This window comes from Rhipicephalus microplus, chromosome 3, assembly GCF_043290135.1.
Source record: "Rhipicephalus microplus isolate Deutch F79 chromosome 3, USDA_Rmic, whole genome shotgun sequence".
Classification (NCBI taxonomy): Eukaryota; Metazoa; Arthropoda; class Arachnida; order Ixodida; family Ixodidae; genus Rhipicephalus; species Rhipicephalus microplus.
The window spans coordinates 17017604-17305961 of record NC_134702.1 but is presented as its reverse complement, the minus strand read 5'-3'; the positions used below and the strand labels follow the sequence as shown (position 1 = coordinate 17305961).

The following is a 288358-nucleotide window of genomic DNA, read 5'->3' as shown; positions in this document are numbered from 1 at the left end:
CGGCGTCATGGCGGGAGAGAAAGTCCCACCCCAGGATGACGTCATGAGAGCATGCCTGAATGACGATGAACTGGGCGACATACAGAACGTCCTGGATGACAACGCGAGCTGTGCACCCTGCTGTAGGATAAATGCGGTGCAAACTTGCAGTACGGAGGGATAACCCAGAAAGTGGCGTCATCACTTTTCGAAGTAAGCGGCAGAGTTTTTCGTCCATAACTGATACGGCAGCTCCCGTGTCAATAAGCGCCGATGCACAAACACCGTCCACAAACACGTCAATGACATTCGAGGGGCTGCTCTGAGGGCTTTCACATTGCGATAGCGTCGCAGTCCTTGCCTCGGGGACTGCGACGACTAGTTTTCCCGCTCATGAGCTGCCGCACTTGGCCGCATGGGGGACAGGGAACGACGTCGTGGAGACGGCGATCGTCGAGATGGACCTGGGCGAGATCGAGGTGGCATAGACGGCGGTTCTTCGCGATAAGGACGGCTGAGTTGGCCAGCAACAGGTGAAGAAATTGGAGCCGGCTGTACGCGATGGCAATAACGGGCCACGTGACCGGCGTAACCGCACGCAAAGCAGATGGGCCGGTTGTCGGGTGTGCGCCATCTGTTCACCGGGGTAGGTCTCACCCACGTCGCAAGGGCTGATGGACGGAACGGTGGCTGCATGGTGGACTGAAGCTGAGGCTGAGGGGTTACGTCAACATACGTAGCGGGAACACCCGCTGCAAAGGACGGAGGTCGAGCGGCAGCTTCGGCGTAAGTCAGAGGGGCGGTTGCTGGAACGACTTGGGGCGGCCTGGCGACCACTTGCGCGTAACTCAGGGGCGCAGGAGCCGGAGGCTGTGGGGGGTGGTACGCAGGCATTACCTCCGCTATTTCCTGTTCAATCGCTCGACGGATGGGAGGGAGAAGGGTAGTAGGCGATTGTTGAACAGTCGGTTGGTGGGCGAAGGGCAGGAGCGAGAACTGACGTGCGATTTCCTCACGGATGAAGGACTTTAGTTCTGCCATCAACGCCACTTGGTCACAACTGGCCTCCAAGCCAGCAAGCGTTGCAGCTCGTGGTGGGGAGCGTCGGGTCATCGAACGCTGCCGGCGGAGCTCCTCGTAGCTCTGGCACAGTGTGATGACCTCAGCCACTGTGCCGGGGTTTTTGGCGAGCAGCATCGTGAAGGCATCATCGTCAATGCCTTTCATGATGTTCCGGATCTTTTCAGACTCGGACATGGTGGGATTAGATTTGTTGGATAGGTCCAGGACGTCTTCAATATAGCTCGTGAATGACTCACCAGCCTCCTGAGCACGTTCACGCAAGCGCTGCTCGGCTTGCAGCTTGCGAACACCAGGGCGGCCGAAGACGTTGATGATTGCGGTCTTGAAATCGGACCAGGTGGCAAAATCGGACGCGTGGTTGTTATACCACAAACTGGCAACGCCCGTAAGGTAGAATACCAAGTTGGTCAGCTTGCCGTCCTCGTCCCATTTGTTGGGGACGCTCACGCGCTCGTAAATAGCGAGCCAGTCCTCCACGTCAGTGCCATCAGCGCCAGTGAAGATGGGTGGATCGCGGATTCTGGGGACACCGGGACAAGGGGGTGGCATTGGAGGAGGCGTTTGCTGAGAAGCGTCGTGGTACATAGTAGATGGCAGGGTACGTGATCGTAGCTCCAAAGGCATAGACAGGGATCGCAGCACTCTCCACCAAATTGTTAAGGCGTTTACTAGCCGGCAACGAGCGAGAATATGTAATGGCGACAGTCACAGCCAAGCACGGGCTCCCAGCGCGAGCGGCGTCCTTGTTGGGTAGCCCCACTAGAAGGTACTCAAGAGTTCGACCCATTTCAGCGTTCGGAGGCTTCGCTACAGTATTAACGTCCCAAAACCACCATATGATTATGAGAGACGCCGTAGTGGAGGACTCCGGAAATTTTGACCACCTGGGGTTCTTTAACGTGCACCCAAATCTGAGCACACGGGCCTACAACATTTCCGCCTCCATCGAAAATGCAGCCGCCGCAGCCGGGATTCGAACCCGCGACCTGCGCGTCAGCAGCCGAGTACCATAGCCACTAGACCACCACGGCGGGGCTCGTGTCATAGGCCGTTCCAAACTGCCATAAAATGCCTACTGCAAGTACAGTTGGATATTCCCCACTAATACGACACACAAAAAATGAACGTATTACGGCGTTATACTTTCGATCGACTAGAATGTCGATTGTCTTGAAATAACAGTAATGGAAGTGCTGCTCCAAAGTGCAATATTTGCTAGTAACTGCTCCAAACCTGGTCCAAATTGTGTTGGCAAACTAAAAAAGAGGGACCATCCCGTAAGCCTAGGTGAAACCAAAAAGCAAGCTGTATACACTATCGTCCTAGTATGCTACTCAAAAATCTTGATTGGAGCCGACAGATGGAAACAGTGTAGTGGGTAATCATAAGATGAACAGATAAGTCCTCCTATCGAAACGTCGGCCAGCCGGTCTGAGGCACTTCACCTGTTCATCTTATGATTATCCCCCTAGTATGCTACTCAGTGGCGTAAATTTAGAAAACTATCAAGGGGTGACACATGTCACGCCATGGTGTCTCATTCGTATTTTTAATATGGGATGTATTTTTATTTATGTAAGAATTAAATCGTGCTTTCCGATAAAATTAAAAAAAAACGAGCATAGGGTCTGAGCTCGAGCAATCGCAGTGTCCTATTCAGTCTCTTTTTTTTTCACCTTTTTTTAAAACTTATAGTTCACACGAGCTGAGAGCCATTTAACACAGGTACTGGTAAAAGATAAAAAGCCTTTTAAAAAAGTCGATTGCACTATAATTTACTGTTAACTCAATTAACTCAATTATATCACGTGCTTGCTTGTAAGGGCTGTCCTTTCCAGGCTGAACACAAAAAAAAGTCCGCACTCCCTTCACCCTCTCCCCCTTTCCATGATTTTTACGCCAATTATGCTACTATACGGCTTGTATACTAGCTGTGTACTAGCATACGGCATGTTTATTAAATATTTATAATATGCTTAAGTGATGTTTTAGACATCAGGATTCGTTAGGAACGTGAATCTGCTCCGAAAACCCCAATAGGAACACTAAGCTACAGCATTTTTTTTCTGCTCCAAAGACACTTGAGCCTACTTCAAAGCACCGTTTTTTCTACTCTAGAACCTGTTCCAAAAAGCAGAATGTCGCTTCCATCACTGAAATAACGTTGTATCAACTTTTTCCATTTACTACCACTAATTATAACTGGGGTTTAACGTCCCAAACCACCATACGATTATGAGGAACTGTTTCGGGGAGGGATGCGAAATTTAGGTCGCCTGGCACTTTTTAACGTGTACCTACAACTGAGCACATGGACCTCAGGTATTTCCTCCTTCATCGAAAATTCGGCCGGAATTCGATCCCGCGAATTGTGGGTCAGCAGTATACAACATCACTATCTCTACATCACCGTGGCTGGCTGTTGCATTTACAGACTGTTGTTCATAAGTGGCGTGTGAACGGGTTCAAACCACAGTGTGGTAGGCTATTTCTGACTTGCTAACTATATCGAAGGAGAGAAGGGACAGGATGCTAATTATATCGAAGGAAAGAAGAAACAGAAGGCAAAGGAAAGACAGGAATGTCAACCAGTCTAGAACGAATGGTATGCTGTAATACCATTACACTGGGGACAGGGATGAGGTAGTTTGAAAGATGGAGAGAGAGAGAGAGAGAGAGAGAGAGAGGAGAGAGCACACAAAGTCATGCTTCACAGTCATCATAACACTATAGTCTATAACCTCCGGTTAGAGTCTGTTGCCTTCAAGAAGCCGAGGATGGCTTTCCTCGATTTCGCTCGCGATGACCTCTGTGGACGATATTCCAGAATGGTTTCCGCCGTTATCAGTCTGCGATCTATGCGAGCTAGTGTCACTGCAGGTGATTTTCTCTGCGCATTGTAGCGAGGACAGTTGCAGAAGATATGCTTTAGTATCTCTTCGCTACCACAGTTGTCACAGAATTTCGACACGAAATAAAAATGGCTTCGTGGAAGCCACTCACACACATAAACGACAGAGCAGAGTTGCATCATTTCGGAGTAGTCCAATCGTCTATAGACGTAAGGTGTTCGGGCTGTAGTGAAGTTAATTGCGCAATCTATTTTATTCCCAGTAGACAGATTGATTTCCCGTGCGGCCATTCGAAGTTGGCTAGCAGCGTCAGTGTTTGATAACGGTACTCTCTCAAGCCTGTTGCCTTGAAGCGCTGATCGAGCAGCACTGTCAGCGTATTCATTGCCTATCGCGCTGCAGTGACTTGTCAGCCACTGAAATGTGAGGTAGTGGTCTTTCTCAAACGTAGTATGGAGGAGATACTGAAGCACAAAGACAAGCTGTTCTCATGTTCCGTGCGCAGGGCTGATTCTAAAGATAGCAGAGTTGCCTTTGAATCACTGAAGAATCACCAGTTCGTGGTTGACTACAAGAAGTGGAGCGTGAAGAGCAGTGAGCCCCGCAGCCGTCCATGACGTTGGGTGATCTGTCTTGAAACTGAAAGTAATATCTTTCGCTGGGACGGCCACTGCAATAGGAACACTGCAGAGTGGTTAAGAAGATATAATAACTTGCGAAATAAATAAAAGCGGTGTCTGTGTGGCTGCGTGAACCTATTATCTGTCATATACCGCGAACTGTCACGCACATATAAACTGCAGTTGTGGTTTCTACGTCCTCTGCTATGTAATAACTAATACGATGACGTCATTCTGTGCTCACGCGTGTACACGTTTTTGTGTAAGCAGACGTGTTGGTGTGCATTATGTGTAGACGTCATACAATTACTTCACATGACATCTGCTTTGGAATGTCACGGGCTGGTTTCACATCTGCGCTCTCGTGATACCGAAAACATTTATAGTAGGATCGCGCATGCTTTCTTATATTATTTCGTTAATACAAAAATGTCGAGTTTAACGTTCCAAAACCACAATATTGTTTGGACGAACGCCGTTAGGTAAAGCTCCCGAAAATTCCGAACATCTGGGGTTCTTTGACGTACCCCTAAATCTAGGTACAGTAGGCGGGCAAATGAGATTAGAAAGTTTACGGGTATAAAGTGGCAGCTGCAAGCACAGGACTGAGGTGACTGGCGGGACATGGCAGAGGCCTTTGTCCTGCAGTGGGCGTATAGTCAGGACGACGACGACGACGACGACGATGATGATGATGATGAAATATACGCGCCTCTAGCATTTCGACGTCATCGACAAGCCGCCGTCGCGGCCGGTATTCTGTCCCACGACCTTCGGGTTGGCACTCGAGCAGTGGCAGCACTAGACTGTGCACCGTGCCGGTTTCCGAGAAGAATGAAAGAGAAAGGTTTCGGTACGTTGTTTAAAGAAAGGTGTATAAAATTTATTTTTATGCTCTGCAATTTTTAGTAGAAGAAGAATGTGATAATTGAGATCCTGACGTCCCTTGTTGAAATGCGTGGATGGTGATATCTAAATTTTCTAGCATAGTTGACATCAAGGAAGATGCGGTGTCGTGTCTAGAGTGTTTATCCATAGCGGAATATATAGCCGGATTCCTGCACTTTCAATGGGAAACCACGCGTGTTATTTGGAACACGCGATAACCTGCTGCAACATCATCGCCACGACCACTCAAGTTATCTCGAAAAACACTCATTCCTTATCGGGGCATAACCGCGGTAGTCGGGATCGAACCGTAGTTGAGGCAATACCATGCTATAGAAAAGAAGCGAGAGGTGTGCTAAGCACTCGTGCCGCACGCCACACGATAACACGAAGAAGCGTACGTTCCCGGCTATCTTCAAAGCGGAGACGTTTTCTCACCTCCCTTGCTACGATCAACGATTGGTCGATCCTGCAAACAGACAACTTGAGTGGGGTGCATTAAAAAGAAAAAATGAGGGAAAACAGAAACTCACAGATTCTCTTACGAAATCTCTTAAGGCGTTTAAAAGGCAAGAACAATATTATTTTCCTTCCCATTCTAAATATTGATTCCCATCTCCCTCCCGACTCCATAAACTTTTTATATGTGGGGTTTAACGTCCCAAAACCACCACATGATTATAAGGGACGCCGTAGTGGAGGGCTCCGGAAATTTCAACCACCTGGGGTTCTTTAACGTCCACCCAAATCTGAGCACACGGGCCTACAACATTTCCGCCTCCATCGAAAATGCAGCCGCCGCAGCCGGGATTCGAACCCACGACCTGCGGGTCAGCAGCTGAGTACCTTAGCCACAGGCTGGGAGGAGGGGGGAAGGGTCTGGCCTTTCTCCTTCCAAAATTTGAATGGAGGGGGTGTTTTACCGAGGAAAAGTTACAGAAATAGGTGTTTTTCAAAGTCTTCAACAGTGCCTTTCTCTTCCTCCGAAAAAAAAATGTCAGCTGCGGGCCTGATGTCTATTTATTTTTGGTTAACACCTAGAATATTTCAATTGGAAGTGCCACTCGTCAGGTGTCATCTTGTGTTTTACTTCGCGGCTAAAATATGCAGTTAATTTTTCTCACTTCATTCATAAAGTTTTTTTTTCGGGAATAAATTCACCACGTAATTCTTTACGCTCTAATTTACAAAAAACAGCAATAAAACAATAAACGCCCGAAGGGTCTCGCGACAAATATGATTACTTCCGTATGCATCGAACATGCAACAGCGGAACTTCCTGCGTGCCACCGCACAACACACATGCCGCCCTCATGCATGCACTGCGATGCTTGAATCTTCGAGTCTTCCTTCTTCCCTTGCTCGGCTTCCTGAAAAGCCGCTTGAAACCAGCCACACGGCCTTTATCGGCCGCGTGGAGTCTCGGCTATACACGACACCGTCTGAGTAGCGCGACTCCTGCAGGAGCGGATGTGTCCGTGATAAGGGGCGCCGACAAAAGAGAGACTTGCGAGCCGCGTGCACGGGTCTCCTCTTTTCACGTGTTTTCTGTTCTTCTTCTGCATCGGCGTGGCACACATTCGTCGTCGGGACTTCTTCTACCAGAGTGCGTAGCAGGCGCTCAAAGGCGGCCTTGCATACAAGGGTCTTGGACCGTAATCGAAGAAGGTTCGGAGTGTCATTCAGGACGAAAAACGCGGTCTTGTGTTGTACGCAGCTTCTAGAGGTATTTTTTTTTTTAGCACAGGCGTGCGCCGGGGTCCCCATCAAGGGCAGGGGCTGGGGAGAGTTCATTCCCCCCTATTATGTCAATGTTCGGATACATTTCTCGCCACCCCCTTAGGTGTTTACGCGGGAAAGGGGAAAGGGGGGGGGGCACGTAGGCATGCCTACGACTTTAAGTTTACAGGTTCCACCAGGGTTGACACTGAGTTTTCAGTAAAATTCGCCAAACGACCAGTGAAAAGTCGCCAAAATCTTCAAAAGTCACCCCCACCCAAAAAAAAAAAAAGAAAAACGCCACTCAACATATGTGTGGTGGGTCTACTAATAAAAATTGCCAATTATGTATAGCCGACTGAAGTACAGTAACATTCATAATACCTAAATTATATTGGCGTTGTTTTTATGCCAGCCGCATCATCCACTTCGCCACGGGGAGGCTCACTGGGCTTGGAATCATATCGCCCGCTTCATCATGGGAGCACTGAGAAAGGGCATCCATGCACCAGCAGCGTCCCCTAAAGGTAGCGCCCCATAACAAAAGTTCCTGATGGTTTTAGTTGTATTGAATACAGGGCGAAACAGCCGGTATACAACAAGAAAGGGAAGGCGTGCATATCCTTCCTGCAGATTTAGAGTGTTGTTGCAGTGGAATAACGTGTCAGATAAGCGAAAACATTAATTAAAAACCAACAGAATTACGTTTGTCTGCCCTACACATTCACGTAATAGGAAGAGGTGTGCGGCGACGAATAAACTATCCCCTTCCCCCAAAGGTTGTAAGGGGGGGGGGGGGGGTTCGCACACCTATGTGCACGCACATAACTCTGCGCACACTTATATGTGTGCGTGTGAACGCTTTATTGAAAAGGCACTTGTTCATTTTGACGTTCTTTTTGTTTGTTTCGGTATGATAATCATATTTTTTCCTTGTAAATTTTTGTTTTCGAAATAACCACGTTTTTTTTTTTTCACCACAGATCCCATCAAAATGAAATAGCCGTGGGAATATAAACCTGAACCTCTCCACAGAAGGTCGACTAGAGCATAACAGAATAGAAATTAGACATACATGGCAAAACTTATTGAGCAGACATTATACTTAAATTCGTGGTTTATGCAGCGTGGGGTACATGTTTATGGAATCAAATGCTAACTTAATTTTGAGCACATGCTAGCTCTTAAAATTTCGGCTAAACAGAAATTCGCCCTCTTCGACTGGGAATTAAACCCGTATCTTCGGTCTCAAAGGCGCTACAACTACAGCAAAGCCGTTTACAGCTACTACAACGAGTAATAATGTATTCAAGTACAATAGAGGGCATCAAGTATGGGAGGACAGCAGACAATGAAAAATCTATTCTACTCGCAGAGAGGCAGGAAGTTTACTGGTTTGTCAACGAAATAATTTGATCCTTCTCATTAAATGGGTAATTACAGGCGAGGACGCGTATGCCTACCGAATCTATATGCCGCGCCGGAAACGAAGCCAGGGTGAATCGCACCCACCGCTCTTACACAATGTCTCGTCCGTCGCGAGCCGCTCAATTAAAGAACAATGAGGGAAGGATCAAGGGCGCGCCCATTTGACAGCGACGGCCAATGTCGTCAGGTGGCTGATCACGCGAAGTAGACGACGCCGACTCCAGCGAGCCGCTAGTTCCGTTCAGTGAACACCCTGCCACGGACAGCGTGCGACACCCCTGGAAGGCAGACTCGTACGTGATGATTTACATCCAATAGATTGCTTATAATCAACTGCGTTTTGCAGTGTACGATTTTTTGGCCATTGGTCGAGTACCTTTATGCGGAAACGGCCGTTGTAATTCAGTTGCATCTTTGTGGTGGTAGCAGAGTCTTAAGTACACGGTGTCTAGCATCTTGCCTGTATCGGAATGTGCTCACCACGTCCGGAACTATAAATTCCACGAAGTTAGACGGTAACTTCAGGCATCACAGATGACCCGTGACGAAATGTGCTTGTATTTGGACCTATAAAGCTATAGCCGCCCTGTAGCTTTTCTCGTCTTAAACCTGAGCTGTGTAACGCATGGCACTTGACACCTCGCTGTAGCTTCGCTTTCCTGTTTCCAGGGGCCAGTGAAAGATTCAAGGAAGTTTGAAACGCGAGCAGAATAAGAAAGTAATGCACAAGTCCTGGCTATTTGTGGCCGTATAGTTTCTTCTGCTCGTGTTTGAAACTTGCTGGAGCCCTTCACCACACGCCATGCACGAACAGAGAACCGCGCATCTAAGTCATTGGTCAGCTTTGTTCTATAGGAAGCCGTCTTAACAAATCCGCGCGAGGATGTTGCTGCCGTCCGCTATTGAAATCACTAGCGAAAGTTCGTCGCGTCATTGAAGGACGTGGCGCAAAAACTAAAAGCACGTGCGACCCAAGCCGCATGCGCGATTGCGCCGGAAGCGTTTGACGAAGAACCGTTTTTGAAACACTGCACAGCTAGTACTGTTCTTTGGTTACTGACCCGCGCATCTAATGTAAGGTTATTCACACCTTTAAACGTACGGCTCGGTGGTGAAGTGGTTGTGTGACTCGGCTGCAGACTTGAAAGTCGCGGGTTCGACACCGCGCCGGGGCGGTCGCATATCCAAGACCAAACGGTAGAAGCCTTTAGTCTGTGCAAGCTAATACCACCAGCGGACCGTAATTTCCGAATCATGCAACGAAATTGTGTCTCAATATCACATCAAGTTTTTGGCACGTGAAGCCTTTAGGACGAGTGCGATAGCGTAACAGCTACGACGCTCCACTCTTGGACATGAAGGTATGATACGTGGCACTGCCGCAAGGCAGGGCTCATCAAAGCGTTAGCATACATATTCGAGGCAAAATTATTTGATAAACGCCCTTGATTCGCTCGTATGATGTAAATAACTGCCCAGATTTTAAAAAGTGGCACTGACACGGGCCAATCGCCTATTCGACGGCCTTCGTCAAGGCCTAATGAGTAAGTAGTAAACGACGCTCCTTTTTTGTGTGTTTTTTCACATCACCCATCGATGTGAATCAACTTGGCTAACTACAATTCAGGAACTCATCAGTTTTCACGATTATTCCATCTCAAATTTTGTATTCATTCGGGCATCTTATGAAAAAAAAATACACGTAAAAAGATGCCAAGTGAGAGCATATGCTTGCTAATGCCTGGTATATGCGAATCAGATTGCGGCAGCTTGATAGTAAAATATCAAGCTGTGATTATTCCTCCCTCTGTACTCACCAGTGCAGCAACACGACTACTAGTATGCAAGCTTTTGAATGATTAAGTTTAGAAGAGTTGCCTTTCGGGTGAGTTGTGTTTCAAAACGTGTGCATTAGGGTGGCATATATAGGTTAACAATTGTTAACGTTTTACGTCAAGAAACTACAATATCAATATTAAAAAATGCCACAGTAGAAGGCTCAGGAAATTCCACGTTCACCTAGATCGGAGCACAGGGAACTGTAGCATGACGAGGAAAGACACACACGAATGCACAGATAGACGCCAAGCTCCAAAGCGTTTATTTCGATGCTTTCAAACTAATTCTTGGTGTGCGTACTCGTGTTACACGGGCTCGTATTCTATAAGCTACATTGGGCCCTTTCCCGACAAAGCAACGTGGCTCTCATCTTGTATGCATGCAGAGAGTGTTGCACGCAACTACAAGTCCGCGCCACGCGCACAGGCGATGCCCCTGCGGTAGCAGCAGCCACGTCTTAGCAGTAGAGGCAGCGACGTGAGTGCGGCTAGGCCGCATTGTTTCGAGGCCAGGCAGCGGCGGCGACGATCGCCGAGGAAAGCTGCATGCACCCGACGCAATGCCCGTGCATCATCGGCTCGTGACGGTGCGCAGGCGCTGGGAGGTGTCGGTACGTACGAACCCCCACTCTTATTTCACTTTAAACGTGAATTCTGCTTTAAGGAACACGTGGAACTATCGCACGCTCTTGTATATGATGTCTTCTATGGGGGGGTTAAGAGACAAAAAGAGAGACAAGAGACAAGAAGAGAGCAGAGTTGATTAGGGAACAAACGGGGGTTAAGGATATCATAGCTGAAATCAAGAAGAAGAAATTGACATGGGCCGGGCATGTAGCGCGTAGACAGGATAACCGCTGGTCGTTAAGGGTAACTAACTGGATTTCCCGAAGAGAGAGAGAGAGAGATAAAGATGCAAGGAAAGGCAGGGAGGTTAACCAGACGCACACCCGGTTTGCTAACCTGCACTGGGGAAGGGAAAAAGGAGAGAAAAGAGGTTGCAGAAAGATGAGAAGGTACACACAATCACGAGCACACTCGGGGAGCACACACAGTCTACAGGCGGTCGCTCAGGTTTGTTGACTTTAGGTAAAGTAGCAGTGCTTTTGTTGCTTTCTGCGCAACTGAGGCAGATGCCCAAGGTCCTAGTATCTTCTGCACACAAAATGGTCCGGGGTCAAGTCGATTCAAAACCATCCGGAGCTGGCATCGCTGTGTGTCGTAGCAAGCGCAGCTGCACAGGACGTGTTCGATGGTCTCTTCAGCTCCGCAGTAGTCGCATGTAGGAGTGTCTGCCCCAGAGAAGGCAAGCGGGATAGGGGGAGTCAGAAGGTTAGGTGGGCAGATGAGATTAGGAAGTTCGTGGGTATAAATTGGCAGCAGCAAGCACAGGACCGGGTTAACTGGCGGAACATGGGAGAGGCCTTTGTCCTGCAGTGGACGTAGTCAGGCTGATGATGATGATAATGATGGGGGGTTAAGTATAAAGCTGAACCTCTTTGGCAAACTTAGAAACGACTTACGTTCTAGCGTTCTACTGCTTCGACTGATCGTGAGACAACCTTAATTGGTGTATTTGTGCGCTGCATTAATCATGCTCTTATAAAAATATATTTGAAAATGAAAGCTATAAAAGCGTGTGCGAGGATGAGTGCACGTGCTTTCGTGGCATATGCGATGAAGAAATGTGAAATAGCTCCGCCGACTTAAGGTAGAGAAGACTGGGTAAACAACAGCTGCTTTTTTATTGCTTCACTTTTCTCAATATCATTTTTATCACCGTCTGTATGGTTCAACCAGCCTTCACAACGTTAAATCAGTGGAGCCGCTTCAATCTTCATATTCATAATAACGTTTGGTGGACCAGAGATGAACAGTGGAACTTGCCCAGTTTTTGTGGCACACATCGTTAGGAGCTGCGTTACTCTCTGTAGGAATCAACGTAGACCTAAAACAGCACCGCTCCTTACAAATCTGCACTCGTGTTTCGTATCTTGCTTCGGGACATTGTCGTAATTCATGGTTTCGTTTCATAATTACGAATTGGTACCACTTCACCCAATCGTCAGTTATACCTAAAGACGTGTCAATGGTACCGTCACCTTTCAAGCTTTGTTATTCCTTTTTACCGACTTATATGGTAAACGAAAGTGATAAGCCGACTTGCCTTATTACATGCTATTTTTGCATGTCTGAACCAGTATCGTTATCTTGTGAAGACAGTGACCATCTGTTAGATGTTATATGATGCTGAACACGCTTATTATGCGTCAGACAAGCAAATACGAATGTAACATCTTTGTTCGTTTGAATCTTGGCTTATCATACCATTGCTCAGCATTCCAAACGAATGTCGTAATTACTTAACCTAGCTATAGTATCTAGCTATTTCCCTTGCTTACTGGGTCTTTCAAAGTTTACGTCACACGCTAAAGAACATGCGACTGAACCTTTAGCCCAGACACGTAATCACGCGTTTGTGTACTCTTTGCATTCCGCAGGGGTAGCTGAGGCTGAGCCCTGCCCTCTTTCAAAACCTCTTTTCTCTCTTTGACATTCAAGAAACCATGTCGCTGTGACGCTCGGTTTCTCACACTTTAGGGTTCAGTCAACTGATCGTGATGTAGATGGCTCAGCAGAGTGCTAAAATGCAAAGGGTTCAGTAGAGTGCTAAATGCAATCAGGCCCGAAGAATCGGTGAAGCCTGGCTCAACGGCAGCGGGAGATGGCGAAGGCTCGCGGCTACCTCGAATCGGGAAGCTGCCCACCTCGGGTGCGCAATGCGCTTGCTCCAAACAATAGTTTATTCGCTATATATCTCCACGGTTTTGCTGCGTCGTCCCCGATTTAACTTTAGCCCTCGTCGTAAGCCTCCAGGTTTCTGCCCTGTGTGTTTGTAAGAAGCAGCTGGACCGGCTTGATCGGAGAAACATAGCGGAAACCTTGGCCCTGCAGTTGGCTTAGTTACGCGGATGATGGTGATGATGATGATGATGATGATGATGATGATGATGATGATGATGACGACAACGACGACGATGGTGACGACACAAATTTTGTACAGTTTGTCAATGGCAATCAGCTGAAAAAGCTTTCTTACACAAGTCACCAGGACTGAGAAAGAGCTGAGCTGTCAGTGAAAGCTGTCAATTTATTTGAGTTGGCGAACGCTCACGTGATAATTTCGATCCCTCAACTGTAGATCAGTGATGCGTGTTTTGATAAAGAGTGCTACTCGTTTACTTAAAGTAAACTTTATTTTTACTTTTCGCTAACAGATTTGTACTCCCCACGTTTGTATGCTTCTTCTCAATACTTGTGTTCTTGCGGCAAAGCCACCTTTACTGAATGATGTTAAACGTTGTTTGGTCATTTTATCGTAAGCGTGGCTTACAAACACTACGCATAGCAGTTCTTTTTAAAAATCTGGGTCATATTGTTCCCGCGAGTTGTGATGAAAAAGTTGTATTTGCAGGTGGTAGACAATGATGGTTGCGTGCTACTGCCTTGCAAATACATGCGCTCTCCTCATCTCTCTCTCCCTTTCGCATGTCCGTTGCAGTATTATGGCGAATAAATTTCCCTGTCTCCCTCGAAAGCACGTATGTATATACAAAATATGTAGAAATTTTTTAAGGTGGGAGGGCAGAAGGGATACATGATTTGTACCTCCAAAACATATCCCCTCCCCTGATTAACAGCCTCCAATCCTCCTCCCACCCCGCCGTCCCCGGTTTATACTACTCTGCGTTATGTTACAGCGTGACAAAAACGAGAAAAATAGGGAGATCCTTAAATTGAAAGATCCTCAACGCGATAACGATATCCTGTCTCTAGTGCGTGATGTTGTAAATGGCTTGTCAGTGAAGCTTTCGCATACGGCTGAATTCTGGGTAATTGGTAGCATGATGTAAATCACGGGCAAGTGTGCATGTAAAATATTTTCGAACTTGCTATGCACCCACTACGTGGCCTGAAGAGAAAAGGCCCAGTAACGTGCGAACTTTTTGTAGTGGGTCATCATCATAATCCGCCTGACTACGTTCACTTCAGGGCAAAGGCCTCTCCCATGATCCGACAATCAAACTGGTCTTGTGGTCGCTTTAAACCATGAAGCCATGATAATCACATGTTCTTATGCCCGATCGCGATGTACGCTTGTACCACGCATTATTACCTCGATATTACGTGTTGCATTGTGAATCGCGTATGTAAGTTACTTTCACAGCATTTCCAAGCGAAAGTTATTTCCACTGCATTTACAAGCAGACGCTTGGCTCTGTGGTAGAACACTTGCTTTGCACTCAAACGACCCGGGTTCATTTCTCACTCAGACCCAGAAATTTTAATTTTTATTTTATTTGCATCTTTCTTGATTTTTACGTCAGGCACAATATCAGTTTTCGCTCACAACGAACGGCGCCGACGCCGCAACTTCTGCGAAACGAACTCTTTAACGCTACCGCGTTAAAAAGCTACGGTACATATATTACAGAACACAGCGTTGTGTGTTTTAGCTTTTTTATTCTTGGTTTAGGTCGCGCTGTAACATAATAACCCTTAACGCTAACCAACTCTACTGCACTGCTGTACAGTATATGTAGTTAGGTGTAGCCATGCGTAATATGGTTACTTTTAGTAGCACAGAAAAAGGTTTCTGAAAGTTTAATGATCTGAATCTTCTAGCAGTTCTTCGCTGGTTCACGTGCTCCCGTGTTTGATTTGTGCTCATATTTTGCCGCCATGCAGAACGCGTGGTGGTTTTACGAATGACTGGTAGATGGAGCCAGCGTACTATTCGAGCTTGCACGAGTAAGTGACGGGAAATTTTTGAAAAGAAAAATCGAGGTGGTACACAGAAAAGAATATACAAAGAAGAAAATGTTATGACGAAACAAGGCAGGAAAGTAAACAAACACGGAAAGGAACAAGGAAACGAAACAAACACGATGTTCTCAAGGGCGAGGCTTTGCCGCACAACGACAACAACAACAAGGACAGTGGAAGAATCTGCTGATCGGTTCAGCCCGTCGCAATAGAATATGTAAATGTTCACATCTCAGAAGCGCCGTTGTTCATAGCTGGTGGAAATATAAGAGGTCACCTTTGTAGAGCTGTGAAAGATGGTTAGAGTATTGATTGAAAAGAAAACAGCAAAAGGCGGTGACATCGTCCGAAACGAATGTATAGTCAGGGTAAAGGTTATATAGAAACTGTAAAGGTCCGTTATATGACATCCATCCGTCCATCCATACATACACACACACACACACACACACACACACACACACACACACACACACACACACACACACACACACACACACACACACACACACACACACACACACACACACACACACCGCGATGAAGTCGCTCTATGAAATAATAGAGCTCCGAAATCAGAGACGTCAATATAACGTCACTATGACGATACCAGCAACGAAGTCAAATGAAGACGTCATTACATGTCGCCGCAGCTTGCAATGCCTCCGTTCCTCAGAGGGTGATCCTGAGAGGGTGAGAGAGTTATCCGGAGAGGGTGATTCTGGAGGCCAATGATGATAGGGTGATTCTGAGAAAGCGATCTTGAAAGGGTGATTCTGAGGGAGCGATCCTCGAGGCTGATTCTGGGAGGGCAATTTCGAGAGAGTGATCCTGCAGAGGCCGATCCTGAGAGGACGATTCTCCTATCCTGAGAAGGGATTTGATCGAAGTTTCTCCTCACTTCGGTGTTTGAAAGAGCGCCTTTCGCATATCTCACATGTTTGTCATATTGGCAGAGGATCCGACGCAGCTTTCGAGAGAGGTGTAGATGCGCATCTGTAGAACGACTAAAATTCTGAATTGAGATTTTTGTTCTACGGTGATGGGATGCTAAAGCAAATGAATGCTTTAGACCAGTCCTGTTTCTGTAGCTCCTCCGAACAAGCTTTATTAATTACAATAGGCGAGAAAATGGCGTGAATACTATTTAGCAAAGTCACAAAAGTTTATTTCTTGGGATGCCGCTGGCGCCGTATTTGAGACCCTTCCCTAGCGAATGCATAAAAAACCCTGAGAGGTTCTTTCCCAGTTGTTTTTTTTTTACGTCTGTCGCACATCGGAATTCATCCTCTACGGTCGGTAATCGAACCGGCAACCTTTCTTCTCTCTAGCGCAACGCCGTATAGGGCTCAGAGCAAAGTGCGCACCGCGTTGCATCGCTCGTTACGCGACAGTAGCGGCGGAGCTTTCGAGACGCCCGCCCCAGACGTCCTTGCCTGCGGCGAGGTGGGTCATGTGACCGGCCTGCTGCAAAAAATCAAAGGCATAATGCGTCCGTTATTTACTATGGGAAGGCAAGTGAAGGAGGGCAAGTGGGCGCCTTTTGCAGGTTCGTTGACTCAAGCGCGCCGGCCGAGGGCGAAACCACGTGGTTTTCTCGCGGTGGCGCGCCTCTGAAGCGCTCGCGCTTCTTCTTCTTTTGTTTTGTTCCTCCTCCCGTTTCGTTTTATTGCCTTTTTTTGTTTGTTTGACTGGTAACTTCCTCTTGCGTACACATTTTCGTTCACCGTTTCATGCCGCTTGACCCGCGCGCCTATGGCCTTCTTGCGTTCGTCCAAAAAAGAGCGATGGTTGAATGAACCCGCGCGGTTCCTGGTGAGGGCGCGCAGTTCGCCAAACGTTCGAGTCGAGGATGACCTTGCCAGCGGCCCTTTAGTAATCCTCACTATGGCGCGTTTGGCTTACCACCGTATTCTCGAGCGTTCCTTCACTCAACGCTTCACCTTCACTTGAGAAAGTCGATGGAAGCGCCCTCTCTAGTCACGGCAAATCACTGCATATCAGCGATAATGTGGTGCGATTCTGGAGCAGCGCAGCGTCATTGTCATCCGAGCAGCGGCGCTGTGCTCAGCTATGTCAAGTGAAGGGTGAAAGTTGAGTCGAGGAGCGTTTGTGAATACGGGGGTTAGAGTTTGACTTCGACTTAGGATTTGGCTTGGTCGGTGGCGGGCTCGGTACGCCTCTGAGAAGAGTGGATTTGTGATTTTTTACGTTGATGCGCAGCAAACTATGAACCGCACCGTGGTGGTCTATAGTTGCAGCGGTTCTCGACTCATTACTTGTAGGTCGTGGGAACGAATGCCGGCTAGGGCGGCCGCATTTCCGGTGGCGACGAAACAATTGAGACCCGTGTGCTTATAGTTTAGGTGCACGTTCAGGAATTCCAACCGGGTAAAAGTCCAAAGCCTTCTACTGTGGCTTCCTTTATTAGCATATCTTGTTTTTGCGACTTAATGCCCCAACACTTATTATTAGTAATCTATAGGAGTTGAACTGACATACCAGAAGCAGATATTGACTTGACATATATTCTTTGGTTTTGTACCCTATCGCAAGAAAGCTGTTTATTTAAGCAAAACGGAATATTAACAAAAGCGAACAGATAATAATATTGCGTCTAATAAAAAAAAACGACCCTCTACATTGCCGTCGTTTGTAAACGACGACCACCTAATGGAAACGTGGGACGCCAAGCTCGTCCTCGAGGACCTGGAAGACCAGCGGCTACTCGTCGCCAGGGCCAAGAGGGCAGTAGAAGCCAGAGGGTTCCTGGACTAGGGAACCCTCCCACCTTAGGGTGACACCGGCCCTCGCTGGGAACACTATTTTCTAAATAAACGTTTATTTTTCTCTATCTCTCCTCTACATTGCCGCCGCTTTTCTTTAAGCAAGAGGAAGACGTTCTACATTACAGAGTACATTACTGCGGGGAAGCAGTAAGCCGTCCCTGCATTTACACTGAATGCAACTGTGCTTAGAAAATAGTGGTAACGAAATAATGGGAAGTATTTTGCACTGCAGTATAAGACAGCGGTGTGCAACGATTCCAAAATAGGGGAAGTTATTAGAACCAATGAAATGTAAATAAGAAGAAAGAGAAGTGGGTGAAAAAGTAACCAGCCGTGAGCAGGAATCGAACTTACGGCCTTCGAATAACGCGTTCGATGCTCTAGCATCGAACGCGTTATTCGAAGGTCGTAGGTTCGATTCCTGCTCACGGCTGGTTATTTTTTCACCCACTTTTCTTTCTTCCTATTTACATTCCATTGGTTATAATAACTTCCCCTGTACATTCCTTGGCATTACTGTCTGTTAGATCTCATTATTATATCATGCTTCAGATAAGGAACAGCTCAACCGCAGTTTCACCGGACGTTTCCGTCACCGCCACCATGCTAACTACAAAACACCAGCTAGGTTTTATGATTGTTTCTTCAACCTATCGAGCGCAGCGGCGGCATGCTTGCTGCGCTGCTGCTACCACGTTAATAAACGATCGTTATGTTTCATGTTTTCCTAACACAATTTCTCCGGCATTCGAGCGGAGTGTGCCGCCGAGCTAATCAGTGACAAGACAGACGCTGCGCAGGTTTGTGTGCGCAGTGGTCACCACATCACCCCCCCCCCCCCGCCTCACACACACACACACACTCACACACACACTCACACGTGGAGTGCATGGCGGAGAAATTGTGTTAAAGAAGCGGGCCATTTTATATACGAAGTGTCTCTTGACGGGAAGGGTACCAGAATTTCGAAAGAACGCCAACATCATGTTAGTCCATAAGAAAGGAGAGGTCAAGAAAAGGCCGATCAGCTTACTGTGTTCTCTAGAAACTATTTATAAAAATAGAATTGAGGCGACATTAGAGTGCAATCAACCAAAGGAACAAGCAGGATTTCGTACAGGCTACTCCACGATAGACCGTACTCATACTGTCAATTAGGTAACCGAGAAAGGCGCGGAATACAACCAACCCCTATACATAGCTTTCATAACTTACGAGAAGGCATTTGACTCTGTCGAGACATCTGCAGTAATGCAGGCACTACTGAATCAGGGCATCGGAGAACTTTACATAAACATACTGGAAGAAATCTACAGTAGATCCACAGACACCATAGTTTTCCATAAAGAAAGCGAAGGGTATTAGGCATGGAGAGACCATCTCACCAATGCTATTCAACGCGTGTTTACAGGAGGCTTTCAGGGCCCTAGATTGGGAAGAGTTAGGGATAAGCGTTAATTGAAAGTATCTTAGTAGACACTAAAGGCAAGTATTACGTCGACGTTGATTCTTCCGCAGGTCGCGGGATCGACTCCCGGCTGCGGCGGCTGCATTTCCGATGGAGGCGGAAATGTTGTAGTCCCGTGTGCTGAGATTTGGCTGCACGGTTAAGAACTCAAGGTGGTCGAAATTTTCGAAGCCCTTCAGTATGGTGTCTCTCATAATCATATGGATTTGGGACGTTGAAACCCCACATATCGATCAAGACTTTGATTGTTGAAATAGCGGTCCAGAAACCTCGTAGGGTCAGTCTTGTGCCAAGGGAGGGCTTATTTAGACATAAAATTGCATTTTAGTGGTCCGCATCAGATTAGCGCACTTCAAAATACCCGCTTCAATGGAACGTCTGACGTCACTGTTGCCGTGCACAACGTTGCCCGGTTTTAAAGTGGGATATCCGACACAAATAAGAATAAGAATGGGGTGGAGCACATTTGACCTTTGTCCTGCGGTGGACGTAGTCAGGATGACGATGATGATGATGATGATGATGATGATGATGATGATGATGATCCGACACTATAGTAGAGAGAGAGAGATAAAGATGCAAAGAAAGGCAGGGAGGTTAACCAGACGCACATCCGGTTTGCTACCCTGCACTGGGGAAGGGATGAAAGGGAGAAAAGATGTTGCAGAGAGATTAGAAGGTACACACAATCACGAGCACACTCGGGGAGCACACACAGTCTACAGGTGGTTGCTCAGGTTTGTTGACTTTAAGTAAAGTAGCAGTGCTTTAGTCGCTTTCTGCGCAACTGAGGCAGCTGCCCAAGGTCCTAGTATCTTCTGCTCACAAAATGGTCCGAGGTCAAGTTGATTCGAAACCATCCGGAGCTGGCATCGCTGTGTGTCGTAGCAAGCGCAGCTGCACAGGACGTGTTCGATGGTCTCTTCAGCTCCGCAGTAGTCGCATGTAGGAGTGTCTGCCATACCAATGCGAAAGGAGTACACCTTTGTAAATGCTACACCTAACCAAAAGCGGCATAACAGTGTCGCATCGGAGCGGGAAAGTTGTGATGGTAGCTTTAGCTTGAGCGAAGACACTATAGTAGCAGCAGGGAGAAAGTAGCGGGATCCACTGCAGAAACAAGGGTCACTAAACAATTTTAGCCACGGTCTTCGAAATTGCAGCCGTGATTGGTCCAACTGGTACCCGCTACATGGCACGACCTGTGTAGCTTAACCACGCGAAAACTAAAATTTTGAACCACTCGCGCCATTCCCCATGGTAACGTCCATGTGGTTCTCTTTTCCATGAATCAAACAGAAACGAATAAGCAGAATTTTATTGCTCTTGACGCACGTAAGGTTCTTTATATAGTGCAGCTAGATTGATTACTAGTGATTAATTGTAGGCGGTTCGTCTGACGCCATCGGGATCATCTTGAGGATGGCCTACTGCGGCGCATGTATTCTTGTGCATTTACCCTAATTTCTCAGGGCTCTGTATTGGGACCTTTGCTGTTCCTGGTGTACGTCAACAATATTGCTCAGAATGTGTCATGCAAAGTACGTCTGTATGCAGATGATTGTGTGATTTACCACTGTATTAGACCTACCTCTGACCATCACTACGTGCAACGCGATTTAGACAGTATAACACGCTGGTGTGATAAGTGGCGTATGCGTCTGCACCCTAAGAAGTGGCAGTGCGTCTCCTTCACTCATAAACGCGACCCATACCTGTTTAAATATACATTAGACATATTCGGCTAACGCGCGTAACTGAGTATAAATACCTATGTGTTTACTTTTCGTCAAATCTTACCTGGACTAAACACGTTGAATATGTCACAGCGAGATCCTGCAGAATGCTAAACTTTGTTAAACGGAGCTTCCGGTTAGCTCCTTCGAAAATAGGAGGACTACTCTACTTTTCGAATGTCTGACCTATCTTAGAGTACGCTTCTGTGGCGTGGGACCCACAAACGAAAACTATGTCTAATATGCTTGAGATCGTTCAAAACTGCGCAGCTCGTTTTGTGACTAGCAACCACAACTTCAGTGTCAATGTCACTGCGCTTAAAGGTAGGTTAGGGTGGGATTTGTTGGTATTACATAGGAAACGTTTGAGATTAGAAATGCTATTCAAAATATTTCATGGGTTGATCAAAATAGATAAACAATTTTACCTTTCACCTCCCCATTTTTTTCTCTAAAAGAACTGACCCCCCCCCTCCCTATAATTAGGAGACATTTTTTCAGAACAAATCATCCAAATCTTAATAGGCCACAGGCCCTTTCGCTCAGACTACTGCAGACCGACACGTATCCTAACCCGAGATTCCTTCACGCTATTTATCCTGACGTGTTTCCCAAGGACGCTTGCCCCGCATGTGGGGATGTATCCACGCTGGCGCACACGCTCTGGGAGTGCAAGGCAATGTACACTAACACCAACACTACATCGGTCAGGTGGGAGGCGGCCCTACGCAGCTCCCTCCTGGCCGACCAACTTTGGGCCGTCCAGCAGGCCTGCGGAGCGGTCGATAGGCTTGGCCTAACGGTCCCGACGTGGGAGTCGCCCGCTGCGTGCTGACGCGCGCCTTGCAGGACCTCAATAAAGTTTCGCAACCAACCAAACATTTGTCAAAACTGTTTTCCCACTCACAATCTTCCAGTGGAATCGGCTCCCACAGGACTTTGCAGACTGCCGCACTGAAACATCTTTCAGGGATATATTGCTACTGTCATAGCTGCATTCTTATGATCTGTTTTTGTGAACATCTTGTTTTTGAATAGTTCTTTATGTGTAAACATATTTTACGTTGTGTATTTACCCCTGCAATAATGCCCTTGGGTGCTGCAGGTATTTTTAAATAAATAAATAAATAAATAAATTAGGACACTGCTCTTAATAATATTGTCGTTTTAGTCGTACATTGAAATTTCACTTTGACGTAAACTGTTATTTGACTTTGGTGTCCCTTTAGTAACCTGCGATTCGCTTATGAAATCGCCTTGATGAGTTTACTGAGGGGACGAATTGCAGCTCATGGTTACTGAACTGTACACGGAAAGCAGGAGAGTAGGTCTGAAAATTACAAAACTATAGTATAATGTGCAGCAGCCTCGGCAGAAAACAACACTTCGCAGTATGTGCACAGACGCTGGAAGTTGTAAAAGAATATATCGACTTGGAACAGGCAGTAACCGTGGAACCGAACCATGAAAGTGAAATAACCAGAAGAATAAGGACGGGGTGGATCACATACGGCAAGCATTCTCAAATCGTGAATGGTAATCCGCCAGACTGACAAGATCATGATGGATCTCCTCACTGAGTCTGCATGCGTTAGCAATACACACAAAAATACGATTAGCTGCCATGGCAGAGTCGTAGTGCCCACTGCAATGGGGCACACAACACTTCTTTGGTCGCACCTCAGATGGTGGTCGCACGGTTGAAGCCGCGCACATGAAAAAATTATGAACCATCTCCCCGAAGTGAACCCTGACGGGATGTGAATCAGCAGCGGTGCGCAGGGCGTTGACGCGATGGAAAGCGGCGTCGACGTGGATGCTGGAAGAACGATTTGAAGTGAAACTCTGTGTAGCGTTCACTCGATTAAATGTTTGTTTAAAACGCAATGACACGGCAGGTGGGTTCAGTTTCGTGTAAGTTTAATCACAGATGACCGAGCCGAAAGAGTGTTTCCACTCGACCTGCGGTTGAGCGTGGCGGGTGGTGAAGAAGGTGAAGCGAGATAGAAGTTGGTTGCGAGCGGGTGGAGGAGCCGGCAGCTGCGGGCGCTACGGAGAGCGTGCTGCGGTTGAGAGAGAGTGACGCCAGCGTGCACGTGTGAGCGAAGCGTGCGACGGTTGCGTGATGTCAACGCGCAGCTGCGGCGTGACCTACTTGACACCGCTCCAACACCTGCGGCGAGGGGAACGCGTTGCAGCGCATTCGTATGGACGCACGTACGTACGGCGTTACACGCGTGATTCAAAGAGCTGTTCGCATCTAAAAGCAGCGTACATCACAAAGGGGATGTGACTGATAGAACCGATGCAATATTAGCCTTTCTCGTGCAGGTTACAACCGCACAATGATCATGATATCCCTGATGACAGCTCATGAAGAATTCGATACGCGTCTAACGTCGATGACCAGTAATGCTGAAGTGACCAAAAGGCCGACGCAAACGCGCCGCTGCACGCAGGCGTCGGCGAGTTACCGCCATCGAGTACAGCGCGCAACGCAACTGCAGCGTCGCCGCCCAGCATTGACCGCTGTGGGTACCAGCGTTCGCAGAGTAAAAGCGGCCCACTGAAAAAAAATCTAGCCCACTACTATAGTGAACTAAATTATCACTATATCCACTTCCAATAACGTTTTGTGACGTACGCAGTAGTGCCCCACTACGGGATAGCACAAAGCCACCCATATCATTTGAACCCGGTGTGTCTAAAAAGAGTGGTTTGACGCTTCAGAGTACTTGGTACTGTAATATGAAAAAGCATCGAACGTAAGCGCAGGTTAGAAGTGAAGAACGATTTAGAGTACTTGGTACTCTACTATGGGAGAACTTAGAGCTGTCCCGTTGGTTTCACTGTGTTTAGAAAAAAGGGGGTGACGATTTAGAGTACGATGTACTCTACTATGGGAGAGCAGAAAGCCGTTTCGTGGGCCTGAGCTCAGGACAACGTGTGTTTAAAAAAAATTTATTCTCACAAACGTCAATAACATTCAACAGTACATTTTCTTCTTAGACATACAATAACTATGATGTCAAAACAGACGTCATTTACATGAACATGAGCTAACGTTGAAAGACAAGTACGATCGATGGTTCACACTAACACAGCCTCAAAAAAATATATTTCAAGGTAACAACGTGTCAGTTGCGTATTTAGAAAAAATGTTTAACGATTTTGAGTACTTGGTACTCAACTATGGGAGGGCACTGAGCCGTCCCTTGCTGACTAGACTATGAAGGAGAAGCCTGCGCACGCACAACTTCCATAGGATCGATACTGCTAACGGTCACTACTAACTAGGACACTGCTACGAAGATGACACTGTGTACGACCGCCGCAGATATTCCAGTAAACGACGCAATCTATTTCACATTCTTATCTAGGTCGTGATATTTTGCGAGAATTTCTAATTTTGTGAATGTTTAGTTCTCGCCGGTGCACAAGTCTGTTAGCATAATGGCTGGATTGATCATATCAGAGGGAGAAATATACATGGTCTATCCCTCCGTCGTAGGAGTCGGTATAACAGGAAACTGAAATGCATGTTACGCGATCAGTGTTGGGTGTTGAAACACGCTAACAGAATCCGTTTAGTGGAGCCATAGAGTTTCATACAATAATACCTAGAGGGAAATCTGGCGCTAGTGTCTGCGCTGGCTCCTTCAGCGGCGCTTGTACCCCCGTGCATAGATTAGGAAACTTTATGCCACCGTGGGAATTATGGGAAGTGCAGGCTTCGGATGGATTACGTTCTTGAGATTCGCGACGATGCTTTTCAGAGTCCAAAACAAAGTGATGTGAACTTAAATTTATTTGAAACTTGCTTCAATAGTTTGTACGCAAACTTCATTGCAAAACGTTTTTGTGACCAGGTGACAAAAGTGAAACCTGGGCAAATTTCACCATCGGTGTATGCATTGCTCTGCCATTGCGTTCCAGAATTGGCATCAAGATTTAATGAATTATTGGTTACAACACTTGAAAACACACGTGCTTTTTTTTCTCTCTGAAAAGTACGCATTATCTATATATGTAAATAACAGTATAGTATTAGGTGAAAAACACTTATCGTTTCGTCTTCTGTGACGCTAGGTGCGTCTGTTCCACTTGTCTGCCCCCAACGCACCTCTGGTTTCCTTGTGAAGTCGAGTCAGCGGTGCGTGGCGGTGTGTCCACATAGCTTCGTCATCGCTTTGCAGTCGATTTAAAACGAGTTTAGACAAGACGTGCTCGTGAAAAAACATGAACGCGAGGCAATATCCTGCACTGGCATGAATCGCTGCATCTATAGACGCAGCGGTGAGTTGACGACGCTTCGTTTAAACTGTCAAATGCGACTCGCAAAGCTCCAACGTCGCCGCAAATCAGGAGATCTAGTGGTCGTCAGCCTCTACGAGCAACAACGGCACTGCTCCAGCCTGTTTTACCGCACACCACTATATACCCGCGCTCCGCGAAGAACGAAACTCTGTACACCGTTCACCATAGCTAACCCTATCGCATGTGAAGCCTGTACTTCCCATAATTCCCATGGCGGTACACGTTCGCAGCGCCAGATTCCCCTGAAAGTATTATTGTATGAAACTCTGAGTGGAGCAAAGTTTGTGCGAAAACACGTCACCTTTCTGATGCGTGTACAAGGGGGCGACATCGTTGCTCAATGGCTGACGCGATAAAAAAATCGCAGCATATCCACGGAGTGCATGATGATAAGTGTAGCAAAGCATCCGTTGGTCAGTCTGCGCTGCCGCCCGTCCGTACTTGCGTCCATTTGTGCGTCCGTCCGTCCGTCCGTCCGTTCGTGTGCCCATCCATCCATCCGTTCGTGCATCCGTTCGTGCATCCGTTTATCCAAGTGTCTGTTCATCCATTCGTGCGTCTGTGCATCTGTCTGTCTCTCCGTCCGTGCGTCTGTCCGTCCGTCCGTTCGTGTGCCCATCCATCCATCCGTTCGTGCATCCGTTCGTGCATCCGTTTATCCAAGTGTCTGTTCATCCATTCGTGCGTCTGTGCATCTGTCTGTCTCTCCGTCCGTGCGTCTGTCCAACTGTCCGTCCATATAATGAACACTCCAAGTAACGCCATCTTGCATCTTTCCATCACATATTCATATACAAGTACCGCCATCCAGCAGACATTCCAAGGACTAAATGAGAGGTGGCACGGCCGGACTAGAGGAGCGGCACGCGTGCGCTTTCTTACAGCCTGCGTTTCGTGTGTAGTTCCCACATTTCGCCGCCTCTAGTCCATGGAGCTGGGACCACTCGCTAAACCTTGCTAAAACCCAGCGAGGTCAACGTGGCAACCACATAGTGCTCAAAGTGCGCCCTTCTAATACTAGTTTTTTTTTAATAAGCGTCAAATTCGAGCAGAATCTCCCCCGAGGCATGGCGGATTCTTAGTAGAGGCAAAATTCACGTGGCAGACAAATACGTATACACATCTTGTGGTTCCCTGCCCACACACCACTAGGTAACGCGGAGGCCAGTCCGAATGAAGTGGCGCACAACGTGGCTCGAGGTCTTACGTTCCGAGTCACGTCAAAGGAAGCGGCCACCCAAACGGACCTTTCTGTGCCGGTGTGGGAATGGCACGATCGGCTCACTAAATTCAATGACATAATTCAACACCATCGATTGCAAAGGCGGGAGTATCCTCCGCCTCACCCCAAGCTAAATCGGGCCCAGTCCGTGCAGTGGCGGCAGCTACAAACACGCGCATACACGAACCCCGTCATCATGCACCACATTTATCCCGACGTCTATAGTTCTAATCTATGCCAGTACTGTACCACCAGAGCCACTCTCGACCATATCCTATGGGAATGTCCAGCATTAGTCAGAAATTCTGGGGTCGCGGCCTCCAATGAAGACCTTCGGGCGCATTGGCGGACTGCGCTGCTCAGTTCGGGCCTGGACAAACAACTTTGGGCGATCCAGCAGGCCAAGGAAGCTGCCGGGAGACACGGTCTCTCCGTTGGCCCCTAGGTGGGAGCCCATCCCAGCAATCTGCTGTAAATTAATAAAGTCTATATATATATATATATATATATATATATATATATATATATATATATATATATATATATATATATATATATATATATCAAATTCGAGGCAAGTTTTATGGCAGATTAAGTCACCGATATTCGTTTCTTTAGGTAATTGAATCAGAAACAACTGTCTTTTTATTTACGATTAACGTGCGTGGGTTTCCTCCTCAATTCAAATGAGTGCGCACGTGCCGCTCCTCTAGTCTGGCTGTGGAGGTAGCTACGTACTACTACTACTACTACTACTACTACTACTACTACTACTACTACTACTACTACATACATGGCGGATGCACAAGAGACGGCTTAAAGAGCTTCGCCCCTAACACTCGAGTGACGCGTCCCAGAGTGGTGGGAGTATCGCCTGGATGTTGCGTAATTGGGCGTTGTTTAACAATTCTTGTCAACTTGTGAACGGGGTCAGGGCCTCGTCAAGCTCTTGAGCTTTTAGTCCTGTACTCCAACTTATCTAAAGGAAACAAAATGATTGATTGATTGATTGAATTCTTGATTGTTATTTCCTCTTTATTATTCTTAAGTATTTAATGAAGAAGAAGCGTTGCCTTCGACGAGTGATGAAACGCTGATGTGCGATCCAGTGCCTATACGTGCGGGATGGGCAGTGAACGGTTGTGCAGCTCGAGTCGCCGTTGGTTTTTACTACCAGACGCTGCCTGCGTCGGCCTTGCGAAACGAGAGAGAAGGGTGGGTCGGAAGGCGAACAGTTGGCACGAGACGCAAGCATACGGCACGATACGCGAGGTGCGAGCATGCGCAGTGGGGGTGTGCACAACGCAGACGCACGACGCGTGACATCGTGCGACTAAGTAGTAGTAGTAATAGAAAACATCATTATGTACATAATCCAGACAGGCTAGAACGCCAGCGCCTCGGGAATTCTCCGCATTAAAAAAAAATGACAGCATATCCACGGAGGAGAGTGGGGCGAAGCATCCGTCCGTTCATTCGTTCTTGCTTCCGTCCGTCCATGCTTCCGTCTGTGTGACCGTCCATGCGTCCATCCGCCCGTCCGTGCGTGCGTCTGTTCGTGCGTCCGTCCCTGCGTTCGTCCATGCATCCGCCCCTGCGTCCGTTCATGCGTCCATCCATGCATCTGTCTGTGTGTCCGTTCGTACATCTATTCAACACTCCAAGTACCACCATCTCGCATCTTTTCATCATATATTCCCCATGTAGAAGCACCGCCATCCAGCGGACATTCCAAGGACTAAACTAGAGGTGGCACACGCACACTTTCTTACGGCTTGCGCTTCGTGTCTATATACTTCCCACCTTTAACCACTTCGAGTCCATGGTATGTACTAGTTCACTGTATTCATGGCACTGCGGCCCAACGCTCGTTAAACCTTTCTAAAACCAAGTGGGTTACGCCTAGCGAGTATAACGTAGCAACCCTTTCTTGTCAGATAGTGCTCAATGTACATGTCAATGGCTGCTAAGGGGGAATGAGATACAGGAGAATTCGGCTTTTAGTTAACGCGCACGCTGCGAATTTTTTTATTGTTTATTGTTCAACAACGCACAGAAGAAATCTCTCACCGGCACCACCCTGGAGGTGAACATGTAAGACGGGTTACACACTGCGACTACTACTACGACTACGAGGGATGAACGGGTGCTGCTATAAGAAGCTTCGCCCCTAAAATCGTAGTTCCACAGTTGAAAGACATGCGCCTTCAAGTCTCGCGCGATAAAACGGGGAACAAAGGTTACTTTTGGAGTACGGCAGCCTCATCAAATGTGAGGCATACGGGGCGGCTTTATGCTCTCCCATAGTAGAGTGCCAAGTACTCAAAATTGTTACCACTGGTTCTGAACACAAATGTTTACGTGCTGCTGAGGACAAAAAGAGCCATACTGACTCTTGTGCACGGTGTAAGATACAAAAAACCTACACCATGCTCTTGTGATAGCTTGTTTCTCAGTTTTTCCAGACGTTATTGTCCACCGACTTTCGTTGTCATTGCACTATTTCGGCGAATTCCAGCGTTATCAACGCTCATATTGCCTCAGTAACCATAAACGGTCACCCGGAAGGTATCACAACAAGCAGCGAGGGGCACTTCCTTCATTTCGCCGCTTCGGTTGTGTTTCCGAAGTGTTATACGGTGTTGACGCTGAGCTTTATCTTGTGTCAGCGTATAGAGTGGAAGCATGCTGTATCTATCGTGGTATTCAAGGAACAGCAGCGCAATTTGACAAACGCCTATCGCATGTAAAGGATAGATATCCACGAATAAATGTAATAGTGCGGCTAATGTATGAGGCCTGAAAACAAGCGCCCGATCTGGAAGTGCACCGAATGTGCCAGTAAACAGAAATTCAATTTCGAAATCGACAGTATGTTAGCAACTTCATGAAACGCTCCGTGCTGGTAACACTGGTGTTATAAAACAAAGGTGGCTACGCATAACAGGCTCGACACAGCACTTTCGCTTGGCGCTGGGCTGATGTTCCTTGATTGTGGTGTCGGAGCACGTTGCTTTGTCGAATGCGAAAAGGTGCTGGCCGCAGACCACCTCCATCTCGTCGACATAGAAGATTTCACTGGCGAAACAGCGGAAATAGCTGCACTGTGGCCGCAAACGTTGACACTCTTCGGCGAAATGCATCAGATATACTTCGAGTTGAAGAACTTGTCTTGCGAGCCCGAGGTTGAAGGCAACTTCTCATGTGTAGCGGGCTCTCTAAAGATGCTATCACTTTTGCGCCGCGTTGCTATGCTGCTACGGGCAAGGCGTTAAAGGCAACTACGCTGCGACTCGTACTGCCGAATGTATGTATACCAATTAGTTCCGTTGTCTAGTCAGAAGTTGAGTACGCATGCCGTTCACTTGATTACAAAATGGAGCTATGACTGGGCCAGAATAGCTTGAGATAAGGACAATCTAGTGCTCATTGTAATAGGAGTAACCTTTTTTTTTCGTTTGCTGGTCCATGTTATTATGTTTCTAATGAATAAGGTCGTGTGCTTATGAACACTGGGCTGTTTGGGTTGGTATTAGTTGATATTTAAAGCGGATACATTCACACGCACTACGCACGCTATGAATTCACGGAAATGATACACAGTATATACGCACGAACTATATATACACGTACTCACGTGCGACCTTCGTGCGCGCATTTGCGTGCATAGATACACGCACATGCGAAATTAAAAAAAACAAAAAACGTTCGGGTGGAAGGATTACAGCAGCTTAGTTTGAGACTGGATCATGCTACTGCTTGCGCAGAAAACAAGAATATGCTAAAAATACAGTGACACACGCAATGCAACGAATTTCCTAAAGCGCTTGCTTTTAAACAAAACTATATACTCCGCCTGTTGTAGCCACTGGTGGAGCATATTTATACCGCGCGCTTTGTTCTACGTAGCGCTTTTTCCTGTGTGGTATAGCAACCAAGCACGAACTTACACCAAAGAATACACCAGGGCACACGGACACCGACGAGCGAGCATCACTGTTAGACTTATGTCGGATAAGGTTTAGGGTTGTTTTCAGATTTTTCTTTCATTCGTTAGTCGTTATGTGCAGAGTCGACTCTTGAATATAGTCAAATGGAAGTACAAACTTAATACTTCAGGAAAACGTGCACTAGGTTGCGAATATTGTAAACTGGATATTACTGGTTCACTATGGTTCCCTCTCACACGTACGAGCAAATGCCCATAGTGAGCCGAAGTGCAAAAGCTATCTTGATCGCAAAGTCTGCGGTATGTGAGGCATCGTTTTCCTTCTAAAAAAAGGTGGTTGGCGTAGTGCACCAGTCATTAGTGCAAATTATGTTCTGATAAAGGCGCCCTTGCAGGATCGCGCTATGAACCAGATGGTATACCTTTAGTCGCGGGCTTTTAATCATGTATAGCCACAGTAATTTAATCACTGAATTACCTCCGGCAATGTGAAGTCCGGACGGGACAATTTATTAGCAATCCAGCGCCGTTTACTTTGTGTCGGATTGATCTGGGACTCGTTAATTTGCTCCAATGTGGCGGACGCAAGCTACAGCCTTTGCAATGAGTCTGCCCATGCCCGCGCACGCGCACTGTCCCACCGTGACGGGCATTCGGCCTCAAATTTGGGGAAAGACATCCAGCAGCTTGATTCCCTGCTCACCTTTAACGAAGTATGCAAGCACTATCAATTGTCCAGGCGTAGGTTCCCGCACCCGCTACTCTCGAGGGCCGAGTCAATCACTTTACGAATGCTGCAAACTGGTACTTACCCGTCGCCCGTTTACAGCAAGTTTATTGACAGCATAAAGCCTCACTTCCCTCATTGCGATGAGAGACGATTTATGTTATCCCACATGCTCTGGCAATGCATGGCGCTGCGCGATGGCGAGCCTCTCAGCGCAGAGGACGCCTGGAAGACTGCAATCACCAGCTCGGATCGGGACGTCCAAATCCGGGCTGTCCAGAGGGTCCGCAGTTATGGCCCGTGGGTGCAGCCTGCAGGCGATCCGCCCTTTTGAGGGGCACCAGCTCCTCAGGACAATTTGGGAATAAAGTTCGTTGACTGGCTGACTGCAGCCTTTACGTTATGTAATTGAAGTTGCTGTGACAGTGTCGCGCCACCATCTTATGTCGTGGCCTAAGGATACGCTGATGGGCAAGAGATCACAGAGGTTATAACAATAACTCCGGTGAGGCTAAGAGGAAAGGGAAAACTCAATATGAGGGGAACAAAGCTCAGTTGAATGGCAAAAAAAAAGCACGTTCACAAGAAAAAAAAGTAGGTGCTGCATTCAAAGACATAGTGGGTATTCGCTTGCAGGTATTCGCTTGAAGGTATTCGCTTGAAGGTATTCGCTTGAAGGTATTCGCTTGAAGGTATTCAGTGGGTATTGGCTTGAAGGTATTGTGGTTATTAGGTTGAAGGGACCGTCACTGATGGAACCAAAATTTCCGTTCATGTCATTGGCGTAGCCGGGTTGTGTGTGTGATGGGTGGCAGGAGTGTGGCTACAACAGCCCCGCCCCCTTAAAATATTTTCAATTTACACATTCGTGTACCCTGACACGTAAAAAGGCATGCACGAACATGCATGAAGAATTTTTTACTCCCTTCGCTCCCCGCCCTTTCGAAAAAAAAAATCGCTTGCTATATCTTCGTTCGAAGTCAAGGAATCGACCCGGTCAAGGGTTTGATTCCTCTCGGGTTAATCACATTACAATGGAGGCAAAATCCTGGACGCCCAGTTAGATTTAGATGAGCGTTAACCCAACTGGTCGGATTTTTCGGAGCGCTCCACTTCAACATACCTTATAGTCATGCTTCTTTTAGGAGGGAGGGGAAGGAGGGGCAGTGCTATAGTAAACAGTACCGGCGCTGACTTACAAGTGAACTCTTTGCCTGTACCATCACAGGTACATGTGCCTACCAGAAAAGTTACACCGTGAACCACATCGCCCCAAGGGAAATGTCGTAGGCCCGTTTGCTCAGATTTGGGTGCATGTTAAAGAACCCCAGGTGGTCGAAATTTCCGGAGCTCTCCACTACGGCGTCTCTCATAGTCATATGGTTGTTTTGGGACGTTAAACCCCACAAATCAATCAATCAATCACATCGCCCGAAGCGAGGTTCTGCTAGATTATAATCGTATACAGTGCGCTCTTGTTGCGTAAAACCGCGGGAAATGCCATTACAAGGAACAGGCGGAAACAAGATAATGACGACAGGGGGGGGGGGGGGATAAACAACAAAAGGGAAGGCAGGGAGGTTAACCAGGCACATGCCCGGTTTGCTACCCCACGCTGGGGGAATAGGAAGGGGGCATAAAGATGAGAGAGAGAGGAAAGAGGAGAGAAAGAGAGAAAAAAAAGGAGGATTGTCAGTCAATCGGCTGGCGCGTATGCAGCGGTGGCACTACACAAAAGTTAAAGGTGGTCACATAGGCCTGTAGTCCTCGAAAAGCACAAGACAGCTTTGACTGCTTTTTGAGCCGACGAAAGGCGATGACGGTGTTGTAGTAGCATCTGCACAGAGTACTTGAACTGGTATAGCGCATTACGGGGAAGAAGAAACGGCCGAGCAGACCGCACAAGAGGACAAAGCGCTAACTTCCAACTGAGCTTTATTGTGAAACTGCATCTGCACAGAGAGTGGCCGATCGTCCAATTGTCGCAATGCGTCCGAAAGCTTCTGTCCTCCAGAGGCAAATCGAGGGCAATGGCATATCAGATGGTCGATGTCTTCTTTGGTGCAGCAGACGTCGCATTCCGCATTGTCGGTCAATCCGATGAGGGTTCTATATGCTTTTGTAAAGGCAACCCCCAACCAGAGGCGACAAAGAAGTGAAGCTAGTGTACGCCACGAGGTGCCGCGATGGTCACTGAGGGCCTCCAAAGGGGACATGGGCTCAAAAGTGACCGTGTTCGTGCAACTAGATCGCTCGCACGTGGCCCGAGGTGTTGGCTCACGCTCGCCCTCTTGGCGCATTCCTCCGTAATGGTCGACTCGACAAACGAGAGGACACGGCGAACGCGCGCGATTGCGTGTTTTTACGTCTTACACGCGTCGGTTGCGGAATCGCTTCGTGCACGTGTGTGTAGCAGCGTCGACGCAACGATACCTGTGTCGTAACTTCTTCTTCTTCTTATTACTTGCCAGTTGTGTACCTATTATTTGTATAACATTTTAATTATGCCCAGCTATTCAGTGTATAACTATGTATGGTCTGATTGTATTCTTGTATTTCAATCCTGCATGGGCCCGAGGAGGGCCTGCAGTATCTGTAAATAAAATAAAATAAAATAAAAACTAGAGAAAAAAACCAAGGGAAATATTGTCACAGAAAATCCCTGAAATATTCAGGTGAGTTGCTTTATCGTGGCAGGCTTAATGAGAGCCTGTTGATAATGAAGGCAAGGGTAAAAAGATGACGTTATTTGTACTGTTTCGAGAGTATACGTTTAGGTAGTAATTATGACGCAGATGTGATGAAATTCTACGAAAAGACAACTTGCCGCCGGCTGGTATACTTCACCTGAGACCTTCGGCAAGTTGCGTAAGCAGCGCAAACGACAAGGACAACGGCAGATGGTCAGGACAGCGACAAACTTTTCATGTGTTTCTTCCGTCTTCGTCACATAGGCGTGTGCACGAGGGGACCAGCACCAGGATCCTAATCACATAGGTAGGAGGAGGGGGGGGGGGGAGATGAAAACGTCTGCCCCATACGTTAAATTAGTCGGACCTCGCCAGTCATTTTTATAGAGCAGGAATATCGTGACGCAGGTTTCTGACAATAATGGCGGCCGAAGTTTCCGGCTGGTGCATTCCAAGAACTGTTTACTGACCATCTTTCCTTCAGGAAAGCCACAAGGCACCAAAGACAGGGCAATGTGAGATGCATGTCACTGCTTCCTTTAATTATTTATTTTGGTCCATTATGAAGCTTATTGTCCTTTGGATCAACCAACAAGGAAGTGGTAAAGGGATAAATGGGGAGGTGTGTTGTGATAAAACTCTGCACCCCGATATGGGTACAACAGAGTGGCTGATTGGGCTAGTTGGTTTAGCATACTCGTCCCGTCCTTTTCCTGTCCGTCGTGCATTTTTTCGCGCTGTTACACCTGAAGCAACTAATAAAGGGAACCCTGGTGCGCTCATGGTCTTCATTGTATACACGGTTTACGTTACTTGCAGAGAGACTCCGTACTTGTAACTGTCGCACAGTGCCTGTATAGACGTTCATTGTAATTAGTATTAATACATAGGGTTTTTGTCTCAGTACCCAGATATGTTATTAAAGACGCTGTATTGGAAGGATCCGGTAATTTCAACCCTCTGGTGTTGAAATCGCACAGGACATGGGCCTCGGACCTTTTCTCCTCCGCCGAAATGCGATCGTCGTGATCGGAAGCGAAGCCGGGACCTTGGGGTCGGCTGCCGAGCACGCTAACCACGGAACCACCGTGGCGGACTTTCTTGTCGTTGCATCACGGGAGCAACACTTAATCATAACACTAGCTAACAATAGCCAGCACTAGCTGACATTAACCATCCGTCTAACACTTGTCAAGGTTAGACGTTAGAGGATGACATCAGCCACCCCTTGACCAACTGTAGCTAACAGAAACGAGGCGCAATTTAACCAATACGAACTTGCATAACACGGTTGCTTGTTGCACCGAGTCCACGGTATGCCTTCATGCAGAGTCACTGTGCCGTCCTGTGTTTTTCCATGTAGCACCTAAACGGTGAAGTCAACCTTAGAGAACAAGTGTATGCACCCCTATGCCTGTTGTTATTAACTTTCACTCGTTCTTCAGGTGAAGTACAGGTCCGCTTTTATGCGAAAAGATACGGAGGTTAGTATATGGCGTAAGTTATACTTCTATGTCACGTGCCAAAAGTGAGAAGATAAGCGAACGACATTCTTGTTGCTACAAAAAGAAAGAAAACAAAGAAAAACAACTCGCAAAACAAATAGTGCAGCTGAGGCAGTTGAGAAAACAAGCTGCACATTGCTCCCATTCTAGCAGAACGAGTGAAACGTGCTGTAAAGCAGTATGACGAGGCTGGAGGTGATATGCTGAGAGACGCTGTTTCGGAACTTCCTTTATAACACTACCAGGGAATGGAGCGAAAGATAAGAGATATGCAGAGGAAGAACTTCTTCTTGGACGAGTTGGTGCCTGAATTTGCTAAACGCCTTAAAACTTGCGTTTTTCCTCCGTTTGTTTTTTCTATTAGGAATAACGCGTCAGATGCTCTGCTTATTGACGCATATATACACAGTTGCACGGATATATGCGATGCACATATATATGCGATGAAATGCATATGCATATATATGCACATATATATGCGATAAAATGGAGGAGGGAACTATCGTCACCGTAGCTCAATTGGCACAGCATCCTACTCATTATTCGAAGACTGCACGTTCAGTCTCTGCCAGTGACGACTTGTCATTGCGGCCATTTTAATTTCTTTACACTGATATCATGATAACTACAAAAAAATCATCTATAGTTACATGGGCTGGTTGTCGGTTCTCATTAATGCCTGCAGCTACGTTGCACTCACTGTACGTTTTAATTGTGGATCGTCTGCAATCAAGCTTTCGCTCTCTCCCCACTCTTTCAATTCATATTCCCCTCTCCATGTTTGGAGCAACAACCTGGTAAAAGGCTAATTACCCCCCTCACCTTTTCGTCATTTCCTCCGCCTCTTCCGGCCCACGAGGTAGCTGAAGCGCATTCGGGATTTTGACGATCACGGGCCTCCGGGAAGGCATTGCAGTGGACAGTGCAGTGGACACGTGGGCGGCGAATATATCGCTAACTTCTTTTTAACCCTCTCTCCCTCTCATCTCTTCATTTCCGTTTTTCTGGTTATAACCTCTCTGTTTTCTTCCTTCCTTCCTTCCAGTCTTTATTTTTTCACAGCATCCTGCCTAACGCAGTCTACTTCGCTTATTTAAACAGGTGAAGGGTCTGCCGGGCCTAGTTTAACAGGTGCACGTACACTCGAGTTTTAGGTGCCCTAGTCTTACTCGGGCGTGCGTTCTCACAATACTGCCACAATGCAAAGTTTCAGCGTAATGTAACTTTTAATGGCAAAGCTACTCTTGTTCGTTGTTTTGATCAAGTTGAACGGTTTTGCAAGCCTGCTCTTGCTCCTGAAATGCCGAGCAGAGAGGGCGGTATTGACAAGGAATGCGGCATTACCATACGAGAAAGGAAGGAAAATAGGAGGAAAAGAACGGCAGGGAGGTTAACCAGCCTATAAGCAGCCGGTTTGCTACTTCCATACGAAAAAGTTATCTAACAAGGCAAGTAGGCTGCACTTGAATTTGGGGATGTACTAAGGTGTATGTGCTTGTTGGAGGAAATAAATTAACAGCGTGTGGTCTAGGTGCTAGTGCACACTTGACCACCGTTAAGCGCAAAACGTGCGAACGTATGTACGAAAAGACACGGACAGGGGCTAACTTACAACCGAAAATTTACTTCAGGGTGATACGTATTTGCCATAAAACTAACAGAAACCACACGAATTATGGCACACAAGAGTGCTGTGCACGGGTACACACCCACCAGAGAAAAGCAAAGGCAGGGAGCGCTAACCTCTTATCAGTCATAATATTCAAATGTAATCAGTGCTTGGGATGAGCCACCAGAAAATAGCAGCAGACAGGACGAACGCAGTCCTGCGTGCGTTCGTTCTGTCTCCTACTCCCCCATCCCGCCAAAACGTAGTTCAAATTTGAATAATGTATATCATGCCAACTAGCCCCACAGCCCACGCCTGTCGAGTCCACTAATCAGTCGCATATATCAGGTGCCCCTGCAAGAGAGCCAACTGATTCCCGGCAAAGGCTTGCGCCAGCTGGAGTCTTTTTGTCCTCTAATCGAAGAGATTCGCGTTTAGCGGTAGACATGTTCGGAGGAAATAAATGTTAGGACAATAAAACGTGTGGGTACCAAATGAATTTGACCGAAAACTGCAGCTTTTAATGCAAGGATGCTTCTATAGCAATCCTCTGTTTGACGACAGTGTGACAGAAAGTGCACTCAATTATTTGTTACTTTTGATTCAAGTTTTCGTATGCAGTATAATTGCCCACCCCTCGGGTCGAACCTGTCTCCTAGAGAGTAGTTATAAAGAGAAACTCCCCAAACAATTATTAAAAATGCTTGCTTTTTTTTTAAATTTGAAAGACTGCCTTTTGGCATAACAAGTACACGTGAACTTGGCACGGAACTTGGCACGGAACACGAAACTTTGGCAGACGTGAACTCATTAAAGTGGGTCAGTAATGCGATGCTATACTTCGAAAAAAAAAAAGTAATAGCAATAGTTAGGTAACGAACAAATCCTGCAGAGGTTGCTTTCATACTAAACTATTGTCGCTATAAAATGAGTTGGTGAGGGTCACAGCATACATGTGAAAAGAAAACTCTGCTGGCAAAACGCAAAATTAGGAGAGAATTGGCGGGATGACCCGGCCGTTCTGCCTCCGCTTCCGCGCTTTCAATGGACTGCGTACCGCGTCAATGAAACTCCGGTTTACGGCTACACAACGTCCGCCTTATCGGAAACGCTGTACAGTTTAACTGTGTATGGCCGGTCACGCCACTTCCTGGAACAAAAAAAAAATCTGGAACATAACAAAAATGACAAAATAAAGAATAGGCGAGACACTGTCAACGTTCCGATGTCACAGCCGGCAGAATAGAGGCAGCCGGCCGGGCTGGCAAAGGCGAGGGAGGCTCCGGCCAGGTGAACTACCCACGTCCTCTCCCCTCGATGACCTCTTCGTCCTCCTCTTCCTATTCCTCTCTGCTTCCCACATCGATGGCGGCGACTGTTTTTCCATTCGGCCCTCGTAGATAGCGAGCACCACTATAGCGATCTCGACTAAGTGAGCCCCGCAGATGCTGTGCATAGGCAACCCACGGGCCACAACAGCAGGCATAGCTTTCGCCTACGCTCCATATGTGCGATACTCCGACCCCCTTTCACGCCTACTTGCGTGCAGTATTGCGGAGCGCTGCACTGCAGAGCTGGCTCATATAGAGCGTACAAGAATGTAGTTCGGGTATGGTGTCTATATATGACACGCCTCACTGCACGTCGAAATATCTCGTGCGTGCCTAAATTCACGCTTTACATAACCAGCGCTCGTCCACTAGAAACGCGAAACTGGGAAAACGACGCCTTTGTGGACAGGTTCGGGTGAACAAGAACATTGTGCGCTGGTTTCGTTTTGAAAGCGCCCCAGCTTGCCCATCTTAGTGTGATCCAAATATTTGAAGTCAAACTTCAATATATGCACCGGCATGTCGCAAACCGGGAGTATGGAAGGCAGTCCCGTATTGGTCAGCCGGTGCTAGTAACGCACACACAAGTTCGTTGCGTCTACGTGACGATGCACTCGTACTTTTGTCCCCCTTGAAAAGCGATGATCTTGTAACGTGATCTTACCGACTGATAACGACTGTCACGCTCACTTCTAGTTGTTTCTCATCATCAGTACCCCGTGTTGGGGCTTAAGCTGCGTAAACACTTCATACGAATGACTATTTACAAAAAAAAAATACTATCTTATTACGTGAGTCACTTTGTGAATGTCTTATGATGAGAGACAGGGGATGACAACCGGAGACTGGTCTTCACTTGCATGGGTACAATCGTTTCTGTGACTCGTTTCTTACACTTGTGCAACGATGAACGTGTTTGAACTTTAGTTTTTAGGAAAGAGTCACACTGTGAAGTATCTTACACCAAAGCCATCGGTAAGCACCGCCTGCCAAGAATCGGACTGTCCTGGCAGAGTACGGCATTAGAAAGCAATGACGCAGGTTGTTGGCTTTGTTCTTTGGTTATTCCACGATAAACGCGATACACGCAACTCGACTTTCCGCTGGCGCTTCACTTTTTGTTCGTTTGCCTCAAGTCTAGAGCGAGACGAAATGCAGCGAAAACGTGCGTGTTTGAGCGAAGCCTCCTCTTCGCTTGTTTGTCGTCGTCAGCTCTTACCTGCCGTGGTGGGTGGCGGAGCAAAAAGAGAAAATATCAACCTCGCCATTGTTCTTCTTTCTCCCCGTTCGCCGTCCTCTCTCCCTCCATTCGGCTCACGTTTTTAGCGCCCTCGCATCTAGTGCAGCAGCCGGCTTCTATCCTCCTCTCCGGTTTCCCTTCTCTCCCTCATCGCGATTTCGTGGTGGCCCGGCAGTTTCGCTTTCGGCCCCAAAGACAAACTTCGCAACGCCGGCTGACCGCGTGGACTGTGTGTGTGTCGTCTGCTGCTACTCGCCGTGTCGTCTGCTACAAGACCAGACGTATACCTACTAGCGTCGACACCGCCGCTACTGCCGCAACTTTCGCCTTCCTATGCAATGTCGTAGTGTCACCTTGTTTGTTTTTTGTTTCCCGTGCCTCGCAGAATTAAGTGGTCACTCTCCACGGCGCCGGTTTTGCAACGACCCTACCGTCTTTCTTCGCTGACCTCTCCCTTGTCTCGCCAGCCGGCACGCGTTCTGTGTCTACGTCACAATTGCTGCCGGCGCTGTTTTTCAGAGGTGTGCCACAAGGAGCCAACCTTCTTCTGTGAGTGTTTTGTTTAGCTCTCACAATTATTATTCCACCGGGACATGCTGTTTTGGTGCAATGAGCTGCTGCATCACTGGCTTGCCTCGGCTTGCTGACTAGACTTTCCGACGAGGGAAGCTGCGATTTTCGGTGGGGACACTGTTCGTCTTTTTGTGCGAGCCGTTCTTGTCCACCTGTCGTCTCTCCACGCTTGAGTGAAACGTTCTCTTCTTGGTGTCTTCGACGAGCCGGGGTCGAGGTTTTGGATATGACGCTCGCCGATCCCTGTTTCTGGTAAGCTTTGAGGAAAAATATTTTCCAACTCTGCAATCTTTGTTCTCAAAATTGTGAGTTTGTTGTTGCCGCCTAAAGTTCGTGACTGTTTCGAATCACGTATGAGAAAGCAGACTCAATGCGTTGCAAATTTCTATCATATTGATAGAGAGAGAGAGAGAGAACACAAGGAGAAAGGCAGGGAGGTTAACCAGGGATGAGCCCCGGTAGGCTACCCTTTACTGGAAAAGGGGAGAGGGGGAAGGAAAGTTATAAATTTGATAGACGTTTCTATCATATTTTATGTAAGGATATCATATTGAAGTTTCAAAAAAAAAAGGGGAGGGGACTCGCTATCCGCATGAAAATTGTAACTGAATGCTGCAGTGTAATCCGTAAGCAATTGTGCAAGCACCACTTCCCTAAGCGGTTATGTCTTTACTGAAATACACGCGACAACAACAAACATTTACTAAATGTTCGCCTGTGTTTGGAGCGATGTCATGTTTGTTAGAACACGTCTTCTCATTAGAAAGAAGTTGAATGAAAATGATGAAAAGTAATGGTGTTTTAGATGCCAAGCACAATATCATTATGATAGACGCCGCCCGCATAAAAGGGCTGGGGAAATTTCGACCATTTGGTGTTCTTTTACATGCACTGATATCGCACATGACACTGGCCTCTTCCATTTCGCTTCCACGAAAATACGACCTCCTCGGCCGGGATCGAAACCGTGACTTTTGCGTCAGCAGCCGAGACCCGTAACCACTTATCATTTTATCATTATCATTATATTATCATTATCATTATCATTTTAGTTTTTTTTCACCACGGTGGTATCACCGTGGTGAAAAAAAAACTAAAATGATAATCCCAAGCTTTGATATGGCTTGCATGACATAAATGTCAACACTTCGCCACAAATTGTCTATGGTTCATTTTTTCTCGTAATGAATAGCAGTTCTTTTTATTCTATCTCTGGCGATGAGTTCTTGCGTATGACGTGCTGATCTTGGCCGTGCTTTCAATTGAAAGGAGACGTTTTCGATTATAGTCTCCGCAAGGCGATCCTTCCAGTGACAGCCAGACGCAATAAAATGAGAGAAGAGAGCGCTTAAAACGTCGGAATCTCAAACGCAGATTGTGGATATCCGTTTGCAGATGTGACCAGAGTTGCTTAGACCCTATGTTTCCCAGTTAAACGATGGCTACTGAAAATGTGTCATTGACCTGTAACCTGGTAGCACGACATTCTATTGTAGTCAAGAGTGAAATGAACAACAACAAAAATTAAAGAATGAAAACGACACGTTAGCAAAGGGGTGGAAATGTTTGTCGTCAGAGCGCCGCTTATCTGTCTTTACGCAACGAGAGGAGCCACGCCTACGAAGACATTAATGCGTGCCGTGCTCAGCGAAGCGCGTCTATACAAACAGTCTTATCGGCACAATCCTGCAGTTGATGGAACCGTCACGACTCGCTAGCGTCGCGTTCGTGCGATCAGCGGTGTTTTGACGAAGGAACAGTATACATAGACGCAAGATCAGAAACAGAATGGCGGTGCAGGGAAGAGTCTCATATATATGAGATCATCTTGCGAAGCAGCAAGGTTAAATTTAATGCGTCGTTTATCTCTCGTGGTCGTTACTGTGAAAGTAAAAATGGTGAATTTGTATTAGTCCAGCGCACTTTACGGTGCCCATATATACACACCAGTGATAAGCGAAACCAAAACATAAAAGTCAGTGTTTGGCAAGAACGTGCGCTGGAGGGGGCAAAACAACACCGAAGCCAACAAGTTTCGAGGATGAAAATGAAAGATGCACAAGAAAGGTATATTTGCATTTTTTAAAATTATTCACAAACAAGCCAAGCAGCAGTGCCCAGCGTATTATTGAGTGATGTGAGAATCTTTATCTGAATAGGGAGAATGAATGTGTGAAAAATAAGTCAGGAGGTCATCTGAGGTGATCTCGGCTGGCTATTGTGCAACAAAAAGAAGAACAACAGCAAAGAAATGATTAGCACAAACATTTATCAACGTTATAGAATTCAAAACACAGTGGAGTGTATCGGGAAACCTGAAAAGGCGATGAAAGAATGCTAAGCTGCTCGAATACCGAACTGACACGCGAATCGTGGAAAGAAAATGAAATGATTCGAAAAATATTGCAATTTATTTGCTGTGCATGGCAACTAAATGACAATTAGTAAAATGTTATATGGCACGACTCTGCAAATAATGCACACATGCCTCCGATACTATAACGAGCATGCTTTCTTTAGTTCTTTAGTGTTACCTTTTGGGAAACTCAGTGTATGCAAGCACCCTTTGGCTCAGGATTTATCGTGCCGTGATAGCCAAACGCAACGATATATCATTCTGACGTCCACATTTGGAGATGGAGCATGCGTCAACATGTGGCGCTTCTTGTCTTGTTAACAGAGCACCTTGCGGACTCGAGTACCGTGCAATGACAATCGATTTATGTTTACACACGGCGTGACAGTATGCTACATCGTGAGGATGTTCGCATCAGAAACGTCAAATAACTGTATAGCGAGAGCCTGAGCTCATTCTCGACGTAGCTTATGGCGCGAAAAAAGAAAACACGAGAGAAGGTCAAGCGCGTGTTTTTTTTTTTTTTTTCGCGCCATAAGCTACGTTAAGAATGAAGCAACTCGCCCAACACGTCGCTCTCCTGAGCTCAGTCGACCACGCCACGTGATGCTTCACAGCGAAGCCAGTGCCGTTTACAAGTATGGTAACGTATCTGATTTTATATAGTTACTGTTAAATGTAGTATGTAGTTTAAATTCTTCAGACGGATAGTAATTAGTAAATGTGCAGGTAAATTAATATAAAATGCGCGTACTTGACGTTTCCAATTCAATTTAAAACCAAAAGTTGAAATTCGCGCTAAATTCTTCTATAAAAATAACGGCGTCAACAATATTAGCTGTAGCGTCTGGAAGACCATTCAACATTTTATAGTTTTCAGCAAGGCGGATAAGTTAAACGCGTTAGTTTTGCCAAAGTGCCTTTGTGAAGACGCCTTGATAAACGGTATAGGCGAATTAAAGTTGAAGTCGGCCTCGGTGGCACAGCTGTTATGGCGCTCTGTTACTGTCTCGAAGGTCGCGGTTTCAATCGTGCCTGCAGCGGTCGTATTTCAATGGAGGTGAATGCTATTGAGTTCCGCCTACAGGTTCACGTTAAGGAACACCGAATGCTTAAAATTTCCGGAGCGCCCTACTACGGCGTCCCTCATAATCATATCATCGTTCCGGGGTGAAGCGAAACATCGTCGTCATCATCATCATTATTATTATTATTATTATTATTATTATTATTATTATTATTATTATTATTATTATTATTATTATTATTATTATTATTATTATTATTATTATTAAGAAAATAAACACTTTCTGCAAACTATTTTGGCAACTAATTAGGTAACTAAGTGGTTCGACGGTTTTCTGATAACGAGATGTTCAGCAGAATCTTGATCTTTGGCGCTAAAATCTATGCTATAATCTCTTACGAAAAATCCTGCGGCTCGGTCCTGAATAGCTTCAAGGTCGTAAATTAGATACGTTCGATGAGCAAGTCCGCACCCACCACACGAAAGCTCCTACCTTGATATGTCCAGGTTCCGTTAGGCGGTCAGTTGGTGTACGGGTATTCCGCAGAAGTGGTTTCTACGTACGACTTCGAGTAAAGTGTTGCCATAATTATTTTGTTGACCGTTATGTCATCCGTTATCGCCGCGTTTAATCATTCTTCTTCTTCCTTTGCCTCATCTCCTGCTCGGAGTGATATACTAGTGCACTCAAGCCAACATCGAACTCTTTGCTTTTCGGCGACAGCAGCGCGATAATGCATCGCGTAGTGAAAGAAAGTAGCAAAACTGGGCGGACGCGGTCACATTAGCCGTGGCTTTGTAATTTTATAAAAAAGCGAGAGTGTCCGTTATCTAAAAAAATTTCCAAGGGAGCATGCGCTTCATTTGGTGAACAATGACTCGTCAAGGGTGGTTTTCAGACTTTCTTGATCTATAGTGTTACTTTTCATTGTAATCCGATGCCAGCCGATGTCGGCAGAACTGGCCTGTTAAGTGAGCTACGTAGCGCCCTCTGGCAAGTTCACGTTGCCCGTAAAGAATGTTCTTCAAAGAAACCATGCTAAGGGGCTTACGAATAGAAATCAGATTTTACTTTTACGTCGATCTTCCAAGTAAGCGAGCAATATTTAAAGTGGTCGTGAAACGATCGCTGTAAAGCGACAATGCGAAGCCACCGGCGTTCACACGCACTAACTAGGTGACGTCATCATAAGTACTGCTTTGCCTATCGAGGAACGCGGAACTCTTCGGTACTTGCGAGTGCGTGCAACTGGCAAACTCATCAGCGTCGTTGTCATACGCAATCGGCGCTAACTTGAGCTCTGACGTCATATTTAGCAGCGTCCTTGTGGGACGCGGATCGCTTATGGCAGACGCCGATGACCGCCTGTTGCGCGTGCTCGATATGCCATAGAGTTTCGCGTTCCTCGATAGGCAAAGCGTCTATGCAGGTCCACTCGGGCTGATGATACGGCATGGGGCTGCCGATGATGCCGCATTGTCGTTGTAAAGAGGCCGTTTCATGACCCTTTTAATTAAAGAAGTCTGGCGTTTATTTATCTTTGTTACTTACCCATGCTTGATTTCTATGTCTTTACTGTAAGAGCGATATAATAAAGTTAAAAGGCTCGCCCTTCACTGTACAGGGCGTGCTTCATAATTATCGTGCGCCTGGCGCGTATAAAGCCTCGGAATTTAATTATCCCCTCTCGTAGTTTGACCCGCTTTCGAGACATGTCAACAGACCCAGTAGTAGTCCGTTTTGCCACGGCGTTACGCGTGGCGCACTTGTGTAACGGGTGACGCAGTCGTAGAAGAGAATGCGTCCGGCTACCGTGCGTGCTGGCATGCGTGCTTGCGTGTGCGCCGCCTGGGCACGACGCGCGCACAATATAGCGGACGCGTTGAGCGGCGGGAATGCGACACATGTCTTCCTACAAACAAACAAACGAAAGTAAAGAAAGAAAAACAAACTCGCCCGCGAGCAAACTTTCTAGCCTTCGCGTGTTTACGGCTTCGCGTTCACGTTTGCACACCGACCCGCACCGACACACTCTGTTCTCGCTTTCGCACGTTTCTGGCTCCTGCAGCGGACCACCTTCGCCTCGTACGTGAAGTAAGTCTCTTATTGATTGATTGATATGTGGGGTTTAACGTCCCAAAACCACCATATGATTATGAGAGACGCCGTAGTGGAGGGCTCCGGAAATTTAGACCACCTGGGGTTCTTTAACGTGCACCCAAATCTGAGCACACGGGCTTACACCATTTCCGCCTCCATCGGAAATGCAGCCGCCACAGCCGGGATTCGAACCCGCGACCTGCGGGTCAGCAGCCGAGTACCTTAGCCACTAGACCACCGCGGCGGGGCGTAAGTCTCTTATAGTTTTACCCGCCGTGGGGGTTTCACCCTTTATCGTGATCGAATGCTGGCCCGAAGGGCGAGGGATCGAATCCCGGCTGCGGGAGCCGCATTTCTGTGGAGGTTGTACGCTAGAGGCCCGTGCACTTCGGTGCTCATTAAAGAACACCAGGGGGTCGAATTTCTCCGAGCCCTCCTCTACGGGTAGGCGTTTGTAATTATATCGGGGTTTTGGGACGCGAAAAGCCAACAGTAATTATTGAATCACTTTTTCTCCGCTACTCTGAGAGCTTCTCCCCGTTCATAATAATAGTTTCTGGAACCTCAAGCCCCCAAAACCACGATGCAATAATGAGGCACTCCGCAGTGGTCCGTAAATTAATTCCGACCGCTTGGGTTTCTTTACCACGTACCTGAGTCTGAGTGCACCGCGTTAATGCGTTTCGCCCTCCTCTTTCTATCCCGCCCAAAGAAACTCGGCCGCGGTGGCGTCAAATTGAACCTGCGACCTCAATCTAAGCAACGCAGCAACACAGACTCCTATTCAACCACGGCAGGTTTACACTTCATTACAAGCGTTACACCTTATGTTCACTTGAAGCTCAATCTATTATGTACTGAACGAAACTAGAACTGTGTAGAAACACTATGCCAAAATAAAGGCACTGCGTTTGTTAAGGCCTCTTTGATGGTGTGTGTTTATCAGCCTGGGAACGCGCTCCAAGATATAATGTGGCAAATTATTAGGCGCAAAGCGATTTCGCAGTAGTATAGTAGGCCACCTTGTGCGGATCAGTGGATACGACGTTCATGTGGTTCGACACGAGGTGAAGAGGGTTCTATTCCCTGTTGTGGTCTGATTCACACAGTGATGTGTGCCGAAAAGTGTGCTTAATGTAGATTACGTAGAATTTTGAGGAACACACAAAACAAAATCAATATTATTCCATACAGCTCAAGTGTATATACGGATTTCTTTTTAATTTATCTTCCAGCTTTTGACACGTCGCCACGCGCAGTATAAACTTACCACGAAGTATACTACAGCTTAATAAGTTGCCGATCATGTGTGAAGTTGTCTATGGAAGAAGAATTTGGTGCATTTGTATTCGTTGTGGGGAAGGTATGGGAATATTAGTCATAGATGTAACGCTGAATATCAAGAAGATAGGGAATAGTTGGCCAGGAAACAAACGCGTGTTCAATACATCTCGGTACAAATCAAGAAGAAGAAATGGAGATGAGCGTGGCATGTAGCGAGTAGACGAAATAACTGCTGGTGATTAGGAGTGACTGACTGTATTCCTACAATAATAGTATGTGGGGTTGTGCACCCCAAATCCCAAAAGTATGAACCAGTACGTCTGCAAAGAAGCAGGAACGCATTTCGTAAACTAAATTTATTTTTTACGTCATCGCTGGATTTGCGACTCCAGTCAGCACCCACCCTATCCTGAATTTCCCTATTAGGTCGTTGTAAAAAGTGGTGCTGGAGTGTTAAAAGTAGGATCGTATCACAAACCTATCACGCAACATGTTTTGTAGCATAAAAACAACAACAGCAACAACAACAACAAAAAAAAAAAAAAACGTGGATCTTGGTAAATAAAGAGGGCAGCACGGCAAGACTTCATAGATATGCAGAGAAGCTAGCTTGGCAATAATACGTGGGGATGTTTTTATTTGTTCTTTCTTTCAGTGAATCTTCAAACATTGTGGATTATCCCCGAGAAAATATAATACATATTATAGATAGAGCCGGAACGCATACTTGACTTCGTATTCAGACCGCAGCATCCCTGATTTCTCGTTTGTTCCACCACAACTGGCGCTACCAAGTTTCTGTTGGGTTCTTCCTGGGTGGATCAGTGGCTAGGGTGCCCGGCTGCTGAGTCAAAGGTCGCGGGTTCGATCCCGGCTGTGCCTGTCGCATTTCGAGGAAGGCGAAACGGTAGACGCCTGCATATTGCGCGATGTCAACACCAGATGGTCGAACATTCCGGAGCCCTCCACTACGGCGTCTCTCATAATGATATGGTGGTTTTGGAACGTTAAACCCCACATCATTGAATAATATTATCCAGTTTCTCTTTCGGTTGTAGATCGAGATCCGACTCATATTTTCATATGTCGATCAAATTGGTTTACCTACAAGACCTGATCCTGTCAACGTTCTGTTCAGACGACTCATTTTCTGTCGTGAGGTGTTCAAGTTGACGAAACATTTGATGAGTCATATTAAATATTTAGGGGAAATACGGTACGCTCACCGAAGTCCATAGTTCAGCTGCGTCGAGCCAACGGGTCAGTTTTTTACACCGAAGCACTGGTCACAAAGTCAGTAGGTTCTATAGACTTATTTTAACGATGGGTTTCAGTGCCGGGGGCCTTTTTAACCTTTGTGTTCTAACTATACTAAAAGACCATTGTTATGGGAGACGCATACGCATGAAAACGGTTGGTTTAGTAAATATCATGTTTCATGGCCTTATTTTAATTGACGTCGCAATATAAAAAAACTAGAAAACATTGACTTAACAGCCCAAAATGGCGGCGCCCAGATGTCCTAGAGAACGTAATAATTATTCTCCTAGACTTGTTAGTTAAGGTGTCTTGACCGTTGAGGTGTCTCAGGCCGACTATATTGTCTCACATTTACTCCGTCTGATTATCACTCATCTGCAGCTAGGAAACTAGGAAAACAAGCTTGTGTAAGTGGGACCACATGTCTTTTTATTCTGCTATATATCTTTCCTTATTGAACATTCCTTTTGATCGCATGTACCGTCGCTATGTTGCTGTGTGTGTGTGTGTTTTTTAATGTTAAGTGAATCACTAAGAGTTTATCTTTAATAATTCAGAGAATGTCGTAGCAGCCGTTGAATTAATTTTAACACAAGAAAATGAAGCTTTGATTTTTGAGAAGTTGTAGGATCTGATTTTTTTCATGATGAATGTCCGAGTGGGCAAAAGTGGCCGGTGATGATGACGACGACGACGACGACGACAACAACAACAGGCTAAATTCTTCGCGTATTAGATGTTTCATAGTAGTAGTAGACACTTAAAACTTGTGAACGTAAGAAATATATGATACAGAAAATATGGGAAGAATTCACTTTCTACTCGGCCAATTCCCTCCATTGGGTGTATGTCATGTACGGAGGTCAAGAAGAAGCGCAGTCCGAATATACTGTTAGGCCATCATCATCATCGTCGTCGTCGTCATCGTCATCATGATCATATACTGCTGTCTCACATTTACTACTTACAAACTATGGTATCAACACGGTACGAGGTAGGAGAGGTCGTAATTCTGTTATCGTCGCACCAAGTGAACCTGCTAACGCTGAAACAATGTTAGGCATCACAGCAATGGTGAAACACCATTGCCCTCGCTCTCCACATGCAACCAACATACAAGGTGCAACTTTCCTGCTCTGTATACAACGGGTCGCTTCCGCGATCGACGGGGAGCCCACACGGGAGCTGCCGTCCCGCAGTTCACAAGGTAGCACATTCCGCGACGATCTGGAGGTTGCCGGGGTCCCAAACGAGACACCGTGTGCACGCGTCACAGCGCCACGTACGAAACATTTCGGGGAGGAAGAGGGGGCTCAAGGCTGCCTGCACACCACTTCCGCCCATATACATGACGGCCCTGATATATTTTCCTCGCGTGGCGGAACTGGTGTAAGGTCAGCTGCTGTGTGCAATGTCATGGAAGGGTAACATCTCACTACATGCAAGCGGGTGACGCCACTGAAGACTCAGACCACAGCGCTAAAAGAAAGACCTGAAAAGTAACGAAGAAGAGATAACTTTTCGAGGTGGAAAGATGGAAAGCACACACACACACACACACACACACACACACACACGCACACACACACGCACGCACACACACAAAAAAAGAAAACAAAGCATCAGTACATGTGAACAGAACGAGTGGAGAGGAGCACTCTAGTGGGGATTTGTCTGCGAATTTTCCATTGCCGTGTTTTGTTTAAGTATCCCGTTTCCTTAACTATTTATTCATTAATTTGCCTGTTTATTTATTTGTCTACCTATTTTATTTCTTTGTTTACTCTTGTGTCCCATCAATTTCATCTTTTTTAGCTGCAGAATCCAAATAAATAGTCGCAAGATGATTGCTACCACAACCTCTTTACAGAAACCAGTGTGTAACGAAACCGCACACCACTGCGCAGGACGGGACAGCATATCAGATCGCAACACTAAGAGCCTGGTACTCAATTCATGTGTTCACTTATCTACCACATCAATGCTGCGTCGTTAAAAGTAGGAAATTCGGAAAACTTGAGGAGGTGTGAACTTTTTGTGTCTGGGAGTTAGTGGTAGTGTCAATGCGCTAGTGTAATGGTTGCCATGCAAACACTCAGTACATTTTTATTTTTAAACGAACTCCACGCTTCAGTTTTCAATTGAAAACGCGATCTAGTTTACGGATGACTGTAAACACTCCCCGAACGCTGACGCTTATCTCACAAACGGTGTTGTGCATTATAGTACTCCAGCTTGAACGGTTTTATACAGGCAGGTGTGTATGACCTGGTAACGAGCGCACTGGCTTAGTTCGACCACAGGTATTAAGAGAAAAAAAAAACAAAAGAAAAACAATCAGGGCAAGGGATTAAGCCGTTGGCAAGGACCGTCCAAAGCCGAGACGAGCCACCGTGACCTCTTAGTACTTAGGGAAAGTTGAGATTCGATGCGCTAAATCGGCTTGAAGAAACATTGGTTAATCACGGAAGGCCTGAGTGTGGTCCGGGTCAGACCTCGAACGAAAAATGAATGCATGCGAATCGGAGTTGGTGTAGAACCACCCGTAGAGATCGATCGGCACGGGATGATCGCGGATCCAGCCACTCGATTTAGGGCAAGGGGAGTCGTTTGAAACGAAACCGGTGAGGGGAGTTTGGGGGTGGGGGGGGGGGGTCGTTCTCACTATCTTGTCTTTAGTAGTTACCTTGTCTTTAGTAGTCACTATCATCGCAGAACCTCATCACATCATAAATACTGTTCATTTGTCTCACCATTCCTAATCGTTGATAGGAGATGGACGAATAGCACTGGAGGGTGTGAGGGCAGGCGTGTTCTGGGGGGAGAAGGAATTACCTGTACCGCCCCTCTCTGGATTCGCCACTGCGGAAGCCAGGCTCCTCAAGATTCTGCCGAGTTTGCTCACAAGGTTAAGATACGGGAATGCAGTACGAAAGCGCGCGTATCTGCCTACTTTTGTCGAATAATCCATGGGTGCTCGATCATTCCAAAGCAATCTTCGGTGCTCGCAGTGCTGCGCTTCCTGGTTAAAGAAACCCACGAACTGTATTTTCTGAGTTTTGGGAAGCTGTGATTCGCGCTGAATTTCACACGCACCTAAAGGAATAAGCCCGCGTGAAGGTTGAAAGGCGTTTCTGGGGCACTCGGTACCAAAACTAAAACTGGCTCGTCCGAGAAAGTACTGCATTTAGGGCACTCTAATGAGCAGTTCCGTGCCTCTCAATCCTAGCGTTTAGAGGTTTTCTACGTTCCTTAAAACACGAAGTCGTCCTATCGTAACAGCTTCACGTGGTCGGCGCATACCTCGAGGCAGCTTTAAAAGACTAGGAGAGGAAAAAGGAGTGGTGGAGTTCTCACTAAGCTGCGCATGAGTTGAAACAGTGAACACAGTGACTCTGAAGAGTAGTCTGGTTTCTTCTAGGTTGGTTCATTACCTTAGTTAGTTCAGGCAGGTTGTGTCGAGGTTGCTTCTCGTTCCTATAGGCTAGGTGATGATAGGTTGTTTTTACGCCGATTCTCAGCGTAGTGAGGTTCGCGGTAACCCGCAGGCAGCAGCAGACACAACACGAATGTCCATCTTCCAGAGACAGAACCGCTAGCGGAAACCAAATGTTCGCACATTTCACAGATCTACGGGCACGTCTTCGTTAACTTGCGCAGGCTTTTCATCGCCTAGCGGTTTTCGGATCACCGCATCTTCGTCGATTCGCAGTTGGGCGGACTGTTTCATTCTCTCATTTTTAATCGAGCACTGGTCAGTAGAAGGATTTACTCAATCTCTGTGGCACATCACGTGACTCTGTCACGTGACGTTAAGGTAACGTCGTGTGACGAAGTGACTCGCGACGCCGTATGAATCCGGTTGGCTTGTATAGAGGTGCCTTCCGTGCCAGTGTACGCCCACGTACAGTTTTATACGTAAAACACCGTTTATATGTCACTAATTTAGGTTAGCCTTTAAACGGCCAGCATATTCATGCATTGCGACCTGCTCGTCACAGCGAACCGTAAATTTCATTTCCAGCTCCGTGACTCGCCCCCACTGCCGAATGGTTTCTCTCTGAAAAGCGCGATGTTAAAAAAAAAATTCGAAAGAGAAACGGTCTGTCCTTGATTCTCGGTGTTTCTGAGAATTCGCTCCACTTAGGCCACCTTATACATCGCCAGCATCGCAGTCGCATTACACGTTACGTCGCCTTCACGGGTGCCACAGGTGAACGCGCGCTGACTTACGCACGCGTTCTTTTCACTTGCACGCGTAATATACACAGTGTGCTTGCACGTGTGTGCACCATATGCGCGCGTCGTGTTTGCACGGGTCGCATTAAAGTGGTGCACTAGATATATAAACACCGGGACGGCGACGTATCCGTGCTACCCGCGTCCCAGTGGCTGCTGAAGCATGCGCCTGCAAGCCGCTATGGCCCGGTGCTTAACGTGCGGAAATCTGGGCCGCGCTGTACGGGAAAGTCACGCAGGAGGTCGTGTCGTGTTTTCACGACCGTCTTGCTTGCGGTGACGGGGATGCGTTCGCTCTCCGCAGGGCCAGCGCTGATGAGTGCTTTCACAGTTTCTTCCTTTGGCTTCTAATGTGCATAAAGAAAAATGGCGGGCACATGATACGACACGGATACGAGGGTGTCTTACATGTAACCAGGTCAAGAGCGGGGTTCGCTTTAGAGACATAAGGTATACGCCTGAACTGCCCTTACAAGCTTCCCTAGTAAAGCTGGACAGTGTATTCATTCTGTACGGGTAATCTATAGATTTGTAGGAATGCCTGCATGCACAAACTCGCACAATCCCGTGTTTTAGGCCTAACACGCTCGCATGAACCAGGCAAGCGCGAGCAAACACTTGCGCGATAATTTGCACAATAGCTCGTTCGTTATTCCAACGCTTGCTAATTTGCTCGCTCACAAAGTAAATCAATCAAACAATCAATCATTCAATCAATCAATCCCACATGAAATGCGAAGTCAAGCATGAAACTTCGAATAACGCTTGAGAAGTTTTCAAAACCACTGAAGTAGATTTGTCATGGTCAAGACGATAAAGACGATAAAAAACGAACAGGGCGTAGAAGTTACTACTATAGTTGTGAAGAAGCTGTGAAGTGTTGGTATGCGATATTCAAGACTGGACCCGCCATACACATTTTTTACTGCTTTGGCATTCCCGTAATACAAACGCATGAAACAAGGAAAATAACTGGCTATTCATGGAAATGTGTTTATTCATAATCACATTCACACAAAACGTGGGCAGGATATGCAGCGCTCGATAATACGGGCTGACGGAAGGTTATAGGAAGAATAAAGGAAGACAGCGAGCAAGAGAGAGATAGAAAGGTGGTGTTACGACAGAATGTCGTCATGACCTGCGGACATTTCTTTCAGTTTCTGCTGTGCCATGGTTTTTGTTTTTTCAAAATAGGACGCACTGTCTCACGAATATGTGATTGCAATATATATATATATATATATATATATATATATATATATATATATATATATATATATATATATATATATATATATATATATATCAGAGCATCGAACGCGTTATTCGAAGGTCGTAGGTTCGATTCCTGCTCATGGCTGGTAATTTCTTCATCCACTTTTCTTTCTTCTTATTTACATTCCGTTGGTTCTAATAACTTCCCCTGTACATTCCTTGGCATTACTGTCTGTTAGATCTCATTAATATTGTGTTAAAACATGACGAGCCCTTAGGTATACACTTCTTTCCCTTATATATATATATATATATATATATATATATATATATATATATATATATATATATATATATACACTTCTTTCCCTTATATATATATATATATATATATATATATATATATATATATATATATATATATATATATATATATATATATATATATCACCGCTGCCACCAAATGTAACGAAACGTTCCAAGTAAGACATCTCACTGTCTACTAGAAACTCCGAGCGTCGCTCCTGCATGTAGCCAAACTTTTCTTCCTCCTCCTCCTCCACGACAAAACCTTGTCTTGTCTTGTCGACAAAACCTGCGTGGCTCACCCCCATTATCCGAACGTCTTCTTTATCATATATTTTCCTTTGCATCAGCACTTTTTTCATCATATATAAGTATGAAAGTAGATGCGCTTTCACATGGCAACTGTTTATTCAGCCAACGTTTCGACGGTAGTCCCGTCTTTTTCAAGGCATGAAATATATGCCTTGAAAAAGACACATCTCCCGTCGAAACGTCGGCTGAATAAACAGTTGTTATGTGAAAGCGCATCTACTTTCATACTAATAACCTTGCGCTGCTACTGCAAATATTGTGACAACGCATTCGAAGCAAGGCGTGTAGAGTCGGTTCGTCGAGGGCAGACAGAGGAGCGCAGACTGAAAAAAAAAAAAAAAGCCGGAAAGAAAGAAAAGAAATATAAGAGAAAGAAAGAGAGGAAGAAAGAAAGAAAGAAAGAAAGAAGGAAAGAAAGAAAGAAAGAAAGAAAGAAAGAAAGAAAGAAAGAAAGAAAGAAAGAAAGAAAGAAAGAAAAGAAGCACGGTGCGGCATAACGGATCGGTTGTGGACGGACCTGCCGAAACGGCTTCCGTCCCCGCCACCCTCGAAGCGGTGCTACGGCTTCCGCCTCTTGCAAAAGCGCGCCGAAACGCGCGCCGAGGTCGGTCAGGCCACGAGCCGCCTTCTCCTCGGTGCACCTTATTATTTTTTTTTAGCTCACACAGTGCACCTCAAGCAGCTGACCCACGCAGAACAGGGGCCGTAAATAATACGTGCTCCCAACGCGTTTATCTGTCTTTCTTTCTCGTCGTCTCCGATTCTCATCACAATGCGATGGAACGCTCCCTCCTTTCGAATCGTTATTTTGGGGGCGAAGCTCCCTAAGCCGTGGGTCGTGCGTCCGCGATGTATGAAGTAGTAGTAGCCGTCGTCGTCGTCGTAGTAGTAGTAGTAGTAGTAGTAGTATAGTAGTAGGTAGCCACCTCCACGGCTGGACTCGTCAAGCACTTGAGCTTTTAGTCCTGTACTCCACCTTATCTAAAGGAAATAAATTGATTGATTGATTGATTGATTGATTGATTGACTAGAAGAGCGGCACGCCCGCACCCTTTTGAATTGAGGAGGAAACCCGCGCATGTTAATCATAAACAAAAGGATAGCTCTTTCTGATGAAATAACCTACAGATACGAGTATCGCTGACTTAATCTCCAATATTATTTGCCTTGAATTTGATGCTTGCCAAAAAAAAAAAAACTAGTATCAGAAGGACGCACTTTGAGCACTATCTGACTAGGAATGGTTGCCACGTTAAACTCGCTGGGCGTAACCTTCTTGCTTTTAGCAAGGTTTAGCGATGGCTGGGCCGCAGTGCCATGAACTAGCGGCGGTCGAAGGTGGGCATTAGACACGAAGCGCAGGCCGTAAGAGAGTGCGCGCGTGCCACTCCTCTAGTCCGGCTGTGCCACCTCTCGTTTACTCCTTGGAATGTCCGCTGGATGGCGGTGCTTTGTATTTGATGATATATGAGAAAAAGTTTGCGAGACGGTGGTACTTGGAGTGTTCAGTAGATGAACGGACGGACGGACAGACAGACAGATCCACGGGCGGACACACGGACGGACGGGTGGACGCAGCGATGGACGTATGGACGTACGCAGTCACGGGCACATGGATGGACGCACGGATGGACGCACGGATGGATGCATGGACGGACGCATGGACGGATGCCCGGATGGACGCATAGACAGTCGCACAGACGGACGCATGGACGGACGGATGGACGGAAGCGCGGATGGACTGACGGACGCTTCGCCCCACTGTTCATCATGCACTCCGTGGATAAGCTGTGATTTTCTTCCTTTCTATGTTCCATGAGTCCGCCCATAATAGTAGCTGTGCATTCTCCTTCTCCTCGCCCTCCTCTCTCTTCGGTGCACTCTTTTTCAGCTATATATACATAAAGGATAACCATAGTAATTGCTGGGGCTTCACGTGCCAAAACCATGATATGACTGTGAGGATTCAGTAATAATTCCCGCCACCTGGTGTTCTCTAATGTGCACCTATAAATCTAAGCATATATACGCCGGTGTTTCTGGCATCCTGGTGTTATAGTGATTCAATTCTGGTTCTTCACGTCCTCCGTGCGAGCCTGCCTGCCTGCCTGCCTGCCTGCCTGCCTGCCTGCCTGCCTATCTATCTATCTATCTATCTATCTATCTATCTATCTATCTATCTATCTATCTATCTATCTATCTATCTATCTATCTATCTATCTATCTATCTATCTATCTATCTATCTATCTATCTATCTATCTATCTATCTATCTATCTATCTATCTATCTATCTATCTATCTATCTATCTATCTATCTATCTATCTATCTATCTATCTATCTATCTATCTATCTATCTATCTATCTATCTATCTATCTATCTATCTATCTATCTATCTATCTATCTATCTATCTATCTATCTATCTATCTATCTATCTATCTATCTATCTATCTATCTATCTATCTATCTATCTATCTATCTATCTATCTATCTATCTATCTATCTATCTATCTATCTATCTATCTATCTATCTATCTATCTATCTATCTATCTATCTATCTATCTATCTATCTATCTATCTATCTATCTATCTATCTATCTATCTATCTATCTATCTATCTATCTATCTATCTCTCAATAATACTGTTGGGGTTTCTCAGTAATACTGTTGCTCTCAATAATACTGTTGGGGTTTTACGTCCCAATATCACTATTTCATTATGAGGCACTTCATAGGGTAGGGTTTCGGAAATTTTGACCATCGGCGGTTCTTTAACGTGCGCTTAGATCTCAGCTCCTGGGCCTCCAGCGTTTTCGCCTTCATCGAAAGCACGCTTTCCACGGGCGGGGTTTGATGACGAGACCTTAGGGTGAGTAGTCCGTAACCATTATAACAGCACATAACCACAATAAACCAACGCGGCGAGTGTTACCCCGGCTCATGCTGTCTGTATGATAGCAGTAGCAGTAGCAGCAATGCTACTGCAATATTATTAGTACTGCTATTGCTACTATATACTAAAAAACAAAGTGCAAATAAGAACATACATTTAACTTCATTGCCCTACTATGATGTTTACGAAGGTAGTGCAAAAACTTTGAATACGAACATTTCAGTCGCCCTTGGCTGACCTCGCACAAGACAGTGGAGAGGCCGGACAGGTGGAATTCCAAGAGCACCCTGGAACCTTCTTTCTATACACGGATCTAGGCTGCATATAATGACAGTGGCAAATGAAGAAGAAACAAAACATAAAAGGTATCGAATATCTGCGAGGCCATTAGCCTACGGTGACGGTGAGCAGTACCCACTTCTATCGTCAAGAAATAATCGTCTCACATTCTTCATTATTTTTTTTTTCTTTTGGCAACAATTTTCTACTCGAGAACTGGCAGCGTAGTTTTCTTCCATTTCACGGTCGACCGAGCCACGAGGTGGTCATCAGGCTTCAAAAGCACCCGTCGAGTCTGCATACCGGAAGAAATAGCGAATGAAGAAAAAAAAACACAAATAAAATAAAGCACGTGACCTCTCGGTAACGGCGGCGACGTTGCGTTGCCAAGATTGTTACGAGCAAGGACAATAACTGTAGCAACGAACGCTAACAAAGAGAAGAAAACAAGATGAAAACAAAAAGCTGAGGTTGTGTACATATATTGTGAAAAAATATGGAACCAAACTTGTGAACTTCATACTCGGGTGCACATTCTTTTCTAACGGCCCAGAATGGGAAGTAATGGCAAAGACAGTCGAAATCGTGAGGGATGGTCGTGGACGTATAATATACTCAACGAGGTAATACTTTATTGTAACCTCCTTGGGTATACTGCACATACTAATATATAAGACGCAGGCCCGTGGCCAGGAATCTTTTGCGGTGTTGGCCCACTTGTTGAAGGCCCTGAAGAATACCTATTTTGATGATTTTTTGCCCGAGTAAGACACCGTTATCCATCCGAATAACATCGAATAGAGGGCGGTGGGTGGGCTAAGACAACCCTTTTAACTACGGGCCTGATAAGACGTGCCAGCACGCGTTATTTTCCTTGCGTTATATATTCAGGGCGTTCCAACCATCACGCAGCAAGATTTAGAAAGAAAGAAAAAAAAATGGCAGCATATCCACGGAGTGAATGATGGAGAGTGGGGCGAAGCATCCGTCCGTCCATTCGTTCTTGCTTCCGTCCGTCCATGCATCCGTCTGTGTGACCGTCCGTGCGTCCGTCCCTGAGTTCGTCCATGCATCTGCCCCTGCGTCCGTCCATGCGTCCATCCTTCCGTGCAGCCGACCGTGCATCCGTCCACGCATCTGTCTGTGTGTCCGTTCGTCCATCTGGTCAACACTCCAAGTACCATCATCTCGCACCTTTTCATCATATATTCCGCATATAGAAGCACCGCCATCCAGCGGACATTCCAAGGGCTAAACGAGAGGGGGCACACGAACACTTTCTTACGGCTTGCGCTTCTTGTCTACTTCCCACCTTTAACCACCTCGAGTCCATGGTATATACTAGTTCACTGTATTTATGGCACTGCGGCCCAACGCTCGCTTAATATTTCTAAAACCAAGGAGGTTACGCCTAGCGAGTATAACCTAGTAACCCTTTCTTGTCAGATAGTGCTCAATGTACATGCCAATGGGTGCTAATGGGGAATGAGAGACAGGAGAATTCGGCTTTTAATGAACGCGCACGCTGCGAATTTTTTATTGTTCAACAACGCACAGGAGAAATCTCCCACAGGCACCACCTTGCAGGTGAAAGCGTAAGACTGGTTACGCACTACGACTACGACGGGGGATGAACGGGTGCCGCGTCAAGGAGCTTCGCCCGTAAAAGAAATACGTACGGTGTTACTCGACGCAAATTTTTATAGTGCATATTTTCCCCAGTCGACTAGTATGGGCTGTTCCAAGCATGCGGCTGTTCCAATGCAACCATTCGTTGAAAGGGTTCGTTTCATTTCTCCCGCAAGAAAGCTATTTCCAGTACGTGGTTAGGTGAGGCCATCAAAATAATGTTTGAGGCATAGTGGACTGAGCGCATTCGGAATAATGTCATGCAACGTTAAGAATAAATTCCGGCTCCGCCCACAATAGCACGTCCCCTTGGTCAATAACCTATGTAACAGAGTCGTGAATGCCGGTTTTCTTTCAAATCCGAATTATTTTTCCCGCGTTATTGTACCTACAACACATACTTAAAACTAAAGGTTCGACGTTCCTACCCTAAATGCGACGTTCGGGTAAGAGCGATGAAAGATTTCTGACAAAAATTTATTTTTTTATCTTAAAAACCAGTGACATGAACGTGTATTTGTATGTTAACAGCCTCTATATAAAGCAATTAATCCACAATCCTCACTGCACAGTTGAAATGCTGTTCTTTCACTGCTCGCTACGGCCATTGATTTCTGCTCCTCACGAGACGGCTTTACGCTCTCCCATAGTAGACTACCGAGTACTCTAAATCGGTAAACACTTTTTCGAAACACATCAGCAACGCGTGGTACATTGGAGGTACGCCGAAACGATGGTGCACTGCGTAAGTGCCGTTGTAACAGCAATAGCTGACGTGACCTCGTTCACGCCGTAATTTTTGTCAACACGGCCTCATCAAGTGTGAGGCCCACGGGACGGCTTCATCCTCTCCTTTATTAGAGTATGAAGTACTCAAAATCGTTAACAGCTTTTTCTAAACACGTGCGAACAAGTTGTATACAGTGAAAACACTGTAAGGTGACGTTATTATACTGTAAAAAAAAAGATGAAGCTAGCAATAAGCCGCACAATGCTTGAAACAGTGAATTTGGGTGATTGTGAGGACTAATCTGGTTTCTATTAAGTTGTTTCTAGGCCGTATATAGGTGATGCAGGTTCTGGGTTGTTGCTAGGCTTTAGCTAGGGGATGCTAGATTGATTCTCAGAAGAGAGGTTTGAGTTGATCAACAGACAGATACTGGCACGACATAGACATTCAAACTCTAGAGGCAGAAACTTGTGCCAAAACTAAGTGTTCGCACCTCTTATAGAGCCACGGGCACTTCGTCGTTGGCCTTTCATCGCTTCGGGCCGTTCCACGCGCTTGCCGCACAGCCGCAACGCCATGCCGGGACCCTTGCCGCGGGCAAGCGGGGGACAAATGAGCCAATTGGCGACGCTGCGGAGGGTGAAAGAGCGTCGCCAATTGGCCTATTTGTCCTCCGCTTGCGTGCGGTAGACGTCCCGGCACGTGCGTTGCGGCTGTGCGGGAAGCGCGTGGAACGACCCGAAGTATTCTCACAGCCGCCGCTGATTTTTTCGTTCCCTAGTGTTTTCTCATTGTGAGTACCTGGTGTCTTCGACTCACCGCCGTCGCATCGCAGCCATTTGTAGTTGGGCTAACTGTCGCTTTCTTCATTTTCAGCGCACCAGTGGTCAGTATAGTGGCATTTACCCGGTTTCTGTGGCACATACGTGTTTACGATGATGATAGTTTCCTGACAGGCCGCTCACACAAAGTACGACTAGCTTAAACAGCCTCGCTATTTAAAAAACGCCAATAATACCTAACTCGCGAAAAGGGCTTGTCGTCACAAATATGAGCGAATTTTATTGGCTAGAATGGCTGTGCGAATTCCCTCTTCGTGGGACAGTGAACGTGGGGAAGCTTGCATTCATTCTGAGGTTAAGTAACATACCATGGATCCTTCTTCCATAGTATGATTTTCGGACATAACGTATACATTTTACACTCGAACAGGTCGAACTCCGCGAACAAGGAAGCGATACCGGTGTTCCTGAACTTAACGATTACGACTACATGTATCATGCCTGCCCATGTCCATCTTATTGTGTCCATATTTCTCATTTTGCGCATATCAGATTTGATACATACGATATCACCTCAATCGTATAGCATATAACTTTTTAACAACGAAGCTGAACTTGGTCGAATCTTTCATGTCCAGGATTGGCGTGGTAAGCTTTGTGAGCATCCTATAAGTGGTATGCGCCAAAGACATTGGGTCCACATAAACTGAATAAGGCAGCAGCTGTAGCCCAATATACAAGTAAGCGCCAGAAAAGCCTGTGCGCCCAGTCAGAAAAATACCACCATCACAAAAGCGTGCGTACCACAGAACATGAGTAAGCACCATTGCACACAGCTCATAGCAGTGATGCAATATATCGGAGCATTTCAAGAGAATGCTTCCTTGTAAACCTTTGTATAAGAGTGGTGGGACCAAGATAAAATAGACCTACAGTAACACCTTAAAGATGAACAAGGAGTGCTTAATAAATAGTAGTGTTACAACCTATCTCAAGGACTTGCGAAACATAAAGATTTGTTATAAGGGAACGCCACCCGTTTTGCTCTTTCACGAGTTTCCGTGAAGCGGAGGTGGTTGAATTTTTTAAAGGTCCTGCAATTGTGCAAATTTATGGTAACAGCAGAGAGTACCATATAGGTGACGGTCAGAACCTTTTTGAGCCCTGGCCACTTTCTCAGCCTCCTGGACAACCAGGAGCTGATCTTCAAGGTCACATTTGCGCAACGCAGTCAACCGGCGCGCGCGTACAGGTGGTGGAAACATATTTATTTATTTAATTACATGAAATTTTCTGCGGAGAAGCTCCGAGTAGTCGGACATGCTTGGCTTGCGGTGGGGGGGCCCTTAGTCCGGGGCTCCGCTTGCAGCAGCCGCTCTGCGGGCCCGGTTGATCAGACTCAATTGATCTTCCAGGTTCTCGCTGGCCAGCAGCTCCTCCCATCGCTCCGCTGTTGGATTTTGTACTGGTTGTAAGGCTGTAATGGCCTGACACTCCCACGTGACGTGGTACAGAGTGGCTTTAGCTGAACACCATGGGCCGAGAGGAGAGTATGCCGAGGGGTGCATTTTACTCAGGATGTGCAAATTTGGAAACGTGCTGGTTTGAATTTGCCTCCAGCTGACCGATTCCTCTTTATTTAGTGTTCGGTGTGGTAGCGAATAAGCTTTCCTAAGTCCTCTGTAATGGTTTAGGATGGCCGAATAGTCGCAAGGGACCGGAACGAGTTCCTCAGGGGCGGATATAGGCGATCGCTTTAGAGGCATAAGTCCCAAACGCTGTTCGCTATCCTTCAGCGTTCTTAGCTTGTGTTCCAAAGTGGGTTTCGAACCACAGTTCTTGCATTTATCTGTCTCGCATATGTCTAGGTGGGTACATGGGGTGTGTGGTAACCGGGATTGGGTAAGTTCTGTGTGGCCGACAATCGACAAACTGCTTTTATAAGAGCGATGCTTGTTGAGTTCTTCGCATCGCTCGCTTCTATTCTCGACTGAGCGCTCTCCGCATACCGCGCCGCTTCGACGGCCTCGCCTCTCCGTGTTTCCCGGTTTTGATATCCCGCAGTTACGATATGCCGAACCGAACAGCGTGTGGACTACCGGACCAGGCATCTTTGTCGTTTTCGTCATCTTCTTACGCTCTGTGCTGCTCGTTTCTGAAGCTGGTCATCCGCATTCTTTCTTCTTTTTTTTTTACCTGACATGTCTTAGTACTTCTTCGAACCAGCGCTATTGTTTGCTTGCCACTGCCACAATAGACGCGGCAGGTAACACCCCTTCAAATGCACTTTGCTTCCGTCATCCGTTCTCTTTTTCCTCTGGTACCCGTGTCTTTGTCCACCAACCTGGTTCATGTATACACTGCGTTCGCCACTATAGTCAGTATGCGATGCACTGTGGTTTAGGCTACAAGGCTGATTCTAACTTAACCTTCCTCTTCTATCAGCTATGCTGTTCTTCTCCAAGCACTTACTGATTGATTCGTGTGTTTTCCCCCAGCCCCTCTCAACGTCACTTATCCATGCCCCTCGCATATTTCTAGGTATTGTTTTGGCTAACCAATTGCTCTTCTGTCTATCACTCTAACGTCATAGTATTCTCGTATATCTTTCGTTTTGCTATACACGTCATCCTGATCTGTAAATCATCATTATCATTGTGCATTAGCTTAAGCATCCTAATCTTGGCCTGTATCATTATCATTATCGTGGGTATACACTTGGGCCTGTTCGTTGTCGAGTCCACACGTGTGAGTCTGTGTACTCGTTCAGTTAGGTATTCGATACTTGAGTTTTGTTGTATACGCTATCACTTGCTACAGTTGCATATCCGTTCACCCATCTAGCTCTCAGTATATCTTTCTAATCTTCGCATACGTTCAAACTTGTAACATATTTAAGCTCTTATCCATTTTTTTGAGTGTGTGTAATTTCTAAGGTAACAATAAAATGACCCTTGTGGTCGTCTCCGTGGCATGACTTACTAGTCTCGCTAAAGCGTTCTGCTCTTTATCCTGGTATCACACGTGATGAAAGACTCACAACTCGAACTTGTTAGTAAGGGTGGTTTCACGTGATTAAACACAGTTCCCGGACACAGAGGGCAAAAATAGACCAGGGTTGAGTGCTTATGCAGGAAGAAAAAAAAAAACATCTTCGGTTACATTCACAACGCCCAGCTCCGTAACGTCACCTAACTAGACATCATGGTTGGTTGAGCCGAAGTGAGCGTACAGACAATCGCTGTGTTCTTTCCGATTAGACAGATAACCGCTTCGTGGCGACATATTACAGTTGGAAAGAGAGGTTCAGAACATACTACCGGCCAGTTCCTCCATGCAACATAACCCACCACCACCTGTACACAAGCGAACGCCGTGTTTCAACTTTATCGCCAGCTCACGCGAGTGGGGCCCATATTGCGGCATCTCCGCGTGGCCGAGCCGCTGCTGCCAGACATCACCATACAGCTCACAAAGCTCTCGCGTATGATGCACAACAGTGCGGTTCGCAGTGTGCGTTATCCGAGCTGACCGTCGTCGGCCTCAATGCACCTGGCAACCCGACGGAGGCCGAAGCGAGCGACCCGTCGGTCCCATGGCCTGCGCTGCGTCCTGAAAGAATGTCTTTTGTCTCTGTATGGCGTTGCGGACCCGCTATATGGCGAGGCACCGCCATTCGCAAAAGCTCTTCCGCTTCTGCTGTGACGTCGGCAGCGTTTCCTCTACGGATGCGCTTTCGTGTGTCCACTTCGGTGCCTTCAAATAACAAACGTACGTGCAGCATTATAAATGCCATAATGAAAAACATGACAAAGAATAATGCGACCGGAATTGGGAAGTCCACCGCTTTTTTTTAGGTGGGTCATCTTCATCTGACGTTTTTTTTTCTTATTCACTGCATGTCACTCGCTGTGGCGTGTGCAGACACGCACTTTGTTATGGGGTTTATAGCCGAGTGGTGGGCTCGTTTTTTTTCTATTCACTGCATGTCACTCGCTCTTTTGTTAGGAGGTTTATAGCCGAGTAGTGGGTAGAGAGTGTCTATAGTGCACTGAAGTGACCGGTGCGTTATGCAGTTGAGTCGTTTGGGAGCGACGGATAAGCCACCGTATAATGTGTTATCCTGGACTCTGCGTGCCATCCATTCCCTTTCCCGAAATGTAGTGGGTAGCATATTACACGCTCATCTGGTTAACCTCCTTACATTTTCTTTCCTTGCTTTCTATATCTGTCTTTTCCTACGTCCAGCCACACATCAGGTCTTGACATCTTTAAAGGAATGTCTCGATGTTTCAAACACATGCCCCAGCTCATCAATGCGTTTATACCTGGCAGCCCTAGCGTTCGAAAGTGTCTCGTCATATTTACTCCCTGATAATGGAAAGAAACGAAAAGGCCATGTTTGTTTACTTTACTTATTGTAATCACAGGGGTGACTTCTGCAATCCTTTTCAGGGGGTGGATGGGTTTCAACATTTAGGGGCGAAGCTTCTTATAGCGGCACCCATTCGTCCCTCGTAATAGTAGTAGTGTGTAACAAGTGTTACATTTTGACCTCCAAGGTGGTACCGGTGGGTAGCACTCTTCTGTGCGTTGTTGAACAATAAAAAAAATCGCAGTGTGCGCGTTAACTAAAAGCCGAATGCTCCTGTCTCTCATTCCCCATTAGCAACCACTGGCATGTACATTGAGCACTATCTGACAAGAAAGGGCTGCTACGTTATACTCGCTAGGTGTAACCTCCTTAGTTTTAGAAAGGTTTAGCGAGCATTGAGCCGCAGTGCCATGAATACAATGAACTAGTATTTACCATGAATGAACACGAGGTGGTTAAACGTGGGAAGTAGATACGAAGCGCAAGCCGTAAGAAAGTAAAAGCCGAATTCTCGTGTCTCTCATTTCCCAATAGCAGCCATTGGCATGTACATTGAGCAATATCTGACAGGAAAAGGTTGCTACGTTATACTCGCTGGCCGTAACGTCCTTGGTTTTAGAAAGGTTTAGCGAGCGTTGGGCCGCAGTGCCATCGATACAGTGAACTAGTATATACCATGAACTCGAGGTGGTTAAAGGTGGGAAATAGACCCGAAGCGCAAGCCGTAAGAAAGTGTGCGTGTGCCACTTCCCGTTTGGTCCTTGGAATGTCCACTGGATGGCGTTGCTTCTATATAAGGAATATATGATAAAAAGATGCGAGATGGTGGTACTGAATAGATGGACGAACGGACACACAGACAGATGCATGGATGGACGCATGAATGGACGCAGGGGTGGATGTATGGACAAACGCAGGGACGGACGCACGAACATACGCACGCACGGACGGGTGGATGGACTCATGAACGGTCACACAAACGGACGCATGGACGGATGGAAGCAAGAACGAATGGACGGACGAATGCTTCGCTCCACTGTCTATCATTCACTCCGTGGATATGCTGCCATTTTTTATGCGTCTTTTTTTATGCGTTCGCATGTGTGCAAGTATATATTACACACTCTAGTCATAGCGCCGCCAAATTGGAATAATAAATGAATGTTTTGTTAAGAAACATTTGTGTCACTTTAGAGGCCCTGGTGGATCTTATGGTCACGCAGTGATCAATACAGGTTTAAAATAGGAGTACGAATGTGCGAAATAAACTTACATGGTTTAAAACTATACGAAGTACAAAAATAAGCAAATATTAGTCGCAATAAATTGCCTGATATTGCTAGAAACGCTTCTGAAACGTCGAGATGATACTTGCGTCGAACAATAGACGATGCCATCACCTCGGCGAGCGGGCGATTGCAGAGGCGGGGGCAAGCACGTGATTGCGAAGGCAATCGCTGGGTTGCCTGAGCTACGCATTTCCTCAGGTATCACGGTATAGTGTTGCATTAAGTGCACAATTCATAACTACGCCAGACCCTACACAAGAACTACATTGGCGCTGCATTACACTATTAGCGATGTATTAGAGCAGAACTAACACTACATTAGGCGCTGAATGCGGTTGTGGGGGCGAAGTTCTTTCAGGCGTGGGTCGGGCGTATAGTGAGCTAGAATATGATATAGTCGTGAGTCTCCTGTAGTAGCCACCTCTCGTTTTAGTCCTTGTAATGTCCACTGGATGGCGGTACTTGTATGTGATTAATATATCATGGAAAGATGTGGGATGGTGGTACTTGGAGTGTTCACTAGATAGATGCTCTTACAGACATTCAGACAGACGGACAGGTGCATGGGCAGACAGATGGACGGATGGACATACAGACAGACATATGGACGAACGGAGATACATACATACATACATACATACATACATACATACATACATACATACATACATACACACATACATACATACATACATACATACATACATACATACATACATACATACATACATACATACATACAGACAGACAGACAGACAGACAGACAGATAGATAGATAGACAGATAGACAGATAGACAGACAGACAGACAGACAGACGCACGGACGGACGGACGGATGGATAGATGGGCGAATGGATGGATGCTTCGCCCCACTGATCATCATTCACTTCGCGGATATGTTGTTATTTTTCTTTTTAACAGAAACATTATTCCTCAACACCATGATAATATATAGTAGCGCAGACAAAGGACGCGGGCAAGAGAAGGCACATTCAAGACAACGCTACCAACAAGCCCAAATCGCCACCCTCACCAACACTATAGTTTTCTGTAGTGTTGTCAGTGCATGGCTTGCTGAAATTTACGAGATGGTAGCCGAGGTAGATCTTTTCCGTTTGAAGCGTTGCAGTCTCTCAGATAAAATTTGCACGCTGGGGCAAGAAGCTTTTTGCAATACCTGGATTAAAATTAAATACGACAATATTTAGACGTAAAGTTTTCATGAAATTGGCCATTGTTCCCATCACACATCAGTAAAGTTGTTCAATATTTGTGGATACCAAAGGTGTGCGTTGCGTCGTGTGGCATTAATCAGTAGTCTCTCTTCGTCAAGGGTAGCACCATGCGAACAAAGGTCGTACCTGCCACGGGACGGTTTTATGCTCTCCCATAGTAGAGAACCAAGTACTCTAAATCGTAAACCACTTTTTCTTAACACACAGCTGTCGTCTCTAAAATTCTGGGACGGCTTTCTGCTCTCCCATAGTAGATCACCTTGTACTCTAAATCGTTAAAAACTTTTTCTAAACACACGTTTCGTATGTGTGTTCTTCCTTTACCATGTAATGTACATACGTCAACAGATATTTTTGTAAAAATTTTTGGTGGGTCTGTGGATGTTGTGTTCCGTCACGTTGTTCTGTTGGATTGTAATTGATGTTCACTGTTCGCGAGAACAGATTTATCTAAACAGTCTGCGAGCCTCACCAAGTGCGAGTCCCAGGGGACGGCTTCATGCTTTCCCATAGTAGAGTACCAAGTACTCTAAATCATTAACCACTTTTAGGGGCAAAGCTCCTTAAACCGTGGGTTGAGCGTCCGGGATGTATGCAGTAATAGTAGGTAGCCACCTCTCGTTTAGTCTTTGGAATGTCCGCTGGATGCCGGTACTTCTATATGATGAATATATGATAAAAAAAAAATCGCAGTATATTCACGGAGTGAATGATGAGTGGTACGCCCGTCAATCCGTCCACGCTTCCATCCGTGCATCCGTCCGTCTGTGCGTCCTTTCGTCCGTCCGGGCGTCCCTACGTTCGTCCTTGCGTCCGTCCATGCATCCGTCCGTCTGTCCATGTGTCCGCCCATACGTCCGTGATATAACTCTGGGACAAGGCGCTTTCGGCTGCCAGCTATCCTTCCCTTGTGACATAGGCCGGAGTTTATTTGAGAAAGTAAAGAAAATAACTTTATTTTGGTCCTGCGGAACGCGATTGGGTCACGCACCCGGCTCAGTCCCGCGCATACGTCGGCAAAACCCGTGGAGCTCACTCAGGCTGACTCGTAAAATACATTTGACGCTTTGCACTGACTCGGACTAAGACTCGCAAAAGTTTCCTCTGCAAGACTTTCTCGGACTCGCACTCGCGAAATTTTCTTCAACCAGACCCCCTCGGAGTGGGGAATCGCCCCTCCCTCTCGGGAGCCTGTGTCAGCAACCCCCCTCTCTCTCTTCAGTGCTTGTCGTCCATCTCCTATCTCCAATTAGTACAAATTAATGGTAGCACTCTGAACACACATCAACAGCATTTAGGCTATGATGGGGTTTTCATGCAACTAAAATAAAAAAAAAACTCAGGACCTTGCCCCATTCCCGGTATTACTTCTAGTGCCGCCCCTCCCCCTCCCCCCGCAAAAAAATCAAAGCATATACACGGAGTGCATGATGATGAGTGGAGCGAAGCATCCGTCAGTCCGTTTGTGCTGCCGTCCGTTCGTTCGTTCTTGCTTCCTCCCGTGTGTCTACCTGTGCGACCGTCCATTCGTGCGTCCGTCCATGCGTTCGTCCGTTTATTCTTCTGTCCGTTCATCCACGTGTCCGTGCGTGCGTCCGTCCACCCGTCCGTACATTTGTCTGTCTGTCAGTTCGTCCGTGCGTCTGTCCATCCGTCCATCCATCTAGTGAACGCTCCAAGTACCGCCATCACGCATCTTTTCATATTATATTCATCTTATAGAAGTACCGCCATGCAGCGGACATTGCAAGGACTAAACGAGAGGCGGCACGGCCGGACTGGAGGAGCAGCACGCACGCACTCTCCTACGGTCTTCACTTCATGTCTAGTTCCCGCCTTTCACAGCCGCTAGTTCATGGCACTGCGGCCCAACCCTCGCTAAACCTTGCTAAAATCAAGCAGATTACGCCCAGTGAGTTTAACGTGGCAACCATTTCCGGTCAGATATTGCTCAATGTGCATCTTTCTAATACTATTTTAAAGACGACGCTCTTTGTTGGGGACCTTCGACGCAAAACTTTTGGTCTGTCTGTCCACTTATCTGTTTGCCCACCCTTAATGATATTGGGTACTCTAAACGTCACCAAACGGCGACTCCATCCGCACCGCCCATCAATGTTGCTCAAGGTTCAGCGTTCACACTTGTGCGATTGTCAATTAAAAAGCAATTATTGCGCATATCTGAGGCACCATAACAACACGTATATATTTTGTATGTGCGTCTTTTACTAGAAAAGGCGTACATAAGTAATTCTAAGGACCGTAGCGTTTATCATGCTGCGCTGATCATGCAACGCTTGCACGAAAAGTCAAGTGTTTCAAACGCTTCGCTAAGACGACACGGTGGTGGCAATCGCCCGTCGCCTTGCGTTCTACACCTTATCACCTCAGAGACGGGTGCGCATGCCACGCGCTTCGTTTTCGAATATAACTGCCAGATGGCGCTCGTGTCTAACGTGCCTCGATGCGCTCGTTCGCTTGCGATGCAGGCTCGAGGCACTCTAACGCAGCGCCTCCGGAACACCATTCACCGATTTTCGCAAATGCGCAGAACATCAAGTAAACATTTTGTTCACTCTCTCCAGACACAAGACTAGCGTCGTTTGACGGCATTTGCAGATTAACATGCAGATACGGGGCCTCTTTTCAATAGGCAAGAAATTCAAGGCAAATTTTATTGGTGATTAAGTCACCGATGCTCATCTCTGTAAGTTATTTAATCAGAAACAACTTTTTTATGACTAACGTACGTGGGTTTCCTGCTCAATTCAAATGAGTGCGCACGTGCCACTCCTCTATACCGGCTGTGGAGGTGACTACAATGCACTACTTTCACTCATACATCGCAGACGCATGACCCGCGGCTTAAGGACCTTTGAGCCTAATGAGCGGTTGGGATTGAGAAAAAATTTCAAAACTGGATTAGAAAATCACGTTTGCCTCACGCTATAGCGTTACAATCAGACGTAGATGGCGAAAATGTCATTTTAGGGTGAGAACTGTCATGTCGCCCTTCAGATAGGAAAGAACTATAAAAAGAGGAGGGAAGGGGGCTGGGCTGCACACGGAGCCTGGGCTCCATAATACTGCCACTTGGGTCGCATGTAGGCGACAGCTGCTCCAAATCGTCATCGACTATTTCCAAACACAGACGCTGGATCAACTGTACCATGCTGAGGTGGGACGGCGTAGCGCTCTCCTTTATCAAAGTACATGGTGCTCGTCTATATAAGAGAACTTTTCGTCTTCGGGTCAAATATAGAGCCGGGTAGGAGGCTGACAGGCATGCCGTTGGCAGACTACCTCTCCAGATAGGGCTAATATAGCACTCTAACTAAAGTCAATAGAAGTTCCTTGTTCTAGTTTGTTCTTCTTTACCAATCGTTAACATTCTTATCTGAACACACAGAAACGGCGTTTGTCGTTTCGGCGCTACTTGAAACGGTCATGGCCTACGGCTCTCGTCGTTCCACCGCGGTGGTCTAGTGGCTAAGGTACTCGGCTGCTGATCCGCAGGTGGCGGGATCGAATCCCGGCTTCGGTGGCTGCATTTCCAATAGAGGCGGAAATGCTGTAGGCCCGTCTGCTCAGATTTGGGTGCTCGTTAAAGAACTCCAGGTGGTCTAAATTTCTGGAGCCCTCCACTACTGCGTCTATCATAATTATATGGTGGTTTTAAGACGTTACACCCCACAAATCAATTAATGTCAATCGCTGCCTCGCAGAGAGCACGATTTCTCTTCGCACTGGCACTTCTCCGGCGCTTCGTCGTTACGTATGAAGGGCGAAACAGCCAGATAGAACTCGCTGCAGACGCCACATATTCCAGCTGCCGTATGAGCAAGAAGTCGATACAAGAAAGGAAAAAAAGCAGCGCGCATGTCGCACTCCGAGTTTGGGAATATTCCCTAGCAATGTTGTACTGTTGCCGAGAAATCCTTACGCACTTACCGTAAGCACTGACATCATCGATGGTTTGGTAAGGTGAGTCGTGGTGGTAAATCTACCAACGAGAATGACGGAATGCCTTCATTGAATGACTTCCTCCGGCTTCACAGTACTGGGGCTGCATTTCTCTTTTTTGTTTTGTATTTTTGATAACGTATCTACCGACCAGATCCAAGCACAACTCAGTACAAGCGACGTTTGATACCGTATCTGCAGATTGAAGAATTCAATTCATTTTCTGTATCTGCTCTCCTAACTTTATAACCATTCGTCATGGGTGCTTCCACTGAACCATGCCATTGGCTTGCCACCCCATTTAAAACAATATCAACTATCCTGGAGCAAAGTGTGTGTCCGTCTTCACACAGGGAAGTCCATCTCGATCACCATGAGCCGACTCGCCAGTATCAGTTTTAAACGACGTGCGTGCATTCTGTGTACTTCCCTATGTTCGGTGCGACGACCTTGTGGTGTGCATACCCGGCTATGGGGGTGTGCACTTCGTTCACTTCTCTCGAAGAGGGCGGCTTTTAAAACGACGTGCCGTATAGTTCACTAGAGCTGAGAGCATCTTTGCGCGCTAGATGTGTAGAGAGACTATGTATATACGGTCTGGTACAACGACCCGTCTGCTCGTCCCGCGAGCAGACGACGGTGGGTCACCACAATGGTCGCTAAACGACCTGTCCTCCCTTCTCGCCCTGCCCTCGAGGACAGCTCCGTACACCCTTGCGCGCGCTCGGCCTAAACGGCTCCGTTTAATCGAAAGCGATATAATCGCGGCACGTGTCGTGTCGCTTTCTATTTAAGAAACGGGCGGGGAGAGGGCGCTAGTGTACGCCCCGAGAGGGCAGCGACGAGTCTTAGCCGTTGGAAAGGAGTTAGAAGCGAGCGTGGTGTCTCGCGAAGCAGACGATTAACGCACATGTCCGTCTGCAGGAAGGGTCACGCCGTTCAGGGTCACCATCTTGTGACCCATCTGTCATGGTTTCGAGCCCGCCCGCGATGGCGCTGGAGTCAGGAGGTCAGCGTCGCGGACCGATTGTTTGTTGCTCGCTATAGTGGATTGACGAAGCCGCGCATTCGGTGGCCTTAGTTTGTAACACTTTTGCTCGTTGTTTGTTTGTATTCCTTTGTTTGTATTTCTTTTGTTGAAACCCATCGCTATTTGGATATATATAAACTTGGGCGTCGGCGCCGAAACGAGGCCACGTGTACGGCTGAACCGGTAACGCAAGCGAGGCGTCTTTGTCATCTCTGAACAAAGGGGTGGTGCTGATGGGAAGGCTAGAGATAGAAGCAACCGAACGAGCTATTACGTGGAGCATGATGAGATGAGGGACAATGCCGTCTATACGTGGCAAGCGTGTACGCTTGCTCGTACAAAGTTATCCTTCTCTGACCTCTCGGCCTTTTTGATAGTGTCTCAGATCCCCTTAAGCAGATGACAAGGTTTAGCTCAGACGGTGAATATTGGCGTTGCCCCCGTTATTTACGCATGCCCAAAATTTTTTAAGGACATTCGCATTCACTCAGAGACAAAAAGAGATGCTATCTCCGTAGCATTTACTTATATAGATCTGTGGGTATGAACGTTACGCACATATCGGGCCAGGGCGCGATAAGCGAGAGGCGGGGGCCAGGAAACTGAAATGAGGCACTCGCCGTATTCCGATGCGTGAAAATGACTCGATGAAACAACCGCCGCCACCTGTATGTCGTCACTGCAACAAATGCACACCTTTAAGAACACCATACCTTGAATAAAACGAAGAGCTTTTTAAAATCTCAACAGTCGTCTTCGGTGAGTCCTGAACAATTCTTTTTTATGAACCCGAAAGCTTTAAGAGTCCTGTAGAGCCCCTTGAGCCCCTTGAGCAAAAACGGTAGGCGAATGAAGTAATATAAGAACGCACGCGATCTCCTTCACTGATAACGTCATGTAGCGACATGACCGCTTTATGTCATAGTGACGTCACAAAGAGTAGAAATGTGTGACGTTACTTGCTGACATCATCACGTGGCGTCGTCGCTTGGAACAATGTGCAGTCGTCTGAAAACGTCAAGGTAACTTGAAGGGACGCTAACGAGCAAAACTGTTTTTCGCGTATAAGTAAAGGACAATTTCACTATCCCGAGAACACCGCTCTCGTCGCAGTATTACGCTTAGTACGCGACAAAACGCGCGAAAAATAAAACGCGAGTGGAGGCGCCATTCTGACATTTCCGCACTAAACACCACGACGTCAAATATTTCAAGGCGTCCGCAGGGTCCTGCATAGCTTCTAATCGACCAAATTGAAGGTCTTTGCCATCTGTGTGGGCTATAGACACATTGTAAGAATTTTCAGAAAAATTTCATTGAGCTAATGTTTCGAAAATACCAAAAATACATTGTGAAAATTCCGACCTCACTCAAGGGAATGTCGGCGCGAAATTCGAAAACTAAACTCACACCTTGATTTTCTCAGTAAAAAATAAACTTATAATAGCGAAACATACGGAATTGAAGCTCACAGAGTGCAATTTGTTAATCTAAACCAAATCATTGTTTTTAGTGTCTCTTTAAAGGGGCCCTGCAACACTTATTCAGTATGGTCAGACATCGCAGCCGATCGGTAGTCTGGGCTCCTAAGTACATTTGATCCAATCATTAGAGCGTAGCACGTGGCCTTGAACATGTAAATATTTATCGAAGTCAACTGCAAATCGTTTGCACTTGTGTCGACAAATGACGTCACAAACTCATTGTCCCCGCCATAAAAACACAAAATCCAAGGGCATTAACTAATCTGAGCGTCGTGAATAACACAGTTACCGCGGCCTCCGAGGGATGTCGTGACGTGCCCGTGCCCTCACTTGCGTTCACACTGAAAGGCAGTGGTACGATTGAATAAAAAAGAAGCATGAATGTGCTGCAGGTCGTGAGGCACTCTGATGAACGGACGTAGATGTTTATATCGCACAAACCGGCGAGCTCATCCGCCTTATCTGTATACCAAAGTATATAAGTTTCCTTATCGTTCTTATTTAGCAATCTCAGTATCTTTCCGCGATTATTACGACCTCCTGGCTGAAGAAGCACCGTGGCAATGTAGAAAGCTGCTTTCGAGTTCATGACAGCTCCCGGTTGTTATAGCTGACGAAACAATTATGGCACGTTCGCCAAACTGCTTTTCAAGAACAACGTGATTTAAATTCTTACAGTATACGTTATATCGGGCCACCCAAAGGCAGAGTTTTGCCTGTTGAGATATTATTTCCAGTGGGTATGTGCAGTTCAGCGAAACCTCGCAGTTTAAACAGGTATGCAAGATCAACTCTATCATCTTGCATTTCATACAAATGATACTTCAGCTGGACGTGTCTTATGATCAACTGCAGTTTCAGCCGGATTGGCATCCACTGTTGACGAAATGATTTGCTCAAATCCCTTTTTAGAACAGTGTTCATTGAGACTACTTTCTGTGCAATATTTGTTGTGCACATGTAGAGGCAAGCTTGACTGTTTTGTTCGCCAGGTGTGCACATTAGGTACATCTCTAATAAATACCATGAAAAAAAATTGAATTAATTTCTTACATATTACTTCTCGGCTTCCGTATGTTCTTGCCTAAGAGGTGTATCTGATTATTGTTCTAGATTCGTTTTATTGGACCATATGTCATTCCGCTTGGTGCACTAATAATAATATTAATAAAGAAAACAACATTGATGCCTGAAGACCACAATTTATGCTTACGATGGTTTTCCGTCTAGACAATGATATGATTTTATTGAATTACTGCTTAATCAGTTCCCTTTTCCTTTCTTTTCTAGATCGTTGTGGAAGAAGTTTACATGGAGTCGTACGAGGTAAGTGTAAAAGTCTGGCTTGGTTCACTACGCATATACGAACATATCAGAGGTAACTAAATGCTCAACTACGCATTTGAAAACCAAGCGCATGCAGATGATGCTAAATATATAAATCATTCACTACGCTACACCCACAGGAAAAAAAAAAGAGCGAGAGAGAATATTCAACTACCTTCAAGTGTTTAACTCCCTTCAAGGTGTTACGTCTACTTTATTTTGAGTCCCACGACTTTCTGACGAAAGTATAATGGCGAAAAGGAGACCACGGGTCTCTCTTTTTTAAAGAGTAATATATACGTGGCAAGTGCGTTCCGACAAATAAGAGTCAACTGACTCTTTTTTTTTCTTAGACGGTAAAATACGAGGAACCGCCGGGTATAGAGCCTAATACATATGTTTAGCTGCTAAATAATTCTCTTCAGTCCACAAGAAAAAAACAAACTTGGTGAGCTTATGAAGACCTTGTTGTAAAAACATCCCATTGACTGGGGGTAATCATTTTGTCCTCCGTCGACATTGACTCATCTGTGCGTAGTAACAATAATAATGAAGCTATATGTTGGATTTGATATGACTAGAAAGTTTGGGTATTTTAGTGAAAAAAATCAAACTCGGAGAGGTAACCATTTCGGGAAGATACACACAAAAACAAACACAAGCGCGCGCACACACACACACACACACACACAACACACACACACACACACACACACACACACACACACACACACACACACACACACACACACACACACACACACACACACACACACACACACACACACACACACACACACACACACACACACAAACAGAGAGAGAGAGAGAGAGAGAGAGAGAGAGAGAGAGAGAGAGAGAGAGAGAGAGAGAGAGAGAGAGAGTCTTGAATGAAGGCACGATTTCTGTCACAGCTGACCCTCACCTAAAGCCGTGCGTGCGAAGGCTAAATACAACAGCGATGTGGCGTGTGACATTCGGCTGCACAGACAACGGTGGTGTGACATCTGTCATATTTGAAGATGCGAACGCCAACTGGCCACACATCCTGCTGAGTCATTTTCATTGTTTCGCTTATCACCGCCGTCCTCATTAGTATATTTTGTTTCCTCTTCGTAGGGCTGAACAACATGTTCATTTGAGAGCAAAATGATGGTCCGAAGCCAAATCTAGCTGGACAGACTGCAGCAGAGTGTATGGAAACTTGGAATACCTGCAAGTCTATACGTTTATCTAAAAATGTTTTAACATGCCTCACACGAAGTAAATGGAAGGGGGGAGGGGTACCGCACGAAGTGAGCGTCTGTTTTAATTTGAACACACAGCCTAAATGAACAACAGTGGTATGCGCTGATCACGCAATAATGGGAACTATAGCACTGACACGATTAATTAAGTTATGCAGCATTAGTGAAAAAAAAACAGAACAGTGACAAGGATAAAGCTAATAAAGGCATATTCCCACGAGGCACTTTCTACTAAGTTCACGAGAACACCGAACATAGAGCGTTCAACTTTGCTTTGTCGAATACAGATTTTTGAAACCATTGCGCTAAATTTCACGCGTTGGCACTTTTTTTTTATCTAGTCGTGCATTGGTTTCCTCACCGGAACAGCGGCGGTGATGTTGCAAGAAAGACATTGCAATCGTGGCAGTGACATGAAAGACACGAAACGATTCACGGATGCAAAGGGAAACTCACTCTGCACTCCGTTGTGACCGGAAACAAGTACCCCGCTGCGCACGCCAAGTACGCATTCGCGGGACGGTATCTTTTTCTCTTTTTGTTTTCAATTGCATTTATTCCGCTGCGCTTCAAGCTATGGTATGAGTTGCAGCTGTACACTGCTGAGTCGAGAAGCTGATAAAAAGAAGAAAAAAAATGTTAACGCACGCACAGCCCGGTGGCACTACAATAGTAATTGATGCAGTTTTAGGTCTGATAATAACAATAGAATAAGAGGGACAGCATAGTGAAGGGCTCTAGAAAATGTTTACAGTGTGGCATAAGTCGGCGAACTCACTCATGAGTTGATGACTCACTTGGACTCACTCACACTCAGACCCAGCCGTGAGTATGAGGGAGTCCGTTTTGTGAGAATTTTCGTGAGTGTGAGTCCGAGAGAGTTTGCCTCAGGAAAAGCTTGGTGAGTCTGAGTCCGAGTGAGTACGAAGCGCAACATGTATCTCTCTAGTGAGTCTGAGCGAGTTTCATTTTCATTTGCTGATCTAACATCCTATATAGTCATCTTCAGCATTACTATCACCCTTGTCTGGATTCACGCTTATGCTTACGTCTACTCGCGTGTCTTTCAAAGCAGTGTCGTTCATACACAATTTCAATATTTATTGATCAGAGGCGTGGATTACGTAAGGAGCTGCCTTGACCCCCCCCCCCTCACACACACACACTCTTCCAGGGCAGTTAATTGATAAATATGTTATGCTGCCATATCTTTTAAGAAAAAAATGACCTATAGCTGGTTTGCAAGCCCACAGAACTCGTTCTCGAAGATATGTCAAGCGGCGCCAAGATTAGCATCAATTATGTTTGACATTCGTGTTGAAGAGCACTTAGATATCTGCGCTTTAACGTCCCGAAACCCACGTATGATTATGAGAGACGCCGTAGTGGACGGCTCCGGAAAATTTGACTACCTGGGATTCTTTAACATGCACGCAAATCTGAGCACACGGACCTACAGCATTTTCGCCTCCGTCAAAGATAAGTTAAAGAGCAGTGACACCATGGTCGAAGGAGAAAGTTTTAACCTTACAGACTCACAGGTCGACTCTCTCGGACTCACTCAGACTCAGATCGAGCCTTGACTCTAAGTCTGAGTGAGTACGGGTGAGTAATGTGTCGGTGAGTTTGAGTTCGAATGCGAAGCTCTAAGTATATTTCATGAGTGGATCTGACTGAGCTCCACAAGTATTGCCGACCTATGCCATGTGGTGATCTTTAACGTGTACGTAAGTTTAAGCACACGGCCCTCTAGTGTTTCAATTCCACTGAAATGTGGCAGACGCGGTGGGGATTCGATCCCGTGACTTTCGAGTCAGCACTCGAGAACTCTAACCACTAGACCACCATGGCGGGCAGCGACACTAAAAGAAGAGTGTCGAAAGCGAAACTTCGCTAGGCGGCGCGAGCGGACGCACGTAACCTCGAACCCGGGAAATCGGCGCGCGGATGGCGGGAAGACCAGCCGTCATGGATGACTTGCGATTTGAGGAGGCGCGCCACACGCACAGACACACAAAGAGAAAGGAAGGGTCGAGGTCGGCGATCATTTTTGTGCTTGTTGTTCGGCGTTTGGGCTTCCTGCTTGACGTGTACATATAACTGTCTGCTCTCTCTCCTGCCTATTCTGGCCTCCATACTATGCTGTCCTCACTTTCAGCCTTTTCTTTTTTTTTCACTCTCGCTTCGGAAGAGGGAAAGGACGCATTCCTATCACCTTTGTTAGTTTGTGATTCGCGGCTCTACCGTTTCGCCCGCGCATCTTTTTTTGTTCTTTTTTTTCGTCAATTCTCTCTCGGCCGTTTATGTCATTTTGGTTCATTGGTTCATTGTATCAGCCTCTCGGCTGTGCTCCCGCTTCGCACGCCCTCTTGCGTCGCTGGCGGGTAATGAGTGCGTCGTTCGTTTCGTCGTCGACTGCTACATGTTTTTTCTTCTTTTCGTCCGTCTGCCGCGCAGCGGCAGCGGTGGCTTCCACGTCTTTCTTTTTTGCTTCCCACCTCCCGCCCGCCTGGGCATCCGTACATCGGTCTGCGGCTACTAATTTTCATCCCGCTGGCTTGCTCATCCCGCTGGCCTGTTCGATGTCGTTTGTGGTGTGAGCGAGAGACCGTCGCCCACACCCAATCTTCCGGGAGTGAACCGCGGAAATGTCTGTTGTTTTCGCCTTCCGTGGGGAAGTGAAGGCAGCACCGGTCTTCATGCGACGACGCTGAATGGCAGGTGAGCAGTTACAATCAATTCGATGCCCACTTTGAGGGAAGGAAAGGGACACAAAGCTGCAAAACTTGCTTTTTCATTATCGAAACGCCTCTACGGACATATCGAATCACAATGGTGCTTTGCGCAGTCTTCAAGACTTGTAGAGTCATGACTGTTGCTCTTTATTTATTTATTTATTTATTTATTTATTTATTTATTCATTTATTTATTTATTTATTTATTTATTTATTTATTTATTTATTTATTTATTTATTTATTTACTTCGTACACGTCGTAGTGTGAGAAGATCAGTACACCGCAATTGAATGCTTTCAGTGCCACACGTAGAACAAATGCGCATCGGTCGATTGTCTATACATAACACAGTTGAATAATTGCACATGGCATTGCATCGTGCAGTTGCTGACTCATCGCTTCAGTGTACCGCACTTAGAATGCGGTACAAATTGCCCATTATTTTAGTGGTATCAGGTACGTTAGACTATAGTACCTTCAGGTGCACGTCCTCCTCTTTAGGTCTAATGTTATACTTCTGATTCGAACTGAAGCGATTGGCTTGAAGTGTAAAGTTGAGCTTTGAATTCTTGCGTTTCGGGGTCAACAAAAGACGTTCGCATGAGCCGAACGTGAGGGAATCACGTATTTCATGTCAGGATGTGGAATTTTTCTTCACTTTGTTTCGTGCGCAGCGAAATTCGCGACCATGGCTGCTATTATTTATCGGGTCTTTGTGTTCCGATTCGGCTGCTCGTATGGACGCTTTCCAGTGAAACCATCGTAGTCACGTGACGTTTCCTAGCCGTCCGAAGGAGCACGATACCATTTGGTTGTACCGGCAATCATTCCACTCACTCACTCACTCGTACTTGAGGTCACGTGGCCAGGGTGACTCCAGAGATTCTGTCCGGAAGACCTTTCCCTCAATGAACTTTTCAAGATTTCTTTGAGTAAGCGTGCAAATAGGACTTCGACAATGGTTATGGAAATAGAAGGAGCGAACTTTTCCACTCATTTTACATGTAGAATTCCACATCATTTGACCAGTGCACGGCAACCGCGAAAGGCTCTGCGATTCGCAGCTTGGACGCCATATAGAATTCCTGCACCTAACGAAACATTTGCGGCCTTGCGGGTCGCGAAGGAAATGTGGTAAACACATTTATCGAGTGAGTGACAGTCGAGACAGAGGCACACGTACGAACACCCCAAATCATGTGACATCATGGGATGTTCCTGCTCTCGTGTCAAGGGAGATTGAAACATGCTGCTGTACAGCTGCGTGCCGTTAGATCTCCTTTTTTTCTTTTCAACCAATGAATAAATAGGCTTGGCACTACGCGGGATAGACGCTGTCTCGGTGACCACTTCCTTGTTTAAAAAGTGCTATTAAGACCGCATGTATACCCTGAACAACTTGGCTGTGTGGGAGAAGGTTTGGCTGTGGGATAGTTTTAGCGTGTCCGCATATTTTGGTGCGCACCATGACTTTTGCAAAGAATATGGCTACCGAAGTGCCGTAGCGTCATGTTGTAAAGCTTCGTTCTACTTCCCCCAGCGCAGGGTGGCAAACCGGTCATGTACCTGGTTAACCTTCTCCCTTGTTGTCCTTGTCCTACTTTCTACTACAATTGCAGAAACATTTTCATCGTTTAATGAATACCGTTCATAAAAACCATTAGAAAAGACAACGCATTCATAAATGCACCAGGCAATGCGGAATACAGTTCTTCCGAAAGACTTTATGTCGGTCTTGATGGCGCATGATAACCGCAGTAACGTACTGCCCACTGACTTCAAGTCCTGCGGGAAGAACAACGCCCCACCCTATGCGCAGTGCAAAAAAAAAAAAGGATACCGTGTATGAAATGTTCACGTCGAGTGGCAGATCTTACATCGGCCAACCGGGATGATGTCTCAATAATCGTATGCGACAGCGCGCAAACAACGCCAAAACACGCATGGCAGCAATCCAGGCACCATTTGAACAGATTGTGTGTGCTCTATGCTGCCGAAGAAAACAGAAGTGTCGCGAAGATACAAGGACAATCTGGCATATGACTTATTTGAACCGTGCGCGATGATCTGCAAGGGCTCGGATTGTCAGTGGCCTATAAGGCAATGACAACAATCGCTCACTCTGACAGAGAAGAGATACCGATATTTTAGGCGACAATCAGAAACATCTTGGTCTAATGTCATCGTCAAACCTGTGCGCGTAAGTCCACTTCCTTCCCGGTCTCCCCTTCTTTTTCTTTCCCTCTTTATATATGCGCACAGTAAACCAACTGTTGTCAGTCAGCGCACGTTTTTGTCCTCGCGTAGCATTCATTAATTACCTTAAGTATTGCAAAGACGCAAGTACAATGGCACTGATACATACAACTCAAGAGCCTGTGCTCTGTATAGGCAAGATATGAAGACCAAATGCTAGCCCCTCAGACAAGCTGGCGATACTCTTTTGAACATGGTCTAATCATATGAGCCACAGACGTTGATTTTGATCTAGCATAATACCAAGGCCGTGCTCCCAGCTGTGTAAAAAACATCGACACTGTCGTCCGTTATGAAAGGGAACACGCGAGCACGTGACCTGCGCTTCGTGGCGGCTGCCTTCAGCACCGTCAACTGACGGCTGAAGAAGGTGCGTCCGCTTTTGGCGGAACCACTCATTATCAGACTGGAGCAGGAGCGTTATATAGCAGTGCTTGTCCAATGGCCATGACATCTTATTTTGTTTGCATATAGATGATGCCAAAACCGACGTACTCTCCTTGTCTGTCGGTTGACGGTGCTGTAGGCAGCCACCACAGACAGGCCGGAGGCCATGGGCTCGCGTGTTCCCTTTCATAAAGGACGACAGTGTACACGCCGTTTGCAAAACCGACTGTCTCGCATCAGAGCGAACTTTACAGCTATGCTAAAAGAAATCCTCCATTTTTCACGATGCCATGGCACATGCGTAAATTCCATAGCGGAAAAGGGCGACACTCCCCTTGATTTTGAAGGCTTTCGTTTCTCCGCACGTCGCGGGTTCGAATCCCGGCTGCGGCGGCTGCATTTCCGATGGAGGCGGAAATGTCGTAGGCCCGTATGCTCAGATTTGGGTGCACGTTAAAGAACCCCAGGTGGTCAAAATTTCCGGAGTCCTCCACTACGGCGTCTCTCATAATCATATGGTGGTTTTGGGACGTTAAACCCCACAAATCAATCAAGGCCTCGTTCTGGCGATATCCGTTATCCCGGCCCCTACCAAGCCCAACCGAAACGACAGAGAGCAGTACAAGAAAATGAAAAAAAGGAAATATGGTACTTATCTATTAAGTTACACAGGGATGGGCCCTAGCTTCGATATAGCTTCACCCCCTCACTTCTATCTTCCCCGCCCCTTGCTATGCTGTACCATACATGGCTGTGCTTGCTCTCTCCTATGGTAATGTGCCACATAAAATTGGCTGAATCCCACTTTCCACCAGACTGGTTCACTAAAAACTAGCACGGGAGCATACACGTGGCTAACACTAATTAGGGGCCGTACGTTTCGGCTTGTCTCGATAACCATTTGTACCGAATGCTTGGGCGGTCACTTGGAGCGTGTCGGAACATGGCGATGATCACTTTCTGTTCACGACACATCAGAGACCTCGACCTTAACAACTCTGCTGCAAAAGGTGGATTACAGCAGTGCACTATGATCGGTGCATTTGCTCGGTCCGTTTCTCGCCGACTGAATTTCCGAAGCAGTAGCAGTGATTGAACAGAGCTGCTAAAGCTTCCTCCGCCGTCATTCTGTATTGGTGCAAATAAATGTTTTTAGGGGCGATGCTCGTAAAGGCGTCGGTCAGTCCATGCCTTCTATGTATGTACGTGACCACCTATAGTTCCACCTTTGTCAACTGCCCACTACTTCGTCCTTGCAAACATCCTACTACGCCCCATCACCGATTAGCCACGTTACCCACCATAAAGCAAATACTGTTGAGAAGTAGCCAATAATGAATTTAGATGGTCGTGCACTTGTATCCAGGTGTGCGTTAATGAACCATATATTGTCCCACAGTGTCCATCCCTTGTTTGTACGTGAACGCCTATAGCTCCACCTTTGCGAACTGCCCACTTCGTCCTTGCAGACATCCCACTACGCCCCGTCACGGATCCACCACTTCACCGCCCATAAAGCCGTTAATATGAAGGGGGAATGGAAGCGACGTATAGCTACAACTTACGAATAATAAATATTGTATAAATATACACAGCGTTTTTCACGTCTTTGATGATGTAGTAGGCGATATTCGTGGATGGTTCACGGTTTAGCGACGAAACCCTCCAGCTCTTCGCCTTACTCATCGTCATTCACTCCGTGGATATGCTCTGCCTTTCTTTTTCTTTCTCCTGAGAAACAAAAAAAAAAGGTGTGACGATCATGGCGGCATTGCAGTTTGCTGTCACGTAGGTCCCATAAATCATGTGCTTCGAGTGATGGTCCCTTCCAACGCGACTGCAGCGCCAGAGAGAACAGCCTGTAGATGACTGAAGAACGATAACTTAGCCGTGACTACTGGCCGCGCAAGATGCGGGTGTGGTGCGTGGGCCTCCGCCTGCCACGAGTGGGCGAACCGTGGTCAAACAATTGAGAGAGAATGGGTTCGCGTGTCAAATTTACTTCTTCCGCACATAGCCGCTATAATGTAAGTGACACTGGGATGTTCAATGAGAGAGCCGCCTGATCAGTGCAACGCGCTTGGGTCAGTGAACGGTGCCTATAGAGAAATACGGGGTTTAATAGAAATGGAAGTAAGCGTCTTTCTGAGTCGTTAAAAAAACTTAGCAAAAGTTTCACCATGAATCGCAGAACGTGAAGAGGTGTTTGCGCAAACTTCGAATATAACTTCTTGCTGAACTTTCGCAGTGACAAGCCCGTTGAATCTGCTGCAAGCGCTCTTTCTTTCTTTCTTTCTTTCTTCCTTTCTTTCTTTCTTTCTTTCTTTCTTTCTTTCTTTCCTTCTTTCTTTCTTTCTTTCTTTCTTTCTCTCTTTCTTTCTTTCTTTCTTTCTTTTTTTCTTTCTTTCTTTCTTTCTTCCTTCCTTTCCTGTTTTCACTCTCTCTTTTTTTTGTAATGGAAGTGATGAAAATGAGAGGTTGGTGATTTTGTGGTGACACCGGCTACTTATACTCGCTTAGCACAGGAAATATACAGTACTGTGTGTTCAGAACAAATGTGCGGTGATTTAGAGTGTGGTTTTAGAAAAAAAAGAGTAACGATTTAGAGTACTAGGTACCATACTATGGGATATCATGAAGCCATCGTGCGGGCCTCGCATGAACGCCTACACCAGAACAGACGCGTGTTTGGAAAAACGGCAACATGTAATTTATTATAGTAGAACGCGAGACGTACAAGATACAATCCTATACTGCACGAGACCCAAATTTTGCACGAGTTTGAACGCTGAATCAAGTAAGGAGAAATGAGTTCACATGTACGCGTACAGTCAGATTATTTATTTTAGGTGGTTCAGTTTTCTTAAAGTCAATTTTTAGTTGACCGTTTCTAGAGTTGATTGGACCATTCAGCAATTTGGATGATATATTGTTTGTTCCTTTTGTTCTGCCACCTTTGCGTGAAACAGTAACTCTGCTGCTTTACGTTAATGCAGTTAGAACAGGGACGCTTGATCGATAAAACGTCCAAAACTCTTGAAGAAACAATTTTGATGAAATCGCTGCTGCGCTCTATAATGGAAGGATTATAACGTGGGTAATGTCTTATAAGTGATCTAGGATAAAGGGCAGGCATACTCGATGAAATGGCTTATTTGCGATCCTGTGATTTAGCGATGAAAGCACAAAACGCAGAAGAATAGGTTCAAGAAGCTAAGTTATCTCGTGCACACTTCACAGTGTTCTGGATAATGTCGTAGCGTTGTCGGTGGAAGCACTGTTTGATTCTTTCAATCCCTCTTTGTTCAACATCAATTGACGCTTATGATGGTGCGTAGGATGCAGTGGCAAGATTGGGATGGCCTTAGGCTCTCCCATAGTCGAGTACTAAGTACTTGAAATCGTTAACTACTTTTTCTAAACACACGCTTATGAAGGCATTGATTGCTTCAAACAAATAGGGACGGCTTACTGCTCTCTCATATAGTTGAGTACGAAGTGCTCAAATTCGTTAAACAATAATTCTAAACACACTCGCTGGGCGTAACCTTCTTCGTTTAAGGATTGAACCTACTTCATACAGAGGGATGGCTTTAAGCTCTCCCATAGTTGAGTACCTAGTACTCTGAATCGTTACCCACTTTTTTTATACACACAGCTTCACACTGCTCTCCCATTTGAGAAGTGGGCAGTATTCTAACTCATTCACCGTTTAATCTAATGAGGCGGCATTGAAATTGACATGGTGCCTTATGCATATATCTGAAACAACTCGAAGGCGAAATTCGTCACCTTATTTAAGTTCTTAGCCCTTTAGAGGCTCTGTTTGTTGTCGATTCGGGGCCTCGTGTTGCATGGTCATGCAGTCTTAATTACCGACAAAAACAACGATAACAATGTTCAAAACCACTGTAACATGAACAAGAAAGGAAAAATAATAATTGATTTATTTGTGAGGTTCAACGTCCCAGAACCACCATATGATTATGAGAGACGCCGTAGTGGAGGGGTCCGGAAATTTTGACCTCCTGGGATTCTTTAACGTGCACCTAAATCAGAGCACACGGGACTACGACATTTCCGCCTCCATCGGAAATGCAGCCACCGCAGCCGGGATTTTAACCCGCGACCTGCGGATCAGCAGCCGAGTATCTTAGTCACTAGACCAGTGCGGAGGGGCATTGGAAAAAATAATAGAAACTGCAGCAATAAGTAGAGAATAATTGGGCATAATTTGTCTAAAATCCCAGAAAACCTGTCAGGAACGCCGGGCCTATACCCGCGCTGCTCAAGAGAGGGTGCCACCGCCTTAGCCAGCGCACGATTTCCTAGAGTACAGAGTTGGTGGCAAGCAGCAATAAAATCTGTGGATTGCTGGTGCTACGCACTTCCTCAGGTTTTACGACGTGAAGCGCAGTATGTATAACCACAATAAGAAAACGGCTGGACTTGTACGAAGGCGAGCGCGTTTCTTCACGTATACGGCCTGTGGTTCGAGCTTAATTTTCACTTTTTTACCACTGCAAGTTCGTGGCACTGCTACCAAATGCTGGCGGGAACTGTTGTATCGTTACTGCCTGCCGAGAGTTACTGTATTGTTACTATAGTTACTGCCTGTGGCTGACACACCAGGCATGTCAATATGCGACACCCTTAAGCTAGTCGCCTGCAAAAACACAGTGCGGCTTCGCCGCGTACCTGTGGTTGCTACTAACCAGACCTATGCGCAACTCTGCTACAGTATCATATACAGTAATATGAAATTTAAACGTGAACACTCAGGTCGTGAACTGTGGCTTTTTTTTTTCTTCGCAGTCGATTGTATAGTAATATCACACACCACTCTTCCCCACCCTCCCGAAAAAGATAAAAAAGGGTGCCTCCTGGATAATATTTCTGCGCTTGACGTCGTTTCGCAGGTTTCCCATGATCGTCTTAACCTTAGAACAAATGACGTCGTCACCGGACCACACCACCATGTGACGTCACGTTATGAGGCGTAATAGGAACTTCACAATGACACTAGTGTTAGCAATCTGTCACGTCATTAGTATATCACTGGCCCCATGCAGCAAGTTGGGAGTCCTCCAAGCGTCGTTAGCTTTGCACCACTTCGGCACCGTAGCGCCCCCCAGAAGCCTGCTTGTAGCCATTGGAAACCTTGGCTCACCTTCTGGCCCGGTACCGGGGATCGAATTCGGTACCTCTTGTGTTCAAAACTGACGCCGAAGCGTTTCGCCACCTCTGCGCTGTCTTGGTGTCATGCGGTGACGTGATCGCATGATTAATATTTTTATGCGCCACTTTTATTGACGCCAACGGTCGCTTTTCGCGTTTGATAAAGTACCTTAAGGTTTCTCGCATTAATACGCCTTGTATACATGCTGTCTCCGTCTGAATGGGTTCATTGTCTGTGTGTGCACGTATGGTTCCTTGTTCGGCGCAAGCATGCAGCAGCATACGTGTGCATATCTGAAATACACCATTCGCACGTGTTAGCATCGTTCATGTAAGTCATGCTTGCAGTAATTTACTGTTTGATGCTATTGAACCCGCCTTGGTGGTCCAGTACTTGTAGTACTCGACTGCTGCTGGAATAAGGGTTACTTGAAGCCACGCGCGATCTCGTGAGACCACGTGCGATCTCGCGAGACCACGCGCGTCCATGTTTGCAAGTTATATTGAACGTGACAGTAACGACAACGAAAACGGAACACCACAAACTTAATACGGTGTTAGTACTCCAACATGGCGATTTCAATGACGTCACAGCGAGCCATCTATAGACGACTCCGATAAAGCGCATGCCTGATGATGTCCATTCATGCTTCGCGCCGTTTCAGAGACTGATAGATGGACAAACGTACGCCGGTGAAGAGAGAGAGAGAGAGAGAGACGAGAAAAAAGGAAGGCAGGGAGGTTAACCAGATGCTAGTATCCGGTATGCTACCCTACACTGGGGTTGGGGAATAGTGGGTTGAAAGAGAAAGGGAGAGTTAAAAAAGCTACGCAGGTGAAACATCGCGGAATTCCGTGCTGCGCGTTTAAAAGCCGAGCACGCGATGGGGCGCGAACGCGCCGGAATTGGAAGCCCGCTGCGGCCGGCCAATAGGTCGCAACGCGCACAGCCGGCGTGCGGCCTTGGCTCACCTTCTGGGATGCAGTCGAGGAAACGAAGCGTGCTTCCGTTTCCCGCTTTTACGCCTACTCGTTGTCGCCGACAAACGCCGCTCTGTCGCTTCGCCTCCTTTCTCAGCGATGCCCCCCTCTCTCTCCTTCCTCCATATCGTTGCGTCGACCGCCATGTTTTCACCGCCGAAGCGTATGCGCGAATGACGAACCCTGTGCATTGCTGCCGTGCACTCACCCTTAGCCGCAAACGTGCGGATGGGCTACACTGTATGCACGCATGCTCTTTTCAAAATATCAGGGAGTTTTAGAATACCGTTTGCAAGCACTGCGGCCGTTGCGGGCGAAGCGGGCGCCATACGAGTTTTAGAAAAGCGTTTGCCCTGCTGCGAACCGCAACGCGCGATCGCAGCGACACCGTAGCCTCGAAACCAGCGCTTGTGGGCCACATGCGGGCCGCCATCACCGCACGCAATTTCGGATTTTTTTGCGTGTGGTCCGCGAACGCCGACTCGCGTTACGACGCATGCGCAGTGGCAGCGACTGCACCACAAGGGCTCGCGGTGCGCTATTGTAAAACTCCCTATTGACAAACATCCACGAAAAAGCTTCGTGGTCCATTTTCAATCGCTACACTCCGTACACACTCCTGCGCGGCATGCACAGGAGGAATATAGTCCTACCCTCAATTTTACGAAACCGACAGCGCTCGTCTTCTTGCCCTTTTGTAGTCGTTCAGAGCTCGCGCTATAACAAGCGTTATATCGCGACTAGCCCAAACCACCACTCTTCTATGTTGTACGAAGTTACGAAGGTAGCGTCACATAACGAGGCTTTGCACTTGAAGAAAGATCTGTGCCGCTCCGAGTGTTGAAATGTGGACCACCAAACGTTGTACAGCATAATGGCTAATGTGCAGCGCCGACACCAAGGCGCACATTGCTCCAGTCCATTGCACTTACGGCCATTTCATAAGCTTCGTTGCAGTGTGGCTAAGGACGTGGATATTAGGAAAACAAAAACTGACGATGGAACACGGTGCTGTTTTTCGTCGTACGTTCCTACCTGTGGCCCGTGTCATTTGGTGCGCTACAGCGAAGCTCAAGAAATGACTCACTATACCAACGTGCCTACGTACCGACCTTATTGTATCCAGGGTTCCTTGTAAGGCAGCAGTGCTGCTTACTGCACCACACTTTAGTGGACCATGCGTTCCTAACCATTCTGTCACGTTCACCTTACGTATTTTATGATGTTCGTTTTACGTCTAATTAACCGACAGTGTCACATTTCTGTAGATTTTACATTTCAGGTTATTTGCAGCGAGTATTCTCCTCTTCCCATATACTGCCACGTGCACCGATTTATAGTTGTTGTTGTTGTTGTTTTGCCCTGAAAATGGCTCGCACCCTAAGGAAGAGATCGGCCGATTATATGGTGAATTCGCGCGATACTTTCAGCATTGCTTCATTCCTAAAAAAAACATCTGTTATTTAATTACTTAGTTTACCGATTTATTGTAGGTAACCTAACCGCTCTTCTTCTTTTTTTTAACTCAGCAGATCCTTTTTTAGTGCTCTTTGGTCACCACTGGTCCTTCTCCATAAACACTGCACATCATTATCATCATCATCACCATCACCTATGTGTCTTTCTCTTCCTGCAGTGCAGCGTAGCAAATCTTCCTGCTTTTTGTCGCATCCTTCTCTATTCGCCATGCAAGCACTACACCGTTGATGCCTGCCACACGCATGTCGGTACCTAGAGCTCGTCACTCCCACGTTGAAGCGTATACGTCGGGCGCCGTGTCAGGCCTGCTGATGTGGTGGGTCGAGGCTATGCAGTGGTTACATACTTTCGGGGCGGGGAGCGTGGTCTGTTCAGTTCACCTCGCGCACGGTGCGTCCGTCGCTCGTCGATACCTTGCGTCGGCGTAGCCCGTTTTTCCAGCTCACGCATGCCACTCCAATAAACGGCATACATATCCTGGCGCGGTCCTAGCTCTCTCAGGCATCAGGACTGAGCTATTGGCCTCGCTGATGAGGCAGTGCATTTGCATCGGAATCAGCCAGTTGTTTTGGCACACTCGGGAGGGGTCTGTCTGCGTACAGGTGTGCATGTGTGAGTATGTATGTGAATATGTGCGTAAATGTGCGTGTATACGTACTATACTTTGTGTGGATGTGAGTGCGTATGTGCTGAGTGTGCGTGTATGTGCTTTCATAGGTGCGCACACGTGTGTCGCTGCATGTGATGGTTTTATTGTTGCACGTGTGTGTGTGTGTGTGTGTGTGTGTGTGTGTGTGTGTGTGTGTGTGTGTGTGAGTGAGGACGCGTTCTTAACGTATCACGTGACAATGATTGAATCGTTTAGCCTCCATTTTGCCTTTGCAGAGGCGTACTAACGTTAACCGTTTTGAATGCGTTCGCAGAAATGCAATTGCAGAAGAGCACTGGCAACTGTCATGCCGTCCTGAGCGCATAAGAGCTGTAGCATTTGTCATTGCTGCACTATACCATTAGGAGGTGTGATGTGTCAGAAACTCTGTTTTGTGCGAAGCTCGCCTTGATTCTTCGTGCAGTTCCAACGCTCCACGGCAGCCACATTTACAGTGGGGCGAAATGCGAAAACACACTTGTGTCCAAATATAAGGGCATGTTGAGCAAGCCGAGTGGGTCGAAATTAACCAGGAGTCCGTGCTAAAACCCTATCGTAGTTTTGGTGTGGCAAGTTGGATTTAAATTTATAGCCCCCATTTTCTATTTCGCTTTACTTAGCTATTTTTTTTTCACAAGTTTAGCTGTGCAGGCAGGTCGGGAACGCTCACGTAACAGTGATCATTGCGCAGTCACTGTCATTCGCAGAGCTAAATATCCTATACATAGCGCAGTGCTGACTTTATGGCGCTCAGTGTGTATGATGGTTGCAGCCATGCATGGTTTGGATAAGTCTTTTCATAGGCGAGCGCACGAGGGAATCAGAGTGTGTGTGTCGTCTGCTCCTAATCATCAAAGAGGAGGCCCAAATTCTGCGCCATACATTTACTCAACAGAAGCTGTGGCGTCATTGATGAAGGAGCAGCACTATATGGCCACGTAAGTAATTGTTGATGGTAATGGCGGCCGAAGGCTGCTGGTGTTGCAATGCAAGAACTGTCAACTTCCCACTTAAGAAAAATCTGGAACTGAATGTAGGCCATTAAAATAAAAACACTTCCTCGCTTGATTTTTTCTTTATTAGTTGGCTTAGAACGATCACTGAAATTGTCCAAGGAGGCACGGCTGAAGGCAAGCATTGTCTGGCTGGTGCCGTGCCACTATATAAATTAAAAAAAAAAGATTCACTCATTGGGAAGCATGTCTTTGGGACTCGACCAACAAGGGGAGGGGAGGAGGCTGCGATGAAATTTTGTACCCCCAGCGGAGAATCCTACTCACGCTTCTGCTTCGTTTTGGGAGTCCTTTATCGTCCAATTGGCGTTTGAAGTGACATACAAGTCGCATCTGTCGCAGGTGAAGGAAGGACATGGCACGAAACTGCTCCATGGACCCATCGCGATTGCGAACGCTGCGCGCGAGGCGCGATGCATCGTCTGCAACGTCGATACCAAAATAGCCCATATACTACACTCCCAACGTACAAAGTCATTATCTGAAGCGCAGAGAGAAAGCGAACTGGCCAAGGAACGCTCTAATTCCTGGACACGTTTCGCGTTACACTTTCTCGCCTTGATCGACTTCGCGTTACGGCTGTCGATGATCCAATCGCAGCGTGGTGCGGCATCTATAGCTGATGACCTGAGCGGAGGTATCGTGGTGACCCCATTAGAACATTTGGATCTCCGATAGAGGTGTTCGTCCAGCTGATTACACGTGTCGGTTCGTACATCGAAAGCGAAACAGCCGAGCTTCTTTAGAAAGGTGCGATTGCACTAGAACCGGCGCCGCACCATGCATCTCGACAAAGTGCTGCGTCTTGGTCACGTCTTCTAGGGTACGGCGCGCTTCTATAGAGCACCGATAGTTTTCTATCAGTCCCTCCCTTCCCCGTTCACGACTACACGTGCTTTATAGCAGGGAGCATGGAAAGCCTCAACAAGGAAAGTTTGATGACGAAGCGATTGGTGAAGGGGAAATTTTACGATATGATGGCGACCCTCTCGAAACAGTGAAAGCCGGGGAAGAAGTGAGATGTGGTGGAACCACGTTCACGGGTCATCGTACTTCTCTGCTTTGGAGTTTCAGAGACTCTGTTCTTGTTCCTGATTATCCACTGAGGGCTCTAAACAAGGAGAATTAACGGGCTGTGATTTTGGTATTGGAATGTGCTGCTTTGGGAGCGTTGGCTCGTGTCATATCCTATATGACACGCTAGCGGACCTGTGCTGTTTGCATTGGTGATTGGGGCGAAGTATATAGGCCGGCCAGTAGGCATAGGTTTGTAGTAGTCTTAGATAAGCAAACACGCACGGCAGAGAAGAGCGAGACAGAACTCTTCGACATTTCTATACTTTGTCCTAAATAGTGAATAGACTGGGTTTTCAGCAGGTGGGTGAAAGACCACTGACGCGCAGGACAAGGGCTGTTGTGCTGCGGAGCAATTAAAAATGGTTGTGTATTCAGATTTGGGTGCACGTTAAAGAACCCCAGGTGGTCAAAATTTCCGGAGCCCTCCACTACGGCGTCTCTCATAATCATATGGTGGTTTTGGGACGTTAAGCCCCACATATCAGTCAGTCAATACAAAACGGTTCTTAGAAAGACTCTTTATCTGTAGTTGTCTTGATCTTCTGTACTTGATGTTGTGCGGATTGTGGTATGTAGGCATTTCACTCGGTGTGTGGTATGCTCGGTTCGCTTAGTTCGAGCGCTAGTTTGTTCGCCCATGTGTTTCCTGCGGCTCCTGAATGTCCCCGACACCAGACGTGATGCTGTGTTATTCGCAAAGTGATTTACTTATAAGTTACTTTATTTATTTGTGTATTTGATGTGCATACACAGATACACAAGGTCACTGAGAAAAGAGGGAGAGAGTAAGCTGGCAACTGCCACCTGGAGGGGCTTAACGCCTGCTCACTCTATTGGGAGTAGGAAAGAAACAGAGGAAACGAAGATTAGTGGGGAGAAAGAGGGGAAAAAGATGAGGAAGGAAAATAAAAAGACGAATATTTCGGCGAGTACGAGTAAAAAAATAAAATAATAATAAAACCGTCTCTAAACGTGTGGCCAGGAAGTTTGTTTGGTTCATAAACGTAAGGAGAGCTCGTTGGGCCTGGTCGCGTTGGGAAGCACAACCTCTCGGAAACAGGCAGTCGTCTAGGGTCGTGCACTAAAGTCCCAGGAATTTATATTCCTTAATCAGCAAAGACCGCTGCGTAGCATAGCGAATGTGGGACAGTGCACTACGAGATGCCTAAGTGTTTCGCAGGAGCCACAAGCTGCACACAACGGACTGTCCACACGCCCTTGACGGTGTAATCGTTCACGCAACAGCACTGAGCCCACTCTTAGTTTGTACAACAGTGCTCGGGAGCGGCGAGGCAAGCCACGGCCACGGACACGGGGAGGGAACGATTCATTCGCCACACGCTGGTCTAGGTGCTGCTTTTGGAGGTGTCGGTGTATAAGCAGACGAGCGTTGTCCATCGTACATGGAAAAAAAACACAACTCGTACGACATCCTAGAGCACCAGTGTAGTGAAGGACAAATCTCCGCATCTCCGCATCGGCGGCTCGGAATGGGAAACGCTCGGAAATACAGGAAAGTGTAAACTAACACACCGGCTAAGCTCCCTGTCCTTCTTCTTTCCTTCCTCCTTCTCCTCTAGACTAACACCTTTTCGCCTTCGAAACTGTGGCATGCAATGTGGCTAACGGTCTACGATGGTCAATGTTCAAGGAGTTGGGGGGGCCGCCTCTTCCCCATAATATTTGGGGATATATTTATGGACCGCTGAACGTAACAGGGCTCTGTTATTGACCTTACCGAGGGAGCCTCATAAGGCCGCCCTCGCTCGCGCTGACTTGGATATCCAGAAAGGTATCCAAGTCAGCGCGAGTAACTTGGAAAGAGAGAGAGAGAGGGAGAGAGAGAGAGGGAGAGAGAGAAACAACTTGGATACCTTTCTGAGTAACGAAGTCGGGTATTACGGAGTGCATGGGATCAGGCTGAGCGTACAGCTACGACCACCGGAGTCCTGGCCTGAAGAGACCCATCCTTGCAGCTATGTTATCTCCCTATATTTATTAAATAACGTTTTCGAGTCAATCAATCAATCAATCAATCAATCCCCATTTAATGGTTGTTGTATGAATGTAATGGGCGACGCTCTAGCGCATGCTAATCGATCGTGTATTTAAGCAAAGAAGCTCTTCATACAATATTAGTTGAGTACTAAGCTTGTCCTGTGCATCAGTGTTCTTTCTTTGTCCTGCATCAAATCAGCACTATCCAATATTTAAACGTGTGAACCAACACGTTTAAATTGCCAGTAGCAATTTTTGTTCATCTGTTTTTTTGTGTTCGCGCTTCCGAAAGTTACCAGGAAAGTGTATCACGCAGTCAACAGTGAAAGCCCTTGGGGCAGTGGCGCTGTGAAACCCAATAGAAAACGTCAACGGCTGCCCAATTTAAACACAGTACTCCGATGAAGAAAAGTCAGTATACACTCCGTTAAATTGTTTCAATTGGCACTTGGTAAAGACATGTCACTACCTGGTCAATTATTCTTTTTGACTCGCTCAAACGACGCTCGTTTGATTCGCAAAAATGAGTTTTAGTATAAACATGGTGGTCAATAAATATCCTTGTGAAATTCAATAAAAAAGTCAATTTAAACGCAGTACATCCTATGAAGAAAAATCAATTTAGCCTCAATTAAATCTCTATAAGCATTTCTGTAAGGGAGAAGTCATCAAATAGGGACTACTGTCGCTTTCTTTCTTTCTTTCTTTTTTTCTTTCTTTCTTTCTTTCTTTCTTTCTTTCTTTCTTTCTTTCTTTCTTTCTTTCTATCTTTCTTTCTTTCTTTCTTTCTTTCTTTCTTTCTTTCTTTCTTTCTTTCTTTCGTTCGTTCTTTACGGGGCAGGAATGTAGGACATATGTTTGCTCTAGCAATAGTGTAGCCTTGCTGCCAGCGTAAAACAGCGTTTCTCTCGACATCCGCCTTTGCTTATCTCATACGTGGACCGACGTCTTTCGCAGTGTTTACCACCGAAAGGGACGACGACCCGAGTATGTCGCGGCATTGTTTGCCGTGCAATGATCCCTTTGGAGCGCAGTTCTTCTGAAGTGGTTTACTACGCGTGTGGCTTGAGCAATAGTCTACGAGAAAAAAAAAAGACGATGGACTGGTTAACGGAACTGTGCACGCATGGGCGCTACAGTACTAAATGCGGTCTTGGCATTCCGTCTTGTGAGTGTCGCATGTCGACAGTCTCCACACACACACACACACACACACACACACACACACACACACACACACACACACACACACACACACACACACACACACACACACACACACACACACACACACACACACACACACACACACACACACACACACATATATATATATATATATATATATATATATATATATATATATATATATATATATATATATATATATGGCTTTGCATTTGTGAAATCTGGTTCGGTTTCTCGAAATCACATCCTTGCTTGGAGCTCTTTAGACTGTAAAATGGCGTGGAGGTGTAATAACTGGTATTACCCACAAGGTCTGCCACGTTCTTCTCTGGCAAAGGAAGATCTCGCATTCGTTATATGGGAGCTTCAGTGGTGGCATGCTTCCTGTTTGCCTTACATAGTCCTTGGCATTGAGCTATTCGCGACGCGAGTGCCAGGAAATCAAAACCGTATCACGCGCAGCGTATAATATCAATAAGGCAGTTTATTTTGAAAAAAAAAAAAATGTAGCGTGATACTTCCGACTGTGCTGCGGTTTAGGGGGCACTAGATTAGCTACTTGTAATCATGCTTTGGTGAGATGAACATGATATTTCTTAATTCAGAGAGCATGCAGTACAAAAAAAAAATTACACGGACAGCGACAGATCAAGACGGGACACAGCGCTACGTCCCGTATTGATTTTCCACCGTTTGCGGCGGTTCGGAATTATGCACTACAAATCAGCCTATCAGTCTTTCCTTTTGATATTTCTCGTTGAGTTTGGAGGGCGTGCGCGTCATTATACTCCGATACCAACCACCCTACCCTTACCGTTGCGTGATGCAGCAACAGCGATTACTTGTAATGGAAAGATGTGAGGAATGTATAGCGTCCTTGACTTCCCACTGCTTGTCGAAGCTGTGATCCTTGAGAAGAATTCTTTTGTTGTTTTGTTTGTCAGTGTACAGATAACATCTTGGTTGCACCAAAATACCGGGCAATCATATGACCGACGGAAGCTTCTTAGACGTATTTCAGTGCAATAAGAACTGCCAAGAACATGTTTTTCTATAGTATAAATTCGAACGCCTTTTCTGACACCGCGGAGCTGCACATGTGTTTTTTTCCCCTCTCAATCACTCTGGCCTTTCTTACCCTAGTTTCGACGTTGTTCTAAAGGCAGCAGCCGCAGCTGCTAAAGAGGTCAATTCAACAAAGAGATTCGTGACCGCGTCAACAAAATCCCCGGTCAATCTCACTGATTCGTCGGAATTCACGACAGCGTTCACAGAGCTCCGAAACATAACAAACAGAATGCTGTGAACGCTATGCGGCGTTCTTCTCGCGTACACATGGGTTGATTGCTCTATAAATGCTACAATGTAAAGTGTAGGCGCATACACCTCCGTTGGCTGGTAATGTCTGTTCATGCAAGAGAATGGGAGAGGATGGCATCACGGGCATTGCACCTCCCTGATTCGTCCAGAAGCGACAGATAAGCGTCATTGTGTGACGATGACGTGGTACATAACACAGAGAAGGGGCTGTGCCTGGATCCTGTATCGATGTGCTCAGAGCATTTCGACAGCATTCCCCAGTATGGGTAATGTACGGGTTTTCCTGTCTGAACACAGTTGTAGGGACGCCTGCCTGTGGTATAATGGCGTCAGCCCGTTTTCTATAGCGCGCGCTTACTTTCTTTAGCCGCGCACGTACCACAACCCTTCATTGACTGCTGTTAGCCGGTTGTGAACTACAGCGCTATCCGGCGATTCCTGAGCTCTAGCTGGAAGATTTTGTGAAAATTGTTAGGAAGGATAACGGAGGACCCTAGGATTCTGTGTCTGTTCCCTGTGAGTATCACGCTTGCTACCGATCTTACCTTTCGCGGAGACCCTCTTCGCCAAAAAATGACACGTTTTCGATCTCTTTTCTACTTCGATATGATATATTTTTAATTTGCTCTACCTTCTGCTATGATACTGTGTTACCATCGCGGGTTCGAATCCCGGCGGCGGCGGCTGAATTTCTGATGGAGGCGGAACTGTTGTAGGCCCGCTTGCTCAGATTTGGGCGCACGTTAAAGAACCCCAGGTTGTCGAAATTTCCGGAGCCCTCCACTACGGCGTCTGTCATAATCATATGGTGGTTTCGGGACGTTAAACCCCACATATCAATCAATCAACTGCGTTACCGCTCCTTGTTTTCTGTCCACTACAATTTCGCTGTACCTCCTGCTGTGACGCTGTGAGACTATACACAGCACTTTGAAGCAGTCAAAATAGTCATTGCTTAGAAATTTTGTTTTCACCTCACATACACGTCCTGTCATGACCAGCAAACAACTCGGCCGGTTTTTTGCGACGTTTGACGGGAAAAGAATAGAATTTTAGTAAAATGAATCGGCAACGTTATGCTTGCTAAGCTTGTGAAGAAGCTGAGGGTGGTGCAGATGGGACAAAAAGAGAGCAGTAAGCGCAAAGCCTACTGACATGGCTACAGCTTTATCGTTTAAAGAAAAAAAAATAGAAGGTGCTGATGGCATAGTCGTAATGAACCATAAAGTGCAGTGTGACACATGTTGCATCAGACAGGCGTAGATCTGTCATGCACAATGGGCGGCAAGGTTGAGAAAATGATGTCCGGGGTTTCAAGTGCCAAACCACAACATTGTCACCACTAAAAGTTGTCAGAATGGCAGAGGACAACGAAGTGATGAGCACGAGCAGCAACTACCACTTCTCTCATGAAGATGACGTAGAATCTTCTGCGCTTGTTGATCTGTGACTACAGACCTTGTTTTTTTTCTTGTGGCACTGTGGCCCTTTCTCCGGTTATTTCCACCTCGTGACAATAAGATTGCATGCGGCAAGCCATGGTTCAAAAATTTCGACCGTCTGGTCTTCTTTACCATGCACTTACATCGCATGGTAAAGAAGACGAGATCGTAGACATTTCAGAACCCTCCCCTACGGCGTTTCACATACCGTGGTTTTGGCACTTGAAACCCAAGACATCATTTTTTAAAGCTTGCCGCCCATTGCGCATCTCGATGACAGTTCAATGCTTGCCTGATCCAACGTGTGTCACTGAGCTACACTCTATCGTATGTCATAAGTCAGACCGTCTGGTCTTCTTTAGTGGGCGCTCACATCACACGGTGAAGACCTCTAGCATTTAACCAATATTCAAATGCGAAGGCCTCTACCAGAATTGGACCTATGACCTTCAGGTGAATAGCCGAGTACCTTAATCACTGTACGACCTCGACTGTGTTAAGAAAACGACCTTGTAAACGACAGGTGAATGAATTGTGTGGTAGGACTGGCAATCTCTCTAATAGGACACAGATGACGAATGCAATAATTGGAGATGAATTGATGTCAGACGGATGGTTAGGGACGAATAAGATTCAATATTTATTTACTGACTTTATGCTTTCCTGATGCCTAATTTGTTCGGTAGACGTAACGCTGGCGATTGGCATAGTGCCTTCATGTACTGATGGGTATACCATTGATGGCTGTACTCAAATGTGCATTAGGGTGCGCAGTTCTTTTGTGGTACGAATAAGTTTAAAATTTTTTTATTAACTGTTGTAAGCTCGTGCACATGGCAAGCCAGTATTAACCGAGCAGTCGTTCAACGTTCATGAAATGCCTACATGTACGTGATGTGGACGTAATTACGCTTCATGATAGTAATAATTGCTGGGGTTTAACGTCCAAAACCCATCATATGATTATGAAACACGCTGTAGCGAAGGGTACCGGAAATTTCGACCACCTGGGCTTTCAGGTTGAAGGGCACCTAAATCTAAGCACATAGGCCTGTAGGATTTTGTCTCCATGTAAATGTGGCTGCCGCCGCCGGCATTTGATCTCGTGACCTTTAGGTCAGCAGTCAAGAACGATAATAGACCACTGTGGTGAGCACATTGACAATTCCGCCCAAAAATCTTGCTCCGGAGCATCCTTCTACAATACGGCCGAACTCTCTTCTTTCTGTGGAACAAGTCTTACCAGATATTGTATCTCGGTTGAACTTGGTGCAAATTAAAGAAGCGATGACGTCTGTTTTTTTTTTCTGTTTCTGTAGCTTTACACTCACGTAGTCTCAGTGATGTTGCGTGGCCGTTTCTCACTCTGTCGATATTTGGTTGTGCTCCGTATACACGAGGCTATAATTCTCCTTCGTCCTATTGGCCGTCATGAATATCAACTGTGATGCCTTTTTTTTTTTTTGTCACAGCTACGTACACTAACTTCGCAGGCTTGGCGTTTCCTGACGCGGTTTCGATAGACTAAATGCTTTTGACTCACGCTTGCTCCCTAGCTTCGACCAAAGTGGGACCAGGAAAGAAACGGAAAAGTTCATTGGTGCCAAATGCGTTCTCGTCGTTGCTCTGGCAGAGGCGGTTGTATCTAATCGAATCAATTAGAGCGGAGCTACTGTGGCGGCAGGCTTATTGGTGGGCCGCAGTCTCGTCGTGAAAATCGGTGCGATAGTGGGAACAGCGTCATACAATGCGGGCTTAGATGCAGGGTAGGAAAGGGGGTTGGGCGCAAAGGGGTGGTAAGAGGAGACGCACCGCAACCGCTGAAGTTTCTGGAGTGCATCTTCCAAGACCGTGACCGTGGGACGGCCGTTTGATCTGACGTCAACATCGAAGTGCGCCGAGGCGAAGCGAGGCGGTCATTGGCTCCGCCGAGCAGTGACCGCGGAGGCTTGGTTCTATTGACTGACCGCATCGTTGCGGGCGTCAATGCCTCTGAGGACCCGCCACGGTGGCCTGTAGTGTTTATTATGCTAGACTGCTGACCAGAAGGTCCCGGGATCGAATCCCCGCAGAATTTCGACTAAGGTCAAGTGCTAGAGGCCCCGTGTGTTATATGTAACTGCCCGTTAATGAACTCTTCCAGGTTGTCCAAAATTCTGAAGCACTTCACTATGGCGGCTCTTATATACACATGTCGTCGTTTTGAGACGTAAGACCCCAGTGATTATAATATTTAGTAGTAGTATTCTATTCGGAGTACTAATTGCTCCCGTAATGTCGCACTTATTTGACGGATTTCAGTCTGTATATTCGGTATCATCCATAAAAAAACCAGTTTCTCATATCGCTGGATAGGAAAAATGAAGCGCCTTGTTCTGATAACTAGCACCCGCATAATTGCGGGTAAGTAACAGAGGGTGTGAATTCGTGATAAGAGGGATCCGATTTGTTGTTTGCCGTGTTAACATTTTGAAAGTTCTATCTATTTATGCGGCCATACATGTAATGGACTCTTTAGGCGTTTGAAAATAAGCGGGGCCTAGCCTGGCAAACCGACAATTACTCTCCACCAATGCGTGTTCCAAGGGCATACACCTGTGAGCATAGGTCGGCAAAGTCAGTGGAGCTAACACAGCGTCACTAATTAAATATAATTTGCGCTTTTAACTCACTCGGACTCGGACTTACCGAAGTTTTCCTGGGCCGAACTTACTGAGGCTCAGACTCATGGCTCGAACTGAGACTAAGTGAGTTCGAGTGAATCGATTTATGAGTGAGTCCGCCGACCTCTGCCTGTGAGTATGTTAAACAGTGAACATGAATCTCCTGTTCCAGAGTCTCTACTCTGTAGCTACTCGATCTTAGAACGCCTGAGAACTCCTTTCGAAAGTACGTTATTGGACCTACCTACAGAGATGCGTTTTAAAAAAATTAACCTTTAATTGTATTCTTTCTCGAGGCGTGTCTTCTTTCGGCACCGAATCACCTGTAAGAACAAAACTAATTGATTTGGTCCTCGCGAAACCGCCACGACAGCCACCCGCTAACGACAACAGTGACAAAAACTAGGACAATGACAAGGACAACAACAAACAGCCACGACGGCAAGGACCACGACAACAATGACGATGTCTATAACGACATGGAAAGCAACAACAAAAATAACTTAGACAAGTACAACAACAACGATGACAACAATGACGAGAACAACGATAAAGACAAAAATACCAATGACAATAACGTCTACGACAACAAGGACGATAAAACAATGACGAGGACAATAACGACATGAACAACAGCGGAAAATCGCGGCGTATCTACGAAGTCAATGATGATAAGTGGGCGGAGCAGTGGAATCGTTTGGTGTTATTGTAAATCACCCGTGACATTGACCACTCACGCATGTAAATGAGGGCCAAGTGGCGTACAGTTATATATACAATGTTTATCGGTCACAACTGGTACGTTGTGATGAGGTGTGAATTTCGTTTTGTCTCCATTATTACTACTTTGTAGTATTGGATTTTGCCTGAAGTTGGCAAAGACGAGGTCTGGGCAGGTTTCCGTTGTGGTTGTTGGTTGTTTCCGTTCATATCGAGTGCATCGCAGAGCATATCGAGACGTCATCTACTGCACAAGCCATTCGTTGTCCGTGATCATCATCGTCATCGTCATGGCGTATAGTGGCTACCTTGCATGTGCTGTGCCGTCATGGCAGAAAGAAAATGTGTGGTCTGGAACGCGCTTGTCATCGTGATCGTCAGCGGCGGCTACAGCGAACAACAATGCCAACGGACAACCCTCGACCTTAAAGAACTTCGCCCGTAATAACAACGTAGACAAGAACAATAACAACAAAATGACGACAACAACGACGAGAACTACAAGGACAAGAATAGCAGGGACAATAACAACGTCGACGACAACATGGACAACGGCAACAAAAATGACAAAAATAACAATGATGACGACAACAGTGGCCGCAATGAAAATGGCAGCAACGACGGCAATAACAATGGCGACAACAGCAAAAAGGACAACAAGAGTAAGGACGACAACAACAGCTAGGACAGCAACGACAAGGTAAAAAAATGGTGGGAATGACAAGGACAATAAGGACAACAACAAATTAAATAACAACCACGATGACAACAAAGGCAGCAACGACCCCGTGCTTTAATTCCAGAAGGAAAAAGTGAAGCTTGTTAAGCCTAGTGGCGATCCGATCCAATATGCACGCTGTGATGCTTATCGTGCGGCAGGGATGTGACGGGCGTTGTACGCCACTCTGGGTCCTTGTTGCGCCTCTTCCGGCAACGCGCAGGTCAACCGGCACTGTCATCGTCCTCGATCTGAGAACAACACTGCGCGTGCTCTGTCCGTCTGTGCTGGCGCAAGAATGCCGAATTAGGCGCGCCGCCACCGATGAATTGATGACACGCCGCTTAAAGGGGGCCACGGTAGTGCTCGCATTTGTTGTATGTAGCGGTTATTCGGAACTGGCGAAGCCGAAATACGAAAACACATCGGGGAACGAAAGAAAAGAAAAACATTTGTGTGAAAAGTTTTTCCCTATCGAGCAAAGGAGGTTTCTGGGCGAATCGCCCCAGTGCATGGTGAATGTGCTTTTGTTCGAAAACTGTTATTTTCTTGGAGATTATTCCCAATACATATTTACCGCCTTACGCCTGACTTCCCTCCTGCGTTCGGCTTATTGAACGGACGTCCTGGAATAGTATACAGGACTAATTAACTCTACACCTAGCGGAAAGCAAGCGGAGAGTTTCTTTTGAAGAACGGGCTGATGATATAGGCAAAGTGACCACAACAATATCAGTAACGATAAAGAAAACTTGGGCCGCCTTTTCTACTTTCGAACAGGGAGGAAAATAGCGACCGATGTGCGGCTTCCTGTTTGTTGCCATTATTGCCCGAGAAGAACAGGCGAGGCTCTTGTTTAAAAGCCTGCGCTTTGGTACGGCCGCTTCATATACAGAGCAAGTGAGGCAAACAGGAACTCTTCGACTTTTCTTTACTCCTTTGCCTTCTTCTTTATTACTTCCGTGTTATCAACACGATTCCCTCGCTAGTTGTCCTCGATCTTCATCGTGGCAAAGCAGGGACAGTTACAGCGCAGCACATACGGTTAGAACTCGACCTTACAAAAGCAGATTTTACGTATTCTCGATTTGGCGAAAAAATATGCATTCCATGACAGATATCCGTATTGTTGAATGTAGTCATCAACTCGAATTAACGATGCTGTCATGACACTAAGCCCTACTTAGAGAAGTTTTTCCGAGGCATGTGTCACTACAGCTTGAAGAACACCGGATGGTTAGAATTTTCGCATTTCTGTGTTAGCGGGCGCTACATAATCATATAATGTTTTCGGCTTGGTAATACTCACCGACCGGACTTTATCACCACTCCAGCCCGCATATCTCATCGCACCGGTCATGCCCTACAAGTCATCCGTCCAAGCAGCCACACCAAGACATTTTCTGCCTCCTTCTTTCCACGGGCATCATCTGAATGGAACGACCTTTCCCACAGCACTGCCGCCATTACCTGCCCGAGTTTATTTTTACAAAATGTAACACATTGTCTGTCTCGCAATTAACATACATGGTTAGCATTTTCTTTTTTGTATAATTTCTCTCCATCCACCCCTTATGTAACACCCCCTAGTAGGGGTCTTTAAGGTAATAAAATGAAAATGAAAAAAAAAATTATACACGGACTTTGTGTCCCAGGTCGCGAGATCGAACTCCGGCCGCGGCGACCTCACTTTCAATGGAGGCAAAAAAAAAAAAAAAAAGCTCGTATGCTTAGATTTAGGTTCACGTTAAAAACCCCGAGGTGGTCGAACTTTGTGGAGTCTTCCACTACGGCGCCTCTCATAATCATATTCTGATTTCGGAACAATAAATGCCGATAATTATTATTAGACTTTGAGGTCGTTGAAGGCTTTCATGACACAAAATATGTGGCAGCTTGAGCTAGTTGGTATGGCATGAAGATAGTTATAGCGCGAGACCAACACGACGACACAGAGACAAGAAGGACACGAAAGACTTCCGTTAGCACTCGTGTCTTTCGTGTCCTTCTTGTTTCTGTGTCGTCGTGTTGTTCTCGCGCTATAACTATCGGCAAAATCTGTGTTGAGATACGTGGTCGGATGATGTGAGGTTCTTCTTGGCAACTATCTGGAGATAAAAAAAGGAGATAAAAAATACATATATTTCAGTAACAGCTGAGTATGCGCAAGTCACTGTTTCTTCAATGTTGCATCGAGGGCGTATTGAATAGTATTTAGTTGGGATGTCGTATTGAGAAACGGTATCTAAAATCAGTATAGCTATGTTGTAGTAAAGCTGCACATTCCACGAGTGCTGTATATGCATAGGTGTGCCCAGATTCGCGTTATACTGGAAACGTGTGAAATAAAATTTTAAGATTACTGAAGTTAATTCTATAGGCTATACTATTGATGCTAGTGAAGCTACTTGAGCTTTGTGACCCTTCTGCAACAAACACCTCAAAATTTCATCTTGCCTCACATCATTGAAATAGTGAAATATGCCAAAATTGAATGGCTGAAGTCACAATTATTTTGTGTGATTTAAAATTTTAATTGTTAATAAAGCGGAAACCTTAGATGTCTCATTAAACGCGAAAGTTGACCTTCGCCGTCGACTATCGACTGGTCGATTTGGTGTCAACATGAGTGCTACAAAAAAAAAACCATTATGCTTGTCAACGTATAATGTGACATAAACTTCACAAATCGCAAACATTTGTGACGTCACTATGACGTTGCTTAACGTGACGTCATCAGATGACATCGTCATTTGGTCAAAGGTGGGTCGATCACGGAGGCAGTGCAAAACTATAGGCGGTGCAGATCAGAGTTTCCCATAAATACACTCGAGAGAACAATGGCGCCAGTGTCTATGGCAGCTGCTACGCATGGCGCATCAGCGAGCGTGGGAGTGATGGATTATACATGTATTTTTCTAGTCTTCGTACTTTCGGCTTCGTTTGGCTTCGCGTGGCTTAGACCTACTTTGTCACGAAACAACAATCGGCAAGTGTTCAGCAGTTGTACTTGACCACCGTAACCTTTCGGGCTCACCCATTCAAATCGGGTCACGAAGGTCAATACGACTCGTTTGATCATTCGAAACGAAAGCAAAATACAGCTATAAACAAAGCAACAAGTGTGATTTGCCGCCCGCGAGTACGAAGAGTAGGAAAATCTGTGTACTATCTCTCATTCCCATGGCCGCTGGACGATCGCAGTGCCAGATCCCCGGCTGTTAACTTTAGGAAACTCTATGGCGCAGATGTCTTTCTTGTTATGCTTCTGACCCTGGAAACCATGCAAAACCATTATTGGTGCAGTAGCTTTTGGAGGTAGGCGGTGACGGAGAAGGATCAATAGGTCGACTGATTAGAAAATGTGTCTTTCAGATTATAGTCGTCTTGGGCGAATGCTTGAGAAACATTGTGATCTCTTAAACGGGGGTGGTGTGCTATCTTCCCAGAATCGTTCGTCTGATTCTCTTTGTTTTTCTGCGCAGGTGGGCGGTGGTGCGGCCAACGGGCTGCCGGCGGTGGGCCTTGTGCCCGGCGTGGTGCCGTCGTCCGGTCCTGTTCTGGACCACAGCGCCCAGAAGGACAAGCGTCTACTGGCGCAGCAAGGGTCGCTGGGCAAACGCCGCAAGCCGTCCAGGGGAAGCCTGCACGCCTTCCTGTCGGCCCTGCATCGCCGGACGCCCGGGGACAGCAGCGAGGATTCCTCGGAAGCCACGACGGTGGTCACCACCGAGGTGCCAAGGTCGGCACCACTGCCCGCTGCACGAAGTGCACCGTCGGGAAGGCCGTCGGCTCGCAGTAGCCCACCGCCCTTGACCACAGATATCGGTGAGTGGTTTACAAAGTGCCCCTCCGACATTGCTTTTGTAACCACGGCAAGCTGTTACGGGACTTTGTGGGTGAAGAGCTGTAAAGTAAAAAAAAGTGTTGAGGTAGAATATAGATGGACACTTAAAGGGCCATGTCGCAGAAACGAGACGAGAGAAGCGTCGACTGCGTTGGATGTGGACGAAAAGCGAGAATCTTCTTTTTGTTATTATTCGCTTATTAACGCACATATTCTACCGTGCCCATCGTCGTCTTCTTCTTCTCAGTGTCTTCGGCGAGCTTCAAAAGCTTCCGGCCCGCATGAAGTTTTGTTCTCCTCACTGGAAACAGCCTTCAACTTGCTGTAGAATCCTGTGTGCTGTAGATTTGGGTGCACGTTGAAGAACCCCAAGTGGTTGAAATTTCCGAAGCCTTCCACTATACGGCGTATATCATAATCGTATGGAGGTTTCGGGACGTTAAACGCACATATCAATCAAATTATCGATTGATCCATATGCGCGAAATATCATATCTGAATTGCCTTCCTTCCCGCGTTCTTCCTTGTCCCGCGTGACTACCACGCGTGATCAACAGATTCCACTTCCTTTTCTGTGTGTCAGATTGCGCAAGCGGAGATAAGTCGACAAGCGTGAACTCTCGATAGCCCCAGGCCTTAGATCTTATGTGGCACACGTGTTTAAGAATAGAGTGGCGGGGAGGAGATATCGCATATAAAAAACATAGCGAAGGCGAGAAAAAAACCACTCCTTCGTCTTTGAACGCGAAGTGGTCCCTTAAAATACATGCGCAAAAACGACAAAGACGCGCGTAAAAGGTACACAGGAGATGCGCCATCTAATAGAGGGCCTAGGGTTTGAATCCTGGCTGCGGCGGCTGCATTTTTGACGGATTTATTTATTTATTTATTTATTTATTGACTGATTCATTGATATGTGGAGTTTAAAGTTCCAAAACTACCATATGATTATGAGAGACTCCGTAGTGGAAGGCTCCGGAAATTTCGACCACCTGGGGGTTCTTCTCGCTCGTGCTCGTGCACCCAAACCTGAGCGCACGAGCCTACAGCATTTTTCCCTCCATCGAAAATGCAGCCGCCGCAGCCGGGATTCGATCCCGCCACCTGCGGGTCAGCAGCCGAGTACTTTAGCCACTATAGACCACCATGGCGGGGCCATTTTCGACGGAAGAGAGAATGTTTGAGGCTCGTGTATCTACGTTTACGTGCATGTTAAAAAAAACCCAGCTGGTCAAGAATTCCGAAGCCCTCCACCACGGCATCTCTCGTAATCAAATCGTAGTTTTCGGACGCTCAATCCGAGATATTATTATTATTATTATTATTATTATTATTATTATTATTATTATTATTATTATTATTATTATTATTATTGTTGTTATTGTTATTGAGTACCGTCTAACGAATGAAATTCATTGAGCGAAGCTTGCTGAACACTCGAAAAACGAACACCAGGCCTGGGCAGGATTATAGGTCACGTGGAAACATTTCCCGCTTAACAATCTAATTTGCTGCGCAAAATACACCACAAGCAAACGCAACAGACAAGCGCAAGTCCAAAATTTTCTGAGCATGTGTACCTCGCAATCTAGCTAACAAACGGAATGTTGAGATGTGCAATCATCGCGCATGAATAATGCTGCCACGAGTTCAATATGTTTGTGCTTTAATATAATGACAGTATTGTTGAAAAAAAGGATTGTACCCACTGGACCTGGAATGAGAGGAAAGGTACACTCTAAAAAAATATCGAGTAAAAAGGGTGTCTTTTTGTCCCACAACAATAATCGTCATCAGGCTTGCGTGCGCTTCCGTTCTTGAAAACTCGTCGCTGGCCACTTTCCTATAGAGAATGCAATGTAAGCCTGATAATGGGCGTGTCGATCGTGGCCGGAATGTACCGGGCGTGGGGTGACAGCGCAAGTATGGAAAGCAACATAGTTGACGATTATTGTTGTGGGACAAAATGACACCCTTTTTACTCGCTCATTTTTTACAGTGTATAAGGTCGGCTACAGAGGAGTGTACTGCTGATGTTTGGTAAAGCTGACGTCATTGCAACCAGCTACTGACGCCCATGCGACACATAAGATCTTTATTGTTGTGTTTTATCTTTGTCGTTTCCGCCTGCATAGTGGTACGCGTGGTTTCCATTACATAGGAATATTTCAATATACGCAGGTCACACGATGAATTGTATACGCGTGAATTTCGAACCTCTCAGTACAGGCCACTTGCTTCGCACGCGAAAAAAAAAACGAAAATTGAGCAAGAAGCGTGCGGCGTGACCTCCTCTTACGGCTAGTATAGCTGGCCGACAATATAAATGGCACACGCTATATAACTCGACAGTCCCTGTGGGCTACAGGGATGATACATAACACTCCATGTCTGTTATTATTCGCAAAGTCGTTATTATTCTGTTATTATTCGCAAAGTCTGGCAAATGTAACCCTCAAATTGTTGCTTCAGTCATATATACGGCAGTCGCACCGTACATTGACCCCTGTACGGTTATATACGCTATAATGTGCGTATCATGAGTGATTCGTCCTTCTCATCGAAAATGTTCGCTTCAGCCGCCCTATAAAAGCTGCTTCATAAAGCGCGCCCGTGAATCCGACAGAGTGCGGAAGGCTAAATATTTGCGCACTTTCCGCAGAACGGCTACGGTCACAGCGTCACGTACTTGGTTGAAAAAATTCGAACAAAACTGGCCGCCCAGCTCGGCTTCGCGGTCCCTACGTGGGACTGACCGGGTGGTGCGGGGTGTGTTCACTGCACATAATGTTTTCATCATCATCATCATCATCATCATCATCATCATCATCATCATCATCATCATCATCATCATCATCATCATCATCATCATCTTCTTCTTCTTCTTCTTCTTCTTCTTCTTCTTCTTCTTCTTCTTCTTCTTCTTCTTCTTCTTCTTCTTCTTCTTCTTCTTCTTCTTCTTCTTCATCATCATCATCATCAGCAATAATGTGTGCAGGGAGGCATGCCGAGTCGAGGAATGCGCTATAAATACATGTCAAAAGATGCGAGAACTGAAGCCTTCATTTAGTGAACTAATATCATTAATTACAACACCCTTAAAGCTCGAGGTTAAATGTCGAGTGTCAGCGAAAATTTTGCAACGCCATTGCTTATCATGTGCCTTTGCTAATCAGCCGTGCCCGACGATGGAGACAGTCCGAGCAGCCGCTGAACCGACTTTGGCCAACGCGCGAGCCAAGTATACCAGTGACGAAAGACCCGCGCTTCGACCGGGGGCGCCGCAGCCAGCTTTTTACGTTAGTTCTGGCACTGCAGTTCGGAGATTATTTGCATGGCCTGTGGCAGGCTGTGGTTCTACCATGCCCTGTCTACGCCACGGAAAAACCTAGCAACAGCCAAGAAGGCCACGCTATAGGCCACTAAAATCAAAACACTTCTCTGTTTTGTGTGCTTTACACCAAACAGAGTTTATGACTGTGTGAACTGCGCGAAGAAAACAGTAGTTTATGAATGTGTGAACTGCGCGAAGAAAACTGTGTATTGGCATGTTATTTGAACTGGTTTCAGTGTCCTATTACGTTTTTTTTTTCTTTTCCGTATTGTTAATTTTTGGGTACCGTTCTGTATTATTATTTTATTTTTCGCTCCATAACTTTGTGATATGGAGTAGCCGAGGCAATAGGCACCTCAACCTCTCCACAGCAAAACAGTTAAAACAGAACAGAACAGAACAGCTAGTGAAAAACATCCCCCCCCCCCTTTTTTTTTTAAAGCATTAAACCGAATTTATCTCTTCAAACAAAGCATTCGTAAAGAGGATGGTTGAAATGTATGCATCCACTGAACTAACGGGCACACAATCGGACATGAGCACACTAGCAGGTCACGTTTGCAACGCACGTGCGGACGCGGGGCTGGTCAGCTGCAGGAAGCGTCGACAAAAGAGATACGCGAGGAGTGAGTCGTGTGGCACGCGTGCATTGTGCGGGACAACAACACCGCATTACGGTCTGACGCGCGAACATCCTCGCGATGGAGTTGCGGTGCTAAGCGAATGCCTACCGAAACTCAGTTTCTCTCGCCCGGACATAGAAACATTGTGAAGAAAGTGGAGAGAAAGGCTGCCTATTTTTTTTTATCTCCCATTTTGGTTCTTCCTCGCAACAGCAAGTTTTTTTTGGTTTAGCGCGGAATATCGGTCATCGGTTGTGGCCCCACGGTATTCGTGGAAGCCGGAAGCGACCGGATGAAACGGTGGGAACGAGTTTCACTCAGGACGTGTGCTATAGGCTTTGCTGCCAACGACTTCTTTATTATTATTATTATTACTATTTTTTGTTCCTCGTGATTCGCCCCTTTCGTGTTTTATATTATTTCATCTTTCGTGGCTGCCAATATGCCTGCCAAAAGCAGTATTCGTGTCGTTCCGTTTTCTTCTTCATCTTCGGCACCAATGTTTCACGCGGCTCTAGTTGTGTCCGTGCGAAATGCGAACGCGGTCCGCACGCTCCGCGACGACCTGGAAATAGAATTCCGCCACAACACCGCGAGCATATCTTGATGCCACGCTCCAGTAGCCACCGCCGCTTATTCGCAGCCTTTTCTCTTTTAAAATCGCCACGTGTCCGGCATGCCAATAACGGACGCGACCGGCCGCAATGACTGCTACGGGATGTCCGAACGTTCATACCACTTTCATATCTAAGGATAGGATTTATTTTGGAGTGTTATTTATCAGGCAAAACAGCGAAGGCGGATATCATACGTGCCCTATATTGAAGTGCTGGTAATTTTTTAGATGCGCGCACCGTACAGGGGCCCGTATAGGGGCGCTGTTGTCGTCGCTTATGAAAGTGGTAAGCGCACGAAGACGGGAACAAGACGACACACACAACACTGGCGTAAATTGGGTGAAACCACGTCTTGCGCAGACATCTTTAGCACACAAGAGTGGAAGCTTGGGCTAGTTGGTGCGCATTCATATTTGCAAGGTGTTTCAGCGCGCGAACAAAGGAAAAAAGGACAGGGTAGACAGAAAGAGCAGCGCTCTTTCTGTCTACCCTGTCCTTTTTTCCTTTGTTCGCGCGCTGAAACACCTTGCAAATATGAATCTTTAGCACACTGAGCGCGCGCTCGCGCCACGAAGTCTTCCTCTTGTTCGTCGAGTGGCTTGATGGTGGTTTCGAGTTAGGACCGCGATGTTCCGTGCAGGGTATTTTCCCATTTTCGGGGAATTTGTGCCTGTCATTTTGAACCAAACGGAAAAAGGGAATCCTCGTATTATTGCAGGGAATTTCAGCAATGCATGGTTAAATTCTCCTATGACCACCGATAATTAGCGGTCACAGTGTGCCTTCATGTGGTGTAATCGGTTCTGACGCATGCACCACGCAAGCATTGTTTTTGAGATTTGTTTCTGATATTTACGTGGAGCGACTTCTATAGTTCACTAGTACATGGTGTTAGACTTGAAGCCCGCAATGTGAAATGTTCAACAGTATATGAATGAATGGAGTCATGCCCCGCAGCGGTCGTCTAGTGGCTAAGGTACTCTGCTGCTGACCCGCAGAACGCGGGATCGAATCCTGGCTGTGGCTGCTGCATTTCCGATGGAGGCGGAAACGTTGTAGGCCCGTTTGCTCAGATTTGGGTCCACGTTGAAGAACCCCAGGAGGTCGAAATTTCCGGAGCCCTCCACTACGGCGTCTCTCACAATCATATGGTGGTTTTGGGACGTTAAACACCACATACCATTGAATGAATGAAGCCATGCTTTTGTTGTGCGGCAGTGGAGGGGTTAGTCATAAATTTAAAGGTCGCTAGTACATGAGACACTTGTAATTATAGTGCGTGGGTAGTGGCGGGAATTAAGAGTGTTGTGCAGATAATTTCGCTGGGAATTTCGTCAACGTTTGCAGGGAGAAATCCACGAAATACAGAATTTTCATGTCTCTGAATGGGAATTCTTCGGCGTAATACGGAACATCACTGAGTCTGTTAGGAGCACTTTAAAGGCCTTGGCTGTCATGTGCTGTTATCTGCTGTCGTCGCTTGGCGTAACGAAGACAACACCGCGTATAAAAAATTGAAAATGGAAAACAAGCGAGAAATAGAAAGAGTGAAAAAGAAAGGAACAAGAAACTGGAAGAAAACCACTAATAAAATCTTAGAAATAAAAAAAAAAGGCAAAACACTGAGGAAGTCAAAAAGAAAAAATTACCAAAACAGAGAAAGCCGGAGAGAAACAGTGTAGGCAGCGAAGTTCCAGTCTTCCTTCAAGCTTAGAACAATGAGCGTGATGCAGCTTGAAGTTCTTTAACGCGGCAGCGTTAACGGGCTTGTTTCGCAGATATTCCGTTGTCGCCGTCAGTGTCAATCGTTGCGAGCGAAAATTTGTCGTTTTATGTGAGAGAAAATGGACATGGATGCAAATAAATTGACCAAAAGCTTCGGCTCGAGTAAGAGTGTAACCCATGTCTTGCCCGTGGCAAGCAGGTGCTGCCCTACGCGTGCTTGCAACTGTGTAGCAAACAAACGAAAATTTACACCATCTTCCACTGAAGGGGACCATGTGGGCATGCAAAGAGGCGCTGGTGTTCACTTGTATTTCCATTTGTATGCTTTCGTGTATGTTTAATTTGTGTGTGGAGTTGTGTTTAACATACGCCTTCGCGAGCTAGGAGTTCAGGCTCCACTTGCTGTCTTTGCCGTTTCCTTGCGACTTCACAAGCTCGGAGTTCGGGGTCTGATAGCCGGCGCTATCGTTTACGTCCGGCTTCGCGAGCTCTCGTCTTCTGCTCAGTGGTTGTGCTTGCGCTGCTATCACAGCTTATGTTACCGATGCCGCTACAACCGGCGCCAACGTTTACGTTCATAGCGCCGTTGCAAAGGAAAGTGCGACGGAGCGATCGCGCGCAACATTATATGCGAGCGCACAGCTGTGGTGGAGAGATAAACGGGAGGAGAGAAACGAAGTGGAGGCAGCGCCCTGCCATTTCCTCCACTACGCCTTCTCGCGTTCACGCGAGGAGAGGGGTGAGAGTTGGAACATGCGCAGTTCGGGAGTAGACGGTCACCGAGGGACGGACACAGCCTCGAGCAAAAGCTGCTTCGCATCTAAAAAAAAACGTATATGAATGTCACGTTGCATGAGAAGTATCCTTAACGCAAATATTGCGTGGCACAAGCGTGGAATGGCACCAGTCGTCAAAGCACGTGAATTACGCGACAAGTTGGTAATGTTGCGGCCCATTCATTTTAGCTCGCTCATACATAACTGATCATCATCAGCAGTAACAGGAGCATGAACAAAGTGATCAACTGTGTAGCTATGCGTGTTGACTTACGGACGCGTAGGGTTGTACATCGCCTATTCCCTCCCCTTCCCAAGAAAAAAAAAATGGCTTACGAGGTACTTCACAGCTGTACTTGCATAGGGCTTTCTAGGATTGTTTGAAACGGGCAATGTTACGCGTTGCAAATCACAGCGAGAAGTACGTACTGCATGGGTGTGCGTACAAAGTCATCACACTTGCTTATTGTGTGCTCTCGTCTGCCTGTTACAGATAACGTCAACGAAGCAGACACTAAACCGAAGCCCAATCGAACGAATCAGCAACAAGCCGAAATCAACAACAACAAGAATATCACCGACAAAAACGGCGCCAAGAGCGAGACCAACAGCGGGTACAAGCCGGGAGTCCGGTTCATCGCGGACTCCGAGCGGCCGGCATCCGCCGGAGGCCTCTTGGAGACGTCCAAGAAGTCCGACGTTGTCCGTCCAGGCGTCGGTGGCACCATCCTGGGACACCGGCGGCAGTCCAGTCTTGACTCGGGTTGCAGCCTTGACATGTCCTCGTCCTCGTCGTCTTCAGGGAAGGGTTCACCAGACCCCGTTGCACCGACACTCACGCCTCCGCCGGAGTTCGCCGACACGCCCATCATGGAGAGAAGACGTCGGTCCAGGAGGAGGCACACCTCGGGTGCGTCGAGCACGGGTGCGGCTCCAGGAACCCTCTCCGGATCACCGGGAGTGGGGTGAGTTGGTTCTTTAATGATAAGGCACGAACATATGGTACAAACAACAGGCCACACAGACAGACAAAACAAGACAATATAAGCAAGCAACCGAGCAGGCAGAGAATTCAAGACAAGAGAGTCAAGACACACGACATACAAACTGCTGACCATACAAAAAAAAGGTCCGAAGGACAGATAACGCATACGCGAACGTACGGGTGGACAGTTACCAATGTAGTCGGTAAAAACATCTCTGGGCACGAATGAATGAAGAATGCTACTCGTCACGTAGTTATGGTACTCGAATGGTGACCTGAAGGCTGCGGGATCGAACTCTGGCGTGGAGGCCGCATTTCGATGAAGGCGGAATGCTGGAGACCCATGTGCTTAGCTTTATGTGTGTGTGTTAAAGAACACCTGGTGATCGGTATTTCTGGAGCCTTCCACCATGGCGTTCCTCATAACAATATCGTGATTTTGGGACGTCAAACTGTAGCAACTGCTATGTTGTGGTGCGGTGCTCCTCTAATATGCTAAGAAACACGCTTATGACGTAAACAACAGACAGACAAACGCACAAAACAAGACAAGACGCGATAGAACGAAACAGACGGACGTACAGACAGACAGACAGACAGACAGACGGACGGACGGACGGACGGACGGACAGACAGACAGACGGACGGACAGACGGACGGACGGACGGACGGACGGACGTACAGACGGACGGACAGACGGACGGACAGACAGACCGAGAGACGGACAGACAGACCGAGAGACGGACAGACGGACGGACAGACGGACAGACAGACGGACGGACGGACAGACGGACGGACAGACGGACGGACGGACGGACGGACAGACAGACAGACAGACAGACAGACGGACGGACGGACGGACGGACGGACGGACAGACAGACGGACAGACAGACAGACAGACAGACAGACAAACAGACATACAGACAGACAGACGGACGGACGGATGGACGGACGGACGGATGGACAGACAGACAGACGGACGGACGGACGGACGGGCGGGCGGGCGGGAGGGCGGGCTGGCGGGTGGAAAAGACACACGACAAACAACATACAGGACACACGACAAACAGACAAGCTGTTATGCAAACATAAAAGCTGTTGTACAGAGAAGCTGTTGTACAAACAGAGAAGCTGTTGTACAGACAGAGAAGCTGTTGTACAAACAGAGAAGCTGTCGTACAAGCGGAGGAGCTGTTGTACGCGCAAACAGGCTGTTGCACAAAGAGACAAAGCGAGAAGGCCAGAGCATGCCTATGCAGACAGATGATTTAACAGCAATGCAGTTTGTAAAGAACATCATCTCTGGACACAAGTGATATACAGCCGGTAAAATTTCGTGGTTCGTCACAACACCGACCTCTACATAAATTACCTAACTTCATGAATTTGGAGATTTTTTTTTTTTGCTAAATACCAGGGGTCGCTTTTCGTCTATATAAATGCAGAGATAGCTCCAGCTTAGTATTTTCTGTCATGTACATTTTGAGTTACCTCACACCGACCCACCATGGTGGTCTTGTGGCTACAGTGCTCGACTGCTGGCCCGCAGGTCGTGGGATCGAATCCCGGACGTGGCGGCCGTATTTTCGATAAAGGCAGAAATGCTCGAGACCCGCGTGTTTAAACTCAAGTGCACGTTAAGGAACTCCAGGTGGTGAAAATTTCCAGAGCCCTCCGCTATGTAGTCTCTCGTAACATGTTGTTTTGGGACGTTAAACTCCGTCAATTATCATATTATGAGTTACCTCGAGCACTCCTAATGTGTCTATGCTACACTAAAATATATTTGATTCCCATGCAGTGGTCAGAATAAGTACTTTTGTTACTCATTCCTTATGGGCCGTCCCCTGTACAGTTTGTTGACTTTGGGACCTCTCTCTGCATCTGTATAATCCCCAACTGTAACTACCAATTTGCGCAAAATAATTGATTGATTGATTGATTGATTGATTGACAACGGCCGATCTTTGACTTCCGCGCCTTCCATCATCTGGTACGAAACGCGTACTGCCCCATTCCTACTGCCCCATTCCTACTGCCCCATTTCCCATACGAGTCACAGTAACTACCAAGGCGGCCTTTAAACTGCGAGCTAACAGGCAGACTTCTGGGCCCAAGTACGCCTACGGAGCCTGGCGGAAGACAGTTTGGTAACTTTTACGGTGCTTGGTGCATTTCCCGGGTCAACACAGTGCAGCACGTGCCACGCATGTGGCAATAGTTTTAAACAGTCCTGACAGGTGCGATTTGGTGTCGGATGTGGAACGTGCGAAGATACTCGTGCTCTCAAACAATGCAGGTTATTTTTATGAGAGGTAATTCGTCATGGAGCAGCTTAGAAATAGCTGTAATGGACGGAATTATGCTCTGGGGCCAAGGAAGTCGTACACGAAGACCGAACGTTCGGACAAATGCATTGGCGTTTTTCCTTAGTGTTCGGCATCAATGACAATACCATAAAAAGCATAACTTGTAATCGTTATGTAAATCGAAAGGAGTGACTCGCGTTGCCTTTCATATTGTGGTACGTCAGTAAAGAGAATGCTTCTTTTTTTTTTGTGGAAGCACGCGCATGCACCCGTTTGCGAAAAATTCTCTGAGAAGAGTTTACTTCTCTCTTCAAAGAGATCCATGTACTTGTAAAGTCAGGGCTCACGAAATAAAGTCTAATGACTCTTAATTTTGGCGAGATTGCCATAACCTATGACTGAAGAGGTCCGACTGAGTATGACTATGTGGCCTTGATTTGGGCTGCGGATTGTGGGGACTGTGAATATGTTAAGGCAATTTCATGCGTTATGACGTCAGTGGAGCAAGAAGTTTTCTGCCGGGCTCATCTCAGGGCTGCAGAGTTTAGCAAGCTTCTCCTTGTTCCAAAAGCTCAAAAGGAATCTGAAAAGTGACCGTTTCGAAGGTATTCTGGCTATTGAATGGGTTGTCGCAGTCTTTCTGAAAGAGGTTACAGCGGCATACTTTCAGGGAGTCTTTGCAGTGTGGGAATCGGGTTGGATATATAATAATTATCGTTGGATGTTAACGTACCAGAACTAAGATATGACTATGAGAAACGCTGTAGTGGAAGGCTCCGGAAATTTTGACCATATGGTGTTCTTTAACGTGCACCTAAATATAAGTACATACGCCTCTTGCATTTTCGCCTACACCTAAGATGCAGCCGCCGTGGCCAGAATGGAATCATGTTGGAAGCGGTATTTCGTCGCCAACCGAAACAATCATTAAGATTTTCGACAAGTGTCAATCGGATCAACACATTATTTTTACTGAACCCAGTTGAAATACTTCATGGATAGACTCATTATACTGTTGGACGATCTTATCTCCACCTGCGGCACGCTCGCACTTGAACAAGTATGAACGTGCGTAAGTGTGTTCAAGTGGACTTCTTCGAAGTGCAGTTTTTATTATATTATTTGTCTTCTCTCAATGTCTTGCGCATTTTTGTATTGGGGCTTTGTCATGCTAGGCCTCAAAAAGGGCCAACATTCCTTGCAAAGAAACGTTGTCGACGATCCTAGTCTCTACAAAACACCGCTGACTTCATGCGCACGATTGAATTGCACACAAGAATTATACATGCACGTAGCTTAACGCAGTGCACGCGGGCATGGTGTATCTATTTTGCGTTCATCAGCATTTCAGTTAACGTGACCGACCGAATATATTTATTTTAACGTTTAGGTGTCGCAGGGCGACATGTATAGTGTACCACTATGTATGCGTTATGAACATGACATGAAATGAGATATTTGGGTGAGATAACACTGTGACGTAATCCAAAATATATGCTTTACGAACACGCTCTGAGAGACAGCTGCATTAACTTGTATTGTTTGCTCATCACACCTTTTGGTTTTACTGATTTCACACAGAGCGTACAGCGCTGTGCCGAAGGTACTGGACTCCATACCACGCATACCACGCGCCAAGGAGACGACAGCGACCACCGTGCCACAGCCGTCGTCACCGGAAATACACATCAACTTCCGCATTCTGCCCAGGGCCAAGGCACGTGGTGGAGCCAACGCCTCGGGTCCTTCGGTGTCTCGTTCCGAAAGCTGCCGTCCTTTCAGTAAGTGTGCGTTTTGATTGGGTGCTATTGGATTTTTAGACTGCGAGAGACATCGAAATTGCCCCAGCTGCAGTTTCGCCTTCTACACTCCCTAACACCGTCTGACACCTCGCCACAGGGCTGGTTGTGCATTCTTAAAATAAAACTGCACATCATCTCCCCCCACGGACAACCATGGTGGGATGCGAAAGCATCGCTGGGGCTTTGTGGTCGACGATGGCTCTGGCCGCAGACTCGCCTCGCCGCTTCCGGATCGGGAGCTGCCGCATGACGCTGCCGTTGCACTTACACTTTCCGAGCCTGGAGTTCATGGTGGGCTTGATAACGATAGCGTTCCACTTCGGCGTGCCGAGTCCATGTTTGCTGGCGTAGAAGTTTCTTGTCGACGTTTACGTTCGGCTTCACTGGTCCGAAGTTCGGGGTCCGCCTGCCGACGCCGACGTTTACGTTCGGCTTCCCGAGGCTTCCTCTGCTCCGCGGTGGTGGCGCTGCCGCTGCAAATAGCGCCGACGTTGATGTTGTTCATATTGTTTCGCACAGCGTTTAGCAGAGAGAAAATGACGGAAGCACAGCGAACGCACGCGCGCCTAAGGCTCCTTATGCGCGCCATGACATTTGCGCCGCCTACCGGCGTGATTTTAGAGAGAGAGAGAGAGAGAGAGTTAAATGCAATGATTTAATGCGTGGAACCTGTGGCGGAGAGGGGAGCAGAACGCCCATCCGCGTGGTAGAGAATGAGGAAGAACTGCGCATGTCCAGTATGGGTGTGGACGCCGCACAGCGGACACTGCGGCGAGCATAAGGTGCTCCCGCATCTAAATTCAAGGCGCAAAAAAAAAAAAACAGCACAAGAGAGACAAAAAGGCGGGAATTTCGCCTTTCTTATTTAGGCGTTTTTCATTTGCTTTAAGAGCATGAACCAGCTCGCCCAGAAAAGCGTTTTATTGCTTTGTACATTCCACTCTCGAATTCCTGCGAAGGTCGTGCAGCTGAAAATTGAGTCAACTCAGGAAGGTCTCTTAGACAATTTTGAGCGCGAAACAAGAAATTAGTTGAAACGTCGGGCAAGTTCAATGAAAATGTTTAGGCTAACAGTGAAATGAAAATTGGGACACCAGCTGCGTGAGGGTAGGTCACAACAACGATATTTCAAACAAGCTGCACACCGGCTCCCATAAACTAAACGGGCTGCCGCTCCCAGAGCTCCCTACTGGTCCGCTAAAGAGGAAGAAGGCAACAGTTTGCTCAATAAATATCCGACAACGTTAGTGGAGCAGAAACACCCTTCCCTATACGTTCTTGTAGAGAGACAGACAAAGGAAAGTCAGGAAGGTTAATCATGTTGTACCCGATTTGCTGTCCTACACGGGAGGAGTGGGAAAGGGGAGGAAAATAATAGAAGAAGATAGGAGGAAAAATGGAACCAGTGACACGCTCACACATAGCGTTATTGCTCTTTATTGCTTGCGATAATGACTGAATCACCGGTGGCCCATACCAGTATACCAAAGGTCGAGTTACGTAAGTATGTGTCCCACATGATGGACGGCAGGACAAGGTTTCATGAACTACGCAACATGCAAGTCACGTTGTCGGTGCCGTGCCCTGGGAATTGTGTTTGTCCTTAGGGCCATTATTTACGTCACGCCAATGTTCAATGGTTCAATAATCTAAGGTTTCGCAATTCCACCTTTACGTTACCTCCAAGGCGGTGGCTTAACTCTGTGTGCCTCTCTCAAGGAACGAACGCCTATAGTGTCGGTGTATTTTTTTCTCTCTGATCGGATGGCACTTTGACAGCATCATCTCGCGCAGGTTCAGATGGCGCGCCTGCACCGGCTTTTAAGACCATGTCCTGGGACCGGCACCTACTGTCCTCTCCTTCAGACCGCTACTTGGACGACTCCGAGAGACGCTGCCGGTCGCTGTCTCGTCCCGGTCGGTTGCCGTTTTCCTCCCACGAGGAAGGCAGCAAGAGGGATCCCGAATGGCTCGAGATAGCGCGACGACGCCAGGCCACAGGAGTCGACTGGGAAAACTTTGGTATGCCCCCCTTCGTTGTTGACACCGGGCACTCGTGTACAGCTGGGCGAAAATGAATGATTAACTGAAGGCTTTTCACACAAAACTGGCGATATATAAGACTTCCATTAGTTCCAGGAGCCAATCGACAAAAATTTTTTTCATTGGCCGGTTTCTTCCACAACGTCATTTCGATCGTCAGAACTTGCCTCGAAAATTACGGCACACACTTTTGCGTCAGCTGTAGTGGTATAATTTTTTTTTGTCGTCACATATGACACACGACAGAGTAGAGGCTTCAAGTAAGATGAGACTAGCTAGTGCCTAAGAATGTGAATGTTCGCACGCCAGGACATCTCGGGCACACATATAACGCGGAAGTCTTCAAACAAGGTACGCAAGACTGGTACAGAGAGATATTTTTGTAAACCATATCTGACACATTCGTTCTCTATATACGAAAAACAACTACTCGTGAAAGCTGAGTGGATGCTTCGCCCCTCGTTGAAGCTGATGAAAATCTTAAAATCGGCGTGCACTTCCACTTACTGCGACAGTACTTATTTTTGTTTATTTATTTACAAATATTACTGTCCCGATTCGTGCCCAATCAGGGTATATAAATGTAAGTGGCAATATTATTAACATACTAAAAGAAAAAAATATGACACAAGGTACAAAAAGACGAAATTTTCAACATCGACGAAAAACGCAATTAATCTATAACAGTGATACAATGATGTTGTATAGATCGAATCGGTTAGCCTGTATAGAGGAAGCTCATTCCCGCTTTAATGTGTTCAAGAAGAAGTATTTCTTTTTAACATCTTTCATTCCCCTAACCCCTTTCCCCAGCACAGGGTAGCCAGCCGGTCTAAGAACTGGCTAACCTCCCTGTCTTTCCGCTTAAACTTTCTTCCTCCTTCAAGAAGAAGTACCCCAGGTGGCAAGAATGCTAGAGGAAGGGATAGGGTAATGTAAAGCACAGAATTTGTTACAGTCAACGAGGCTCTGGTCGCAATAGTTGCACCAGAGAAAGGTTAGGGGTCCTTCGTTTCCAAGGTCTGACTGCTTGCTGCCGCTCACATAAATTTAGGGAAGGTCACGAAGTAGCCTTTGGGGTCGCTCTGCGCATTCAAATGGATCAGACAATCCGTAACATGGTGCGGTTACTATCGTGTGAACAGCGTGTTGTGCAAGAAGTAGAGCTCGTTCAGACCAGCTTGACCTAGAAAACTTTTCCTAAATGTATCAGATGACTTGCTGATGGTATGCCTGTCTGCTTGCCCTTACAGAGACCCGTATGAAGCAGCCGCAGAGCATCTCGTGCAGCAACCTGTCCGAAAGCCACATGCGAGGCAAGGTGTCCACCCTGGCATCTGCTGACCGGGCTGGCCTGCGCCTGGTGCGGTCTGCCAGCGCCCTTTATCCTCGCATCAAGATGTCGCGCTTCGAGCGACGCATGCGAAGGGAAAATCCGAATCCCTGTGAGTACAAGTATGGTTGTTGTCCACAACTCTTTCCCACCGCTACGAGGAAGTGCAAACTGTCACTAAGGCCAGATACCAATAATGTGATGTGCATCTACGAAAACGTTTGCTTGCTTGACAGAGTCCGGGCTGTGTGATTTCTGATGAGGGCTAAATTTCTTCTTGATTTTTTTTAATTTATGAAAGCCTGCCATTAAGCATGGGACAACACGGGGTCACAAATTAATGCCCAATATGTCTTGATGTAGAAAGTCTTAGAGTTATCACAGAAACGGTCCGTGAATCCAGCGACCAATGTGTACTAGTTGTCTGCCTCAACCTGCGATTGCTAATAAATGTCTGCAAAATAGTAGCTTCAGAACTGATACCCAATTATAGCCAAACGCCGGGCAGTAATCTGAGGGAGACAAATCAGTACTTTGTTACTTTTTCATGTTACGCTCTTTCACGCGTGGAAGACTTTTTGAGGCCCCCCTGGACACGTAAGCACGATAGTCCCATGTTCACTTATAACACGCATGGAGGCACACACGCACCACAATCATTGCAAGTAATAATGTCTACGTCCAATACCTGCACACTAAAGGGTGAGTGTCATTTTCGTAAGTATTCATTCCTGACTTAAACTGTGGATACACTGCTGTGTTGGTTTATTCGCACCGGAATTGGTAAATTTATGCGTCATATAACGTTGCTTTGCAATAAAATAGCGACCGGGTAGCCCTGTAGCAGAATATATCATTTCGACATACCTGTGAGGCATTTCTATTCTTGTTCATTCTAAAAAAGAAAACAGTAGTACTGCTTTGAGCTCTTTTCGTTGAAAAGAAAAAAAAATCAACCAGCTCCGTTTCGTAAACACCGATAAAACAGCGAAGCTGGTCGTGATCTCTTCGTCAGGCTATCGCATTTACACGTTCCGCAAGTCTCTCGCGTATTTTATATCGCGTCTCTTTATTAACCACTCTTCGTTAAAGATTAAGATGCCAGTATAACCACCACCATTGATATCCACAATGTACAAGGTGACAGCGGTGTGATTGTGCATAAGCGCACGCCATTTGTAGGGCTGGCAGTTTCCATCTACTTTATTTTAGAGAAAGCTGTGCGTGGTGGGATTTAGCCGATTTCTGTGGCGCATATGCGTATAAGATCGTGATAGTTTTCTAGTAGGGTGCACATATTTACGGTGCACATACTTGTTCGTTGGGCTAACTGTCGATTCCTCCATTTTTAGTGTACCAGTTGGGAGTAGTGAGTTAACCCATAATATCTGTGGTGGATACGCGTATATGATGTCCACAAGCTTTACCGCGCACCACTTACATCAAAGCGTCGACTGAGAACAGCTTGACTGTTAAAGAACCTCATGCACATGCTTTTTGATTGATATGTGGGGTTTAACGTCCCAAAACCACCATATGATTATGAGAGACGCCGTAGTGGAGGGCTCCGGAAATTTTGACCACCTGGGGTTCTTTAACGTGCACCCAAATCTGAGCACACGGGCCTCGACATTTCCGCCTCCATCGGAAATGCAGCCGCCGCAGCCGGGATTCGAACCCGCGACCTGCGGGTCAGCAGCCGAGTACCTTAGCCACTAGACCACCGTGGCGGGGCATGCACATGCTTTTCAATTTGTCTGTATACCGCAGGATGGCGGATATATGTGCAAGTTGGTTTGACTCTATAATTCAGCTAGAGCAATGCCAGACAACAAATGCACAAAAAATGCGAAAAAGACAAAACGTGCACTGATCTTCCCATGCAGTACAGTGTAAGCCGTCTGTATACGGCTTTGTATATAGCGCGGATACACCAAACGTAGCCAACTCGTCTTTCCACGTTCTTTGTCTTCTCTCAGCTTCCCACGCTGATTTCGTTGCTGAATATATTTACCCTTGAAAGTTGCCCAGTTTCCCAGAGAGCTCATGGCTCTCACAGCCGTTCAAGCTGAGCATTCCCGCTCATATGTGCTACACCGATTGGCGTTTCCCGGAAGCCAGCGGTGCGCCGTTTATTTTGCTGCTTCTTCGGCCCACAAGTGGTTCGAATAGACGCGACCAGCGGTTGCTGCGCGGCCGCTCGCACACCCACATTCGTGTGCACGCGGTTATCGCGGAGACGACACGGGAGCGGCGCGCACTCATTCCGCCGGAACGACGCAACACAGCGACGCATGACGACGGGCAGCGCAGTCGATCGGGCGTGCCTAATGAATGCCAGTTACCCCCGGAACTCGGGCTCTGCGAGCGTAACCAGGAGGCGGGGAGCACTGCCGGCGCAATCGCAACGCGTTCCGTGTGCACGCAGTGTTCACGAGGAAGTGGCGACGGCCGAAACTCCCCGCTCCCCCTCACAATTTTTGACGCACGGGCGTCCGGACAAGGTATACTTATGTGTGGTACAATACGCTACATAGCTTGATTAGCACACTCGCGGCTCGCATAGCCGGGTGACACGACCTGCACCATTGCCAGCCATCTTTGCACTTTCCACGCTATTCACTGATTATGCAGGTCGTGTCACGGCAGTCAGAGGAAGGCTGCTTGTGCTTCCCTTCCTCTGCATGCACTCCCCTTCAAGAAGTTCTGCGACACACTTGTTTAGTCGCGTTGTTGCGAAAACACGTGTGTGTGCGCGCGTGCGCGTGTGTGTAACGTGCGTGTGTCAGTGCGTGCGTGCTTGTGTGTGTAAGTGTGTGTGTATGCATGCGTGCGCGTGTGTGTTGGTAACAAGGCTGATGTCAACATGATAAACTCTCGCGTCACAAACTCCGGTCTTCCGTTTCATCGTTGTCCCTATGAGTTTAATCCTTTTGTCGCTGCCGTGTGTGTGTGCTTCGCTGTCATCCATATCAGCACAGTGAAGGTCTACGCGCACAACGTGAAACATCTATGTTCCAATATTCATGCGTCATACGTGAGAAATTTAGACGAAAAAGAGAGAGAGAGAGAGAAACAATCACGGCGTGTGTATGAAGCAGTGCAGAGATCATAGCAGAAAAATATAAGTAACACAAGACAGTGTCTGTTAGTGTTCTTCTTACGGCTGTTTTCTCCGCATTGTTCTGTTCCACGCGCTGCTGCAGACGCACGTATTTTGTGGTGATTGGTCACCAGTTCACCAACTTGCAGAGAAATAGCAACAAAGGAATGAACGTTGCCTAGAGAGCAGTACGGCTTCGCCATTCTACAATGAGTGAATGAAATGATGGGGTAAAAACACTGATATCGAGAAATTAAGAAAATGATTAAAGCCACAGGCTCCCTCGTGCGTTAATTCAAGGTGCCTTGAAGGCGAAAGCCATCGTTTTCTTTTCAGTCGATGTATAAATGCTGCGCCGCCACTTTTCTAAAGTTTTTGCACCTGACGCTATTTTGAATTACTTTCGAAATCGGATCGCACGTCACATGTTTTTGCATTGCCTTCGTGATCGAACCACCTTTGACAAGCCGTAACATTATGGGATAACGTTACCAAGTGGCGTGATGTGACGTCCTAATGACGTCGCAAATTCTATTCCTTCTCCCCATCTTTTTTTGGCTATCTGTGCCTTCACCGTGACATCATGTATGACGTCATCCCGCGATGAAGATGTGTTTTGCATCTCTCGTCCCCAGTGCCAAGGGGCATCAACGGTTCAATTGTGCGTTTTATGAGGAATTGAAGGCTTTTCCCCATAAAAGGACGGGTGTGTCACTCGCCGCTACTGACCTGTCATAATGCCCATCGAAGACGCTGATAGCGCAAAGTCCCTGGATGTATTCATTACATCTCAGAACTTCGGATTTCGTTGGGTGCTCGTAGCAAAATACTCCTGCGGCATGCTAAACAAACGCGTTTGAGTCGCGAGCAAATTAAGTGTTTACGTCATTATCTCACATGTATACTCATCTGATTTTCATTGCCGTTCTATTCCTATTAATATGATTATTAATATTTTCTCGTTGTTATTCCTGTTAGGACTTGTATAATAATTGACAATTTGTTTATGTTATTGTTTGTATGAAAATTGGGCCAATTCGTGTATCTATTCTTTTTATGCTCCCCTTACACAATGCCCTGTTGGGTCTGTGAGGTATTTTAAATAAATAAATAAATAAATAAATAAATAAATAAATAAATAATGCCTGCGAAAACCTTAGAATGATTCAACAAACCTTGATAATGGAAACTATCGCGAGTCATGGCGAACTCGCGACAAAGCGTCACGTGATGTTGCCACCCACCGCCATTTGGTTAAATTACCTTAAATCACTGCTACATCGTAGTTGTATGAATAAGAATGGAAGCAATGATTGCGGATGAAAGAAAATAAAGGAAAGAGTGTGAGAGGCCTATCTAGCACAAATCTGCGCACATGAGCAAAGAATGCTACACGAGAAGATACAACACGATCGCGCAAATCCATGCTAACATGTTTACATTCATAGTAAGAAAAAATAAGACCTCTATACACATAGTCGGTGCCAGAAGTTTAGAAATCACTCTATGCCTGAGAAAGCAATGAACTTTTGAGCAATCTGCGACTATATTCGGTTGAACGGCGCAGTACATACTGTTAACACAATTTATAACAAGCTGGAAATCTCAATTTGAGGGCGCCCCCAAAATCACCAGGAATATTGAGAGGTATTTATTGCGTCTAATGGTTCGTAAACTTTCGACGCCAGCTGTACACCAGAGAACTGCAGCCACACAACACCGTCTCGTCGAGTTATATTCGCTCGAATCGTTTTTTTCGCACGCCTTGTTTTCTTTCATGACCGGACATACATACAAGCAGTAAAAGTTATCGTTGAACGTGCACCTAATTTTAATTACGCTAACGCAAAAGAAGATATCGTGCCTCTCAGAGGCTCCTTGATGCGCTCACATTCTTTGTTTAATGAAGCAAAAAAAGTATCAGCAGTTGCTCGCTTCTATTAGGCCGTTTGCGATCGCCTTCTTTTTCCTCCTCTATCTTTCTTGTCCCCTTCCCTAATCCCCCAATGTAGGGTAACCAACCTTTTTGGGTAACCAGTTTTGCTGCTTAACCTCCCTGCCTTCCCTCTTTGCTTCCTTCCTTCATTCATCTGCCATCGAGCATCGCCTTATTTATTTATTTATTTATTTATTTATTTATTTATTTATTTATTTGATACTGTCAACGCCGTGCTTGGGGGCAGTACGGGGAGGGTGTCACATCATATATACCATAGCATACGGGAACGATATTAATAAACAGCGTCAGAAAATAAGAAACAAACTACTGTCATTCTGCATACGAAAATCGACAAGTAAATGCTCAAGCCGGGAATCAGTAGAGAAAAAAAAATGGTCCAATGCTTCTAAAAAATAGGCTGTTGTTGTATGTTATACAACAATAGTTGGTAAACTATTCCACTATTCTATCGTGTGAGGAATAAATAATTACCGGGATGATAATGAATGGCCTAGTTCGCTGAGATTTCCCCTCATGCCGAATCAATTATTGACAACCACGACACGTTGTCGCCCCGCCGCGTTTTCTCCGCGACCGAACGCCACGCGATTCAGCCTTGTCCAGTTCATACACAGTAAAAATTTTTACACCCAGAAGGGTGTAAATGAGCTTGTCCCGTGGACGACACCCTAAGGGTGTTAATTCAGCACCTTCCAAAAAGGGTGCCTTCGATGTCCATCACTTTTTTAGCACCCTCTGAGGAGGGTGCGAGAAGGGTGCACAAGGGTGTTGAGTGCCCATGGCAGGGGTGGCGAATACTGCCACCAATAGATATCAGCATGCACTGATTAAACACTACTTGAAGAAAGTGGTCCTGATTATCGATGGTGCACCACCTGTCGAGCTCCATTCATTGCGTGTGGGCAAAAATATAAACGCGTACAATTGTGTATGAACTTGTGCTGGATCTATATATACTTCAGTGTATATGCATAATGTGCGTTACAGAAAATGAAGCCTTGCTGCCCTTGCATATTGCGTTTATTTAATAGGCAAATAAAACATAAACTTTTCTTTGCCACACAACGTTTTCACCAGATATACATTCATGTATACGTACACTACACATGCAACACCTCAAATATTTATTTGAGGTGTTGCATGTGTATGTTGCTAGCGCTGTATGATTACTACCTACGAAAACAGTACACTCACCGTTAACAGGCCCACGTTGTCCGTGTCCGCCACTCCATGAATATTCCTTAATCCGAGCGTCACTTCGAACACGGTGTCATGCGTGACCACCATTGAATATGCGCCTGTTCGCTAGAACACACACAGCGACCAAGCACCCGACTAACGCAACGCATTTGAAAGACTGATGAGACAGAGAGGGCAACACTGAGAGAGAGAAGAAGGAGGCACTGGCGGCGGCGTGGCGGCGCCGCAGCTGTCGGCGCAGGTGTTGGGTGACGCAACTCTTCGCTTATCTACGCTGCCGTTGTGGGAGCAACGCCGACCGGGGTGAGCGGGGGAGGGGGGGAGGAGCGGCAAACCCGCCAAGACGGCGCCGAAAGGCAAACGCTATGGCGCATACGGCGGACGGCCGTTCAACGCGGAATGGCTCCTTGTAAACGGCCACTCTCCTTCCAGCCAGTCGCACAGCGACGCAGGTTATTTACCAGCCTCGGGTTCTTTGAGTATTTTGACGGAATGCGATTGCAGTGGGCGAAAAATAGTGAAGCAAAACTTGCGCAAAACAAAGTGCACCATGGAATGGCCAGAAACAATAATTATTTCGTCCTCCGTGGCATTAGCGGGAGAGCATCGCTACACCTTTTTCCAGAGAAATTTCTTTTTGCATTGTCTGTGTCAGGCGATTCCGCGTATGGTGCCGCAAACACTGAATGCGTAGTCGAAGCTGGAACAAATTAATCCACAGTAGCGGATGTTTAGAAGGCTTGTCATGCACCACGAAACGTGCCGAGGTTGTTATAACAAACTTTTTGCTGACCACATGATCAGCACATAATTCCATATGGTTGCCCAATGAGCTAGCTAAGCACCTGTAGCAAAGGCAGTGCACGTTCTTGTTAAACGTTGTTAATATAAACGATGTTTGTGCATAAGTGCAGTGACAGCTTTCCGTGTGAATTGGTCATAACTCACGTTTTCGAGCGTAGAAGCGTCTCAACGGAGCTAATCAGTTACCACAGCAAGTTCGTAAGCAATGATGAGGTACGAAAACGTGCAGCTGTTCTCCATGTACTGAATAGTTAGTGTACAGTGCCTTGACCACCGCGATTTCTTAAGCCACCTCCCATATAGACTCCCAGTCTGAACAGGTGTGGGACCTTAAACACTAAGAAGCAGTGCCCCCCCCCCGCACACACACACGAAATTTGAGGGCGCACGGGCTGATGCACAAGCATACTTATTCACAGGCGCACACACATACACGTATACACACATACGGCAACACACACACGCGACCGTAAACGCACGCATGCATGGGCGTACACATGTGCACAGGCACGCTTAACACAAGCACGGACTCGCACATACACGCGCACGCACACATGCACGGGTGTACACACAATCGCGCTTACACGCGAACACATGCGCAGGCTCACGCACACACACCCATACTCGGGCGAACATTATGTCCCTGTATATAATCCACAGCAAACATGTAGCTTATAACCAACGCTAAGGTGAGCTTTCGTAACGTGGATTGCAGTTAATTGCCATTATAGATGAAACGCGATTTGCTTCTCCTGGCATTCTGCTGTATTCGGAGAGCACCTTCACACATTCTAAGTCAATTAGGCCGTCATTTAACGCAAGGTCCACATACTCGTGCAGTAGCTACGCTGCTCGGCCGCCAATCCGAAGGTCGCGGGTTCGATACCGGCCGTGGCAGTCGAATTCAGATGGAAGCGAAAAGGTAGAAGCCTGTGCACTGCGCGATATCAGCGCCCATTAAAGAACACCAAATGGTCAAAATCTCTAGAGCTTTCCACTACGACAACCCTCATAATCATATCGAGGTTTTTGAGACGTAAAATACCAAATATTATAATTATGTGTTCTTCCTATGCTGCATATTCCATCTGATGAATCGTCACCTACACCCTTCTCAGGCACAAAAGCACCCTTAGAGCCTATTTTAGGGTGCTATTGAGGCAAGCACCCAAACAAATGGGTGCTTTTTTTTCATTCGACCATTTATGGGTGTTAAAGGGTGTTGCAAAGGGTGCTTTCTTGTGAAAGCACCCTTTTTACACCCTTTTGGGTGTAAAAATTTTTACTGTGATATAGCGGGGTACCTGAAACTCATTGCGAACGCGCGCTCCGAAACAAAGCGCGCATGTTCTGCATGTGGTAGCGGCTGGGCAGCTCCGTCGTAAACCGTTGTAGAAAAGGAGCCATTGTTCTTTCTGAATTTCCGACACACACACACGAGCGACACGGTCACAGCGATTCCCGGGCGCGGCTTTATAAGTCGATACACGTACTTGCGAACGAGGAGGCAAAGTGCATCTTACAACGAGGACGTTGACCGTCATAACTCCCCTTTACTCCGTTCTAGAGTACACATGTTGTAACTCCTGTTTGATAGATGTACATGTATATAAGGAGCGCTGTCTTTATCTTCCTCGAATATCGCCATTGTGTCTGCGCGTCCACACTGAATATGCATTTGATGTGTCGAAGGAAGAAGGCCGAATGTATTTTTTTTGTTTTCATTCCAGCGTTGTAACACGTCCTAGGTGGAAAAGTGAATGGTTCACTCGCTAAGCTTGTGGTTGAGTGAATGGTTCTCATGAACGTTCATTCACTCTACGCACACAGAAACCGGTGACAGTAACAATCGTAACTTCGCCGTGGTACGCTTAATTTGACTGTCAAAGGGGTTAATCAGAATTTTTTTTCTTCAGGAGGAGGGTGGTTCAACTACACTTCATGTATTCATCATCGTCCTGTCTCCTTCATGCCTGTCTGTAGTGTTTCATTTTTTCTCGCTTTTTTTTTCAAACAATAGTTTCAACCAACTCGCCCAACTGTCCCTGCTAATACTGTATACTCGTGCGTGCGTCAGTGTGCACGCGTGCACACTAACCCATGCAACTTTGAAAACTTTCCGTGGGGCGGGGAAGGGAGGTGGAAACCTCTGCAACCCTCCTTCACCTGGCGCATTGGTACTGGAAAGCACGTAGTATATATAGAAAAATAAATCTGTGGCTGATAATGATGAATCTGATAATAATAATTGCTCGCGTCTGGGGTGTAGCCAGAGGTGAAAAAAAACCAACAAGTTCGACCGTTTATTCCCTCATCGAAAAAAAAAAAATTCTGCCACGGCCCTGGTTTGGGCTGAACGTCCTACAACTGCAACGTGATCATGATCGACGCCATAATGGAGGACTCTGAAAATATTTGCCATCTGGTGTTCTTTAACGTGTTCTCTAACGTGTTCTTTAATCTAAAGAGTTCAGCTTCGTCGAAATGCGGCCGTCGCGTCTGGGATTCGATCCTTAGACCTTCGGGTCAGCAGTTGAGTGCCATAACGAGCGCACCACCATGGTGGAATTATAATGGTGTACCTGAATGCGCAAGAGACGTGGTGAGCATGACCTAACACCGCGCCGGTCGCATTAATGCGGCGCTGAATATACATTTTCCATACAGGCTATTCCGTACAGGTTCCATATACAGCTTATGTTATACAGGTTATTCGCCCACGTACCCGCAGTATAAGGAGAAGGGGAGCAATTGTGTTTTGATTCATCTCGCTGTTTATACGGCGTTCGCAGTTCCACGACGAAAAGTGAAAGTAATCTATGGCGTTCATAATTGCTCAGAGGCTTTGAGAGTCTTTACCTGCGCTTTTCTTTGTCATGCACGGCAAGACTGGCTAGCCGTGCGCCTCAGTGTGAGAAAGTTATGATAAATTGGCTCCGTACGTTCCTTCAGCTCACCAGTTGTTGGAAGAGGTGGCCAACTCACGGCAATTCTATACGGGCGCCCTATAGAAATTGGAAGCCACCTGCCGCACGTCCCTTATGTAAAGTGGTGATGGCAGGACACGAGGTTGAATCCCGGCTGCGGCGGTTGCATTTTCCACGGAGGCGACAATACTGTACGCCCATGTGCTCAGATTGGGGTGTATGTTAAACAACCCCAGGTGATCGAAATTTCCGGAGGCCTCCACTACGGCGTCTCTCATAACCATATGGTGGTTTTGAGACATTAAACCCCACATATCAAATCAATCTGGAGTGGTGAAGGTACTACGGTACGAAGCACAAGGTGGCGGGTTCCATTCCCGGCTGTCGGAGTTAAATGGCAGCCAAATGACGAAAATACCGTCAGGGCAACGATATTTCAAAAGCATATGAAGGAGCAGAACAGGGAGCTTGACGCGTGCGTGGATAAAGTTCCATACCGGAACCAGAAAAGTTCAGAGAAAAGTGTCATGTCCGAAAAGCGATTTCACTGAAGATATTTTTCGTAACATTGCTGCACGCACATTGCGGGAGCTCGCCGTGGGGGCTCGAAGAATACGAAGAAATCTGATCGTGTTTATTTAGCCAATTTTATTAGGAAATCGGAGAAAGAATGCAGGACACACGAAATCATATCGGTTTCTGCTGTTTCATTCTTACTGATGCCTGATCGGCAGAGTGGCTAAAATAATAAAAAAAGTTAATATGTGAACTGTCTCGTATGTACGTATATATATCCAATCAGCCATCTTCATTTAGCATAGGGACCATGTTTTCAAAGCATTCTTTAAGTTACGATCGAAATGTTAGAATACGAAGTCTTGGCCGATGCTCCAGAGTGCGTACGTGCAATGGTGTTGTGGAAACGAACACAAGCAAACGTACAAACAAGCTAACTAACAAACTAACTAACAAATTAAAACTCACGAACGAACGACCGAATAAGCAAACAAAGAGCTTGTTCGTGAAACCCCTCGCACATCACTCCTATATTATGAGCCCCGCGCTTAATGTCACTCTCAGTGTCTGCAGAGGACTTGAGAACACGGAACCATACAGGATTGCCAAGCGGTAAGCGGGCGTAGCGTGTCAGAATAAGCGTTTCAATCAGCCTAGCCTATACAGTTGATGCCACGGCGTTCGAGTAGGTCAAGAAGAAGAAATAAGCAATCGTTACGAAAAACTTGTACGATACCACGTGGCACAGGGTTCAGAAGGACTGAGCAACTAAACAAGTAAGCGAGTGCCAGAGTTAAGCGTCTACGCAAACGCGTGTCAGTCACAGTTCATTCAACTGTGGGCAGCCCGTCGGTTTGAAAGGAAGAGTACTGTGCTCTGACCGCAGCGAAAAGGTCGCCGATGCTCCCGCGGCAGGGTGTACGGCGTTCTATTTGCTGCCGGGGGTCTAAGATAGCCACGTAGTGCAAGTACGTGCGCTTGAGACGGCGGGATATACCTGGCTCGCCGTAGAGGTTATAGAGTGTAGCCTCAAAGGCGGCTCAGCCCTCCCATCAGACGGATTGTGGTTTCCACGAGCAAAAAAAGAAAGAAAGCAGCAGTCGCGCTTGACTTATTCCCGAACGAAGCAGGAGCCTGTTCGATAGACCACGCCATTGAAGGTGGCTTAACAAGGTGCCCACACGCCGGTGGTCTTTTCAAAGGATGGTTCCAAAGAAGGCAAGGCGCTGAGACGTTTCGTAAAGGAACGATGTAGGAGAACAAAGCGACTGGAACCTGGCTTTTTTTTTTAAAAGCTTGCTTTTTCTCTTTCGCCGTTTCGATCGACTGATTTTTCTCCCTTGCGTGCGAACTTATCCTAAGCGCCGTCCGCGGATTCCTATAGGTTTCCGTGTTTCGAGCTGTTTGCAGCTGCGTGAACCCGAGCTTTGGTTGTTTTGGAGAGACCAGAATTGGTGTTTATGTAGGAAATGCTCTGTATAGCCGTTAACAAGGCGTACACCTTGAGAGTTGCAGTGTAAAAATGTATATGACGAACAAAAAATGGCGTAAAGAACCGGGTTCCTGCAGGCTATAGTTGCGCAGCAGCGTAGTGGTAAACAAACATGAAAAAGAGAGGACCGATGCTGAGGTATAATCTATATCGCATAGGGTGGCCCACCTAAGCGCTAATAACACTGCAATAGAAAGCGAAGCAGCGTAGTTTTTTTTCGCTCCAGGGCATTAAAAGCCATATCGCTCGTCGTCTCGAGCCGTAACTACTTTCCTCGAGTGAAACCGCATTGGGATCGAGGAATGCGGTTGATGCAGGAAATCAGTTCAGCTCTCCGACTCGTGAGATGTAGAGCACGTATTACCTTATCGGTCAAAGAAACGAGCGAGCCGGAACTGCCCAATTTGTGTTGTGGACGTGTTGCGCCGGAGAGTGCAGTACACGGCGCTCTGAACTTGGGGGAAGTTGTAGAGTTGTTTACTGGACCGACCGATGGTCTACGCGAGTGCACTGCCCGTCTGCTTGCGAACATAATACGGGTCAGACTGCGCGTTCCATTTAGGCATGTGGCACAGGCTTGCGCAGCCCAATGTCAAGTACCTCGTGTAGCAGTGTTATGCTGTATATGCTACGGTTTCTGTTCCGCATACGGGATCGCCACACCCTTCTGCAGACGGGAAGCTCGTTAACCAGTTGCGGAAGTGCGTGCCTATACGGCATCTAGTTTAAAACTCGGTGATTACTGTGGTGCTTATCGGTGGTGCAAGATGTGGCGTCAGCGTTGCATGCTTAATCAGCGATTGTGCGGCTCGAGAGTGCGATAATGTGTTAGCAGCGTATATGATCGTGGATTGGTTGTCTTGGCTTCAGGGACCACACTAAGCTATCTCGCCCGCTCCTCTACCTGCGACGATTGTATACTCTTGAGATAAGCTTCGTGTGCATGCTCACTTATATTTTGAAGGATGTTAAACCGGTTTACATAGTAATTACGTAAGGCTAGAGGTAGATTGATAGCTAGCCCGACAGGTTAACGGTTCATGTAATTTTGCAATGATGCGTCTTGTCTTCATTGGCTGTAGCGCTCGGCTCACATTCATTTCCGGCAGTGGTGGTCTAAGCGGTAGTGGTGTTCGACCGCTGATCCGGAGGTCGTGGGATCGAATCCCGCCGCCGCGGCGGCCATGTTTCGACGAAGGCGAAATGTTAGAGCCCCGTCTACTTGTATTTAGGTGCACGTTAAAGAAAACCTAAGAATGACTGCCAGTTGGGCGTGTTGGTAATGGTTCATGATGAGACAAGCGCAAAAAAATACACACACTCAGAGAGGACACAGACAAGGGGGAGACACAGGGGAAGTTGGGAGTGACGTTCATGCGTGTGATGTATTTATTACTGTTCGCTTAGAAATAAAAATTTCAGTTGCTAGTAAGCGCTTGTCTGTGCTTTCTCTGAGTGTGTGTATTTTTTTGCGCTTGTCTCATCATAAAAGAAAACCTGGCGGCCGACATTCCTGGAGCTCTCCACTACGGCGTCCCTCATAATCACATCGTGATTATGAAACCTAAAACCCTTAAGGTTGTTATTGTTAGACCCAAAGTGGTTCGTTCTCACCTAAGCCCACCCTATCGATACGTTTTTTGACGTGCGTGCGGGTCAGCAACATATATAACAAAAAAAAAACAAAAATTAAATTGTTCTCAATAGCTATGCACGTGCGCTTTCGGATGCAAGGGTCACGGTCTTGTTTGCCGTGTCTAGAGTACCTATAGGTTCTATTATGCACACGCCGCACAGCGAAGGCTGCCACACGAGGGCGCTCTCACTGATGGTTGATGGCACTCGGTCGGCATTAATTTCAAAGGCACAATCTACGCTCTCATATTCACCGCGAGAGATACGTATTGCATAGTGTAGTATCGCCGATACGTCCTGCAAGCCTCGGCGTCGTGCAACGCGTTCGTGGTGTAGAGAATACGGCCGGTATTCGTGCAGGTTGCGTTTACGCGTTTACCCTTCGTATAAAAGGGACTATTCAGCCCACCGCCCCGGCGTGAACGTTTGCGGTCGACGTTGTATACACACTCCTCGGGCGTGGCAATGACGGCGGCCAACAGTCGGCTTCATTCTGAATGAAATGCAAGAGTTGCCGTACGTTAGAGAATCGGCTTTGCGTAATGTCCGTCTATGTGTGTGCAGCTTGGTTCTGCCCATATTATTGCTACTGACATATTCTGACACGCGAATTTTCTAACCACTGGGACGTGTTCAACTCTCCTGATGGTGTGCACGTCGTTTGGCAGCTGAACCCGCAATCGTCGGAATGTTTGTGGGTGGGGACGTCTGTCGTGCACTGACTTTTGTTTGCTAAATTGACCGCAGCTTACGAATGGACGGGTTAGAAATTTCCGTCCTTCTATGTAGATATTATGACGTTTTAGCAATTAGCGGAGAATTATTCACACTGAGGTATACTCTAGGCGGGACTTACATCATCTCACAACATTATTCTGTGGCAATTGTATGTGCCATGCTTATAAGTATCTCAAAAACCTTCTCACTGCAGTCACGTGCGGAAAAACTTGTTTAGTATTTTTTTTTCGTTCAGAAAGATTTGTAGATAAATTTTTGTTGCAGCTAAGGGCGTCAGCCGAAATAATCCATGATGTATATTCTACTTGCCATTTTGGATCTATATGAAGAGATATTTGATAGCAATACAGCAATGCAGCGAACCAAACCTGAAGAGAAATTGTCGTAGAGCTCAGCATATCCGATGACGTCTTTTTCGGTTACTGAACGTTCACACCGCACCTGTCATCACTGCTCTTATTAACAGCACATCCTAATTAGATGTACTTGAACTGTCTTAGACGTGTCACGAACTTACGCTTTGCCTCTGAGGGGGTAGAAAGGGGGGGGGCAGAGACTGCGGGATCTGATTTCATTAATGGTCCCGTACCTGCCACGCCCCAGCGCCGAGCAAGTTCAACCGCCATAAAGCATTCCAGCTCAAGTCGCGCGGTGGTTCGGTGTATACACACGCGGGATATCAAAACTGCCCCTTTTCCTCGGACGTGCCTTCATCTCGCGATTCATTTTCGCATCCTCTCCCTGTTCGACAACTCTCCTCCTTCCCCCCCCCTGGTAGTGCGAGAGGAAAAAATAATCCTTCTTCCTCCTTCACTTACTCCTTTCCCTACTTTCCTCCTCACTCCTCGCGGAAACCGGCACCGCGCAACAGGCCGCTGCAACACCAACAACAAACCGAAAATGTGCGCCTCACATTTAGAGCGCAACTGCCCGGCGAGTCCTTACCGCGTCGAGAGCGCAGTCGAAATGTTTTTTAAGCCGTAGAATCTCGCGCGCCGTCTACGCAGAGGGCGGCCTGCTTCGCTTCGTCGTCGTCTTCGACGGCGTGGACGTGCCCGCGCTACGCGACGCCTCTGTTTGCTGAAGTGCGCGTGCTCGTAGAACGGCCTGGTGGTAGCTTTTTCGTGCTCGTGATGCGCGCGTGAGTTCACTGGCCTCACGTGCTGACTGTGTGGACGACTCCTTTTGGTTTCGTTTGTTTTCGACCTCGCCCCGCCTTCGACGTGTCGGGTCGGAACGCATCGCTATCGCATCACGTGCGTCGTCTGCTACTTGGCGTCTGCTTTGCAAGCGCTGTGCGATACGAAGTCTTCAAGGACAACAACGACCGCGACATTCTTTTCAAGGAAGGCAAGATTACTGGGCCGGGACGACTTCGTCGTCACGTTCAACGGTGACATCGGACTGCTGACTTACTGTGTGTTTGTATCGACACCTATTTTTTTCGGTCTTCATCTTCGCTTTCCTTCGGGCTTTACCTTCCACTCCCGTCTCCTTTGGTTGACGCAAACCCCATTCTATAGGTTTCCTACGTGGTCTCACTCATTTAATTTATGCCCCATCCTTCTTTTACCGTAGGAATTTCGGAATCCTTGGGCTTCACGCTCGAGATTCCAGGGGTTTCGGCATTCTGTTAATAATCGTTTACAAGCACCTTTCTCGGCGTTGGCCGAATAGCTGGGCTATCTCAACTCGTCGCCACTCATCAAGACGCAGAAGAATACCAGGCAGAGGAGAACGAAGAAGGCCCGAGCGACGTTTCACTTCACCACCACACCAGGAGGCGGAGCGCAACACGAACACCAAGAAGGCTTCCTTCCATTCATCTCACACCTGAGCATCATTTATCAAAGCATTTTTCTTCTCATCGTCTCCTTTAGTATCGCCCCAGAAAATCAGCGCACGCCACAAGCGCCATCACCAACCTCCCTGTCATCTCCTTCTCTCCTCCTACTGCTCCGCTTGGGTCTGTCTCTTTTACTGCTCTTCTATCTGAGTGATCGCGTTTCGCTTACACTCGCTGCTCCTGGTGTCAGCGCGGCGTGCGCTACTGGAGTGCATCGAGGTGCTTCGAGGGGGAGGCCACGCCCGCGACGAAACGAAACAACCGTTTCATTCCAACCTGGTTTCGTTTTCCAAGCCGGGCGGGAAAAACGAGGAGGAGGAACACGACAGGTGTGCGGGTGGCTGAGCGCCGAAGTAGCGGCTGTTTTCTTCTTTTTTTTCTCTCTCTCTCAGGCGGGGTGGGAAGATGAGACGTTGAGAACTGGACAAGCTCTCCGTCAAGCCTTAGAGAAAGAAGAACGCTGGAGAAGCCCCTGCGCCGACGACGAGAAACGAAGCGACAGTTGGCTTCGAAGACTTCGCTTGACATTGTGAGTGGGAGACAAGGAGGAAGAGGGAAGAAGAAAGAGGGAGGGGAATAAGGGATCCCGACGGCGATCTCACGAAGTTAGTAGCGTACGCCTTCCTCGAAGCTTGTCTGTCTTGCACCGGCTGCTACCGATCCTATACATTGTGGTGCGTCGACTGCTGACCGTCGAGGTTGTGGACAGGGGAAGTGACTCGTGCCCCCTGGAGTGTCCGTTGCATCCATTTATTCGTGCCCACTCGATTTCCTTTCTTTCATCTTCGATCTTGGCCTCGTATCCAAGTTCGCCTCGCCGGCGAAAGTGTGGTGGTTTTTTGGTCTCAACCTGAGCCTGTGCGAGTGCGCGTTGGTGGCAGGAGCGACACTCACATGCAGGGATTGTTTTGAGTTGTTCTCCGTTAATGGTTCGCTCATCTGTTCTGCGCCTGTGCGGTGACTGACATTTGCTGCAGAGGACGCAATGACGGTGGACGCGTCGGCACCTTCTCCCTGCATACCTGACATGGGTGAGCGATGTACATGTGTCATGTGTTGTTGGTGTTGTATCAATTAACTTTTATGCACGGGAACAGCGTTGTTCTAACATCAGTATATATATATATATATATATATATATATATATATATATATATATATATATATATATATATATATATATATATATATATATATATATATATATATATATACATATTTCGATTTGCTTGCGCGCAATCTTGGCTTTAGTTATTTCACAGACTGCGTTGTCGCACTCACTCGCCACGGTGCTCTAGAGGATATGGTACTTGACAGCGGACCTGCAGGTGGCGGCATCGAATCCCGTCCGCGGCGTTCGCATTTTAGATGAAGGCGAAAAATGCTCGAGGTTTTTTACGTACATTTAGATGAATCTTGAATAACTCCGGGTGGTCGAAATTTTCGGAGCCCTCCTCTCGGCGTCTCTCATAATCATATCGTGTGTTTGGGAAGTTATACAACAACAACTAATTAACTATTAATGCATTATCACTTACGTGCTTCAAATATCGCATTAAGTACTGCTAAAAATTACAATTCAGATGTACTCAGTTGTTTTGATTCTTCCTAGCTAAGAAGCGTGTACAATGAGGAGGGCGGAACCATGAAGTTTCATTCTTGCTTTCTCAAAAGAGCCTGGACATACCCGCAGAGGTCTTTTTTTCTTTAATAGCGAGAAATGCGAAAAGCAAAGACAACACTCATACTGCTTATTTTTCGTGTAGCACATTTGCCGTTGACCTCTAGTAATAACGCGTCCAGCATCGAGATTTGCCTAAGTTGTTTCTCATACGAGGGAAGCTAGCATACGATTATCTTTTGGAGGATGGTCGACATCTTTTTTAGATATCCCTTTTCTCACACATCCGACATTGGGCCGTTGAATTGAGTTGAAGTGCGTCCCGAAGGCACACTGGGAGAGGAAACATGGTGGAATCGTTTGCAAGTGTTAGTTTTGCCACGTATTCATGCAGTCTCGTCTCTGTTGGTGTTTCGTCAAAACAATCCCGGTATGCCAGTTTGTGTTTTTAAAAAAATGTGATACGCACAATTGGGACTTTAACATAAACAAGAAGACGTTCGAGAGAAAGGGAAAAGAGAGAAGAAGAGGCGAGAAAGCTATCTTCGGCCACAGATACGACTGGACAAGCCGTAGCCGGAATGAAACTTGGAATAACAGAGGGCTCAGCTTTTTGGCACGTGTTCATTCTAAAAAGATAGCGCTTGTTAATGGACTCTAGACAGGAACACGGGACACCACAAACGTCTATGAAAACCTACCAATGGTTGGCGTTTGTGATCCCCTGACTTCTTTCTAGCGCCCGTGTTTGGACGACGTGTCTCTTAGACAGAAATGAAAATTCCGTTTGGAACGAACGAAATCAAACGGGGACTGGTTTTGCAGTGGGTCGTGCTAGTACGGCATCTTTGACACCAGCAAGGCGTGGTTACGATGCTTGGCTGCTGATCCGAAGGACGTGGGTTCGATACCAGATCCGGCGGTCGGATTTCTGTGGAAGCGAGATGCTTGAAGCTTATGTAATCAGGTGCGCCTCAAACAACCCCGGGTGGTCTAAGTTTATCTGGAGCCGTCCACTATGGTGTGCCGTCATGATAATATCGTTGTTTTTGCACGTAAAGCCTGTAAGGTGTATTACGTTGAACTTACAGGTATGTCACCTAGACATGGTACATTACAGGCCTGTACAAGCGCAGTGGTGCGAAAAAAAGAATAAACAAAATGAACCCTACCAGTAGACGCGCTGATGATGTCAGCGTATTGTTATAGGAAACATCAGCTGTGAAACGTAGTTAGAAGTAATTATAAGTCCTCTATAATTAACCGAACACGCGTAATTCGCGGGGACACGTTCAGCAAGGCATTCATATATGCGTGACACCAACTGTCTACCTAGCGTGGTACTCCTAATAGACGTATGTGAAGAATAAAGCGACAGTATACACACAGTGCGAAGCAGGCAAATACGTCCCCAAAACACGCTGCATCACACACCAAGGAAAAGTTATTCAATGAGGGTCCTGTCTCTAAGAAAGTCCGGAAGCGATTTTTTTTTTCGTTTAAATTGCGCTGGGTCACCGGAAGAGTGTGGTCGTGTTCCGAGACACCCATTAACGGCCGACATGGCCGTCTCTAAGTATTTTTGGCAACTAATGCAAACCAAGTGTAAAGTATGCAATATTAAAATTGCCGCCAAAAACACCCACCTGTCCGCTCTGTCTGTTCATTTGTATACATGAGTGGTCGTGTTCTTGGTGCCCAAGTTTACTCTATGTACTGCAAAACGTGCCCCAACTAGCCCAACTTGCATAGAAAGCATTCGTATTCGTGTCGCGGTGTTGTACGTTCCAAAACAAACCCAAAAATAAAGAAAACTGAAACCTAAGTTACGTGCGATTGCTCCGTGTTTTAGTTGCAATTCAAAGTGAAAAAAAAAAACATCTCTTTACGCTCCGTATACGTTCCGTATAGGCGGTTACGCTCCGTATTACGCTCCGTATAGGCGGTTGGTGGCACGCATTCTTTAAGTTTCTTACGCGGCGCCGCGATGGGTGTGACGAGAAACGTGAATGAGCATGAAGATAAGAGGACGAGTGTGCTCAAGTGTCCTGGCGTCGGCAGCCGCAAAAAAAAAAACGAAAAAAGAAGATTTCGCGATGGCAAAAGTGCGGTGGTGCTCAAAGCAGTACGGTACAGTATACCGGATCTTCCTCGAGAGACATCTGCAATCAGAAGGCGACTCTCACAAAACCCGCCGCGCTGCAGGACTGGGTCACCCGGAAAGCCACAGTGAATCCGTTTTTTTCTCCATTTTCGTTCGACAAAAAAATAAAGAAGATACCTAGGAGCCTTGGTAATGCTTTTGCCACCTGCTTCGCGAACCTGCACCCCGTGTTGCTTGGGTAGTCTATACGTCGCCGCTAATTTTGTCCCAGGTCCGCTGAGCAAAGAGGTCGACTAGGTTAACCTCGTTTGCTCACGAGACAGGAGACACAGTGTAGTGCGGACATGAAGATACAAAAAATAAAACAACGACATTCGGATAACCCGATACAAGAAACAGAAATGCTAAGAAGGAGGTTCTGCATAAATCCACGTGGTATTCGGATAGATAGAGAGAAAGGAGGAGTTGTTTTTTTGTCCATGTCATTACGATGCCACGTTGAACACACACACACACACAAAAAGGAAGGTCGACTAGTTTCGCTTTCGCAAAAGCATGTTTTGTATATCTGTAGCTGTTCCGAGGAATGGCTGCGTAGAGGCGAGACCTTTGACTCGGTTGGGTACTGCATAATTCAAATCACCGCTCTCGTTCTGTGCGTGGCAAATGAACAATTTTTTTTTTTTTACGAATCGACGATTTCGAATGTTTTGTGATGGACCCAGTGACTGAGTGCGCCCTTACGTGAACTGAATATGACCGCGTTATGAAAGCGTGTATTTCATTCCCAATGCGGAAAAGCCTTCGTTTTCCTTCGATATATTGGGAATATGACGTTGGAGATTCTTGGTAGATCGAGCTTTGGATGAGGAACGCGACGCAACGCTAAAACCGTTTGAAAGGAACAAAGTGGACATTTTAAGGGCTCTTTTTCTTTGTTAGACACAATAATAATTAGCACTAACCGACGGCATTTCCAAGATGATTGACTGATTGATTTGATTGATATGTGGGGTATAACGTCCCAAAACCGCCATATGATTATGAGAGACGCCGTAGTGGAGGGCTCCGGCGATTCCGACCACCTAGGGTTCTTTAACGTGCACCCAAATCTGAGCACATGAGCCTACAGCATTTCTGAATCCATCGGAAATGCAGCCGCCGCAGCAGGGATTCGATCCCGCGACCTGCGAGTCAACTGCCGAGTGCCTTAGCCACTATACCACCGCGGCGGGACCGGCATTGCCAAGTAAATCACTGCTATGTTATTACTAGTAAATGTAATATAAACGTAAACAAATGAAAGTTGGCGAAAAGGCAACCTGCCGTGCGCAGGGAGCGAACTTGCGACCCAGGTCGCAGACGATGCAGCGCCGAAAACTGAGTTAAACAGAACACGCAGAAGCCTGTACACAGGATATGCTCTTGTTGCATATGTGGCGATCGTTCATCTGTACCCTTTTCACCAGCAACGCAATTTTCATGTTTCAATTACTCAACTAATGAGAACAAAATAGAATTAAAAAAAAATCGTTCCTGTTATCAGGACATCCCCTATACAGTACGTTATTAGCACGCAAGCTTTGAGGCTATGTAGGCCCGTGTGCTCAGATTTCGGTTCACGTTAAAGAACCCCAGGTGGTCTAAATTTCCGGAGCCCTCCACTACGGCGTCTCTCATAATCATATAGTGGTTTTGGGACGTTAAACCCCACATATCAATCAATCAATCAAATCAGCTTTGAGGCTAAAGTGCCGCCCTGGTGCCACTTTGGCGTAACAGTGCTCGGCTGCTGACGGAACAGTCGCGGGTTTTATTCCGGCCGCCTTGGCTGTTTCTTTTTTTAATGTGGGTGAAATGCTAGAGACGGCACCCACGAACAGTGCAACGTCAGAGCACGTTTAACTCCAGATGTTCAAAATTTTCGGATCCCTCTGTAAGGCATGCCTCGTAATCATAAATATATATATCGTTGTTTTGGCACGTAAAACCCCACATATTTGTTTTGGCCGTGGTCCCGAAGCAAAAAGCTTGACGTGTATTCGTTTCGTCGTGCGAACGTGAGTCGAGTAATTTTGTTATATACTTTAAAGTAGAGCTAAATAGCAAGACAAGACAAGAAGCAGGGAGATGCAATAAGGATGCATGTAGAAGACAGGAACATGCTCACTTCCATAATGACTTCGTGTCGCTACCGTCGCCTCGGGGCTTCCGAGTCGGCTCTGTGCGAAAAAAAAAAAAGAAAAAAATTCCTTGGCCGTGCCGTGCTCGCCACCGAGGCGGTTCCGCCGGCTTCCTTGCCGATTTCGCACGCGGAAAGAAAACGGATTCGTTGCAGGGTGGTCGCACACATGCACACAATCCATGGCGGCAGTGTTACACTTCAAAGGTTACCCTCCTCTTGCTTGTTTTATACGCCTTATCCGCCGCATTCAGTTGTCTGGCGTCTTCGCCTTCTTCTCTGATCGTTTCTTTATTTTCTTGCTGTTCGTCTGTTATATTCCACCTGTCGAGGAAAGTCTGGTGTTATACCGTGCAGGGCTTTCTTTCCTCCGTTCTATTTTTTACCTGGCCAAATTAGCGTGTGAAATCCGCCACTGAGTCCAGTTTTCACTGGTAGTCATTATTGCCCCGCCGTTAGAAAATGAGAGATCCCGATGCGGAAGAAGCAGTCAGTGGATTAAAATGTGTTTATACATAGCACCAAGCAGCGCTCTTAAAAAAGTCGAATGACGAAAGAAGTGCACATGAAATGTGCCTCACTTAATGGCGGGTTAAAAAATCGCAATCACAATACAACAAAAGTTGCTTCTAGGACAGTTATACAGCCATTTAAAGAACAACAACAACAACAACAACAACAACAACAACAACAACAACAACAACAACAACAACAACAACAACAACAACAACAACAACAACCAAACGCATTACTGTGCACCTTCATTGCAAACTACAAGCATGCTATCAACGGGTCTGCTGACTATTGGAACTACAGAGGCTCCTGACTTAAAACGGCCGCATGATTTTTGTGTTATCAAGCCTAGCTGTATTATGATATCGAATGCGGAAGTCAAAATTTTGTTCGGGCATTTCTGGAATGCGCAGTTGGGTTGGCAACACGTTTTTTTTTTAATTTTTATGCTCCTTACACTTCAGCGTGCCTTCTATATCTTTTTGTACTACTTGTTTTTCACGTTCGAGAACGAAATGTTCAGTTTTTAGTGTACTGCATGGTTGCCAGCGTCTCCGTTTCGACTTTCGGTATTTCTGACGCCTTCTTAGGGAAACAGCGTGAAAGACCAGGACAATAAGAGCACACACATAACCACACTAAGGTAGCTATGTCCTGGTCATTCGCGCTGTAAGGTATGTTGAAACAACCAACGGAGAAGTTCACCCTTTTCGACGCCGTTTGTTGCTGCGAGTTATTACTTGCGCTTAGACAGATATGATCTAAACACATCGCCGTGCGCAGATGTTTATTTATTTGTTTCATTATTTCATCATTCATTATTTGTCTAATCCTTCGTTTACCCGGAACTGCCTTAGTTGCGATCCTTCTGTGTTATTTATTGCGTGATGCAAATCCTGTTCGGTGTCAATCATCACATTCTGCCATGTCTCTACCCAAGGCGTTTTGTCCGCTGCACCAGTTCTATCTTGACCGGCCCTACAGAGCATCTCCACGTTCTGGGGACTTCCGCAAAGGGTTCCTTACAACACCTCTCTAGGCCTCCTCGGAATGACACGATTATCGAGTATCCTCGCTTCTCGAATATCGAGCCACAAAATTTCTCCGAATCAGTAAATCATAGGCATAGTTATCGGGCGAGCCGAGGCCCGGTTAGGCGCTTTCCGTGATGCATAGCGTTACGAATTCGATCCCGGCAGCATTACACCGTGAATAGCGCCTCATTTTTCTATTAACGCCGTAAAAATGTTCGTGTATGCTTATCGCGCATTGAACGCACGTTAAGAAACAAGACGTGGTCTTGCCTAATTCACCGTGTTCGATTGTCCTGGTGGCCAAGTTAGAGGTACTGAGCGTAAAAAAACACACAGAAATTTGACGTAAGAAAAGAGGCCTTCCCTCCCGGACTGTTCATAACATGAGACAGCAGTGTTATCACTTGTATTGTAGGTACGTACAATCTAACACGGTCGACACCATTATGGGCAAAGCTTTTCTGCCCAGTATAGCGAATGTACGTTAGGGTAGAGTACTTGCACCTAAGCCTGTACTTCCGTTACTCTTCCAACGGCCATAAAGATAAGACAGAATGATCCACACGCGATGGACAGATTGTTTTATATCTGCTGGAGATATCTGTAAGCCCCTTCATTACCTTTATCTGCATCAGCGAGCGAGATTCTCGTTTCAAGGCGCACCACCGACACCTTTCGGTCGCTTCGTTTTTGTTTTGTTTACGATATTTTGCGAAACTAGTGGAGGAAAAAGAACGGGACCACACACACACACGCAGCGTTCGAGGGGTTTTCCCCCGTCGTCTTCGTGGCTTGCACACGTAACCACGCTTGCGTTGTGCCCGAGCGTCGTGGAGTATTTTGCTTTCTCAGCCGGGTCTCGATCGCTCTGTAGCACTGGACGAAAAAGCGAGTGAAGGAAAGTGGAGCACACCGCCACCGCATCGGGAAGAAAAACATTAGCTTTTGCTCTTTGTGGCTTGAGCGCAGACCTCGCGAATAATGAGGTAAAAGCCCGGTCTGTTATGAACCATGATGCAAAATAGAGACGTATGTGTGTGTGTGTGAAGGTATCCTTTTCCTCTGTGTAATGACAATGTTACTCACACCTGCAGCGGCTTCAGGTGTTATGCCGTTGCTGTGGCTGCTTAACGGGACGTCGCCAGTACCGATTGTCCTACATACCGCGCGTTAGAGAACCGTGTTTCTGAAAACACGAAACCAGCGAAAGAGCCAACATATTTTGTACAGGACAAGACTACGAGTAGTTACGGCGTAACTACTCGTAGTTACAGCGTAACTACTCGTAGCCTTGCGCTGTGCAATAATGTTAATTCCCAATCACCAACTAGTCCACGCTTCTGTCTTATCAGCGAATGAGCCACGTGGAGCATGCTTGTTGCATCTATCTATCTATCTATCTATCTATCTATCTATCTATCTATCTATCTATCTATCTATCTATCTATCTATCTATCTATCTATCTATCTATCTATCTATCTATCTATCTATCTATCTATCTATCTATCTATCTATCTATCTATCTATCTATCTATCTATCTATCTATCTATCTATCTATCTATCTATCTATCTATCTATCTATCTATCTATCTATCTATCTATCTATCTATCTATCTATCTATCTTGGACGCTCCTGACATTTATAGCAGATAATAATAACTTAGCGTGCTCATTCAGACTTTCTCGCCCATACGACACTAGGTGCGGCTAGCAATTATAGCTATGCAGTGAAGCCACACTGTCGTTTTGCAGGCAGCATGCTTAAAGGGGCCATGGCACCCAATTTTCTTTCGTAATCTGTGCTATGCGAGTTCCTTTTACGTCCTGAACAAACGACTTCCCTCACTTTCCGGTCCGGAAACAAAACACAATGACGAGCTACGCACTCCGTCCTTGCGAAGGAACGCCCCCAAGCGACGTGGGCTGCAACTGTACGTGAAGTTACCGCGGCTGCTCTCAATCGAGCATTACGCACGATGCGTGATCGCCCAAATCCGCCAGAGTGCTTGCTTATCGCGGGTATTTCTATAGCCCATTACGTTGATTCCGAGAAACAGCAATGAAAAAAAAAAATGCTGCAGCATCGGAAGTGACGTTTCCCGCTGTCGCTTAAGTCCTGCAATATAATCGCCTTCCGTCTCTGTCTAAAAAAAAGGTGCTTTCCTTTCCCTAAAGCACTCCTCTCTACGCGATTGTCTTGGAAGTCGATTTCCGACGATTCGAATGCGTGGTCCGCTTTCTCCATTGGTGGCAAACGATGAAGCAGAGTCTTTGTAGACCGAACGTTTGCGCAATTTCGTCGCGTGTATTCGTCTTTCGTGTCTCATCTCACCCTTTAGTTATTATGCGCAGCGTGCTCACATCCTGGGAGGTATACAGAGGCTCCAAAGCGCAAAAGGTGCTGCCACAGACCTTCGCGTTCCATGCCTGTACTCTTGGCCTTAGTACGAAAATCACGACCTCTGGGGATTCCAACATACACGGATACCAAGGGATAGTTTTTTTCAGCACCCACTACTTTTTCAAAAATGAAGAGGTTTGTTGTGCCTTTTGGAAAAGGTAAATTGTAACGCACGTATAAGACGCCTGTTTCCCGAACGTTGGTTTTCGTTATCTTCATTCACACTTCCGTGTTTTTCGCAGAAGCGTCGGCCAAGATTTCTTACGCTATGCCACTACACCGTATAAGGTATCGACAGTCAGAACTAAATTTAACTGAAGTTGGTTTGGCTGAAAGTTTAGTCCCTGCTAGTCAGTTGCTTTATTTCGTGTGCTGGAGCACTTTAATGTCTGCACCGCCTGTTGTTCGGAAGAGTTCAGTGGCTTTCTAAATAAGATGTCCTTCTTCATGTCACGTGTATTTCAACAGAGAAGTCAAAGTTGACATAGCAGTTTTCACCCTTAGACGTCTCGCAAATGCCAGAGGTCTCCATTCTGAGAGGCCTCGTTTCTTGCTTGCCACAAATGTTATACACGATAAGAAATTTCACCAGACACTGTTTTACTTCATATACAACGCCGGACTTACAGCACGCATTATAACACGTAAACGCTAAAACACTTATGCCTCAGAGGCAATTATATATGCCCAACAATACGTTTAAATACATCGATAAGCTGCTGCAGCACAATGGCTCCTGCTTTGAATTGCCCGATGTCGCGGGTTCGCTAGCGGCCGCGATAGCGGCATCTCTAACGCCGTACGTGGTTACGCAGACACGCTAACCTCAGTTATGTTTATCCCTTTGACTTGCCTCCTAAAGCAGCAGGAATATTCGACTTCTTCTCGTCCCTCGTGGTCCATAAACCTTTGATGCTGGCTGTCTGGAATTTTCTGAAAGAGATACTCTCTTTAGAAAATATACTCTCTGCTGAGCGTCGGTGACCCACAAGAGAATTGATGTGTCTATTCTAAGAGGTCCAAAAGAAAGCCAAGACAGACAGACAGACAGACAGACAGACAGACAGACAGACAGACGGACAGACGGACGGACGGACGGACGGACGGACGGACAGACAGACAGACAGACAGACAGACAGACAGAGGACGGATGGACAGAAATACAGACGGACAGGCAGACGGACGGACGGACGGAAATACAGACGGGCGAACAGATGGACGGAAATACAGACGGACAGACGGACAGACGGACGGAAATACAGACGGACAGACAGACGGACGGACAGACAGACGGACGGAAATACAGACGGACGGAAATACAGACGGACGGAAATACAGACGGACGGAAATACAGACGGACGGAAATACAGACTGATGGACAGACAGACGGACGGAAATACAGACGGACGGAAGTACAGACGGACGGACAGACAGACGGACGGAAATACAGACGGACGGACAGACAGACGGACGGAAATACAGACAGACGGACAGACAGATGGAGAGACGGAAAGACCTTTACTTGGTCCTAACTGACAAGAGTGCCCCCGTCATGAGGTACCGTGTGCGCGCCGTGCCCACGATGAAGCTGCGAGGTTGAGACTGTGTGACTCCACGGGCTATTTGGACAGCCCCGAGCTGCTCTCCTTTGGCGGAGCTAGAGAGGAGCAAGAGCCAGTCTTCCTGAAAAAAGGACAAGATAGAAGCTTGCGATGAGAATTTCGTAAACAGGGGGTACGTGGGTGTTGGACCCCAGCACCCACTCCCTATTATGAATTTCTCTTAGAAGAGAGTGATTTACGCCATGAGTTAGGACTCAGCGAGTAAAGTAGTACGCACTTTTTTATTATTATTCTGTGTATTGAAACCAAACACGCATTCTTCGTAAAATGGATCCACTTTCTATTCTTACGTTCCCGTTAGTTTGAAAGTTTCTGCACGACATGACTTCGAACCTTCCTTTGTTTCGTCATCGCCGTTAACAAGGCCAGCGAAAGGGGGTGTCTTAATGAACTGGTTGCCTTATAGTCGTGCATTATTCTTATTATTTTTCTTCAAGAGAATGAACTCGCGTAGAGACCTACCAATTGCCGTACAAAGAAGAAAACGTTATGAAACTCTTCATATAGAAGGAGGTAGATAGAAGGGGGGGATGTATGAATGGAAGCCGAGGGCATCTGATGTTACTGCCCCCATTAGCTGCGGTGCACGATATAAGATAGCCCTTTACAATAATGAGCGTTGCGTAAATGAAAAACAATTTCCTGCTAAGATTTAACTGCTTTGTTCACTCTGACTGCTTTGTTCGCTTATCGTACCCATAAACAGTGTCGTGAGTCATGAAAGGAAGCACGATCTGGACAGTCTGCAAAAAAATATATATTTTTGCGTAAGAACTGGTTCTTGTTTTGCGGAATATTAGGTCTACTAGTCTTTAATTTCGGGCTAAAAAATATTCTGCCACCTTGTTCCACCCCATACCAACGTATGGTTATGTGAACGCGTCCACTTCCGGTTATTTTTATTTAAAAATTATACTCGTTAAATAATGAGTAAAGAAGGTTAATCATTATAATAAATATTTGGGTTCGACGTCTCGAAACCATGCTATGATTACGAAGGGCGCCGTTGTGGAAGGCTTTGCCCCTCTGATAGGGTATACCTTGCGCACGCCTATTAGATTCATTCATACAATTCAAATAAGGTAAAAAAAAGGAGATATGACTGAAAGAAAAAAAATGTAGACTATGCGGCACTAATTCACGCTTTCCGGTCGCTTATCTCAAGACGAAAATCTCGAACGCGCTCCATTAACGAGGGCCGCAAAACGACCCACCATCGCTGCCTCACCTTGCGATGCATCTCGGCCAGCTAAAGTTCACTCAATTCGCGGAGATTGCTCAGATGCCGCTGCCTTGGTCGCTTGTCGGCCTCTGAAGGTCTTTCAGACAGCCTAGACGGGGCGAAGAAAGAAAGAAAGAAAGAAAGAAAGAAAGAAAGAAAGAAAGAAAGAAAGAAAGAAAGAAAGAAAGAAAGAAAGAAAGACGAGAAAAGAAAAAGAAGGTTGCATGTCATTAGCCGTGGGAAGGCCGCACCTATCGAGTAACGGGCCTTCGGTACCGGAACTGTCCGGTTGACCCATCTCCTGGAGGCAATGGGCTGAGGCTAAGGAAGCTATTCGCATACGACGTGCCTGTTTGGCGCTATCGTGGCAAATAAGGCGGGTTGCGCGAGCGCACGCTCCCACAACGACCGTCCACTTACAAAATAGAATACAAAGATCGGAGACGAGAAAGAAGGAGAGTTCGAGGGCGAGAAGGAAAGGTCGGTCGTCGAACCGTCCACCCGCGTGCGCTGGCGTGGTCGCGGCTTAACTTCGTCGTGAGCGGCGCGTATCGTAAGCGTGGGTCTCGCCGAAGTCCGTACGCATGCTCGTAGGCGACGTATACGGACTTTCACGTTGCCGATGCTGTGGCCCGTTCGTCAAAGATCATAAACGAACGGCGGCGTGAAGCGGCACAGCCTAGATCTTATACGCACGTGCGCGTCGTGCAGCGCCTCCGCGGGCGAGAACGGTGCGTGGATAAAAAGCATCGTGGGCGTCTGGGATGGATTTCGTACGACGAACACGCTTTCCCCCCAGCGCAATGCAGAGCAAGGCGTTACACACGGCGATCGGGCGCAGCTGGTGTATGCGGGCGCCGAAGAGCAAGGTCGTGAAAGTGTGGAGGATCATGTGACCTTCCGCTCGCATGTACATTACTCTCTCGACGGGTTAACGCTCTCCTTTCCTTCTCGGTTACTAAGCTCTCGCCAATTGCGTAGAGTGAAGCGAAAGCTTCCGCTATAGTGCCGACGAGCCGGATATCGGAATAAGTCGTGTTGTAGGCTAACCCAGATTGACCCGTAACTCGGTGTCGTAGAACGGTGGTGAGTATAAGTTTGAGTGAGCTAGGTTGAACGAAGCTTCGGTGAGGGAGTCTCAGTAGTCACGGCTGAGAAGAATTTTCATGCATGACTATCATGAATCCTTACCAAATCGCTCAGCCTTCTAAAAGAATAAAATTAGAAGAAGCCATTCTTCAGCGTAGACTAAATGGGAAACGTCTAGGATAATTCCCGCCGCGATGTTCTAGTGGCTAAAGTACTCGGCTGCTGACCCGCAGGTCGCGGGATCGAATCCTGGCTGCGGCGGCTGCATTTTCGATGGAGGTGAAAATGTTGTAGGCCCGTGTGCTCAGATTTAGGTGCACGTTGAAGAACGTACCCCCAAATGGTTGAAACTCCCGCAGCCCTCCACTACGGCGTCTCTCATAATCACATGCTAGTTTTGGGACGTTAAACCCCACATATCAATCAATAAATCCAACGTCCAGGATGCAATCATAGGCAGCGAGCGAGCCCTCCTAATAACCCGTCTCCACAAAACACGGGCTTAATACCGTGATCTTCCGAAGCCCTTGAAAGATGAACTACGAGGACCCAAAGCATTCGCTGCACTGCACGCAACTTGGGCAGCGTAGGAGGCGTTGGTAATAGCTGCCCGGTCTTTTGCGCTGCCTTCAAGAGTCCTAGTACAACTGTTGAATAACGTAACATCTGAAAGTTGGAAAAGTTCGGCTTCTAAAATGCTGACTTTCTTGTAAAAGTAGTGTACAATGGTGTTCAATAACAAGTGAATGACATACATTGACGAAAACGTGTGAAGGTTGGCCGCGGATGGGCTCATTTTCTTTTTGTGATGGCGAACAAACACAGAAGTATAAAGAAACAAGACTGAGAACAGCTCGAGTAAGGCTTGTTGTTGAACGAGTTGGTTAACATCAATGAAGTATATATTAGCGAGAACTTGCAAAAAGACAGATTCGAGAAAAGAAGTAGGAGGACCCGACCTTTATGCTCCCCCTTCTCGAATCTGTCTTTTTTCTAAATTTGCGCTAATATGTACCCCATCGGAAACCGGTTGTCACGCGCACAAACGCATGCAACAATGTCTAGGTGCTTCTTGTGATGTATAGGCTTTTTATCCAAAGTGCCGCAGTAGGGCAATTCAGAACACTCTCAATGTGTTCTCCTTAAAGCCTACAAAGTGTTTCACAATGTACTTCGAGCAGTCCGCGGTAGCAGACCCTTTTAATAATTCCAAAATCTGCTTTCCTGCACTGCGTATTCGCCCCATTGATGATGGCACCTTTCGTGCTTCTTGCGAAGACGGTAGCCAATAGTTGCACATGCTGTGGCCTGTCTGTTAGGCGTGTTTATATCAAGCGAGCATAGTAATCCTTTTCGGTGCCATGGCAGAAGCTATAGCTGAGCTTGAACAGCTGTTTGCAATAGGGTACCAGCTTGTGGGGCTAACTCAATTGCGGGTCAGCTAGCTCAAATACGAAAATGGTCAATTGCGTTTCAGTTCTCAAGAAAGCGACAACGAACGCGCTTTGCAGCGAGATTATTTCCTAATTAGCCTTCGCGCTCTTTCATCGACGTGTCCTCATTGTCTAACTTCCGAAGCGCAGGATCAGGGACCAAAAAATGATCGTTATCACGTAAGTGCTAGAAATACGCTGGCCCTAACTGAATTGGCGTATCCTGTCGTCGCTGGTATACGAAGACGAAGACGCCCCATCCATACTAAACAGACCTTCCTCACTATGAGCACACTGTACTGTAAGCCCGCTACTATATCAACCGATCGTCAGGGAACGAGGAATATTCAGGTCACTTTCATTGGCCCTGTTCACTCGGTCAAACTAACGTTCTGACGCAGCTTCTTCTCAAAGTCCTTATAGAGCTTTAAATACGACGCAGTGACCTGTACGGCGACTATTGAAAAAACGAGCCTCTACAGCGCTGTCCACTGTTTGAAGGAAGACATTTGAAGGAAATGTATCAGAGCCCGGTTTTCCAGAAGGTGACTTAAGGTTCACTGGTTCCAGCACCTTTCTGAACACCGTCCCGTGTCTCGGCATGTGTACGGCAGTAGCAGATATAGCGTGTACGAGAAAAGCCACGCATTAGGGTGTTATTCTTAAAGGCGGCCTGCTCTGTACGATATGGTCTTCGACCTGGGCGAAGTTTCCACTATACTATGGCCGCATTCTTTAAGGGGGTGTCCTCGCTTTAGACTCTAGTTTAGGTACCGAATTCAGCCACACTTTCTCTGGCGGTTTCTTTGTCAATTTTTTTCCCACACCACACATGGAAGCTTTTGGCATCGCGTGGCCCTTCACCTTTCCTCGTTCTGAGAGCTCCACAAGCTGCACGTTCGCTGGTCTGACCGATAATGCCCGCGTGGGATCAACCGATCTATCGAGTCTCGGCGGGGTGGCCGGTTGCGACCTTTCGTACTTTCCCTTTTCCTCTACACTTTCACGTCAGTGCTTTCTCGAGACCTTGCAGCGATGTTCCTAACCTTGTTCGATAAGTTTTCAACTTTTTGCGTGGCAGCGGCCTATTGTATAGACTGTAGCACCTCAGCTCCCCCCCCCCCCCTTTTTTTGTGCGCGTCTATTTCCCTCTTCGCTTTCTTTCCAATCTTTCTTCCCCATTCCCCCTTCCCCTAGTGCAGGGTAGCAAACCGGATGCTCCATTTTCTGGTTAACCTCCCTGCCTTTCCTTCATTTTATTCTCTCTCTCTCTTCATCGTCTTCATTTTTTCATGTTACGGCAAATTCCTTGTTCGACGTTCTTCTATTCGACCTTCGTCGTCTGCATCGTTGTCTACTAGGGCTGCTGTTTACTTCTACCGCAAGCCGGTGAGGTCTATATAAGGACTTAATTGTCAAAAGATTGTCATCTTTGTTTTATTTTTTTAATCTCATACTTCTTGTCATTACGTAACGCTTTGATAAGGCATTTGAAGTTCTTTAACCTTTTGAGACCTGCTTAGGTTTCATCTGCTGTCGCGTGCACGTTTGATTTATAACATCACGGTGACGTTGTCGGTGAAACGCTGTACCAGGATTGCGGGATCAAATCGCGGCCGCGGTGGCGGCATTTAGGTGGACGCAAAGCGCAAGAGGCCCGTGCACTTAGATTTAGGCGCTCGGTGAACGACACCAGATGGTCGAATATTCCGAAGCCCTGCACTGCGGCGTCCCTCATAACCGTGTTGTGGTTTTGGGACGTAAAACCCCAACAACCATTATTATCGTCGCAAAGCCGTACCAGGATGTTGTCGTGCGCATTGTGGCATTGCTGAAAGCGGGAAAGGAGAAGCTTTGCAGCATCAACTTGACTATCGGTATTGTTCATTTTCAAGATTGGTCTTCAGCGGGCGTATTAAAGAAAACTTGGAACCTGTCGAAACTTTAGCACACGACGAGTTTTCTTTATTAGATTTTCATGCAAAGCTTCTTGTCAGCAAGTATATTGGTTAAAACAATCTCTTCAGAACGCGGAACGATGGAACTTGCTGGCAGAATATGATGAGTTTATCATCTTGAGATCCCTATCTGTTCAGCATTGTTCTCATTAACTTAATGATGCATGTATTTTTTATCGTTTTTTAAATGTTATGTGGACTTAAATGGTGGTCATTTCGACGCGTTGGCGTAATTTCACGATACATACAGCGCAACTATAGTAAGCAAAGTAAGCAAAAATAAAAAGCAATTACGTACACCACGTTCCTGCAGTGAAGGGTAGCAACCCGTACACGCGTCTGGTTGACCTCCTCATCCACCTCTCTCTCTCTCTATATATATATATATATATTCACAAATTCACGCAACAATCGTGGTTTTCGCATAGGTACTTGGAGTCATTGCTGTTTGAGTTCGCTCGATGAAGGATTTATATGGTTTTATTTGGCAACTTAAAGTGACTTAAAGAGAAACAAGGACATAGTTTAGATTCACAAACAGTTCTCTGACAGCTCTAATGCCCTAATTCTCACTTTTATTGGTTCATTATTAGCGGAGAAATATCAAGGTTGAAGTTTCATTTTTAAATTTTGCGCCAAACTTTTCCGCGCATGACGTTAAATATTTCAAAATGAATTTTTCGTATTTTCGCAACATTGGCTCGATAAAATATTCCGTAACGTTGTATGCTAGGTCTATGGAACCTACAGATGACAATGTACTTCGTTTTTCTCGACTATAAGCTACGCTGGACTTAGCAGGTGTCTTCAAAATCTATTACGTCATGGTTTTCGCACGGGAACCTCTAGGTGCATGGCGTCTCAGCCCACGTTTCTGTACAGCGGAAGCTGTTATGAGGTCACAACACGGTTTACGTGCGCGCCGTAGTTGTTCGCCACTACTACTAGTGTCCGTAACCACTATCGCACGAAATAAAAAAAGAAACTCTGTAAACAAAAAACAACAAAGACACAATGGGATTCGAAGCCGGTTCCCGTGCGGGCCAGACCATCTCTACCGTAGAGCCACGCCGGGGCTTAGAACTTTTTTGCAAACTGGCGTAAGGCATGCTTGGTGTCCAGAAAGGAATCCCGTTAATGTGAGTAATAAAGGGTTTTAGAACAGCAAAGAAACAATTAAGTGCCACACAATTCGAATCGCGCAACAAGTGAATCGTCGAATGCGCTCCGACCGTTTACAAAAGCTCGATCTTGTTCACATATTAACTGTGGCACATGCCTACTGGGGGGGGGCGGGGGATCGTGGGGATTACAAAAGCTTCTGCCCCGATTCTTCATCGCCGTCAAGCATAGCACAGAAAAATTTCGCAAAGTTTCTTGCAAGTGTACAGCAGGTACCACGCTTGTCCGAAGAATAACGAAGGATGACACAGTGAGTGCCTGCTTTCTACAAAATTATTAATGGTGTAGTGGGTACCTTGTAAGTGTACGCGATAGTTATACTGAAGATTGCTTAAAAAAAAAAAGGCTGTGAAAGGCCGCTCTTCCAGCTTTCCCTGTGAGAGTGCTGGGCGTTCCGTGCAGGCCTGGCGTTTTTTTTTTTTTTCGCGCGTTTTCTAGCTCAGCAAGTCTCAGTTCGCGGTAAGTGTGTTCTTTATTTTGGGGGGGGGGGGGGGGGGGGGTGAAATTGTACCATACTAGTACGCATAAAATCGTTTTTCTCTTCAGTGCCTCTCCGTCCTTTTTACACAACATTCAATCGTACAATGAACGCATTTAAATCACAAGTTTAGGTATGGGTTCTAATGAACGCAGGCTAACATCTGCACACAACAACCAATTGATAAACCGGCAATAGCCACGTCCGTGAGCCTCTCCTCAGTAAGTTTAGGAACTTGGACGTTCTTTAATAGTGCAGCGTAGCACTAATTAAAAAAAACACAACTGTAAGGTGTACAAGCAGGCCACCTGTCATTGTCTTCTTAAGCGCGATAAATGTGGGACAAGTCGGCTTGTCCGGCGATTCTTTCTTATCTGCAACGCAGACGGAGTTCAGGAGCGAAATCGCAATCTTCAAGCGACGCCGGATACTTTTGTGCAGCAGCACTGATCTTTCTTTTGATCACTCCTTTTTTTCCCGATAAAAATGTATCGAAGTGACACCGACTCGAACGATATCAGCTGGAGATTGCTCGGCTGATGTTTTCGTGCCTAAGAATAGGCATTATCGACAAGGGAAGATGCAAATGCATCAGTGAAGAGCACACACCACGCCAGACATTTAGACACTGAAACCATTCACCAGGCGTCGCTTTAAGGCTCGTGTATAACAGTGAAACAAGAGATTGTAGCTTGCCAGCGTTATGGTTGCCATTAGGTATACTGACTCCAAAAATAAAAGAAATAAAAATGAGAGCGTCAGCCAAAGTGGTTCTCGCCTAAAAAAAAAACAGGAAAAAAACCAACAGGATCATTCGATGCTCCACCTTAGCAATCTTTCAATAAGAGGCCAATGTTTCGGCTAAGATCCTGTTTTCTCGACAGCTGTGCCGTCGATGTTCGGCAACACGGACATCGATAACTTTAATACGCCTGCGCCCGGAGAAGCACGAATATCGAAGAACGAGGCAAACGCACAGGACTAAAATTAAGACAAACGCTCAGCTTGTTAAAGAAGTACTACTGTAGCCCAACGTATTCGTATCCGGTTCGCCAAATAAGCGTGTTCGTTGCTTTTCGGATATCTGTTGGCACGGACGCCTTTTTCTAAAATAAAAAAAAAGACGTCTACAGACGGCGATTTAGATGAGGAGGGCGCTAAGCACCCCAGCGTAACTGGGGCATCACGGGGAAGGTATATCAACCACAACAAACGCAAAGATTGCGATGTCGAAACAGCAAGCTGCAGTACGCTCGATGAGAGGGAGTGGGTCCCTCCGTGGTGGTTTTATTCTGTTTCGCTTTTCGTTCTCGGCGTCTTTCTGGTTTAGCCGCTTCTTCACAATCCCTCTCTCTCTTTCTAACTCTTTATACTTCTTCGAACGTGCTCCTTTTAGATAATGACGGGACTTCGGACGAGAGTCGGTGCTTTTGGCAACAGAATGACGGCATTATTCACTGTGGATATACCTTTACTTCTTCTTCGCGGTGTTATGCTTTCTTTCTCGATCTTTTTTTTTTCGTTTTTTTTTTTTGGAAGGGGTTGGGGGTTGGGGTTTGCAGCGTATCCGACGCAATGTTTCGTATCACGAACACTACCCGAAGAGAACAGGTTCGGAGTGTTCGACGACTGTGCGCCTCTCGCAAGCCTCGCAGTATTGTTCCCGAAGTGCTCGTCATTATCGGTCCGCAAGAATGGGCGGCCCTTTGAAATTGCTCGTGACATGCGTGTATATAGTTGTCTGTGATACGTGTGCTACTCAGGATCAAAACATCACAGAGGACAATGACTTCATCTTCAGCCACGTCGCATTAACGGTGTTACCGCACTCTATCGCTTGTAGCCCAGCCGTTGTATATATAAACAACAGGCAACGATAATCGATCAATTGTTGTCGAGAATATAGGACACTTCCGAACGGTGCCTTGGATGTACAAATATAGCTTCTGGAAGAAATTGCACGTATAGATGGTAGAACTCTTCGTCGTCAGTTTTGGGCTCCTTGAAAACAGGCCATGCTTTTTCGAGACGGTGGGCTTAGCAACAAAATAATTTATTAAATACTTTAAAGGGATTTAATGGGTGCCTTTTCACTTGAAGTGCAATGACACACAAGATATACTTGCGTACTGTACGTGTGCGTGCCTCTATTCAAATTTCTTTAATCACGCCGAAACTACACTTGAAATTCTAAGCATGTATGCTAGTGTGCCTTGGGCACTGGGGAGGGGGGGGGGGGTAAACAACAAGAGGGAAGGCAGGGAGGTTAACCAGGCACGTGCCCGGTTTGCTACCCTACGCTGGGGGAATAGGAAGGGGGCATAAAGATGAGAGAGAGCGAGGAAAGAGAAGAGAAAGAGAGCGAGAAAAAAAAATAGGATTGTCAGTCAATCGGCTGGCGCGTATGCAGCGGTGGCCCTACACAAAAGTCAAAGGTGGTCACATAGGCCTGTAGTCCTCAAAAAGCACAAGACAGCTTTGACTGCTTTTTGAGCCGACAAAAGGCGATGACGGTGTTCAAGTAGCATCTGCACAGAGAGTGGCCGATCGTCCAATTGTCGCAATGCGTCCGAAAGCTTCTGTCTTTCAGAGGCAAATCGAGGGCAATGGCATATCAGATGGCACTGGGGAGCCACTACAAGAAACGATATAGGGCTGAGGAAAGTTAGAATTTGCTAGAAATGGCGCCTACATTTTTTCGGCACTTGTTGTAAGCAATACAAAGTAACAGCTATTTGCTTGCCCAACGTTTCTGTGCAATACCCGTTAAGACATTTCTGAAATATGGGGGACTTGTGGGGAGAATTTCCAGGTGACACGGAGGTGCTGATAATTTGGCTTTCGAATCAATCTATCAGTAACCTTTCTTGTAGAGACTATGATACATCTGTCCTTTAACAAGTGAGCCCTCGGTAGTTTGCATCCACAACGTTACAAGCGAGCCTTCCACCTTCGTCCATAGCGCAATAGAACGAGGAACACACAGCCATGTTTCACTTTGGCCCACAGCGTAATAAGGCCGTGAAAGCCGCGAGTGCTCTGTCTTCCCGTTCCGCACGAATGAGACAGGACACACGAGTCGGGAACAACGCGATGAAGGGGGTCGGAGGTCGCAACCCTTGCCGCTTTGTCGGCACGCGCATATATCTCCTGTCGTCATTATTCTTAGACGACGTGTACATACATGCGCGCACCTGTCTGTCGTACGTTGCCTCGTGACCCGCACCGCTGCTTTGCATGACGCGTGCGCAATGAAGCACACATGGTTGTTCCCGACGATGGATCCCCTCCCTTTATGTGCCTGAAGTGCTACAAGCGCCAGACAAAAAAGTGCGTTTCCTGCTGCGAGTGTCAGCTGGCCAAACTCGAAAGCGGGTTATATCGCGTGTTTGCTTTCATATGGAGTGGATTGCACGTGTCTCAACGCGTGTCAGTCAATTCCAAATGCATATGCGCGCGTACCACGTGCCATTGAGTGGGTTTACTCCAGCGCTTGTGACTGGGCCCCGTATGCCGAAGCCCCTAGATAGCGGAAGTACCGGCTACAACGCCCATACGGGAAGCTTCTAAATATCTGTTTGACTGATCAGTCTCTCGAACCGGTGCATAGAAGTGAGCACGCCGCACTTACATGTTTTTAAAGTACGCGACGCTTGCTTGTGACGCATAATATCTAGATGGCGCCTGCATACCGTCACAGGTTCCAATTTCTCGTACTTTTCATGTTTAAATTGCATATATAATTTTTTGACTGAGAGCCAGTGCTTTCGCGTGTCAAAGGCGTCGACGGAAAACTTCCAAAAATTAAGTGTATATATATATATATATATATATATATATATATATATATATATATATATATATATATATATACACATATATGTGGGAGTAATAATTCAATAGGCCAGTTAGTCTTCGTGAAGGTATGAGATATGGCACAACGGGAGCGTTGTCAACAAGGATAAATATATCCCCTGATGAAGGGAGGACCCCTCCCGAAACTGTTGGGAAATAAATATATTTATCCTTGTTGACAACGCTCCCGTTGTGCCATATCTCATACCTATATATATATATATATATATATATATATATATATATATATATATATATATATTGCAGGGAATAAATTCTTGGACGCCGGTAAATAGTATGAATAAAAAGAAGACACACGTCGAAAAACAGAAAGGTTTCTTTACGTTTCGGCGGTGGGACCGGCCTTCGTGAGAATGAGACAGGACACACGACAATATATATACATATATATATATATATATATATATATATATATATATATATATATATATATATATATATATATCTCTTACAATGCCATCTTACAATATATATATATATATATATATATATATATATATATATATATATATATATATATATATATATATGGTCGGTACATGCAGAAAGGTAAATCAGTACTGCGGTGACTCGCGATGCGAAGAAAAGTTCACGTAACTCCCTTCCCTCCCCCACCCTCGAAAAAGGTATCCTTGTAGTACCGCGCAACAAAGAAGTGGTTAGACCCTTTTCCCTTTCGTTTATAAATAGCGTATAGAAAGACGACCAAGTACTTCTTCGCTTAATGGGCATAGGTTGGCTCGCTTCTTGGCGTGGCACTGCTCGCATACACAAAAGCTATAGTACATCCACCAAAACGCTATAGCATTCATTGTTCGTATTATACTACCTTCAGCCAATCCTGGGGCTAAGCCGATTGTTAGCGAAGACATGCCGGCCAATCTGGCGACAAAATGCCTTGGTGAACTCGACCTCTTACACAATGCTGAATGCAGAAACGCGAAAATCTTTCCTCAATATCGCACGGTTATGTATATAGGTTTTTTTTTTATCCAGGGTGCGTGTCAGTGGAATCGTGTAGTGTTGTTTAATATAACCTGTGGCACGGCGTGGACAAGGATGACGTACATCTCTACTTTTCGAAGACATGGTTGATGACGGGAATTAATCATTTTTTCGCTTCGCAGCGCGGAAAGATGACACATTATTCTCCCTATATATATATAGCGACAATGAAAGTGGCACGCAGCATTATGACACTCCCGGTATAATTCACACCGTGCAGCTGTCACGGCAGTGTACAGGTGGGGAATCTATACGCTCCGCTTGATTCGGAAGGCATAGAAGGAAGATTTTTGTTGAGTTCGTAGCTGCAATTATTTTATTTAGGCTCCTTCATCCGCCCGGCGGTCGTGTCAGTAAGATAGCTGTTGATAGGAGCGAGTCTCGGCCTGCTCCCGCCTGTCCGAAGCAATTTCACGCCACAGGGAGCGCAAATGTGGCGTGGATCACCACTGAAACCCCCTTCTCCCCTCCCCCTTCTACACACACTACGCACACACACCTACAACCTCCCTGCTTGGTTCAGTTTTTCCTCTTGTCTCGCTTTGGCCACGACGTCGTGCAGACCGAACGGAGCCTCTGCATTCGGGTGCCACGATATGAAACTGCTCCTGCAAACGCGTACGCATTCTGCACCCATGCATGCGTGTCGACATGCCGGTGTGTTTGTTTTGTTTCTGTAGAAGGAGGGATAAAGAATACGCTTTTTCAGCCACAAATGCGTGAATGGTTAGCGAGGGTCGTCCGTAACTACAGACCGCATCTACGGTCACTTCTTGCCGCTGACCTTTTTGAAAGACGATAGTCTTTCTTGGGGACCATCGACGCAAAAATGTTGGTCTGTCTGTCTGTCTGTCTGTCTGTCTGTCTGTCTGTCTGTCTGTCTGTCTGTCTGTCTGTCTGTCTGTCTGTCTGTCTGTCTGTCTGTCTGTCTGTACATCTGTCTGTTTGTCCACTCTTAACGGCATCGGGTACTTGAAACGGCCGACCCCATCCGCAGCGCCCACCTATGTTGCTGAAGGATGAGCGTTCATGCTTGTGCAATCGTCAATTAAAAAGCAATTATTGCGCATGTCTGAGACATCATAACAACACGTATATATTCTGCATGTGCGTCTCTTACTAGAAAAGGCATACATAAGTAACTTTAAGGACCGTAGCGCTTATCACGCTGCGCTGACCATGCAACGCTTGCACAGAAAGGCGAGCGTTTCCAACGCTTTGCTAAAACGAAACGGTGGTGGCACCTACCCGTCGCCTTGCGTTCTACACCTTATCACCTCTGAGACGGGTGCGCACACCCGTCTCAGAGCCACGCGTTTTGTTTTTTTTTAAGACAACTGCCAGATGGCGCTTATGCCTCACGTGTGACGCGACTTGATGCGCTCGTTCGCCTCCGCTGCACGCTCGAGGCACTCTAATGCCTAGTTCACACTGAAACATCCGCTTTCTACAGCGACCGAAATTCCCCCGCCGCCGAAACGCAGCGTCGTTCGCACTGGACGCGCCCCGCGCCGCCGAATATGCCATTCACCATGGGGCGAATGCTGGACGGATGCGCTATCACCCGGTCGTTGTCACTTCTCGCAAACGCTGCGACGCTATCCGATAATGTATACTTCGACGATTCTCGTACGCAAGAAGCAAGAAAAGACAGTACTGCTTAATTTGCTGGCAAGTGGCGGTCTTGTAATGCACGAAGAGCAGAAAAACCACCGACGCCAGCGGCGTTGGTGGGTTTTTTTTGCTCTGCAAGACCGCAACAAGCTCGGACACGCCAACAGCAAGCTCGGTCACCTCTTTCACGAAATACGGGGGCGAAGTAGGCACAGAGTATGTTAAACTCCCGTTGGTTTCAACATTCAGTTACGTGCACTGCGGCATAACAAGTGAGTAGGGCTTGGCCGCCATTTTTCAAAATTCCTTGACTAGCGCTCCTATTGGTCCGCGGTGACCGATTCGGCGGCAGACGCCGCAAAAATCGGTCCGAGAGCGATCGGCGCGGAGAGGGCCCTTTCGGCGGAACTCGCCACCGCCGAACCGGATTCGGAGCACTTTCGGCGGCCGGAATGCTCAGTGTGAACGCGGCCTAACGCGGCGCCTTCAAAATGCCATTCTCTGATTTCCTTGCGCAGAACATCAAATAAATTGTTCGCTCTCTCCACACGCAAGACTATCGTCTTTCGACGACATTTGCAGATTACATGCAGATACGGGGCCATTTTTTTTTCATAGAAATTTCTGTTGTTAGTAATCTTCATGTGGTGCTTCGCGTTCCGAAACCACGGTACGATTATGAGGAACGTCGTTGTGGGGAGATTCGGAAATTTCGACTGCCTGGTGCTTTTTTAACGTGGACCGACATCGCACAGTGCTCGGGCCTCTACCATTCAGCCTCCGCATTTCTAAATACGTCCGCTGCGGCAGGGTTCGAACCGGTGACCTTCGGGTCACCAGCGGAGTGGCGTAGTCCCTGATCCACCGTGGCGAACAAAAATGTCTGCTTGTTTGTCAAACCGTTTGTTGGTTCGCTGGTTTGCTGCAAATAACCGCTGCAGTGACTCGTAGGTTATCTTCGCTCGGCTGCCAAACAACGCCGAGTAGCGCTGTAGGTTCCCGGCTACGTTGAACGAACTGAGATTAGCAAAATATAATAGAAGTCCTGGATTAGATGTGTTCAAGACATGATATCATTACGAGGCGCGCCGTAGTGCGGGACACCGTATTTTGACAGACAAGGTTGTGTTGTCTAAGTATACCCGGGAGTTCTTGCACGTCATCCCATCGAAATTCAGCCTCCACGGCCGGTAATCAAAACCCTCGCCTTTCTGTATAGCAGTGAATGCCACCATATGACCATATTACCGACATAGTTCGTATATTGAGATGAAATTTCGCTGCAGAAACCCAGACGTACTTGCATTCTTACGAGTCAGTTGCTCGATAATGTTAAGGCAGTGCAAAATTTGAACAGAACAGCCTCTTCCCGTCATAACGCTTCTGACCACTGATGGGTCAAATTCAGGAAGGGTCTTTTTCTTGTGTGTTCATAGTAATTGTTTTAATGATATGTTCACTGTAAACCAAACTTTTTTTGTTGACGCATGCAAAAACATCTCATAAAAAGATGTTCGTACCAGTTCCACAGCTGCAAAACTAGTTAGCGTAAGTCCGGCTAATCGTATAACAGCGCACTTTTGGCGTATTCAGTCTGGTGCTGCTGGTGATTATGACAAACATTTAAAAGAGTGGTGTGAATCTGGTGTCCGGATACCCGTATACATAGTTGAGTGATCCTTTACGATCTACTTTGTCCACATCTAGCGCAAGTGTTCTTTTCTTTTTTATATATACGTATGTTGCTTCTTCTTCTGCGGTTGGCTGTGTATAGGTTACGTTATACGTCAAGCGCAATTAGACGTCGTAACCAAATTTAGAAATAGAGTTCCCATGGTGGGTTAATTGCGAGAGTGTATACCAGGCTTCTCACGTCCCTTTTCATCTGATCTTCGCAGGGATATCCTAAAGTACAAAGGATATATATACGATTTAATTGCAAATGTCTGCAGAACGCTACACCGTGGCAAGCCTTCGTTTTCAAGGTTATGCCCTTTGTTCTAAATACAATTCTACAGCTTTTTTTTCTCGTTTGGCTGAAGGAGGTATGTGAGGGAGGATGCCAATTATAGAAATTGGAAGACTGGATCGCTGGTATTCTTTCTTTTTTGTGTGTGTTTAATGAATCATGACAGGAAAACTGCCGCCGTATGAAAACGAAAAGTGTACAATCATGGTATATTTCAAGTTATAACATATTTTGCTTAAACTTTGCGGATAACAAGGACACTTGTGAAACAGTTAAATACCACGCAGCGCGCCAAGGAACAGCTGATTAGTATAGGGTCAACACTAAGAGATCGGAAGATCGTACAAAGGGGCCGCCAACAAACAGGTGTAGCTGATATGTTAGTTTATATTGAACGGAAGAAGTAGACCTGTGGCTGGCCACCATATCCAAAGGACGCACAGCAGGTTATAAGTTGGGGAAACTGAGTGGACATTGAGGGAAGCGATAAGAAGCCATGGAAACCGTTTTCAATAAGACAACGGCGCAGTTAACGTTCTTGCTCCAACGTTTGACCTGTCGTTACAAGATGCGCGTTTTTCTTAGTTCTGCTCCTTATGGTGCAAAGTATGCGATTACTGTGCCATTACACCATATATCTCTTGAGGTGAATTTCTATAGGATGACTACTTCCCCGCTTAAATGCCTCGAGAATACCCTTACAGAATCCTCGGGAAGCATATTCTTCTATTTTTATGCAGAGCAAGCTTCTACAAATAGTTTTTGGGTTGAATGATTTTTTATACACAGTGCATGATCTGTACAAAGCATGCGTATACAAAACAGAACAATGCTCAACAAATAAAAGGTCATCGGTGACATCAGCGGGTCTTTGAGAAAGGTCGAACGGGACACGAAAACGTCAATGAAGAAATAAAAGGCTGAAGCCCAATAAAATTTGATTGATTGATTAAAACTTTATTTTTGTCCTGAGAAGACGCAGGGGAGACCCCGCGCCAGCCGGCTGATCCCACGTTGGGACCGTCAAGCCGAGCTTGGCGGCCCGTTCACGGGCACTCTGGACGGCCAGGGTTTGATCCTTAAGTTCGGGGCTGCGTAAAAGCGCAGCCCACCTGTCCTCGCTGAGGGCGGGGCCGATGGCTTCACATTCCCACAACACATGATTGAATGTGGCTAACAGTCCACAAACGGGGCAATCCGCACTTGGATACCGTTCAGGGTAGATGGCATGAAGAACCACAGGGTTAGGATACGCACTGGCTTGCAATAGTCTTAGGGTGACTGCCTGCGCCCTGCACAAGGCCGGGTGTGGGAGAGGGACAGATAGAAGTGCTTTGTTATTTCGTTGAACGTAAGTAAGGGTTCCCAGCGAGGCAGAGGGACTGTGGAGGCGGCGCGGTCAGTGAGTCCTCGCGCGGCCTCGTGTGCGCCCTCGTTCGGGTTAGAGGTAGGGCCCTCAATCGACCCCAGGTGAGCGGGAAATCAAGAAACCGGGAATAAAATTTTGCGGGAACGTTTTGATTGCCCTAATTTTGTGTCGCCCTTTAGAGAGAGTGGAACGCCTTGCGTAAAAAATTGGTGTTGAACTGTAGTTTGGTCGATTGCCTTAGCCCGCGTATACAAACGTGCGCTGTTTCGTTTTTTTTTTTTTGCCCGCTAACCATAAACATTTTCAAATGCTCCTTCTTTCCGCACACAATCTCCCAGTGGAATCGGCTTCCACAGGAGATTGCAGACTGCCGCACTGAAGCATTCTTCAGGGACATACTGCTACACCCACAGCTACGTTTTTGTTATCTGTTTTTGTGTTCATCTTGTTATTGAATAGTTGTACTTTTTATGTAAGCATATGCTACGCTGTGTATCCCCCCCCCCCCCCCCCCACTGCAACAATGCCCTCAGTTATGCAGGTATTTTTTAAAAAAGTAAATAAATAATTCCTCTCCGTTCGGCTCTTCCCGGCGTTCTAACAGAGTTGTTCGCAGTAACTGTTTCACAAACCGTGTATACGACTCGCTGCGTCCCTCACTGAGCGCGTTTGACCACGCAGTGCAACGAATGTACTACACGCACTGACAATATAAACAGCTGAATTGGGCTTCGGGCGTTCCGCGTGGTCTATTTTGTATACATTTACATATGTCTAGCCTGGTACAACACAGTTTCGTCCTTAAAGATTCTCAAGTATATACCAAGCCGTGAGAGCTGTCACGCCGTCGGGTGACCTCTTACCTGCTCCGGAGAGGCCTTCTTCGTTCTTTTTCTTCGCTGCAGGACCTCGTAAAAAACCTGCACGAGAGCTTTCGAAAGCAAAAGTCGATGCCTATCACCTTTTGGGCCGCCACTGCTCAGATATAAAAGAGAAAGAGTGAAAGAAATGTCGTTGAGGAAGTCACCAAATACTCAAACGTGACTGGCCGCGGGCCAGTCACGCTTCAGTATTGTGGCTCGAAATGAGACAGTAAAACGCAGGTATGGAAACGATGTCGCCGTGTACGCAAACCTTTCTGAAGGAGGGAGAGGGAGATGGCTCAGTGCACGCCTGAGTCTCCCACGCCCTCCCCGTTAGCCACATCCTCCCTTCTAAGCTTCTTAACGTGTTCTTCAACTGATCCATCGGCCATTTTACGAGAAGCTTCCTCGCGCCGACATTCGTGTTTGTTTTATTATAGGCTACCTCCCTTCCCACCGCCTATTCCCTGCCTCGTTTCGCGAGACACCACTGTTTACCTTTCATCTCATATTCTTGTTTCGTCCCCTCGCCGCTGCTCGTGATCACTGCCCCATTATTTGGCAAGCCTTATAGCTCGTCCGTTTTCCTTCTCCCCTACGGCAGAACGTATCTCCTTGGCTTCCCCGCCAAAAGGGCCGGCGCCTGAAACGGCGACTGTGCGCGATTCAGTCGCCCTTCTGCTTTACTTCTCGTCTCCGTATCGGCTTTGATCGTCGGAGCGACCTCTCCGTTTTATGATCTTTTCTCTCTTCACCCACTCGCCTCCTTCCTTTCCAGCCACCTCGATTTGGTGGCCGCCTCCGTAGACGACGACCAAGACGTGCCCAGTGCGCCGTCCTCGCGTTCGCTTGGCCAGGCGCGCGTGCAGCGGCGTTTATTCGGGGAGGGAGCAGTGCCGTCGTAAGTGGCAGGTGTGCGAGTGAGCGCACCTGTTGTCATCCGTCGTGGATACGTCGACATATTCATCAATTGGATACTGTGTAATCAGGTATCATTATTAACCCGCTTCGGTTCTGGGTGCCTAAAATCTGTTGTTCTTCAAACTTGACGTGGTTTTGATGGCGATCTCGTCAAATAGCGCGAAATTTGCCGTTTCTGCTCGACTATGTAAATAGTTCCGCTATATTTGCCGCTGGGTCCCCCACTATACTGCGCCGTTCGCTGTTGTCGTCCATGGATGTGTTGTTATATGAATGACCACCTATTCACTATTATTAGTTTTTGTATACAACTGAAACCCAATAATTCGGCGTTGGTCAATACGACACCTCTTCTAACTCGACACGTTAATCATATGTCTGAAATGCTGCGACACGTTTTTCACTTACTTTTAAGTTTCGACATTTGTGTCAACTGTGTTTGTTCAGTCCATCTCTTTAATATGTAGAAGTTTAGTAATTTTAGAAGAAGTTTAACGTGAGTGCCATTGTCATTGCTTGGTTATCTGGAGGGCATTGATTGTCGTGTGCGAGCAAACGTGCGATTTCTGATTCGCGCGAAGATATTTTAAGTCCCGTTGAGTCGATGCAAATGACTAACGATATAGCAGAACTATGTACATGCCCGGTTTCAGATTCGGGTGCTACACACTTTTAACGTTTTCAGTGATGATCATTGGAACCGAGCATCAAAGATTGCCATTTGCATATTTATGCGGTTGCACTTGATATAATTGTGCTCAGTATCACCATATCTATACACTGCCACTGTGGACAAGGCAATGTCATGTTTGACACAATGTCTATTCAGATTGCAGCCTTAAAATCGTTATTTGTTTTTCGCTCTCGTGACTGCTCGCAAACGACTATAACTTGCCCACGTGCTCAGAGCTAGCCCACTCCAATTTGTCAGCGACAGGAATACCCGTGCGCAAAACTACACTCTAGGCCAATCGTTCGTATCAAGTGACCATGAAGACTCGTAAGAGGATGCCAAAATCACCGTCATACTCACGCCACCTTGATTTATCTATTCAAATTGGATTATGTACACATGATAGATTCGTGAACCTTGCGTCATGACTTGAGATTGCGAGGGGACCATTACAAACCATGGGCAACAGAAAGTCTATTTTTTTCGAAATTGTGTTCGTTAGGATTCTGCACCACAGTACCTGACCTGTTTGCTCACTGTATTTACATTCAGACTACTTCTGCAAAACGGGGTTAAGCTCTCCGTTTTTGCGGTTTAATCTTCATCTTTTATGCATCGTTCCGACGAGCAACTTCCTTTTTGTGATCTGATTAGAGGACTCGTTTCATTTTCCTGCTGTAAGAAACAGCCATTTTTCATCTTCGTCTAGCTGCCTGCTCACCTGGGCGAGTAAAGAGAGCAATCTAGGTGCGTAAAGGAAGTGCTAGAACTTGTGAGTGCTTGGAACAGCTTCGAGTCTGTTTGTTTATTTTTTGTCCTTTTTTTACAAGTGTGTTGACGACAGAGTAAATCAACTTATTGAGCAGCAGAGGTGCACTTGTATCTTCAGTTCCCGCTCTGTTTTAAAATCTCTTTGAAGACAAAACAATTGTTCCGAAATGTTCTTCACGTTTGCGTTGTAGCTAGCTCCATCATGGGCGTCGACTCTAATGAAACGAAGTTAGTGCATCACACGTAGTGAAGGTCATCGTGGTCTTCCTTCCTAGACACTCAACACACCAATGCATGGATAGGGAAGAAAAGTATGGCTCATAATTTAGCGTTTACCATCCCGCAGCCTGTGTGAGTGCCACCATACTCCGGCCCTCTGTGTCTTGTATTAGAGTCATGTTACTTTTCGTTGTTGATTCTAAGCATCCGTGAAATCGTCAGCACCATTATCATCATCTTTACCATCACCATTCAATATTGAAAAGTCAGCACTCAGACATCATTGAACACTGGATTTAAATGAACATTCTCTCTCTCTCTCTCTCTCTCTCTCTCTGTGCAGCGCCCGAGAGACGTCGTTCGTCGGACGAGTTCGTGCTCGTGTCCTCGTCGTCTTCGGACGCCGCGTCGGCCGGCGCCAGTTCCACCGAGGACGAGAAGCCCAGCTTCCTCAACGTCCAGCTTCGACACGTCGAGAAGGCGCCGCCGCTCAACGTGGTTTTCCAGACGCGTGGCGGCGGTGGCGTCGGAGTCGCCGTCGAGCCCGCCCCTCCCCGCGCCGCATCGCCCACGTTGACGTGGAAGAGCCACCGCGAAGACAACGTGGCCGCCACCACGCCCTCGCCGACACGGCTGGACAGACCCTCAGGCGCGTCGGCTAGGGCTGAAAGAGCGGCTGCCAGCAAGAACAAAGTTAGTATAAGCACTTTTTTTTGCTGTAGGAACAATGTGCGCTTTATCTCATCACTGCACCACTTCAGAAGGAATTACGACGCTGGCGGAAATGCAGTGAGGTTGTACCCATCTTCTAGTTCTTAGGCCTGGTTTTTAGAAATGAAAAGCGAAAGAGTATAGAAAGTAGATGCTAGGAAGAAAGAAAAAGGAAGAAAAATAAAAAAAAGAAGTAGATAACCACACTGTCTAAAGTTTATCTCTAAGCTCGGTTGCCTTCAAAAAAATACGCGAAAACAGTTTCGACGGCTTCTGTCTTGAGGACGGACTCGGCACTTCTCCCAGCACCCATTCTTTCGACACAGAGTGATTATCGATCTGTCTAACGAACTGTAACATTTTTGGAGGGACTACAAATGACACCCCATATGCTTCCTTTCGTTTTCGTTAGCAACTATACTTGAATATCACCCGGAAAGGTAATCGATAATTAGGAAATGAAAGCAGTGTTAAACTTGTTATGGACGACAGACTTGCACGAGCACGACAGACTTGTACACAGAGTGTGATGTTGTAAACCGCACGAGATGGCCGGAGTTTGGTGTTGTCGATGTTCCTCTCTTTCTCTCTCTATGTCACACACACACACACACACACACACACGCGCGCACACACGCACACACACAATCACACACACACACACACACACACACACACACACACACACACACACCGCCATTCATCCCTTCCATCACACACACTAGCACGCGCGCACGCAGGCAAACGCACACACTTTCTTTATTTCCTTCTCCAACTGTCAAACCAACGTTTTTCTAAAAACGTTGTTTCAAACTCTCCCCCGTAGCTTTACCCTGCGCAGGGAACCGTGCTGTTATTCTATGATGGTTTGCAATCCGGGCCTTTCTTCTCTCACCTCTTTTGCTTCTTTCCTGTACCTACTGTTTTTATATGGTTGTGTCTGACAAAAGAGAAATCGGACCCCTAGATCCTTGAACAGGGTCTCGTCATAATGTTCTGAAATCATGTAAATGCCTGCAAAGATCTTGCCCTATCTAAAATTGACAATTCGGTCTGCTTGAGTAGAAGTTACGATTGCATTGTAGATTCTTCCAGCTTTTCGGGACATTAGTTCCTGTACCTCTCTTTACCCGAAGTATATGGGAGCTTATAAACTGACACCAGTGGAAATTGACAGGCCCACTATAGGGCATCGTCGACCGAACTAATGAAACCAACAAACAAATAAACCAAGGAAAACAAAGAGGGCAATATTTCTTATTTCTTTAAGTGTACTATGATGAGTTTGACTTGAATCGAAATGAATCGACGTCGACAAGAAATAATTTTCCGTCGGTGGGATTCCACCGAGAGAGTGATTTTTCGTCCACTTTAAGTTCTGTCGAGTGCCTTTTTTTATATACTGTTCCTTTTGGCCTCTACAGCACTAAACCGCGTATGAATTTTCACAAGTAGTTTTATTCTTCAAGTATCAATCACTTTTTCCTCGCGGTTCAGTTGTTCGGTTACACGGGAAACGTTCGGTTCAAGTTTTGGACACAAAAAATTATCTATTGCTGCGGTTGAGTCACATCGGTTTTGCTTCGTTGATGCTGGAACTTTAAACTATGCAATATCTTCTTTCTGCCGCCAGACTGCGTTGGAATCGATGGGCGTGGCGGAGTACCTGACGCCGAAGAAAGTCGAGCTCATCGAGGCTCCGGCACCTGCGACCAAGAAGGACACCGGTGGTGAAGCACGTGGGAGTCCGACCCGAGCCCCTCCTTCCGATCACGGTGAGTGTTGAGCAGAGCGCCTTACGCGTAAGATTAGCAGGCCCTGTGTCGTCTTACGTTTAGGCCCTGAATTCCTCATCAAACGTGAAAACTAACCGTCAGTGTGAACACGAGTGTTGCTAAGAATTATCCTCGCACATGGTGATGCCATAAAACGGTGCAATCAAACCGTCACAAAAAGATTGTGAGGCCACTATGACGTCACATGATACCATCACACGACATCGTCGCTTGGACAAAGGTGGGTCAATTTCGGATGCAGTGCAAGACCATGTCATGTGCGAAATGCTTTTAATGCCTCCGATCTCGGAAACATTGCTTTAACACGTTGAATGCACAGTCATCGGGGGGTGAGTCAGTACCGTCTAATGAGAACAACATACCTTCGCCCTCCAGTCGTCTTACGCAAATTCGTAAGTGACTGTCCGATTTTTCTGGAAGTTGCTTTTGTTGTCGGATACCTGATGGAATAGCAAATTAGCAACCTGAGAACAAAACAAGCGCAGTGCGATATGAATAGATTGTTAACCACGCTGACTGATACCCGTTTATTGTTGGTGGAAGACAGAAGCAGAATACAAACTGCACTCACGTGTGAAAGGTGCAGATCAATAACAACACGAAAAATTTTTTAAAGGACATCATGTACAACTTCGTAGTGGCGATAAAAACGCCAATCATGCCAGGAATACAGCACAGTCACAGCGAAACTTGAAGGACAGGCCTCGCTAACTTCCCGCCCTCTCTTGGGGCGGTTCCTTCAAGTGCACCTGCAAGATACCCGTTGCGACATGAATGACTATTATTTTGCCAAGTAGGGAGTACCCACTATGTCATTATTCATCATTCTCTGGAGGAACTATGCACCCACTACGTTTCTGTATGCAAGTGTGTTGATGGCGCAACTTACATTTGTTAACAGTGCACACAGAACGTTGATCATTGATGATTGATTTAAGTGTGCTATTTCAGAATCGTTAGGGTGCTCTCTTGCCGGTCATTCATGCACATACCAGTCTATCCCACATATTTCTTCCCACAAGCAAAAGAAATCGAATACACCGTGACAGTTTTGCAGTGCAAAAGGTGTACTTGTTGTGTTTTAAAGACGATAGTCTTTCTTGGGGACCTTCGACGTAAAAATTTGGTCTGTCTGTCTGTCTGTCTGTCTGTCTGTCTGTCTGTCTGTCTGTCTGTCTGTCTGTCTGTCTGTCTGTCTGTCTGTCTGTCCGTCCGTCCGTCCGTCCGTTCGTTCGTCTGTCTGTCTGTCTGTCTGTCTGTCTGTCTGTCTGTCTGTCTGTCTGTCTGTCTGTCTGTCTGTCTGTCTGTCTGTCTGTCTGTCTGTCTGTCTGTCTGTCTGTCTGTCTGTCTGTCTGTCTGTCTGTCTGTCTGTCTGTCTGTCTGTCTGTCTGTCTGTCTGTCTGTCTGTCTGTCTGTCTGTCTGTCTGTCTGTACACCCTTACCGGTACCTCAAACGGCCGTTCCCACCCCCAGCGCCCGCCAATATTGCTCAAGATTCAGCGTTCATACTTGTGCGATTGTCAATTAAAAAGCAATCATTGCGCATATCTGAGGCATACCGTACCAACGCATCGATGTCTTGTATGTGTGCCTTTATACTGGAGAAGGCACACACAGTTAATTCTAAGAACCGTTGCGGTAAACGCGCTGCGGACAGTGCAACACGGCGCTCAAAAAGGCAAGTGTTACCAAAGCTCATCTAAAACGACACGGCGGTGGCACTTGCCCATCGCTTTGCGTTCTACACCTTCTCGCCTCCGAGAATGGCACGCATCTGTCTCCGCAGGCGCGCACGCCTTCCTTCATTTTCGAAAATAACTGCCAGATGGCGCTCGTGTCTAACGTGCCTCGATGCGCTCGTTCGCCTCCGCTGCACGCTCGCGGCACTGCAACGCAGCGCCTCCAGAATACCATTCACTGATTTTCTTGCGCAGAGCATCAAATAAATGCTTTGTTCACTCTCTCCAGACGCATGACTATCGTCTTTCGACGGCATTTGCAATGTAACATGCAGATCCCGGGCCAATTGTTTCACAGAACAACGATGAATAAGCTTGTAACAAACTTATTGAGCTTGAGTAATATTTCCGGAGCGGAAATAATGCAATATATCTCTCGATTGATCGATATGTGGGGTTTAACGTCCCAAAACCACCGTATGTTTATGAGAAACTCCGTAGTGGAGGGCTTTGAAAATTTCGACCGTCTGAGGTTCTTTATTGTTCACCCAAATCTGAGCACACGGGCCTATAGCATTTTCACCTCCATCGAAAAGGCAGCCGCCGCACTGTCACCACTGTCACCACGGTGGGGCTACCATCACTCGAGCACATTGTCCTATCGACACGTGTTCTTGACGTACTGGTTCTTCTATGGACTCATATAATGACGTGAAGGCAGCATAATCAAATCATAATTAAGCCTAAGTAGTAACGATGCAGCTTGGGTGTAATTTCTTTCTGAACATGCTATGCAGCATCCTGTTATGTATTGAGGTCCATGTTTAGGTACATGTCAAAGCTCCCCAGTTGGTCGGAATTTTTAGAGCCTCCCCACTACGGCGTCTATCATAAACATATCGTGGTTTTGGGACGTTAAACTCCAGGTATCATCATATTCATGATATATGTACAGACCACGTTAATGTGCCAACAGAATCTTCGCGCCCCAGTGACTCCGTGTTAGTGTTTCAACATGGCTGCTTCAGTATATCAGTGCAAGCCACCGATTCCAACTTGGAGGGCGCATTTTGTACATAATAAAACTGTTGGGTTTGTTTTTTTTACAAGTGTCTAACGTTGTACAATCGCTTGCGTGCAGTTTCACGAGGTGGCATCAGGGGTGGTCCTCCGCTACGAAGGAGCTCGAGCGTCCAGATGCGTAGTCGTGAAGTCATGTCGACGGGTCGGGCGTCGCCGTGGGACACAACGGACTCGGCCGTTACACCATCCTGGATCCTGGAGGCCGAGCGCAAGAAAAGGAGCGGCATAGACTGGGCTCGCTTAGGTGAGCGAGGGGGGCCGGATTAACTGCTAGCGGCATTAGGCAGTACCGACTGATACCGTCCCTCCGGGCTGACTGAGCGAATGTATACGCCATGAGCCAAGCCCGCGACTAAAGCACAGGAAAATGGCCAAGCACCCCCCCCCCCCCCAAATTGTTAGTATAAAAATACGTCATTAATATTAATCTTCATTCTAAAATGGAAAAATATAAAATATTATTAGGAAAGTTATCCGAATTGTATACTACAATTTTCACCAAAAGTAATTAATGAAGAATAGGTGTTTCCCTGAAGTATAGTCAAGGCTTTCTACAGGTATTTCTCTCCTGCTTCCCACATAGCGAAAAAAAAAATTGCCTGTGGTTCAGGCGTGAGCGATGCGAAAGAAACGAGTGATTATGCCTTCACGAGAAGGGGCCATACAAATACACTGGTCTTGAATAGCTATCGCGCAAATAAGACACAATGGTGGAAAGATGGTCCCGGAGGGATACGTTTGTTATGAGAGAAGTATTTCAAGTGTACCACGATATTAGTATCCATCGTGGGTTGATGGAAAGAGAGAATGGAAGAAGCATTCGAGAGTAAAGAGACAGTTTGGCGTCACAATATACACCGTGAGAACTCACTCAACAAAAATAAATTACACCACTTTCACCTAGCTTCCCTCCGAACGCTTCGAATAATATTTATTCCCGTGGTACGTGGGATCTGCCAAACTTTTTGTTGTTGTTTTCAGTGCAGTAGTGAGCGTCATCGGCGATGAGGTGATTTTCCAATGAAGTTGTCCCGCTTTCTCGCAGACAAATCTTTGTCCCAGACCGGTGGCAAGCGGGCGACAAACTTGTCCAGCGAATGTCTTCACCAGCCGACTTCGGCCACCGAAGTAGTGCCTGACTGGCTGAAGGAGATTCGAAAAAAGAAACAGGAGGACGCCTCCATCAGGCTCTCGAGGAGTTCAGGTGAGTTATCCACGCTAACACGAAAGAAAAATACCTTACCTAAGAGTGGATTCCTAAAGAATTTGACCACGACTGCACCTTCTTTTGTCTAGAAATTAAAAAAAAAAACCCTGTTGAGGTTACTCCTCATGGGAAGTCTCCCTAAGTAAGTTTCCTGGTTCTTATTAGGCCTTATATTACGTGATGTACACTTTGTGTGAAAAGTATATTGCTGAGCAACAGATAGATGGGTGAGTGTGTTTGTGTTTCTATCGTTGTAAAAAGGATGCAGCGCTAGAACGAATACAAAGGACGAAATGAAAAGAGTACATAGACTGTGTACTCACTACTGTTACGAGTGCAGCGCATGTCGTGTCTTAATTTCGTCATTTGCATTTTTTATATCTCTGCCCCTTTTTTGCAGCAATATGTACGTGGGAAAGGTGTTTTGTCAGACGTCTTGTTCTGCACTTCGAACTATCATCTTTGTGCAGGACAACCATCCTCGTACAGTCAGTATGACGTACTCATCTCATCATCTAGATTAGGAAAACTTCTGAGGTTGAGCAGGCCAGATGAGCTGAAATTAATGCTAATAACTTCTCATGCTTACCAGGCCTTGGATCGTGATGCAGACAGGCTCCTGTGCACACCACTGCATAGATTTCAACGGCTCTAGGAGTTTCATTAATGCGACGAAAATAATGTTGACGTTTTTTTTGCGATTTTTGCTCAGCCTTTTCTATCACTTATAGCTTTGACTGCTGAAAAATTAGTCTACTCACTGGCCATGTCGAACTGCCATATCATATGATACCATATAACCATGTCATATGACCATACTTGCACGTAGCACTTTAGCGCGCCGCATAGCATTGCCATAACTTGGCTCAATGGCAGAAGAGCTGTTTTGAATCCAGGTTCAAAGGAATCTTCTGTGTGCCTTTAGGGAGCCACAAAATTGGCTCAGTTACGTTTCATCTACCCTCTAATTTGTTCTCAAAGGGTAGCAGGTATACCACGCATTGAAAAATCACCGGCACTCTTTTAGCATCCTGTGTCGTTAACTTTATGAACATATGCACGTTGCACTAATGTGAGTGTGCATACATTTAAGCTGTTTACAAAGAACATACAGGTACATGACTTGGTGCTGCCCAGCACTCGCTAAGTCAATGACACCTACAGGCACGGCAGAACTGCGCTCACTCAGTCGCTTTAACTGTGTAGTGTCTGTGGTCCCTCACCTGCTCTAGTTGAGCATTTAAGCATAGAAGAGCAAAAATCAGCACATTCATAATCTGCCTGCTGAGCAGTTTACTCACCAGCGCTTTAAAGGGCGAACTCTTACTTTTGTATGAAAGCTTCAGTTTCATGTCGCAAATATTAGGGTGTAGGTTGTCTCGGGAAAGCTGAAAGACTGTCTTCAGTGATAGATACCTAAAAGCGTCAAGAATTTACTATGGTCAAGACTCGTACCATAGTGAGCGTTAAATGTGGTCTCATCTCTATAAGGACCTCTTCAGAAAGCACAGAGATTGTCTGCAGGGACCATCATAAAAGCCTTGACCACCTGAGAATGTCTATGTCTTAATGATGCTTAACAAAGAGATATTGGCATATTTAAGCACTGGCACTGGGCTGGAGGTACAGACGATAGTTATAGCGCGAGAACAAAACGACGACACAGAGACAAGAAGGACACGAAAGACACGAGCGCTAACTTCCAACTGAGTCTTTACTTTTCTGTTTCGTTTTGTTATAAATTTTTCTTTGCCATTTTTCTGTGCTTTTGTTTTTTGTCTTCGTTTTTCTCTTCCTCATGTTCTGCTCTTTGTGCCATATGGTTTTTATCACATGGTTACTGTCTCCTCTATATATTTTCGTGCTCTGCGCAATAAACTCAGTTGGAAGTTAGCGCTCGTGTCTTTCGTGTCCTTCTTGTCTCTGTGTCGTCGTTTTGTTCTCGCGATATAACTATCGTCATGCCATACCAACTAGCCCAAGTTGCCACACTTCGGAGGTACACGTTTACGTTTCAGTCAAAGGAGGTGGTATTCGCAAAGCTTTATTTACTTATTTATTGTATCCTCAAAGGTTCCGTATAAAACTTTACATCAGGGGTGGGCGACATAAAAAAGGCAGTATCAGAAGTAATGGTTAAGATACAGCTGAGTCAGCTTCTTGGATGGCATTGTTGAAGCGCGCAGAAGCGTGGATGACTGCCGCGTCTTCTGGAAGGTCATTACGGTCTCGGGTGGTGCGCAAGAAGAATGAATGCTGAAATTATGTGGTGTGAGCACGTGGCATAATCACAGTGTTTGGATGACGTGTGCGATGACCTCGATGGACTGGTTAGATGAGCTGGTTGTCACGTATGGCTCAATGAAAAAAATGTAAAAAAACAGAGACGCGCAATATGACGATGACGAAGAGCGAGGGCAGGGCTTTAATTGGTTTTTTAGGTTGAGGATGCTGGAGTAATGGGAGTAATCTGTAGCAATTAATCAGGCTGCACGATTCTGGACAGACTCCAGGATTTTAGTATGATTACTTTGGTAGGGGTAAAATACGGCAGATACGTATTCAAGTTTAGGTCTATAGTATGTGCTTTTTTCTATTTGGCTTGCTGCCATGGCTGATGTCCATCGCCAAAATCGGCTGGCACATTATCTCAAAACCAATTCTAGAATAACAGGCTTCTGTGAGTACGGACAGCTCAATCACCGTAACTGCCTGTTTAAACATGGTCCTGCGCCGAAAGTGCACGTAGAACGCCTTTATTATCAAAGTCCCATACAGGACCGAGGCCTCGCCCTGCGCAGTAGACATAAATGTACCCTCGTGCCCTGCTTTATTCGTCCTCCCCGCTTTATTCGCCCATGGTTCATCTATTCTACCTTTTTAAACAGGCTCTAGTCCCGGGGCACCCTGTTCTCAGTGTGATGTAGGTGACGACTACGCGGCCAAATCGCCGACCGACTCTGTCAGTGTCACGCCGGACCAGTTCGCCATCGACAGCCTCGAAGAAGAGGCCCAACAGGGCCCACTCAACCACGATGACGACGACGACGTCTACGAGAACTTTGACCCTCAAGACTGCGGAGTGTGTAATGGCCACCGCGGCAGTTCATCTCCCGAAGGTGCCTCCTTCAATCGCACGAACAACCCACTCACTTCTTAACGGCCTGTCGTCCTTTTCCTTGGGAGTTCTAACACGCTCGACTCGACTCTCACTGAGGTGGTCTCTTTCTTTCGCAGGGCGAAAAAACAAAACAAAACAAAACGCGCTGTTTGTTCTCCGTGACCTGCCTGAAACTTGTGGCGTGGTTGCTAACTTGTTACTCTTTCTTTCTCTGTGTATGTTGGTCTCGAAAAATTTTTTTTTCTCACACGACTCGGTCACGAGGTGAGGGAATGCGGAATGCGGATGTGTCTGGGTACTTACTGGCTCCATTTGGAGAGAAGAGTTCTCTGTGTTGTCACTTTCTGTGCTCATGTGGGCTGTTCTCTGACCATTGAAGACGTCATGGTGATGGCTGGCTGTATTCTTTCTGTACTGCTCGTTTTCGTGCTGTTTGACATAATTCCGTACAATCGGGATACTGACATCGTGGATTACCGGCACTCTGACTGCCTCCGTTTTTCTGGATGAATAGCCTGTCACGATCTTCACATTGTTTCGGAAGCATGTTCCTTTAAGTGAAGCATGGATGTAATGGTCATATTGTTCTGTATGAAAATATTTTCAGATGAAATGGTGGTGACTACTTTGTTTGCGTATCCTAACAACGACGTTTTCTCATAGCACGATGAGCTCAGCTTGACGATTTTCATTTCAGTCGAGACTTAAGGTGAGGTGTATCAGTTAGGTTTTTTGAGACAAGTTTATAATTTACTAGCTTATGTTGCAAAGCTCTATGCATCAGCGTCAAGAATATTAGTAGCTTGTGCAGAGCTTGTAACTAGGGCGATTCGATATCCGCTGACAACCTCGTTTTTTCAGTGCCGTCTCTAAACTCAGCTGTGGAACCTAAGCTATTTCCTTTTTTTGGGGGCAGCTCAGTTATTTGCACAAGTGGCAGCTTTTTGTTTAGTTCGTATTGATAAACCGAAAATGTTCAGTTAGCTTATCGTCAATAACGATGCGTTAGAAGTAAATATGTATCCAATGTTTCTACGTATAGTTGTATGCACGGACAGAGTTAAAGGGACACTAAAGGCAAATATTAAGTGGACGTTGATTGTTCAAAAAGCAGTCCAAAAACCTCGTAGTGTTACTTTCGTGCCAAGGAAGTGTTTATATTGAAATAAAATCAAGTTTCAGTGGTTCTCATCGAGTTAGCGCACTTCAAATTTCCCGCCGGACCGTCTCACGTTACTGTTGCCGTGCAAAATCAACACCTCCTAAAAATTAGGAGGTGTTGGCAAAACGCCGCCCGGCTTTATTACACGGCCGCCGACACTAGTAGCAGCCGAACAAAAGCAGCGGCAGCCACAGCAGAAACAACGGCTGCCATAGGCTCCAAGATGGCAGACGTGTTTTGGTTCAACTGGACCTCGGCAGATGGCATGACCTGTCCAGTTTAACCAGGGGAAAATTGAATTTTTCAACCTCTCGCGCCATATTCCCCATATTTACGTCCGGTGGCTCTTTATTTTATGAATGAAACAGAAACAAACAAGCAGAATTTTATTAAGTTTCTTGATGCACCGAAGGTTCTTTATTTAGTGCAGCTAGTTCGATTACTAGTGAATACTTGTAGGCGGTTCGTACGACGTGATTGGGATCATTTTGAGAATATCCTATCGTAGTGCATGTGTTCACGTGCATTTACTTTAAATTATTGACAAGTAGGGCACTCCTGTTGATAATAGTGTCGTTCTAGAGGTTGTCATACATTGAGCTTTCATCCTCACGTAAATTCTTATTTCACTTTAGGGTCCCTTTAAGTCATCAGATTGAAGTCAGAGCTACGCCAGTAGTCATCAATCAAGAAAACCTAGTTAAGAGATTCTTCTTGACACTACAATATTTGAGCAGCCAGTACCGAGCATTCCTCTAAAAGGATCGGCACAGGCATCGGGGTGGGAGCTTCATTTTAATTTGTTGTTGTAATTGTAGAGCAGGATGATCAAATCGTTTTCGTTATGACGCATTAGGGGAAAGTTCACGGCCATTTCACCGTCTTGTCATGTGACATGGTGGGCTTTGAAGAAGGAAAGCAGAGAACAGGTTCATGTATTTGTTCCTAACAAATAGGCACATGTTGACATCGAGTGAGAGGTGTATACCTGTGGCTCTTACAAGCTTTAGTCCTCAATACTTAGGAACTTGTGCTCGCGAAGTCTAGCTGTAGTTTTTTTTTTTTTTGAGAGTTCGCCCTTCGGCATAATATTTTTTATTAAAAACTACACATTCAAATTTGCTTCCTGTATAAATTCAAGTAATGAGTGGTGGCGAGATTCAAGAATTCAGTCGCCAAGATCGAGTGGTCGGCCAGGCCTGAGGCCTGTTGCAAGTAGGTGATGACAAGGCCTTAATCAGGTAGCAGGAAATTAATTCTGTTCGGTACGGGCCCCTGTAAGGCATGGCAAAGCCGCGACACATGCCCACAGTTCTTTTCTTGCGTGCGCTGTCGATTTGCCAACAGAATTCAGTGAGACTAGAATATGACCACAAGCAATGACGAAACCCTTGTTTAGATATAACAAAGTAAAATCTGTAGGATGAGTTATACCATCTCGATAGCATATGACAAAATTTGACAAATTCAGTAAAATAACATTGATATCGAGATGATAACAGAAGACAAAAAAAAACGCGAGACTTAAAGAAACATGGGGAAATAAACAGGTGCATAACTCACCTGTAACAACAAAGAAAAGTAAGTTGATGAATTGATAGATCTGAAAAACGTGCGCCTAATGACGAGACTAAAGGAGGTGGTGAGTGGAGCATATTTTACTTGTCACTAAGAGAGACTGAAAGCCGTATACACAAGAAAGCATAAAAAAAACGCCCGCCTCGAAAAAAATTGACTGGTTCGTTTGGCTTAGGTCAACGAATGGTTGACGTAGACGTACAGGTTGTCAACACAAGTCCAACCACAAAACCGCGATGAGCCTGCCCTTGACGTTTATCAGATAGCCATGTCAGCTTAGCTCCGCTCGATGCTAAGTATTTTTGCTACGTTGAGACAAATGCTTGGTTTATGAAAAAAAAAATCGCTTTTTCTTTCAATACGTTCATGCCAACGTGCCAGTACTTTCAGGTTTCAATTACGACAAGTGACGCAAATGCATGTTCGCATAGCGGCGTTAATTACATTGGAGGGCCCCTGCAACACTTGTCCAAGTAATCATGGAATGGTTTCATCACAGTAGTTTTTTGTTCACGAATTGAGTGTCTGGAAAATATTTAGAATCCGTCAAATTCGAGCGAAGTTATTGGGATTTGTCGCATGCTTTACACAGGCTCTGCAACGTTTCTTTCAAAGAACCATTAATTGGCTTCATTAGAGGAAACTACTGCCTCAAGAATCAACCACTGCAAATATTTTTCATAATTCATCAAGTACTAAGTGGAGTCACGGAGCTTTGTCATACGCTGTGATTGCTTTCGCTCTTTTCTGGTCCTGGGGAGTTCGCTGGCAGCTAAGCTCGGATAGTGCGCATCGATGTGCCCCTCCCCCTCCCTCAGGGTGCTGCCATTTTTTCAAATGAGAATATAGCCGCGACGCCATTTTTCGCCCCGCGTCTCATGCATCTCAGCGGAGTCGCCATCTACAGGGCGGTGAAACGCTGGCAAAGCGCCGTGAGCTAGAACATGGCAGTTGCGTCGCAGTATATGCCGCTGATGTCCTCACCCTGAAACGGAGAAAATGTGCATCAAAGCATCCTAGGCTGGGAGGAATGGCACGAACGAAATAAGTTACGTCTCGGGCACGTCAGTATACCTTGAGCGCTTTTGGCTTATTTTTCTTCGAACTGATGGCTTACCTTCAACGTGATGGCGAGGCCGCGTGAGCTCCTGGTGGTCTCCGGCGGGGGCCGCGGTAACTATGTAGCTTCCCGATGCTCAAGTTAGCCAATGGCCGTCAACTTGGGTATAAGGCGGGGTCATTTGAGTATATGAAACCATTTGTAGAGAGGACAGAGAGCGAATTCAGGTGAAATTGAGAATTTATTGTAAATTCTGCTGCGTGGTGTACTATAATGTTTGAGCCGCATACTTTTAGGAGCCTCGACTACTGAGCGGCAGCGTTTGCTGGGTCCCTTCAAAAAGTGTTGCAGGGTCCCTTCAAAAACACGCAAAAGTGGTTAAGTTTTGGAAATGAGCGGAAGTAATGAGGTGGCACAAATGAACACTGCAGATGCGTTGGTAGATTTAGGCGGTCGCGGACCCTAAGCATTTGGATAGCATGGAGTATACGACTGTTGGCGTTTTGAGAACATATCAGCTCATTCGCCTAGACAGGATGAGGAGGGCACTGAATAGGGCTTAATATGTCAAAATAGGTGATTCAAGGGGGAAAAAAAGTCAGATCTGTGTTGCAGCACAAAGAATGCGCTAAGAATGGAACAAAACGGGAAAAAAAATCACTCCGGCGTACAGATGACCTTCCATGTGCGGTGTTGCTGGAAAGCCTCAACTCCGGCGGCGCGGCCAACGTCCCCGAGTACGGCGGCCCGCGGGTACCGAGCAGCCGTCGAGAAGACTCGGTCGGCTGGCCCGACAACCTGAGCGCTCTGCTGGACGAAATCTTCAGCGAGGCCGAGGAGTCGTGCACCACTCCGTTCCCGGCGCTGCTGCCAGCGAGCGAGTCGGCTGCGGACGCCCTGACTGCACCTTCACAGCAACAGGACGAGCGAGGTGACGCGGAGATTTACGTCAACGTTCCCCTCAGGGTTGCCCGACCAGTCGAAGACGTGGAGGAAGAAGACGCGTCCAAGTCGCCCGCGCTGGTCGAAGCGGCGGAGCGTGGCGAGACCGGTAAAAGCTTGCAGACAGTTGACGGCGTGAACCGAGCTCCTGCCGCCGCGGTTGCCACTCCAAGTATTGCGGCCATTCACGCCATGCACTCGTCCAAGCAGGCGCTCATGCAGGAGCTGAAGCACGTGCTTCAGAAACGCTACACCATGGAGGTCCTCAGAGGTAATCCCCAGCGCCTGGCAGTATTCGTGTGTGTGTTCCCGTCGGCGCTTGCCAGACCACCTTCGCTGCCACGCTCTCGGGCGTTCCAGTGTCGGTGTTGACGCTTCCTCTTCTGTTTCTGCGAGCTTGTTGTCCCGGTGCACAACAGGACACAGTACCGCCGATGTGCGGTGTGAAACTTGCGAAGCAAGCATACAAAATAGGTTAAAGTTATAAGGCGTGTTAATCACGAAAGAAATGTAGCTCTCGTTTGAAATATCATTGATGTAAAGAAAGTTACACTGCAACCATCCTGGTCTAATCGCGAATCATTGAGTTATCTTTGGATCAGCCAACAGTGAGATATGGTAACTTAGCGGACAAAATTGTACATTGCTTCTCGATTTTCAGCAAGCGGCTTGGCTGAAGCGGCCACTGAAAAAATAGCACAGTTTGAAAAAAAAACATAAGAGAATGCTATACTCATCAATGCCTGAACCGTGACCGCAATGCTGTGAAGCGTCACCTCTGAATGCAGTCGGAGAGAGACAGACAAGTTGGAGGCAGGGGAGGTTATTCAATGCGTTACCCTGCGCTGGCGCGGGGAAATAACAGAATAGAAAAAGCGAGTCAATTTGCTAATAAAGCAAATAAAGTCGGCATCTATAATCGTATCACGCATTCTGGTTAAGAATGCGCCGTTTGAAAAGACGAATAACATTAGAATATGTGCTCTTTTCTTACTTTTGGTGAGTTGGAAAGGAGGCAGAAAGGTGGGATGGGAGTCCCGTCATCAGAGCAACGAAATATTATCTATAAATCAATTTTTTTTCATACGGCATGACCATTGTTTTCGCCAACGACTCAACAAAATTTTAGAGGGTATATATGAGTATCAGCCAACGCCAACGTTTTTTTATTTACTTTAATGCTTCATTTGTATGCAATACAAAAGTATTACATGCCCACACAGGACCAGCACAAGCCCTCCGCTTCTGCCTTGCACTCTCTCACCTCGTGTGTCGTGTGACCGCACTGTTTTTTACCCCAGAACGTCCCTCGAAAGCTACCCTGTTTTCTTCGCGACAGCGCTTCTTCGAAATTGCGTGGTTGCATAATTCGTTCACTTTTTCTTCCCCCTGCAGAGGATATTCTGAATGAGGCTAACGTTATCGACAGTGCCACACCGCGTCCTCATCCCCGTAGCCCAACCGAAGCACTTAGGAAGACGCCGCCCATCGCTGCTCAGAGGTCCACCGAACAGCCGACGAGCACCGAAGTCAGCGGCGGTGGTTCTTCCATTCCGCCGCCGCCTCCCATGCCTCCGAGCGATTTCTGGTCAAAACCCAAGGAAGTTTGGTTCAAACAGCAGGTGCAGAAGCCCGGAGCTGGCGTCCTTGTTGCCCCTGTCTGTCAGCGAGACAGCGAGACTCAGACACACCTCGCGGATTACGGTGCCCAAGTCACATCGCCAGTTCAAGCCTTCAGCCCAGCTTCAATGCTGCACGCGATGACGCCGTTCGCAACCTACACTCGCCCCTTCGTCACTCCCACTGGAAGCCAGGTGCTTCTTCTAGACGACCGTTCGGTTCAACTTCAGTCAGGGCCTCTGTACGCGATGCCCATATACGCGGGCACCACCCCTACATCTACATCCGATCGACCCTTACCGCTGCCTCCACAGTCGGCGACCGGAGTATTTCCAGCGACTCCCGCCGTACTCGTGGCTCGCGACGACGACCGTTTTGCCAAGAAGGTGCCCATGGAGTCCAAGTCAACCTCGACAGACGGCCACTTCGGTCCTACTCCGAGCCCTGCACCAACGGCTTCCGGAACGACGAATGTCGGCGACACTAAGAGCCTCCTCGACGAAGTCGAGAAGAAACTGGAACAGGACAGGAAGCCTCCGGATGAAAGTCGGTCGCGAACCGTGACTCCCGCCTCTGGAGGCGGAGTGTCCAAAATCACAATGGTCGAGACGATGACCATCATGGAGACGTTGGAATCTACGACAGTGTCGAGGCGCGCCATCGATGAGACATCCCTCAAGTCCATCTGCGGTCGCTCCGAAAAAGAGGATGTCTTGTCGGGCCTCTCCGACTCCCCGATCCCTTTTGCCGACGACGATGACGTAATGGAAGAGCTCGGATTTTCGTCAAGGGTCGAGTCGAGGTCCGCCTCTCGGGCCGAAGAAAAGAGCGAAGTGGTGAGTGACGAGAAAGTCACCATGTACTCGTCGACGAGAAAGCATTCCCTGCCCCGTACAGAACACAAGGAAATGGCTCAGTTGAGGGACGTTAAGTCACCACCTCTTTCGAAGCAGGTTAATGGTGAGCACGCAACACTGAAGCCGGCTTCGCCACCTCGTGTTCCATCGCCACAGGAATCCTCCACGCCACCACGAGCCGCGACGCCTCCGCTTGCATCGGTGAAGGAGCCATTGCTGAACGGCCACGGCAGTCCGCCTTGTAGTTCTTCTCGTAGTCCGCCACACAGTCCACCCCGCAGTCCACCTCGCAGTCCACCTCTGGAGACGTCATTTGACGCGGTGGACAGGGGTTTCCACATCGAACCACTCAAAAAGAAAGTCCCGAATGGGGTGACTGTCTTGTCCAGCTCTAAAGGAGAGTCCATCACCTCCAAGTTCCAGAGGCCGTCATGCATCAGTCCTTCAAGCTCTACAGTTACAACAGGTAAACATTCGTTTTCTATGGTGCTACAATGTAAGTGGCATATAGTTCGCTGCTCAATGAAAACATGTGATGAGAAGGGATAAAGTGATAACATACTGCTTTCTAGCACAAAAGGAATGAAGCTTTTGCTGTACCAGATAGGGACACAGAGGAGGCACGAACGCATGAGTTCCGACTCACTACAGCTTTTAAAAGCTGTTGTAAGTTAGTAATCTCGCACCTCCTACCTCTACAGTATCCTTGTCTTGGCGCTAAAAGCTTCATTCATGTCCTAGAAGCATGCCCGAACGTGGTGACCTCACAGAACAAAGTAGCTGATTTGACGGGGTAGGTGGACAACCATTCACTAATTTTTTTTCGCAATCTCTTGATGGTAAATTTCGTTTCTAATTTGTGCGCCGTGTATCACTGAGCACTAAAGGCGTCTCACTGAAGTTTCACGTCCTGTAACCAGAATATTTCCTTTACTACATCAACAAAGGCAATTGCATTCCTGTCGCAGTGTTTTCAGGTAGCGATCTGCACCTTAAAATTAATCTAAGTATAACTTTCTATAAGAAATAAGCAAGAAAAGGGCCTTTTAACTTCCCGTTTCAAGGAAAAGAAAAGAAAGGGGAGCACTTGCCACCTTCTGACTTAACAAGCTTCAGCTAAGACGAGGTTTCAGAACCGTGTTGCAAAATGCGCGTAAGACGAGTGAACGCTATCATAAGAAAATAAAAAATAAAAGCAGCCTCATTATAAAATGGATGCTTACTTTTTCGTCCGTCTGCGTGAAGGTCCAGACGGAACGCTCAGGGGAGCCCACGCAAGAACCGCGGCTCAAACTTTCGCCGCCACCACGAAGGAATATTGCAACGGTGATGTCCGCCGACCTCTGGGACCGTTCAAGGCGACCAAGTCTATGAGCGACTCCAACCTGGGTGCGAGGATGAGATCTCCCACGAAGCGACCCACGACTTCTCAGGCCACACAGACTCCGAACGGTGTGCTTCCGACGTTCCAGAGGCGAGGCGAGAGCGGCTTCGGAGGTCGAGCCATGGGCGTGCAGACGGACGACCGGATCGAGTCGTTCCTCCGAGACACGCTGCGCAGCTCGGCCAAGGAGGTGGAGTTTGTCACCAAGGTGGACAGCAGCCAGCCTTCCAAGACGCTGAGGAAAAAGGTCACCACCAAGATCCTGCGCGGCACCAGTGGCAAGGTTGGCGGCGTGAGGGAGATCATCGAGGAGATCTACGGTGAGTGGTAATCGGCAGAACTTATTGGTCGGTAATCGGCATCAATATTCAACACAGATGCACGTGCAGTCGCTTAAGAAACTCAGATGAGCACGAACACACACAAAGAGACAGAAATGAGCACGATCGTTTACTCAAGGACAAGCAAACAATGGGAAACGTTGCAGGCGTATTCTCAGTCGTTGGGCCATGGTTTAGCGAACGTGAATCCACCTGTTCTGTAGTATGATGCACACATATTCCGCTGCACCTTGTCAGATCGTGTGTGGGACTGCAGTAGCTCTTGGAATATGAACTAGGTGACATGATACGGAATCATTTGCTCGCTCAATGATTATGACTTATGTTGTCAAGTTTTGTTATGAAATGCACTTAACTGTCGAAATTGGCGAAGTTGTGCTTGGTGATATGGCGCAAAGTATTGACCTTTTCAGGCACCACAGTCCAAGTTCATCTGGTTGTTAAAATGGAAAAGTGACAGCTGGCCCTTGTTTATGCACGTATGGGACTTACAGTAGCAATAAATAAATAAATAAATAAATAAATAAATAAATAAATAAATAAATAAATAAATAAATAAATAAATAAATAAATCAGTCAGTCACTCAGTCAGTGAGACATCAATCGATCGATCGATCAATCAGTAAATCATTCAGTCAATCAACCAATCATTCATTCATTCAATAAATCAATCACTCAATCAATTAATCACTCAATCGATCAATCAGTCAGTCAATGTAAAGGTAATGATATCAGGAAATACAAGTACAAGCCAATTAATCAATAAAATTGACACCTGACTTGCAGACCAGTCGTCGGTGGTAGTCCGTCCCAGCCCCGCAGTGAAGAACGTAACCCGCAGCGTGCAGCAGACCAGCGACGGCCAGAAGTACCTGACCACGGTCATCACGGAGGCGCCGCCCGCAGGACGCTCGAGGCGCAACCGGAGAAGGGGATTCGTAAGTTTCGATACTAAATTATGGCTCCGATGACGTACTTACGGCTCCGGCAATTCAATGCGGTCGTCACAGTAACGAAGCAATAGCCTTTCAGATCCGCGACTTGTCATTCTAAACAACCAACGAGATCTAACAGATCAAGCAATCCTACTTCTCAAATATGAATTATAGACACATATCTCGCACCTTTTTCACGAAGTTTCCGAAACACCTTTTTATAAGACGTCCATCACGCTTTGTGCACTTTTGTAACTGACAAATAGCATTTTTCGTACGGTGCAGCATATGATGGAAGTGGACTGGTAGCGGGTTTGATACCCTCGGCGTCTATCGCATTCTGATGGAGGCGAAATGCTGAAGGCCCGTGCACTATGCAATTTCATTGCAACAGGTGGCCGAACTGGCCCCGATTACGCTATCGCCTTCTACGCTTCAGGTCTAAGCATTCTCGAGCCTCTTTTACTTCATTTTTTTTTTCGAGCGTGTGCCTCGAATTCCAGGTTTCTGTGGCTTGATAGCCTTAAATACCCTTCTAATGATTTTATTTTACGTCCAAGACCTACCCTTAGGCATGATAATTTGTAGCATCAAAACTACACATGCAAATTTGCCTTGAGTACGAAGTCGTACATGGAACGTTGGTTAAGTATGCATATCAAGTGGTCGAGGTTGGAACTGATTTAAGGACATGAACCCTTTGGTGTGCCACCTACGAAATACGGCCTGTGGAGGCATCATACTCACACGACAATACTTCAAAGCACTCGATGTTCAATTGGAGGGAAAATACGGTCATAATACATCGATTAGTGAGTTTTATAGTTCTTAACCTTTCATTCGTAATTGAATATCTATTTTTCTCTTTCCTGATTGACACAGGGTGATCCAGACACGCATATCATCATGGTATGACGTTCTCTACAAGACAGCGTCACACGAGACTGCAGTCAGCCTTTTCGTGCATCGTGACTAAGTCATATATGTAGACATGTGACGTGGCCATCGGACAGAAGCCAACCATGACGGCACGTTACCTCTCGACGGACTCTGTGGTTTCCATTGCCTTTGCTTGGCGAGAAACACTTAAGGAAGTGCTTTACCATTGTGCTTTTATGTCTCGTTTTCAGCGCTTCTAAAGCCACGTCTCAAGATCGAATACTGTACGAGTGACATGCAAACGCCGTGTTTGCACATTGCTTTGCCCTGGAGCAACGTCACACTGTTCTTACAAGCGGCGCTCTTCATGCCATGCAACAGCCACGGGTGTGCGAAAGTTCCGACCATTGTGTCCATTTTATTGTAGCTATTTTCGGCGGATGGTACTTGCAAAATCCGAGATCTATGACGTCTCCAGATATCGAGTGATGTTCTCAAGGCAGCTGTGTGAATATAGTTTTTAGCGAGTTTGTTGAAACACTACCCCCCCCCCCCCCCGGTAATTTATATTGGCCATTCTAGGGGATCTTGCAAACATTGCAAACAGAATGCGGGGGGGGGGGCTGCTATTATTACAGAGATATCCCTGAAGGAGTCAGCTATGAGGTCAGCCCTTTGACATTCCACGGAGTCAATGGGGGTGGAGGGGTAGAAGGAGCACGACATGAGCAGGGTAGATGCTACCTTGTACCGATGACGTCGTTATCGTTAGTGTTGCAGTCCCCGCCCCTCTAAATAAAAACGAGGAGGCAGCTTGTCGCCCCTGTACAAGCTGCAGCCGCAGCAATGTGTTTGAGCTGCGCGCCATCTTTTAACGTGCGCAGTCTACACCGACGGTCGCCAGGCGGCGCTAAAAGTCAAAGGGTGGACTTTCAGTCGGACCAAGCTTCGACGCCAGCCCTAACTGGACAGTCTAGTTAGCCTCGTGCTCATTTCACACCCATAGATAAGACTGAAGCCTACTTATTACAGCCATAATTAAGGTTGCTGTGCATAGTTAACTGACTTGTTTGACTAAGTCATTCATGTTTTCCAAAGCCTTCGTTCAATATTGAAAGACTGTCGATACAGTGAGCCTCCTCGAAATTCGGTGACGCGCCCGATTTGGCTAGATTTCTTATCTTGGTCGTAGAACAAACTGTTTGTTTCTATAGTTTCGATTTGTGTTCTTTGTCCGTCGTGTGGGTATAGCCTATCACTGCCGACGTCACGTTCAGAACTTTTTGTCTAGCGAACTGCACTTCTAGCTATGCTGTATTATTAAGACCCTTATATCGAGCTATAAATTTAACTGGTTGTGGTTCGATGTCACGTACAATCGTGAATTTCTTGAACCTAGTATTGATACCTGTGTTTTCCTAGAGCTTCAGTCATCCTCTTTGTAGCGTGTATTATGTTCTATGTGTACATAGATGTAAATTATGATTATAGGATATAATATATGCCTGTTGTGTTGTTTCTTCGTTTCTTTCTAGATTTAAGATATGCTCTTTGAGTTTTTATTTTGTTTAAACCTTACTATCTTGCTTCAGTTGTTCTCTTCATTGTGCTGCGGAAAACTGCTTAACCAGATCCATCTCTCTAGCTGTAATACTTTTTTAAAGCGCTGTTTTATAATTGCACTTTTTTTTTGAAGCACTATCTTAGTTCAGCAGAGGTCAGCGGAACGAAGCGGAATGTTGAGTTGTCGGCGTCTTTCGTTACCGGCTTGTTTAGGAACACAGAGAGAGGGGGGCTTCACCGCACAGCTCCCGCTGCCAAGATGAAAGTACGAAGGAATAAAAACATTGTTCTGTGTAACAATACGCTTGATGACTGGTTTCTTTAAGTGATGATGGAAGAGAGACTTATAAGGCTCTCTTTCGTGCTTATAGTGCTTGATGAGTCATCTATAGATGACTCATCAAGCACGATAACTGACTTTCGGAGTCCGCAGCGTTGACATGAGCAAAGCCAAAAAAAAATCATGTTAGGACGCCGCCCAATAAGCATCGTGACATCACAGGTCACCAACACTCGTGGCATGGCACTGCTAAAACGGAGCATCATGTGGCATCACATGATGACGTCATCGTGTAACTTCGTTCTTTGGTATAGGCGAGCCGATCACGGAGGCTTAGGAAGACCACGTTGGGTTGCAGCAAGGAGCTTTAAATACTACTTTAAACTCCTTGGGGTGCGCATCCCCGGGACTTTGTGCATGCTGCGCCGTCTTTTGGCTGCAGCCGGATGCCCTCCCGTAACTGTTTGGGAAGCACACACACACGCAAAAAAAAATCGTAGCTATAGTGGGACTAGCCGGGTAACGCGGGGTCTCCCTTGTGTCCTATTTGAACCAAAATAAACTTTTAATTACCCTCATCATGAACAAAACGACGCTCGTTTTGAGATACTATCATGTCAACACAACATTTAAACGTAATTCTGATTACTTGCCGCGAGGCGCCTATCTTCAAAGTCCATTTGAAGGTGTTGCTACACAGCCTATGCGGATATATGTTATAGTGGAAAGCCCACCTACTGGTTCCGGCTGGGCTGGCTGTCAGAACAAATGTTGTTTAGGTCGAACTTAAGATGGACACGTAAAGCGGAAGTACTTGAAGCTGGCTGCACATCCTTTAGACCAGCATCTCTCATCTTAAGGTAATAGAACGAATGGTCTCGTGGAAGCTGCCAAAACATCAAGAAAAACCCCGACGTGACGTAGATACAAGCACGCACGACAACAACCATGCATGCCTCGGTTTAGCGACTGAGACTTGCTAGTCTTCCTTCACTGTCGGCCTCCCCATGAATGCGCTGCCTTCATGCGCGCGCACTGAGGCGCGTAAATTACGACTCCTTCCTTCCAACTATATGCAACGCCACGGTGCTGTGACTGCGGGTGCTGTATTAAGCTATCCCACAGTGTTACGCGGGAATTTCATGGCCAGAACGAAAGTATTGGTAGACCTTATAGTTATACTGACGTAATTTATGTCTTTAGTGTATAAGCGCTTCTGCTTCTGAGTATTGTTTAAATAAACTTTCCTTTCTGCGCAGGCTTCCAAGCCTAGGACCCCGCGCTAACGGAAACTGTTTTTTACCGACTAGGTTAGCGGCGCTTGCTTCCTGTTTACATCACCTATTATTTTTTTTTTTACCTGTCGGGTTCAAAATGTGTGTGCAACACTGTCATTGGTTACTGGGATAGCTTGCTTCATCACCGCGATTAGAGTGTACTATAGACGTTTTCAGTACACTCAAGGAGTGATGATAGTGGCCCAGGCGGGCTCCGGAAATGTTTTATTACGCAAAGAACGATGTGATGCTACGTTCTTTGCCAGCAGCAATTACCTTTAGCAACACGGTGCTCATGCGGGGTGGTGACGCGCCAGACTCAGGCGATTTCTATTCGAAGACTGCAAGGACGCGTTGACTGAACATGGTTGATCTCCCTAATGTTCTTGTTTTTGGAAAGTAGAAGATCAACCACACGTGGACAGCTGCACCGAACAATTTTGAAGTATCCGATAAGCCTACTAAAGACGTGAAAGACCGTCGTTGTCTATATACCGCCACTAACAACCTAAATATGCGTCTCTAGACTCATTTTTTTTTGCTGCATGGCGTCACTGACGAAGTTCAGCGAGTGGGAATTGTTCCATTAGTTGAAGAATTACCGATGTCACACGGTACAAATGGTGGGCGTGCGGCGTCAGCGATAAAGCGTCATCAATACGGATGGTAGCCCCTGACACTTTAAAGAAGAAAGGAATATAAACAATTAAAAACGACGTTTTTTTCTACCACAACAATAATTGTCATTTGACTAGCGTCTCTTTCCTTGCATTATCGCCGCCCGGTACTGTCGAGTCCCGACCAGCGTAAGCGTTATCAGCGTGACATGGCGTTATTGATAGGAAGGGGGCGAGTGCCGAGTGTTCAAGAAAGAAAACGCAAGAAACACGTATAACGATTGCACTTGTGAGACAAAAAGGCAACCTTTTCACTCCTTCTTTCTTTAGTGTGACGCCAAAGAGCGGCGCCAAAATTGACATTATTTAGCATCAGACGGATGAGGTAGCCTCGGTCGTAGGGCTTCTAGAGTGCCTCTGGATATGTGTACATTGCAAGAGCACTACAGGACACACCCACCGGAACTGCCAAGTACTACGACGATGCAATCTACGTCGCCGGTTCGGGCACGATGAGGCGCGCTAATTTAGTTGCAACGCTGTGGTCACGCTTGCTAAGGAGGATGATCTTGCATAACCCTTTATCAATGAGGCGGAACAGCTCGTGGAACGGCGACAACGTGTATATGACGACAAAGGAAATTCTACGACCGGGTGATGGTCAGCAGGCCGTCAACAAGATGGACACGCGTGCAACTCATCCCAGTGACGGTTAACGCTTCGCCATTTCTGGCTACTACACAGGCAGTGGATTAGGCAGTCTCAGGTGAGGCATCGAAAAATTCTGAAGCCAAACTACTCATGGATGTCTTGGTGCTGAATCTACTAATGCGTATAGACTCCTGAAATGGTCCCACGAAGTCAGTGGCGACACGGACGATGCTAATGAAGTCAATGTTGGCGGCGTACCGCAGATGAAGACACCAACGACGCGACAGCCTCTTGATCAACCACGGCCCAACAGCCTGGCCAACCGCAGCGGGGCCAATGCGCTGCAAGCATCATCGGGGTGTCTCGCTCAGATGAACGCTGCCTTTGGCAGAATTGTGTTTTGCAGGGTAAGTGCCTTGCTCACACTGTCCCTTTTTTATTCAATGGTAAATCTTAATACGACGTTTTGCATCACTTCTATGAACGTCGTAGCGCTTGCTCCTAAGAAAAAACTGAATCAGTTGAGCCAGTTAGTCAATGAACATGGCGCTTATTAGCGGTGCAAGAAACAAAGTTCGTCGTAAAGCACAGAATAGTGTGGAGTTTTTAGCTCGGTATCATGCGATTATCTGTGATCCATTCGGCGTATCAGCTGGGTGTCAGCTGTTTGTGCGACAGCCACTTGGTGTTAAACCTCAATAGTAAAAAACCTGTGAGATCGGGCGGATAGCTGTGTGGGATGTTGTGTTAGTGTCGCTGGAATGGCGCGTTGCTTGCGTGCACGCCTCTACTGAAACAGGAGACACGTATGTATTTTCGAAAGAGCTACTAGATCATATTGCGATTGCTAAATGCGAACCGCACTGTTAGGCAGTTTAATTGTGTGTTGTCAGCACTAGATAAACCGAACAGCCTTTCAGAGACGCAAGTACTGCTGATTGATTTGTGGGGTTTAACGTCCCGAAACCAGCATATGATTATGAGAGACGCCGTAGTGGAGGGCTTCAGAAATTTCGACCACCTGGGGTTCTTTATACCGTGCACCCAAATCTGAGCACACGAGGCAAAACATTTCCGCCTCCATCGGAAATGCAGCCGCCGCAGCCGTGATTCGAGCCCGCGGCCTGCGGGTTAGCAGCCGAGTACCTTAGCCACTAGTCCACCACGGTGTGGCACGCAAGTACTGCTGTTCTTAGTGAAATACTAGGACGTATAGCTCGGTCAAGTAACTGGTTGTTTTCAAAGGCACCGACAATCAGACAGTACGAGTGACAAGACACTGGTGAAATGGACAAAGCCGTGAATATTGATGAGAAAAATGCAGCATTATTTTCGCGAGTGGAATTCACTAAAGCCGACATTTTATGTCACTTTATGACAACGTTAATGTTTTGTATACATGCGTTCGAATTGTTGTATACGTAATATTGTGTTGACTAGCTGCACCAGAATACGTGATTTAAATTGCATTATGGGTACCTACGCTATTTTCGAAACATAGAGCGCGTACCCAAGTGGTGAGCTTACGACTCATGCGCAATGGCGACAAACATTAACGCGAAGCTTTAGGTATCATATTGCAAATCTTCCTAGTAGCTAGATTGATTTGGATGTTCGCAGCATCTCTAGGAGCCAGGCTGCCGTCAAACAGGTGGTTTGTCGTCAATACGAGGGGCATACGAACCTTGATTTCAGCATCCATCTTCGATGAAGAATCAAGAAGTCAGACTCTAGGAAACAGTGGGGTGCACACTTTAATTCGAAATGCCTGTGAGTGTGATGCATTTTTTTACAGTGGTCACAGGAAATGCGAAGCGTGAGAATGTACAATTATGGTTATCTCTCTCTCTCTTTTTAATCATATGACTGGTACCTCGAATGGAACAACAGCACAAGTAACAAACATTTTCGTGACAAGAGGTAAAGGGGGACGCCGTATAACACTGAAGTTGCGAAGGTTGATAAATATATGTATACGTTAAAGATATGATACCCGTATAATTGGCGATAGAATGTGGGTCAGTGCAGGTGAAGGGAGATCAAGGTTGAGCTGCAGCGTGCTTGACAGTTTAAGTTCACTTGCGTTTCTAAATAAAATACACCGGTGCTATAGCGGCACGAATGACAAACGCATGAGCACAGGTGGTGACAGGCTGCGATGTCATTTCTTGGTGCGTCAGCCCAACTTGGTGTTCCACCATTGGTGTACAACTTGGTGTTGTAGATAAAAGGTGTCAATAGAGAGTTTTACAACAATCAATCAAGCTTCCAAACAAATATCACGCAAGCAAGCACAGGAAAACAGGAGCAGAGGTTACAAACCTTCCAAATCGGCGAAAGCTTTTTTATCTGAACCTTCAGCTAGGCAAGTGCATAAAATTTTGTCAATGTGCGCAGGTTATGAACACGTATGTGTGTAGAACCACCTCAAAAAAAAAAACGTTTTTATGAAAATTTTCATTTTTTTCAATAGCTGCCAAGCTGATATTGATCTCATGCTTTGATCTGCTTTGGTACTTATTTATTTGCTTGTTTCGTCTGTGTCCCGCTCTTATGTATTTAGAAAAGTAGCACTTTATAGCAACGCTGGTCAGTTGTTTTCCAGTTGCTTCTCAAAACGAGAACTTCCAGGATTCGGTACTATGGATTTGACAACTAAATTATTACGAAGAATCAAAAGCCAGGAGAAGAGAAAATATGATCTTGTAACTGTTTCAGTTAGCAGTGTTTTTAAATAATTTAATGGGCATGCATTCATTAATGTACAGGAAGGGCTCGTGAACCATTATACCCAGTCAGCTCGTATATGTACAAAGTTTTGTTGGCACATTGCACTCCCGCAAGTTTGGAAAAAAGTTGGGAAGAGATTGACTGCGCAATGGCTGGGGCATTGAAGCAACGACATTTCAGCGAGTACTCAAATGTTTGGCGCTACAGATTCGGGAATAACTATTGGCAAATACTGATGTGGCTCTGCAGATGCTACTGGGACAACATTTCTGTTAACGTACAATGGTATATTTAAGTAGAATCTGTCTTACACATGCGGGTCGATTTGTACAGACACATATAACAAAATGGTGAATGACAGAAAAATAATTCGTAGCCATGGCCTGGCCGTGGGATAGTTCTTGGCATCCAGAAGCACCGCGGAATCCAGAAGCACCATTGTCAGAGCTGCTCACAGTACTTTGTAAAGTTCCTTGGACACAGATCTCTCTGTTGAAATAGTACATTGATGACACACACGCGGCGCTGACGAGCCGACTCGGAAACTCATACAACTGGCTATAGCCTTGAAAATATCCGAGATGTCGTAGCACGGGGTTTCGTTGACCACTCCGCATGGTTTCACCATGAAGCATGGCTGTGATGGGCTGCACATTGTCTTTCCTTAAATACCACGCTGGCGTCCAATCACTTGCTAAACAGTACGACCACCTTACGCCTTAGTGATCTGTAAAGTTTTAGCGATATCTGCAGTTCGTTCATAAGTGTGATCGCTAAAAGGACCCTCTCAAGCTACCACTCTAGAAGTAACTTTAAGCTTCCAAGCCTCGTTTTCGTGATGGTGATGCTTCTTGCAAGCTACTCAAACACAACTTTGGCATCGCGTGTACCTTCGTATTTTGTCGCATCCGCTTCAGTATCATTTATCAAAACAGCTCTCATTTTACGTGATACACTCAAAATCGCCCGTTCTTTGGTAGTTTTGATGAGTTTTAGCAACAGGTATGTTTACCCGGACGATCGAGTTCTGTCAATGATGGCACTTTGACTGCCGTTTTCTTTGTGAATGGTATTAGCACACATTTCGTAAAGCACTCTCCTAAAAACGAAAGGCGAAGGCGGGAATCCTTCTTGCGCGAAATTCGGCTAGACTGAACCTTCCTCCATTCATCTTTAAGTTCAGCCTATTTAAAGCACTGGCGTCGAAACTTCTCCTATCGTAAGTCGCTGACAGGGTTCTGGTCCAGAAGCTCTGTGCACGGGCGCTGCCACGGTGGCGTTACGATAAAACAGCAGCACTTCAAAGAGGGGCGCGGGCGACTTGCACCTGAGGAGCCGCTTGAAGGCGTTGCGGAAATCGCTCATGCGGTACGCGTACAGGAACGGGTTGAGTGCCGAGTTGGCGTGCGACAGGATGATGAGCGCGTCGAAGACCCAGTGTGGCGCGTCGCAGCCGACGCAGAACGCCTTGACGCAGTTGAGCGTGTAAAGCGGAAACCAGCAGATCATGAAGAAGAGCACGATGGACAGCAGCGCCTTGGCTGTGCGCACCTCGCGCTTGTGCTGCTGACTGTGGTGGTGGTGCAGGTGCAGCGGGAAGCAGTGGGAACAGTCGCTGTTGCATCGGTGCACGCGGCGCCCCTGGTGGTGAGCCTCGGAACTTTTCCGCCGGTTGCTCTTGTAGTGACCGAACCCACCGACGTGTCCGTTATTCAGAGCAGTCTCGTGGTCGCCCAAGTCGTGATCGTTGTGCATCTTCGCGTCGTTCCTCTTGTCGATCTTGCGGTGGTTTCTGTCGGGGTTGATGATAGACTCGCGGTCGTTGTGGTCGTCTGCAAAAGCGATGCCATTCGATTTGGGGCTCGTAGGTGAGGGCCTCGGGCTTCGCTTGGTGAACTCGGTGCCCAGGTGATGGCACCGGTCCATGTCACTCAAGTTTGCCGTCTCCCTCAGGGGCGCCGTGCTTAGGGCTTCATCGGAGCGGCTGTTGTTCGCGGCGGCTCGCGATGGAGTGCCGTCATGCTCGTTTCGTACGCTGTCCGTAAACACGGTAATCTGCCGGAGCTGCGCAAGAGACAGAAAAAAAAACACATAATAGCGTTAGGATGGGATTCTTCGTATGTACTGTAAATAATGTACAAGCATATCTATGTACACTCTTTGGTTCGATTACTATAGGACAAACAAGATTTCTGTATACTCCATGCAATTGAAGAAGCTTTGAATTTATACAAGCGATCAACTGTAATTTGGTAGCGAATTAGGAGAGTTGGAATGTACTATACTGGTGGCCAGCGCGAACAAAACACAGGACTATAACAGGTCATCTGCATTGTTCTATAGCCCAGCGTTTTCTTTGCGCGGATCACAATGAGTGGCAGTGGTTGTAAGACTTTTTTATTATATATTATGGTCAAGTGCATTGCGTAAAACATGTGATCAAGTCGCTGAATATGGTCATAAGGAGCACAAAACTTTCTTATTTTACCATAATTTGATTCCCATCGTTAAGGATATGCAAAATCGCATTTTGTTTTCTGTTTAACTTAGCACAGTTTCTCTTTCAATACTTCTGAACCTTTTGTATGTTGACTACGTCTTTCGAAACAAGTGCATCCCTCTAAACAATGCAGCTATGTAGCATCTATTCCTGAGATAAGACATGCACAAGATGTTAAAGCAAAGTGCTCAAGAAAGGCGATAGAAAGGGGGGGGGGGGCGAGAGCTGAAAGGGCTAAATACTGACATCCTTTCACAATTATGTAAAATTTCGTGCTGGAAGCACGCGCATGCACGCACACGTACGTGTCTATAAGCAAAAAAGCGCATGCACGCGCACTCACGCACGCAAACCATGAAAATTGCGTTCGAATACCAAGCGGTAAATTTCTGACGCTAAGGAAAAATAAAGTGAATTCGACTAGACGTCCTTTTGCGCCAACTAATCGGCGAAAGAATACGGCTTCGACCACTTTCATCTATTTAGCGGAACATCTGACACCGCAATGTGAAAGCACCACATTCAGACACATGAGCTTAGAATACAGCAGCTATAGCGGATAATCGCCACCCCTTTCTTCTTTCATACATCCGTACACGCCCCTGCGGGAGCGTGGCGACGTACCGCAAGAAAGTGCTCAGAGCATGCATCGGACCGACTGGTTCCTTTCCCCCACACAGCCCGCCAGCATTCATTAGGCGCATTTTGCTGCTCCGTGACTCATTTTGCTATACGACAATCACCCCTCACCATATCCTCCTCTTTCTTTCCCTTTTCCCCTTATCCCGGTGTGGAGTAGCAGGCCAGAAACCCGCTTTCAAGGCAGACCTCTCCTCCTTCTTCTCAATAAACACCTTCTTCTTCTTCTTGCTGCTCTCAATGCTCACATAAACAACACAGTCAATAATTTTCAAGTTCGCAAGGAAAACGTTTGTGTCTTCGAACGACGTTTCCGAGTTTGCGCTGCGTCTCGCGATCACCTCCTTATTCGCACCGACCGAGCTTGCCAAGCTCACTGCGCTTGCGTCATGTCTGGTAATAAACGAAGGTTCATTTTGACGTCATGGCTTACAAGCCTTTCCTGTTTCAAGGCTTCTCACGACTAGGCTCGCACGCACGCCTATCGGTAACAAGGAAGCCCCACACTTACTAACGCTACTCTAGTCAATTGGCAATTTTACCTCTATAGCTGTTTTTTTTTACTTCGTTAGTCGTGTTGTCAATGTGTCTTCGCAGATTAATTTTTGAATTTCCATTTTTTATGAGGTCTGAACCGGAAGTGGTACTTTCCACTCACATCAGGGCCGTTTGTACAAGGCACACTGCGAATGGACGCATTTTAATTACACGCAAGTACACGTATAATCTCCAGTTTCGCAATGAATACCAAAAGAGGAATATGCATGCGGTAGTTGTTACAAATTGATAACGTTCACCATGGAAAGGGAAGGAGGAAAATGGATCTTGAAGATTGGAGCATGAAGTTCAGTCAAACCTATACCTTCCGTAGGTCTAATGTCGACGCAAGTTGGTTCTAGAATAGTTATAAACTGACTGAGAAGAAAAAGAAGGTGTATCACAGTGCATCGCATGTTTAAACTGTCAGTACGAGTGTCACTCTCACCTTGCAGTCTTGCATTAAGGTCGCTTTAGGTCATTTCCCCATTGTATGATTAAAGCTAGTTTCAAGCAAAAGAAACTGAGTGCCAAATTGAAAACAGCTTTTAAGGCTTAATGAGGTTTTTCTCTTATATGCAAGAAACCTTCCGTCATAATTTTTTTCTTGCATGCATTGAAATGCAAAAACTAAAGCATAAAACAGTTTGTTGAGCAAATAAAAGTTGCGTTCTGTCGCAGCTCTCGCCTCAAAAATTATTCGAGGCAGACAACTTTTTTTATCGGCCTATAGAACTATAGTGATGTCAAGGATGAGCCGAAAATAACTATAGTTCTACTCTTATTTTTAAAATAATTAGGGACACCAAGAAAAAGAAATATTGATCGTTCGTGATCTCATATCGATCTCTGGATCCCGCTTGGCAAGTTTTGAAGAAAAGGTCTGTATACTTTATAATGCTGCAAAATTTAATTGAGAATGTTGAAGTTGACCGCCCAGGGTGCGCTGAGAAAACAATCAGGCCATATTTGAACTTTCGAGCAACTTGAGAAAACCAATAGTGTGGAACACCTGTGAACGACATCGGGTGCTCGTGCAGTGCTTTTAGAGCCGTGTTTTTGCTGAAGTTATCGAGCATCCATAGGGTGATAAAAGAACTTAGCTTTATATATGGGCGCCCTTTATAGATCGAAATTTACAGAAACTACCTCTGCTTCAATCTCTTTTTCACGGCATTGTCAAACGATTTACAACGGGAAAAGAATCAATCCTTCCACAAAGCCTAAACTATGATTGTTCGTGTTCAGAAATACTGAACTTAACGTTCAGCCGTATGATTGCGATACGTATAACTTGCATCGACAGTACACACATTCAGAAGTGAATGTCGACGATGTCGACGTGAAGGTCTTTATGCAAAAGCTTTAACTGAACGGCATAGATGGAAGATCAGTTCATGAGCGACCCAGGACATCAATTAGGAAAAGAGAAGGAGGATGACTGTGACTGAGATAACACTTAGGTGTGTTGCGTTTCTGCAATCAATATTGTCACAGGCCGGAAGCACAGAGGAAACGAAGAAGACTGCGCAACTGGGGGAAGGGGGGGGGGTAACGTTAGGTAGCAACAGCGCAGCTCCGATTTTCTATATACGTTGGTCAGTTACGCACATGGCGAATATTTGTTAGTGGAGCATATCGACAAAAGCAGGGGAAAAGAAAGATACGAGAGACAAAGGGATTCCTTCGTTCATGTAGTTTGTTCTCCAACTACAGGGGCGAATCATGACATGCAGCAAGGAACTCTTTTTAGAGGTGGAAGAGAGGGGTGAATGTAAGAGCAAAAGAACAAATAAATTAGCGTGGCACAGAGTAGAGGCAACACTGCAGGGTCATACAGATGACGAAACTGCTGGTGCACATGGAAACAGCAGTATATATATAGGGAGAGAAGGATTGCGTGCTTCCGACAGCTGCTAAGAGACTATCCTTCGGAAACGGTGGGCAGTTCGCCTGTCCAAATATAGACAGCGAGCTGAGAGACCTAACCAAGCGTGGAGGTGATGGGGAGCTCAGGGTCCATTTGGCGAGTTCGCGAGACAAGAGATGAAGGGGCCATTCTTTGTGGGCTTCTGCGAGCATAGAGTATCGCTATTGCAGGGACGTTCAGTGGCAGGCTGATTTCTATGAGTGAGTGTCTTCCTTCGTCCCTTTACTTTCGACTCAAGCGTACTTGTTTCGAATGGTAGGACTGAAAGAAATTGGATTATGTGCGTAGAAGAAAACATGGCAGAACGCACAAGAGTGCGAGATAACTCAATCAGAAGGTATAACAAGAGAAATAGAAGCAATTGGTTAGAACGAAGTCAATACTGTACTGGTTCAAAGTTCACGTTGACTGACTGGTTTATTATTTTTTACCGTGCTGACTTTTGGGGGCCTTTCGCAAGACAATAGAGTTCACAGCTGTCAATGTTGAACATGTAGGACTTTTCAACTGTAGAGACGTGCGTTATTAGGAATTGTGTGTGTTTGTGAACTGAGCATGCTGGACTGTCAGCCATGTTTCTATTCGTTCAGCTGTACAATTTCACATCAGTGAAATCACACATCTATTTGTTCAGGCTACTATGAAGAGGTTGGTTTTTGCAATGGTGGGTAGCACAGTCTACAACTCGTAAGTAGTAAGACAAAAAAGAAGAGATGTTGAGTGAACTATAAAACGCATACGTTTAGTACGCAGTGTGTATAAATGTGCTGTCGAAGGTTGCAAGGTAATAGCTTGGGTCATAGACCGCTAAATTTTATGCGTGTTTTAGTTGACGTCAGGAACTACTCGAACCTATTACAAAAAAAAAGGGTGTGGGTCCTTTCAGTTACAAATGTCGGCGTCCTAAGCATGGGTATCGGGCGTGTGGACGAGTCAACGAGCCGTAAAATAAAAAGGTGGGAGGGGGGGGGGGAGTTAGACTTAAGGGGACGAGGTGGAGGTTATTACATTTGATGTTGAAAAAAGCACATTTACCTCCAAAAAATACATTGCGTTCCTCATTTCTAAGTTCTTTTAAATGGTGCTACACTTTTCTCGATTACAAAATGCGCACAGGGCATTGGGAGTGAAGGAAAGAACCAGTTATTTCATTTATAGTGTGTGTGTGTGTGTGTGTGTGTGTGTGTGTGTGTGTGTGTGTGTGTGTGTGTGTGTGTGTGTGTGTGTGTGTGTGTGTGTGTGTGTGTGTGTGTGTGTGTGTGTGTGTGTGTGTGTGTGTGTGTGTGTGTGTGTGTGTGTGTGTGTGTGTGTGTGTGTGTGTGTGTGTGTGTGTGTGTGTGTGTGTGTGTGTGTGTGTGTGTGTGTGTGTGTGTGTGTGTGATAGACAGATAGAGAAAAAGTTTACGGGGTAGCTTTTGACGACACAGTTCCCCTAGCTTCGCCGGTGATCTGGAAAGATTTATCGCCACTAAAACGGCAGCGCCACTGAATCTAAGAGAGAATCTCCACATTACAGAATATCCCGATTCAAGCCCCAAGTTCAGAATACGCATCGACATTATTATAAACACAGCTTCAATTTCCACTAAACAAAGCTTCTACACCTAAGCTTCCTTGTTCATTCCGTGAGAATCTGAAGGGCAAGTTGACATTAGATCTACAGTTCAATATAGCCTGGCTACATGACTTCTTCCTCAATGGCAGAACGAGCGTAACGAAAACAAAAGGGAGCAGGAAGGGAGAAGTTTTCTGGGAGAAGGGCTGAACTGTGCAACGCTTTCTGATACTTGAAAGTTCACTTCGCCCTCATTCTGCCTTGCCACACGAGTCCCTCTTCCCTCTTTCAACGCTTCCATTTCCGGTACTCACTATGGGGTCGACAAAGAAAGTGGTTGTATGTATTTACACACGCCTATAGTGACCCGTTTCTCGCTTGTCATTTCCCCGCGAAAGAGGTCATTGTCTTAAAAGACTGGAGGTCAAAGCTGCCCATGCTGCGGTCACGTACGCATGCACTTAACATAAGGGGAAGGCTTTACTTTTTTTCTTTCTCTGGGACAATAATTGTGTTGCTTCCTAAACTCTTCGTGGAAACGAAAGAAACGAACTGTGACGCTTCCGGTCAGGGTCGCTACCAACTGCAATCCGCCGTGGTGGTTGAGTGGTCTGCTTCTCGAAATGTGACCCGCAGGTCGCGGGATCGAATGCTGGGTGCGGCGACCGCATTTTCGATGGGTGCAGTGTTACAGCGGGCGCATTAGAGCCATAATCAAAGCGAAATCTTTTCTTGGAACCAGAGTCTTTTGCGTTGGAAACCTTCCTTAGTTTCGCAAGGCAACGGTACAGGCACAAACTAATGCTCACGTGTACGAACTCCATTATTCCGGTATTTCATGAACGGTTCGGTATTTCATGAACGGTTATATGAGGACAAGGTGAAAGTTACGATTGCTCAACTGCAGAAATCACGAAGGCACGATATCTGTGTTGAACTATTACATTGACAATATATTGCTGTTTTCACGACGATTCCTGAATGGTTAAATATTAATTTATGCCGTAGTAAATCTCCCTTGCCTCAAACAAACGTGCTTGTTATGTTCTCAAATATCGTTTAAATCATTTGAAAATTCCGCCGGGACAAAAATGCACAAAAAAAACAGGAGTCATAATCATTTGCACTGGGAAGATTACCTGGACATGTCTTGCAACGCAGCGAAAGCGACTGATAAATTGAGGAAGTTGATAAATTGAGGCAGGCCATTCAGCGAAGGCCCATATTGAATTCAAGGAGGATCACAGGAGGGAAAATAAGCTAGTAAGACAGGGAGGCACGACAGTTGAGTTAGACAGCACCGGCTGGCTACCCTGTGCTGGGAAAGAGGCACAGTGCATAGAATTGGTGTGGTACAAAATAGTGGAAAACTAAGGAAAGAAAAATTTAACATCCCCTTGAGCCTTTTTCGAGCCGAGTCGTCCCTAACACAAGCAACATCGCTTTCCACTCCTTGTGAGTCGAAGACAGGCTCACAGGCCCATTTCATTCAACAAAGAGCGATTGTCAAGTCTGTCCGACACAATATCAGTCCCTGCCCAACTCAACGTTCGGGAAAATGGTAACCACGATGCTGCAGAAAAAAGCAGATAATTTAGCGATCACATTTCACTTACAATGACAATATAGGGCTTTTGTCCAGTTGACAAATTTATGATATTTTGTTTAGAACGCGAAATTGTTAACGTCACGTCGTTGCAAAGAGCACACCGTCAAGCGCACTCGTCCAGTGGTATCGATCATTACGGTCAAAACCAAAGAGCGGTTATCTCGTATTAGTCTCACCCAACTTCGCTTCATGTGTCCCGTCTCCATCGATTCCTTTGTTCACTAAGAAAGAAGGCGAATTCGACCGGTCGTCTCTCTGGACTAGAGCTGTCACTTGGACACACTATTGGCATTTCAAGAGGCGAGGGTACGAACTAGCACATTATCGATCGACCACGGAAAATTCGAGGACTGACTGATGCCCCAAGGAGGCGAAAAGTTCCGCATTAGAAGTGAAATCGGGAACCATCGCACTCGTATTGGGTTTCCTCAATGCTTACTGCCACGAAAGAAGCTAAAATAGAATTGAGTTATATGATGATGAACACTCACAACAGTTACAGTTGATCTGCTTTTACGGCGGGAAGAAAATGAATCGCCAGAAATATGCACGGTGATAAGAACGCCAGCGTAGAACGTACGCAAAGTGTTTGAGAGCACGTGTCTATCCCATAACGAAAGTAATGACAAGCCAGAGGTCGCTTCATTAGTTGTATGTCACCGTGGTTGCTCGTGCTTTCGGAAAAGCCGTATGTATGCCGGCTGGATGGCCATGCGCTCTATTAGTGTTGATTGATATGTGGGGTTTAACATCCCAAAACCGCCAAATGATTATGAGAGACGCCGTAGTGGAGGGCTCCGGAAATTTCGACCACCTGGGGTTCTTTAACGTGCACCCAAATCTGAGCACGCGGGCCTACAACATTTCCGCCTCCATCGGAAACGAAGCCGCTGCAGCCGCGATTCGATCTGACGACGTGCGAGTCAGCATCCGAGTACGCTCTAGTAGTGTTTATTTATTTATTAAGACGAAAGGCTATGATGCCTTGTAAAACGTGAAATATGGGAAAATGAACATTGGCTAAGATGAGTTAAAGTGGTAACACGGGGAAAGTGAATACGGGTTAACATCATGACCAAAATCTGTGGGGGGGGGGGGGGGGGCGGGTGCACGTAGCGCTATCTCTCGTGGGTCACAGCGGAGGCCTTCTGTAATTGCATGGAAAATAGCCGAAAAAAAGATTGGTCCTGTATCTGCATGTTTCGCTGCAAATGTCGTCGAAAGACGATATATAGTCTTGCGTGTGGAAAGAGTGAACGCAACGTTTATTTGATGTTCTGCGCAAAAAAAAAAGGAAAAAAAGAATTGGTGAATTGTATTCTAGAAGCGCTGCGTTAGAGAGTCTTGATCCGTGCAGCGAAGGCAAACGAGCGCATCGAGGCACGTTAGACACGAGCGCTATCAGGCAGTTATCTTAGAAAACGAAGAAAGGCGTGCGCGCTCACGGAGAGAGATGCGCGCCTGTCTCTGAGGCGATAAGGTGTAGAACGCAAAGCGAGGGGCAGGTGCCACCCTCGTGTCGTCTTAGCAAAACGTTGGAAACACTTGCCTTTTTGAGCATCGCGTTGCACTGCCAGCGCAGCGTGATAAACGCTACGGTCCTCAGAATTACTTATGTGTGCCTTCTCTAGTATGAAGCCACACATACAAAACATTGACGTGCTGTTATGGTGCCTTAGATATAGTGCCACCACCAATACCTAGCAGTTGCACGCATTCACTGCCACGTCCCCGCCCCACAAGCTCATTCATCTGGCGAGCTAAAAATTCCCACCATATCGTTCAGTCGGCTTAACTTCGGTTACGTTAAAGAAAAATGTGCCCCGTCTTAATTTTCTCGTTTGTATATTTTGTTTCCTCCAGCCATTCGTCGATGGAGGATCAATAGCGTAACGCGCATCTTTAAGTAGTCTAGACGGTTTCTTTCAGAATTGTGTGCAATGGGCTGCAATCGTGGTTGCTTTGCGCAGATAAATTGCACAATATACGACACTGTGCAACGAAGGCAACTGCCTCTCCGTATACCAGCAGAGTGGGAACGAAACTATATATCACCAGCTTTAACGACGGCCACCGAGAGATTAGCTGCATCGACGCAAAAAAAGGCCCACTACATTTCCCGCATTTCACGTTTCTGTTTTTGTTCTAAGTTTCGTAAGCGTGTAGCAACGGGTTCTGCGTCCGTCGGGCCGTGGTATGCTGTAGTCGCCCATCTTGTCAGCGAGACGCGAATGGCCAGACGGGGCTGCTTACGCTGCGGCATATCGTTTTTCTTGTCGCGTTATTTAGAGATACCTCGCGGGTCATCCGTTAGCAACGGGTGGTTCCACTTTTCCGACGCAATTCTGTGCAGTGCTACAGAAGGCCTACACAATGAAAAACTGGGGAGAAGCGAAACGAGTATACGGAAGGGTGTTTCAGCTCCACTGTACGGCGTCGGCTACTTGTTGGGCTAACAATGGTTAGCGCCTTCATTTTTAGTGAACCGGTGGCGTTTAGGGTGATTTTGAAGCGCCAGCGTTAAAGAGCTCGTATCCCAGACATTCTAGTGTCGGCGCCCGCGTCTTTGGTTCTGTGTGAAAACTCGTAATCTTTATCTTGACAGAATAATCGAGAACGATGCAAATAAAATGATGAAAACTTCTTGGAGCACAGCGGAGACGGAACCTGGGTCTAAGAGAACTTGTTGTTGGGCTAGTTCGTAGAGCATTTCGAAAAGTTGATTCGAGCACGAAAACTTGACACGATCACTCACACACGCACGCACACACCCACCCATGAAGAGCGTGGTGTGTTTGATGCATGGGTGTGTGCGTGTGTGAGTGATTGTGTCAAGTTTTCGCGCTCGAATTAACTTTTCGGAACCTGGGTCGTTTGCGTGGCAAGTGGATGTTTTACCACACGGTCACTTCCTCTGCTTGGAAATGCAGTGATGAAAGTAGCTTTCATGCTTCACAAACACACGCGACCTTTACACATGCTTCTCAATGCAACATGAAATATTTTAGTAATAATGCGTCGTACAAGCTTCCATCGCCAACGGGCGTCAGAATATGTGATTTTCATATTGTCTCCGCGGTTGAAACCCGGTACCCCACTACAAAACGCACACAGGCTAATGCGCCTATTTCCTTAAGCCACGTATAGTGGGTGCATGCCAAATTCGAAAAGGTTTCAAGCACAGTGTTTGAGGTACGTACTACGAACAGAATGTCGCTAACGCGTTGAACTCCTAAAGGCGAAGCTTTAGGGTACCCGTTATAATTATCACCCCCTTTTTTTGTGGCGCTTACCCCTTTTTTTTATTATGAATCGCGACTACATGACACACCGTGACGATATTAGACGCCGCCAAGCGGAGAATATAAAGTAATTTTCCACATCATGATTGCGTAACAAATTTTGTCAGCCTTATCTCGTCATGATGTCATGATAGGATGACGACATCACGGGAAGTTATGTTTCTGATTTACCATGATCACATGACACACCATGACAACAGCAGACCCCGGACAGCTTAGCCCCAAAGGCGCTTCGCACCTCGGGGGCACTTTTGTTAGGGCCATTCGGTTCGTGCTATGACTTCAAAAGATCAGTGCAAGCTCGCAAAAAAAAAAACACACAAACAGTCGTCCACTACTCGCGTATGGTGTTCCTGTGTCTGATTCATCGGTTTTTTTTTTTTTTTTTGCGCTGCTCTTCAAATGAATTCTAAGATGTTCTACATAGGTATTGATGTCGTTCGTACAGTTCAATTGAAAGCATTTTCCGCCCGCGGCGGCCCCATTTGGTGAAATGGTAGAGATCCGTGTACCTAAATTTAGGGGCACGTTAAGGACCCCGAAAGGTCAAATTTTTTAGAGCCTTCTACCATACAGCGTCTCTCATATCGTGTTTTAGGATGTAAACGCGAAACAATTATTCTAAAAGCGTATAAATAAAAGACGGTGCTTCTCTCTTCCCTCTTCTGTCTTCGTTTCTCCCAAGTTTTTCGCTGTGCACACAACCATAACGTGTCACTATGATCGCGTGAACCATTTTTGTCTCGTTTATATTGCCCACCACCGTGCATGAAAAATGACTCGGTCCTGCTGAGACATTGTTCAGCCAGTGAAGATGGCGTCATGTCGTTAGCGTCTATTTGTCTTTATTTAAACCGAGCAGAGCTGACGAATTGCTTAGAAGGGAAGAACAAGTGTGCCACATTAATTGTTTTGTGTTATTGTTCACTGAAGGCAAATAAAATAGATGGCCAGGGTGACGAACAATTCGTGTTTTGCAAGAGCAACGCAAGAGCTTTCATTTGCTTCCAACAATTTCTTTTTATGGCTGCGCTGATGTTCTCGTCTTAGGCATGCGCTTCCACTTTGATTGCTTAAATAGCACCCCGTGTGAAGTTCAAATCACGGTCCTATATCGTTCTTTGTCGGTGGCGAGTTAGCGGAATGTTTCAGCTTGTGAAGGCAAGCGTGGTTGAGCTGCACAAGCTCAACACAGGTCCTCGCTTATGAAAGCTAGGAAAATTGGGCGATATCCCGTTTCTCGTGGACGTTCTTGCCGTGAATGCGGGCTCATCTATAAGGTGTTGTCTTCTGCGAGACACAGAAGGCGGACATAAAAATAAAAGAGCAGTGAGCTCCCTTTTTTCAACTAGGACTTAGGGATTAAATATCACAACTCAGATTCAGCTTAACCGTCAGCGCATTCGTGTGACCCGGTCGCTGAAACCTGGATTTCTCTCCGAAGTAGAACATGTATTACGCAATGTAATTGTGTGGCTGACACCCTATTTGTCCCCGTTAACTAAAAGATTTAGTTCACTGTTTTCTTAAGATGACAAAAACTTGCTATTATCTCGCATCATCGATTAAATTTAGTCCCTGTTTGGCTCCCACGATAGGAGAACACGCCATATAACCGAGACCCTGAACTAGCACCACAGAGAGAAGCTAAGAAAGGTGGAAAGATTAACCAGACCACATCTCGTTCGTCACAGTGCACAAATGAGAGCATAAATGGTGAATTCACATAGCCCCTGGGGCACGTATGTGTTGTCTTTCAACTGTAGGACCTCTTGGCTGATAACATTGTCAACCGCCAGAATACGTGGCGTACCGTTCAACGACACTGCTAGCATCTCCGATGCCTTCATGTTCGAGTTTCCATCTTGTGAAACCTGCCACTCGTGATATGCGCAAACATGTACTGCCTGTCATGCCCAGCCCATCCCGCCATCTAACAATATGTTCTGCGTCCTTAGCAGAAATTCAGACTGTAGGACCTCTTGGCTGATAACATTGTCAACCGCCAGAATACGTGGTGTACCGTTCAACGACACTGTTAGCATCTCCGATGCCTCCATGTTCGAGTTTCCATCTTGTGAAACCTGTCACTCGTGATATGCGCAAACATGTACTGCCTGTAATGCCCAGCCCATCCCGCCATCTAACAATATGTTCTGCGTCCTTAGCGGAAATTCAGACTGTAGGACCTCTTGGCTGATAACATTGTCAACCGCCAGAATACGTGGTGTACCGTTCAACGACACTGTTAGCATCTCCGATGCCTCCATGTTCGAGTTTCCATCTTGTGAGACCTGTCACTCGTGATATGCGCAAACATGTACTACCTGTAATGCCCAGCCCATCCCGCCATCTAACAATATGCTCTGCGTACTTAGCAGAAATTCAGACTGTAGGACCCCTTGGCTGATAACATTGTCAACCGCCAGAATACGTGGTGTACCGTTCAACGACACTGTTGGCATCTCTGATGCCTCCATGTTCGACTTTCCATCTTGTGAAACCTGCCACTCGTGATATGCGCAAACATGTACTGCCTGTCATGCCCAGCCCATCCCGGCATCTAACAATATGTTCTGCGTCCTTAGCAGAAATTCAGACTGTAGGACCTCTTGGCTGATAACATTGTCAACCGCCAGAATACGTGGCGTACCGTTCAACGACACTGCTGGCATCTCCGATGCCTTCATGTTCGAGTTTCCATCTTGTGAAACCTGCCAATCGTGATATGCGCAGAGATGTACTGCCTGTCATGCCCAGCCCATCCCGCCATCTAACAATATGTTCTGCGTCCTTAGCAGAAATTCAGACTGTAGGACCTCTTGGCTGATAACATTGTCAACCGCCAGAATACGTGGCGTACCGTTCAACGACACTGCTGGCATCTCCGATGCCTTCATGTTCGAGTTTCCATCTTGTGAAACCCGCCAATCGTGATATGCGCAAACATGTACTGCCTGTCATGCCCAGCCCATCCCGCCATCTAACAATATGTTCTGCGTCCTTAGCAGAAATTCAGACTGTAGGACCTCTTGGCTGATAACATTGTCAACCGCCAGAATACGTGGCGTACTGTTCAACGACACTGCTGGCATCTCCGATGCCTTCATGTTCGAGTTTCCATCTTGTCAAACGTGCCACTCGTGATATGCGCAAACATGTACTGCCTGTCATGCCCAGCCCATCCCGCCATCTAACAATATGTTCTGCGTCCTTAGCAGAAATTCAGACTGTAGGACCTCTTGGCTGATAACATTGTCAACCGCCAGAATACGTGGCGTACCGTTCAACGACACTGCTGGCATCTCCGATGCCTTCATGTTCGAGTTTCCATCTTGTGAAACCTGCCAATCGTGATATGCGCAAACATGTACTGCCTGTCATGCCCAGCCCATCCCGCCATCTAACAATATGTTCTGCGTCCTTAGCAGAAATTCAGACTGTAGGACCTCTTGGCTGATAACATTGTCAACCGCCAGAATACGTGGCGTACCGTTCAACGACACTGCTGGCATCTCCGATGCCTTCATGTTCGAGTTTCCATCTTGTCAAACCTGCCACTCGTGATATGCGCAAACATGTACTGCCTGTCATGCCCAACCCATCCCACCATCTAACAATATGTTCTGCGTCCTTAGCAGAAATTCAGACTGTAGGACCTCTTGGCTGATAACATTGTCAACCGCCAGAATACGTGGTGTACCGTTCAACGACACTGTTAGCATCTCCGATGCCTCCATGTTCGAGTTTCCATCTTGTGAGACCTGTCACTCGTGATATGCGCAAACATGTACTGCCTGTAATGCCCAGCCCATCCCGCCATCTAACAATATGCTCTGCGTCCTTAGCAGAAATTCAGACTGTAGGACCTCTTGGCTGATAACATTGTCAACCGCCAAAATACGTGGTGTACCGTTCAACGACACTGTTGGCATCTCTGATGCCTCCATGTTCGACTTTCCATCTTGTGAAACCTGCCACTCGTGATATGCGCAAACATGTACTGCCTGTCATGCCCAGCCCATCCCGGCATCTAACAATATGTTCTGCGTCCTTAGCAGAAATTCAGACTGTAGGACCTCTTGGCTGATAACATTGTCAACCGCCAGAATACGTGACGTACCGTTCGACGACACTGCTGGCATCTCCGATGCCTTCATGTTCGAGTTTCCATCTTGTGAAACCTGCCAATCGTGATATGCGCAGAGATGTACTGCCTGTCATGCCCAGCCCATCCCGCCATCTAACAATATGTTCTGCGTCCTTAGCAGAAATTCAGACTGTAGGACCTCTTGGCTGATAACATTGTCAACCGCCAGAATACGTGGCGTACCGTTCAACGACACTGCTGGCATCTCCGATGCCTTCATGTTCGAGTTTCCATCTTGTGAAACCTGCCAATCGTTATATGCGCAGAGATGTACTGCCTGTCATGCCCAGCCCATCCCGCCATCTAACAATATGTTCTGCGTCCTTAGCAGAAATTCAGACTGTAGGACCTCTTGGCTGATAACATTGTCAACCGCCAGAATACGTGGCGTACTGTTCAACGACACTGCTGGCATCTCCGATGCCTCCATGTTCGAGTTTCCATCTTGTGAAACCTGCCACTCTTGATATGCGCAAACATGTACTGCCTGTCATGCCCAGCCCATACCGCCATCTAACAATAATTTCTGCGTTCTTAGCAGAAATTCAGACTGTAGGACCTCTTGGCTGATAACATTGTCAACCGCCAGAATACGTGGTGTACCGTTCAACGACACTGTTGGAATCTCTGATGCCTCCATGTTCGAGTTTTCATCTTGTGAAACCTGCCGCTAACTCGCCACCGACAAAGAACGATATAGGACCGTGATTTGAACTTCACACGGGGTGCTATTTAAGCAATCGAAGTGGAAGCGCATGCCTAAGACGAGAACATCAGCGCAGCAATAAAAAAAATTGTTGGAAGCGAATGAAAGCTCTTGCGTTGCTCTTACAAAACACGAATTGTTCGTCACCATGGCCATCTATTTCATTTGCCTTCAGTGAATCGTTTTTGCTTCCAACAATTTCTTTTTATGGCTGCACTGATGTTCTCGTCTTAGGCATGCGCTTCCACTTCGATTGCTTAAATAGCACCCCGTGTGAAGTTCAAATCACGGTCCTATATCGTTCTTTGTCGGTGGCGAGTTAGCGGAATGTTTCAGCTTGTGAAGGCAAGCGTGGTTGAGCTGCGCAAGCTCAACACAGGTCCTCGCTTATGAAAGCTAGGAAAATTGGGCGATATCCCGTTTCTCGTGGACGTTCTTGCCGTGAATGTGGGCTCATCTATAAGGTGTTGTCTTCTGCGAGACACAGAAGGCGGACATAAAAATAAAAGAGCAGTGAGCTCCCTTTTTTCAACTAGGACTTAGGGATTAAATATCACAACTCAGATTCAGCTTAACCGTCAGCGCATTCGTGTGACCCGGTCGCTGAAATCTGGATTTCTCTCCGAAGTAGAACATGTATTACGCAATGTAATTGTGTGGCTGACACCGTATTTGTCCCCGTTAACTAAAAGATTTAGTTCACAGTTTTCTTAAGCTGACAAAAACTTGCTATTATCTCGCATCATCGATTAAATTTAGTCCCTGTTTGGCTCCCACGATAGGAGCACACGCCATATAACCGAGACCCTGAACTAGCACCACAGAGAGAAGCTAAGAAAGGTGGAAAGATTAACCAGACCACATCTCGTTCGCTACAGTGCACAAATGAGAGCATAAATGGTGAATTCACATAGCCCCTGGGGCACGTATGTGTTGTCTTTCAACTGTAGGACCTCTTGGCTGATAACATTGTCAACCGCCAGAATACGTGGCGTACCGTTCAACGACACTGCTGGCATCTCCGATGCCTTCATGTTCGAGTTTCCATCTTGTCAAACCTGCCACTCGTGATATGCGCAAACATGTACTGCCTGTCATGCCCAGCCCATCCCGCCATCTAACAATATGTTCTGCGTCCTTAGCGGAAACTCAGACTGTAGGACCTCTTGGCTGATAACATTGTCAACCGCCAGAATACGCGGCGTACCGTTCAACGACACTGTTAGCATCTCCGATGCCTCCATGTTCGAGTTTCCATCTTGTGAGTTCTGTCACTCGTGATATGCGCAAACATGTACTGCCTGTCATGCCCAGCCCATCCCGCCATCTAACAATATGCTCTGCGTCCTTAGCAGAAATTCAGACTGTAGGACCTCTTGGCTGATAACATTGTCAACCGCCAGAATACGTGGTGTACCGTTCAACGGCACTGTTGGCATCTCTGATGCCTCCATGTTCGACTTTCCATCTTGTGAAACCTGCCACTCGTGATATGCGCAAACATGTACTGCCTGTCATGCCCAGCCCATCCCGGCATCTAACAATATGTTCTGCGTCCTTAGCAGAAATTCAGACTGTAGGACCTCTTGGCTGATAACATTGTCAACCGCCAGAATACGTGGCGTACTGTTCAACGACACTGCTGGCATCTCCGATGCCTTCATGTTCGAGTTTCCATCTTGTGAAACCTGCCACTCTTGATATGCGCAAACATGTACTGCCTGTCATGCCCAGCCCATGCCGCCATCTAACAATAATTTCTGCGTTCTTAGCAGTAATTCAGACTGTAGGACCTCTTGGCTGATAACATTGTCAACCGCCAGAATACGTGGTGTACCGTTCAACGACACTGTTGGCATCTCTGATGCCTCCATGTTCGAGTTTTCATCTTGTGAAACCTGCCACTCGTGATATGCGCAAACATATACTGCCTGTCATGCCCAGCCCATCCCGGCATCTAACAATATGTTATGCGTCCTTAGCAGAAATTCAGACTGTAGGACCTCTTGGCTGATAACATTGTCAACCGCTAGAATACGTGGTGTACCTTTCAACAACACTGTTGGCATCTCCGATGCCTCCATGTTCGAGTTTCCATCTTGTGAAACCTGCCACTCGTGATATGCGCAAACATGTACTGTCTGTCATGCCCAGCCCATCCCGCCATCTAACAATATGCTCTGCGTCCTTAGCAGAAATTCAGACTGTAGGACCTCTTGGCTGATAACATTGTCAACCGCCAGAATACGTGGTGTACTGTTCAACGACACTGTTGGCATCTCCGATGCCTCCATTTTCGAGTTTCCATCTTGTGAAACCTGCCACTCTTTATATGCGCAAACATGTATGGCTTGTCATGCCCAGCCCATCCCGGCATCTAACAATATGTTCTGCGTCCTTAGCAGAAATTGAAACTTAATCCGCGAGCAGAACAAAAAAAAACGAAAGGAGGCAGGATAGAGCGCAGGGTATACCAACTGTTTAATTTCAGCTCACGAAGCGAATATATAGGCATGCACAACACTACGCCATCTAGACGTGCTCGAAACAAAGGTTCCTTAAAAACGGTACCGCATATAACGGCGAAATAAAACAATTCATTCTGAGCAAACGCCCCGATATTTTTAACATAATCACAAGGTGTGCATTTTTCAAGCAGGTTTGTCACCTAATTACTTTTCTGTTCTTTTTTTATTGTAATGGTGCAGTGTTATGCATGTATAAAACTGGCTTTGCGAACTTAAAATTTTAAAAAAAAATTGGTAGTCTGCGCTCTATCCTGATTGCTTTCTTTCTTTCTGCTTGCGCAGCTAGTTCAGATTTCAGTATGAATCAACTAGTCTGCAAAGAAGAACTGCTGCAACAAAGCTCTTAACAGCACCATGGCAGAGGTTACTGTGCGTTTTAGATATTACGGAGTTAACTCGAAAACATATTGCATATTGTCACGCAGCAAAGGACGACACAGTTGTCTATAAGGAAAACAGGTTTATTGGAGCGAACCTGTGCTCCCCTAACAACTGAAAGAATACACAGGCGGCGAAGCAGCGGCCGGCAAAACGACGGGCACGCTAGTGAGCGTCGGCGAGCGAATGACGGGGCATCGGCTGTGCGGGAATTTATATCCCTCGGCGCGAGGGTTTCTCGAATAGTCGAATTGTATCGAGAACGCCGTAATAGCGTTTGTTAGAAACGCTGTTCGTTCGAACAGCGTTTCTAACAAACAACGCTTGAAGCGTTGTTTCTATCGAACAACGCCTGAAGCATTGTTCGATAGCGTTTGTTCGAAACGCTGTTGTAGCGTTTGTTCGAAACGCTGTGAAAACGGCGACAGCACAGGCCGGTGCAGCCAGGCCGAAAAAACAAAACACAAATAAACAAACCCAATGCATGGTTCGCGGCATTACCCCCCCCCCCCCCCTCTAAGAGTGCATCGACCCGATGCTAACATAAGGGACAGTCCACACAAATTAAAAGTTCGTCATCGTCCGTAGAAAGGTTTTAAGCGAACCACATGGACGACTTCGGGCCGCGTGCATCGTCGCGATGTACGGGAGTCCCCATCGGGGATCACTTCGTACGTTAGTTCGCCAACACGTCGTAGAATCTGGTAGGGTCCGAAATAGCGTCGTAGAAGTTTCTCACTGAGTCCACGTCGTCGAATGGGAGTCCAAACCCACACACGATCTCCAGGATGGTACTCGGCGTCTCGGCGTCGGAGATTGTAGCGTCCGGCATCCACCAGTTGCTGGTCCGTTATACGAGCTCGAGCGAGCTGGCGGGCCTCCTCCGCACGTTGGAGGTATCCTTGGACGTCGGCGTTGAGGTCGTCGTCTTCTACGTGCGGAAGCATGGCGTCGAGCATCGTAGTCGGCCGTCTTCCGTAGACGAGCTCGAACGGTGTCATCTGCGTGGTTTCTTGAATAGCCGTGTTGTACGCAAACGTGACGTACGGGAGGACTTCGTCCCACGTCTTATGTTCAACGTCGACGTACATAGACAGCATATCCGCGATTGTCTTATTGAGCCGTTCCGTTAGTCCATTCGTTTGGGGGTGGTACGCCGTCGTTCTTCGGTGATCTGTGTTGCTGTAGCGTAAGATTCCTTGCATGAGCTCCGCAGTGAAGGTCGTTCCGCGGTCCGTGATTAGGACCTCAGGGGCTCCATGTCGCAGCACAATTTGGTTAATAAAGAACTTTGCAACTTCTTGTGCAGTTCCCCTAGGAAGAGCGGTGGTCTCTGCGTAGCGCGTCATGTAGTCTGTCGCTTCGACAATCCATTTGTTCGCGGATCGGGATGTAGGGAACGGGCCCAGAAGGTCCATTCCGATCTGTTGGAAGGGCCTCGTTGGGACGGCGATCGGCTGCAGAAGTCCGGCTGGTCTTGTCGGTGGTGTTTTTCGTCGCTGGCAGTCACGGCAGCTCCGGACGTAGTGGGTGACATCGGATGTAAGGCGGGGCCAGAAGTATTTCGCCTTGATTTTTGTAATCGTGCGAGCTGTTCCGAGATGTCCGGAAGACGGGTCGTCGTGGCACGCTTCCAAAATTTCGTCACGAAGGTCTGCGGGGATGACAAGTAGATAATTCGTTCTCGTTCCGGGGTTGAAATTCTTCTTCACTAGGATGGAGTTTTTGAGGCTGAATGCTGGTAAGTTGCGCTTGAACGCCCTAGGCACGGCGACGTTGCGTCCTTCGAGGTAGTCGATCATGGCGCGGAGGTCAGGGTCGGCACGCTGCTGGGCGGCTAGGTCGCTCTCTGTCACGACTCCGAAGAACGCGCTGTCTTCATCCGAGTACTGTGGTGGTGGGTCGACGGGGGCGCGGGACAGGCAGTCGGCGTCGGAGTGTTTCCTGCCGGATTTGTAGAATATTGTCACGTCAAACTCTTGCAGGCGCAAGCTCCACCGCCCAAGACGGCCAGAGGGGTCTTCAAATTGGTGAGCCAACACAGCGCATGATGGTCTGTCACAACCTTAAACGGTCTACCATAGACGTATGGGCGAAATTTTGAAATGGCCCATATGATAGCCAGGCACTCTTTCTCGGAGGCAGAGTAGTTTCTCTCCTCCTTCGACAGACCACGGCTTGCATAGGCGATTACCTTTTCGTAACCGCTTTGCTTTTGGACGAGGACGGCACCCAAACCGATATCACTGGCGTCCGTGTGCATTTCCGTTTCGGCGTTTTCGTCGAAATGAGCGAGCACGGGCTGGTTTTGCAGGCGTTGCAGCTCGCAGAATGCCTTTTCTTGGTCGTTTTCCCAGCTGAAAGGGGTGCTTTCTTTCGTCAGGCGCGTGAGTGGCTCTGCAATGCGTGCGAAGTTTGCGACGAAGCGCCGGTAGTATGCGCACAGTCCGAGAAACCTTCGCACACCCTTTTTATCTTTCGGCCTTGGGAAGTTCGCAATGGCTGATGTTTTTGCCGGGTCAGGTAGGACTCCCGCGGCGTTCACGACGTGACCCAAGAACTTGAGTTCCTCGTACGCGAAACGGCACTTCTCAGGCTTCAGCGTTAACCCCGACGTACGAATGGCCTCGAGTACAGATTCCAACCTTGTGAGGTGTTCGTCGAAAGTCCGGGCGAATACGACAACGTCGTCGAGGTATACGAGGCAAGTGTGCCACTTCAGGCCTGCTAGCACAGTGTCCATGACTCTCTGAAACGTTGCGGGCGCCGTGCACAGCCCAAACGGCATCACCTTGAACTCGTATAGACCGTCCGGGGTTATAAATGCAGTCTTCTCTCGGTCTCTCTCGTCCACTTCAATTTGCCAGTAGCCGGTCTTCAGATCCATGGATGAGAAGTACTTGGCGTGGCAGAGGTGGTCGAGGGCGTCGTCGATTCGTGGCAGGGGGTACACGTCCTTTTTGGTTATTTTGTTTAGTCTCCGGTAGTCAACGCAGAATCTTAAAGTGCCATCTTTTTTCTTCACGAGTACAACCGGCGCAGCCCACGGACTTTTCGATGGCTGTATTATGTCGTCGCTGAGCATGTCATCTACTTGAGTCCGGATGGCTTCGCGCTCGTGAGAAGAAACGCGGTACGGTGACTGTCTGGTAGGTCGGGCTCCATCTTCGGTTATTATCCGGTGCTTCGCCAAAGGTGTCTGACGTAACTTCGAGTTCGAGGAAAAACACTCGCTGTAGCGACGGAGCAACTCCAGTAATCTGTCCCGATTTTCTTGCGACAGCGCCGGGTTCACGTCGAAAGGATGTGGCAGCCTGGAAGCATCTGCGCATGCGTGTTCAAAGGTGGCGACCGCGATCACTTGACTCGCTTCTTGCGTTTCTTCGAGGAACGCAATTGCAGCGCCCTTGTTTAGATGCTGGTACTCCTCGGTGAAATTGGTGACCAAAACGTGGGATCTGCGTTGCTTAAACCGCGCAATGCCTCTTGCGACAGACACACCGCGGTCTAGAAGCAACCTTTGGTCAGTCTCCACGATAGCGTCGACGTCAGGAGCAGCACCTTCACAATAGACGGCGATCATCAAGCTTGCGTGGGGTGGCAGGGTGACGTGATCGTCGGCGATCCTTACAGCAGCACGGTGTCCGAGGTTCGGCTGCGGCGTCGTGGAGTGATCGGAAGAAAACGTTATCGACCTGGTCTGCAGATCAATTATTGCGCCATTGTCCGTCAAAAAGTCTATTCCGAGAATTACGTCGCGGGAGCAGTTAGGCAAAATGACGAACTCCGAAAGGTACGTAGTGCAGTCTATGGTGACGCGCGATGTGCACATTCCACTTGGGGTCACGAGGTGGCCTCCTGCTGTGCGTATGTGCGGACCGTCCCATCTGGTCGTAACTTTCTTTAGCTTGGACGCGAATGACCCGCTCATGACCGAGTAGTCGGCTCCCGTGTCGATGAGGGCGACTACGTCAAGGCCGTCGATCGACAACTGGACGTCGGATGCCGCTTTCCTTGAATTTCGGGTGCGTTGGGGCGTCGTATCGCGGCTTGCGCGTGTTGATGGTCGGGCACTATGCGTCATCATCGTCGTCTTCTCAGCGGCAGGCTTCGTCATTTCGGGTACGCGTCGCGGAGCGTAGCTGTCGTCGTTTTCGGGGGTCTCGTCAGGGTGTCGTCGGGTCGTCGGGATGAGGGCATGTCGTGAATCACGGTCTTGCGTCGTTGGAGGGTTTCCATTTTCTCGCCGTTGTGCAACTTCACCTCCAGAAGTTGCTGCTTTTAGTTTCCCCCTCGTGGGCTGGGGGACCTTCCACGGGCGAAGTCAGCATTGCTGCGACGATTGGGGGATTGGTGCGGGTAGGGCGACGGCGAACGGTTAAAACGGGATGGTCCACGGCTGGTGTTCGACAGGTATTCTCCGATCTCAAATGGGCGCTGGCCGGCTCGCGGGCGGGGTGCGTCGACGGAGAACCCACGCAAACCCAGCCTCTTGTACGGGCAGCGGCGGTAGACGTGGTCGGCCTCTCCGCAGTGGTAGCACAGCGGACGATTATCTGGCGTTCGCCACACTTCGGTCTTCCTGGGCGCCTGGTTTCGGGTTACAGGGGGTCGGGCGGGCGACATTGGGTGGCGGTACGGCGGGGCCTCTTGATAACGGGTTGGGACGGGTCGGGGTCGACGAGGAGCAGCGGAGTAGGTCATCGCTTGTGGTTCGCAAGATGCTTCCGACGGCGTGGAATTCCCCAGTGCTTGCTGAACCTCCTCGCGGACGACGTCAGTGAGGGAGGCGACTTGGGGCTGCGGCGTTGCTGAAAGCAATTTCCTCAGTTCCTCGCGAACGACGGCGCGGATGGTCTCCCGCAAGTCTTCCGTCGCCAATCCAGGGGCGTTTACCGGGTTCACCGAAAGGATGTTGAGTGGTCTATCGTATTGCCGCGAACGCATATCCAAGGTCCTCTCGATCATCGAAGCCTCGGTGACGAACTCAGCGACGGTCTTAGGGGGGTTGCGGATGAGTCCAGCGAAGAGCTCTTGTTTAACTCCCCGCATCAGAAAGCGCACCTTCTTCTCTTCTGCCATTTCGGGGTCAGCTCTCCGGAACAGCATCTTCATCTCCTCAGCGAACAGTACAACACCTTCGTTAGGGTGTTGCATTCGCGTCTCCAACAAAAGGGCGGCTCGTTCTTTCCGCACAACCGTAGCGAATGTTTTGAGGAATTCGCTCTTAAAGACAGTCCAGTCGGTTAGGGAGCCTTCATGGTTCTCAAACCACGTTCGAGCTGCATCCTCCAAATAGAAGAAGACATGACGAAACGTTTCTTCGTCATCCCACCTGTTAAAGATGCGGACGCGCTCCAGCTTCTCCAGCCACTCTTCCGGGTCTTCACCAGGAGATCCTCGGAATGATGGGGGCTCACGAGGTTGTTGCAGAACGACGGGAGGGTTGGTAGCGCTGGTCATTGTGCCTGCGTTGATCATCGTGGTTTTTACGTCTTCTTTACTTTTTTTATCCGGGAGCAGTCCAAACTCTGGCTGAAGGCCTCGCTGTCGGCGGCTGACACGAGTTGGGCGTGCTTGTCGTGTTGGGCTTGCTTGTCGGCTTGGCAATGGCTTAGGGTTCATGTACCCCGCATCTCCACCAGATGTCACGCAGCAAAGGACGACACAGTTGTCTATAAGGAAAACAAGTTTATCGGAGCGAACCTGTGCTCCCCTAACAACTGAAAGAATACACAGGCGGCGAAGCAGCGGCCGGCAAAACGACGGGCACGCTAGTGAGCGTCGGCGAGCGAATGACGCGGCATCGGCTGTGCGGGAATTTATATCCCTCGGCGCGAGGGTTCTCGAATAGTCGAATTGTATCGAGAACGCCGTGATAGCGTTTGTTAGAAACGCTGTTCGTTCGAACAGCGTTTCTAACAAACAACGCTTGAAGCGTTGTTTCTATCGAACAACGCCTGAAGCGTTGTTCGATAGCGTTTGTTCGAAACGCTGTGAAAACGGCGATAGCACAGGCCGGCGCAGCCAGGACGAAAAAACAAAACACAAATAAACAAACCCAATGCATGGTTCGCGGCAATATAGTAAGGTTGAAGTCTGGGTCGATTAGCACATAACGTTCCATTAATCGCCAGTCAAAAGGGTGCGAGAGAAAGAAAAGTGACACTACGACTGGACCCTCTTTGTGTGTGCCACTTCTCTCCTTTTTTCTCTATTGGTTGGGATAGTTTTATGGTCCGTGTATACGAAGACGAAAAGAAGGAACTGTCACCGTACCGTTGTCGATGCCTGTTCACTCTTCAGCTAGGAGTGAATGTAAACGTGGAGATGGGAGACGCTCACGGTTTTCACATCCTCTCCTTTCTTGCAACCTTTCTTTTTTCTTTCTTTCATGTTTTCTGAAAGATGATCTTTGCAGTGCCATCACTGAACATAAGAACCTCTGTCAGCGCGTTTCAAGGAAAAATGAACGGCTCAGCGAAACTCCTTCAGCCTTTAATCGGCTATGAAGAGCCCAAACAAGGGTGAAGTGCACCCGCAAGTGGCCGACAATGCGATAGCCGAGCGCGCCGCACTCGTCGGATGGAGTGAGTTGTGCGGATAAAAGAGGAAGGCACGAACTACGCCTAAATAATAAAAAATACATAGCGTATAAACGCTCATTCAGGGTGTCGGTGGATGTCTTCAATTCTGGGACAGTGGTCGGAATAAACCTAGTATGTTCACTTTCAAGGAGTTTGTTAACAGCGAGTCCTTCTTTTCTGCCGGTAAGTGTTACGCGACGTGTAGTGATGTCATCGACTGAAGCCACTCCGGCGCAGCTTCTCGAACCGCTAGCAAGCAAACATATGCAAAAAAAGATAGTAATCTCTTAAGTTTGACCAGTTGAACTACATGTTGGACAGAACTGACTTATGCGCAAATACATGCATCATAAAGTACACCAAAAGATAAAGTTAATTCACTGCACTTCATACTCCTCCCTTTATTTTTCTTCTCGGAAAGCCTTTCATTTCGTTAGAGCCGTGACGACCCGCCGTGGTGGTCGTTGTCATGGCGCTTGGCTGCTAACCCGAAAACCGAAGGTCGCGGGATCAAATCCTGGCAGCGGCGGCTGCATTTTCGATCGAAGCGAGTATGTTCGAGGCCAGTGTACTTAGATTTAAGTGCATGCTAATGAACCCCAGGTTGTCAAAATTTCCGGATCCCTCCACTACATCGTCTCTCATAATCATAGCGTGGTTTGGGACATTAAATCTTAATTAATAATAATATAATAATATTAATAATAATAATAATAATAATAATAATATCTGTGACGTCAGACCACTTAGCATTTCCCCGGAATTCATCTCATATCAATGAATGGCTATTACTTTTCCTCATGATTCCGCTACAGTACTTGGCACTTGCGCAAGATATACCGACGTAAACTTTCCGTGCGTTCTGTTTACTATCCAGAAGAACTATTCTGATGAAATTGAAACTTCCAGAACAACCTATACGGCTTCACTGTAAAGTGCCTGCGATCCTGTTTTGTGCTGAAAATCGCCGGTACTTCAGTGTAGAAAGCAATTATTCTTCGCCCTTATGATCATTTTCTTATCGTATATTTTTGCTGTTGAGACCGTCGTGGTGGTAGTGTTTACAGCGACCAGCTGCTCAGCCGAATGTCGGGGGTTCGATACCGTCCACAGATTTGGGAATTATATGGAGGTAGAGTGCCAAATAGCCGCATTTTGTGCGATGTAAGGTGCACACGATGCTCAAAACTTCTAGAGCTTCTCCCTATGGCACGCCTTATAATCTTATCTTGGTTTTGGCTAGTAAAACCCGACAAATTATCATCTTTCCTGATGAGAATACAATAAATCAACTCAAAGATGTTCTTATATATGCAGATTCGAACAAGAAAATTTGTGGATTTGGCTCGTATATTTTGTAGGTGGCCCAAGAACTCCCCCGCCCCCCTTTAAAATATTCTCGTAGTAGATATACACAGACACGGAGATTCGAATCAATGGCGAGAAGTTAATTTCATCATTATACTCTGAACCATATGCTTTGGCAGTGTCCTGTGGCTTTCACAGACTGACAAGGAGAGATACTGGTGGCAAAGAGTCCTTCACAGTGGTGATCTTTCACGTCAAATACAGGCCGTCCAAAAGGCCCACGATACGGCAGTATAAGGTTAAACTTAATACTGTTCCAACGTGGGAGTCACCTGCGCCAACCTAAGCGTTGATCTTCAGGAACCTGAACAAAGTTTTCCGTGCGATATACGTTAGGACAGGTATGAATGAATGCGCATTGAATCTACAATTGGTCTTCCACCTAAACCAATCGCGTGGAGTTCTGTTGCTAAGTACACTGAGTATCACCGACCAATGTCAGTCATGGCAATGCGGCAGCAGCTAGAAATTAGATCCACGAGTCACGCTCCTCCTGTGTACGTCGAGTGAACAAAACGAAGCTATACTTTTTATCGAATTTTTTTCGTGCGTAGCCCTTTTAGACGTGAACCATGACAGCGATGCTGGGAAGATGAGACGAAGTGCGCCTCGCGAAGAATGTCGCACACTGCTCCGCAAACATTTCCTAATATTATAAGTAGCGAAGCAAATCAGTTTCTTCTATTTCGTCACTTCCCACGTGTTTGCCGCGCTTGCTAGGCCCTCCGCTCAAGTTACTGACGCTACCCAAGTTAGGGCTAACGGAACGCTACTGAAGTACGTGAGATGCATAAAAGAAAAACAAATTGATAATCTCAGTACCACTAGTTGCTTTTTCTTATATAAGCTAGAGAAGCGAAATCAAGTCAGCTCAACGTGACTATTGGGTAACCGCATTTCCTGATGCGTCAAGGAATGGCTATAAAGGCTACAGGGGCTCCATGGGGATTATAGTGCTACTTCTTTTCGCTTATTGGACAGTTCTTTTTTTTTCTCGTTGCTCATCTTGTAGTCGGGAAAGCTATAACGAATAGTACGTGACCTTCCGTGACCTTGCAAGTGCCGCAAGCAATCGCGAAAGGCACTGAAGGGGCTTTCGGTGGTGATTGATATGTTTTTATATACACGTTGTGTAGTTATTAGCTTCCGCTTTTGTTGTTATTTACGGCTTGTCTGATACACGCCAAGCGCAGGCGCTGGGAGCCCAGTAGCAAGGTCATAAAAGGATCAACTCGAGGGGCTCTCCTCTCTGTAGTCAACAGCAGTCATGGTTAGTACAGTGTCCTGTGTTATGCCGTGTTATAAAACTGCAACTACTGAAACCTACTGCGACAGTTACATTCCAATAAATCAATATATATCCCGCGTAGACTTTACGAATCATGCAAAAACAAATTAAACTATAGGAATAAAATACAAAACGCTTAGTGCGTGTGTGCGTGTGTGTGGGGGGGGGGGGGCGTTAGAAATAGTAAACTTCCCATCCTCATTCAACAAGTTTGAACCAATCAGTTTGGAGATCAAACAATAAATAGTTTTCAGCGCATTTGTAGTTGTACTCAACATCTTTTCAATTGACACAACCAAAGACATCAATGTCGGTTCATGTGTCATTGATTATTGCTATATGCGATTTTGTATATTATGTAACTTCGTGCATGTGATAAGCATCAGAAGGACAGTCTCTGAAGGCAGCCTTACATCTTCGAAGAGACTCATGCTTGAAATTGCGACATCTTCTGAGCCCGCGGCAAAACAGCGCCTGTGCGTTGCGCGCCACGAAAGCACTGTTGACTTTCTTGCAGGCCACGGGACAGAAAGAAAGCTTGTGAAGAAAGTATTCTCAATTGCCCAAAACCACCTAATTATAATAAATTCGTTTGCTGGCGCACCAATAAACACTGGTTGCATAGGTTTAAAGGTACATGTTCTACACTTTCAACTAAAGGACATGAGTGTAGTAAACGTGAATAAGAAATCATGAATTTTCAACATAGACAGTTATGGCCAATTAATTGTCCTTACTACAATTCCGAAGGTCGCAAAATATGGCACCCCCGATGGGCACACCTCCAACACACACAAAAAAATTTGGGTGCCTGATTTTAATATGTCCTGTTTTTTTTTTACATATATTACTCTCTTTAAGGAAAACGCTGACTCTCTTCTGTATCTCACTACTCTCCTAAGAAAGTATAAAAATGTCCGAAGAGAGTCCACGAATCTCTTTAAACATAAGCGTATGCGTGGGTAGTTGACACTCACAAGGAACAAGTCGAAGAACTCTTTTATTTTTTCTCGTAGTGTGTGTGAAGTATATCTGAAGGAGCAGATGAGATAAAGAAACTTGCGGGCATAACCTGGCCGCAGCAAGCACAATACCAGTCGGGTTGTTTGGCGAAACATGAGAGCTGCCTTTACGTCGCATTGCGGTGGGTTTAGAGAGGCGTTGCTAGGTGATGATGATGAAGGATGACAATTAGGGGCAGCATGAAGGCTACCCTTGCCTTCGTGGCTCTCGCCGGTTCCGTAACTTTCCTAGGCGCCGCACGAAAACAGCATTATCATCGGCCTATCTACGCTCACTGCACGGCGAATGACTCTCCCTTGTTCCTCCAATCAACTCGGTCCTGTGCTTACTTCTCCATGGTATAACTTGAAACTTCTCAATATCTTCTGCCCGCCTAATTTGTCTCCTTCTCACACGTTTGCCTTCTTTTGGAGTCGAGTCAGTTACCCTAATAACAAGAGGTTATCCGCTCGCGCCTCACAAGCCCGGCCCGTGTCTCTTTTTTTCTGCTTGATTTCAACCAGCATATTCTTAACACCCGTTTGTTCCCTCACCCATTCTGGTCTCGTGCTATCTCTTCCTGCTCTCCTCCTGGCATATACTTTTTTTATAGCAAAATAAAGGGAAATATAGCGTTAGAGTCTGTGGGAGCTGCAAGGCATAGCGATTGAGTCGGCATAGTAACGGTGCGTGTAACATAAATTTGTCTAAGCTTCATCCTTTTGGCTCCGTGTGCCCTGCGTCCGCTTTGTCGCAAGTTCCACTTCACCAACTTGACCTTTTCAGGCTTACCGTTTACAGCACGCTCGAGAAATTCCCAACTATCCACTCTTGTATTCAAAACAAAACCGAAACACATCAATAAGCAAAGTCGCAAGCACGAAGATTAGGCAAATGAATGCACTGCCTATCTTTCACACGGTGGCTGAACGGTCACAGCACTTCCCTCGAGTAGATACTGTGGGAAACTCTGTGCTGCGCGATACTGCTACTACTAAAAGGTGGTTTTCTGCCACGATGGCGTCTCGGAAATAGACTACGCTGGGTAGATGACTCCGAAAGGAGATATTGCGAAGGAATGAGAGTGTCTTGGATGTCGCCCACGCGACGGCAGCCACCGGCGCGATTTTTCGGGGACACTCGTGAAATAACCGTCCCGCTCATCAGGCACGGGCGAGTAAATAAACAAAAGTGTGAACGCAGCAGTCGCGCAAACCATAAAAAGAAATGAGGACAGAAGGGGGAAGACTTCTTATGACGATGTGTCTCAACCAGCGTCCACACCATTTACGCCTACGCCTGCAGAAAAAGAAAAAGGACTTCGTCGGACACAAATCCTGACAGAGACGGCAGTGATGGCGTAACAAGGGAAACTAACGCTGATACAGTGGCGGGACAGAGCTTGGCGAAATTAGACGAAAAAATGTGGAGATTATTCTAGGGAAAGCTCGTTTATTTTGCCCTGTTACCTGTGTACTTGTCATCACGCGACTCAAGGCAAACCTTGTTGTACGTGTGATATGATTAGACACGGTTATTTTTGGGTACAACACCAATGACAACATCTACGCGAGAATGTTTTCTCGAGCCAGGAAGCTCGTTTCGGTTGGTAGTGAATTAGCGGTAAATAAGCCCAAGTCAAACATTAGTTTGTGTGCCCTGTATTTGTTGCTACGTATATGTAGTTGGTTCTTTGCTATATGCATTCGCTTCCATTTATAGTAATATATTACTATTACTCACCTACCTCTCTCTTATGCAATGACATGTTAATAGTCCCCAAGGGTAAGCAAATGATGATACTATATAGACGATACTATCTTTTGACTCATCGACGCACGCATCTTGATAAGGCGTGGTAGCACATCACGGGATCTCGCTGATGTCACACAAAGTGCTGCCATAGCGTATCTATTTCATCAGTGTCCGGCATTTATCGTCTCAATTTCAGTTTTGGAGAACTCCATCCATCCAATAAAGGAAAGTGATCTACGTAAAAAGGAAAAAAAAATTGGGCAATCCTTAAACTTCGCTCTTAGGGATTGAACGCGAAAGCGACATTCCGTTCCTAGTGCGTACATCAAGCACCTTGATGTATGAAATCTTTTCAAACTTGCTATGCACTCCCTATACGTGGCCTTAAAAATACAGTAGCGTGTGTGCCTATCATAGTAGGTGACTGGCTTTAAACTCTGAAGTCATTATGAAAATCCCACGTTCTGGCACCCAATGACAATATGCGCTTGTACCAAGCATTATATGCAATATTTCATGTTACATTGGGAAGCATGTTTACATGATGCGCGTGTTTGTAAAGCATGAAAGTTACTTTCACTGCATTTCTGAGCAGAGGAAGTTAATTTCACTGGATTCACAAGCAGAGGCATGACTGTGTGGTAGAATACTCGTTTGTCAAGCAAGTTACCTTGTCTCGATATTCACTCAGACCCAGAATTCTCATTATTTGTTCTGTTTGCATCTTTCTCAATTTCTCGGTCACGCGAAGATGATGATTTTTCTTTCACAACCAACAACGCCAACGCCGGAATTTCTGCGAAACGAGTTTTTTCACGCTATCGCGTTAGAATTTCAGGAAGAACACTGTTCCTATCTTCATATGTCTTCGATTGCCAAGCGAGAACATTTCGTGAGACGCTGTGTCCAACAATTTTTTTTTAAGTGTGAGTACACTTTATAAGCGACCCCGAACCATCCACCGCCGTCGGCGGCGTCCACAGTCTTCTCTCTATCTTTAAAAGAAAGAGGACTTGGCGGGCCGCAGCGCGACGCTCTACCGAATAAGCCACGGACGCGACGCTGATATCGGTATCAGTAACGCGCCTTACCACTATACATAGCCTTCATAGATTACGAGAAGGCGTTTGATTCAGTAGAAATATCAGCCGTCATGCAGACACTGCGGAATCAGGGCGTAGATGAAGTATATATAAACATTCTGGAAGAAATTTACAGGGGATCAACTGCTACCATAGTGCTTCATAAAGAAAGCAACAGAATACCAATCAAGAAGGGTGTAAGGCAGGGGGACACAATCTCCCCAATGCTATTTACCGCGTGCTTACAGGAGGTTTTCAGAAGCCTAGAATGGGAACAGTCAGGCATAAGAGTTAATGGAGAATACCTTAGTAACCTGCGCTTCGCCGATGACATTGCATTGCTGAGTAACTCAGGGGATGAATTGCAACTCATGATTACGAAGTTAGACAAGGAGAGCAGAAAGGTGGGTCTTAAAATTAATCTGCAGAAAAGGAAAGTAATGTACAACAACCTCGGAAAGGAGCAGCGCTTCGAGATAGGTAATAGTGCACTTGAAGTTGTAAAAGACTATGTCTACTTAGGGCAGGTAATAACCGCTGAGCCTAACCACGAGATTGAAGTAACTAGAAGAATAGGAATGGGGTGGAGCACATTCGGCAAGCACTCTCAAATTATGACAGGTAGATTACCACTATCCCTCAAGAGGAAGGTATATAACAGCTGTATCTTGCCGGTACTTAGCTATGGAGCAGAAACCTGGAGACTTACAAAGAGGTTTCAGCTTAAATTGAGGACGACGCAGCGAGCAATGGAAAGAAAAATGGTAGGTGTAACCTTAAGAGACAAGAAGAGAGCAGAGTGGATTAGGAGACAAACGGGGGTTAAGGATATCATAGTTGAAATAAAGAAGAGGAAATGGACATGGGCCGGGCATGTAGCGCGTAGACAGGATAACCGCTGGTCATTAAGGGTAACTAACTGGATTCCCAGAGAAGGGAAGCGGGTTAGGGGGAGACAGAAGGTGAGGTGGGCAGATGAGATTAAGAAGTTTGCGGGTATAAACTGGCAGCAGCAAGCACAGGACCGGGTTAACTGGCGGAACATGGGAGAGGCATTTGTCCTGCAGTGGACGTAGTCAGGCTGAAGATGGTGATGGTGATGATGAACGCGCCTTATACCCCCTCCCCCTTCGCTCGCTCCTCCGCTCTCCTCGCTCGCTGCAGCTGCGCGCGCACCTCTGTCTCTCGCGCGCCCGCCTTCTCTCTCAGTCTCCCATCGAGAGCGGGTCGTGAGGGGGAGTAAATTAAAATTCGTTGGCATTCGCCAGTGAGTTAAAGTAAACTCCCCCGTGTGATCAAATTGCGATTCCCAGGAACCATTACACCATAAAGGCGCCATAGTGTGATTAATAAATATAATAGTGCGAATTAATAAATACCCCTCATAGCATCACCCCGTGTATTCGCAATTAACCATGTTCACCCTCGGGGAAATGCTTGGGAGTTTTAGCCAACGACTTCTTAGCTGTTGAAGCCTCACTTTACCCCGAACGCGTGTCTCGATGAACGTTAGTTCCACAACGTCTTCCCGGTTAGTGGTGGCGTTCAGAACAATCATACATGTCTTGACGCAAAACATGTTTCATCCATCAGATTTTTCTTTAGAAATTGACCTTTGCATCAGTGTTTCAAACTTAATGGTTCAAATAGGCTCTCTAGCTATATATTACTATGTGTCTTTGTGTGTCTGTGTATGCAAATCAAATATATTCGGTATGGAGGGTTTGGTACCCGTTTCATGAAGCAAACATTCTTATCGAGATAGACCACACTTTATGTATGTTCGTGCGTGTTTATGTACGCGGGTACATGTACAAGTGCGAAGTTTAAAATTTTCGGCTATGGAGGTTTGCCCGCTCCACCCGACGCCGAAAAGCGCCTGGCTATACACCAGCAAACCTTCGTTATGGCGTACGTCATATTCATATCGTGGACTAGGTAAAACTTCGAATTCGGAGCCTTCGGCTTGATCTAGTAGAGGATGGGTGGCTGTTGCTCCTCTAAATATCAGTTCGTAAGGACTCCAATACAGTTGTTGTCATGTCATGCCAGTTGAAATTTATCTACAGCGCTCGACCTGGTGTCTGCAGGACAACGAGACAGCCAAGACATGTGTGCCCATTCGAGGATATACACTTAGCAACGTATATCAAACAGTTGTGCTTATATAGCTTAATGTCGCCCCGCCGCGGTGGTCTAGTGGCTAAGGTATACTCGGCTGCTGATCCGCATGTCGCGGGCTCGAATCCCGGCTGCGGCGGCTGCATTTCCGATGGAGGCGGAAATGTTGCAGGCCCGTGTGCTCAGATTTGGGTGCACGTTAACGTACCCCAGGTGGTCGAAATTTCCGGAGCCCTCCACTACGGCATCTCTCATAATCACATAATGGTTTTGGGACGTTAAACCTCACATATCAATCACCGTTTATAGCTTAATGTCGTACGGAACATTTCATATTAGGCCTCACTGAGTGCCACCTTTCGCGCATCATACGAGGATCACGCGCCCGAGGTGGTATATCGGAGGGAGCTATCGATCGGAAATGAGTCGCAGGTGCGTGCATATCTCGGCGTGCCATCTTCGGCTTTTGCGCAAACTCAAAGCTATTGACCAAGGATGCGTCCGAAAGAGGCGCGTCATCGCGTACGTGCACGCTCGCAAAAAGCATGTACGCACGGGTTATGCGTACGTACGCGCACACGTGAAACAAAAAGGCACCCACGTATGCACGGCCTGTTTCAGTTACATCGCGCGCTTATGTAACATCACCGGAACTCGTAAGTTATAGCACATGTCCGCCACTTTCGTGACTAAGCCAACGGGTCGCTGACAACCGCGAACAAGTTCAGTATTCTTTTTCAGTTTCTTTTTTCGGGCGTGCCATGCCGTTTTGTACCGTACATGCTGAAAATGAGAAGGTTGCTGTCGTAAAAAGATGCGTGACTAACACTACCGGTACAGGAGCAGTGGAAAATTACCGTGGGTGTTCATTTATATAGCTGATTTATAGCATACTGACATTTTTTTTTTGTCATTTCACTTTAAACGGACTCAGACAGTACGTTATCCTGCAGTGGATAAACTTGTCAAAAGGTCTAACACGGCACAAATGTTTTGACGCTCGCCTTACGCCTGGGTGATGCGACGACCGGCGCTTTTCTATGAATGAGGCACGCATAAAAATCTACGAGTTTTTTTTTTTCGCTTTGCTTGTGTACAAATACACGCACGAAACTCACGTAAAGTATGATAAAACTCTCCCCTCCCCCACTTCCTGAAAAAAATTCGTACAACACCCCTAATAGAGAAACAGAAAGCCAAGTACGCGGGTGAATTCTTCACACTTTGTCTGTTCTCGTTAGAATTCCATTCACGTCTTTGTGAGAGTTGTGGTGTGTAGTAATTTCACGTGTATACTAATACGTAATCGAATGACCTTGGTATGGAAATGTATACACGGTACATAAAAAAAAACAAATAGGCGTGAAACCTCTCTTTTTGGTTAATTATAGTCCACATATGTCAGCATGGTTACTGATTTGAAAGAGCGATTACTAACAGATGGTAAATTACTAATGGTTTGAGGTGGTGCGATTCACAAGCCAACGAAGTGGCGCATTTCACCACAGTTTGGCGAACTCAATCATCAGTCCACTAAGTCGGACTCACTCAGATTCAGCCACGAGTCTGAGTCAGTCCGAGTGAGTCATATTTCCGCGAGTCCAAGTCCGACTGAGTCCTGTTGCAGGAACTTTTCGTGGGTGTGAGTACTGTCCGAGTGAGTTCGCTTCACGAAACGTTTGCTGAGTCAGTTTCCGAGTGAGTCCAAAGTACAAAATATATTTTTCGAGTGAGTCTCGCTGAGTTCCACTTTCTTTTGCATATACATACGGTCCTATTTATAATCATCATTAGCATTACTATCAGTGTTACCTGCATTCACGTTATTACTCACGTCTACTCGCACGCATTCCAAAGCAGTGCCGTTCACACACCGTTTCAATATTTATTAATCAGAGGCGTGAATTGCGGGGGGTGGAGGGTGCCTTGACCTCCTCCCACCAACTCTTACAGGGAGTTTCTTCATTATCATATCTTATGCTTTCATTTCATCCAAGAAAAATGACCTAACTGGTTTGGAACCATTCAGAACTCATTTTCAAAGATATTGAGGCACCAAGTAGAACCCCTGTTACGTGAGATATTGGTGTTAAAGAACAGTAACACTACACATCAAATTCCAGCCACAGCAGGCGCATTTCCGATATAGAAGCGAAAATGGTCGAGGTCCGTGTGCCTAGCATTAAGTGCACGTTAAGGAACACCAAATGGTCGAAATTTTCGAAGCTCTCCACTATACGGTCTCTCTCATAATCATATGGTGTTTTTGGGACCTTAAATTCCCAAAATTATTATGAGCATTGACACCACGGTCGAAGAAGCTCGTTCTAGGCTGCTGGACTCATCGGTCAACTCACTCGAACTCACTCAGACTCGGTTCGAACTGTGAGTTGATAGATTTATATGTGGGGTTTAACGTCCCAAAACCACCACTTGATTGTGATAGACGCCGTAGTGGAGGGCTCTGGGAATTTCGGCCATTTGGTGTTCTTTAACATGCACCCAAATATGAGCACACGGTCCTACAACTCTTCCGCCTCCATCGGTCGACCTGTGAGTTATAGTCGAACTGTGAGTCCGGCTCAGGAAAAGTTTTGTGAGTCTGTAACCAAGTGAGTTCAAAGGTCAAAATAAATTTGATAAGTGAGCCCAAGTGAGCTCCACACGCTTTGAAGGCCTATGGATTTCACCAACCCGCACTTTACTACATTCACTTAATGCAAGGTTAGGGCTTTTGTGACAAGTAAACGGTTAGTACATAGAAAATATTCTGACATTTTTTTTGAAAGAGTGCATCTCAAAGCTGTACACACAAAATTTCATCTTGCCCCTCAGGTGAACAGCTTAAAGCTGGTTGTTCGATTAGTCTTACAAGAGTAAACCCAGCAGGTAACATTCACCATGGCAGTTAACAAGAGAATAGTTGCCATACACGAAACACGTGTCGAAGCATTCAAGTGTTTCTAAAACAAAACAACAAGAAAAAAACCAGTGCCCGAGAGCGCTACGGCCATGATACCTTCTAGTTGTTCTAGTCGTTTGAGCTTCGGAATACATCTGTATTAACGCGATAGCGTGAAAAAGCTCGTTTTGCAGAAATGCTGACATCGGCGCAATTGGTTGCGAGCGAGAAATCGTCATAATCTTATGCATGACCGAAAAATCAAGAACGTTGCAAATAAAATGAACAAGTAATAAGGAATCCTGGAGCAGAGTGAGGACCAAACCAGGGTTGTTGGGTCGATCCGAGTCATAATCAAACCCGGGTTGTTTGCGTGGCAAGCGGATGTTCTACCACGTGGTCTCGCCTCTGCTCGTGAAAACAATGAAAATAATTTTGTCTGCTTGGAAATGCACTGAAACTTGCTTTCATGCTTCACAAACAAGTGCGTCTAAACAAGACTTCTGTCGAATGTTTACGTTCAAGTGCGTCCTGTATACATGCATCACAATGCAACATGAAATATTGCTTTAACAATGCGTGGTACAAGCGTTCATTGCCAACGGGCGTCAAAATACTTGATTATCATAAAGGCTCCATGGTTGAAAGCCGTTACCCCGCTAAAAAAAGGCACGCATGCAACTGCGCCTATTTCTTTTAGACCACATATAGTTGGTGCATGGCTCATTCTAAAAGGTTTCATGCACTAAGTGTTTGAAGTACGCCGTAGGAACAGGATGTCGCTATCACGTTCAACTCCTAATCGCGAAGCTTTAGAGCCCCCGGTAATTTTTAAAGAAGATAGTCTTTATTTGGTACCTTTGACGCAAAAACTTTGGTCTGTCGGTCCATTTGTCTGTTTGTCCACCCTTAACAATACCGGGTACCTTAAACGGCTCCAGCCGATACCCCAAACGGCCGACCCTATCCGCAGCGCCCACAAATGTTGCTCAAGGTCCAGCGTTCATACTTGTGCGATTGTCAATTAAAAAGCAATTACTGTACATATCTGAGACATCATAAAAACGCGTATATATTCTGTATGTGCGTATTTTACTGGAAAAGACATACATAAGTAATTCTAAGGACCATAGGGTTTATCACGCTGCGCTGACCATGCAACGCTTGCACGAAAGGCGAGAAATTTCAACGCTTCGCAAAAAACGAGACGATGGTGACACCTACCCGTCGCTTTGCGTTCTACACCTTATCACCCCCGAGACGGGCGCGCACATCCGTCTCGGAGCCACACGCTTCGTTTTCTAAGATAACTGCTAGATAACGCTCATGTCTCATGTTTGACGTGTCTTGATGCGCTCGGTCGCCTCCGCTGCGCGCTCGAGGCACTCTCACGTAGCGCCTCCAGAATACCCATTCACCAATTTTCTTGCGCAGAAGGTCAAACAAACGTTTTGTTCACTATCTCCAGACGCAGGACTATTGTCTCTCGACGACATTTGCAGATTAACATACGGATACGGGGTCATTTTTTTTATAACAGTGAACTCCTCACCGCGTTTTAATAACCCGTGTGTTTGACCTCCGGGGGCGTATTTAGACGCGCCTTCTGAGCTGGCTGGCTCCAGGCAGAGGGGATTCTGTCGCCTAGATCGCGCCGAGGTTAAACTAATCTTGCCTCGAGTGAGTCAAAAGTCACTGACTTATTCAAGGAGTGCTCAGCGCCGCCTCCGTACGCATTTGGCATTCAACGGCGTGTCGAGTTTACGCGGCCTGTTTATAAAAGTGTAAACGTCCACGTAGGCGCCTGACACACGCGTGTGATTTCGAAGAGGCTCTGTAAGCATATTGTGCTTTTGCTGGAACGGGACTGGAGAGAGCTTCAAACTTAGGCCTTAATGAAAGGCGTGAAGGTGGAGTAGAAATCAGCTTGTTAAGGTTTAGCAACAAAGGAGAAACAAAAGGCGTCGGGAAATAAATTCCCGTGGTAGAGTGTGGTTGACAGATGAGCATATGCATATACCGTGGGAGTTAAGAAAAAAAAGGTTACTATCGGTTTATATCTCTTTATTCTCAATATAAGCTTGGGGTTGCATGGCTAGACCTGACAAACATATCCAGTAGACATGAAAATCCCTTTATCCTTATTTGTAATGAAGAGAACGCCAAAAGTACTTATCAGACTAAGCTACTCAGATAGAAAGAGGTTCAGATGAAGTGTAAAAACAGCCAATTCCTTCAACAGTGCGTCCAGCCATTCGCATCGTCGAACTATTTTTAAACTACACTGTACAACCAATCTAATATGTGACAGAACCACTGGATTATCCATTTTTCTTTTCTATTTTGTTTTTATCCTACCTCAAAAGCAACAAAAATCATAGAACCTAAAGAATGCCTGATGGTTCTAAGGCAACTCCAGCAAGGTTTCGCAAAGAATATGAAAGTCGTTATGGGACGCGGTGATGCACTGACTTAGGAAATACGCTTTTTCTTCTGAACCCGGGTTTGTTTGACGTGAAAGTGTCCCAATACTTCCGAAGGATCGTATTTTATCGGGTGATCAAGTCGGCGGCTGCTGCAGCACTAGCGGTGCTCCTTTTGTGTGTGTTATGAATTGTACCCCCCCCCCTCTTCCTCCCTTGCCAAAGTTGCTCTTTCCCATCTCCTCCACCTGTCATTCGCTACAGACCCTCCGCGCACCTGCTACCATGTATACGCGAGCTACTCCAGAAGCAAACACTGATCTGGAATTCCATGCCTTTACCGTCTCTATAATGCGGACCGCCGTAAGAAGTGCCGACTTCAGGGCCTCCATTTTCAGGGGCATCACAACGATACTATCCGATAGTTTTTTTTTTTTTTTTTTTTTTTTGCAAACTATACCGTCTAGGAACGCCTGCTTACAGCGACGTACCACTTTATATTGGATGCGTGTGCTTGCACGTATGCAATATAGTGTGCACGTTTGTTAGGGGGACATACGTAAAACACTCACGTCGTCTGCTATATGCCTGGAAGAAGAAGCAAGAGCCGTCTGCGCATTCCAGCAGACGGTGGGCGACAGTTGAAATTTTCTTCCATCTTATCGCACATCGCCATCGACGAGGATAGGCCATTTGGAAATATCCACTCCGGGACAATGGCCTCACATACTAAGATTCGCTTTAGGAATTCGAACGGCGTTCTCACTTTTTGTATCGTCTTTCATGCGCCTGTGTAACAGGCACCCGTTGAAGCCATTTCTTTGGGTCAGGTTGCGCCTTTCGTGCTTTCCACGCTCTTGAATCGAGCTTGCGAGAAGCGACGCAAGGAAGAAAACAAGAAGCACATTAAAAGCATCCTGCATTACGCAAAGCATACGTTACCTGCTGCAGATGCCATATTCACGCAGAGATACATACTACGCCTCCACGTTCGTATAACGGCGCGCTGAGCAATTCAGACTCACTCGCAACTCGCGAAGAATACGCCCGTAATGCTACTCATTAGGCGCCTGTATCTCGCCAAAGGTGCTAAGGGCGTCGTGGGGTTTCGATCGGGGGCGAAGGCAAGCTTCTTTAATAATGCACAAGCACATGTTGACGATCTCCTGTTTCCTTCAATATGTAGGTATACGCACAATATGAGTCGCAACACGCTGGCTTGGGTTAAAGTGAGCCACAGCCTGAACAATGACACCGACAAGTGTTAAAGTTTTCTTGAGAGTATCGCTAATTTAGACAGTTAAACTCGCCAATTATTTTATTATGTAGGTGCCACGTTGCAGTGTTGGTGTCATTTTGAGTCCAGACGGCGTGTTTATTGCAACTCATATTGGGCGCCACTACACATACCGACTCAGGTTTTAGTATAGGTATCATTGTATGAAACTCTATGGTTTTTACCAAATAATGCCTTTCGCCACCTGTATATACATCTGTTGCCAGCTGCCCGGAAACCAGCTTCGGCTTGTGAACACTGTGGAAATAACTTCCTCTGGTTGAAAATGCTGTGAAAGTAACTTTCATGCTTCACAAACACACGCATCCTGTGTACATGCGTCACCATGAAACATCAAATACTGCCGTAATAGTGCACGGTACAAACGTACATTGCCATCGGGCGTCGAAACATGTGATTATCGTGAGTTCATAGTTTAAAGTCAGTCACCCACTTAATGGTGCTACTGTACCCTTAAAGCCACGTATAGTGGGTGCATAGAAAGTTCGAAAAGGTTTTATACAATAAGTGCTTGAAATACGCCCTAGGGATAGAATATCGCTATCACGTTAAACACTTAAAGGCGAAGCGTATAGGTCCCCCAGTTTTCGTTCTTGTTTATGTTTTTTATTTCGTTGTTTTCTGGAAATAAAAAAATGCTCACCTACGAACTTCTTCCGTGACCGTGTATGAGTATGAAGCGAACTTGTAATCGAATTCAACATTTCTCAAGTACTTGGGGGCCGTATAACTGTAACCCTCACCTGAAGTGCAAGCCAGCAGTATACATATTGTGCCCACCGGGAGCGAATAACCTGTAACAAAGACCCGATTCACCGCAACTCATTTCGAAACCATGTCCCCGTAAATGGCGTTACAGGAAGAACACTCAAGCAGCGCTCCATTCTTGGCATGTTTTTCGGGCTCTCTAGCCCCTCGGCGCGTTAATAATGGACGCACCCAATACAAACAGCCGTCCGCGTGCACACGGCCGCTGCCTACACGTAGAAGACGGGGCCGTTTAATTGTGCATGCAGCCTTGGGAAGGGAGTCGCTTCGTGAGGGATGATCCCATTACGCCGATTAGCGCGGTCGCGGTACACAACGGCTACACGCCATCGATTGCAATGTCGCGTGCACTTCTGCGTAACAGCCACCACCGCAAATATACAGGGAGGAAAAAAAAAAAAAGAATCGGCGTCGGTACGTGTGACGTCAAAGACGGAACGCCCCATCTCTGCAGATCGCATGCCTTGTTTCGCTGCCATTACGCCCCAATCGCAACCTCACCGATAGCGTTTGAACAATGTGACGGTTGCATTCACAATCAGATATTGGTACGCCTACAACGTTCACATTTAGTTCGGATGAACTGAGTTGTAAGGTTGCTTGAATTCAATTTCATTTGCCAGAAAGGTACATGAATCGGTAAATACAGGAAGAAGACATCTGGATCATTAACATCAAGCTACATCAAGCTAGTTTGGATCCACAGAAAACAGTTTACAGTTAAATAAATCAGAGTTTTGATCAATCACTCTTTTTTTTTTCAGGTAGCTGAAAACGCAATTGAATAAGATGAAAAAAACATTAACACATGGTCTTTAAAAAAACATTTCAGGTTGAAAGAATGCGTTTGCTTTGTTTTATTTCGAAAAATAGACTGTTCCACAAGGTTCAATCCCCACTACGCAGCCGTATTTTGTCATGTAGATGTTTCACAAGTGACTGTCAGAAATTGATGGCTTCGAAGCCTCGTTTGGCAGAGTATACCTAATCATAAACATTTTTTTTCTAAACTAACTAACGATAAACTATGAAGTGAACTACTGTTAGTTATGCAATCATGAACCATAATTACAATTTTACAGTCAACGGGCAAGTTAAAAGGCTTATTTTCAGTTTGTTCAAGAGTTGCTTAGAATGAGCTGCATACCTTGAATTCTACAGAAGTCACATTGCTCACCTCCGCAACACTATGTATACCATGCAGATTCGCGTTTAAGAATTTGCTGATTCACATTCTACTCCGCTATTATAGGCAGCAGGTAGCTTTGCTGGTGAACGAACTGCCTTGTACTGTTCCTTTCTTTTCTTCCATGTTGCGTTAGGTTAGGTAATGGTGGTGTAGGATAAAACGATGCAGCTTGTGAAACGCATTGGTTGTACCTAGAGCGCCACTAAACCGACCGATTTTAACTTTAAACCTATTATCTTTGACCCACCCTTTGGTTTATTTATTTATTTATTTATTTAGTTATTTTTATACATTTATTTATTGCAGTCAGTGTTACCGCTACCCTATATGTACTGAAAGGGAAATCGACAACAACCCGTTTGTCACTGGAAGGCCCAAGGAAACCTGCACGAATTACTCACAAATTTTCTCAGTGGCCGAAAAGCCATCAAAACAAGGACAAACTGTACGACAAAAAAAAATCCTTTGTTATATTCGCCTAGATATCCGTGGCGTTTCGTACGACAAGTGGATGATTATTAATTTAGCTTTCTTGACTCTGCCGTAATTTTGCCGGATTTCACAGAAATGATTAACAACTTTATGTTCGGACCGGGACAGTGCCCTGGTGTAATAATGGAAGGTCATGATGTCGATTTGCACTGAGATAAGCGCGGGATGGGTCGCGTCTCGAGGGGAATTTCCAATAAGCTACGCAGCGACAGTAGTGACAAGCACTATTGATGGGCATAGGGAAAGATAGTGATTAAAGGGCATTTGGGGGCGACTATAGATTGATAGCGAGGGATGAACGGCCTATAGACGAAGGATCGATTAGTCTTTCTAATAGCTGCGATCGCTCAGCATGCTCGTTCAGCGAACCGGTTTGTCTCGCAATATCCAAGAGCGAGCCAATAACTCCTGAAGCTTTTTCACTCGCAGGAATTCCGTGCAGGTCTAAAAGAAACTTCACCAAAGCTTTTTCGCGATGCGTTGTTTCAAGAGCAGCAGCTGTAGGTTGTTTTGCATGGCGTCACGTAAAATTCGGTCATGTTTCTTCAATGTAAAGTTAAGCCCATGATTTCTGTGAACTTAAACTTTGAATTCGGGATGCGTTTGCTATATAATAATTGTTATGGTATATCATCCCTAAGCCACCACATCGTTATGAGAGACGCTGTAGTGGAGGGCTTTGGAAACTTTTACTACCTGGAGTTCTTTGACGTGCTCCTAAATCTAGGCACACCGGCTCCAAGCGTTTTTGCCTCCACCAAAAATGCGGCCGCCGCGGTCAGAATCCGACCCCGCAACCTGCGGGCCAGCAGCCGAGTGCCTTAGCCACTAGACCACCGTGGCGGGGCAGGGTCGCGCTTGCTATAGCTAGCAGGTAATCGCTTAAGTTTTGTTAATTAGGAAACGCAACACTGCGACTACAGAGTAATGCGCTCCTTTTCAAGACCTATAACAAACGTGACCCTATATGACCATTGTGTATTCCAGAAGACATCAAATAAGCATAGTTAAATCGAAAAGTGTGGCGCTAGAAGGGCTCTCACAAAGGCACTACCATGTTGCCCTGCCAAGTTTCGCTGATACTCGGCCAGGTTGCATGACTCTGCATACTATGAGTCTTCCCTCATACGTGATCCATGACAGGATATTCGGCACCCGTCCTACGTATTTTGATTTTGTGAGCGTCCGTTCAGCTCTCTAAAAAAATGGCAGCGTATCCACGGGGTGAATGATGGAGAGGGGGGCAAAGCATCCGTCCATCCATTCGTTCTTGCTTCGGCCCGTCCATGCGTCCGTCTGTGTGACCATCCGTGGGTCTGTTCGTGCGTCTGTTCGTGCGTTCGCACGTCCATCCGTGCGTCCGTCCATGCGTTCGTCCATGCATCCGCCCCTGCGTCCGTCCATGCGTCCATCCGTCCGTGCAGCCATCCATGCGTCCGTCCTTGCACCTGTCTGTGTGTCCGCCCGTCAATCTAGTCAACACTCCAAGTACCACCATCTCGCATCTTTTAATCGTATATGCGTCCGTCTGTGTGACCATCCATGTGTCCATCCGCCCGTCCGTGCGGGTGTCTGTTCGTGTGTCCGCACGTCCATCCGTGCATCCGTCCATGCATCTGTCTATGTGTCCGTTCGTCCATCTAGTACCAAAAAGACTTGTTTTTTGGGCTAGTTGGTGCATACTTGGTGCAGAAGACTGAGGCGCAAAAAACATAACGCGAAGCAGGAAGAGCAGGAGTCTTCTCCTTGCTCTTCTCCCTGCTCTTCCTGCTTCACGTTATGTTTTTTGCGCCTCAGTCTTCTACTCCAAGTACCGCCATTTCTCATCTTTTCATCATATATTCCCCATATAGAAGCATCGCCATACAGCGGACATTCCAAGGACTAAACGAGAGGTGGCACACGCACACTTCCTTACAGCTTGCGCTTCGTGTCTACTTCCCACCTTTAGCCACCTCGAGTTCATGGTATATACTAGTTCGCTGTATTCATGACACTGCGGCTGCTCGCTACCCTTTCCAAAACCAAGGAAGTTACGCCCAGCGAGTATAACGTAGCAACCCTTTCTTGTCAGATAGTGCTCAACGTACATGCCAATGGCTGCTAATTGGGAATGAGAGACAGGAGAATTCGGCTTTTAGTTAACGCGCACGCTGCGTTTTTTTTTTATTGTTCAACAACGGACAGGAGAAATCTCCGACCGGCACCACTTTGCAGGTCGAAGCGTAAGACTGGTTACGCACTACGACGAGGGACGAACGGGTGCCGCCTTAAGGAGCTTCGCTCCTAAAAAGCGCAAGCTGGCGATATAGACCAGAATTTGTATCATTTCCTGCTAAGCAACAATATTTTGCTGCTGCTGCGCGACCTGGAGCAAAAAAGCCACAAGAATGCTATGAGGTTCAATTTTTTTTCTTATCACATGCTTCCCGCTATTCATCGCTCGCAATGTCATTGCCATTTTCCGCGTCATTGATTTGGCTTGCCTAGCGGATGTTACGCCTCCAGCTGGAGCAACGGGCGTAGAGAGAGAGAGAGAGAGAGAAATAATTAAAAGGAAGAGACAGGGAGGTTAACCTAGACTAACTGGTTTGCTACCATGTACGGGGGTGGGGAAAGGGTCGGAAAGAGGATAGCTATAGAGAGATATAAAATAAATTAGAAAAAAAAACACATGCGCACACACTCAGGGAGTTCCGATCACAGTCGTTTGGACAGGCCGGTTGAACGCAAGAAGCGCAGGAGCGCCTTCAAAGCCTTCTTCTGCGACATAAAGTCCTGTCGGCAGCGCAGGAGTCTTTCTTCCGAAAGAGGCTGGTTGTCCAGTTCATCTAGTGCATTGCAGAGTGACTGTCTCTGCGAGCAGTATTGTGGGCATTCACACAGAATGTGCCAAGTTGTTTCATCACTGCCACAATGGTCACATGCAGCAGTGTCAGCCATTCCTATGCGGAACGCGTACGCATTGGTAAATGCGACGCCCAACCATTATCTGCACAGCGTAGTAGCATCTTGTTGGCGTAATTCCGGAGGAATTTGAAGACTGAGGGTTGGGTCTAAAGTACCTAATCGTGCATCGATGAAATGCACTCATTTCATTGTGACCTGGTGCGCTTGCGAGCAAGCATGCGGAGTTTCCGTGCAGCGTCAGTTCTGGAAAGCGGAATTGATATTTAATCGTTTTCAGTATGGGCAGAACGGGCAGCTCGATCGGCCCGTTCATTGCCAGTTATTCCACAATGACTTGGAAGCCATTGAAAGGCTATTTCATGTCCTTCCTCAATGAATTGGTGAGTCTTTTCTGCAATCTCGAATACGGGCGTAGAGAGCAACGTATTCCGGCCTATAAGGTGGAAAAAGACAGTTACATTGATGTTCTTTCTTTGTCAATGTATAAATTTTGCCGAACTAATTGTATCAAGCTTCTATTGACACATTAAGCTACACTCGACCACCTCGCCTCAGTCTCTACTACCCGTTTCTTTTTGGTGCCATGCCGACCGACTTGACCAAGTGACACGTTTTTTCTTCCAAATATAATATGTGAGTTTTTACGTGCCAAAACCACGATATAATTATGACAGATGCCGTTGTAGAGGGTTGCGGTACTTTTGACCATCCGGCGTTATCTGAAATCGCACAGTGCACGGGGCGTTTCACCTCTGTCGAAATGCGGGATCGTAACTACGAGCTTCAGGTTCGTAGCTGAGCACCGTAACTACTGCAGCACTACACTGGATCATTCTTCAAATTATATTCTACCCAGCACTTCCCGTTTTTGCAGCACTTGAAAAACGTTTTTTTAAAATATAGACATATGCGGTTCTGTTTTAGGTTAACAGTTTTCTCGTATATATAAGAAATAGCACAACTTCGCTTGGGAGCTAAGTGACTGTTAAAGTAATTAACCAAACTTAATAGACAGAGTCCACTGAAATATTGTGAGTAGCTGGGATCTTTGCGGCACCAGACGAAGCAGATCCCAAGACACGCGCTTTTGTTTAGGTGGCCTACGAGATTGGCAAATTACAGGATTGACCCAACTATTACAAAAGGTGCTCGAATGGCACAGTGCCAGTGCAACCAGAAGACGGCTAATTCAATGATTAGGTCCTCCTGCAAAATGTTCCATTATTTTTCACTGCACCTGCGGAACAATCTACTAATTGGCGAATGTTCCCGGAGTCGTTTTGACGTGCGCTGCTTTGCGTCGCGTACTGCGGCATCATCATCATCATCATCATCATCATCATCATCATCATCAGCCTGACTACGTCCACTGCAGGACAAAGGCCTCTCCCTTGTTGCGCCAGTTAACCCGGTCCAGTGCTTTCTGCTGCCAATTTATACCCGCAAACTTCTTAATCTCACCTGCCCACCTAACCTTCTGTCTCCCCCTAACTCACTTGCCTTCTCTGAGAATCTAGTTAGTTACCCTTAATGACCTGCGGTTATCCTGTCTACGCGCTACATGCCCGGCCCATGTTCATTTTCTCTTCTTGATTTCAACTATGATATCCTTAACCCCCGTTTGTTCCCTAATCCACTCTGCTCTCTTCTTGTCTCTTAAGGTTACACCTACCATTTTTCTTTCCATTGCTCGCTGCGTCGTCCTCAATTTAAGCTGAACCCTCTTTGTTAGTCTCCAGGCTTTTGCTCCGTAGCTAAGTACCGGCAAGATGCAGCTGTTATACACCTTCCTCTCGAGAGACAGTGGTCATCTACCTGTCATGATTTGAGAGTGCTTGCCAAATGTGCTCCACCCAATTCTTATTCTTCTAGTTATTTCTGTCTCGTGGTTTGGCTCCGCGGTTATTACCTGCCCTAAGCAGACATACTCTTTTACAACTTCAAGTGCGCTATTACATATCTCGAAGCGCTGTTCTCTTCTGAGGTTGTTGTACATTACTTTCGTTTTCTGCAAATTATTTTAAGATATACTTTTCTGCTCTCCTTGTCTAACTGCGTAATCATGAGTTGCAATTCATTTCCTGAGTTAATCAGCAATGCAATGTCATCGGCGAAGCGCAGGTTACTAGCGCACTCTCCATTAACTTTTATTCCTAACTGTTCTCATTCTAATTCTCTGAAACCTGCTGTAAGCACGCGGTGAATAGCATTAGGGAGATTGTATCCCGATGCCTTACATCCTTCTTGATTGGTATTATGTTGCTTTCTTTATGAAGCACTATGGTAGCAGTTGATCCCCTGTAGATTTCTTCCAGGATGTTTATATAGGGTTAATCGACGCTTTGATTCTGCAGTGTCTGCAGGACTTCTGATATTTTACTGAGTAAAACACCTTCTTGTAATCTATGAAGGCTATGTCTAGTGGTTGGCAATATTCTGATCATTTCTCTGTTACCTGATTGATGGTCTGAATGTGGTAGATTATTGAGTAGCCTGTTCGAAATCCTGCTTGTTCCTTTGGTTGATTGAATTCTAGTGTTCTAATTCTGTTAGCAATCATGCCTTTGTAAATCTTGTATACTACTGAGAGCAAGGTGATCGGCCTGTAGTTCTTCAGTCCTTGTCATCTCCTTGGATAGAATAGAAGAATAGAATAGAATAGAAGCGAATAGACACGTCTACTCATGATAACCAGGATATGCGTATCATGTGAAACATGATTACATGCTACGCTCGTAGTGTGCTCGCGGCCGTTTTGTTAGATCCACATATACCAAATTTGGTACCGGGTGACTTGAATAGATGATGAAGGTAAATGACACGTCCAAACTTGATAATTATGATACGCGTGTCATGTAAAACATGCCTACATGCTACGTTCATCGCGCTCGCGGCCGTTTCGCTAGCTCCACATTATACCAAATTTAGTATCAAAACGACGTGAATGGGTGACGAAGGTAAATGACACGTCCAAACATTATTGTAATCATGACATGCGTGTGATGTAAAGCATGATTACACGCTACGCTCATAGCGTGCTCGTGGCTGTTTCGCTAGCTTCACGTATCACATCACGTGATACTAAAGTTGGTATCACGTGACGCGAATAGAAGACGAAGGTAAATGACACATTCAAACATGACAATTATGACATGGAAGTCATGTAAAGCATAATTTACGTGCGCCTCGTAACGTTGTGCTCATTTTAAAGTAACATATCAACCTTCCTCATTCGTGCGTCCAATATCATCGATTCCCAAAGTACATGGGATCTGCCAATTTTTCATCACTCACTAGAGCGCTCTCTAACTGTTTCGTGAACAGTGTATTCAGTGAAACATCCTTTACACAACGACGTTCTAAATAGTCAATTTAGGCAGAGTATCAAGGTGTGAGTTGAGAAAATTTCGAACTTGTAGCGATTCTCCATAATTCATTAGTTGTGATTAAGTAAGCAGATTCATGCTGCATTATAAGGAAAGCGTAACCTAGAGCTTAAGGTAGGGATTTGTCATGCGGGAACGCCGAGCCCTAATGGACCAGTATATGGCGACTACAACTCACGCGTGCTCTTATGGCAGCTTTGCGTCAGCTCACGTGTTGTACAGTTTCCTCCATATTCCGCCTCTCCTCAGGATACACTTCATCTTTTTTTTTTTTCACTAGCGCGCTGGCACTATCCTTGTCGTGTGGTTTATTCCTGTTTTGTATCAACAGCTTCGAGCCCTTATGCAGTGTAATGAGCCGCGGAATGAAAGAAAAAGAAACATAGGCTTCTGCTTCTCATGCACTAGATATACGACATTCATAACGAGTAGTGGGGAAAAAAACACGACGAACACGAAAGGGAATGAACAAAAGTGTTCGAGAGGATGTGGTAAAAATGTGCACATTATCAGAAGCTTTAAGTGAGAGGCCTGCGGCAGCGTTAAATTATTCTTGAGTTTTAAAGCCGCATAGGTGTTGGCTGCACTCAGATAGATAGATAGATAGATAGATAGATAGATAGATAGATAGATAGATAGATAGATAGATAGATAGATAGATGGATAGATAGATAGATAGATAGATAGATAGATAGATAGATAGATAGATAGATAGATAGATAGATAGATAGATAGATAGATAGATAGATAGATAGATAGATAGATAGATAGATAGATAGATAGATAGATAGATAGATAGATAGATAGATAGATAGATAGATAGATAGATAGATAGATAGATAGATAGATAGATAGATAGATGGGTGGGTGGGTGGGTGGGTCGACGAATAGATAGATAGATAGATAGATAGATAGATAGATAGATAGATAGATAGATAGATAGATGGGTGGGTGGGTGGGTGGGTGGGTCGACGAATAGATAGATAGATAGATAGATAGATAGATAAGTGGGTGGGTGGGTGGGTGGGTGGGTCGACGAATAGATAGATAGAAAGATAGATGGGTGGGTGGGTCGACGGATAGATAGATAGATAGATAGATAGATAGATAGATAGATAGATAGATAGATAGATAGATAGATAGATAGATAGATAGATAGATAGATAGATAGATAGATAGATAGATAGATAGATAGATAGATAGATAGATGGGTGGGTGGGTCGACGGATAGATAGATAGATGGGTGGGTGGGTCGACGGATAGATCGAGAGGCGAATGGACGGACGGATATATGGGTGGGTGGGTCGACGGATAGATCGAGAGGCGAATGGACGGACGGATATATGGATGGGTGGGTCGACGGATAGATCGAGAGGCGAATGGACGGACGGATATATGGATAGATGAATAGACGGACAGGTGGATAGACGAATACATGAATAGATGGATAGGCGGACGGATAGGTGGATAGATAGCCGGACGGATAGGTGGATAGATAGACGGACGGATAGGTGGATAGATAGACGGACGGATAGGTGGATAGATAGCCGGACGGATAGGTGGATCGATAGCCGGACGGATAGGTGGATAGATAGCCGGACGGATAGGTGGATCGATAGACGGACGGATAGGTGGATAGATAGACGGACGGATAGGTGGATAGATAGACGGATGGATAGGTGGATAGATAGACGGACGGATAGGTGGATAGATGGATGTGATTTATCTACACGTCGGCCTCCGCTTATTATTTTTCTTCGCAATTAAGACACGCCTGTAGCTGCGTCCTGTTTATATGTGGCGATTTCACTTTAGCCGAGTGCCGTTTAACTGTAGTTTACTGTATCTCATTTAGCACTTCTTCTCCTGCCCCCTGCGGTGAAGAGCCCTCGGTGTTCGTTCGCAATTTCGAGATGGAGCCTCGCCGCGGAGCAGGCGCACGTTGCCTTCTTTCTGCTTGGTGCCAGGGCAATCTTCGCCGTGGTCTCTGCAAAGCGTATAGAGCGATATTTTCTTCTTGCTTTCTTGCGGATACTTTCGTGCTTTATTCGTTGCTTTTATAACTTCGTTTCTTGTGCCGGAGTATCCCGTCGTCAGGAACGTTGTGTCCGACCGGTACCGCTTATCTGTTCCAATGCCAGTGCGTCCCCCTCGTTCCTTTCGCACTTTCAGCCTTGTCTTGTACTCTAAACTAGTTTCAGTCATAGGTAGCCCTGGTAAGGGAATACCATGTAAGGAAGAAGGAAAGGAAGGAAAGGAGGGAGAGAGAGGGAGAAAGAAAGCGTGTGAAGATAACACAAGGTTTGAAGCGGAAGACAAGGCTGAATGATGATAAATAATTTCCTTTACACTGTCTTGGGCACTGGGGTTTCTACGACGGGTTGCTTCAGATATAGCCATAGAAAGCTAATGCATGAGAAATAAAGACAGCAAATAAAGAAAAAAAAGAAATGAAGCAAGAAGAAAGGCAGGTGAATATAACACAAGGTGGGAATCTGGACATAAGGCCGAATGATGAAATGGTCGCAAGAAAGAAAGCTATTCGCCCGGCTGTGTTGTGCGAGGGCATGCAGCCTAAAGCAGCCGCCTTCGCTGCGTAGGCCTATGCATACTTAATGCATGCAGCGGAGCAACCATCGATCGAAGACTCGCCATCACCCCTTTTGTTCCTGCAGAGAAAAGACCAACAGCATACGTCTCGAACAGGGCATTGTATTCGCCGATGTCTCACTATATATGTATGATTGTTAATGCACACAGCATTTTGGACTGGGGTTTCTCGTGACATGAAAAGCAAAAGAAGTTTGTCTTATACAGCACCCTGTTCTTTATGTTGGGCGATAGTTTGGTGATAACCCGCCCGGTTCGGCTGTCGTATAAAAGAAACACAAAGCCGACTCCAAACGAAATATTCCCGGCAAAGCCAGAAGTTGGCTGAGTAATCAAAGCAAGGACAAACTTTGAGTTGACAACGCAGTATATAGTTACGAGAAAGTCTAGATAGTATACGTACAATTATTGTTCACCGTCCAGAATATGATTGATTAACCCGATCATTTCGTCACTAGTTTTATAATGACCCGCCGTGGTGGTCCGGTGTTTGTGGTGCTAAACTGCTGACTTTGAGGTCGCTGGATCAAATCCCGATCGTGACGGTCGCATTTCAATGAAGGCACAATGCTTATGCAAAAGAACAGTCCGCTTACATTTAGGCGCACGTTAAATAACTCAATCGGATTGTCGAAGACTCCGTATCCCTCCACCACGGCGTCTCTCGTAATCATATTGTGGTTTTTGGACGTAAAAGACCAACAGTTGTCTTTCATTATGATTGTTCTGTAGTTTCAGTGACAAAGTCAACCTTGTGTTCACTATGACCTTTGTCTAAACCACTATATAAATACCTGACCAAGTTTTAGGTAGCGTTGCGACACGTGATCGTGGTCCGTTGACGTAAGCATAGTATCTTTTTTTTTCCTATTTGTTACTGCATCTTTGACAAGGCACTCGTGCTGCTTTTGAAATTGTCATTACGTATACTGTTCGGTCATGAAGTCTTCGTATTGCTACGCGCGTTTCTTATTTGAAGTATTCTCTATTCGATTTACGCCCACAAACACTGTCCGCCGCGCTTCGGTGTTCTAGAAGTTTCACGTTTCTAGTATAGATCGTTTTGTTATGATTGCGACGAAGGCGCGAACACTCGAGCTTAATGTAGTAGCTCGCGTGACAACCAGTTTATAAGGATGGAAAACTCCATTTGTGATGTATATGAGACGGCGCGTTCCAACGATGACTAGTTCATCGACGACCGATGCTCTTTGTGACGATATCGGCGTACAGCGTCCATTGTTTGCTGTAATATGACGCCATCTTCAACCAAACTTCAACCGCTGTTTCGGAGCGCTCTAGAGCACTCTAGTGAGTGGCATTGTGTTCGGCTGGTTGAAAGGGAGCGTGCGCTACACGTATGGCCATTTTTTTTTTTCGATCGTTCTTCTATCTTGTCGAGTGCTCTGGGCTGCTCCGAACACGTTCGCCGGATCAGTGCAAGCGCTTTCAGGTGATCACAAGTAGCGTGGTGGTCATGGCAGCGTCATATCAAGTGATCGCATCGTCTGGTGTATGCGCAGTTTTGTCAGTGCGTCAAATAGAGGCCGTTTAAGCGCTGAGTCGATGCCATCTCCTTTGTCAACCTACTCGGATACCAGCGGCGAAATATACGACGGGGAGGACGACGTCAGCCGTGCACGCGACCAGCTGAGCGTTTCCATGTTGATCGCTTGTTTCCTCCGCGCGTCGGCCATTTTGCTTGAGAGTGCGGAACGCTTCGGCTTGGCTTCGACACGGCTTCTACTAGAATACGAATTTCCGCTGTAGGCACGTGGTACCTCCTGTTCCGGTTTTCCGACGACAACGAGTTTGAAGTTCTCCTCGAGCGTTTACGCTTCACATCAGAGTGCGAACAATGCCGGATCCGTTCGAATCTGAGTCGGAGGGCCGAGGCGACCAGTCGAAGATACCATAAGTTTCCGTTTCACGGCCACAAGTTCGGCCGAATAGGGCCTCATCTTGCATACTTCGACTGCTGCATTCGTCTCGACCCCGCGACAGTATTTTATTTGAAACTGTCCTTATGATGATGAATATGATAATGATTATGATTTCGAACGATAGCCCGCACCCACTTTCTGGATGATGAGCTCAGGAACGGATAGCAGCGAAGTTGCCCGATCCGCTTATAATAAGCGGATTTGGGCTTCTTATATCGCCGAACCACTTGTAGAATTTTCGAGTCGCTTGTTGCGTTGTTTGAAAAATTATGTGCATTTTTCCAGCGTATGTATTTTATTTTAGGGATCCTCACACTCACAAATAGTGCGTTTGTCGATGACTCTTAGTGCTTAAGTGTTCCAGTCAAACAAACATGCAGGCAACCGAAGGGAGCTCTACACTACATTGGAGTGAATGCTGTAAAGTTAATGCGCGCTTTCGTTCCTATTTTCGCATATTTTCGCTGTGTAAACATTTAACATTATTTTTTCAACTTCTTTTCGTATTTCAGCGTCATTTTTATTTTATTAATTGAAGATATATCCAAGAATGAAAACTTCTGCTTCCGAATAAATTTCTGCTTCATTAAATTGACTGAGCTTAATAAATTTTGGGCTTTTATTGTGATAATTTTTTCCTTGTTAGAACGGTAGCATTTGGAAACTCTGGGTGGTAGGGATCACTGTAGGATGATAAAAAATCACAAAAACATAACTATGCCAAGAAGCAAAAACATAACGTGTCTGAGCAATCAGAGTAAGTGGAACATTAGCTCGTCTTTCCGTTGTGCGCGAAATTGATATTGTCATCGTTTTCCTTTCGGCTCTGTCAGTGGTCGACATTAGACATTCTAGCCCGCTCTCGGTGGCCTTCAATCACATGACCCAAGTCGCGACAAGTCTTAGGTAGACTGTCCACCTTTTTTTCCCCCTTCATGTTTCTTGCAGCGCGACATGTGCCGTGATTTATTGCGAAGTGTTCCCAAAACCCGCCTGCGGCGTGGTCGAATTAATAATTCACACGCGCCTGTATAGTAATGGGGCTCTTGTGATGCTGTAATGTTATCACCTATAGCTTGTTCTAGTCGAGGATTGCAGTCCCTGTCTTTGTTGAACATAAGCCTGGAGTATGTGACCAGCATATCGACGACACGGTGATGAATTCATACATTCACCATTGAAGAGAAAGGTGAGATAATAGTGCATAAAAACCGCAGTGTTAGTGGTAGTAGCATATCACTCGTAGTCTTTCGTAATATGTTTCGCAAACTCCTTCACTCGGACTTCGCGATAAGTAGTCAATGACATCTGGGGCCCTTTTTCATGCATCTACGTTAGGACCTAAATTTATCGCCAATATATTCAGAATATTTTGGTACAAGTTACTCTGTGTACTAATATGTACTCAGTAATATCGAAATGAACATAGGCGCCGCAATGTTCTGGTGAATAGGTTTCTCTCTGAAAGCCTTTGTGACCTTAGAACAACAGGCGTTTGCCTGTGGTTTTAGGGTCGCAAGGGCTATATAGCCCAAACAGCATTGCAAGCCCGTTCGTTCTGTCGTACGTGGATTTACTCTCCCTGAAGTAAATGACAGATGCAGCAAAAGCGGAAGCGCACGCACTATACCGACGGCTAACGAAACGGCATTCACTGGCCGAAAGCCAGCTAAATCCAAAGCCAGCCAGCGCGAACCCTTCGAACGCTCCGACAGGACGAGCAGACACACGCATATACACATGGACGCAAACCACATGCGGTGGCTATAACAGTGAGGCTCTCGACGTGAGTCGAAACGACTCACTCGAAGCTTGCGGTCAGTGTCCTCAAAGGCCGTCAAATGAATCGGAGTGGCACCGTTGCATGCATGCGTGCTGCAAACGAAAACACGTCAGTCACGTTCGGAGAGGCTGGAATAATGAACGTGCACATAGCGGTGGCAAGCTCTCCGGGTATCTCGCCAATACGTACAGGCACTTTGTGTCGCAATATCGGTCCTATATTAGGTATACGTGTCTCTCGGCATATGGTGGCGTGTTTCTGTTTAATCGAGCGTTTGTGCCCACTTTTTTTTTTTCGTGCTACGTGTGACGCTTATGCTTAATTACGCTCTTATTCCTTGACGGTTCAAACCGACAGATTAATCGAGCGCCTGATCACGTGGTTATGGATTGCCGCGCTTGTCAAGGGAGCCTGAAAAGTAAGTAAAGGCAAAGAGCTAAATTGGGGCAACACCTAAACGTTTGGTGCTTGAGATCTAGACATTCTCTGACTGCTGACCACAAGGTTGCGTGATGGAATCCCGGCCCTCGCAGCTGTTGATGGAGGTGAAATTCCAAACGCCCGTGCACTTGAGTTAAGGGGCACATTAAGGTGCAGCTGCAGTTGGTGCACGACTTAGGTGCACCTGCAGGCGGTCGGAACTTTCAAAGCCCTTCACTGTACGGTCTCCCTTGTAATGACGCGCGTAAAGCCCTAGCAATTGCTTGAGGTTGCCTGCTGTTTACATGGGGATGAAGAAAAAACAAAAAAGATGAAGAGAAATAGGGGAAAGTTTTTTTTCCACGTGACTTAGTTTTTCCTTGAGTCAGAAAACTGAATTAGCGCTTTCAAAGCAGTTCGAGCTGACTACGAATTAGACTTGGACAGTACCACCGATGTTTTTAATTGCAATAATATGTAATTGCGCAGATAAAATTCACTTGAAGTGTATATTTTTCGTCTCTTGTCCACAGAATCTCTGGTGACACCTGTTACAACGATCACAATGTTAGCTTTCCTAGTGTTCAGACGTGACGTTATAGAAAACCACGGAGAGCATTCGCCACATCCCGCTGTCGCTGCTTAACCTTCCACAAGATTATGTGTCACCCAATAATCGTACTTTTTAGAGCTCCACGGCCTGTCACGAGGCATTTTTCTGACAGAAATCGTCTCCAGAACAGACGTCGCAGTTGTTATTCTTCGAAATATTCCCCGTGGTTCTCTGTTGTGACCATATCTCGAGTAAGTTAGTGAGTGAGAAAGCGAGGAAGTGGCTGACTGAGTTAGTGAGTGAGGGAGAGAGGAAGTTAGTGAGTGAGAACCATTTTTTTATCCGAAAGTGGCAAAGATTGGATGGGAGCGCAGGTCACGCTAGCTTAGCCAGGTGGCTCAACCAAAGGGGCGCTCAGTGACCTTCCAGTCAAAGGTAAAGCCCCCCCCCCCCTCTGATCAATCAATACGCCTATGATCGCCTGTGATGATAAATTACCAATAAATGATCACTAAATGGCACATCAATGCTAGTCCGGGAAGTTTGTGTGAGTGAGCGTGGATACAAACGTGGATTTAGATAAGGCTGATAGTAATGATAGGTGGACAGATGAGATTAAGAAGTTTGCGGGTATAAATTGGCAGCAGCAAGCACAGGACCGGGTTAACTGGTGGAACATGGGAGAGGCCTTTGTCCTGCAGTGGACGTAGTCAGGCTGATGATGATGATGATGATGATGATGATGATGATGATAGTAATCCTTAACTGGAGTAGAGAGGACCAAAGACTCGCTCGGGCTTGGAATCACAAACATGTACTCGTTTACGATGGGCATGAACCCTGCCAACTTCGTTCTAGAGCCCCGTACGTAGGCATGCACGCTCACCGCGCTGGCACTTCGCAGATTCGCCGACTCCCGTTAAGTGCGCACTCCGCGTCCAACGAAGCGACCTTGGGCTGCTCGCGAATTAATACGTCCTCGGTTTAGCGAGGGCGGCTCTCGTAGAGCGACGGGTATACGGAGAGCTCGCTTTTGGTAAATGATGACGTTAACCGTTTGTGCCTCCGCGTTACGCAAAGACGTCGCACCGCGCTATAGCGACTTTTCCAGCAAAGCTCGTTGCGGGGTTTTGGTGGCGGCTGGGGCAGGCTGCGGCGGCGTCGTGCGCGAGATACCCGGCGCTGGCGAGGGCGCAGAAACCTAAAAGCCAGTGACATATCTATTTTCTTTCCACATTGACTTTTATAAAGTGTGAGCTAAAGGTCACGGACAGCTGTCAATAATGCGTAGATGTATTTGCTTAGTAACAAACTCTTTCAGTGTTTGTGTGCACAATGTGACTGAAACAAACCAGCGTGGCCATCCTTTTTGTTTGGGTTCTGTAGAGTGTGATCGGATAAAACATGCAGTGTTACTCGGCTTGAATGCGCAGTAGATCCGCGATTGAAGCGCGATGAGAGGTCAGTGGGACGGCTCAGTGCTCTCCCATAGTTGAGTACGAAGTACTCGAAATCGTTCAACATTTTTTCTAAACACACAAACACACTAAAAGAGAGTGTATCCGTGGTACATATGTTACCGCACAGGTCGGGACGGCTTTATGCTCTCCCATAGTAGAGTACCAAGTACTCTAAATCGTTACCCACTTTTTCTACCCCCCCCCCCTCCGGCTTCATGCTCTCCCATAGTAGAGTACCGAGTACTCTAAATCGTTAACCACTTGTTCTAAACACTAGTCTAGTGCAAAGTAATCGTTAATCACTTTGTCCAAACAACAGCTAAAAGCCTCAAGTTCTGTTGACGGCGACGCCGCCCAAGATAGCCGCACGTAGTAGTGAAATCTTGATCAGTCGCTACATTACTGACGAAGAAGAACGGAGATGGAGGCCCAGCAAGTGGAAGAAATGGCGGAACAACCACGTACCGAAAGTCGTTAGAGAACTCGATTGGCTTCGGCTGTGGGGGGCGTTGCCCACTCGACATAGACTGTCAAAGTGGGGCATCGCGTTTGTCTTGTGGCGCCGGCGCTGTATAGCCGAAGCACGCCGACGTCCCAAACGAGCTGCTTACCCAGCGTTACAGAAGATTAAAATTGTCATCGTTCGGTACCTCAACGATCAGATAGAAACGCAGGCTGAAGAAGCCTTCCTCAAATGGTGCCATACACGTTTTTTTTCTTTTTATTTTTTTGGAGTGCGGAATAGGAATATTGAATTTCCTTTGCTGCCGTTTTAAAACTCACTGGCAAAGACCAAAAAAATATTGCTTCTCATCGCACATAATATGTGATTCTGTTCGAACTTAGTTCTTTTTGTGTTTCCTTTTCCCTTCGTTTCCTTCAGTGATCTCAGAGCGTATTGCAGTGCTGTAAGTTGCACTGCGTCTATATTCTCATATTTGTACGTGCCACTGTGGTGATTTTGTTACACCGTACAGTTGTACTCACCTGAAGTGCTGTTGCTAGTATACAATAAACTTTCCCGTCTCGGTTGGTTTCAACATAGTAATAGCGGCAGCACCCAAGAAGCTTCCGGAAACTTCATTTATTACTCTCTAACACCGAAGCAGAAATTTTGTGTTTCAAGTTGTGCTAGAGTGAGGAAAGGCTCTTTTTTTTTCGCTTTCGGGTAAAAGAGAGGCGCTCAAAGTAAAAAAATAACTCTTACAATGCTATATCTAGTTTAGGACGAAGTGTATTTGAAATATTTGACCAGGCACAGGGATAAAACTCTGAAAAATCAGCTGGCTACTCAATAATAACGTTTCTGTTCCTCATCAATACTGCTGGGCTACGCCGGTACAAAGAACCGGAAGCCATCCAGCATATGTGTGTGTGTGTAGAGTGCTATAAGTACTCTAAATCGTTAACTACTTCTTCTAGAGAGAGAGATAAGTTTATTTACAGAAAGGCAGAGAGGTCGGCCTGAGCCATAGCTTGTTTTAGCCTGCTACTCAACACTGGGGAGGGGAAAAGAAAAAAATAATAGATGGCGATGGTGAGATAGAGAGGTGAGCATGTAGTATTCTTTCTATAGCTGAGACAAACTTTATAGCCGTTCATATAGTCCAGTTGCTTCCAAAAGGGTTATAACCACTCTTATGACCACAATTGCACTGTTGGTGTCTGGCCAAGGGCCCAGCACGGTCTCATCAGTTGATGACCTACTGCGACATCGTTCAGTAGAAGAAATCAGTGTTTGTCGTTCACGTGCGTATGCTGGGCAAGACACAAAATATGTGCTCAAGTGTTTCTGGCACATCACAGTGTTCACAATCAGGACCGGTGTCACTGCGACCGATGATATGTTCGTAACGTCTGGTGTACGCCACACCAAGACGAATGCGGTGGATCGTACTTGCGAGTTGCCGTTTCAATTTACGGGGCATGCGGAACCTCATTTTCGGGTCCCATTTGTGAAGTCGCCGGCGTCGCCGTTCCGGTTTGGTCCAGTGCTGAAGTGTGTAGCTGCGCATCGCGCAGCGAAGCAGGGCGTTCGTGTCAGCTCGTGAAAACGCAATGCGTACTTCAGGGGCACTGCTTAAGGCATTTTTAGTTTCAGCGTCTGCCTCTTCGTTTCCCATCACGCCGCAATGCACGGGAATCCACTGGAAAGTGATAAGATGGCCATTTGTTGAAGCAACCTGAATAAGTTCTGCGATTTCTATTGCCAAGACGTAATACGGACCTTGCTTCTTGATATAACACAAACAGCAATATGATTTATAGTGTCAAGTAAAGAAAGGCGAAGGTTAAGCCTAATGCACTTCCATAGTAGAGTATACACCGCACTCTGAATCGTCGAGCATTTTTTTCTCAACCCACAATACGTGCTTTACTCCAAACCGGAAGCCAATTGGTTCAAAATGCAACTCGGCACCTGCCTTAGCTGCAGTAGCTCGCCAAATACTTTTGTCACTAGAGAGTTTTAGTACTGCGGAATGGTGCTACGTACGCATCACGCAAGCGCCTTGCGTTACGTGGCGTCGTTTGCAACTAATCGGCTTTTAGTACGCCGTAGTACCCGCGTACGTAACGAGCGTGAAGCGTGTTGCACCATCTGGTAGATCAAAATCAAAGCACGTGTCGTTGACAGCCAATGTGAGCAAATCCAAGTGTTATAGCCAGATTATGGCCGTATTTTAAGCCACAGAGCCGGTCGGTGCTTGACTTCGATGCCGCCATTTTGTAAAACGAAGTCTCGCGCTGTCGCGAACTTGTTCGAGAGCGGCGCGATCACCTCATACGTACGTACGCACGCATCTCATGCGTGCGTACGTAGCAGCTGCGTACGTAATGCGATACGTGCGCGTTGCGGTCTGCGCATGCGCACTACGCAGAACGAGGCGTCCTTACGTACGCAACGCCGCCACGTACGCAGCGTACGCTGTACTAAAACTCTCTAGTGAGCGTCGATGCGGCACACGAAGGTTCGCGAGTCGCAAGCCCATTTTACGCACCGTTTCGCACTTATTGATGCTCTCACAGTGGTGAGCCTACCGGCGATCGTTATGATGTGGCAGTTTGATTTTAGAGATGAAACACCTTAAGACCGCTTTATGTCCCTCCGTCCATAAATCGCTGGCCATATTTTACACCAGATGTAAGAACCGAAATATTTGAACTACCAAAAAGTAATTGGAAGGCTCTTAGCAAGAACAAACAAAATAAAAGGCCACAACACCGGAAAAACAGCAAAATTTAAGCACCCATCAATCACAACATAAGACAGAACAAACGTTTCACAAGAAAGAAATAAAAAGCTGTTAAACAGAAAAAAAATAGGAAACCACAATTCATGATCCAATGAACATTGATTCGTTCCGTAATCAGCTTTGAATTGGTGAATAGGAGTGGATTTTTTTTTTACCGAGGTCATTTCTTACTTTACGCTGCCACATCGCATCGTCGCCTGGTTGTAAACGCATGACCACCGCTGTTGCATGGACAACTGAAGTGTCACGCTGCTAAGCACGGGGAGCCGTGGACGAAGGTTCAGTTCTCGGCGTGGAGGAAGGAAATAGTTTGGCAGGGGTGGGGGGTGGGGGGGCACTGCGCAATGAGAAAGAAATAACCGAAATAAGTGCACCGTACTGGTGCACATCGGCTGCAGCTCTGTGCCAGCGAGAAGAAAGACGACGACGTTCGCGTGTTGCGCGCTCGGCCCGTTTTCTGTGCTGAAGCTGTCTTCTTGACCCTCTCGCCAGGTGCCGCGTCGAAACTGTTCAGAAGAACACGCCTGTTGCATTCGTATTTCTTATTCCTGTCTTTCTCACTCTTTTAAGGGGCGAAGCTCCTTATGGCGTGGCTTGTGCGTCCATCGTAGTACGTAACCACCAGTGGCACATACCCGAAATAGCGGTCCTTACGATTTTGACCTCCAAGGTGATTCCAGTGAGAGATTTCTTCTGTGCGTTGTTGAACAATAAAATATAGTGCTCAATGCACATGTTAATGGCTGCTAAGGGGGAATGAGAGACAGGAGCATTCGGCCTTTAGGTAACGCGCACGCTGCGATCCCCATTAGCATGTACATTGAGCACGATCTGACAAGAAAGGGTTGCTATGTTATACTCGCTGGGTGTAACCTCCTTGGTTTTAGAAAGGTTTAGCGAGCGTTGGGCCACATAGCCATGAATACAGTGAACTAGTATATACCATGAACTCGAGGTGGTTAAAGGTGGGAAGTAAACCCGAAGCGCAAGCCGTAAGAAAGTGTGCATGTGCCACCTCCCGTTTAGTCCTTGAAATGTCCGCTGTATGGCGGTGCTTCTATATGGAGAATATATGATGAAAAGATGCGAGATGGTGGTACTTGGAGTGTTGAATAGATGGACGAACGGACACACAGACAGATGCATGGATGGACGCATGAACGAACGCAGGTGCGGATGCATGGACGAACGCAGGGACGGACGCACGAACAGACGCACGCACGGACGGGCGGATGGACGCACGGGTGGCGACACAGACGCACGCATGGACGGACGGAAGCAAGAACGAATGGACGGACGAATGCTTCGCCCCACTACCCATCATTCACTCCGTGGATATGCTGCCATTTTTTTTTATTTCTCAATTGTATTCTCTTTCTTTTCCCCTCCATTTCTGTACGTGCACCTTGCCTACATTACGCCAAGTGACGACGGCAGCAGAAGACGCCCCGGTCTTCAAAAGTGCTTCACCTGAAAACAATCTGCACTCACCGAAACCGCCTATGGGGGAGCGCTCCGGAAATTTCGCAGCACCCGGTGTTCTTTAACGCGCACCTAAATCTAACCGTACGGGCCTTTAGCGTTTTGATTTCATCAAAATGCGGCCCCCGCGGCCGGGAGGCATTCGTTTTGCAAGTATTCTGAAAGCAGCCAGTCACGAAGTTTCTGATGATTCCTGCGAAGTTTCAGAACTCTCTCACAGAATGAAAACCTTGCCAACAAAGGGTTTAAAAAGTGAACGATCCCACTCAAGTCAGTTCTAAAGAAAAAAAATTTACTCAAGGCCGGCGGTCGGTCGGCTGTCTTGACCACACTCCCTCGGACATCAAAGGTGTGCAGTCGCGAATCATTACTGCCTGCACGACTGTCCACCAGCTATGGCTTTAGTTTTAGCGAAATGCACAAAACAGTCGCTCGTCCTACGTCATACTCACATACACGAAGCACAGCAATTTTCACCCAATCCTCCTTGAGCACAGCACGTTCCCTCGGGCCGCACAAAATGACCGCGCGCTGTCTCGGAAAGGGATTAGCCTGCCCTTTATAAAGCGCACCGCGGAGATTCAGGGTCACCTGCAAACCTCGACTGGCCGACGCAATAAATCTTTGAAGTAAGCCGCCGCGCTCGCCTCCGTGGGTGGATTTGTCAAGGATTGCGCGAGGAGCGCGGATTCGGAACACAAACCGCAGCGTAGTCCGATTTTCGGCGAATTCGGGCTTTTTTCCGTCGTCTATCGAAGCTTCCGAACGAAAATGGCTCGCTGAACGTCCATTCCGCAGCGATCGGGAAAACACATTTCTCACGTGCTTCCTGTAGTGACATTTTGCTTGGAACCATGAGCGCAAGCTTTGAAGTTTTGTAACGGTATAAAAGCCATGCCGTTGCCGCCGAGCAAAATCCATTTTTCGCTGCCCCATCATGTATAGTAACTTGTTGCTTTTTTACTTCGTATACAATATTGTCGTTCTTTTATTTCATCTCTGTTTACTTGACGCACTCACACGAAAAATGGCGGCCCCAACGAGGCCGATCGAGCAAGCGGCCCTTTAAGCTCCCCATACATTTAATGTTAAAAGGTATTTAAGTGAAACAACAAATTCGTTCAGACAGAAAAATCGCAATGGCGTGAGACGGATGACTTCGGGCGGGAAATTTAAAGTGTTCTAACGCAATGGGGACCACTGAAACATGTTTTTACTTCAATATAAGCTCTTCATTACCACAAAAGTAGCACGACGAGGTTTCTGGGCCACTATTTTAGCAATCAACATAAACTTTGTTTGCCTTTAGTGTCCCTTTAGGCGAATGCTTGTAGGCGTGCACGTGCACACAAGCGTACATGTACTCTTCTCTCTTTCTTTTTTACCTTGAATCCCTTCACTCTTCTCTCCAGCCCATGCGGTGTAGCAAACCAGACGCACGTCCGGTTAACCTCCCTGTCTTTCATTCCTTCGCTTCCTCCTTCTCCAGATACATGGGATGTTATGTCGGTGGCCCTATCAGAGTATTATGTACTTCACTTTTAGGGATTGAAATTACGTAGTCCCTAGCAGACGGCATCAAAATCTATGACGCCATGGCGGCTGGCGGGAAAACTAGGAGGTGCCGACTCCACCCGTATTTCCTTTTTGCACGTTGTCGTGCTTACCAAGCAAGACATCGTGATAACAAGCAAGGCACCATGAATCGGTAGCTTGATACTATAAAAATTGTTTTGGGGGCGAGCCTCCCTATGCCGTGAATCGTGCGTCCACGATGTATGTAGTCGCCGTAGTAATAGATAGTCACCTCCATGGTCGGACTATAGGAGCGACACGCGTACACTCTTTTCAATAGTGGAGAAAACCCGCGCATGTTAATCATAAATAAAAAGATAGTTGTTTCTGATGAAAAAACTTACAGAGACGAGTATTTGCCTTTAACTTGATGCTTACTAAAAAAAAATGGCAGCATATCTATCCACGGAGTGAATGATGGAGAGTGGGGCGAAGCATCCGTCCGCCCATTCGTTCTTGCTTCCGTCCGTCCATGCATCCGTCTGTGTGATTGTCCGTGCGTGCGTCTGTTCGTGCGTCCGCACGTCCATCTGTGCGTCCGTCCATGCATCTGTCTGTGTCTTCGGTCGTCCATCTATTCAACACTCCAAGTACCACCATCTCGGATCTTTTTATCATATATTCCCCATAAAGAAGCACCGCCATCCAGCGGAAATTCCACGGACTAAACGAGATGTGGCACACGCACACTTTCTTACGGCTTGCGCTTCGTGTCTATTTCCCGCCTTTAACCACCTCGAGTTCATGGTATATACTAGTTCACTGCATTCATGGCACTGCGGCCTAACGCTCGCTAAACCTTTCTAAAACCAAGGAGGTTACGCCCAGCGAGTATAACGTAGCAACCCTTTCTTGTCAGTTAGTGCTCCATGTACATGCCGATGGCTGCTAATGGGGAATGAGAGACAGAAAAATTCGGCCTTTACTTTCTTACGGCTTGCGCTTCGTATCTACTTCCCACCTTTAACCACCTCGAGTGCATGGTATATACTAGTTCACTGTATTTATGGCACTGCGACTCAACGCTCGCTAAACCTTTCTAAAACCAAGGAAGTTACGCCCAGCGAATATAACGTAGCAACCCTTTCTTGTCAGATAGTGCTCAATGGACAATGAGAGACAGGAGAGTTCGGCTTTTGGTCAACGTGCACGCTGCGATTTTTTTATTTTCAACAACGCACAGGAGAAATCTCCCACCAGCACCATCTTGCAGGTCAAAACGTAACACTGGTTACACACTACGACTACAACTACGACTACTACGAGGGACGAATGGGTGCCGCTTTAAGGAGCTTCGCCCCTAAAAACTAGTATCAGAAGGAGGCACTTTGAGCACTATCTGGCCAGAAAGGGTTGCAACGTTAAACTTTCTGGGCGTGATCTCATTGGTTTTGGCAAGGTTTAGCGATAATTGGGCCGCAGTGCCATGAATACAGCTGTCTAGTATATAGCCATGAACTAGAGGCGGTGAAAGGTGGGAAGTAGACACGAAGCCCGGGCCGGAAGAAAGTGCGCGAGTGCCACCTCTCGTTTAGTCCTTGGAATGTCCGCTGGATGGCGGTACTTCTATATGCTGAATATATATGATGAAAAGATGCGAGATGGTGGTACTTGTACTGTTCACTAGATGGCCAGATGGACAGACAGACAGATGCACGGACGGATGGACGCACGCACGTATGGATGGACGCACGAACGGACGCACGCATGGACGCACGGAAGGACGCTTCTCCCCACTCCTCATCATGCACTCCGTGGATATGCTGTGATTATTTTCTCCTCTGTCTCCTTTGATTACGCAACACGTTTAGGGGGCGGGAGGGGGCATTAGAAGAAGTGTCTGAAAAGATATTTTTTATTAAATAGTTTTTTAAGACAGGCTGGTGCATGTGGCTCTGGCTACTTCTCTTACACCATAATTTGCGTCATGGAGCGTTTAACGACAAAGTAACGTAAAATTTATGAATGAAAAGAACAACAAAACTTTATTTTAAGAAAAGGCTTAGAAAGAGCCCAGGGCCCCACTGGCTTCTGCCGTTCGCCTAACGTGACTGAGAAGCACTCATTTCACTTCTGGATCTGAGCTGGCGAGTTGTGCCTCCCACGGCAGTAAAATAATTAGTCTTTTTTTTTTCCTAATACTTATTTTCTCTAATTTTTGACCAAACTCTCCTGTGATGTGGTATAAAGTCGGCAAACTAAGCGTCATTTTACAACGTATATTTTTGCTTAGCCGCCATTAAATTGAAAATACGCCCGTTAGGACCTTACGGAGGTCCGTATTATCTTCCCTTTGAAGAGATTTATGGGGAACGCTCTATTTCTGTCGCGCGTTCCACTGCTGAGCGGCAATGTCTTTTGGGGCCATTAAAGTGGAGTTCGATTTCGGGCGGCTGACGCTACGCTCGGTTTGCCCGACCTCCAGCTAAAGCGTCCGTTCTCTCATTCGCAGCGTATGCTGGGTGACAAATTAGCCGGTGCCTCTTTGTTATGCTCTATACGATGAGTTTAATTGTTTTTGTGGGAAAGCGGTCATTCATATGAAGTCTTCACGCTTCCTGGTAGTCTGAGAATGTGTGTGATCGCTGTTTTTGCTCTCTCATTGCCAGTGCTATGGCAAAAAACTACTCTGCCTTGAAAATGCCCACACGTCACAAACAATGATCACGCGTGATCGGTGTTCACACGCGTTCACATGTCAACAACAATGTTCATTCACAAGAAGCGTCCACGCTCTGCAGAGGAGTTTATCAAGGTGATCACACAACAGACAGACAGACAAAGAACTTTATTCAGGTCCTGAGGAACTGCGTTGTAACGGCCCCGTTTAGGGGAATCCGTAGCAGTCGCGGGCCGCTCCCACGTAGGGACCGGAAGACCGTGGCCCTCCGCCCTCTCGCAGGCCCTCTGGACAGCCCAAAGTTGAACCAAGAGGTCGCCGCTGTTAAGGGCTTCCTCCCAGTCCTCTTCTTTGTTGAACTCTGCGTCACGTAACGCAGGTCATTGCCAGAGCATATGAGGTAATGAGCAATACGCCTCTCCGCAGTCCGGACAATGCGGCTCGATGTTGGGCGAAAAATGACTGAACCTGCCTCGCGAAGGGAAAGACGCCGTTTGGAGCATCCTGTAGGCCGATGATTGCGGTCGCGTAAGTTTAGGATGAGGAAGTGGAAAAGCCCTCCGAGATAGATGATAATGAGTCATGATCTCGTGGAAAGTGAGTAGCGAGTCCCTGTATCTTCCGGCGTCCCTGCCTGCGAATCCACCGGGATCGCCGTGGTGAGCGATACCTCGCGCACGGTCATGGGCAAACTCATTGGCGTTGGGGACATCAGGATGTACGTTGGCCCCCATGTGGGCCGGGAACCATGTTATGGTGTGAAACCCGGCAGCCCCCTCACAGCCGAGGATGGCCGCTGCCTCACGCGAGATCGAGCCCGAGGCGAAAGCCCTAGCTGCGGAACGCGAATCTGTAAAGACATTAGGACGCGTTGGGTCCTTCATTGCTATGGCGATGGCGATTTGCTCAGCCACCATTGCCGAAACCTTTCTAACCGAGGCAGAGCATAGGAGTGTGCCACTATGATCGACCGACAGACACTCGGAACTTGCCCGCGCTTTGAACACAGCCACTGACAAGTTTGACCCATTTATTGACACCCCTATTGACAGATATTGACGCAACTATAGCTATTTACAGGGCAACAGACTGGGGTTGCACATATTTTAGTTGATATCAAGTGAAACAAATGGACTTGGTCTGGCCACGTAATGCCTCGAAAAGACACCTGGCGGACAGCAAGAGCATCTGGATGGTTACCGCGATGGACGAAAAACGCAGTCGGGGGAGGTAATTAGAGTGACAAAAATGAGGGGGATAAAATGGAATCGTATTGAACAGAATAGGTTAAAGCGGAGATTATGCACAGAGGCCTTCGTCCAGCAGTGGACTAAAAGAGGCCGAGGATGATTGATGATTGACAAGGTTTCGAGGACAGGCGATTGGCATCAGCGTAGCAGAAAAATAATTGGCATTACTTCAATTGCTTATCTGCTATGCTGACACATTTTCTTTATCCTCGGTGAGATGGTGTTGGCTATGCAAACTCTAAACGACCACTTCTACCCGCCGAGGTAGTTTATAGCAGGTAATGTGTCATGCTGCTAAGATCCTGGGCGGGTGTTCGGTACCGACGATGGAGTCTGCGTTTCCATGAGCTCGAAATGCAAAAAAAAAAAAAAAAACAACATTCAGATAGAGTATTCCCGGATTGAAATCGGACAATTTAAGGCAAATTAACGCACCGACATTCATGTCAACCATCCTCAGTGTGGGTCCTATGGACGTGGTTTTAATCGAAAGCTCACATCAGAGCCAACATTATAATAGAAACCAGATTCGTCGCAAAGTTGACGTGGTTATCTCGAGCAGCTGCGCATACCAGACGTTACACTGTACAAAATATAATATACAGCATTCGAATCCGCGAGTACTGCACATAGATTCATTTGCACGTTAAAGCTCAGATGGTCGGAATCAGTTTGGAGTCATCACCAACAATCGTGCTTCATTCTAATCGCGGTCGTGGCCCGTAAAACCTTACACTTTACCCGCCGCAGTGGTCTATAGTGGTCATTGTGCTCGACCTCAGACCCGAAGGTCGTCGGATCAAATCCCGGTCGCGGCGGCCAAAAGTCGATGGACGTGAAATGCTGGAGGCCCATGTACTCAGACTTAGGTGCGCGTTAAATAGGTACAGGACGTCGAAATTCCCAGAGCACTCCACGACGGCGTCTCTCATAATCATATTGTGGTTTAGGCACCCAACAAGTACTATTACAAACCGATAGATTTATTATTATCATTATTATTATTATTATTATTATTATTATTATTATTATTATTATTATTATTATTATTATTATTATTATTATTATTATTATTATTATTATTATTATGGCGCGGCAGTTCTTGGGTATGCTTCCCATGTGTATACGCATGTACGCGGAACACTATAGCCTTGTTAGGTGGTCCAAGGCAACGGAACTATAATAGGTCACCCTTAGGTGGCTTTCCAAAAAGAATTTAGCAAACAGATATCAATCTGTACGAACGCTTGTTCAAATAGCGAGGAACGCTCAGTGACGAGGAGATAATATGCGTGATAAACGCAGCGTGCCAAGGCGCCACTCGACACGTGACATTCCCCATCGATTGTCACCAACTCTATAGCGTGAAGTGCGCGCCCAACCAAGGTCTTGCCTTGCGTGGAGGAAGCGTCGATTTATATCGTAACCGGCCCGGCGTTGCCGCCCAGTAGCCGTGTAGCAAACTCTGATAAGGCTTGTTAATAAAAGCGCTGGCACCACTTCGCACGACTCGGCCCACAAAGCAGCAACGAAGTGGAGATGCCGACATTTGAATATCGCTGCCACTGCTGCATCCCCACAGAGGCGATGGCTGTTAGGCCGAGAGAGCGATGCGTTAGAGCGACGCGCGTCGCTCATTACGGGTGTTCCTACCACCAGTCCGGTGCTCAGTATGGTTCGCTACCGTCGAGTGCTCGGTCATGAAACAAGTACTTTTACGTAAAGTGGATTTGGCCCACCGCGGAAACGGCGAATATGGAACACTTTCTGTTTTTTTTTTTCTGGTGACTGCTGGAGTCGCGGGGCACGACACCTTAAAAAAGCTGGCAACTGGACCTTGCCGGCCGCAAGTTATCATTTCCCCCTCTCTTCTGTCGTGATATTTACAATAATAAATTCTAATAACATCACCCATACTTTCCCTAACATCATTTCCTGTTTTGTTCTAATTAATATTGCGTCTAATACAAGAAACAATCCCGTAAATTTACACCTTTTCCTTCATTTATGGCAAGGGTCTCGGTCAGACAGATTTCGTGCCTTCAGGTAGTATGCGAGAGTTTATTGGTCAGCTGCCAGCTCGTAATAGGATAGCGTGCCACGTCACGCCAACCGGCAAAAAAAAAAGCGCTCCACACTCATCCTAATGACTACAGGCGGCGCTGACTTACGCTCCCACGTTTAAATGAACATATATACCCTATAAAATGGACACAGGGATAATCACCCCCATAGCTCAGTGCAGTTCTTCAATGTAAACCTAGTCATTGTTTCTATTTGGTGTCCCTTTAACAAAGAGTGTTCAATGAAGAGCAGTGATAGAATACATCTGAGAGTCTTGCAAAAGATAGAAATGCGTTAGCCTGACGAAGGTTACGCCACCAGCTTTCCTGTTTTGATCGGTGTTCGCGAAGCGGAGCTGTATGACTTCTTAAAAGCGAAGCTCCTGTTAGTCTAACATTGTCCTGCGTCAGGCGTAACCGGATATTAGAAAGACAGACAAACACATAGAGAAACAGGCAGACAGGTGGACGAACGCAGGGACGGACGGGCTGACGGAAGGACGGATCGACTGATGCATGGACGGGCTGATGCATTGACGTACGGATGGACGCACAGAGACAGACAGACAGACGGACGGACAGACGGACGGACAGACAGACAGACGGACGGACAGACAGACGGACGGACGGACGGACGGACGGACGGACGGACGGACGGACGGACGGATAGATAGATAGATAGATAGATAGATAGATAGATAGATAGATAGATAGATAGATAGATAGATAGATAGATAGATAGATAGATAGATAGATAGATAGATAGATAGATAGATAGATAGATAGATAGATAGATAGATAGATAGATAGATAGATAGATAGATAGATAGATAGATAGATAGATAGATAGATAGATAGATAGATAGATAGATAGATAGATAGATAGATAGATGCTTCGCCCCACTCATCATCACTCACTCCATAGACATGCTGTGATTTTTTTTTTTCCATACTACTCTCGGCAACGCGTGAAGGATCAGCGGATGCGTTCGTTTCGACTGCTTGACGCGGCTATTTAGGGACTTTCCTGGAGCGACAATTTAGACGGTCGAGACAGTCCTTCACGTCTTTCCGGGAACACAAGGATAAAAAAAAATAAAACAAAGAAAAATGAACGAAAGGGAAGAGACACCTTGTTGAAACTAATTGCTGCCTGTCCGCGGTCTTAAGTTTGGCAGAGATTGCAGTTATGCCAAGGCCAGCCAACTTGCCTTCTTCGGTGCATTGGCTAACGCCTTTAGAGCGAAAAAATGCGTGAAACCGCCCCGAGCACTGGAGACTTGCTACGTACGTCAGATGGAGGAACTCTTAAATTAAAACTGGAGAGGGTATAAGAGGGATCTTTACTGACCAAATAAATAGGGCCTTTTGGCGCCTCCACTCCTGGGTCTGGCTTTGGTAGTTAGCTGCAGTTAGCAGTAGTTACATAGGACGGGAGTACTTACATATGAATACTTACATAGAATTCCAAGAGACGGCAAACCCGTGAGAAGGTGACAAAAATTAGGTTGGCAGATGAGATTTTGTCGGTATAACATGGCAGCAGAAAGCACATGACCAGGTTGAATCGCGGAACATGGGAGAGGCCTTTGCCCTGCTGTGAGCGTAGTGAGGCTGATGATGATGATGACAGAATGCTTGGGCCGGTTTCTGGTGTTAACAATTTTCTACCTACGACACACGGCTAGCTTTTCCGTAAAAAAAGAGAAATTCTAAGGGCACGTTCAGCAGTGCAGTAAACGGCGATAAAGACATCATAGGTGAACTATACCAAAGTTTTACAGGAGTGAATGTTTGTCATTTTACCATTGTTAGAATTAACAATCGGTGGCAGAATATTGAGATATCTGCATCCCTGCCATTATTCTCACTAATGAGATACCTTGTGTTGTGTTTAGAAGAAATTGTGAACACTTTCGAGCACTATATACTTCCAAACAACTTTTCTCGGCAATGAACAGGATCAGAGTTTCTGCGCATACGCGAAGTAGTCCGGTATGTCATGCGTTTCGTACCATTGTGGAAAGTGATGGCTATGCACAGTCAGCGTTTCGTCGAAGATGCCACTTGGCATTCGAGGTAGGCGCAAAAGGCGCGGCTTTTTCACGCATTGAAAAACGTGAAGTGACAACGAATAAATTAAAACAAGTACGAATATTTTACTGGTGTGAGCTGCGCCCTGTGTCAAAGAGTTACATGCAACAAAAAAAAATGATGGCTGCATTTTTCGCACCTCACGTAGAAAATCAGGACGCAATGGTGGGACTTACGTTCGTTGGCGGTGAAATATGCGTAATTTGGCCCTGTAGTCTTCACACAGCCTTTACTGCATTGCCCAGAAAAGTTGTCCGCGAGTACACACGCACGAAGAACTGTGAATAGGCGCTCATTAGTGTCTGCTTACGGACGGGTTCACTTATTCGCTCCCATCCCTCGTCCCCTCTCGTTTCTTATGCTACGTATCTTATAGTTTTAGGGGGCGAAGCTTGTTATAATGGCACTCGTTCGTCCCTCGTAGTCGTAGTAGTAGTGCGTAACCAGTCTTACATTTTGACCTCCAAGCGGCACTCGGCCGGTGGGAAATTTCTTCTGTGCGTTGTTCAACAATAAAAAATTCGCAGCGTGCGCGTTACTAAAAGCCGAATTCTCCTGTCTCTCATTCCCCAATAGCAGCCATTGACATGTACAATGAGCACTATCTGACAAGAAAGGGTTGCTACGTTATACTCGCTGGACGTAACCTCTTTGGTTTTAGAAAGGTTGAGCGAGCGTCGAGCCGCAGTGCCATGAATACAGTGAACTAGTATATACCATGAACTTGAGGTGGTTAAAGGTGGGAAGTAGACACGAAGCGCAAGCCGAAAGAAAGTGTGCGTGTGCCTCCTCTCGTTCAGTCCTTGAAATGTCCGCTGGATGGCGGTGCTTCTATATGAGGAATATATGATGAAAAGATGCGAGATGGTGGTACTTGGAGTGTTGAATAGGTGGGCGAACGGACACACAGACCGATGCATGCACGGACGCAGAGATGGCTGCACAGACAGATGGACGCATGGATGGACGCAGGAGCGGATGTATGGACGACCGCAGGGACGGACGCACAGATGGACGCGCGGACGCACGAACAGACGCACGCACGGACAGGCGGATGGACGCACGGGCAGCCACACAGACGCACGCATGGACGGGCGGAAACAAAAACGAATGGACGGACGGATGCTTCGCCCCACTCTCCATCATTCACTCCGTTGATTTGCTGCCATTTTGTTTTTTCGCTTGCCACTCTGCTTTTATGTCCCATGGTATCACTTTTGCAGGGCTCCGGAAACGTAAAGATAAACTCCATGTTTTTTTGTTTTCTGTCGGCGTTTTCTTGCTCTATATATTTGCATCTGTCTGTCATGGTAAATGCAGCGAACAGAATGGGAAACCGTGCAACTTCTACACGTAGAGACATACCTTAGGACAGTTACGAAACGTGCTGGCAATACACGCATTGCAAAGCAACAGGTAATGCACAGTCGCACTCAGTATTAGACGCAACATGTCCGTACTGACCATCGTGTTGTCCGTACTGACCATCTTGTTGTCCGTAATTGTTCCAGGCTTTTTAACTGTTTATTTTCATGACTTAATACTGTGCTGTTAACATATCAGCAAAACGCTCCGCTTGTTCCGAATTTCAGAGGGAATCTTGCCTACGGACCTGCACCCACATGATGTGCGATGGATCTAAATCAGTTTAACGTTTGCCGGAGTCAGAATTCTGGCTTGGGTCACCTTCATAGGCGTATCAGCTGGAGGGGGGGGGGGGGGGTGCAAGGGGGGTTCGGGCTCCCTACATTGAGAAAAGTTGGGGGGGCTGAACGGTGCGGAAACCAAAAAGTAAGGCGAAGTTTTCCGTCACAACAGTAATAAATGAATTAAGTTCTTACGGGAGAATGAAATTGTTACCAGCCAATGTTACAACAAAGTGAAGTTTTGCAAAATTTCTGCTGTGATGATTTTTTTGTAGGTTATTTGCGGTGCGGGCCGCCTATGCGATGTTTTCGCGTCTTGTGCTGCAGTATTGCAAAGCAGGCAAGCACTGGACAGGGGTTCTATCATATTACATTAGCTATTTATGCTTTTATTCTGCTGTGACTTGTTCATGCAGTTACGAATCGGAACGGAGCATACTTCTTATGGACCAGTCAAAATCGTTTGCTTCTTTCGGAAAAATATATTTTCTACCAGAAGGGTATATGATCGTCGCTGCTCTGTCGAAGCTGTTGCGAGCCGATTACGGCGACAAATCGTTTTTAATTATTAAGTTTTTCCGCACTGAAACGCCAAAAATTGTTTCCGCTTTAGTCTCTGATAAACCTGATCAGTCTTGCCTATGCTAACTTGGAAGTGGAAGCTATAGCGGCAGTAAAACGCGAAAATAAAACGTGCCTTTACAGAGGCACGTTTTACTGTACGCTGAATATTTACTGTACACTGAATATTTACTGTACACTGATAAATGAGGGTTCGTCGAATGTATGTTTTTGGTGTTTGGCTGCTATAGCCACGTTTAACGTGCATGTATCATCGTCGACGCTTGGTACATCTCCATTCCGACGACTAACATCCGTGATAAATTATATTAGACGCAAAAATTGGGCTAAGGGCGTCATTCCTCGGCCTCGGCCTTTTAAAGTGTGACTGGACTTCGCGGTTTCTAAGAAAGTGTGTCGCCTCACCTCTGTGTATGCAGATTTATATCAAAGAGCGAGCGCTTCACTGTTCTCTCTCTCTCTCTCTCTCTCTCTCTCTCGTTATGTATATATATATATATATATATATATATATATATATATATATATATATATATATATATATATATATATATATATATATATATATATATATATATATATATAAAGTGGGTGAAAACATAACTTGCCGTGGGCAGGATGCTGCCTACGGCAAGTGATCTTTTCACCCACTTTTCATTTTTCTCATTTACATTACTATTGGCCTAATAACTTCCTCTATACCTTCCTTGGCGTTATTGTCTGTTAGATCTCATTATTATTGTGTAAAACACGAAGAACGAGCCCTTAAGTATACACTCGTTTCCCTTATATATATATATATATACCGGCTCATGAAGTTGGTACGCCACTGGTCACCTTCAACAACGACCACGATGTTGCAACTCTGTGCGTGTCTGTGCATTTAAAACTAATCAAAGTTTGTTCGTTTATGAGGTTCGGCGTCCCAAAGAGAATCGGGCAACGAGAAACACCGTACGTGGAAGGATCCGGATAATTTCGGCCATTTGGGGTTTTTAACGTTAACTGGCATCACACCCTACACGGGCGCCTAGTATTTCACCTTCGGCCCCGCCGCGGTGGTCTAGTGGCTAAGGTACTCGGCTACTGACCCGCAGGTTGTGGGATCGAATCCCGGCTGTGGCGGCTGCATTTCCGATGGAGGCGGAAATGTTGTAGGCCCGTGTACTCAGATTTGGGCGCACGTTAAAGAACCCCGGGTGGTGGAAATTTCCGGAGCCCTCCACTACGGCGTCTCTCATAATCATGTGGTGGCTTTGGGACGTTACACCCCACATATCAATCAGTATTTCGCCTTCATCGAAATACGATGGCGGTGGTCGGAATCAAACCATCGTCTTTCACGCAGCAGCTCAGTGCCGTAACGACGGGGCCACTGAGATGGCCATAAAAGTGAAGTGGCGCTGCAACTACGGCACCGACCTTTGTGTCGGTGGCGTAGTTGCAGCGAGGTTTAAAGCGACGCGTCACTTCCTGTCACTGAATTTTTCCGTACGAATGTTTCTTCTCTACGCGTCACTTCCTGTCACTGAAATTGTCCGTACGAATGTTTCTTCTCTACGCGTCACTTCCTGTCACTGAATTTGTCTGTACGAATGTTTCTTCTCTACGCGTCACTTCCTGTCACTGAATTTGTCTGTACGAAGTTTTCTTGTATACGAGTCACTTCCTGTCACTGAATTTGTCCGTACGAATGTTTCTTCTCTACGCGTCACTTCCTGTCACTGAAATGGTCCGTACGAATGTTTCTTCTCTACGCGTCACTTCTTGTCACTGAATTTGTCCGTACGAATGTTTCTTCTCTACGCGTCACTTCCTGTCACTGAATTTGTCTGTACGAAGTTTTCTTGTATACGAGTCACTTCCTGTCACTGAATTTGTCTGTACGAAGTTTTCTTGTATACGAGTCACTTCCTGTCACTGAATTTGTCCGTACGAATGTTTCTTCTCTACGCGTCACTTCCTGTCACTGAAATTGTCCGTACGAATGTTTCTTCTCTACGCGTCACTTCCTGTCACTGAAATTGTCCGTACGAATGTTTCTTCTCTACGCGTCACTTCTTGTCACTGAATTTGTCCGTACGAATGTTTCTTCTCTACGCGTCACTTCCTGTCACTGAATTTGTCTGTACGAATGTTTCTTCTCTACGCGTCACTTCCTGTCACTGAATTTGTCTGTACGAAGTTTTCTTGTATACGAGTCACTTCCTGTCACTGAATTTGTCCGTACGAATGTTTCTTCTCTACGCGTCACTTCCTGTCACTGAAATGGTCCGTACGAATGTTTCTTCTCTACGCGTCACTTCTTGTCACTGAATTTGTCCGTACGAATGTTTCTTCTCTACGCGTCACTTCCTGTCACTGAATTTGTCTGTACGAAGTTTTCTTGTATACGAGTCACTTCCTGTCACTGAATTTGTCTGTACGAAGTTTTCTTGTATACGAGTCACTTCCTGTCACTGAATTTGTCCGTACGAATGTTTCTTCTCTACGCGTCACTTCCTGTCACTGAAATTGTCCGTACGAATGTTTCTTCTCTACGCGTCACTTCCTGTCACTGAAATTGTCCGTACGAATGTTTCTTCTCTACGCGTCACTTCTTGTCACTGAATTTGTCCGTACGAATGTTTCTTCTCTACGCGTCACTTCCTGTCACTGAATTTGTCTGTACGAATGTTTCTTCTCTACGCGTCACTTCCTGTCACTGAATTTGTCTGTACGAAGTTTTCTTGTATACGAGTCACTTCCTGTCACTGAATTTGTCCGTACGAATGTTTCTTCTCTACGCGTCACTTCCTGTCACTGAAATGGTCCGTACGAATGTTTCTTCTCTACGCGTCACTTCTTGTCACTGAATTTGTCCGTACGAATGTTTCTTCTCTACGCGTCACTTCCTGTCACTGAATTTGTCTGTACGAAGTTTTCTTGTATACGAGTCACTTCCTGTCACTGAATTTGTCTGTACGAAGTTTTCTTGTATACGAGTCACTTCCTGTCACTGAATTTGTCCGTACGAATGTTTCTTCTCTACGCGTCACTTCCTGTCACTGAAATTGTCCGTACGAATGTTTCTTCTCTACGCGTCACTTCCTGTCACTGAAATTGTCCGTACGAATGTTTCTTCTCTACGCGTCACTTCTTGTCACTGAATTTGTCCGTACGAATGTTTCTTCTCTACGCGTCACTTCCTGTCACTGAATTTGTCTGTACGAAGTTTTCTTGTATACGAGTCACTTCCTGTCACTGAATTTGTCTGTACGAAGTTTTCTTGTATACGAGTCACTTCCTGTCACTGAATTTGTCCGTACGAATGTTTCTTCTCTACGCGTCACTTCCTGTCACTGAAATTGTCCGTACGAATGTTTCTTCTCTACGCGTCACTTCCTGTCACTGAAATTGTCCGTACGAATGTTTCTTCTCTACGCGTCACTTCTTGTCACTGAATTTGTCCGTACGAATGTTTCTTCTCTACGCGTCACTTCCTGTCACTGAATTTGTCTGTACGAAGTTTTCTTGTATACGAGTCACTTCCTGTCACTGAATTTGTCTGTACGAAGTTTTCTTGTATACGAGTCACTTCCTGTCACTGAATTTGTCCGTACGAATGTTTCTTCTCTACGCGTCACTTCCTGTCACTGAAATTGTCCGTACGAATGTTTCTTCTCTACGCGTCACTTCCTGTCACTGAAATTGTCCGTACGAATGTTTCTTCTCTACGCGTCACTTCTTGTCACTGAATTTGTCCGTACGAATGTTTCTTCTCTACGCGTCACTTCCTGTCACTGAATTTGTCTGTACGAATGTTTCTTCTCTACGCGTCACTTCCTGTCACTGAATTTGTCTGTACGAAGTTTTCTTGTATACGAGTCACTTCCTGTCACTGAATTTGTCCGTACGAATGTTTCTTCTCTACGCGTCACTTCCTGTCACTGAATTTGTCCGTACGAATGTTTCTTCTCTACGCGTCACTTCTTGTCACTGAATTTGTCCGTACGAATGTTTCTTCTCTACGCGTCACTTCCTGTCACTGAAATTGTCCGTACGAATGTTTCTTCTCTACGCGTCACTTCTTGTCACTGAATTTGTCCGTACGAATGTTTCTTCTCTACGCGTCACTTCCTGTCACTGAATTTGTCTGTACGAAGTTTTCTTGTATACGAGTCACTTCCTGTCACTGAATTTGTCCGTACGAATGTTTCTTCTCTACGCGTCACTTCCTGTCACTGAATTTATCCGCACGAATGTTTCTTCTCTTGACAAAAGAAAAACAGTAAACACTGGAGTACGGAAGTGTTGTGAACCAAAAAAAAAATGAGAGAGGGGAAGAGCGCTACAGCTAGTCGTCCACATTTATTAGTGGTAGAGCGTGTCCTTTCAGATGAAAAAGCGTTTGCGCAAACTGGCATGTTACTTCGAGATTAATGCTTGTGCTCTACGCTCCGAAAACAAAAAAACATGAACAAGAAACGGTGAAGATCGGTGTCGAGTGGCAGTTATTTTCCTTATGACCAAATAATTTTGTTATCTTCACAGAGCATCAAGACTTTTGTTTCTATGTTACGTAATTCGGTTTTATTTACACGGCGGAAAACTAGAAAAATAACAAAAACCAGCGCGGTACACAAACACACAGTTTCGGAGGCGGTCACACGCTGTGATGAAAAAACAATGACGCCTATTGATTTACTGCTCGCCTGTTAAGTTCTGTATATATTGTATGTTCGGGAAGTATTTTGGTACTGGGTGCCAAGGTTAGCCGCGCTGACGTTCGCTCGGCCACAAAAGTTTACGGTACGTGACACCTGAGAAAACACTCGATTCCCATGTGTCTTGAGCACGTGCCCTCTAATCAAAGCATAGAGCTGCACCCATATATATATAAAGCTTTAAGCATACGGTTGTTATGTCAACTCACACAATCATTTTTCAAATTAGAGAAGTATTGCATTGACAGAGTAGATATTCACGTTTGCCGTCCAGCTTGAGTTCAGTAATGTGTTGTCGCCTGGTGAAGAATGCCAATAATAATAATATAAATGATAATAATAATAATAATAATAATAATAATAATAATAATAATAATAATAATAATAATAATAATAATAATAATAATAATAATAATAATAATAATCTTTTCATCGTTGTGACATCGTGACATGTAAATTCACTTTTAGTAAATGTTTGCCACGTGTCATATTGCACTAGAATATTTTCTGATTGCATGCTGTAATTATTATATGATGTTTTATTTTCCAGATTGTTTAAAGCGTCACTATCACAGAAACTTTGGTAACCGCATTGAACTTTGCGTGTGAATCCCCCTGCAGTATCGCCACTATGGCGTTGAAGCGGAACATTGTAAATAACAATAATAATAATAATAATAATAATAATAATAATAATAATAATAATAATAATAATAATAATAATAATAATAATAATAATCACGTCAATCTGATTAGGCAAAGCTCTCAATGATTTCCGCGAAGAAAGCTGTTATGTTTTGGCAACTATTTAGAAGCACAAAGCAAAAGACAAAGCTTTGTGCGCCTCTAGTGACATTTTCCTCACTTGACGTAAATTTGAAGCCATGGAACAATGCAGATCCTTTCGATAAAAATGAAACACCTGCCTCTCAAGTGCACTCAAAACTGAAGCCAACTCTACCTTCAACTTCAGTTTTATTACAGACATAACTTCCTGTGCAAATGCAAAGGAAGTTATGCCAAAATATTTCCCACAGTTGGCCACAGCATAAACATCTGTTATTAGTTATATAATCCTATTATGTAAGCAAAGGCTTAATAAGAACTGAATAAAATTGGTATGTTAATTATACAATGTTTAAGCACAACGCATCGACGCAGTGAATGAATACACGCACACATGCGCACATACACGCACATATATTAAACAGTGCAATAATGCAACGTTTGCGTATTCGGAGAAGTCAAAAATCTCGATTTCCACGGAAATTCATTGATCATTGCACTGCGATAAGTCTGTGTTGTGAAATTTCGGTAAAATGTATTTTATTTTTGCATGTTTTCTTTTTGCCAAGTAATAAAAGGTTTTTCTTCTCTCATGGCTTAAGCGGCTTGATGGCATTAGAAAACAGATCCTGAGCGAACTAAATTCATAGTATCGAAGTTGGGAAGTCGTCCTAGGAATCATTTCGATATCTAAGAAAATATCATGACCCCTCCCCCCCCCCCCCAAACAAAATAATTCTTACTATGGCAACCTGCGAATGACTGTGGCAAATTTGCTGTAAGCACCCCATAATTGAAAAAAATGCGAATAAAATGCCTACATACTATACAGACGTTATTAGTAAGCCGACGTTAGACAAGTAAAAAAGAAAATTGAAAAGAAAATTCTTGCGGTTATCCTTGCTACAAGACTTTTACTAATAGGAAGAAATCTGAAGAGGGTGGGGGCAGATTACATAGATTTTCCGGAGAGAAGACGTATTAATAAATCACTAACATTGTATCAACCAATCTGCACCTTGTTTGTGGGTAGAAACATGTTCCATCTCGTAACACTTTTGTCACCACACAACAGGTCACACCCCATCGTTGCACTAACAAACACACCAAACAAATATAAACACTCGTAACACAACAGCTCTGACATGAGCCGTAACGTTGTTTACACCCGCTTGCGCAAACACGAAAGCAGGTCGGCCATATCTACGCTATCATATCCGGCGAGGCACGATATAAAAACACAGTTTGCGTGCATACTCTCTTGTGTACATACCTGCTTGCGGACGACGCTGTAGATGCGGATGTAGAAGAAAGCGATGAGCAGCGCCGGGTACACGATGGTGGCAAAGTAGAGAAACACGAGGAAGCTGTACTTCATCACGGGCAGGAACAGGCAGTCACCGGTCGAGGCGGCCTCGGAGTCGTGCCATCCCAGCAGGGGCAGGAATCCCAGCACGAACCCGCTGAGCCAGCAGGCTATGACGACGCTCAGAACGACACTCTCGGACGCGAGCCTCTGATAGGCCAGCGGATACAGTATGGCCCAGTAACGGTCCACGGACACGGCCACGAGATGTAGGATGGAGACGGTACAGAGCACCACGATGAAGGACAGCATCGCGACGCAGGCGAGCGGAGAATCGTGCGGTATGCCTGCCCGGGTGAGCACCGCGAACGGTATGGCCAGTACGCCCACTAGGAGGTCGGCGACTGCCAGGCTTAGGATGTAGTAGTTGGTCAGCCGGCGTCGCAGACGACGCTCGCGCGCGAAGCAGACGAGAACGGCAAGGTTCCCGATGGTGGCCAGGAAGGCGACGGAAGCCTCGACACTGGTGTAAACAACGGGTGGCGCTTGCCAGAAAGTCATGGTTGGCGGTTAGTGGAGGGCGTAGGATGTGGGCACGCCACTTTGGCGACGAGGTCTGCGAGACTTACTTTTGATCCGCGGCTCCAAGCGCGCGCGCGCGCCGACTCACGTCACCCCATTGACGCGTCTCAGCTGCTACGACGTCGCGAGGGGAAGAGCCAGCGGGCGCATCGCGAGCAGACGACAGTCGGCGGCTGCTGAACGGCGGCCGCGCAGATGCGCCTCGGCAGGCCCGCTAGCGATGCGAGCGCCCTCCGCGAAATCAGAGCGGCGCGCTCGGCTTTCGCTTCTTCCCACATTTCGCAACTTCGTGGAGGTAGCTTTCGTTCGCCCCGGGTCGGATCTGACAAACGCGGCCGAAAGCTTTCTACCAGTCCAATCTCTGCAGTCGAATACGGCATACATATTACACGAACGCTGTATAAAGGGAAGACGGCGATCCTTACGGCATAGGCCTTCAACGTGACATTCGTTTCGTCCATTTCGCAACAGGAGGGAAACGTGCGGATGGTAACACAATGCTGGCAGCGCATAACGCCCGAGCGCGCTGGACGTGCGCTCCTGTGTGAATTTCCAACAACGCCGCTGTTGCACATTCCGCTTCGTAATTCATTTTCTCATCAGCGAGAATATATTGAACACGTGCTGGCTGGTTGTTTGTCCTGTCACATCGTTATACAAACATAAAATACAAGAATCAATATTTTGCAGCTCCTCTCACACGTAATCAGTTAATGAAAAACCGACATTTGCGAGATGTGTCGAGGTTAAACTGAGTTTGTAGTGTAGCCTTCTTTATTTCTTTCGTTGTCCGCATTGGGTGCTAAGGAAAGGTTATGTACGCGCACTAGAAAAAAGCATGCGAATGCACTGTTTCGTGTTTTTACCATGTCATCGACCGTAGCACGCGCGACTTACCTCAGTGTACACAATATTCCAGGGTGTGCGCTTCTCCTATCCTATTAGAGGTAACATCATGCCGTAGACTGCTTGCGCGAGGAGTCAATATACTTTGCAAACACCGGCAAAAGTGGATTTTCCTGCATACGGGCATGCATTTTCTTTCAGCCATACAAGCACCGTTCTGTGACACTTTATATTGTTTGCTTTTACTGGATGTTGTCGGAGATTGCATCGGACCGAATTTCCTGAGTAACCTTGAGGGGTAGAACGAGTGTCGGACTTGTTCTAAGGCCTAGAAGAATATTTGACAGTCTATTGCGAGTTGCGTGCAGTGCTGTGAGAAGGCTGCTTTTCTCCAGATATGCCTGTCGAAATTATCAAATTCAAAATTTTAATTTCGGCCGATCGGCTTGAGAGGTGGGCTGTGCTAGGTGAGTCACTTTAATTTTTAATTTTTTTTATTCATTTTCTTTTCTTTCGTGTTTATTGGCTAGTTTAGTTATTATTGCTTATTAGAATCGGAAAGCAATAAAACGAGTTATAAAAATAAAAGACAAAGCAAAATTACCCAATCATGTGCAACACTGGCGTGCGATGTTTCCACTGCCCAAAAAAGAAGCCGAAAGAAAAATGAGTCGACATCGTTTCAATGACTACGCCAGAGAAAAATTGGCTTGTTTTGTTCGCTTGCTTTCTTCGTCTTCTTCTCCTTCCTTATATCTGTCTTACGTCACCGGGGTGGCATGATCATAATGAAATTTTTGGCACGTCTTGCACAGGCAAATGCGTCGACTGCCAGAACATCGTTCAACAGCTGTCACCAATGCAAGAGTGCGTAGTGTGATGTCTTTCCCACGTAATAACTCACTTTTTGTTATTTTTATCGTGACGAAATATGGAAGGAGGAAGGACAGCGAGGTTAGCGGTAAACCCTGAACCGTGCTAGCATACGTTATACGAGGTCGGGAGAACGTTCATCTCATGGCAGTACGCAAGGACAGGCTAAGTGAATGCAGGTTTCACAGCCCACGTTCTTATGTTTAAAGAAGCAGTCATGATTCCGTGTAACAGAAAAGACGAGTTCAATAGGAAGCTCTTTCGCTCCATGCAACGAAACGGCTTTTTCCAATTTCTCTTCTATTTCATCTCTCTGGAAACTAGAGAGCTACGTGCTTTTACGGCTACAAGGGCCGTAGGTTGTTTTCTCCTCTATCCAAGAGTTCTTATATTCTCGCGCGTAGCAGTTATACATGCCTCGAGCTTCTGCAGCGCGTGGTATAATACGCACTTTGAGTCCTCGATTGTACTTGCAAATGCTTTGGTGCACTCCATGCTGATTGGGGAAAGGGGGTGTGCGGAAAATACCCGTTCGCGAGGAGAATTTACTTTAAGGTGGCGTTGGGGGACGAGAAGGGCGGTGAGACATTGTGGGGGGAGGGAGGGAGGGAAAGGGGCTGTAGTCGTCGGCTCGTGACTCGAGTGGGGCGACGCACTCGACTTCTTACGTTTGTCCCGACCTCGCAATAAATCTGCCCAAGTACACGCACGTGGTCACACCGGCTGCACGACGAGCGTTGTCATTTAGTCCGAAAAATTGCCACTCCGACAAGCGAAAAAAAAAATTGTCACGTGTCTCTTTACAGTTACCTAAGAAGTCTCCAACAATCTGTCTTCGAACAGATGATTGTCCAATTTTCTATATCATGTATCATCTTTTTTTTTCTTTTTCAATAAATGAACAATTTGAGCGTGTATGTTTCGATTGTCAAAGTGAAGTCTGACAGGAGAACGCCCAGTGCGCGATGCGCACGTGACTGTTACGTAAGCACGCACGTGCACACTCGCATGCGATCGTGCGAGTGCGCATGCGAGTCATGCAACGTGAGCCCTCGCACATGGTCGTGGCTGGGTGTGACCGGTAGTTATCAGAGATTAAAGCATGCGGTGACAATGCGAAGAGAGAAATAGAAGTACGTGATGAACGTTTACTATTAGATATAAATAATAATAATTGTAAGCGTTTCACGTCCTAAAACAGCAGCACAATTATGAAGGACACTGTAGTGGAGAGCTGCGGAAACTTAGAACGCTTAGGGTCGTTTACCATGCACCTAAATTTGAGTACATGGGCCCCTAGCACGTTGCAAACAACGCAATGCTGCTGTCACTGCCGGGTGCGCGACCTCTGGATTAGTAGTTGCGCATCTTAACCACCATAGTGGGAGTCGTATGACAGAAACATGCCCCCGATTTCGCCTCTTTTTTTAAGGAGTGTATATGTCACTCCTTAAAAAATCACTGGCAGTACCCCGCAGGTCCTTTGCCAATAACCCAGTCTAGGTTAGGTTAGGTTAGGATGTTGTAGCTAACCGGCGAATCTAGCCTTTAGTAATTTGCAGCCCATTGCCCCGCCCCATTCTCTCTTTGCTAATTGTATCTAATGTACTTTGTTTGTTTGTTTTTTAACTAAGCACGAGCAGGCTGTTAAAAAAAAATCGTGCGTAGCGCGACGTAAGCCTTCATAAGCCTGCAGGCTAGCTGCACAGTGCCCATGCGCACACCTTGCGCTATCTGCTTCCTCTAGTTCTAAAGCCAGTCTTCGCTCCACTTCTAGCTAAGACGTTTAACGCATGAAACCACTGTTTTTTGGGGGGCATCAAATGAACCAACACATATGGCGTACGCCTAGGAGAGAAATATTTTAATGAAAAGCTGGGGACGAACTAACTGGATTTCCTCGGCTTGTTATATAAGTAATAATAAATATATGAGAGGTATTACCTAAAAAACAAAAAAAAACGGATCCACAATTTTCGTCCAGCTGACGTTCTTTAACGTGCACTTGAACCGCACAGTACACGCCCCTTCAGCATTTCTCCTTCATCGAGAGAGAGAGAGAACACAAGGAGAAAGGCAGGGAGGTTAACCAGCGCTGAGCCCCGGTAGGGTACCGTGGACTGGGCAGGGGAGAGGGGGATGGAAAGTTATAGAGTAGGAGGATGACCGCTGAAGCGAGGACCGAACCAGTGACCTTGGAGAGAGCAGCCGAGCACCTTTACGCACTATCCCACCAATGCCAACAGTTCCGTGGTTGTATACGTGTAAATATTTATGAAAGGGAACACGCAAGCGCGCGGCCTGCACTCTGTTGCAGCTGCCTTTGGCACCATCAACCGACAGATAAAAAAGGTGCGTGAAAAAAAGTGGATGAACGTGTATTACTGCTAAATTTTAGTAATAATATTAATCGTTGGTGTTTTACGTCCTGAAACCACGAAATGATTATGAAAGACGCCGTAGTTAAAGGCTCCAGAGATATCAACCAGCTTCGGTTCCTTGAAGGTCGCCTAAATGGCATTACGCCCCCATCTAAATGCGATCGCCACGACCGGCATTCGATCCCAGGACTTTCGGCTCGCCACTCGGACACCATGTCCACTAGATCACTGCTCAATCAGCCTGCTACTTTTAATATTATCTGCCGCCACGTTTCCACAACATGGCGGACCACACCACTTTACTTCCTGAAGATGTACGAATGACGCGGTGGAACAAGACTTTACCCACTCATTACCACATTCAGTCTAGCTCATTCAGATGGTGATAATCAACATTGTAGGCATGATGCTGCAAAACTTCGTTGCAGAAGAACAGCATTTCATTTCCTAAATAACCACGACATAGACCACACCACTCTCAAACTTATACGCATATTGTCGGTTACTTTTATTTTTAGCGGTTGGTCAGTTTTTACCCGGTTTTGAAGATGCGAAGCCGCTCTTTGACTGATGGGTGTAACGCCGTAAGTGCGTGCGTGCGTGCGTACGAACACGTCGAAACGCGTTCTCTTTGCCGCAGTTGTTGGAGCGGTCTCATGTAGGTCACGCCGCAGCAGCGCGTTGACGGGAATCTTCAGTCGCACGCTTCTCTCGCAGGTGTGCACTGACGTCACTATCTCCCCGACCCGCAGCACGCTCGCCGCAGCGCCCGCAGCTGCCCGCTCCTCACCTGCTCGCAACACACTTCTCTCTTGTCTTAACCCTCTCCACCATCACAACGCTCGACCGCAAGTCGAATGTCAACACTTTTCTGGCTGGTTTATCTGCGTTAAAACTTATTCGAAACCCAAACTGCCTCCCATGTCTCAGCGTTTCAAAGAAACGTTTACTCAAGTAAACGCTACACCGAGTTTCACTTTAAGCCGCTTTTACAGCAACCAGGTCTATGTCTGTTTCAACCGGGTCAACGCCGTGTGCACCGCTGCTGCCTCGCATCCCATCAGCGTTCTCTTCGGGACGGTGGTCCGTAATTTTATTGCGAGAGCAATTGTATGGACACTCGGCAGATTTTTGCCGTCGCCGTTGTGTCCTGGATATGAATAGATAGATAGATAGATAGATAGATAGATAGATAAATAGATAGATAGATAGATAGATAGATAGATAGATAGATAGATAGATAGATAAATAGATAGATAGATAGATAGATAGATAGATAGATAGATAGATAGATAGATAGATAGATAGATAGATAGATAGATAGATAGATAGATAGATAGATAGATAGATAGATAGATAGATAGATAGATAGATAGATAGATAGATAGATAGATAGATAGATAGATAGATAGATAGATAGATAGATAGATAACAAAAAAAATCTCGGGACACCTTGCTGGGGACTCAAACCAGCGCGCTGCGTTTTTCAAGTAAGCGAGTACATGCACCATTAACCACTGCCTTACTGGCAATGGACGTAAAAATATTCTTTTTATTCAAGAATGTTTTTTTAGGTTCATTGACAGTAATTTAAAAAATTATATGAACCGCTGGCTTCGTGGCAAACTTCCTCGTGTCGGTGCATGAGAGCCATCAAGCAAGCAAGCAAGCTTCTCCCACCGTCCAGCTGCTTCCGGCATCGACGCCCACACTCCATTGTCTGGGACAATCTCACGTCAACGCTTTGATGAAAAGAATTGGAACTATACTTTTTGCTACCGTCACCGGTATACTCGACGTCTACTGACACCAAAAAGGAAACGCCGGACAAACGCCGGTGAAAACGTTGTATGTAGTTCGGCCTTTGTGATGCCACCGCATGTTGCGCGGAACACCTGCGGAACTGGTGTGACGGAATGCTAACTCTGCAAGAAGTTCGGTCAGCAAGGTGTGTGACTACGCGCGTGTCGTGTTTGGGCTTTCATCGTTGTAAACGCTCGTGCGAGACAAGCACGAACGTGCTCGCACAACGTCACGAAAGGCGACAAATAGAACATCAAGAGATGAGAACAAAGTGACGCTAAGTGAGCCAGAACAACTTATAGACGGCCTTATAACAGGTCTTCTTTACCTCCGACTACCAAAGCATGTTTACTTATTATTAAGACCAAAGGTAAAACAAAAGCATGCCTCGGAAAAATGATCGTACTATTTCTTAGTGTGAACGCATTCATTGCAAGAAGTCTCGTTAGCCTCCACAGCATTGCACCTGATGTATGAAATGGAGTATAGTCGCGCTGTCGCAAGGCGGGCTTGCACACATGCCTAGACACAGGAAATGCGTGCCGGTGAGCGTGGGAGAAACGCTGCTGCTCAATGCACATCCAACCTTGTTCACTACATTTCGTATAGTTCTTAAATATCCCAGCCTAACCTATTATAGCAGTCCGACATGTTGCTATCACATTCATTGCTTAGGGTTTCTTCCAAAACTGTAACGTTTTTCCATTATACGTTTTTTTTGTTTTTTTCTTCTTCCCCTCAGCAAAGTTTAGCTAATGTGCTGGCTTCCTCTTATGCACAAATGTTATGCAACGAAGCAATAACTACAAAAACATTTTTCGCGGAGTGTTTCAAGACCTAGGTGGCAGTGTAGACGACGCATACAAAAATATAAGAAGTTCGAAAAGAAGATCACGTTATAATAGAAGAAAATTCTTGAAGCGCTTACTTGCTTTTGCGCCAAGTGCACTATTCGTCCGCTTGATCTCCTCTGGAATGATCAACAATATGCATTCGCAGCGCCGTTCACACAGTCGCAGTTGACGCAAGGGAACCCGCATACATTTCAGAGCGTGCACGTAGTTTGCTGCCCGTGGCTCGGTGGTCAGGGCAGGCCGCTTCTGATAGAGTGTGTCAGGAGGTACACGAGTTCGAATCCGCAGCAGGCAAAGTTATGTGACAAGTGCCCAGTTTGACATACTTACTCTGACACGACAACGCTAAATCGGCTTCCCGCATGCGCCATCAGACGTCGCTATCGAAACACACTCTCTCACACTCTCTCACACTCTCTCACACGCTTTCTCACACTCACACACACTCTCACACTCACTCACACACTCTCTCACACACACTCACTCACCCTCTCTCACACTCTTTCACACACTCTCTCACACGCTCTCTCACACTCACACACGTTCTCTCACACTCACACACACTCTCTCACACACCTCTCTCACACTCACTCACACACTCTATCACGCACACTCACTCACCCTCTCACACACTCACTCACTCACCCTCTCGCACACTCACTCACACACTCTTTCGCACACACTCACTCACCCTCTCTCACACTCTCTCA

General features: G+C 46.5%; 2 protein-coding genes across 2 annotated transcripts; one reads left to right on the top strand and one right to left on the bottom strand.

The window, feature by feature from the left end:
- The first annotated feature begins 45851 nt into the window (after positions 1 to 45851).
- Positions 45852 to 192517, top strand: LOC119181401 (uncharacterized). The gene is made up of 17 exons (XM_037432631.2): positions 45852 to 45868; positions 75475 to 75510; positions 106048 to 106390; positions 113978 to 114449; positions 118361 to 118560; positions 120376 to 120603; positions 121878 to 122069; positions 170643 to 170992; positions 172644 to 172785; positions 175627 to 175812; positions 176614 to 176772; positions 179664 to 179894; positions 184370 to 184909; positions 186034 to 187581; positions 188361 to 188819; positions 189627 to 189778; positions 190658 to 192517. The coding sequence occupies exons 2-17, from the start codon at positions 75496 to 75498 to the stop codon at positions 190688 to 190690; spliced, it is 5250 nt and encodes a 1749-aa protein (XP_037288528.2). The 5' UTR covers positions 45852 to 45868; positions 75475 to 75495; the 3' UTR covers positions 190691 to 192517.
- A 6049-nt stretch (positions 192518 to 198566) lies between these two features.
- On the bottom strand, positions 198567 to 281010 carry AdoR (Adenosine receptor). Its single transcript, XM_075888976.1, has 2 exons — positions 280277 to 281010; positions 198567 to 199836 (listed from the first exon to the last, which is right to left on the bottom strand). The coding sequence occupies exons 1-2, from the start codon at positions 280868 to 280870 to the stop codon at positions 198961 to 198963; spliced, it is 1470 nt and encodes a 489-aa protein (XP_075745091.1). The 5' UTR covers positions 280871 to 281010; the 3' UTR covers positions 198567 to 198960.
- Between the last annotated feature and the right edge of the window lie 7348 nt (positions 281011 to 288358).

What these genes read in the sequence shown, in the direction of transcription:
- LOC119181401 (XM_037432631.2), top strand. An exon ending in GCCCTTGACCACAGATATCG is followed by an intron (nt 106,391 to 113,977) that starts GTGAGTGGTTTA and finishes TGCCTGTTACAG; the next exon opens with ATAACGTCAACGAAGCAGAC. An exon ending in CATAGACTGGGCTCGCTTAG is followed by an intron (nt 175,813 to 176,613) that starts GTGAGCGAGGGG and finishes GCTTTCTCGCAG; the next exon opens with ACAAATCTTTGTCCCAGACC.
- AdoR (XM_075888976.1), bottom strand. Translation starts at nt 280,870, where the DNA reads ATGACTTTCTGGCAAGCGCCACCCGTTGTTTACACCAGTGTCGAGGCT. An exon ending in ACAGCGTCGTCCGCAAGCAG is followed by an intron (nt 199,837 to 280,276) that starts GTATGTACACAA and finishes TCTCTTGCGCAG; the next exon opens with CTCCGGCAGATTACCGTGTT.